The sequence below is a fragment of the Leptopilina heterotoma genome, unplaced genomic scaffold (genome assembly GCF_015476425.1).
Source record: "Leptopilina heterotoma isolate Lh14 unplaced genomic scaffold, ASM1547642v1 Lhet_45, whole genome shotgun sequence".
Classification (NCBI taxonomy): Eukaryota; Metazoa; Arthropoda; class Insecta; order Hymenoptera; family Figitidae; genus Leptopilina; species Leptopilina heterotoma.
Window position 1 is genome coordinate 803426 of NW_025111086.1, and position 223082 is coordinate 1026507.

Consider the following 223082-nt stretch of genomic DNA (forward strand, 5'->3'; position numbering starts at 1 on the left):
CAAATTTGGGCTTTTGTCATCAAATTTTGTAGCTTTTTTTATTAAATAAAGCTTTTTCCGAAAGATTGAGATACTCAGAACTTTTTTAGAATTTATTTCCGATTCAGAAAAAATTTGTATTTTGAAAAACGACGCTAGTATATTTATTTTTACATTTTTTGGAGTTAGATATAAATTTTATGCTTTTTTCATCAAATTTTGGAGCTTTTTTTTTATTAAAGAAAAGCTTTTTCCGAAACACAAAGGTACTCAGAATTTTTTTTAACTAAATAAATTGTTTTCTTTACTAATAATAGTAATAAGAAATACTAATAACTACTAAGAAACTAATAATAAGTAATAGTAAAAAGTAATAATTACTCTCTAAATTAGTGAAAAGTCGTTGACTAATTTCAATTAATAAAAACGTTTTTATTTAAAAAAAGTTATTTTCTACTAATAATTAGTTATTAGTTACTTTCAAAGTTTTAAGAAATTAATTATTATCTTGTAATAATTAGTTATCTTCCACAAAGAATTTAATTTCTTAATTTTAATAGGTAAAAATAAAAATGTTTACTAATTGAAATTAGTGACTTTTAGTAGTAAAATTTAGTAATTGAAATTAGTGATTTTTAATAGTAGTAAAATTTAATAATTTAAAAGCAAAAGGGCTAATTTTACTAATTCAAAAGGAGTCGCAGTCACTAATTCTAATTAGTAAACATTTTTACTAATTTGAATTTAGAGAATAATTTTTACTAATTCGAATTTAGAGAATAATTTTTATTAATAATTAGCAATTTTCTACTAATTGTAATTAAAATTAGTTATTTTTATATACAAATAGTTATTTTCTACAAATGAATTTTTTTCTACTAATAATTAGTTACTATTTTTTACTAAAAATTAGTTATGTTCTACTAATAATTTTTATTGTTTTTCACTAAGTGCAAAATTTTACTAACAATCAGTAATTACTAATTGATAGTAAAATTTTAACTAATGATCTGTAACTAACACAAATCTAGAGAGAAAAAATATTCTTAATATTTTCATATATATAAACAAAAACACAGGTAATAATCGAAACTATCTTTCAAGTTAATTCGTGTCTTCTCCCCGAAAAATAAATTCATTAAAATAATAAATCAATGGCATAAGTAGAAAATTTTTCTACAAAAAAAGAATAATAATAATAATAACAGTAGATTGCACGACAGTTATATTGGATTATATTTCTTGGTGACAAAAAAGGTCTGCAAATGGTGTGCAATAAAGCAGTAAACTGAAAAAATAAACTTTCGCAGGTCAATGGGAGAAATTTTTTTTTCTTTTTTGGCAAAACCTTTTCATACAATAAATACCAGTGGCTGTATATAAAGCATCATAATTATTACTCTTCTATTTTTTAATAATTTGAAGCTTTTGTCTTCTTATTTTTATTTACAAAATTGCGACTAAAAATTAGTTAAAATTCTTAGTTCTTTTCTTTTTTTCTTAAAATTCTTTTTTTTTTAATTAGTGTCTGAATTTTCATACTAATTCAAATCTAAATTTAGTGAAAATTGATCCGCTAATTCATATTGGTAAGAATTTTCACTAATTATTATTAGTAAATTATTACTAATATTTTAGTACAAATATAATTTTTTTTCACTAAAGCATAGAGCTGAAACATGATGCAAAAATTAGTAAAAATTCTTACTAATGTGAATTAGTGGCTTAATTATCACTAATTCAGATTTGAAGAGGGGAATTTTCCGCTCGCATTCCTGGAAAATTTTATCCACATTTTTAACGCAGAAAAATATTTTATTTAAATCAAATATAATTTATTTGAGTCAAATAAAAGCTAGAGAGAGCCTACTAAATTATTTATTTCTTCTAAACAAATATTTTATTTAGTACAAATAAAATTTTTTACTAAACCAACTAAAATTTGTTGTTGAACCAGCTAAAATTTATTTGAATCAAATAAAATTTATTTGAATCAAATAAAATTTGTTGAACCAACTAAATATTATTTATGAATCGAATAAAATTGATTTTAACTAAATAAAGTTTATTTGTAGGAAATAAAAGTTTTTATTGAACCAACTAAAATTTATTTGATTCAAATAAATTTTATCTGCTCCAAATAAATTATTAGTTGATACAAATAAATTTTATTTGCTCCAAATAAATTATTAGTTGATTCAAATAAATTTTATTTGCTCCAAATAAATTATTAGTTGAACCTAATAATCTGTGAGTCAAATATATATTTTTATCTGATTATAAGAAAAATTAAAAACGTCCGAACTTCGGAATATTTTTTGAAATAATGCAAAGAATTACTCCCAATGCTCCAATGGAATATTCCAAGATTGTGAATGGAAAATTCCATGCTCTTGGGGAGGGGATTTAGAGAAAAATACTGATTACGAAATCATTACTATATTCACGAATAACTTTACGAAAATTGTTCATATTAATTAATTTTACCCAATAATTTCTATTAAGAAATTCAAATAAACATTATTACTCAATAATTAATTATAAACTCAGAAAAAAAAATTATGTTTAAAACAAGTACTTTATTTTGTTAAAACAAAAATCTTATTTTTAGGCTTTTAACAAACTTTATTTAGAAGAAATAAAGTTTGTTTAAACTAAACAAATATTTATTTTATTTAAAGAAACATTTGGTTCAGTTTAATACATTTTTTTCATTTAGGGGAAGGAATTTAGTCATTTGAAGTAAATTTTTATTTTAACCAAACAAATATTTCCGGTTAACTGTACAACAACGCATTTTATTGTTAATTCTGTTATTAAAAATAAAAAAATTCTTTTATTATTCAAATAATTTTACTAAAACACTCAGAAAAGAATTTATTCTTTTCTAAGTGTTTTAGTAAAATTTGTTTTTGAAATGATGTGTGAAAAATCATCAATAAAATCAAATGCATAATCTAATCTATGAGCAAAAATTATTAACTATTATTGATGTTAGTAATAATTCATGACTATCAATTACAGTCGAAATGCAACTATTTAAAAAATTTTGTATTCAAAAATGTCCAAAAAGAACTATTTTCAGTTCCGGAATATTGTAAATAATTATTAAAAACATAAAATTATAAATCACTTCTTTTAAGGATTTAAGAATTGTTTAATGTCTACTGTAATAAAATTTAAAAAATCAGGTTGCATTCAGACAGGTGTCACTTTAGCACTAATTATTATTAACTATATTATAATTGTAGAATTATTAATTATTAACAAATATTAATCCTTAGTTCAATAAATAATATTTATTTCAATAATAATTCAATAAATTATCCTTTGCTACTAAACCCAAAGGGAATATCATCAAATATCAATAAAATCCAACTTTCAACATTAAAAAACAAACCTTTATAAAAAATAATCCCACAAATATGTAAAATTCAGGACAGAAAATATCACATCATTTGAAAGTTGAGAGTCACATTTCTAGGAAATTTCATCAATAATTGCCAGCACTGTTCCTCGTGAGGCACAACTCCCAACACTTTGGGCTCTCAGTCGCTAAAGTTCGCTGCATCGAGTCACAACTAAAAACCCAAGGGTTCAAAATTTCAGGTCAGAGACATTTTTCGTCTCTCTCTCTCACTCTCTCGCTCGCTCTCTTTCTCACTCACTCTCTCTCTCTCTCACTCCCACCATCATCGTTTTTCGATCCTCCGCCCGTGGTTCTCTAAACGCAGCAAATATAACTAACTTTCTTACATTACATTCTTTATTTTTTCTCCCCAAAGAAAAAAAAGAAACAACAAAATTTTTCCATCGTGCTCGATAAATTGGAAGAATTTAAAAAATTCTAGCAACAACAAACAAAAAGCAAAGTTTAGTGATTATAATTTATCAACAGAGAGAGAGAAAAAAAAATATTCCTTAAAATCGTGAGGCGCAATGAGCGTCGGCCACGGTTAAATAAACGGTTTTGCCGTCGGAACGGGGTTGGGTCTCTCTCGCCTCTCCTCACTCTCTCTCTCCATGATACCACCTTAGTGACAGTGATGAGTGTTTTTTTTTCAATTGTGTCACACCTTATAATCGTGATTGAATTGGAAAAACTACGTGACTACTGTGAATTAATTACGCCCCTGAATTATCCTGATTACGTATTAAACCTGGAGAGAAAATCACACCGACAACAAGATGACGTGAGTAGTAACCTTCGAGAGATTCATTTCCATAATGTTATACCGATTTTATTTCTTTCTTTTCGCTTCTTTTCTTTTAGGAACATTTTTTTTTTTTTTTTTGATAAAGGTTTTTTCAAAAAAGAAAGAAAAAGAGAAGGAGTAAAAAAGGGGGGTTATTTAGGGAGGAATATATTTCAACTATTGGGTTTAGACTTCCAATATACCGACAGAGGCTGACTTCGATCCATATCGGATCGAAAATTCAGGTGGAGTCTCTTCGATTCCGAAAAAAAGCCTCTTTGAATCTCTTTAAAACAAGACCAGCAGCACCGGTTTCATGAACTTTGTTCGCTTTTCATTCAGGAACGTTTCTCTTTGGCTTTTTAGTACACTATATAAATGTACGTATATGTACAACGAAACATAAAGAGAAATGCGTTTGTATTTTCTTTATAATGTTTTTTAAACTCAACATATTTTTTCACAACATACTGAAACTGTTATTTTACAGAAAAAAATTAAATAAACGAGACGAACGTTATTAATTTGTTATTTTGTTGCAATTAGCATTATTTGCTACTATTATTTTACTACTTTCTTATTGTCATTATTATTTGTTACTATTTCGTTAATATTTGATATTTTGTTGTTATTTTCTACTATTTTGTTATTATTTGATATTTTGTTGTTATTTGTTACTATTTTGTTATTATTTAATATTTTGTTGTTACTTGTTACTATTTTGTTGTTATTTGATATTTTGTTATTCTTATTATTATTTGTAACTATTATTTTGTTATTATAAAAATTTTATTCAAATAAGAAATAACTGATTACTTGTCCTACTATCAAATAAATATTTACTTGAATCAAATAATTTTTATTTAAAGCAAATAATTTTTATTTAAATCAAATAAATTGTATTTGAACCAATACTTTCAGTATTAAAAGCAAATAACAGTAATTGACATAAATAAAAATTATTTGATACAAATAAATATTTATTTGATACACAAATCATTTTTTTATTTAAATCAAATAAATTTTTATTCAATGTGTTTTTTATTTACTCGTTCTTATTGTTATACTCAAAAAAAAATTTTATTTGAAACAAGTATAATTTACTTGATCTGATAAAAAATATAGGTAAAATAAAAAAGAAAAATCAATTGAATTTAAAAATTTCATTCGGCACAAATAAAATTTTTATTTAAACCAAATAGAATTTATTTGAAAGAAATAAAATTTATTTAAAGCCAAATAAAATTTATTTGCACCAAAAAGAAATTATTTTGAACCAAATTAAAGTCATTGAAACAAAATAATAAAATTTATATGAACCCAATGAAATTCATTTGCACCAAAAAAATTGCTTTGAACCAAATAAAAGTCATTGTAACAAAATAAAATTTCTCTAAACCCAATAAAATTCATTTGAACCAAATAAAATATATTTGAACCAAATAAAATTTTCATTTATACCAAATAAAAGTCATTGAAACTAAATAAAATTTATTTAAACCCAATAAAATTTATTTGAACCAAATAAAATGTATTTTTACCAAATAAAATTGATTTGAACCAAATAGAATTTATTTCAAACAAATACAATACAAACAAACCCAATAAAATTAATTTGCACCGAAAAAATAGCTTTGAACCAAATAAAATCCATTGAAACAAAATAAAATTTCTTTAAACCCAATAAAATTCATTTCAACCAAATAAAATATATTTGAACCAAATAAAACTATTTTGATCCAAATAAATTTTTATTTGAACCAAAAGAAATTTATTAGAAACAATGAAAATGTCTAGTAGGCTCTGAGGTAAATTTTCACTAATTCTCGGTGCAATTATTACTATTCTTTATTTTTGTTATTTTCATTTTTTTTATTGTTATTATTTTGTTTCCATTTCCAAGAAAAATTCTCAATTCGTGATAAATTAAATTTGTACAACACTAGACACTTGAATTAATTGAAATTTCCATATATAGCTAAACATATGTAACAACACTATGTTAGTTAAAATATTTTGGAATTGAAAATTTACTGTAGATTCTTTATATAAAGACAGTACATATATGTGTTTGTGTGTTTGTAAACGAAAGTTTATATCAAAATGCTGATAAAAGTGAAGAAACAAGGCAAATAAGCATTAAGCTTTTTATTAACCCTTTTGTTTTTTTATGAATTTACAAAATAAAATTTAACTCATTTTTCTGACTAGTTATTTTCTTTTTCATTTTGTATTTTAAATAAACCGTATTTTTTTAACCAAATAATTCTGATATTTACTTATTTAATTTTTAAAACTGAATTAGTAAAAATTTTGCAGCACTAATTCATGTTCTTAGTATAAAATATTACTAATTTTGTTCAGTAATTTTTTTCTAGTTTAGTATGGTTAATTTTTTTTTTACTAAAATTTTGATAAAAATAACAAGTAAAAATTCTTGTTTAGCATTTTTTTTTTAAGTAGTTAATTTTTTTACTAAAATTTTGTTAAAAAATAACTAAAAACAAGTAAAAATTCTTGTTTAGCATATTTTAGTTTAGTAGTTCATTTTTTTTACTGAAATTTTGGTAAAAGAGAACTTAAAACAAGTAAAATTTCTTGTTTAGCATATTTTAGTTAAGTAGTTAATTTTTTTTTACTAAAATTTTTGTAAAAAACAACTAAAAACAAGTAAAAATTCTTGTTTAGCATTTTTTAGTTAAGTAGTTAATTTTTTTTACTAAAATTTCGGTGAAAAATAACTAAAAACAAGTAAAAATTCTTGTTTAGCATTTTTTAGTTAAGTAGTTAAATTTTTTATACTAAAGTTTTAGTAAAAAATGACTAAAAAGTAGTAAAAATTCTTATTAATATGAATTAGTGGCTTAATTTTTACTAATTCAGGTTTGGAAAGTTCCTCACATTTTTGTTTAGTGCAAACTTACTAAAAATTAGTAAATTTTACTAATTTAAATTATTTGACTTTTCACTAATTCTCTCTGATTTAAAAAATACACGGTAAATTTTCAATTCAAAAGCGTAAATTCAGTGACTAATTTTAATTATATTAAGAATTTTTATTAATTCTTTAAACTCACTAATTTTTAATTAATAATTTTTATTAGTAAAAATTAATCATTTAATTAGTAAAATAATAGTATAACATTATTTTATAGGATATACATATTAAATTATAAAAGTTAATAATTTATTTTTAATTTATTAAATTATTCGATATTTACAATAAATATTTATATCAAGCCAAAGAGAAACTTTAAAGCAAGAAAAAAAGAAAGCATGCAATGAAAATGTCTTATCGAATCAAAAATATTTTTTTCAAAAGCATAAATTGACTTGGAAACAAAAAAAAAAAGAAACAGATGCCATGCAGAATTACTTACACGTAGCATATGTTTTTTGAATCAATCATTTCCTCGTTTTTTTTTAAATACTAATTCAATGACACATTAATTTTTTTCGTTACAAAATTATAGAAAACAATAATAATTTTCCATAATTCGCAAAATTTTATAAAACCTGATAATCATTATTCCCAGAAAAAAAATCATATTTCTTTCTAATTTTAACTATTTCAGTTAAAAACCGAAATTTTACAAATTGAGATTCTTTAATTAAAAATTCAATAAATTCTGCATAAAAAATTCAGTGAATTTTAAATTAAAGATTCAATAAAATTCTGAATTAATAATTCAATAAATTCTCTCATTTAAAATTAATTTTCCCTTACTATACTTACTATAGGTATGCTTTTATTTTATTTATTTTATTATTTATTGAATAATATTTATTTTACTCTACTTTCTCTTTAACTCCAAAAAAAAAAAATAATTTCCCCTAACACAATTTTTCCAAGGCACGTAAATTACAAAGCAAATTTTCAATATTATCAGTTCCAAAATTTCCTTTCATTATATTACCTACGTAGCAAGCAGGGACAATATTTTATGCTAAAGTTCATAAAGTTACTTGACAAAAAATATCGAGTTAGGTCATTTAAAAATTAAGTTAATATTCAAATTAGTTTATATTAAAATTATGTTAATATAAATATTAAAGAAGTATAAAAATAAAGTTAACATAAATGTAAAGAAAATATAAAAACAAAGTTAATATGAATATTAAGTTAGTATAAAAATTAAGTTCCAAACGTTAAAATTATTTTATTTTATTTATTTTCACTATTTATTAAATAATAATATTTATTTATTTACTATTATTTTTATTAATTTATTATTTTTCAATTATAATTGTAAATTACTATTTATATTTAGAAAATTATAGTTTATTACTTTGCTAATTTGTTAATTAGTTAATAATTTATTAATTTGTGACTTTATCAATTTGTCAATAATTTATTAATATTAATTTTATAACAAGAATTACAAAAGGAAAACAAATATATAATTGAGATAAAGGAAAGAAAACGTGAATTCAGCAAAATAAGGACGAAAACTTGTTTCAAAAAGGGAAAATAAAATTTTTTTTTCTAAATAGACCTGTGGAAAAAGGAGTTTCGATCGGTCAGACCGGGAGATTCTTGTTTGTTTCTGTTGGAAACAGGGTTGCCAGACCTCCAGAATTTTCAACTGGACACATAAACCTTACACTTTCTGTATACTTTGACCAGCATCCCAAAATTCATTCACTTATTATATTTATTTTTTATTTATTTATTAAATAAAAAATGGTTTTCAAAAAATCAATAATTTTTCATCACTCACCGATTCTGCATATTTTCATTTTGTTGTTAGGCTCATCGTTTATTCCTCACTTACTGAAACAAACAATCAATTTTCATTGTTAATTTCTTTGCACAATTATAATAAATTATGTTTGATTTTTTAATAGAGTTATTAAAATTTTTATTTTTATACAATTATATGTAAATATTTATCAATATTTATTTTTAATAACTATTGTTTTCTATTGTTAACTATTGTTTTTTTATTTTAATATTTGTTTTTTATTTCTATTTTATTTTTAATATTTGTTTTTTATTTTTATTTTATTTTTATTTTATTTTTATTTTATTTTTATTTTATTTTTATTTTATTTTTATTTTATTTTTATTTTATTTTTATTTTATTTTTATTATTAGTAGATATTATTGATAATAATCAATAATAATCAAAATAAAAAAAATATTAATAATATTTATTAGTTCATTTTAACATTTTCTTAATATTTATTAGTATTGCACAGAAAAATAATTTTACCTAGAATAGTGATAATTAGTCTTAGGCAGTTTAAATAAAACAAAAAGGAAATAGAAAAATAACATAAAATAGAAGAAAATAGAAGAAAAGGAAAAAAATAGAAAAAAACATAAAAAAGAAAAGAAAAAGGAAAAATTAAAAAAAAACAGAATAAATAAGAGAAAAAGGAAAAAAAGAAAAGAAAGAAGTAAAAGAAGTAAAAGAAAACATAAAAAAGAAAAGAAAAAAAATAAATTAAAGAAATATAGAAAAAGGAAAAGTAAAAAATTGTCATTCCAATATAATTTGCTTATATCAAAAGGAATTATTTCAATTTAGACTCATCATAATATTTGTTTTCAATCATCGAAATATACACACATATTCACATATACATATATATATATAAGCGTGATTTAATAAGCGAATCCGGTTTTTAATTATGAAAATAAAATGAACTTAAGTTCAAATATAAATTGAAGGAAAACTCTCATGAAATGAATAATTATTTGTGAGGAGCATGGAAACCTCGACAGAAAAATTCTTTTTGAATAGCGTATACATATATATATATACACGTGTAAAAAGAAATTCATTCGAGTTGGAAAAACTACATTTGAAAAGGATTCAACTTCAGGTTTTACAAATGAAATTCTTTCCACTTCGTTCGAATTTCTCTTAAATTTAAATTGCCCTTTTATTTTCCTTTTTTTTTTCTTATCAAAAAAGGGTATTATTGATTTTACACTTTTGGAATACAAATTTATTTTTGTAAAAGAAATATATTTTTTATATACCTACGCTTTTTTTAATTTAGAAAAAAATTTCAGATTTCATACGCATTTCTTTAATTTGAAAAAAATGTATTTTGTCCGCTTTGTTGTATTTGGAAAACAATTTATTTTACTCGACCTTTTTTTAAAATTTGGAAAAAAATATATTTTGAAAATTATTGCAAACTAATTTTCTAATGAAATCGCTTTTAAAAATATTTCAAAACAATTTAGTGATAAAAACAATTTAGTAAAATAAAATTAAAAACTAAAATTTGGAAAAAAATCCTCATTTATTTGAATCTTTAAAACTTAAAGAGACACTAAATAGAAAAAAAAACTCGAAAAAAATAATTCTCCGTTTAAAATTCAACTTTTTTCGACTAATAATAATAATAATAATAATTTTTTTTTCTTTTGCGAATATATATTTCAACTGGATGTGACTTTGGTATAGTAGTAGGCGGAAGTTGAGTAGCTCGAGTATCAATTCGTACGTGGATCAAGTATGGCTGTGCGGTCGAAACTATGCGAACCGAAGACACGAATAGAATCAAGCCACATTCGCTACTAGGTCGAAATAAGTCTTTTTCATACATGAAAAGCCAAAAAAAAAATCCTTTCCAAAAAATTGTTCAATTTCTGCAAAAAAAATATTCAAAAAAACGAAAAACCAACAAAAACTATTTTATTCTAAAACTGAACAACACTCACTTTTTGAGAACCACTGCTGTTTTCCTTTCAAAAACCAACACCCCTTGCAAATACATTTCCACATTATTGACATCAGAAATCTTTTCAAACACTTTTCTCCCGAGTATTAAATAAAACATTAATTTAGAATTTTCATTTGGAATTTCTTCTCGTTCATGAAACGTTGACCTACATTAAAGATCGATTAAATTCCTATAGAAAGTGTAAAATCTCATTATAAAATTGTCAAAAAAGAAAAGAGAGTAAATTTACATTTACCGGAAAAAAAATTTCGAAAAACTAAATATAAAAATTGATATTTTTAAACAAACCAAAAGTTCCTAATAATCAAACGTTCCTATAATGACGAAATTTTTACTTCTTTTATTTTTATTTACAAAAAAAGTTTTTTTATAATTAGAAAATGGATTTTTAACGTTTAACCAAATGAAAAAGTTTTAAAAATTTTTAAAGTTCAAAAAATGATCAAAATTTTTTTCTGTCTAAATATTTTCAAAAATTATTACTGTATAAAAAATAGAAGAATAATATGCATATAAATAATTATTGATTATTAATGTGGTTAACATTTCTTTTTATATAAAAATAATATTTTATTTAAAATAAAAATTAAAAATAGTAACAAAAATATTGGCGTTCACTTGAAAATTAAAAAATACAGGCGGACATTAAATTATATTTTTTAATAATTTAAAAAAATTTTGGAGCAGAAAAAAAATTTAAAAACTAGGAAAATATTTAAAAAAAACATTCTACTTTACTAATAAAACTTTCCAAGAAGAAAGAAACCTGAATAAAATTTTCGAAAAGTCGAAAATAATTTTCAATACACGCAGAAAGTTAGACCTCAAGTTTTGAGAAACGAAATCAGCTAGTCATCTTTATTTCCAGATAAGATAAAACTTGCATAGTAACGAAGGACCTGGAAAATATTCTAACGAATCTCTCATGGTTTCTATCGATGATAAAAATACTCTCTCTCTCTCTCTCGAAAAAAAAGAAATGTTTTTCCACTGAAAAATGAAAATTTTCGAATTTATATTAACGCCTAAAATTTTTCTTTTAAATTAAAATTATTATAATATTAGCAAATTATAGTTTGTCTACAATAATAAAATATGGAAAACAAAATAAATACGTTATTCAATTTTTTTTCGTAATTAAAAAAAACAGCTTTTTTTCGATAAAGAAAAAAGACTGGAGTTCGATTATATTCTGCAAAAAAGAATAAAATATATCTGGGAGTGAAAAAATTCTGTCTAGATTGAGAGTCACTGAAAACTCGAGCGTGCTCGATTACCAGACCTATGTACATGGCGTCTTATATATTGAACTGACAAGAAGCAAATGAAAATTCAAGTTGCCTTTTGGAAAAAAAGAGGTGATTTCGTAAAATTATTACAAATTTTCTATTTTTTATCTACAATTTTTTTTTTTATTTTCCTGAACTTGTCGATTTTATTTATTTATCATCCACAATAATTTCGTTTATATTATACATAAATAATTTTTATCTGTTTAAATAAAACGAATTTTTTCAACTATTATTTTTATAAACAAATTTCGATTTAATGTATTTAAAAGTTGTCTTAATTTGATTTGAATAGAGAAAAAAATAAATCCATTTTTACTTTATTTTCACACTACAAAGTATAAATTGACACGAATTTTTGACAAATTTTACTATTTTATTATTTTTTTTTTTTTTTTAATTAATTCAGATCAAGTTTAACCATGTTTAAAGTAAATTTTAACATTTAAAAATATTAGTAAAAAAATTAACTTGCAATTACTGTAAAAACTAAATTGGCTCGAATTTTTGACAATTTTTATTTTTTACTATTTTAGTAACACGTTCAAAGTAAATTTTAGAAAAAAAAAATTAACAGTAAATTTATAACTTCGAAAGGGGTAAAATTTACTTCGTAAATTATAAAAATTGATTGGAAATTCCAAAAAATTTAGATTTTATTTTACTAATTAAAAGAACGAATAAAGAAACTATAATTTTATAGTAACTAAAAATTAAATTGTCTCGATTTTTTAATTTTTTACTATTTAGTATCACATTCAAGTAAATTTTAGTAAACAAAAATTACTAAACTGAACTTCGAAAGTAAATTAAAAAAAAAACAAAAAAAAAACTTTACTTTAATCTAAATTTACTCGAAGTTTTGACAATTTTTACTATTTACTCTCTAAATTGAATTAGTAAAAAACTAAAAATGTTTACTAATTTGAATTAGTAACTGACTAAAAAGTCAGCTTTTGAATTAGTAAATTTTACTAATAAATAACTTAGTAGAAATTACCATATATTTATTAGTAAAATTTACGTTCAAAGAAAAATTTAGCAGAAGAATTAGTAAATTTGACTTCAAAAAGAGTAAAATTTACACGAAAAATTCTAAATATTCACTGGAATATCAAGAAAATTTAGATAATTTTACTATATTTTTACGGTAAAAGCTAAAAAGTTTTGAATGTTTACTGTAATTTTTACATCTAAAGTAAATTTTAGCAGAAAACCAAAAGTTAAACTATTCTTAATTTCTCCTAAATTTGTACTATTTCCCGTAAATAAAGTTTACTAAAAATCTGAAATAAAAATCAGCAATAAATAGTAAAAATAGTAAAATAATTATAATAGTAGGTAAAAATTGTGAAACAATAAAAATAGTAAAATATTGAAATATAAAAAAATAGTGAAAATAGTGGAACAATAAATATAGTAAAAATAGCGTAGGAAAAAAAATAGTAAACTAGTAAAATAAGAAAATAGTTAAATAATAAAAAAGTAAATATTCTAAAGTTAAAAAAATAGTAAAATACTAAAAATAGTAAAAATAGTAAAATAGTTTAACAATAAAAATAGCATAATAGTAAAACAACAAAAATAGTAAAAATAACATAATAGTAAAAACGGTAAAATAGTGAAATAATAAAAATAGTAAATATAGTAAAGTTTCTAAAAAATAGTAAAAATAGTAAAATAGTAGGTAAAAATTATAAAACAATAAAAATAGTAAAATATTGAAATATGAAAAAATAGTGAAAATAGTGGAACAACAAATATAGTAAAAATAGCGTAGGAGGAAAAATAGTAAACTAGTGTAAATAGTAAAATGGTGGAACAATAAAAATAGTAAAAATAGCATAATAGTGAAATTAAAAAAGTAGTGAAAATAGCATAAGAGGGAGAATAGTAAAATAATAAAAATAGTACCGAAAATAGTGAAATAATAAAAAAGTAAATATACTAAAGTTAAAAAAATAGTAAAATAATAAAAATAGTAAAAAATAGTAGGTAAAAATAGTAAAATAGTAGGCAAAAATTGTAAAACAGTAGGCAAAAATTGTAAAACAATAAAAATAGTAAAATATTGAAATATAAAAAAATAGTGAAAATAGTGGAATAACAAAAAGAGTAAAAATAGCGTAGGAGGAAAAATAGTAAACTAGTAAAAATAGTAAAATAGTGGAACAATAAAAATAGTAAAAATAGCATAATAGTAAAATTACAAAAGTAGTGAAAATAGCATAAGAGGGAGAATAGTAAAATAATAAAAATAGTACCGAAAATAGTGAAATAATAAAAAAATAAATATACTAAAGTTTAAAAAATAGTAAAATAATAAAAATAGTAAAAAATAGTAGGTAAAAATAGTAAAAATAGTAGGTAAAAATAGTAAAATATTAGTCAAAAATTGTAAAACAATAAAAATAGTAAAATATTGAAATATAAAAAAATATTGAAAATAGTGGAATAACAAAAAGAGTAAAAATAGCGTAGGAGGAAAAATAGTAAACTAGTAAAAATAGTAAAATAGTGGAACAATAAAAATAGTAAAAATAGCATAATAGTAAAATTACAAAAGTAGTGAAAATAGCATAAGAGGGAGAATAGTAAAATAATAAAAATAGTACCGAAAATAGTGAAATAATAAAAAAATAAATATACTAAAGTTTAAAAAATAGTAAAATAATAAAAATAGTAAAAAATAGTAGGTAAAAATAGTAAAAATAGTAGGTAAAAATAGTAAAATATTAGTCAAAAATTGTAAAACAATAAAAATAGTAAAATATTGAAATATAAAAAAATATTGAAAATAGTGGAATAACAAAAAGAGTAAAAATAGCGTAGGAGGAAAAATAGTAAACTAGTAAAAATAGTAAAATAGTGGAACAATAAAAATAGTAAAAATAGCATAATAGTAAAATTACAAAAGTAGTGAAAATAGCATAAGAGGGAGAATAGTAAAATAATAAAAATAGTACCGAAAATAGTGAAATAATAAAAAAGTAAATATACTAAAGTTAAAAAAATAGTAAAATAATAAAAATAGTAAAAAATAGTAGGTAAAAATAGTAAAATAGTAGGCAAAAATTGTAAAACAGTAGGCAAAAATTGTAAAACAATAAAAATAGTAAAATATTGAAATATAAAAAAATAGTGAAAATAGTGGAATAACAAAAAGAGTAAAAATAGCGTAGGAGGAAAAATAGTAAACTAGTAAAAATAGTAAAATAGTGGAACAATAAAAATAGTAAAAATAGCATAATAGTAAAATTACAAAAGTAGTGAAAATAGCATAAGAGGGAGAATAGTAAAATAATAAAAATAGTACCGAAAATAGTGAAATAATAAAAAAATAAATATACTAAAGTTTAAAAAATAGTAAAATAATAAAAATAGTAAAAAATAGTAGGTAAAAATAGTAAAAATAGTAGGTAAAAATAGTAAAATATTAGTCAAAAATTGTAAAACAATAAAAATAGTAAAATATTGAAATATAAAAAAATATTGAAAATAGTGGAATAACAAAAAGAGTAAAAATAGCGTAGGAGGAAAAATAGTAAACTAGTAAAAATAGTAAAATAGTGGAACAATAAAAATAGTAAAAATAGCATAATAGTAAAATTACAAAAGTAGTGAAAATAGCATAAGAGGGAGAATAGTAAAATAATAAAAATAGTACCGAAAATAGTGAAATAATAAAAAAATAAATATACTAAAGTTTAAAAAATAGTAAAATAATAAAAATAGTAAAAAATAGTAGGTAAAAATAGTAAAAATAGTAGGTAAAAATAGTAAAATATTAGTCAAAAATTGTAAAACAATAAAAATAGTAAAATATTGAAATATAAAAAAATATTGAAAATAGTGGAATAACAAAAAGAGTAAAAATAGCGTAGGAGGAAAAATAGTAAACTAGTAAAAATAGTAAAATAGTGGAACAATAAAAATAGTAAAAATAGCATAATAGTAAAATTACAAAAGTAGTGAAAATAGCATAAGAGGGAGAATAGTAAAATAATAAAAATAGTACCGAAAATAGTGAAATAATAAAAAAATAAATATACTAAAGTTTAAAAAATAGTAAAATAATAAAAATAGTAAAAAATAGTAGGTAAAAATAGTAAAAATAGTAGGTAAAAATAGTAAAATATTAGTCAAAAATTGTAAAACAATAAAAATAGTAAAATATTGAAATATAAAAAAATATTGAAAATAGTGGAATAACAAAAAGAGTAAAAATAGCGTAGGAGGAAAAATAGTAAACTAGTAAAAATAGTAAAATAGTGGAACAATAAAATAGTAAAAATAGCATAATAGTAAAATTACAAAAGTAGTGAAAATAGCATAAGAGGGAGAATAGTAAAATAATAAAAATAGTACCGAAAATAGTGAAATAATAAAAAAATAAATATACTAAAGTTTAAAAAATAGTAAAATAATAAAAATAGTAAAAAATAGTAGGTAAAAATAGTAAAAATAGTAGGTAAAAATAGTAAAATATTAGTCAAAAATTGTAAAACAATAAAAATAGTAAAATATTGAAATATAAAAAAATATTGAAAATAGTGGAATAACAAAAAGAGTAAAAATAGCGTAGGAGGAAAAATAGTAAACTAGTAAAAATAGTAAAATAGTGGAACAATAAAAATAGTAAAAATAGCATAATAGTAAAATTACAAAAGTAGTGAAAATAGCATAAGAGGGAGAATAGTAAAATAATAAAAATAGTACCGAAAATAGTGAAATAATAAAAAAATAAATATACTAAAGTTTAAAAAATAGTAAAATAATAAAAATAGTAAAAATAGTAGGTAAAAATAGTAAAAATAGTAGGTAAAAATAGTAAAATATTAGTCAAAAATTGTAAAACAATAAAAATAGTAAAATATTGAAATATAAAAAAATATTGAAAATAGTGGAATAACAAAAAGAGTAAAAATAGCGTAGGAGGAAAAATAGTAAACTAGTGAAAATAGTAAAATAGTGGAACAATAAAAATAGTAAAAATAGCATAATAGTAAAATTACAAAAGTAGTGAAAATAGCTTAGGATAGAAAATTGTAAAATAATAAAAATAGTAAAAACAGTAAAATAGTAAAATAATATATATAGTAAATATAGTAATGTTAAAAGAATAGTAAAATAATAAAAATAGTAAAATAGTTTAACAATAAAAATCGCATGATAGTAAAAACAGTAAAATAATAAAAATAGTAAATGTAGTAAAGTTGAAAAAATATTAAAATATTAAAATTAGTAAAAATAGTAAAATATTTTGACAATAAAAATAGAATAATAGTAAAATAACAAAAGTAGTAAAAATACCATAATAATAAAAATAGTTAAATGGTTTAATAATAAAAATAGTAAATATAGTAAATTTAAAAAAATAGTAAAATAGTAAAAATAGTAAAAAATATATGGTAAAAAAATTATTTGAATAAAAAGAATTTTTTCTTCTCCCTCTCCAATTTTTCTCCACATTATCTCGAAAACATATTCTTCTTCTCTTCTTGGAGGAAAATAAAAATTCTAAATTCCACCGAAAAGGATGAGAAAAATCACGTAAGACAAGTTTTAATTAATTCCGAATAATTCAACTAACTTGATTCACATCCTCTTTGTATCACGCAGATGATAGTTTATAAAGTAATTGTAACTTTGGGATTATCTCAAAGTGGTCGGCAAGTCTCATCGCAAGTATCGAAGGAGCGAGTATAGGTTCATAAGAGCCGCGCATGCATTCACCTTCATCCATGAATAGCAAATTCAGGAGAAAGTCTCTACTGCATTGAGAAAGCTTGGATTCTAAATTCGTCCTTGAAAATGTCGCCAATTATGTATTGAATACCATATCTTTTACAAACTTATTACTCTTATGCAATAAACAAGTTCCTTATTTTTCATTTTATTCAATTTTTCATTTCAACAATTTAATAGTTGTAAGAACAAATTTTCCATACTTTATCCGAAATAATTCAAATTTTAACAAAAAAAATTCTTCGTTCATTCGAACTTTCGAATCTTTAAAAATATTTTTCTAAATTTCAAATTTCAAACTAGTTAAATTCATTTAAAATTTTTTTTTCCTTTAAATTCATTTTTTTAAATTCTTTCTTTTTTTAAATTTTCTAAACTTTGAAAAAGGTGAAAAAAAATTAATTTCCCGCAAAAGAAAAAAGATTTTTCTAAATTACAAAACTGACAATTTTTACACTTTTTTCCCTTTTTCGAAAAAGGCAGGAAATTAGGGGAGAATAAAACATAATTTCACGTCTTTCAGGTAATTTTGTTAATTTGATGGGAAAAGGGAGAAAATGTGTGAAAAGAGGGGAAAAAAGGAAACTTTTTTCGAGTCCAAAAAGGGACTCGAAACAGAACACTAAAAAAATTGTTCCACTCAATTTAGAATAGAAGGAAAAAAAATTGTCTTCAAAATGAAAAATTTGTTTAAAAAAAAGAGAAAAATAAATAATTTTGTTAATGAAAAAGAGGAGAGGAATTTTACGGTGAATCTACGACTTGACATAAAGTGGGTCACCAAGAAGACTTCTACACAGTCATTTTGCCAACGTGCCAGATTCTCTCTCTCTCTCTCTTTCTCTCTTTACTAGTAAAACGCAACGCGGAAGGAATTTTATCAAGAAAATTTTCGAAAAAATTTTTCTCTCCCAAAGTAAAATTTTACTAAAAAGAAAATAAAGTGTAAATTAAATTTTGAAATTTAATTAAATTTCTTAAATTGAAATTAAATTTTCACCTCTTTTTCAAAATACTAACTCTTTTAAGGCAGATAAAAAAAAAAAACTTTTTCTCCCCAAAAATTAGTAAAATATATTTTTGGGTGATTCCAGGGGAAAAATTACAGTAGGCGAAAAAGTAATTTCCAAGCCATTTTGGCATTTGGATTTTGTGCGAGTGGAAAGAAATGAACTTATTATTGGTTTTAGGGTGTAAAATATAAGTTGTATATATGACTCTCGATATCTTCTAAGAACTTCTCATAAAATACGCTTCAATGACCTCGCATTATTGTTATCGAATGACCTCCTCAGCTCGGCCTTTCATGTCCTAATTATACTGTCTTTCTGCCGTCATTAACGTACCTATTTTGCTTTCATATATTTCTTCGACTTTAATCCAACGCGCGAACACACCATAAGAAATTGCCAACAAACAAAAGCGAAAAGAAAAAAAAGACAATACAAAAATCGTATTTTTTAAATAAAAATAAAAATTCTAAGAATCACTTTTGGAAATGTTCTCCTAAAAAATTTCTAGTTCCTTTTCTCAACGTTCAAATATTGACAAAAAAATTCCCCTATTTAGTTCACAACTTCTGACTCATTAGAATTCACCGGTAAATCGTGTTTAAGGTGCGAAAGTTCGCAACTTTTTTCTTAAATAAAACGTTGTTGAAGTTCACAACGTTTAAATATTAATCAACGATTTAAAAAAAATATTTTTCCATTTAAATTTTTATATATTTTTGTATAAAAATATTTTTGCATAATTTTTTTTCCCAATAATTAGAAAAAGAAAAATTTGCAAAGAAAATATTTTATTGCTATCAACAATTCTCACACACTTTTTTAAGTAATATTAGCAATTTTAAAAATAGAACGTAAAAAATTTTTTTAATTCAAATTTTTTTTATAAAAATAATAACTTAAATCTTAAACAACTATTATAAAATAAATAAATTATTTAATAAATAATTTCACTAAATATTTCTAATCTAATTCAATTTTAAAAGAGTTGCGTTTACAATTTTCAAAAATAAATGAACTTCAAACGGTTTCAGATTTGAAAATTTATAAAATTTCAATCTTGAATGAATTTAATTAGAAATTTTAATAAACTTAGATTTTTGAAAAAATTAAATAATTCAAAATCTACTAAAATTAGTTAAATTTTGTCAATCTATATTTAATTAATTATTGAAAATAATTAATTTATAGAAGAATTTTAGTTAAAAATATTTTAAAAAAATTGAATTTTGAAGAAGTTAGAAATTATTGCAGAAATTCAATTATTTTCAAAACTAATAAAATTCTTGTCACAAAAGTCAATTATGTTCAAAATTTACAAGAAAATCTTGACAAAATTACAATTATTATCTTTATAAATAAAAAATTCTTCAAAATTAAATTATTTTTTAAACTTTTAATAAAAATTCTTGTCAAAATTTCAATTATTTTAAAAAATTTTCCTCATTTCAATGATTTTTAATATCTACTACTTTAATAAAATTACCCAAAAGAATTCAATTATTTAAACAAAATTTTAATAAAAGTTTCACTAGTATTCAATTACTTACCAATTTTTTTAAAAACTTTTTCGAACCATTTCAATTATTTTTAATTTTCTAATGAAGTTTTTCAAAAAAATTCAAATATATTCAAAGAATTGAAAAAAATAGTTCTGAGTAATTCAATTATTTCGAAAAATCGAAATAAAATTCTTTTAAAAATTCTATTACAATTTAAAAAAATGTTGACAAAGTTCTTTACAAGATTTAGTTAATAAAATTGCAATTTTAATAAAATTCTCCTGTTCAATTCAATTATTTTTAATACAATTCTTCTTAAGAATTCAATTATTTAAAAAAATTGGAATAAAGTTCTTCGCAAGAAATCAATTATTTTCATAAATAATAAAATTTTTCTCGAGAATTCAATTATTTAAAAAAAATTTGATAAAACTGGATATAAATTTGAAAAGCTATAATAAAATCGATCACAGAATACAATTATTTTCGTAAAATATAACATTCTTCCTAGGACAACAATTATTATTGTCAAAAATGTTTGTAAAAATCTTCGAAACAATTCAATTATTTTCGTAAAAAACAAAATTCTTCGTAGCAAATCAATTACACTGGGTTACAAAAAAATGGTCATATCGTGTTTATTCAAAGTTTCCTGTGATTATTGAAAGTTTAGGTGTCACTGAATAAGAATATACCAGTAAAACATTTTTTCATTCGGTCATTCCCTTAAAAAAACGAGTTTAAAGTGTCAAAAACCGTATTTTTAGCACTTTTTGAGGCAGCGTAACAAGAAAACGCAACATGATAAAAATCTCTACAAGAGCTTAAATAAAAGCTTAAACCTTCAACTTTGAGGCTCAGAACTGAAAAGTTCTTAAATAATCAATAAAAACCTCCTTAATCAAGCAGTCGCTACCTGAAATTGTCAAAAAAGCTAGAACAGGAAGCAATTGGTAAAAATCGATTTCCTTAAGCGGATTCGGTTGCAACTTGTTACTTGAAGTTTTTTGAGGTTTCTAATGACGAATTGGAACTTAGATTTAAAAAATTTCAAAATGGCGGACTGAAAATAATGAATTCACTCAATTTTTCAAAATTTGCGTTGATAATTTTAAAAAATTGAGTCCGCCACTTTGAAATTTTTTAAATCTAAGTTCCAATTCGTCATTAGAAACCTCAAAAAACCTAAAATAACAATTTGCAACCGAATCCGGTTAGGGAAATCGATTTTTACCAAGTGCTACCTAACCCAGCTTTTTTGATAATTTCAGATAGTGACTGCAGGTTTTCAGTGCTTCTTTAAGTACTTTTCAGTTCTGAGCCTTAAAGTTGAAGGTTTAAGCTTTTATTTAAGCTTTTGTAGAGATTTTTATCATGTTGCATTTTCTTGTTACGCTGCCTCAAAAAGTGCTAAAAATACGGTTTTTTGAGACTTTAAACTCGTTTTTTAAGGGAATGACCGAATGAAAAAAAGTTTTTCTGGTATATTCTTATTCTGTGACACCTAAACTTTCAATAAACACAGTAAATTTTAAATAAACACGACATGACCATTTTTTTGTAACCCAGTGTTATTTAAGTAAATTGTAATAAAATTCTTCTCAAAAATTCAATTCTTTTTAAAAATAAACATTTTCAAAGGAATTCAATTATTAAAAAATTTTTTTTTTTTAATTCTTCGTCAGATTTCAATTATTTTCAATTTTTTAATAGAATTTCTCAATGGAATTTAATTATTTTCAAAAAGTTTTTAAAAATTCTGAGAAATTCAATTATTTTAAAAAATTTGAATAAAATTCTTCACAAGAAATTAATTATTTTCATAAGTAATAATACTTTTCTCCAGAATTCAATTATTTTCACAAATAAATTTTTCCATAGGAATTTAATTCTTTAAACAAATTTTTAATAAAATTTGTTGCAAAAATTCAATTATTTTCTCATCTTAAATTTATTGTAAGTTATTGAATTTCAAAAGGTTTGAATTTGAAAATCTTAATTCCTATATAGAAAAATAATAATGATTAAATATTTATTTAAAAAAGAAGTTATTTATGTTTTCGAATAATTTTACAATTAAAGAAATTCGTAAATAAATGTAATAGAACATTTTTTTGAGTATCTATAATAATTTTTGGAGTGAATTAGAATATTTTTCAGGGTCAGGGAAAAAGTGAAAATTTTGTCTGGAAATCAGGGAAAAGTCAGGGAAAAATAAAATTTAATTTTTGTGGCAACCCTGTATTTTCTATTTATTATGTACTATTTACAATTTATTATTTACTGTTTAAAATTTATTATCTGAATTTTACTATTTAAAATTTACTATTTACAATTTACTACTTACTTACTCATTTTTAGTAGAAAAGTATTAATTTTTTAATGAAATATATTTATTTTTAATACAATTTTAATCAAATTCCTTGAAAAATGTAATTTTTTTAAAAATTTGAATAAAATTTGTCCAAAAAATACAATTATTTAAAAATTTGTTAATAAAATTCTTTATAAGAATTAAATTTTAAGAAACATTTAATTATTCAATAAATAATTTACTATTAATTTAATTATTATTATTATTATTATTATTTTATTTAATTTTTTTATTTAATTTACTATTAATTTACTTTTCTATTTAAATAATTGAATAAAATTTAAATAATTTTTTCATGTTTCGATTTTCTTCATGTTTTATAACAATTTTTTTAAAGTTAATTAATTTCAAAAAAATTTGAATTTGAATGTTTTGAAGAATTTTAATTCCTATGGAAAAATAATAATAATTAAATATTTGAAAAAGAAATTATTCTTTTCGAATAATTTTACAATTAAATATTTTTACATTAATTTAAACGAGCAAAAAAGAAAAATACAAAATTTTTTATAATATTCTCAAAAAAAAAAAAAATTTTTTTTTTCGCACGAAAGTTAAAAATACATTTCAGTAAATATTTGGAAATTTCCAAAGTATATTTACACTTAATCATTCCAGAAAAGGAATCTGCGTTTTTATTCATTTTGGATATGAGAGAGAGAGAGAGAGAGAGAGAGAGAGAGAGAGAGAGAGAGAGAGAGAGAGAGAGAGAGAGAGAGAGAGAGAGAGAGAGAGAGAGAGAGAGAGAGAGAGAGAGAGAGAGAGAGAGAGAGAGAGAGAGAGAGAGAGAGAGAGAGAGAGAGAGAGAGAGAGAGAGAGAGAGAGAGAGAGAGAGAGAGAGAGAGAGAGAGAGAGAGAGAGAGAGAGAGAGAGAGAGAGAGAGAGAGAGAGCGATTGTCTAGAAGCGAAAGAATTGTGGCAAATGAAAGGATGAGAAGAAGAAAGATGAGATGAGAGCGCATAAATAAAAATGAAAAAGGAGAAAAAAGGAACACGATATAAAAAGTTTCAAAGCAAAAAGCTAAAAAGAGGAAAAAAACAAACAACAAGAGAAAAAGGGAAACGTGAGAACTATTACACTTCTTTACTCATGAGCAAGACTATATTGCTATATATGTTATAAACTACCATAAATATGGTTCATTTTCCTATATAAGCGATTTCAACACTGCATTGGAAGGAAACTGTTAAAAACCCTCTTTCTTCATTACTTATGCAACTAAAACTAACAAGTATCGAAATAATGTTAAATTCGCCAATTTTTTTTTAATGTTTAAAGTTTTTTTTTTAATTCCGAAATTTATTTATTTTTTCCTCAAATTAAAATTTTATTTTACAATAAATTTGCGTCACTATCAAAGAAAATAATTAATATGACATTTAAATTAAATTTTTTTTTTCATTTTAGTGGATGTAAAAATGTAAAATAGTAAAAGTAAAAATAGTAATCAGTAGAAATAACAATAGTAAAAATAAAATAGTGAAAGTAAAAATAGTAAAAATAAAACAAAGTAAAAATAGTGAAAGTAAAATTAGTAAAATTACTAAATAGCAATTGTAAAATTGCAGAAGTAAAAATAGTAAAAGAAAAATAGCGAAAACTTATACTTTACACATTTTACCGAATAGTTTCCGAAAAAAAAATTCGATAACGAATTAAACTACAAATTAAATTGTTAATTATCTTTTAAACATATCGTTAACAATATACAGATCTTTCCTTCATTTATAATGAAGAATAAAACCTAGAGAAAAGAAATACGAGTTCATTTTCTCTAACACAGTAAATGAATTTATTTCTTCATTTATTTCTACATCTCTCTCTCTCACTCACTCTCTATCAGGAAGAATCGTATCGTAGAAGAAAAGAAACGAACTTTTACCCCCGTAGTACCTTTAAAAGAGATAATCGATAAATAATTATAATCTCCTTTTTCAGAGAATGTAATTTGAATATCTTTTTAATTAAAAGTAAATTAATTAAATATTATTTCATTTGAAAATAGGATTATTGGTTTTGTATTATTATTTTTCTTTTTTTTCTGACCTTGAATATTTTTGAAAGGCGATCATAGATCAAACAATATTGCTGGCAACATAATGTTCCACAATCTTCCCCTTAATGGCAAAAAATATTATTCGATATTCTCCTTACTATCCAGTTTCTAAAAATACGAAAAAGAAAATCAGATCGTGTATTAAATTCGAATATACAATAAATGTAACTTCTAATCGAATGTAAAAAATATTTTTACAGTTGTTTTCTAACTTTATCTTTTAATTATTTTATTTATTTTATTTATTTTTATCTAACTTTTAACTTTTATGTTTTAAGAAAAATTACAAATTTTAATGTTCCTTAAGTTCTGAAGGTACAAATAATGAACGAAATTTATCTATTTCCTCTTTTAAAATTTTATTGCGGATTAAAAATAATAATTAAAAATTCGTCAAGGATCAAAAATAATAATTAAAAATACGTCATGGATTGAAAATTTGATTTATATTTATAAAGTTTCAAAATGTTTTAATTACTTTTTCCATTTTTAATGAAATCGATAATTTCCGAAAATATTTGTAGCGAAAAATATTTCCTTTATTTAAACGTTCATTATTACTATATAAAGTTTTGAACGTTTAAATGAACGGGAATGTTTTTTTTGGTTAAATATTTTCAAGAATTCTTTCTATTTGAGAAAAATATTTTAGTTATTAACGAAGAATTCTTTTTTTGGGAAAGAATTTTTTCCTTTTGAGAAAAATTCTTTTTTTCGGAAAAAAATTTTTTCCATTTCAGAAAGAATTATTTTTTACGGAAAAAAATTCTTCCTTTTGAGAAAGAATTCTTTTTTTTCGGAAAAGAATTTTTTCCTTTTGAAAAAAAATTCCTTTTTTTCCGAAAAAAATAATTCTTTCTCAAAAGGAAAAAATTGAATGAGAAAGCATTCTTTTCTTGCAAAAAAAATTTTTTCTTTTTAAGTAAGTAATCTTGTTTTAAGTCGAAACATTTTTAAGACGCGTCCTTATTGATTTTCTGCGAGAACTCGTTTCTCGATACTGCGTTTGACACAATATTTTTCTGTTGAATTTAAGGTTTCCATTGAAACAATTTATTTTTCGTAGGAAAATACAAGACCAAATTTTTAATATTAAGACCCAAATTGTCCTGAATTTCACTTTCTTTACCAAAAAAAAAATTCTAAACATTTTCCTCCAATTTCACACAAAATTAAATTTTAAACTAATAATATTGAAATTAATAATTATTAAATATTAATCTGAATACTTAAAAATATATTAATAAGTAATAAAAATAAAATTAATTTCTACCTTAAATAAGTTTCATTTTTTCCTCAATAAAATTAATATTTAAATATTTTTCTCTATTTTAAGAACATTTATACTCCAACTTTAAAAATATTAGAAAAAATATGTCTTAATTTAAAATTTAATTTATTTTATTAATTTCATAATTGGGAATAACTAATTCAATTTCCTTTTTCCGAAAGTGGGACAAAACTGCAAAAAAACTTATCTGAGACTCAAAAGCCAAAAAACAAGGAATTATTAAAGAAACTGTTTCGTAATTTAAAAAATTATTTTGTAAATTAAAAAATAAGAAATTATTTTAAAAATAAAAAAATTCTTAAAATAAGAAAGTATTTTAAAAATAAAAAAATTCTTAAAATAAGAACATTATTTTGTGAATTAAAACAATAATTTTGGAAATAAAAAAATTATTTTGAAAATGAAGAAGTAGATTTGGTTAATTTAAACAAAAAACCCCAAACAGAAAAAAACGGAGAGTTTTTCTAAGTTTTGAGAAAATATTTAAACAGAAAAAAATTCATTTATTTGAACGCTTAAAATCTTTGAAAAATTATAGTTTCACTAGAAAATATTGAAACAGAAAAAATCTTTTGAATCTCTTTTTTTTGGTTTTAAAATTTAGAGAAATTTTGAAACTTTAAAAAATTTGCAACACGCACTCTGAATACTATTTTTATTTACCGGGTGGGTAAATATATATTTGTATATTATTTACAGTATTATGGGAATAATCGTTCGTTACCTTCTTGCGAAACACGATACGCTGAATCACGAGAAAATGGAAGTATGTACACATATATATACAAGGCAAAGACACGTTTCTGCGACAAGTTCTTTTTTTCATTCGAAACTGGTGTCGATATGCATTAATAATTACCATCTTTATACATATATATAAATATACAGAGAGAATTCATTCCTTCATAATAAAATTATAAAACAATTATTAATAAAAATTGTTTAGAAAAAAAAATATCTACTTATTAAATTTTTTTTCACCGACTATCAAATTTGTAATCAAATTGTTTCCTTCACAAACTAATGTCCCTTTCACCAAAAAGAAATTTCTACTTCAAAATTATTTCCCAAAAAAAAAAAATACAAATTTCAATATAAAAAAAAAATTTACCTAGAACAGCGATAATTTTCTCTAGACTAGCGAAAGCGAGCGAAAGCCACAAATAAAGCAAACAAAACTCGTTAATTTAGGGAAATTTTTACCTGTTCCAAACAAAGATTTTTTTTTTCCAAGAAACGAAAATTAAATATTACGGCAACTTAAAAGAGATATAAAGGAAAATAAAATAAATTAAGACTAAACTAGAAAAATAACGGAAAAATGAAAAATAGTTGAAGATAAAATAGAATTTAACATTATTTCTTGACTTTTTTTTTTTTGTTTTTTGTTTTTTCATTGACACCTGATAGTGTAAATTGAGTAGATATATATCTATAGTTGATGTATGTACGTTGATGCACTCGACAACAGAACGAGCTCCGGCGACGAATAGCACTTTCGATCCGCATAGTCGTTGCCATGTCCTTGTTCGCAATGTCCACAGCGAGAAAAGAAAATTTCATGGAAATTAACGTGTACGCAAAAAGAAAAAAAAATAATACACCGATTCTTAACCAAGCCTTGAGAAAGTAAAGATTTTAAATATATAAACGAATAAATGAAATTTTTCGATAAAAATCATAATTTTTACTGTTATTTTTGGTCATTTGCCACATTGCTAGTAAAAAAATAATTTATTTAAAAAGAAATCCACTGAACAAAATAGTAATATTTTTGTAAAATATACTATTTTTTTACTAAAATATTACTATTATTTCTTTTTAAATTTTTACCAATAGTATCATTGGAATTTTCAGCAATATAATATTAATTGAATTCTAACTAATTTTTAGTAATTTTTCATACTTAAAGTTGATTTTAAAAAATACATTTTATAAACAAAATAATATTTCAGTAAAATTTGATAATTTTTATAGCATAATATTACTATTCTGTTTACAATTTTTACTAATATTATTATTCGAATTTTTAACAATAAAGTATTAATTGAATTTTTGCTAACTTTTAGTTATTTTTCACTAAAAGTTTATTTCATAAAATAGATTATAAAAAAAACGTTTTTAAAACGTTTTTCTATTCACAAAATAGATTTATCAAACAAAATAGTAATGTTTTAGTAAAAATCTTTAAGTTTTAGTAAAATATTACGATTCCGTTGAGTGATATTTGAATTTAAAATTTAAATTAACTTTTAGTCATTTTTCATTAAAAGTCTATTTTAAAAAAATTTATTTTCCAAACAAAATAGTAAGATTTTAGTAAAAATGTTTCATTTTCAGCAAAATATTACTATTCAGCTTAGTATTACTAGAACTTTTACTAATATTATTATTTAAATTGTCATTAACAGTATAAATTAAATTTTTAATAATTTTTAGTCATTTTCCAGTTTCCACTAAAACTTTAGTTAAGAATATAAATCTACTAAAGAAGATGGTGTAATATTTCAAAAAAAGTTTATTTTAAAAAGTATCTTTACTAAACAAAATAGTAATATTTTAGTAAAAATTGATAACTTAGAAAAAAATGAATAGAATTTTAACTAAAAGTATTATTTAAATTTCCATTAACAGTACGAATTAAATTTTTACCAATTTTTAGTTTCTATCACTAAACATTAATTTTTAGTCATTTTTCACTAAAACTTTAGTGAATGTTGTAGAAAAAAAATATAAACCTACTAAAGAAAATGGTAATATTTCACTATAAGTTTATTTTAAAAAGTATCTTTACTAAACCAAAAAGTAATATTTTAGTAAAAATTACCAATTTTTAGTACCTAAAATATTAATAGATTTTTTACTAAAAGTAGTATTTAAATTTTCATTAATAGTACGAATTAAATTTTTAGTAATTCTTAGTTTTTGTCACTAAAAATTTATTTTTAGTCATTTTTCACTAAAACTTTATTTAAAAATATAAACCTACTAAAGAAAATGGTAATATTTAACTAAAAGTTTATTTTACAATGTATCTTTACTAAACAAAATAGTAATATTTTAGTAGAAATTACTAATTTTTAGTAAAATATTAATAGAATTTGTACTAAAAGTAGTATTTAAATTTTCATTAACAGTACGAATTGAATTTTTACTAATTTTCAGTTTTTATCACTAAAAATTTATTTTCAGTCATTTTTCACTAAAACTTTATTTAAAAATAAAAACCTACTAAACAAATTGCTATAATATTTCACAATAAGTTTATTTTAAAAAGTATCTTTACTATAAACAAAATAATAATATTTTAGTAAAAATTACCATTTTTTAGTAAAATATTACTAGAATTTTTACTAAAAGAATTATTTAAATTTTCAATAATAGTAAGAATTAGATTTTTAGTAATTTTTCTTTTTATCACTAAAAATTCATTTTTAGTATTTTTCACTAAACTTTTTTTTTTAAAATAAAAACCTACTTTTTAAACCTAATCAAATTTTGAAAAATTAGATTTCAAGAATAAACACAATAACTTTAAGAAAACAAGAATTTTCAAGGTTTTCGATCAAAATTCCCTGACATTTCCAGGTTTCCAGGTTTAATTTAGAGAAAATAATAAAAAAATTATTGTTTAGCTTTAGTTATTATTTAGTTAAAAATAATTATTTAATTCTAGAGCAAATTTAATTTCTGGAGCAATTCTAGAGCAAATAAATATTTATTTCAAATAAAAAATTTTTTCAGAGAGTAAAGAATATATTTTGAAGTAAAAAAAAAAGTTCGATAAAAAAATAAAATTATTCAGTTTTGGTGCATATTTATTTGAAATAAATAATATACTTGCTTCAAGTAAAACGTTTTTTGTGAATGAAAATAATATTCAGAGTGAAAGCAAAACTTTGGTAAAAAAATAAGAAATTCATTTAAATTCGGAGCAAAAATGATTGATGCTAATTATTATCTGATGTGTGAATTTTGAAGATATGTGCCAGAGGTTCGAAATTTCATATGCATGCGAGTAGGAAACCTTGCAAGTAAAATGAATAAGTGTGTTGTGCGCAGTGAAGCACTGTTCTCTCTCTCTCTCTCTCCCTGCTCTTGTAGGGTCCCCTCCCTCCGTTCTGAATTACAGATGGGAATATTTTTCAAGTGCTTTTTAGCAGACTTCAATCTGCATCACATTTGAATTTGCATCTTCCTTGCGGATTTCTCGCAAACATTTATTAATTTAATCTTTTCTGTGTGTATATATATGTATATAAGTATCATTGACCAAGAATACAATTAATTTCCTTAAAAGCCTTTTTCTCCGACATGTATATTATATTATATATACCAATGTGTATATAAAAGATATTAGAACGATGAAGGACTTTTTAATCACGTTTTTAATTCATTATAGAAACCGTTAGACTAACACGCGGAAGTGAGATGAGAGGAAAAAAGAAAATAAATTACGAGTACGGAGAAAAAAAAAATGTTCTTTATTGATTTTTGGGGATAATTTTAATTTTTGCTTTCTTTTTTCGATTTTACCAAATTTTTGTTTATTGTAAAATTTATTTGTTAGTCAATTTTATTATTTTTTTAATTTTATTTCATATTACTCCCTAAATTTTAAGTAGTAAAAATATTTACTTGAATTATATATTTATTTATTATTTTTATTAATTTAATTTTTATTATAGGTAGTAATATTTTGAAAATATTTAAAGTTTTTTTCCTCTCAATCTGAATCTGAATAATTTTTGAAAAAGTTACAGTAACAGAGTTGGGAGCAAAAAAAAATTTATTTGAAACTAAAAAAAAAGTTCAGTAATACTCTGAATAAACTAAACAATTTTTTCTCGATGTTAAATAAATGAATTTATTTTTAAAATTTATTTAGGTTAAATAAATGAATATTACTATTTTTACACAATTATACCCTTTTTTTCATCTTTCATTTTTCTAAAGAGTAAATTATTTACACGTCAGGAGCTCGAAGAAATAAATAATTCATCTCGCGAAGAAAAAAAAAAAAAGAAAAATGCGACAAAACAACACATTTTCATAATAAGAATTTCATAACTCACACAACAATTAGAGAATGTCGTAAATTATTATTATACTTTATGGTTTTTTCCAAGCCATAATCTTCCAACCAGAAGCCAAACCAAGGCTCTTGATACAATTTGCGTGAAACATAATATTTTTTTCCCTCTTATAATTCTCGACATATTAATGAATTTTCTATATACAATATCTATAGACAATTAAGTTTTTATCTAAAATTTCATAAATAAAGAAAATTGGCAACAAGTATTAAAAATTATAAAAAAAATATTTAAATTTTCTAAAAATGTTGAATTTATTTTATTTTCAATTTAGTTTAGTAATTTAATTTGTTTTTTGAATTTATAAATTATAATTTATAATTTATCTATTTATGAACGTTTTTTTTATTTTTCAAAACTTTAGGTAAATTTTGTATAGTAAATTTTGAACGTTGATATTTTTGCCCCTACTTCTAATTTTATTAAAAAATAGTAATTTAGTATATTAAAAAAAAAATCGTCAGCGAAATAAATATTAAACTATTTTTTAATATCAATAATTTTTCCTCTTAAAAATCGATTTAGTGAATAAAAAAGCAAAATGATTATTTTGCTTGAAAACGTATCTCCATTAGTAGCTACGAAAGAAAGCTCATTTTAAATACTTTGGCAAATGTTTGAATACGTCAATTTTTTTTTTAGTTTTAATTTTGTTATATAAGGTAACAGTTAATCACTGCCTCGTTAAAGTCGATCCATCGGTTGTCTACCTAACTTAATCCGTGGTCGTTAATTAATGGCTTTGCGAAAACGTTAAAGTCAATCTGCGGGCTTATTCACTTGTTGTCGCTTAATGTTTACAATTTGACAAAAAGGCAGAAAAAAAATTAAAGACTTTCACTTTCTATGCAATAAAGGAGAAAAAATATCTTTCAAACTTATGATAAAGAAACCGCATGAAAGCACAAAATTATTATCTATACTCTCTATGTGTAAAAAAATTTTAACACTTTCAAAAAAATTATTTCTGAATAATATTAAATACCAATAATAATTTTTTTATTTTTATAATGAAAATTGTTAGAAATATTCTATTCAATAAAATTTTAAAGATGAATTTTCAGAAATTGAGTAGAATTTTATTTTATTTAGAAATATTTCACGTAGCGAGAAATATTTTATTTGAATCAAATATAATTTTTATTTATGTCCAGTAAATAAATGTAATCAGAGTTTTTCTATACAGAAAAAAGTGAGTGTTATTTTAACACTGAATTCGGTGTTAAAAGTGTCTGCATCAAACTTTAGCTCGGAAGTGTTATTTTAACACCGAAAATAAGGTAAATTTTATATTATAGAAAATTTATCCTCACTAAAATTACCCTACCAAAATTTACCCGCATCAAAAACAACACTCGCTTTTCTCTGTGTAAGGATATCAAATTGAGACAAAAAACGTATCAAAATTATTGCGATGCAACAATTTTAATACATTTTTTGTCTCAATTTGATATTCTTAGAAAAACTGTAAATTTCTTCTCCGCCTTTTATAACTATTTTCTTTTTTGTTTCAAATAAAAAATTTTTTTTAGCACAAATAAATTCTTTTTGGGGGAAAACGAATTTTTTTTAAACAAAAAAATGTATTTGTATCAAATAAATTTATTTATAGCAAATAAATTTTATTGTATCAAATAAATTTTTATTTGACTGAGAGAAAAATATATTTCACTCAGAGCGAATAGTAAATTTTTTATTTGTTTTAAACACAAATAAATTATATTTGTTTTAAATAAAAATTTTTTCTTTCTTCATTCTTGAATAAATGAATAATATACGGCAAAATTAAAAGAAATAGAAAATTTTACTTCGAAAGATAGTGATGTTTAGTTAGAAAATAGTTCTATTAAATAATAATAATTATTCAAAATAGAAATTATCGAAATAGAATAATAATAATTATTATTATTATTAAAATTAAAATAATTAAAATTATTGTTATTGTTATTATTATTGTTGTTGTTAAAAAGTTTGACTAAAAGTTTAATTGTATTTTTTTTATTTAACAATTATAATTATTATTGTTTATAGTAATTATTGTAACTATTAAAAAATTTTAAATATAAAAAATCACAACTAAACTTTTAGTAAAACTTCAGTAGAAACTTGACCAATAAATAGTCATGAGATCAGTGTTTGTGTCGCTTCTCTCTCTGTGGGGTACCTCGAATGCTTCCCTAGAATAATTTCGTTCAGCTGTGGGGTCTCGTTTTCATGGGGAGGAGTTTCTATACCGTAAGTTTCTCTCCCTCGTGTTGAGGGAAAATTCACGCATGCGCACATTTATTTACATAGTAGCAACCATAGAGTTCCGGCTAATTAACAATTTATTTCGTCGACTTCGACTAGCCAAAAGAATAAATATCTATTCATCAAGGGAGTTTTACCTATAATTTCCAATTTCACTCAATTCAAAGCCAAAGAATCTATCAAAATTATTTTTTTTTTTTTGGGAAATTTTATTTCTGTCCTTTTTAAAATTTTAACCATTTGCATTTCTTCTATTTATTTAAAACTAATTAATATTAAGAGAAAAAGCAAATTACTACAATTCAATTTTAAATTAAAATTTTTAATTTAATTTAAAATTAATTAACTAATTTTTAATTTTAATTTTAATTTTAATTTTAATTTTAATTTTAATTTTAATTTTAATTTTAATTTTAATTTTAATTTTAATTTTAATTTTAAATTAATTAATTAATTAATTTTAATTTTGAATCAAATTTTTTTCGTTTTTTTTGAGAATTTTTATTTTAATTTATTTTAATTTTTTAATTTTTTTTAATTTTTACTATTTGCATTTCTTCTATTTGTTAACAACTAATTAATACGTATTACGAGAAAAAGCTAATTGCTATAATCCGAATAAAGCAGAGAGTCAACTAAACTTTTCATTTATTTTTGATAAATTCTTTTTGGTTTCAAATAAATTATCCAAACTCAGAGTCAACTGAACTTTTTATTTACTTTTCATATAATAAATTTTATTTTTGGTTCAAACAAATTTTCCAAACTCAGAGACAACGAAACTTTTTATTTATTTATTTTTTTTTTTGATAAATTTTCTAAACTCACAGCCAAATAAACTTTATATTAGTTTCAAATAAATTTAATTTGACTCAAATAAATTTTCTAAACTCAGAGAAAACTAAACTTTTTATTTGTTTCAAATAAATTTAATTTGGAATATAATAAAATTGATTTTCTAAATAGTAAAAATGTACTTTACTACGAAAATAGTATTAAGGTGTTTAAATATAATAAATGAATGAAATAGAGAAATTTACTATAGAAATTGTAAATTTACTTTCTAAGTAGTAAAAAAATGTACTTTACCCTGTAAATAGTAAAATTTACTCTGAAAATAGTAAATTTACTTTCTAAGTAGTAAAAATGTACTTTACCCTGTAAATAGTAAAATTTACTTTGTAAGTAGTAAAAAATTACTTAGTAAATAGTAAAAATTTACTACAAAAATAGTAAAATTTACTTTGTAAGTAGTAAAAATTGTTTAGTAAATAGTACAAATTTACTACTAAGATAGTAAAATTTACTTTGCAGTTAGTAAAAATTTATTTTAAAAATAGTTAAATTTACTCTGGAAATAGTAAATATACTTTCTAAAAGTAGTAAAAATGTAATTTACCCTGTAAATAGTAAAATTTACTAAATGTAAGTAGTGAAAAACTACTTAGTAAATAGTAAAAAATTACTTTGTAGTTAGTAAAAATTTGGAAATAGTAAAATTTACTTTCTGAATAAAAAAACAAGAACTTTGAAAATAGTAAAATTTTCTTTGTAAATAGTAAAAATTTACTTTAAAAAATAGTGAATACTTAAAAATAGTGAACAATTTACTTCAGAAATATAATAAAATTTACACTCATCCGGAAATAGATTTTATAATAACAAAACCATGGAAGACTTAAAGTTTAGACCTAAAAAATTTGTAAATATAAAAGACTAATTTTTTTCCAGTGATAAAATTTTATAATACTGAAAATGAAACTAAAAAGTACAAACTCATCACTCTATATAGGTATAAGTCATGTAAATACGCAGTCACCTTAAGGTCATGTTATTCAGTGGTCACGTGCCCCATATACTTGACTATGGAAAAACTTTACACTGAATAACATGACCTTAAACATAATCGGAAATAATAAATCTAAAGTAACTATTATCGTGCAACCAAGTGTTACAAATTTAAAATTAACTTTGGCCTGAAATGAATAATAATAATCAGTCGCATCTGTACCACAGAATAAGTAAATGAACCTCTCACTCGTTATCGCCGGGGAGAAAAAGATAAGCACCTTTCCTATTATATATACCTATAAGGGCTTCTTTTCTCTTCAGCATTTCAAATTTCAAGAAAAAGATGACGTTAATTTATGTAAAATTATTCTCGTATTTACTTTCTTTAGCCAATATTTCTTCATTCCATCTTTTACATTCATAAACATTTTGTATATTTTTCAAAATTTTCTATTTTTATACAGTAAATATCTAAACAACAATAATTTTCAATTCCTTCTCATATATAGTATTCCGGATATATTCAACTTCACAGTTTTTCTAAGGATATTAAATTGAGGGAAAAAATGTATCAAAATTGTTTAGAATATTGACGCAATTCTGTGGAAATTTTTACTACACTCTATAATTAAATTTTACTATTTTCTGAGTTTTCATTTTTACGTAAATATTTCGGAAAGATTTACTCTGTAAACAGTTGGAATTACAACGAAAATAGTAAGTTGAAAGCATAATAGTTAAACTTACTTTGGAAATAATAAAACTTACTTTTTTAAAGTAAATTTTACTATACTTAAAGTATTTACTATTTTCATAGTGAAATTTACTTCGAAAATAGTAAAATTTTCTACGAAAGTAGTAAATATTACAAGTATAGTAAAATTTACTTCGAAAACAGTAGAATTTTTTACGAAAGTATAGTAAATACTATAAATATAGTAAAATTTACTTGCAAAGTAGTAAATACTACAAGTATAGTAAAATTTACTCAATAATTTCAACAATCGAAGTTATTGTTAATGCGAAAGCAATACTATATTGGAATCATAGTAATTTTCACTAAAAATTCTCAGTAAAATGACTATAATCAAAACTGTCTAAAATTTTAAGAAATTCATACGTAAATTTTTACTATTTTCGAACTAGGCTATTTTAAAATTTTTCAGTTAAGTAAAAATTCTAGTGAAATTTACTATACGAAAATAGTAAAATTTACTATCTCGTCAAATGTAAAAAATTACTTTAAAAACAGTAAAATTTATTATGAATGTTGTAAAAAATATGCTACAAATCTAGTAAAAATTACTTTAAAAATCAAAATTTTCTAGAATTTCAACGAATTTTGGTGAAAATTTTAACTATTTCCAAATTTTTTTATTTTTTCTAGTCAAATTTACTAGAGAAAATAGTAAAAATTAATTTATAAATAATCAAAATTTACTTTGAAAATGGTAAACTTTGTAAATAGTAAAATATACTTCAGGAATATTTAAAATTATAATCATAATTTTTGTATAAAATTTTACTTTAGAAATAGTGAAAATGCTTCAAAAACAGTAAAAAATTTACTTTTAAATTGAAAAACTTTGAAAATAGTAAAATATATATTTTAAAAATATTCAAAAATTTACTTTAAAAATCAAAATTTTCTCCAATTTTAACCAATTTCGGTAAAAATTTTAACTATTTCCAAATTTTTTTTTCTAGTAAAATTTACTAGAAAAAATAGTAAAAATTAATTTATAAATAATCAAAATTTACTTTGAAAATAGTAAAATACACTTCAGCAATATTCAAAATTATAATAATAATTTTTTTACAAAATTTCACTTTAGAAATAGTGAAAATGATTCAAAAATAGTAAAAATATTTACTTTTAAAATGAAAAACTTTGAAAATAGTAAAATATATACTTTAAAAATAGTCAAAAATTTACTTTAGAAATAGTAAATTATCGGTAAACTTAAAATTTACCAAATTCAAAAAAATAATCCTTGTAATATCTTTCGCGGCTTAAAATTAAACACTTTGGAAAAACATTTTACATTTAAAATTCTAAACTTTCAAATAAACGAAAATTTCAATTCCTGTTCAAAAATTTTTAAAAAGTTTCTTTTACTTTACTTTTTATTTTACCATGTCGAATTGAAAAACTAACGTAAACTCGATATTTACACAGTTTTTCTGATGATAATAAATTGAGACAAAAAAAGTATCAAAATGTTGCTTCGCAACATTTACTAAGTAGTTTTTCACTACTTACATTTAGTAAATTTTACTACTCACAGGGTAAATTACATTTTTACTACTTTTAGAAAGTATATTTACTATTTCCAGAGTAAATTTGACTATTTTCAAAATAAATTTTTACCAACTGCATAGTAAATTTTACTATTTTTGTAGTAAATTTGTACTATTTACTAAATAATGTTTTACTACTTACAAAGTCAATTTTACTATTGTAATCCTTAGCTAAGAATAAAATATTTATACAAAATTTTATTCGAACAAAATAATTTCCAAAAAAAACATTTTCTAATAATTAAAAATAGTAACAAAAATATCCAAAATTCAAATATACGTGAAATGTTACAAAAGTTTGAAATGTCGAAAAATTGTGAATGTGTCAAAAATCATTTTTACTTCTTACAAAAACAAAAGAAAATTTAAAAGATATATATAATGTAATAGTAGAGAAATAAGAACTTGGCACCGTTTCATTAGTGACTTCCAGCTAATTAAGAAATTACGTGAATAAATGTATGTATACATATACTTATAGCTATATGTTGGTAATTTCTCAATGAACATTAGTTTCTAAATGAATTGGGAGCCTATTTAATACAATGAATATATAACGGGTTGGATAAACGAGAATCTTTCGCGTTTGTATCCACCGGGGTGTATTTATCGACGTGGTTGAACCGAAAGTACAATAACCTCAATTGAAGCCGATGCGTCGAGGCGGTCTGCTGAACCCAAAACCAATTATTTCCAGGCCGAACTACATATATACAATATATATACATATATATACTCTCAAATTTCCCATGAAACCAAAATCAAGTTATTTGTATAAATTCTAAATACTCAATTTCTACTATTAGAATTATGAAACTCATTCAATTATTACTCTCTGAATCGGAATATAGTGTTGAGCTTCCTACTAATTAATGAGTAAGGATTCAATTAACCAATCAAATAGTAGGAATTTTACTAATTTTCAGTAAAAACTACTCGTTTTTACTAGAAACTACTCATTTTATAGTAGGAAACTACTAATTTCATAGGCAAACATTGCTAATCGTTAAAAATTAGGAAATACCTACTAATTTTATAGTAGAAAACTACAAAGTTAGTAGTTAAAAATACTGCTAAAAAACTGCTAATCGTTAAAAATTAGGAAATAACTACTAATTTTATAGTAAAAAGTACAAAGTTAGTAGTAAAAAAAACTGCTAATCGTTAAAAATAAGGAAATAACTACTAATTTTATAGTAGAAAACTACAAAGTCAGTAGTAAAAAAAACTAATAATTTTATAGTAGAAAACTACTAATTTGATCTCGAATTTTATAGTAAAGAACTACTAATTCCATTGTAAAAATTTGCAAGCTACTAAAAATTATGAGAAAAGTACTAATTTTACAGCAGAAAACTACTAATTTTATAGTAAAAAAAAACCTGCTAACTTTATAGTAGAAAACTACTAATTTTACCTATATAGTAGAAAATTGATGGCTACTAAAAAATGTGACAGAAATGCTAATTTTACGGTAGAAAACTACAAATCTCATAGCAGAGAACTACAAATTTTATAGTAAAGAACTACTAATTTTATAGTGGAGAACTGCTAATTTTATAGTAGAAAACTACTAATTTAGCAGATAGTTACTAATTTTATAGTAAAAATACTACTAAATTAGCAGATAACTACTAATTTTATAGTAGAGATCCACTATTTTTTATAGTTTTAATAGAACTACTATTTATAAAGTAGAAAACAACTAATTTTTTAAGTTTTCATTTTTAATAAAAAATTTAGGAAAAAATGAATATTTTAGGAAATTTTGGAAAACTTTCGAAAATAGTGAAATTTCCTTGGAAAATAGTAAAAATCATTAGAAATTTTGAAGAAAATTACTACAAATATAGTCAAAATTTACTTTAAAAATAATAATATTGACTGAACTGGAGATAGTAAATGCTGACAATTTCTTATGCCAAAATTCACTGAATAATTAATATTTAGAAATAATAAAATTTGTTTATTCGTAAATAGTAAAATTCACTTATCTGGAAATAGTAAAATTCACTTTTTTCAGAATTAGTACTCTTCAATTCTGAATTAGTAGTTTTTTTACTAATTAAAGAGTACTAATTCGTTTGACAATTAAGAATAGTAAACGTTTTACTAATTTTTTAGTAAAATATATTTATATTGATTGAAGTTTACAAAATTTTATTTAAATATATTTTATTGAAAAATTAATACTTTTTTACTATAAATGAGTAAGTAAGTAGTAAATTGTAAATAGTAATTTTTAAATAGTAAATAGTTAATTATAAATAGTAAATTTTAAATAGTAAATTTCAAATAATAAATTTTAAACAATAAATAATAAATTGTAAATAGTACCTACATAAAAAACAGAAAATACAGGGTTGCCACAAAAATTAAATTTTATTTTTCCCTGACTTTTCCCTGATTTCCAAACAAAATTTTCACTTTTCTCCTTACCATGAAAAATATTCTAGATCACGCCAAAAATTATTATAGATACTCAAAAAAATGTTCTATTACATTTATTTACGAATTTCTTTAATTGTAAAATTATTCGAAATACTAATACCTTCTTTTTTAAGTAAATATTTAATCATTATTATTTTTCTATAGGAATTAAGATTTTCAAATTCAAGCCTTTTGAAATTCAATAACTTATAATAAATTTAAAATGAGAAAATAATTGAATTCATGCAGCAAATTTTATTAAAAATTCTTTTAAAGAATTAAATTCCATTAAAAAAATTTATTTATGAAAATAATTGAATTCTGGAGAAAAGTATTATTACTTATGAAAATAATTAATTTTCTGTGAAGAATTTTATTCAAATTTTTTTAAATAATTGAATTTCTCAGAATTTTTAAAAACTTTTTAAAAATAATTAAATTCCATCGAGAAATTTCATTAAAAAATTGAAAATAATTGAAATCAGACGAAGAATTGCAAAAAAAAAAAATTTTAAATAATTGAATTCCTTTGTAAATGTTTATTTTTGAAAAGAATTGAATTTTTAGGAAGAATTTTATTAAAATTTACTTAAATAATTGATTTGCTACAAAGAATTTTATTTTTTACGAAAATAATTGAATTGTTTCGAAAATTTTTACAAACATTTTTTTAAAATAATTGTATTCCTAGGAAGAATGTTATTTTTTACGAAAATAATTGTATTCTATGATCAATTTTATTATAATTTTTCAAATTTATATAAAGCATTTTATCAAAATTTTTCAAAATAATTGAATTCTCGAGAAAAATTTTATTATTCATGAAAATAATTGATTTCTAGCGAGAAACTTTATTTCAATTTTTTTAAATAATTGAATTCTTAAGAAGAATTGTATCAAAGATAATTGTATTGTACAGGAAAATTTTATTAAAATTGCAATTTTATTAAAAATCTCGTAAAGAATTTTGTCAACATTTTTTTAAATAATAGAATTTTTAAAAGAATTATATTTCAATTTTTCGAAATAATTGAATTTCTCAGAACTATTTTTTTCAATTCTCCAAATATATTTAAATTTTTTCGAGAAACTTCATTAGAAAATTAAAAATAATTAAATTGGTTCGAAGAAATTTATAAAAAATTGGTAAGTAATTGAATACCAATAAAACTTTTATTAAAATTTTGTTTAAATAATTGAATTCTTTTGGAAAATTTTATTAAAATAGATATTAAAAATAATTGAAATGAGGAAAATTTTTGAAAATGATTGAAATTTTGCCAAGAATTTTATTAAATTTTTGGAAAATAATTGAATTTCGTATAGAAAAATTCCAAAAACCAAAAAGAGTATGGAACATTGACATTAAATTTTACTATTTTCATCCATCAGCTAATTTTACGATCTAATTAACGGAAAATCTAATTTTAATACACACAAACTATTAATAACGAATTTTGCAAATTTTATTTTAACAGGTTTTTAATAACACTCTTATTAAATTTAAATTACTCTAAGCAATAAGTGTTGAGCAATAGTAAGTTATACAGTAGTTCAAAAAAAAAAAAAAAACTGTTAAATAATTCTTTTTCTACTGTAAATTCCATTCAAGTCGTTTTTTAATTTTTTTTTCTTTTTCAATGACAGACGAGAGCTTTTGTTGAAAAATATTCAACTCGACATACATGATCATAAGAATGACATTATATCGTGCAAAGCGAATTGCATAACGTTATACGATTATTTTCAGCAATTCAGATACAAATAGAATTCATCCTTACGACTTTCTTTTATTTTTAAATTTTTTTCTTATCGTTTATTATTGTTTATTATTATTATTATTATTATTATTATTATTATTATTATTATTATTATTATTATTATTATTATTATTATTATTATTATTATTATTATTATTATTATTATTATTATTATTATTATTATTATTATTATTATTATTATTATTATATATATATTTTTTTTTGTTTTTTAATTTAGTGAAAATTCGCACAGAAAATTACAAAAAAATTCAAATAACAAATTCCTGCTACAACTGATTTTAATTTTTTATCAAACTAATAAATTAGTTTTTGCCCCGAATTTCGTTAAACTTTTTAATAATAATTATCGATTATTTTTCCAAATTTTGTCGATTATACTTTTTTGAAAAAAAAAATATTGCGCTTGTATATAGTGTATAGAAAACAGTCAACAAGAAAAACAAAGATGCGTGTTGTTTGATTGATCACTTAAAAGTAATCAAGAAGCGTTGAAGATAAAGAGGGTGATTACCATCAAGACTCGTCTGATTGAATTGATACCGATAATTTTATTAAAATTTGTACCACACACAACGAATATATTTAAATAATTTTTGGATCTTTTATTCAGATTATTAATATTATAATAATATTGTGTATTGAATGTATTATTAAATCGTAATACCGTGACACGTAGTGACAACATTATTATCCGTTGTTCATTATAAACAAACACAAAATATAATAAATTCTCTTAAAAATGTCAATACATTTTTAATTAAATTCTAAATATAAATTTAACATAATTTCTATTTTAACATAATTTTATTATTATTAATAATTAATATAAATAATATTAATTTTTATTTTTTTTATTTTTTAATTATAAATAAAATAAATTTTTCATTCTGATTCTGATATAAATTCTAATTAAAATCCATTTCTAAATCCTAATCATTGTATACTTAGAATTTTTTTTTAAATTCTGATTCTAAAGCATAGACAGGGAAAGGTAAATATTAAAATTTCAATGGTGAAATTTGAATTTATTAAATAGTGAATTTGAAAAAATGGAACAAAATTGAAAAAATGATTAAAAACAGTGTATAATTATTAAAGGAGGTATTATATAATTCCAATAATAAAAATTAATGTCCAGATATTAAAGAGTAATGTCATAGATATTAAAAACTAATGTCCTGACACTTGAAGTTTAATATCTGGATATTAAATTCTAATATTCAACATCTGGATTAACGCTGAATGTCTACTTCTCTCCTTAGAACTCTAATTCTAGTTCCTAATGTAATCCAATATTTTTAAACATAATTTCTTCATTTTATATTTTTAAAAATTCTATTCTCAAGTAAACCTAAAAATCCGAATATCCTAAATTTCCAATTGAAATTAAAATTTTCTAACCTCCTAAATTTCTAAATTTCTCATCCTAATTATGGTTCTAATTATAGTGTCCTCTATTTCTAGATTTTCCATCAATTCGATACATAATTACAACATTTCAACTGCAATATATTGTGATTCTTTTTGAAAATTTAACCCTTCTTTTTAAATTAGTAAATTTTACTAATAAATTAGTAAAAATTAGTATTTTTTTATTTTTATTTTTACTATATTAAAAATTACTATTTATTGGTAAAATTTACTAATTCAAAAGCAAAAATCAGTCACTAATTCAAATTAGTGACTATGAATAAACATTTTTAGTAATTCAAATTTAGAGAGTAATTTTGTAAAGTTTAGTTTAATAAATTATAATTTAGTAAATTTTTTCTGATTTCAATAAAATTTTTACTAATTTATTATAATAATTAGTTCATTTTGACTAATTTATTATAATAAATAGTAATTTTTACTAACTTAAATTAGTAGACATTTTTACTAATTCAAAATTTAAAGAGTAACTAAAACTATAAAGTTATAATTCTTACACGGAGAAAAATATAAAATAACTTTTACTATACTTTTATAGTAAAAAATTTTCGGTAAAGCATTTCTGGTAATTTTTACTACTTTTGGAGTAAATTTTGCTACGTTCGAAGTAAATTTTACTAATTTTTACAAATATGTACTTCGAACATAGCAAAATTTACTCCAAAAGTAGTAAAAATTACCAGAAATGCTTTACCGGAAATTTTTTACTATAAAAGTATTAAAAGTTACTTTATATTTTTCTCTGTGTATAGTAAAATTTTACCGTTTATCATTTAGTAGTAGTTTAAAATTATTGTTTACTGAAGTTTAAGAATTTTTTTAAATTCTCGTCAAAATTTCAATTATCTTTAGAAATAATTAAATTCTTCTCCGAAAATCAATTGCTTTCAAAAATTTTAATAAAATTCTTGGCAAAATTTCAATTATTTTCAAAAATTTTCCTGAATTCAATAATTTTTAATAGGCATCTACTATTCTAATAAAATTTTCCGCAAAAGAATTCAATTTAAAAAAAAAATTAAATAAAATTCTACACAAACCTTTCATTATTTTCAAAACATAACAAAAATTTCACAGGAATTTCATTATTTACAATTTTTTTTTATAAATTTCTTCGCAATCATTCAATTATTTTCATAAATAATACAATTTTTACAGGGATTCAATTATTTCCGTAAATAATAAAAAAAAATTTCATTATTCTTAAAAATTTTATCAAAATTCGTCAAAAGAATTCAATTATTTAAAAATTTATTAATAAAATTCTTTTTGAGAATTCAATTTTAAGAAACATGCAATTATTCTTCAATAAATTATTTTCTTTGTATTTAAATAATTGAATTCTAGTAGAATTTTCTCATAAAAATTGATTTAAAAATAGATTTCAGTTAAAATTTTTTATTATAATCGAATATTAAAAGCATTTGAGCGAAAATTTTTAGAAATAATTGAATTTTGAAAAGGTTTCAAATTAAAATCTTTGAAAATTTGAATTTTTCATATTTTTAACTAAAAATTCTGTGGAATTAATTTTTTTTTGAGAAACTTTAATTGCGGATTTTTTTAATAGGTATTATTTGAAGTTTTTATTTTTTAATATATATTTATTGAAGAATTCACGAATAATTGGAATTTCGTAAAAATGGAATATTGTAAACAAATTTAAGTTTTTGTTGAAAACACTAAAAAATTCAATTTTGGAGAAATTACAAATAATTGCAGATATTCAATTATTTAAAAAGAAAAAGAAAATTCAATTATGTTCAAAATTTGAAAAAAAATTCTCGTAAAAATCCCAATTATCTTTATAAATAACAAAATTCTTCTCTAAAGTTCAATTATTTTCATAAATATCAAAAAAATTCTTGTTCTAATTTCAATTATTTTCAAAAATAAAATGCATTTTTCTAATTTCAATGATTTTCAATATCTACTATTTTAATAAAATTTCCCAAATAGAATTCAATTATTTAAAAAAATTTTTAATAAAATTGTATGCGAACATTTAATTATTTTTATAAATAATAAAAATTTCACAGGAATTCAATTATTTTCGTAAATAATAAATTTTTTCTAAGGAATTTAATTATTCTTTTCATAAAAAATAATTTAAAATTCTAGAAAATAATAATTGAATTAAAATGATAAAAATAATTTTGATGAAGTTACAGTAACAATATTCTTATAATATAAAATAATGATTTTATCTCTCGGTCGTCTTTAATTATTAGAAAACATGAAGAAATCGATCACTTCATTTATCGATTTCTTCATGTTTTATAGTTTTGAAAAATTTAATGTACATTTTTTGTAAATGGTCCGTAATTTTTCATTTTTGGTCCGTAAAGTCAGTATTTCTAAATACTTTCACTGGTTCGAGCCCTGAAATTTTTTACTAGAATTAAAAGTATTATTTTACTATTTACTTTTTTATTTAGTATTTTTAAACTATTCTTTCCTTTAAGTGTTAGTTAAAAATTACCATAAGAATTAGTATAGAAATTTTTTACTAAATCACAGTTAACAAAGAACCCAACAAACAATCGAAACAAAAATTAATTTAATTTCATAATTTTGTTTTTTAATTGTAAAAAAATTTTAAATTCGTTTTGTTTTAAAAATCTTTTACTGTAACTTTTACTATTTCATTTAGTAGTTTTCAATTATATTTTACTAAAGTTTAAAAAACGTTAAAAATAATTTTCAATTACTAAGTTTTGATTAAAATATTGAATTACTAATTTTGAATTGTTTAATTACCTAGTAGTTTTAAATTATTCTTTTCTTCAACTTTTAGTGAAAAATTACTAAGAGTTTGGGAAAAAAATTTTACCAATGCTAATATTAGTAGCATTTTTTACATTAGTAATTTTTTCATCACTTTTTTCAAAAGTATATTAAATCAAATTCCAAAAAACAAGAGCAAAAAAAACAAAAATTTTACAAATCAAATCCCGTGAAACTTTATATTTAAACAAGATTCTATCTTCTGATCTAACTGACTTTAATTCAGACTCTAAACAGCTTGTATAAAACGGTAAATAGTTACAAACTCGGTACAAATTTACATCGAGAAACTACTTTTCTAAAAAAAGAAAAAAAAATAATTAGGTACAAGAAATAAAAATAGAGATTTAAAAATGAAGTACACAAAATAGACAGAAACGAGCCAGAGAGAAATAGAGAGAGAGAGGGAAATAGTTTTTAATGCACCTTTTGTGTTTATTAGTAGTGACTGTAATAAATCTCTTAAAAAGTTCCGACCCTCGCAACTTTTGAAACACCCCGTATAACCTACACTATTACACACTGTATTCGAGTAACAGTACTGTGCTTGGAAGCACATTACGAGAGGCGATTCACACACCCAACGAAGCAAACCGTCACGAGAGACCGTATTCTAGACCCACCAGCAACAGCAGCAGCAGCAGCAGCAGAGCTCAGTCCCTGCTTGGACGAAGCTCAGTGGTTCTCATTGTCAACCATATCACGATGATGATAATAATAATACACAGGAAATAACATCCGATACTCTCCTTCTCTCTTCATTACAAAAAAGGAAACCCTTTCAAAAATTCAATTCTTCCATCATTTGTCTAAATAAAGACGTTGATAAATGCCGACTGATAAAAATAATGTGAACTCTGTTCTCTTTTTTTAATCGAGTTGCTAAATATATTGAAAGAAACTTTTACTTCCTGACCTTTTTCTCCATTCTCTGCTATACTTCTATGACTAGTAGTATTTTCTGTTTAACTGCAAGTATTTTATGATGATAACTACTAGTGTTTTCCACTGTATAACTGCTAGTATTTTCTACTGTATAACTACTAGTATTTTCTGCTGTACCAACTAAAAAATTTCCAGAAAATTTTTACTAGTATTTTTTTCTGTATAACTACTAGTTTTCCCTAAAATATACATATGTGACGCTCCACGAGAAAAGGGACCTTATTTACTCTTGTCATAAGGTCCCTTTTCTCGTGGAGCGTCACATATTAGTATTTTCTACAATTTACTATTAGAATTTTCTACTGTACACTGCTAATATAATTTCTACTAAAAATACTAGTAAATATATCGCAGGGCTCGAACCAGTGAAAGTATTTCAAAAAAATGGACTTTACGGACAAAAATGAAAAATTACGGAATGCTGACAAAAATATAACCAGTCCGAGTCAATTTAATTTTAACTATAAATTAAATTTGTCATAACTATAAAACATGAAGATATCGATAACTCCGAGTTCGGAGTGATTCGACTCGGAGTGATCGTTTTCTTCATGTTTTATAATTAATTAAAGATGACCGAGTGATAAAATCATTTTCAATTATTATTTTCAAGAAATTTTAACTAAAATTCATCGTAAAATCGATTATTTTTAATAATTTTCGAAAAAGTTCTTTGACAATTTTCAAATTCATTTGTTTACAATATTCAATTATTTTAGGAAATTTTATAATTATTCGTAAATTCTTCAATTAAATATATATTAGAAAATAAAAACCTCAAATAATATAAAAAAAAAATCCGCAATTAAACTTTCTCAAAAAAAATATATTTTAAAGCAATTTTTATGAGAAAATTCTACTAGATTTCAATTATTTAAATACAAAAAAACAATTTATTGAATAATAGCACGTTTCTTAAAATTGAATTCCCATAAAGAATTTTATAAATAAATTTTTAAATAATTTAATTCTTTTGACGAATTTTAATAAAATATTTAAGAATAATTACATATATCGAGAGGAATTCAATTACAATTGTATTAAAAATAATTGAAATTCTGCAATGAGTTTTATTATTTACCAAAACAATTGAATTTCTAATAAGAATTTTATTATTTTCCAAAATAATTTAATCCCTGTAGAAATTTTATTATTTATGAGAAGAAATGAGAAAGAAATTTATAAAAAAAATTTGTAAATAATAAAATTCCTGTGAAATTTTTAATATTTTTTGAAAATAATTAAAGGTTTGTGTAGAATTTTATATTAAATTGTTTTTTAAATAATTGAATTTTTTGGAAAATTTTATTAGAATAGTATAGATGCCTATTAAAAATCACTGAATTTCGGAGAAGAATTTAATTACCTATTTATTTCTAAAGATAATTTAAATTTGACAAGAATTTTATTAAATTTTTTAAAAATAATTGAATTTTGGAAAAGAATTTTATTATTTCTAAAGACAATTAAAATTTTAATAAGAATTTTATTAAATTTTTTGAAAATAATTGAATTTTGGAAAAGAATTTTATTATTTATAAAAATAATTGAAATTTTGACGAGAATTTAAAAAATTTTTTTGAAAATAATTGAAATTCTGCGAAGAAGTTTATTATTTATAAAGATAATTGAAATTTTGCCGAGAATTTAAAAAATTTTTTTGAAAATAATTGAATTTCTGCGAAGAAGTTTATTATTTATAAGGATAATTGAAATCTTGACAAGAATTTTATTAAATTTTTTGAAAATAATCGAATTCTTTTGACGAATTTTAATAACATATTTAAGAATAATAACATTTTTTCGAAGAATTCGATTACAATTGTATTAAAAAATAATTGAAATTCTGCAATCAGTTTAATTATTTATGAAAATAATTGAATTCCTAATAAGAATTTTATTATTTACCAAAATAATTGAATCCCTGTAGAAATTTTATTATTTATGAAAATAATTGAATGATTGCGAAGAAATTTATAAAAAAAATTTGTAAATAATAAAATTCCTGTGAAATTTTTAATATTTTTTTAAAATAATAAAATTAAAGGTTTGTGTTGAATTTTATTAAATTGTTTTTTAAATAATTGAATTCTGTTTGATAATTTTATTAAAATAGTAGATAGTAGATATATTAAAAGTCATTAAATTAAGGAAAATTTTTGAAAATAATTGAAATTTTGCCGATAATTTTATTAAAATTTTTTAAAACAATTCAATTTCGGAGAAGAATTTAGTTATTTATTTCTAAACATAATTGAAATTTGACAAGAATTTAATTAAAATTTTTCAAAACAGTTGAATTTCTCAGAAGAATTTTATTATTGTAAAAGAAAACAATTGAAATTTTTACAAGAACTTTTAAAAAAAATGAATTCTTCAGAATTGTTAATTTTCAAATCAGTTTTGATTAGAAAATTCTACGAGAATTCAATTATTTAAATACAAATAAAATTCAACTAAATAATTTATTGAATAATTGATTACTTCCTAAAAATAAATTCTCATACAGAATTTTATCAACAAATTTTTAAATAATTGAATTCTTTTGATGAATGTTAATAAAATTTTTATGATCTATGGCTAAGAAGTTTATATAAAATTTGTAAATAATTGAATATCTGATACAAATAATTATTTATTTAATAATAGAAAACTAATATTATTTTATTTGAACAAAATAAATTTTTTTCCAGTCTGAGTCCTCGAAAATATATTTTTCCTCCGGATGAGATTTACTGGAGTATTTTAATTTGTTTTTCAAGACAAATCTTTTTGGCATTATTTTATACCAACTGTTATGTGTACCCAATGGAAAATCAAATTCAAATCTAGCGTTGACCTACTTGATGAAGAGCTAGCAGTACTGCTTTACTGCTCGTTGCTCGATGCGAATGTTTTTTGAATTTCGCCTCCTATTGCCTTGATAGTACAATAATAATAATAATAATAATTATTATTATAAATAATAATAATAGTAATAATAAAAGTGTTTTTCCATCAAAAGAATAAAATGTCCCAACATAAATACTTCGTGCTTCGATGAATATTATTTTTTTCCTAATAAATAGAACAAATAAAAATCCTTTTACGAATTTTGCTTGTATAAACGCAGCAAGAGAGAGAGGATTAAAAAATAAAAGCGATTTTCTCCTGCTTTTTTCCAGAGGTCCGTGGTATTGGCTGGTGCCTAAATGGTGGCTCTGAGAGGGGTCCTAAGGAAGCATGAGGGAACGAACACCCTCTGCCGATGACACCCCAAAGAGGGCCCCACCGGCGCCACCTAGAGGTGAGTGCCCGACTTTCCACTAAATTTATATTCCATTCTATTTTCGCACTTGAACAATATTATTATGCAACTCAGGCTTATTGTGGTTATTTTACCTATCTAAGTATGTTTTTTAAACCAGCGGTTAATAAAGTGCCCATTATTGACCTAGGGCAATAAGGGTCACTTTATTAACTGCTCAATATTAATCGCGGTGAATAAAGTGACAATTATTGCCTAGGGCAATAATGGTCACTTTATAAACCGCTCGAAAGTCAATAAAGTACTCATTATTGCCCTAGAGCAATAATGGTCACTTTATTAACCAGCAAGTCTGTTATGGAAGAACTGAGCGTCCAAATACACCCTATACACTCACTATTTTCTCTATTACTACAATGTAAAAAATAAGAACTACTACATCCATTAACTCTAATTCTTTGCTAATTCTAATTCTAACTGCTAATTCGTAGTCGAAAACTATTTAATTCTTAGTTAAAAATACTAATTCGTAGTCGAAAACTATACTAATTCTTAGATAAAAGTACTAATTTCTTAGATAAAAGTATTAATTCCTAGTAAAAAATAACTAATTAATTAAATAACTATTAATTCTTAGTCAAAAATAGTAATTTATTTGTTGAGCCCAGTATGTAGTTCAATTTGATAAGTTTAGATACTAAATTAATTAGTACAGCCTAAAACAACAGAATTAGTAGTTTTCTACTACAAATTAGTAGTTTTTGACTAAAAATTAGTAAAACTAAAAACACTCACTAATTCATTTAATAAACGAATCGGTTCTATTCCATGAATCAAAGTGACTGATTCACATTTAGAGAGTAACAAGAAAAATTTTATTTCCTTCTTCTCATGACACTAAATTTTTTTTAAAGTAAAAATACAAAAACAACAATATAAGGATTATAAGGAAAGAAAAATTGGAAAAACAAAGAAAGAAAAATTGAAAAACTCAAAAAGAAATAAAAATGGAAGGTCAGAGAAAAGAAAAGAAATTAAAAATAAAAAGACAATAAAGAAACAAGAAAGCAAGAACCGCAGGGAAAAAAAGAAACAAACTGTAGATTACATTGCAAAAATTACATTGTGAAAAACAAATTAATACCGCAAAAACTATGAATTACATAGCAACAAATTAATACCAAAAACTGTGAATCAAATCGCAAGGAACTGATACCAAAAAATCTGTATCAAATCCTAAATTGATCTAAATTTTTCGTATCAATTTTGACCAATGATATCAATAGTTGCTATATACTTTCCAAGAAAACTATGTGAAAAATAAAACCTCAGAACAAATTTAGAAGCAACATGTTCACATTTAGTTGTATCCTTATTTCTTTACATTCTTATTTTAAACCAAGAAAACTTTTTTTCTTTTTTCTTTTTCTCCTTCACATAAACTGCGAACAAAACTGACAATTCCAAAATTGATAAACCTATCATCGGTATATATATATATATTGCAATTGCGTGTGTAATTTTGCAATTTATAGATACATCTAGCATATCGGTAATCCATGTAACTCTAATCAAAAACAGCCTTATGTGATCATTCCCAAGGCCTCGACACAGTGCTCGTAACGCATTCGTTGCATATACACACACACACAAACACACAGAGAAAAAACAATATTCACATACTCGAATACATATCAACTTGCAGCAACATTATCAGACCTACATCGTGCGGCAAAGTGCGTATACACGATGTAATAGTCATAGATTATGTACACAAAATTTATTTTTTCCCTGACCCAATATCATTTTTTTTGAAAAAAAAATAGAAAAAGAAACAAAAGGTAAAAATCTTTTTAAACTTTGGAACTAAAATTCTGTATCTTTCTAAAGTATGAATTAAAACAACACAACAAAAAATTGTGTATTTTAATACCTAAAAAATTTGATTCAAACTCCCCTCCCCCCCCTTGTTCTAATTTAATAATTTTTCATGCAGTTAAAATAGTAAATTAAAATAATAATGCGGGAAACATAACACAACACAAAATTGTGTATTTTAATACTGAATTAGTATTCTTTCTGTACTAAATGAAACAGTGCGGATTCGTTTACTTAATCAATAGTAAACATTCAACTAATTTTTAGTGTAGAAAATTACTATTTTACTATAGTAAACAACTACTAATTTCATGGGAAATTATCTAGTAATTAAAAGAGTTAAAGATTCACTCTATAGTGAAATAAATTTATTCTATAGTAGTAAATATTTTACTATAAATATTTCTATTACTATTATATTACCTACTATTAAAATAGTAGTTTTCTACACTCAGACCTCGGATATTATGATTCTCACGACTTTTTTCGACTATTTTCAAATAATGCCCCTTTCATCGACTTATATTAAAAAAATTGCGACTTTTTCGACTTTTCTTTCAAATTTTGCGACAAAGTACCATATTTTTTGGTATAAAATACAATTTATTTCGATTTTTATAGTATAAAAAGCATAACTATAGACAAATCTTTAAAAATTTATTTTTGAATAATATTTCTAATTAAATTTTTGAAGTATACAATTAAAAAGATTTTGAATAATTTAAATTTTGTAAAATTCAATTGAAAATAAATCATTTTTCGCACGTATTTTATTAAAATTTTTAAAAATTAACTTTTCAAGAATTTTAATGGAAAATTTTCAAAATAATATTGAATTCTCAAAAATTTTAATAAACAATCATCAAGTGTAAATTTAATAAAAATGAAAATTAATGAAAATTAGCTTTTAAAAATAATATTAAAATAGTTTTGAAGAAAGTAATTCTCTGGAATTATATTTCAAAATTTTTAATTAAAATTCTTCAAAAAATTATTATTTTTAAATATATTATACAAAAATTTTTCAATTATTATTTTTAAAAAATTTCATTACAATATTTATAAGAAACTAATTCTTGGAATTATTTTATCATAATTTTTTAAGATTCAATTACCTTCGAATAAAGTAAATTAAAATTTTTAAAAATGTACCTACTATTTTAGAATTTTTGAGAAATCATAATTAAAATTCTTCAAAAATTTGATTATTTTTTTAATATTTTTTAAAAACTCAATTAAAAAAACTCAACTTTTAAAAGATTTTATCAAATTTCAATTATTTTTTAAAAGATTTTACCAAATTTCAATTTTTCGACATTTTTTCATTGTATGTGAATGTAAAACTATTTTCTTCCAAAAATTATTTAGAAATTTAGAAAGTTAATTTTACGAATTTCTTTATTAAAATTTTTGAAAATATTTTACCTTAATATTTTTAAAAAGAAAAATTGATGGTTTCAATTATTATAAAAAATTGAATTTTTGTATTTAAATAATTGAATTCTCGTCATTTTTTATTAAAAATCAATCATTACTTGCTACTAATTTATATTTAATAAACAAATTGCTGCTGTCGAATTAGTCAAAAGTGACTAATTCAAAATTAGTCGACTCAAAAGTGAGTCGTTTTCTACTATAGTGGAAAAATACTAATTCACATTTAAAGAGTAAAAAAAACTTTAGGGAAAATAAATAAGGCAAAATTTTAAATATAGAAAAATATTAGAAGTTTCTTTGAAAATTTTTTTTTTCTGGTATAAAACAGATAATATTTATAACTTTGTCAGCGACAATCTACGGGTGCGACAACTTTCAAAACGTCCTGTGTAAAACCACGACAAATACACTCAAACAGCTCATATGTTCGTGTGTATAGACTGCCGTTGCGCGCATAATCCAGCACCAAAGTGCAAACGCACGTTTAATGTCGTGTGCGTATACTTTCCAACTCACACACACACACACACACACGAGCGAAAATTCCTTCTTCATCTTCACGCATTTAACACTGATGTATACATCACAACTAAGGAAAAAATTTAAATTATTTTATAATTCTTCTCATTACTCTCGACACTCAGTAAAAAAAAATATACTTGACTCAGGACACAGTAAATTTTTTATTCGTTTCAAAAAAATTTTATTTGGTTCAAGTAAATTTTATCTGATGCAACTAAATTTTACTTTTCGTCCCTCGACAAAAGAAATTTTAAAACTCACTTAATATTTTTCACAAATTTTCATTTTTACTTTTTTTTCTTTTCACTTAAACATTGCACTACTCTGTAAATTTGAATTAATAAAAATGTTTACTAATTTGAATTAGTGACTGGATTTTTGCTTTTAAATTAGTAATTTTTACTAATAATTAGTAATTTTTACTAATTTATTAGTAAAATTTACTAATTCAAAAAGCTTTTGCTATCAGTATAGTCAGTCAGTAAATTAAATTAGTAAACATTTTTACTAATTCAATATTTAGAGAGTATAGTTTATTAAGTTTAGTTTAATAAATTAAAATTAGTAAAATTTTCCTAATTTCAATAATTAGTGGATTTTGACTAATTCAATATAATAAATAGTCATTTTTACTAATTTATTAGTAAAATTTTTCTAATTTTAATAATTAGTGGATTTTGACTAATTCAATATAATAAATAGACATTTTTACCATAATTTATTAGTAAAATTTACTAATTTAAAAACAAAAAATTAGTCACTAATTCAAAATAATAAACGTTTTTACTAATTCAAATTTAGAGAGTACAAAAAAATTAGAACTGCTGAATAAAATAGTAAAATTTGACTCAAAAATAATTTTAAAAAATGCATACTAATTTTAGTAACTGAAGGAATAATAGTCCTATCAATATTATATTTAGTAATAAACTATATTCCATAAATAATATTACAACTATTAAGTAACAAATAAGGTGCTCATTAATTAGCTTATTTATGTATACACACTTGTACACAATTTATACAAAGTGTCAAATGTTTGAAAACTTATTTATTAAAATAATAATCGTTTCTTATTAAGTGAAAAATAATTACTAGATAATTACCTATTAATTATTAGGTACGATAATTACAATTAATATCAATAAATAACTATACCATTAAATATTACTATACGATAGACCGTAACTATTGATTTGATAATAATTCGTTCACTAATTTTCCAGAAATAGTCATATTATTAATTTAAAAAAAATTATCTTTACTTGACCAATTTATGTGTATTTAATAATTTTACTATATATTTCCACAATAAAAAACAAAAAAGAAAAATGCAATAAAATAGGATTTACAAATATATTGTTATTAAAATAAAGATATGAAGAAATGCCGAAATAAAAAAATAATATAAAATTTACTAATTTTACTAATAAATTAATAAAAATTATTATGTATTAGTAAAATTTACTAATTCAAAAGCGAAAAGTCAATCACTAATTCAAATTAGCAAATAGTTTTCCTAATTCAAATTAGTAAATTTTTACTAATAAATTAGTAGAAATGACTATTTATTAGTAACATTTAATAATTTTTATTTCTAAATCTTAATCTAAAATTTACTAATTCTACTAATAAATTAATAAAATTATTATTTATCAGTAAAATTTACCAATTCAAAAGCGAAAAGTCAATCACTAATTTGAATTAACAAATATTTTTCCTAATTCAAACTTCGAGAGAATATTTATAACTATATTTATTATTTTAATTATTTTTATACATTTATAAATATTTATTATATTCATTTATACCCATATATCGTACATTATATAAAGAATTCATTATTATTCATATTAATTTAATTTTATATACTTATACAACATATACGTTTATTTATTTATTATTATTATTCTTTCTTCCTAAAATTGCCAACGGGATCATTAATGTATGAATTTACTCAATTTTCAACGATTAGTGAAATATATTGTTTTTCGTGAATTTCTGTATGTGTGTGTGTGTGTGTGTTTATGTGAATACACATATAGAGTAAATTTTTCCAATCATTCCGTTCGTATATATTACGAATACATAAACGAAAAGGGACACACATTTATATTCTATACAAATACATGAAAAAGCAAACTCGCACATAACAAGCTAACAACACGACAGTTCATTAAATAGAGAGGAAAGATGGCGTACATGAACGACACTATATATACATTACACTCCATTTTTTATCGAATAACACTATATGTACTAACATTTTTATTTTTGTTTTTTTTAAAAAGAAAATTTTTGTTTCCTCAAAACAAAAAATTCTTTTTTTTAAGAAAAAAAATTTTTTCTAGTTTTTCTAATTTTATTCTAATTTTTATTCTAGTTTGTTGGATTATAAACGTTGTGAACTTCATCAAAATTAAAAATAATAATAATAATAAAAATAATAAAATTTACTAATATATTAACATTACTAAATTAACAGTTATTAATCATAATAATTTGTTCCTTAAATTATTATTAGAATACGTTTCGAACGTTCAAATAAACGAAATATTTTCTAGTAATATTATTTTCGTAAATTACTGATTGCACTAAAAATTATGAATGACATAAATTTTAGATTTAAAAATTTTATAATTAAATTATTTAATAGTGTAACGCAAAATTATTGTAATAAAAATTTAATTTGAAGAAAAAATAAATCGTTCATTTAAACGTTATCAGAATTTTAGGATCATTATTATTATTATTATTATTATTATTAATAAAAAACGACCCAGAGCAATCATTATTTTTTACCTCAAGCAACAATAAACAAATTTTGATATGAAAAAATACTACTTCCTTCGGGGCTTTCGGAGTGAAATAAAGAAATAAATATAAATTCTAATAATAATATAAGGAACAAACAATTATTATTTAATATCATTAAAATTTACCACTCATTTGATTAATTCGTTTTATATATTCGCCATTTAATGATTAATTCATTCACTGTTAATTTAAAAGTATCAAATTACAACCAATTGATACATAGAAAATGTGGACCAAAATCAAAGTTTGATACCAATTTTCGGTATTAAAATTTGCATTAATTTTAGATTTGATCTACATTTTTGGTATCAATTCGTTGCAATTCGATACTCTTAAGTTAAGATTGTGAATAATCAATTAATTTAATAATTAATTCATTAAATAATTAATTTCATCAATAATTAATTCCTTCAATAATTAATTCATTAAATAATTAATGCATTGAATAATTAATTCCCTTAATTATCAATTCATTAAATAATTAATTCCTTTAATTATCAATTCATCAAATAATTAATTCCTTTAATTATCAATTCATCAAATAATCAATTTCTTTAATAATTAATTCATTCAAAATTTTAAAATAGAATTTAATAAAACAACACTAAAATTAATGTGTCCGTCAACTGAAGTTGTTATTTTGAAGAAATTCAGAATACTCGCTTATTACTCTCGAAAAGTTAGAAAGCTATCGCGTTCTTATCAAAATATATATAACATATACGTATATTCTGTGTAATATACCCTAAAGTGTGTTTCAGGTCTGTAGATCTCATCCTCAACATATATATATATATAGCATATAACATTCGATAAAAACTAATCACGCTAATAATATCACAACCAAGAATTCCTTAATGTCAACAACCTGTTTAGAAGTACCTACCACCAACGTTTAAACTGATCTCGCTTATTCCAAAGAGATCCTATCTTCCTCTATACATGCACAACATATACATAAATATGCAAATTGAAACTAAAACTACATAATAACGTGAAACTAACTTATGAAAAATATTTCAATATTTTCCATTTCATCCAAACTAAAACAGACGCCGCGAATGAAAAGCGAAAAAAAAATAGTTTCTGATATTTCTAATTCAGAAATAATTCTCATCTGATGAGAATATAATTATATAAAATAAGCCAGCAGACGAAAAAAAGACATTTCACCGCTTTAGTACGAAAAAAATAATTATGGAAAATAATTTAGAAGAACAAGTTTGATAATTTAATATAGTGGTATAATTTACTAGCGCAATTTTCTAGTGATTTGCGCAACGTGGTAGATTAATATATTCAATACATCAAAGCAAAATTTGAGAGAGAAAAACAACTATTTCGATAATAATTAATTACACACATTCTCGCATTTTTTATGCTTTAAGGAGAAGAATTTCAGTAATTTAAAGAATAGTCATTACTTTAAAGAATAGTCATTACTTTAAAGAATAGTCATTACTTTGTTTCCCGTGTGACGAGATTGTATATAAGCTTCAAATTATAAATTGTCAACAATAACAATAGCGCATTAATAAAACTTTTAAATTTTCATTTAAGTCTTAAACGACATGTACTTTCATTTACGTGATAAATAATATGCAGATGTTATGCATTTTATTAACAGTTCACAAATTTTTAAATTCCGATAAATAATAACGAATGCATTAGAATCAAAATTTAAAAATTGAAGCAGTATTAACAATATCAAGTTCAAGTATATTACATGAAGCAGTAATTCTTACTCCAAAAATTACCCAAGGCCTTCTTTTTCAAAAACAAAAGCAATTCAAAATTTCAAAATTCGATTTCTGTAAATTGTACTGTACGAACAAAGCATATTCATAATTTTCGCATAAAAATCCGATAACCTATGATAGTACAGGTCATTAAAGAATCATCCTACAGCACGTGTAACTTATATTTATGCATTTTCTTTCACAACTCATAAAAAAAAAATAATGCTTACAAAGTACAATTGGAAAATCCGCAATGCTTCTCAATCCCAAAGGGTCTAAAATTTATTTTTACAAAGTCATTTTAAGATCATTGTCATCTTATGTTAAAGATTATCTAAAGAAAAACAAGTTCAAAATCATTTTAAGAATAAGAATCGCATAAAAATCATCCTTAGAAACTTAAAAATCGTCTTAAGGTTCTTAAAGGTCAGCTTTAGAATATTAAAAACCATCTAAAGAAACATAAACTTACTAATTTTTGGAAAATCTTACTAAAAGAATCATCAAGAGAATCATCATCCTAAGAATTTTAAGAACGATTTTGAAAAAAGTTGGACCAAGAGAATTATTTAAAGAATCTTTATCTTAGGAATCTCAAGAATCTCAAGAAGCATTTCAAAAAAATTATACCAACAGAATTATTTAAAGAATCATCATCCTAAGAATCTTAAGAATCATCTTTAGAACATTGTGCCTAATGAATTATATTTAAAGAATCATCTTAAGAATAATGCACCAAGATAATGATTTAAAGAATCATCTTAAGAATATTGTACAAAGATAATGATTAAAAGAATCACCTTAAGAATATTGTACCAAGATAATGATTAAAAGAATCATAAGAATATTGTACCAAAATAATTATTTAAAGGATCATTATCTAAAGGATTTCAAGAACCATCTTGAAAAAATTGTACCAAGAGAATTATTAAAAGAATATCATTATTATTATCATTAATATCAATAACATTATCCTAAAAATTTAAGAACCGCATCGTAAGAGAATTGTACCAAGAAAAACATCTAAAGAATCTTAAGAACCATAAAAAGTTGCACCAAGAGAATCATCTACAGAATCTTAAGAATCATCTCAAAAAAATATACCAAAAGAGATTCATCTAGAATGTCTCTCAATTTGATATCCTTAGAAAAATTATGAATCGAACCAACAAAATCAAAATCATTATCAAAATTGCAGTATTAATAATAAAATACCATCAAATACTCAATTGCAAACTTCAATCGTCTTAATCAAAATCGAATCATGGTACAAAAAAAACTCTTTATAACAACAAAATAACTATAAAGAGTATCAATTGCAAAGTACAAAAATCATCAACAAATTCATAAAAATTACAGTATTATATATTATACCATCAATTAGAAACTGAAATAAATTTAAAACTCCACAATGTAAACAATACCAAACCATTAATAAAATTCCACCATATCCCTGATTCCCTCTCTCCAACTATACATTAACTCCATTTCCCTCCACCGTATATATGTGAAAATATTAACAGAAATTTGTAACCCATTGTACCGAAAAAAAAGAGAAATAATCATAACAACCAAGAGATTAGAGACAAGCTTATTACAACACGAGTAGAATTGGAAATGTTAACATTATTTTAATGTTCACTTATGATCTCATACAGTGAGTTTCATTCGAGGTAGCAACCTCTTTGGCGTTGTAGGGGAGGATATATCGATTCCCAGCCCCACCAAGATGGTACGAGAGAGGACCGGTACTTCCGGATAAAAGGGCGTTAGGAGAAGTTAGCCATGTTCTCTCTTTGCAGAAAAGCAGATAGATGCTGAGACTAGCCCAAGGGGAACGAAGAGACAGATAAAAAAAAGGAACTAAAAAAGAGAGAGAGAGAGAGAAATGTAGTGCGAGAATATTCCTCTCCTTATTATATATATAGATGTACATGTGTGTGTCTGTATGAGAAAAACAAGGATGGAACTGTTGGAGGGTGAAGAACAGAGGAGAGATGTTCAACACTCTAGTGTTAAAGTCGATCGGTGAAAGCGAGAGAGAAAACTCATAGATGACAAAAAAAAAGGAAAGAGAAAGATGGAGAAAACACGATGATAATATTGGTCAAGCGTATATGAAAAAAGAGGGCAAAATACAACTGTTTTTGAACCCAAATTTTCAAAATCGTGTAAAACATTCTGTTTTTTAGCTTTACTAATAAGTGAATACGATTTTTGATTATTAATTATTAAACCAAATTCACTTCTTTAGATTCACGAACAAGTAAATGCTATTTTTGATTATATTTAATTAAGCAGAAAATATTGTCAACATAGTGGAAATTTTTCTAATATTCCATACAGTGGAACCTCGATTATCCGAACTAATTCAGACAGGACCTGGTTCGAATAACCGAAAAATAGAATAACAACCCCCACAGTATCTGAACTTGCAAAAACATTAACAAAATCGCTTTAATTTTATGCAACTTTGCAAGAATATTGTCAATTTTGCTGAGAGTTTAATTGCTGATGGGGAGAAATAACAAATGATTTCGTTTGCACCAATGGACAAATGATTATTTTCCACACTATTTTACAATTTTAAATGACATTCGTCTTTTTTAAGTATTTACCAAAAAAATAAAAATATAATCCGTAAAAAGAAAAAATAAACCCAAATTTCTTTATTTTTATGAGATTTTTGAACCGAAAGATGCAAGAAACGAAGTTTTGGGTTTAAAATTAAATGAAAAAGTTCGGATAAAATTATTTGCACTTTTGCAGTTCGGACAACAGAGACTCCAGTGTAGATACAAACTTCTAGAGATTAAAATATTAGGGACAGTTTCTAAAAATTTTACACCTATTCGCATCAAGAGATAATTCATCCTTTCAAAAAAAAAACTTGCAAATGTTCCTCAATTATGCTCTCAAAGTAATGAAAATTAATGGAATTTCAAAGTAGATGCGATTTTTAGACAGAGCTTTAATCGAAAAATCGTATCGACTTTGATATCCCCTTAAGGTTCCTGAAATTAGCGTCAACGCTGTGCGTCAAAAACGCTATTTAAATTATTATTTTTCCAAAATTCGTAAAAATCGAATTCTGCTATTTACTGCAGCAAACTAACCTTGTTCTGATGTCTCTTAAACAACACGAAGACACCAAGTTGAAACTGCTACTTCCGCATGTGTATCACACTTCCTTGCGTCCCTTGGGTGTGACTCCTTTATCTTCTCCTTCGACGCAGTTCCTCCTTTTTTTTTGTTCCGATCGTCCTCTTCATAGAAAACACTACACACACATAAAATCCGCTTTGGATTTTTATCCAAAGTTACGCACTAATTTTCATCCCAATCTTTTTTGCCTTTTTTACTAATTTTTACACTCTTAAGGTACACAATTTTCACTGTCATTTTCTCATTCATTCATTGTTTGTAAATATTGTTCCACAAATATGTTTTTCAGGTAAAAATACAAAAAAAAAAATTTCCCGACTAAACTCAATCACGAAATGGCGACTCTTTTGATTCGAAAAGAAATTGTCGACACGAATTTCAGTATTTCCGGATAACATTTTTATTATTTTATTGATTATAATTTTAGTTTTTATAGTTCAGAGTAATTACTTTGTAATTTTTTTTGTAAAATTTATATTTTTTATATTTGCTTTTTGTTAAAACCGGTTTTAAAATTATTTTGCATTAAAAGGACCGAAATTATTTTTATAGTCTGTAGCAATTATACTTTTTATGGTTTATAGAATATTTTTTGGAAAATTTATAATATTTTTTATATTTTCTTTTTTTAAAATCGTTTTTTATTAATTTTGTATTAAAAGAACCAAAATGATTTTTATACTCTTTAGTAATTATAGTTTTTACAGTTTATAGTAGTATGGTTCTATTTTAAGAGTTTCATAAAAACTGTTACGTTTCCTTTTTTTTTACGTCAAAGCGTATTAAAAATTAACGCAGCAAAAAAAAATTCTCTCCCGACGAAAATTAAACAATTTTAATATCTCCCGTTTCCCGAAAATTTTCTCTATCCACGATAATGTAAAATTTATAATTTACCAAAAAAAGTTCCTAAAAATTCACGAGTTTTTTTTTGTCCATCTGAAACAGAAAAAAAAAAAATTTTCAATTAACATCATACAAATCTTTAATTCATGATATATAATTAAAGTACAAATTTAAAGAGAGTGAAGAAACAAAGAATTCTTTTCCTTCTTTTTGGACAATTATTCAAAAAGAAAACAACTCCGAAGTGAAATAAACAGTGATTTCTTATACATATAAATATTTATTTTACACTCGCATAAAAGAGCATTGACCCCGACCGTAAAAGAATTTCAGGTTCGAGTGAACGACAGAAAATTAGAGAGGGTAATAAGTAATGAGGTTAGTGGTCGTTTGAAACCGTCGAGTTATCGATTCCCCGTCGTTGACTATATTTTTCTTAGGAGTCTACCTTTAAGGCTTGTGTTTTTTTTTTCACTGAGCATTTTCATTAGGGGGATGAAACCCTTAAAAAGACCGTCATGTCCTTTATACTTGTGGTAAATTTTCTCTTCTCGATGTAAAATAAAAAAAAATCTCTCATGTGCATTTTAGGAAAAAAAACCCTATTCTAATTTATTTAAATGACACAAAAAAAAATAATTAAAAAAGGAAACATAATATTTCTTGGCTTTTTGTCAAAAACCGTGTTTTTTAATTATTTTTCGTAATAAAATTTGTTTTTATAGAACAAATGAAGAGAATAATTGAAAAATGATAAATAATTCAAGTAACTCAAGAAAGTAATTGAAAAAATTTTAATAATTTAAATACCTCGAGAAATTTATTCAAAAATGGCAAATAATTCAAAAATTGAAAATAATTAACAAAATTAAAAAAAACGAGCAAAAAAGTAATTCAAGTAACTGAAGAAAGTAATTTATTAATTAAAAATAATTCGAATAAACCAAAGAAATTAATTTAAAAAGAAAGAATAATTCCATTAAGTCAAAAAATAAAATTCAAAAATTGAAAATAACTGAAATAACTCAAAAAAGTAATTAAAAAATTGAAAAATATTCAAATAGCTCCAAAAAGTAATTCAAGAGATGAATATAATTCAAATAACTGAAAAAAACAATTCAAAAATTGAAAATAGTTCAAAATAACTACAAAAAATTATTCGACAATGGAAATTAAATCAAATAACACAAAAAATAATTTTCAAAAATGTAAAATAATTCAAATTACCTAAAAAAGTAATTAAAAAATGTCAAATAATTCAACTAATTAAAAAAAGTAATTCGAATACTAAAACAAATAAAAATATCTAAAGAAAGAAATTTATTAATTAAAAAAAAATTCGAAAACTCAAGAAAAGTAATTCAAAAACAAAGAATAATTCTTTATTTCAAAAATTAATATTAAAAAGTTGGAAATAATTCAAGTAACTGAAAAAAAACAATTGAAAAATTAAAAATATTTCAAATAACTCCAAAAAAAATAATTCGACAGTGGAAAATAATTCAAATTACCTAAAAAAGTTATTAAAAATGTTAAATAATTCAATTAATTCAAAAAAGTAATTCGAATACTAAAAATAATAAAAATATCTAAAGAAAGAAATTTATTAATTAAAAAAAATTTGAAAACTCAAAAAAAGTAATTAAAAAACAAAGAATAATTCTTTATCTCAAAAATTAATATTAAAAAATTGGAAATAATTCAAATAACTCAAAAAAGTAATTAAAAATTGAAAATAGTTTAAATAACTCCAAAAAAGTAATTCAAGAATTGAAAATAATTTAAATTATTAAAAAAAGAAATTCGAGAATAGAAAATAATTCAAATAACTGAAAAAAACAATTGAAAAATTAAAAATATTTCAAATAACTCCAAAAAAAATAATTCGACAGTGGAAAATAATTCAGATAACATAAAAAATAAATAATATTATAATATTAATAATTCAATCAATGCAAAAAAGTAATTCGAATACTAAAAATAATAAAAATATCTAAAGAAAGAAATTTATTAATTAAAAAAATTCGAAAACTCAAAAAAAGTAATTAAAAAACAAAGAATAATTCTTTATCTCAAAAATTAATATTAAAAAATTGGAAATAATTCAAATAACTCAAAAAAGTAATTAAAAATTGAAAATAGTTTAAATAACTCCAAAAAAGTAATTCAAGAATTGAAAATAATTTAAATTATTAAAAAAAGAAATTCGAGAATAGAAAATAATTCAAATAACTGAAAAAAACAATTGAAAAATTAAAAATATTTCAAATAACTCCAAAAAAAATAATTCGACAGTGGAAAATAATTCAGATAACATAAAAAATAATTTTCAAAAATTGAAAATAATTCAATCAATGCAAAAAAGTAATTCGAATACTAAAAATAATAAAAATATCTAAAGAAAGAAATTTATTAATTAAAAAAATTCGAAAACTCAAAAAAAGTAATTAAAAAACAAAGAATAATTCTTTATCTCAAAAATTAATATTAAAAAATTGGAAATAATTCAAATAACTCAAAAAAGTAATTAAAAATTGAAAATAGTTTAAATAACTTCAAAAAAGTAATTCACGAATTGAAAATAATTCAAATTATTAAAAAATGAAATTCGAGAATAGAAAATAATTCAAAAACTAAAAATAATTCAGATAACTCAAAAACATATTCAAAAATTGAAAATAATTCAAATGATTCAAGAAAGTAATTCAAAAACTAAAAATAATTCAAACGACTGAAGAAAGTAATTCGAAAACTAAACATAATTAAAAGAATTCAAAAAGTAACTCAAAAACTAAAAACAATTAAAATAAAATTATAAATTTTTCAATTATTATTATTTGCAAATAATAATAAAATTATTTTCAATTAAAAATTGAAAATAATTCAAATGACCCAAAATTAAAAAAAGAAAAATAACACAAATGATTAAAAAAAAAAAACTAATTAAAAAATTAAAAACAGTTCAAACAACTCTCAAAAACAGTAATTGAAATAATTATTTGAAAAGAAAAAAAAGAAGAATGAAAATAGTGCGCTATTGAAGTATGTACCATGTGCCTTTTGTAACTATATTTATAAAGAACCGCTCTTTTCTTCTTTCATAAATTGTTTCCATCTTTCTCGAGCTTATAAATGTCCATGAATATATATGTTGTTACGTAAAAACACACTCACATTAAACACGTAAAACAAGTTTATGAATGGAGTATCGATTTTATTCAGACGCCGCCAACAATATAGAAATAAATAATATATACATAATGTGCATGTATACTATATATAAAAGATAATTATCGCAAAACATGCCTTATATACTTGAAAAAATCGTTCCGAATAAAAATCCAGTTCACTGATATGAATGCACCTTTAAAAATTCGATTACTGATACGAAAAAAGTAAATATATGTTAAATTTTAAATTCCATTTTCAAAATATATGTTTTAAAATATTTTTTTTAATTCCTTTAAATTTTTAATTTAAATAAATAAATAAATAAATAAATAAATAAAAATTAATAATACAATTAATATTAATAAATCGTTGTTGTTATTATTTAATTAAACTAATTATGACAATTTAGTAAAAAAATTATTTACATTTTTAAACTAACTGTAGCGAAGAATTTTTAATAAAAAAAATTTACGACTCCTTAATTTTCGACTATTAATATTTTTTTACAAACAAGAATAAACTAAATTACAATATACAATTCAAAAATTTACAGTCTTTAAATAGCCGCATATTATTTAAACTGAAATTTCAATTTTCTCTCCCCTCTTTTTTTTTACCTTGTGGCAAACAAACTACTTGAGTTTTTTCTTTTATTACAAAAAATACCTTTAGACTTGAACTTAATGGGTGTTTCACGAAGTGAAATGGAAATACAAGTTGGGCAAAGTGTAACGAATCATCATTAATTGACTTTCCGTAAAAATGAAATTACAAACGGAAAGTCTATTAAAAGTTTTTTTTCTTCTTTTTTGTCGAATATTTTAAGAGAGAAAAAAAATTACATTTCCATGTAAATTGTATAATTTACTCATTTGGAAAAAAACGTGTAACAAAAATAATAAATGAATGAAAATTGACAATTTTAACTACATTTTTTTTATTTGAAAATAAAAAGCATATTTTTGCTAAATTATAATAGTAAAAATGCGGGTAGAAATTTTTCTTTTTTTGTCTTTTACAATTGGTTAAGCTTTTATAGACCGAAAAAAAAATCTCGGAGCACAAAAAATCGGGATTTCAAAGGTAGTGGAAAAATCGGATTTATTCGAACGTAACTTCCATTTTGAGAGTTCAAAAATTACGCTTTTATTTCATTGACGTAACCGTAGCGAAAGATCAGTGACCTGTAAATTCTAACACGTTGAGAGAATTTTGATTTTTGTTTACTAAAATTCAGACTATATTTTCTCAATCATTTTTTTGACAAACTTAATTTTGCAGTAGAATTTTTTTTTATATGTGATTCAAAATGTATTGATTATATATCACTATCACTATCACTATCACTATCACTATCACTATCACTATCACTATCACTATCACTATCACTATCACTATCACTATCACTATCACTATCACTATCACTATCACTATCACTATCACTATCACTATCACTATCACTATCTCTATCACTATCACTATCACTATCATTTTGCTTTAAAAATTAATTTTTGTGGGTTATGTCATTTTTTTAATGTCAAAAAAAACTCATTTTATTCACTTCACAAAATTGACAAGAATTCCATTCCATATTTTTTATTTTCCTGACTATTTTCTAATTTTCATCAAAAATATTTACTTTTTCTTATCCTGCTAATAAATTGAATTCATAAATTCATAAATTATTCATGAAATAATTTAAAATACATTTATAAAAAATAATTTAATTCTTGCGAAGAATTTTATAAAATTTTTTAAATAATTCACTTCTTTTGAATAATTTTATGCAAATTCTAATTTAAATAATTGAATTGATGAAAATTTTTGCTATTCATGAAAAGAATTGAATTCTTCCGAAAATTTTTACAAACCATTTTTTCAATAATTGAATTCTGTTTGAAAATTTTATGAAAATAGTAGACATTGAAAATCATTGAATTGCGAAAAGTTCTTAAAGATAATTAAATTTTACAAAAAATTCTAATAAAAAATTTGTCAATAATTGAATGTCTGTAGGAAATTTTATTAAATTTTTTTGAAAATAATTGAATTCTTGCGAACGATTTATTAGTTTTTTTAAATAATGTAATTTTCAAGAAGAAATTTATTACTTTTAAAAATAATTGAATTATTGTGATGAATATTGTTATTTATGAAAATAATTTTGAATTTTGAAAAGAATTTTATTAAAATACCTCAAAATAATTGAATTTTCGGGAGTAATTTTCTTATTTATCTTTAATAATTGAATTCTTTTGAAAAATTATCTGTGCAAATAATTGAATTCTTAGAAAAAATTTAATTAAAATTAAAAAAAATAATTGAATTATTTCAAAAAAATTTAATTAAAATTGTATTTAAAACAATTAATTTCTATCGAACAATTTTATTAAATTTTTAAAAATAATTATTCAATCCTTCCAAAAAATATTCAAAAAACATTTTTTTAAAATAATCCATTTTTTCGAGGAATTGAAATTAAGTTTTTAAGAATATAATTACATTTTTTGATCAATTCCTGTAAAATTGTATTAAAAATAATTGAAATCCTGCTATGAATTTTATTATTTATGAAAATGATTGAATAGTTGCTTGGAATTTTATTATTATTCTCAAAAATAATTAAATTACAGAGAAGAAATTTATTATTTTTGAAAATAATTGAATTACAGAGAAGAAATTTATTATTTTTGAAAATAATTGAATTATTGCGGAAAAGTTTATTAAAATGTTTAAAAATAATTGAATTTCTGTGAAAAATTTTATTATTTTTTAAAGTAATTGAATTCTTTATAAGAATTTTATGAACATTGTTTTAAATAGTAATTTTATTGTTTTAAATAATTAATTTTTTCGAAATATAATAAATATTATGAAAATTTTATTAGTTTAAATAATTGAATTCTTGTGGAAAACTTTATTTGTGAAAATAACTGAATTTTTCGATTATTAATTTAAAATAGTAATAAAAATAATTGAAATTCTTCGATGAGTTTTATTATTTATGAAAATAATTAAATTCATGCTTTGAATTTAATCAAAAATTTTTTTTAAAAATTGAATTTTCATGAAAAATTTTATTATTAGTGAAAGTAATTGAATTATTGTGAAAAATAAATTGCATAAAATTTTATTAAATAATTGATTTTTTCGAAATTTTTTTGAAAATTAGCGATTTAAAATTAGTGGAAATTCTCTAAAAAAAATATTATTTATATTCTTCGTTCAGAAAGTTGAACATATAATCATTTTTTAACCTTCTCTATTCTTCAGAATAATTAAAATTTTCGTAATGAAGATTATTTTTAATTTAGGAATCAAATAACAATTTTTGCGAAATTCAATTTTCCTCGTACAAGAAAGTTTAATTATTTTCAATTTTGAAAATCAGATGTCTAATTTGAAATTAGTATCAAAATTTAAAGTTTTTTTATATACTTTAAAGTTATTTTTTCGCAAATGAAATACAGGAGAAGTTTCTCGTTTGTTCTAATGCTCTTTTAGAAATTTTCTTCTTGTTTTATTTTATTCTTTATTTTAATGCAAGTATTCTACTTTTAAGAACAAAATAAATAAAAATAATTTTAAAAAAAGAAAAGAAAAAACAAATCTCCCATGCAAAGTTTATACAAATGTTGTTATTAATTAGTTTTTAGAGAGTTTAAACTGAAATGCATCTTTCTCTCTCGACTACCGTTGAAATCGTTTATTACCATTGAATTTCTTTTATTTTGCATCGTGAATTCTTGGTAATCTGAATATTTCCATGTTGAATGTTATCCATCTGGCATATTGCCATTAGACTGCAGTGGCAACGAAGATAAATTGATATTGATTACCAACAACTCAAAATCGATGTTTTTTTTTGTTTATTTTTTTGTACTTAGGATCAATAGATCCTAAATAGAAGACAAGAAACGTCGAAAAAAAATTTCAGCTTCATGCTTTCAAACACCGTTATTTTCTAAATAGTTAATAATTATAAATAAAATACAGAGTAAAACCTGTGTCGGAATGCACTCGATTTTTTAAATTTTATTACAGTAAACAAACCTTAAAAAATTGTTTAATAATTTAATTTTGTAATATTTTTAGATTTTTACAATATTCTGGAACTAATTATTTTTGTTATTTTTATTACTATTATTATTCGACAATTAATTAAAAATACGCTAGTAAAATATAGTGTTCGAGTTACAAAACTTTTGACAAAAATATTTCAAAAATTTCCAAACTCTAAAGAACAGTATTTCGACTTTAATAATTTTTACTAAAATTATCCGGAATATTTTACACACTTTGCTCTTAAAAATATTTCTGAAAATTCTAACAGAAACCTGATAATATAGTTTAAAACTTCTCTATTTAATAATTTTCCTGAAAAATTCTCTGAATATTTTACACTTTTCTCTGAAAATGCCAGGAATCAAAATTCTTCCAAAATAAAATCCAAAGTTTCATAAAAAAGAAAAGGATCAAATTTAGAAACGTAAATAAAAAAATTCCAACAAAATTTCTTTTGTAATTAAAAACTTTGCAACATTTGAAAATACAGTCAATTTTTTTTTCTTTTTTTTTTACTTTATAAAGACAACAAAAAATATATATGTGTACTTTTTAACGGTGCAACTAAGCGAAACAGTTTCGAAAAACATGGCAACTTTGATGAGGGTCAGGGAAAATATTAGCGAAATTCCAACGCGGAACGAAATGAGCTTTAAACTAGAGTTTCACTGTAAATTAACCCCTTCGCGTATAAGGGTTAAAATAACACTATATTTTCATTTTACGATCTATTTGGAAGGCAAGTGAGCGCGTTGAAAATCGTTGTGGCTAAATAAGCACTGTGAAAACGATTGATACTGATTTTAAATGCGTATCAATTGAATATATTTATATACGTTTGAATCGAAAATTGGAAAATTTTCTTCTCTGCATTTCAAAAGCATTGCTTTTATTTTTAATAAACAAAAAAAAAAATATTATAATTGACTCTTTGTCACCAACAGTCTTTTGACTGTTGAATTTTATTTTCAATAAACAAAATAACAAACATGTGCAAAATAATAAATGTGAGAACAATAAAATATAAGAATAATAAATATAAAAATAATAGAAACAAAAAATAAATATTATTTTATTATTATTTATTTTTATTTATTATTATTATTTTTTTTATTATATTCTTAATATATAATATTATTTATTCACAATATTATTTTTTATTATTTATTATTGTTTATTATTATTTATTATTATTTATTATTTATCATTAAGTATTTAGATATTATTTACTGTTTTTATAAACAATAAATATAAGAATAATAATTTTTAATAAAAAAATAAGTCCAATAATATTTTTTTTCGAAAACCTTCTATAATTATAGTAGCGTTACCTACTTTTTCTAAAAAGTAGAATATTTATGCATCGTTCAGGTTGAATGACTCGAAAAATATAATATGGGATTTAAAATGGAATCTCAAGCGAAAATGCTTCTTGCAGTTTCAGCAAACAGCACACACACATTCATACACACACACACACAAGAAAATAACAGTTATTGACGGTTCAGTAAAAAAAAATTTTTACCGCAGCTAACGCGTGACCATTCGCCACAAAACTATTTTACGAAAAGAAGTTTCGTTTCATCTTTGATTGCTAACAAAAAAATGACATAAAAGAAGAATTCGACAAACAATCGGTAGCAAAAGTTACAACAATTCCATTATTTCCTATTTTAGATGAAAAGAACGAATTAAATATTAAATTCTTTTCAGTGGAAAGGTAATGAAACTTAATTTGAACAATTAATTAATTTTCAATTTATTACATACATTAAAAGTTTTATTTGAATAAAAAAAAATACAATTTGTTTCAATAAGTTTTTACTTTGGTAAATAAATTCAAAATTTTAACAAAATTTATCAAAACAGAAACAAAATTCAAAAAATTTTATGAAAACAGAAATAAAATTTGATAAATTTAAGCAAATTGCGAAGTAGATACAAAAATTAACAATAACGTTTCTTAATGACAAAATTGTAATTTTTATTCAAATGAAAATATTTACATGTTGAAAATTAAATTCCACCAAAAAGAGAATTTCAAGTTTAATTTGTTTTTTTATTTTTAAATACAAATTTATGGCTTTAGAGTAATTTTACATCTTGACTGTCCATCAGATTCCTCTTTAAATAATTTCCTAAAGTTTAACGACAATTTTCAAAGAATCTGTAAAAAAAAAATAATTTTCCTAAACTTTTGAACGAAATTTGTTTCTATTTAAATATTTTTCAAAATTATTATGCAAGAAAGAAAAACAATTAAAATTAAATTTTTACGGTACTTAAAAATCAATTTTTTGATACAAAAAAATAATTTTTTTCATAAAAAAAATACAAATTAAAATCAGTTGAAAAAAGTCGTTCGTTTGAACGTTCGAAACTTTAGGAACAAAAAAAATAACAGTAGAAATTTATACACAAAAATTGAACAAATTAAAAAAAAATTTATGAATTATTTCTAGAAATTCCTACTATAACTCTTTCAGAATTCAATTATTTTCTCGCATTTTTAACTAAAATTCTTCTCTAAATCAATTATTTTCAATAATTTTGAGAAAGTTTTTTCAAAATTCAATTATTTAATTATTAAACACGTAAAAAAGAAAGTTCACTTAAAAAACGTCAAAAATTTATTTATTTTCAATTCAATTTTACAAAAATTCGATTATTCGAATATTTTTCAAAATTTTCAAACCATTTGAAATTTAATTCTTTTGAAAAATTTCTATTGCAACTCTTTCAATATTCAATTATTTTTTTGAGTTTTGAGCTATAATTCTTTTCTAAATAAATTATTTTTTATAATTTGTAGAAAATTCTTCAAGAATTAAATTATTCAATTTTTAAAAATGTAAAAATAAAGAAAATAATTTTATTATAAAATTGTTTTTGAAAATAATTAAATTCCTACGAAAAATTGTACTATTTATAAAAATAATTGAGTTTTTCTAAAAATATCTATGTTATAATTCAATTTTAAAAAATCTAAAAACAATTTAAAATACAAATTTTTCAAAAAATTAAACTTTTTCAAAATTTTTAATTACATTTGCAATTTAAAATTCAAATTTCTGTAAAATTTAAATTTGAAACCTTTTGAAATTCAATTATTCATAAAAGATGTAAACCCAATTCTTCTAAAATTTAATTATTTGTGAACCTTCTTAAGAAAAATTATTCTTTAAATAATTTATAAAGTTATTTCAAAGAATAAAAATAAACGAAAAAAAAAATTTTCTAAATTTTTCTAAATAAAATTAGCAATTTTAAAAATAATAGAATTTAAAAATTTTCAAATTTAAATTTTTGTTGAAAACACTAAAAAATTTAATTTTTGAGAAATTATAAATAATTGCAGAAATTCAATTATTTTTTTAAAAAAATTAAATTCTTCTTATAAAATTCAACTATGTTCAAAATTTGAAAAAAAATTCTTGTAAAAATCTCAATTATCTTTATAAATAACAAAATTCTTCTCCAAAGTTCAATTATTTTCATAAATGTCAAAAAAAATTTCGTCCTAATTTCAATTATTTTCAAAAATAAAATGCATTTTTCTAATTTCAATGATTTTCAATATCTACTATTTTAATAAAATGTCCCAAAAAGAATTCAATTATTTAAAAACAATTTTAATAAAATCGTATGCAAACATTTAATTATTTTCATAAATAATCAAAATTTCACAGGAATTCAATTATTTTCATAAATAAATAAATTTTTTTTAAGGAATTCAATTATTTTCATAAATAATAAATTTTTTTTAAGGAATTCAATTATTTTCATAAATAATAAATTTTTTTTAAGGAATTCAATTATTATTTTCATAAAAAATAATTTAAAATTCTAGAAAATAATAATTGAATTAAAATGATAAAAATAATGTTGATGAAGTTACAGTAACAATATTCTTATAATAAAAAATAATGATTTTATCTCTCGGTCATCTTTAATTATTAAAAAACATGAAGAAATCGATCACTCCGAGTCTTCGACTCCGAGCAATCGATATCTTCATGTTTTATAACAAAATACTTTTATAAGTTCTTTAATTTAAAAAAAGTTTGAATTCGAAAAATTTCAATGTCTTAATTCCTGTGGAAAATCCTGTTCCACAAATAAGATTAAAAATAGGAATATTGTGCAAATATTTTTCTTCTTTTTCTAAAACAAAATAATAATTTTGTTAAAAAAAATTGTGATTCATAAACAAAAATAATACAAAATAAATAAATTTTTATATTAGAAAATTTATTTATTTTGATTAAAAAATATTTAATCACAGTTGTTTAACAATAATTTTCTAATTTTGTTTAGAAGTAAAGAACAAAAATCTGCATAATTTCAATTTGACAAAACATAATATTTAACAAAATTTTAGTCTTTTTATGAAGAGAATTAATTAATTAATTTTCTAATGAATTCTAGAAATTTAATATTTTAATATTTTTTAATATTTTTAATATTTTTTTAATATTTTTTTATATTTTTAATTTTGATGAAATTCTCTGACTTTACTCAAAATTTCCTGACTTGTGGTAACCCTGTAATTAACTAATAATAAAAATAAATAATAAAAATAAATATTAAAAAAAAAATAATCCAATTTTCAATAATAAAAAAGGGGTAAATATTTACAAACACTAATAAATATCTTATCAATTTTCAGAAGCAGACGTTGCAGGCAACAAAGCGACAAGAGGTCAAGCGGAATTTTACCACTCTCTAGGACTTTCATCGACGACCAATTGCAAAATGGTAGCGTCAACTAATAATTTAGAGGATCTTGGAATCACTCATCCATCGAGTGCAAGCACCGATACTCGTCAACAGCAACAACAACAACAACAACAACAGCAACAAACTCATGCTTGCAGATCAGTTCCAACAGCGCAGGACAAACGCAGTCGACTCAGTAATGTGATAAATAATCTCAGAAAAAAAGTACCTGAGACTAAATGTGAGTCATCAACCTGCACGAAGGAAGACGATCGAAATTCTGTTGAACGAAATTTAGAAACACTCGAAAAATACGTAATGACTGTACTAAACGAAGTAATAAAAGACGAAGAGGAAAAAGAGCGAGAAACAACAACTCTCGTCGAGAAATTCACCTCATCATCAAACGAAGAGGAAAGCAATAACACAAATGGTTCGCCGGTCAAAAAAGGAGACAATTCCAAAGACTGTGAAAATAGACTCGTCGAACCATTTACACCCATAAGTGAAAAGCTATTTAACAAAGGGACCAATGAAAATCAAGAGTCCAACAGGGATTCAACCAAAATTCAAAAAAACACCTCTACCCCAAAGGATGAACAATCCGAGGAGGAGAAAAAATTCCCCAATAAAGAAGAACACCGAACACTTGGTGCAATCATAATGGAAAGGTTAACCGATCCAGAGACAACAAAAACACCCCAAGAAGAGTCTCGGAATAATGTTTGCCGTGAACTTTTGGACGATCTTCTAAACGACGTTCTCCAAACAGTTCAGAAAAATGTTGACACAAAAATTGATGTTAATGCTAAGGATAATAAAAAAATTGAGAATTTACCCACAAGTCTTCATTGTAGTTTACCATTAGAGAAGGTTGCATCTGTACTTCAAACTTGTCAAACGCAAGATGTCGAAAATTCCCCACCGATTAAGACAAGCACTAAAGTAACATCGCCGACAGTTCGTCATCTTTGTCTCTATTGTGATCGTAAATTCTCATCAATTTCGCTGAGACAAAGGCACACTGAACGTGTACATCAATTTAAGGGTGGAAGACGTTCGGAGAGAAATTCACGAAAACCATCGCAAAACTGCCAGTACTGCTCGGAAAAAACTGTCGACAATTTGGATACACTTTTTCAACATATGATTGGAATGCACGGCGATAAATATCACGCGTGTCTTCAATGTGTCACTCGATATCTATCAAAAGAGGCTCTCACCAATCATATAAACGAGGTTCACAATAGGACCACTACAACACAACAGGTGAGTTTTGTTTTTTCATACTTTGGATATTAGGATACTTTTCGATTTTTTCGACAACTTCAGGGATCACAATAATTTTTTCATGTAATATTAGCTAAAAATAATTCCTTAAAAAAGGGAATTTTCATTTTTATCAAGGGATTCATATTAAAACAAGGAATTTTTAGAGTTTCATACACGAAACCAATAGAAATTATTTATCAAAATATTTGAAAATAATTGAATTTCTTTCAAGGATTTTATGACAATTTTTGAAAATAAATAATTGGAGTCCTTCGAAGAATTTTATTAAAATTCTATTGAAAATAATTGAATTCTTGAGAAGAATTTTATTATTTAGAAAAATAATTGAATTGCTTTAAAGAATTTTAGGAAATTGAAATCTTTCGAAAAAAATTTTTAAAATAATTGAATCTTTTCGTGAAATTTGATTAAAATTGTATTGAAAATAATTGAATTCTTGAGAAGAATTTTATTATTCATAAAAATAATTGAATTGCTTTAGAGAATTTTATCAAAATTTTAGGAAATAATTGAAATTTTCGAAAAAATTTTTTAAAATAATTGAATCTTTTCGTGAAATTTGATTAAAATTGTATTGAAAATAATTGAATTGTTTCGAAGAATTTTATTTTGAGTTTCTAAAATAATCATATTTATTAATAACTATAATTAATAATTTTATTAAACATCTTAAAAATATTTTTTTCAGAATTTTAATTAAAAATTTTGCAAATAATTGAAAATTACAAAGAATTTTATCAAAACTTTTGAGAATAATAATAAATAATTAAATTTTTTAAAATAATTTTATTACAATTTTTAAAAATAATTGAACCCATCCCAGAAATTTTATTAAAATTATATTAAAAATAATTGAATTTCTGAGAAGATGAATTTTATTATTTATAAAAATAGTTAAATTGTTTTGAAGAATTTTATCAAAATTTTAGGAAATACTTGAATTCTTTCGAAAAAATTTTTAAAATAATTGAATCCATTCCAAAAATTTTATTAAAATTGTATTGAAAATACTTAAATTCCTGAGAAGAATTTTATCAGAATTTTAGAAAATAATTCAATTATTACGAAATTTTTTTTTTTAAATAATTCAATCCTTCTGTGAAATTTTATTAAAATTGTTTTGAAAATAATTGAATTCCCGCGAAAAATTTTACTATTTATATAAATAATTGAATTTTTCTGAAAAATGTAATTCAATTTTACAAAATTTCAAACAATTTGAAATAAAAATTTTTCAAAATTACAATGTATAAAATTGTAATTTAAAATTCAAATTTTCTGTCAAATTTCAATTTAAAACCTTTCGAAATTAAATTATTTATGGAAATTGTAAACGCGACTCTTCTAAAATTCAACTATTTTTGGAAATTTGAACTAAATTTCTTCTCTAAATCAATTATTTTTAATAAATTTTGAGAATTAAATTATTCAAACAAAAATAGAAAGTTCATCTAAAATAATTCTGAAATCCACTTGTATAAAATTTAATTCTACAAAATTTCAATTATTCAAAAAATTTTCAATTAAAAAATTTATTTATTCAAAATTATTCAAATCAAATTATCAAATTTATTTATTCAAAAATTTATTTATTTATTCAAAAATTTAACTGATTTCAAGAAAATTTGAATAAAAAGTTTTCAAAAAAATAACTTTTTCAAAATTTCCAATCCAAATTGTTTGAAATTTAAATCTTCCAAGATTTCAAATTAAAATATTTAAATTCAATTACTTTTCATAATTTTTTAAAAAGTTTTTTGAGAATTCAACTGTTTACAGAACACATGCTTTAAATTTTGCAATTTTACCTTTGCAATTAAAAAATATTTTTTTAATTATTCGTTTGGTAATTATACTTTCCTTATAATAAATAATTTTATATATTTCAAATTTTCAATATATATATATATATTCACTTACGAAATAAACTCGGCAAAAAAAATTGATGTTTAACTCACCTGAAACAAAAAGAAAATATTTTGTATTAGAATTATTATCAAAAAAACGAAAACAATAATTTCTATTAAATAATTGTATAAAATTATATTTATTGTTTTAAAAAATGCGACTTTTTACAAACTTAATTTAATAAAAAAAAGTCATAGAAAAAACTATTAGAAAATTAATCTTCTTTCCTTATCCTGGTAATAATCTCAATTCTAAATTTTTGTAAAATTCAATTATTTTCTTAATTTTCATTTACAATTCTTCAAAAATGCGATTAGTTTTAAAAATAATTTTTAAAAGTAAAAAAATTAATTTTTTTTAAATGTAAAATTAATTTTAAAGAAATTTGACAAAATTTTCAATTATTTCAATTCTTTAAAATTATTTTTCTGAATTCAACTATTTAAAAAAATTTAATTACAGTTTTTAAAAATTCAATAATTTTTATTAAATAAATTTTTAAATACTAATTATTATTTATTTTTCCAAATTTTGGTATTTAAATAATTTAATTTTCAAAGAGCTTTCTGAAAATTATTCAAAATAATTGATTTAGAGAAAAAGTTCAATTAAAAATCTTGAAAAATAATTTAATTTGAAAAAAGTTGTAGGTATATGTAGTGCAAATTTTTAAAAACAATTAAATTTAAAAATTCTGAACAATTTAGTTTTTCAAAAAATCCCAATTAAAATTTTGTTGATAAAATTGAATTTCAAAAGATTTGAAATTGATGGTTTGAAAAATTTTAACTCCTTTGAAAAAATGTATTACGAGACCGTTCTTTTAAATCGCTGAAATTTTCTAATTAATTTTCCCCTCCAAAAATTTACTATTTATTATTATTATATTTATTGACTATTTACTATTTCTATTTTTCTATTTCAGGAGAGTGTTAAAGAAACTGTCAAGGAATTGGTACTAACAAAAAAAGAATCAAAGGAAAAGAAAAACGACGATGAATCCGAATATCGTGAGAACAATACAACACTAATCGGCATCACTCCAATAAATAAAGAACCAACAAATCCCGCGAGTTCCGAATTTGATAGTTCATTCTACAGTAGCGTGAGTTGTAATATTCGTGAAAATCTCCTACATCATTTAGATGGAAAACTCGAGATAAATTCCACTTCCCAAAATTCTTCCTCTTCCACATTAGATGTAAAATCCCCAACAACATTATATGAACAATCACAAGTTCAATTTCCCATTGATATTTCCCTCACGGCCGTGACGCCCGTCTACAATAAAGAATATTCAACCGAAAAATTGGAGAATTCAAGTGAATATGCACAGAAGCCGAGAAAAAATTTTAAATCACACCCAAGGAGGGTGTCATTTGAAAAATACAATTTCCCCCGCAAATACGATGGTAAAGAACAATGGAGTTGTTCAATAAAAGATCTAAGTAAATTTGATATATCAACGCAATTGTCCTTAAGAAAAAAGCAGCAATTAATCAAAGAACGTGATAATTTAAATAGGCTGAATCAAATACAAAACAATACAAATTCAAACAATTCAGAAATTGTTCAACAAGAATTTATCGAGTCAAATTCAATTTCTAGTCGTGTTGATAATAGTGACGATAATACCAAAGTTGATAATAAAGAAAAAATTGTTCAATTCAATGAAATTCAAAATAAAATAATAGAGACTAGTTCAAAGTCTCATGTATCAGAAGACGATTCAACAATTGAATTTGCCCATTATCTCAGACTAAGAAAATTGAACGAGGGGAGTGAAAATAATCCGAGCGGAAATAATGTTAATTACGCTGAACTCACTGGCGAATGGTCCAGACCACGAATCTACATATGTAGAGCCTGTGCGGCAAAATATGTAAGTACCCTCTTTTTTCTATTGAAATTAAAAATTAAAAATTAAAATTGAAATTAAAATTAAATTCCAATTCTGTTTTTTGGAAAATATTTAAATTTGTGAATAAAATTTTACTTTAGGAAACCCTGAAGGAAATGGAAGACCACAAAATAGCGACGCATCCAAATGTGTGGTGTTCTCATTATGAATTCGCTGGTGATCAACTAGAACTCTACAAGCATCTCATTCTGCCGGAGAGAAATCAAGCGACCGCAAAAGCCAATGCAGTGTCTCTCGAAAAATCTTGTACAAAGTGCTCGAAAAATTGCAGTACTTTGGCTGAATTCCATAAACATATGCTCGAATGTGGTGGCGATCAGGCTTGGCTACTTGGACTCTTTGGTAATGGAAAGAAGAAATGCAAATGGCGACCATTCGGCAGTCGCAGCAGAAGACGCAGAAATCGTGGTATGAAGAGAAATATCCAAAATTCCCAAACTCCACGAGTCTACGCTCCAAAGGAGAAGCAACCATCTGGTCCTCGAGTTCGTCCAAGCGATCGTAAGAATGTTTTCTCCTTTTTCTCCTATTTTCCTCCTTTTTTCTCCTTTCTTTCCTCTTTTTGTCCCCCGTTTCTCTAACTCCAATTTCTAACAATTTTGGTCTCATTTTCCAGATGAAAGTATTCAAAAGATGCTCGCCAATCTTCCGCCGAAACGGGCAACTCGCAAAGTCCTGCAGGAAAGCGCTGCACGTTCACAGGGTCGACTGCGAAAAGTAAGAAATTTTCCATTATTAAAAAGAAACAATTTTTGCCCTAGAAAATATTCGAGATAATTTCAAGGAAGAACTCGAAACACGATAAAGTTTTGAAACTTAATAGCGATAAGGAAGTATGACATGACTCCGTATACGGACACTATTGATTGCAAACTTTCGCGTGTTTCTGAATGCTTCCAAAACACTCTTCGATCAACACAAAACCATAGTAACTTTCATGTTAACAATATAACTTTCCCCCCTTCACTTTTATGTATTCACCCTCAATTTTAACAAACTATAATTTATAAATAAGTTATAAAATTTACCCTTTCCGTGTAAAACATTAATTAAAATCTCTACAGACTATAAATTAATATCAAATTTAAATGTTTACTAAAACCAAAAAAAATTTCCTTCCAGGTTCAGACAAAAGTCAGATCCAACCTAGTCGATATCTCTTCAACTCGTCTATCACGCAATAAGGCAGTTTTACGTAACAAATTATTGAAAAATGCAAAATCCTTTCAACGAAAACGCTGTCGAAATGACAATATTTCAGCAGCGATTGAAACTGTCGTCAATAGTCACATTGACGAGAAGCAATCAGAAGAAAAGAATGGCAATAAAAATGTCCTATCAGAAGAAACGAATCAAAGTACGAGAAAAATCGAAACCAACAAAACAGTGAAAAATATCAAAGTTCTCAGCAAGAAGAAAAACGTTAAATCAAAAGAACCGATAATTCGACGTGTCCAATTGCCAAAAGCTCGAGGAGTAAAGTCAAAGACGACTATCGAGAAAGTTTCAAAAATCGATAGTCCCACCGAAACGCCTACTAGACGATCTTCCAAGGACGATGCTAAACTCGAAAATACCGACGAAAAAAATCCAACATCCGAACTCGAAACATCGACCAGAAGGAAAAAAATATTAAATCCCGTCGCATCTCTCAACGCCTCAATTAAAGCAAAAGCCCAACTGAGAACCACCGATGGAAAATTCGCCCGAAGTCCCATTAAAATCCCCAAAATAATCTCAGACCCCGAGACATTGCAAAAACGCGGTAAAATTTCCATCGCTCCCGGTCGTTTTCTCCGCTCCAAACTCAAAGTCGCCCAAAATTTAATGAAAGACGCAGTGAAAACTTCCCGCCGAACAAATTCAAAATTACCGGATAAATCGACAGGACAAAAGAAAGAAGATTCCCCCCAAGAATCAGAAATTACAAATGAACCAAAACACCGCACTTCGAGAAATTCGTCACTAAATCGAAAAGAAACAAATAAAGTCACCGACACCGATAAGGCAAAAGAAGAGGGAAAAGTCAAAAGACTGAATAATAAATTGACGAAAAAAGCGAACGAAACGAAAGAGGAGATTAACGAACAAGTGGAAAATACAATCAAGGAGGTGCGAGGACGACCTAGAAAGAGTCTTCCGGCAAAAATTTCCGAAAGTAAAAAAATTACTCTCAATTTACGACGTCACAGCAACTCGGCAACTAAGACGCCAAAAGAAGACGATACCATTTCTCATAACGAAGCAAAAGTCGAAACAGTTACTCCAGAGAGCAAAAAATCAAAAGAAGACGACGCGACTCCTAAAATATCCCCAGCGAAGCAAAAATCCCCGAAAGGCACACTAAAAACCCTGAAGAAGAATATAAAATCAAAAGTCGTCTTTAACAAGAAGGGGAAAAATCTCTCCAAGGAAGTGGGAAGAATAATGCGCAAATCGCCCAGAACTGCCAAAATTCAAAAAATCCAAACTAATCTCCCTGAGGAAATTATGAAAAAAGGAATTGAAGAACAAAGTGGTGACATTGAAAGTAAAACGGAACCGAGCGAAAGTATAGAGAAAAATAGCGAAGAAGAAGAAGTGACAATTAATAAAGAAGATAATGAACAAGATAATAGAGATAATAAAGAAGATGGAAAGGAAGATGAGAAAGAAGAGAATAAAGAAGATGAAAATGAAGAGAAGAAACAAGACGAAAATGAAGAGAATAAAAAAAACGAAAATGAAGAAAATAAAGAAGATAATACAGAAGTTAAAGAAGTTAAAGAAGTCAAAGAAGTAAGAAAAGTTAATAAAGAAGTTAAAAAAGTTAATAAAGAAGTTAATAAAGTTGATAAAGAAGTTAATAAAGAAGTTAATAAAGAAGATAATATAGAAGGTAATGAAGAAAATAAAGAAGAAAATAAAAAAGATAATAAAAAGGTTAATAGAAAAAATAAAGAAAATAATAAACAAGATAATAAGGAAGAAAATGATAAAGAAGACAATGGCAAAGGAGATAACAGCAAAGATAATAGCAAAGATAATGGCGAAGATAATAGTGAAGATAATAACGAAAATAATAGCGAAAATAATAGCGAAGATAATAACAAAGAAGAAAATAGCAAAAAAGATAAAGAAAGAGAAGCTAATAATCTAGAAGATGAGATAGCAAATATAGAAATAGACAAAGAACAACCAAAAGAATCAGTTTCCAAAATTCCGGAAAATTCTGACATGATTAATTTCAGTCTCGATCACATTCATCAGGAATCATGTAATTCGAATATGGACAGCGGCAAGGAAAATTCCCTCGAGATATCTTTGAATGTCGCTAAATTAAAGGTGACACGTCAGAAGAAAACGAGAAATTCCCGAAAAGAAAGAACGTCAAAGAGATCGTTGAACAATGTTATCGGCATATTAACCGAAGGTGTGAATATTCCAATCGAAGCCCAAGAAAGTGTCGTCCTAACACTACAGACTTCACTCGAAATTAATAATGAAGCATTTCCAAACAACGATTCAACGCGCAGTGAAAATTTCCCCAACGACAAACCAACAGAATTGGGAAACAATATCGAAACAAGTGTTCCAAGTACTGTCGAACCAAATATTCCAAATACTCCCACTACGACTTCTCTAGAATTAAGTGCACCGGAAGTAAAGCCGAAGGAATCGGAAGTGGAACAAAACGAGTCGAAAGTGGATCGAAACGAAACGGAAGGAAAACTGAACGAAAAAGAAAACCCACAAAAAGTTGACGAATCAAATCCAACAACAGACATTATTCTCGATCTCTCGAGACGAAAAACAAAAGGCAAAGGTTCCTTTTTAGAAAGAATCGTCTCTAAAATTGCCAAAAAGAAAGACGTCTCACTGGATAGCGATGCTGGTTTTTCCCTGGGAAGCATAAATTCCGAAAGTGTTCCAATCCCACTTCCGGAAATTATTGCCAAACCAACCGATGTACAACCATCAACGTCGGTTACTGAATCCCGAGAAAGTGAAATAGAAAATGAAAATAATTCCACCAAGCCGAAAATAGACAAAGAAGAAGAGAAAAAAGAAACTGACAGCAAGGAAGAAAAAACGCCAAGAAAATCAAAAAAGCGTTCCCTAGAGGTGAATTCACCGAAGAAAAATAAGCGCAAAATAACAACTCAAGTTCCAGAAGAAATTCAAATCGAAAAAGAACTCAGTTTCGGTGATATTATGTCCCTAGTTCATAAATCCGAAGTTCCTGCCGAAGACATTCCCGACGAGCCGCTAATTATCGCCGAAGAGAAAATAATCGATTGTGACAAACAAACCGAAATCAATACCGAATCGAACGACGACAATTCAAAACAAAACAAAGAATCCCCAAAGAAATCAAAACGAAAACTAAATTCGGAAGTTCAAGACGAAACGAATGACGATTCTTCTGAAGCGAAAAAGACCGAAACGCAAAAAACACGCAAATCATTACGAAAATCACAAAAGAATGACGAAGATCCAAAGGAAGATTCAAATCAACAAAACGAAGAAAAAGAAAAAGAAGAATCTAAAGACAATACGAATTTATCACCAAACTCGAGTATTTTAGAGTCAAAACAGGAAATACAATTCTCAGAGGAAAGTGACGGAGAAAATTCCCGAAAACAACCGAATAAGGAAAGTGACAAAGATATTTCTGATTCGGAAATGTTCAAGGTACCAAATACTTTCACTGGTAAACGATCATCAAAACGCAAATCACAAACAAGTGAAAATTTGCCAAACACTGAGGAATTATCCGAAGATTCAAGTAACAGTGAATCGTTTACTGAAGAGTCAACCAGAACGAGGCGAAAATATTCCAAACGTAAACAATCTGTGGAAAATCGTTCAGAATCAGAAGACGATTTCTCCAGCGATTCGTCGCCAACCAAGGAAAATTTATCCGAAGAGACACATATTGGAAAACGTCAAAAATTAGGACGAAAGGCAAAACAAAACATTTCCCTACTCGACGAACATATTCTTCTACCCGACGACGAAACAATAAATGAAGAAGATGAGGAATTATCCGTCGATAAAGAAAGGAAACGAGGAAGAAAACCGAAAAATCCACAGACACAAACTGGGGAAAATTTAAATATAACAAACACAACGGAAACTATAATTTCCGAAAGTGTTTCAGTGGAGAAAAAGCGACCCGGTCGTAAGCCTAAAAAACTTACTCCCCCCAACGAAAGTATTTCACCGGAAAAAGTGACCGAAGAAATTGATAATCAGAAAGAGCTTTCGTCTTCCGATGAAAAGAATCAAGAAACTTCGGATTTGTCCGAATCGCCTAAAATTCCCGAAAGAAAACGTGGTCGAAAGCCTAAGAAATCCACCACCGTTGATGAAACTCCCCTTCAGGTGAATGAAGAAACTCCAATGCAGATTGAAGAGAACACGGAAGAAACTGAAATCGAAAAAGTCGAAGAAAAAAAGAAACCCGGAAGAAAGTCGAAAAAGAATTCGGATAATCCCGAGGAGGTGAAAATTAACGAAGAGGTATTGATCACACCGGAAGAAAAATCAGATTTAGAGTCAAAAGATAAACTAACGAAAACTGATGACCCCGAACTCGAAATAAATTTTTCACTTCCTGTAAAATCTTTCGAAACTAATCAATCAGAAAAGAAACGACCAGGAAGAAAACCGAAGAAAATTGTCCAGGAAGATGAAAATCCATCGCAGCGTCTTCAAGAACAAGAGGCAGATAAAATTCCCAGTGAACAATTAAACACGGACGAAAGTAAATTAGAAAAGAAACGACCAGGAAGAAAATCGAAAAAGAATATTTCCCTCGCCGAAGACGATCTCTTTCCCCCGCACGATGAATCCTTCGAAATGGAAAACGATAAACAAACAGAGGATAAATCACTGGACGTATCGACAAAATCAACAGAAAAGAAACGACCTGGAAGAAAACCTAAACAGAAAATCGCAGAACCTCCAGAAAATACCGATGAACCCACAGAAAAAACAAATGAATTTACAGAAAAGGATAATTTGAACATGAAACGTTTCAAACGTTGGGAAAGAACTCATTTCTTGAATTTGTTTCCATGCAATAAACAAGAAGATCCAATTGATTCAGTGTTTCTAAGGGATACATTGATGAAGGATGATTCATGGACTCCCGAAAATATCGAAACTATTTCTGATTCTCCATTAGAAAGAAAACATCCCGGAAGAAAATCGAAAAAGAATATTTCCCTCGCCGAAGACGATCTCTTTCACCCGCACGTTGAATCCTTCGAAATGGAAAACGATAAGCAAACAGAGGATAAATCACTGGACGTATCGACAAAATCAACAGAAAAGAAACGACCTGGAAGAAAACCTAAACAGAAAATCGCAGAACCTCCAGAAAATACCGATGAACCCACAGAAAAAACAAATGAATTTACCGAAAAGGATAATTTGAACTTTAATTCCGACATGAACCCTATCAAACGTTGGGAAAGAACTCATTTATTGAATTTGTTTCCATGCAATAAACAAGATGATCCACTTGATTCAGTGCTTCTAAGGGATTCATTGATGAAGGATGATTCATGGACTCCCGAAAATATCGAAACTATTTCCAATTCTCCATTAGAAAGAAAACATCCCGGAAGAAAAGCGAAAAAGAATATTTCCCTAATTGATGAGCATCTCGATCTTCCAGACGATCCGCCTTTGGAAATTTCAGAACTGAATTCATCAAATCAAAATTTAACGATAATAAATACAGATTCAACAAAACTAGAGACAGATTCATCGAAAGTAAATATAGATTCGACAAAAATAAATTTAGATTCGACAAAAATAAATTTAGATTCAAATGTAGATTCGACAAAAATAAATACTGATTCAACAGAAATAAATACGGATTCGACAAACAAAATTCAAGACAAAGTCGAATTACAAACTTTGGAAATTGTTTCCCCCGAAAGAAAGCGACCGGGAAGGAAGTCTAAAAAAATAATTACCGAGCAAAAAGATGTTGAGGAAAATAATACGAGTTTAGCCGCTATCGAAAAAGTACCAGAATTAAATGAAAATCCTTCAGTTCTGGTGCCTGATAATAATGTCGAAAGTGAAGAAAAGGAAAAGAAGAGACCAGGAAGAAAATCTAAGAAGACTTCATTACTTGATAATTCTTCTTTGTCTATTGATAAACAAACCGTTGAACAAGAAAATAAACCGGAAAATATAGTCGAAATTACTGCTCCACAAAACGAATCGATGGAGAGAAGACGTCCTGGGCGTAAATCCAAAAAGTACACTTCCCTCTGTGAGGAACATCTCGCTCTTCCTGATGATGATATTGATCTTCCAGAAATTACCAAAAGGGAAAATACTCTCAAGAAAGAAAAAGCGAAAGAAAAGGAGAAGGAAAAAGAAAAAGAGAAAGAAAAGGAAAAGGAAAAGGAGAAAGAAGTAGAGAAAGAGAAAGAAAAGATAAAAGAAAAGGAGAAAGAAAAAGAAAAAGGGGAAGAAAAAGTAAAAGGTGTAGAAAAAGAGAAAGAAAACGGGGTAGAAAAAGAAATACCAGGAATAGAAGAGAGAAGTAAAGAAGAAACAGAAACTAATCAGTTAATTTCAGAAATTTCTCCTCAACCAGTGGATAGAAAACGTCCTGGAAGAAAAGCGAAAAAGAATATTTCCCTAATCGACGAACATCTTGATCTACCAGACGACGATCCTATCTCCAAAGAAGATAATTCAACAACAGATTCTATCAAAGTCTTCACAAACGATATTCCCGAAGAGATTACAAACGAATCTAAATCATCTTCAGACAAAAAACGAAACGCATCACAGGACAGAAAACAAAAAGCACCAAAGAAAAAATCCACCATTGCATCTCTATTTCCAGAACAACATTCCGAATTAATTAATCAAACCGAAGATCTCAAGGAACAAAAGGAAAATAAAAAGGAAAAAATTAACAGCAAACTGGAAGATATTTCCTCAACATTAGACAACATTAGTTCTATTCTAGAAAACGAAGTCTGTCAAAAAACAACACTAATAAACCAAATTTTACCATTTTCCTCCCAACAATCTGATTTGCCAATAGAAGAAAAATTGCCAGAAAAAAATTCATTAGAATTATCGAATTGTAACGATCAGGAAACATCGTCTCTTGATTCTGCTTTGAATCCAGATCCACAGGAGACAAAAGAAGATGACGATTTCCAAACACCGAAAAAACGTCCTATTGGAAATTTCGCTGTGGTCCATACGAAAACTGGTGAAATTCTAATTGTCGAGAAAAAGAAGAAATTAACAAAAGAAGCCGCTAAATTTTTCTGCGATATTTGCACGACAAGTTTCACTAGACGAAGTTCATTGAAAAAACACAATCTCTCCCAGTCGCATCTTATCCAAATTCAACATTCAACATCCGATCGAGATGAAATTCAAACTCACCGCGACGAGGAGGAGAAGAGTAATTTTGAAAAATTGGAAAAAATCACTATTCCAAATGAAAATCCCGCTGACAATTTAGACGTTTTGAATCAACTCCTCGATCAGCATTTCAAACAAAATGATTCAATTCCCAGGGAGAAATTACCAATTCCAATGATAATTCCTCCCTTTGTTGAGAAAGCATTGCCAGTCGAGGCGGAACAGGAGAATATGGATGACGATTTACTCGACGAGGAGATTTGCAAAATTACCGAAAACATGACGCACGATGAATATGTTTTGACCGATCACATCAGTCCCGTATTCCCCGAGGCAGCTTCTACACCGATTAAAAATTTAGAATCTAAATTAGAATCTAAATTCGAATCTAAATTAGAAACTAAATTTGAATCTAAATTAGAATCTAAAGTTGAATCAAATGAGACGAAAAATAAAAAGACCAAAAAGGAAAAGTTGAAGCAGAAAAAGAGAAATTTGGCAGAGGAGCATTTGGATCTCGATACCCCCGAGCCTGAGTCTCAAAGTTCTGATAAATTCTCAATCAACGAATATTCCAATCAACTTTCTGACATCACACCCGAAATTTCCAAGGATTCCCAAGAAGTTATCGAGAAATTAGAAAATCCAGTCACTCCAAAGAGAAAAAATCGAAAGGAAACTACTCAAACCGAAACGATCGATACCGAAATTTGTCAAATTTCTCCAAAACGTTCTTCCCTGAGATCTAAACATCAAGAAAAGAAGGAAGAAATCTCCCGACCAAAGAGAAATCAAAGCAAACAAAATTACAAAGAATACGAAAACGACGATTTCGATCAAGAAACTTTAGAAATTGAACTCCCAAGACGTGAAAATTCGAGATCGAGAAAAAACACCTCTAATCGCGATTCATCCAAATCGAAGAAAAATCAAGAAAAGGATAATCAAGTAAATGAAAATCCTCCCCCAGAAATTCTAAACATAAGAGAAGATATAGAAAATGATTTAAAATTACAAAATTCGTTACTCTCGAACAATTCCGATTTACAATTAAATTCACAAGAATCAAAGACAATTTTTGACGAAGACAAGAATTCGAAATTAAACTTTTTGAATATCACCGAAACACTCAAAGTACAAAGTGGTGACATTCAAAATTGCAATACAAATAATTCGATAAACACTGAATTCGACAGTGACGATAATTCCCTAAATACCGACATGTCCGTTGATATACAAAAATTACTCGACGATCCCGAATTGAGCGTTGACAATAATAGTCTCCAACCAAATTTACAAACCGTCTTCAATAGCGAAGTGCTGAAAAAATCCATCGAACGCGATTCAATCGAAACTCTAAATTCCCTTGAATCTGAAGCAGAAAACTTATCAGCATCGTTTACAAGAAATGACAATGAAATTGAATCAAACGAGATTGAAATCGAGCCAGAAAATGAAAAAATCGACACTGGAACTGAAAACGAAATTGAAACCGAAGAAAATGAAATCGAAAGGAGGGAAAATGAAATCGAAACAACAGAAGAGAATAAAATCGAAACTAGAGAAAATGAAATCGAAGAAGAATTCAAAATAGAAGAAAGAAATAAAGAATTCAAAATAGATGAAGAAAGAAATGAATCCAAAATAGAGGAAGAACAAGAATCCCAAGAGGAAAAGGAGTCGCAAAAAATTAAAAGCACTGGAAAGATACAAAAGGGAAAATCAAAGCAAAAGAAAGGAGTCAAGAATAAAAAATCAAATCTAAATCCCACTGAATTTAGCGATAATGAAGAACCACCTCTAGAGTCGCAAAGTAAAAACAAAATCGTTCGCAGTGTATTTGGCCGAGTATTCGCAGGCGAAAAAGTCGATAAAGTGCGAGAAGTCCTTGACGATTGGAACTCAAAGTCAGAAAGTTCCGACAATGATCTCAATAAATCCAAAGATTCCGCATCATCAAGATCAAGAAGAGATTCAAAGCAAAAGAAAGATTCCAAAAAGAATACAAAACGTTCTCGAAATTCCTCAACCAGCGGAAAATCACAATCCCAAAAGAGAAAAAATGAATTCCAAACTGAAGATTCGTCGAAAAAACCCAGCACATCGAGAAATTCTTCCCAAACACGATCAGTTGATCAACTAAAGACAAATAGAATTGAATCTTCTCTGGGAACGTCGGAATTATTAATCACAAGTTCAAGATGCCGACAGAGTAAAAAGAAAGCCGAAGAACGTATTTCGACAATTTCCCGAGCATTCGATGATGATTCATCAATTCCCGACGATGATTTCGGCGAAAAAGTTTCAAAACTAAAAGAAGAATTAAAAAATAAAATGGAAAATATTCAACCAGAGTATGACAAAGAAGAAGAAATATCCGAAAAGAATAAAGAATATGCAAACAAACTTGAAAATTTTGATATAAGAAGCGAAACAAGTCAAAAAATAGATGAATTACCATCGATACCGTTGAGTCCAAGAAGTCCCTCGACAGTTTCTCAATTAACCCGAAATTCCGATCGTAATGTCGATGACGATGACGATGATGACAATGACGAACTCGAGGATTGTCTCCTACGTAGGCGAATGTCACCCTACTTCGACTACAACAATTCCTACACATCTTTGGGAAGCAGTACAAACAACACTGAAAATAATTCAACTGACAATGATGGAAAATACGTGAATGAGGAAAAAAATCCCCTCCGTCGGAAAAGTTGTTCCAGTGAATTTTCCGGCGAGAAAATAGTAATTCGTTCACCGCTCGCCTTACATGAGAATAGAGCTGAAGTTGTCACAATAGCACCCACCGATGCAATCGAAGACAATGCACTTGACGTTCCACAGGAAATTATCTCAGCCAATGCCGCAGCCGCCGCTGTGTCTTCTTCAATGTCCCAAAATAAATCCCGTCAGGGTAAAGTTTTGAATTTCGATGAAGAACTATTTGTCGAATGTTGCTCAAGACTTAAGGCAACAACCGAGAAGGAACTGCGTGGCGCCAAGAAAATAAAACTCGATCATTCCGAAATGTATCGCAAGGAACTGCCGGTGCAATTTTTCGGACCCAGCAAGGATCGTTGGCGAGACGCTGAGAGTCAGAATAGTCTAGGCAGCCTCCTCGAATCTGTCAATCAGGTAAAGCGAATTAGTCCATCTACTCATCAATCACTCAATTCAATTTTAATTTTCAAATTCAATTTTAGCTTCGAATTTTAATTTTCAAATTCAATTTTAGCTTCGAATTTTAATTTCAAATTCAATTTTAACTTCGATTTTTAATTTTAATTTCAAATTCAATTTTAGCTTCGAATTAAATATTTACCGATTGTGGTTTAATTTACAAACATTGATGATTTCAGTTATTGGGCGAGGAAATGTACGGCAACAATGATAAGGATAATCGTGCTTTGGACAAACAAAGTGAACGTTCAAGTCGATCGGCGAGTCCGGATGAATCGCGACCTGACAATCTTGGCTATGAGGACAGTCTAGACGTTGCTTTTGAGCACAACAATAAACTTCGGGATAAAATACAGCAACGCATGAGAGAAAGTGAAAATCTCATCTCAAATGCATTCGGTCAAAGGAGTGACCACAGTGGAGATTATCAATTAAATCATTTCATTGAAAGAGAAAATCGCGACGAAACTGAACACATTTACGGACGTTTGCAAAATCAATTCAATTCACCAAATACATCGAATGGAATTTACAGTACCGGTCACAATAAAAGTCAAAATCTTCACCATGGCGGTCTTCTGGACAAAGCTCTCTCGAATTTATTACACAACAACGACAAACACGACCACAAGTAAGTTTTCATTGTATTTTTTAATTTACGAAAACTTAATTTATCGAAATTATATTGAAATCCATTATTGAATCTATTACAGATTTCGTATTCGATAATTAATTTTGAAGCAAAGAGTATTTTTGTCTAAAAAAAAGTAGGGAAAAGTAACTATCGAAAAATTAAATTTGACGCCTAAAAAAAATTCATTTTAATTGATTCACAAAAATTTGATTCTGTAATTTCTCTGACTTTTTACTGATTTCCATAAAAAATATCCACTTTTTTTCTTATCTAACATCAATTCTAAATTTTTCGTTCGAATTCTTAAAAAAACGCCTTTTTTAAAATATTTTTAACTATTAATTATTAATTAATAATTTTTAATATATAAAATTTATTTCAATAAAATTTGACTAAAATCTCCAATTAATTGTAAATTTAATTTAATTTTTTTTAATTATTTACGGGAATTTAACTATTTTCAAAAAATGTTAGTTACAATTTGTTAAAAAAATTTTGAAATTTTATTATTTCTCAAAATTTATACTATAACGCTTCTAATATTCAATTATTTAAGTACAAAAAAAATAATTAAATGAACAATTGATTATTTTTTTTAATTGAATTCTTATAAGAAATTTTATAAAATATTTCATAAATAATTGAATTCTTTCGAAGCATTTTAATAAAATTTTTAAAAATGATATGCATTTCTCAAGAATTTTGTATTAAAATTTTTACAAAGAATTTAATGACAATTGTATTAAAAATATATAAATTTTATTAAAATCATTAAAAATAATTGACTTCTTTCAGACAATTTTATACAAATTGTTTTAAATAATTGAATTTCTCTAAAAATTTTATGATTTATGAAAATAATTAAATTTTTTCTAAATAATAGAAAAAATCTATTGTTTATGAAAATAATTACATTTTTTGAAAAAATTTTACTAAATTTTTTTTAAATAATTGAATTCTTGCAAAGAATTTTGTTAAAATTTAGAAAAATAATTAAATTCTTGCAACGAATTTTATTAAATTTTTTTAAAAATAATTGAATATCTCTGAAGAATTTTATTATTTGTGAAAATAATTGAATTTTGGTATTAAAATGTTTACAAAGAATTAATTACTTAAGAATATATAAATTTTATAAATAAAAATTATTAAAATCCTTAAAAATAATTGAATTTCTGTAAAATTTTTATTATTTATGAAAATAATTGAATTTTGGGAAGAATTTTATTAAATTGTTTTAAAAGAATTAAATTCTTTAATAAAATCCCATTAAAATAGTAAATATTGATAATCATTTAATTCTTGCAAAGAATTTTAATTTACTTTAATAATTCTATTAGAATTATCTTTACGGTGAAATAAAAATAGTCATTCTTTTTTCAGTGGATCGACTCCGATGACAGTTTTGGCAGAGCTCGCCTGCGCTCGTGCTCCAACATCAACAGACTCCACGAAGTTCCGCAAAGAGGAATCAGAAAAGAAGGAATTGACAATTTTTAAAGAATCGACAATCAAGAAAACTAAAAATCCAATTAAGGAATTGTTCGAAAGAAAGAAGGAACTTTACGAGAGGAAACAAATTGAAAAGGCAAAAATTGACGTAATCACCAAGACAAACATACAAAAGGGAAGAAAATCCAAGAAATCGAAAAAACGCCAAGAATTCCCCCTAATTAGAAGCGATCAATACGATGGTTTAGCGGAAAAGAAGAAAAGACGCGACATATTCGAAAAGAAGGACGACATGAATTCATCAAAAACAAAAGACATTTACGATTTTGAAGACGAGGAAAGTCAAATTGAATCCGGTTTTAGTTCAGTTCTCTCCTACCGAACGAAAACAGAAACAAATTTCAAAGATTTAATAACAAAAGCATCTCACAATTTGGAAAATTCTTTCGGTAAACGTTTGGAAATTGAGAATAAATTTAAGAACAGCGAAAAATTCGCACCTAAAACAAAAGGCGCACTGAAAGCATTTCAGAGTGAAGATAAAGTCACCGGTCCAATGGACGATTTTGTCGAGAGGAAGAAAATTTCCAAACGAACTGAAATTAAACACTCGAAGCAAAAGAAGAAAAATAAAAATACAAAACGTAAATCAAGAAACGCTTGGTATGAGAACGATAGTTCTGATGAATTTATAACAGCCGCAAAAACCGAAGACGTTGGAGTCGGAATTTCCAAAAGTCAACGCACTTGCTCGAAAGGCAAGCAAAATCTCTTCGCCGAATTGTCAACATCATCCGAAAGCGAATCAATTTACGAAGATATGGAACAAATTCAAGAAAAATTCTCAACGAACGAAAATTCAGAAATTACGAAAGAAAATCAAGAAAAATCATTGCCGAATACTGAAAATGAAACTTATAATAATTGGGACGAGATGGAGAAAAATAATTTGGAATCGTCAATTTCCGAAACTGATTCTGAATCAGAGTCGGAATTAATTATCGATCTCAAGAAGGACAGCGAGGAGAATAAAGATCCCGAGGACGCTTCCGATTATGATGAGGAAAATAATTACGAGGATGATAATTGTGACAACGGTGACAATTATCGTGAAAATGATGATAATTATCGTACGAATGGCGACAATTATCGTGACAATCCCGATGATGATGAAGAAGATGATGAAAATCCCGACGAAAATATTAACAAAGAACAATCAATCGAAACGAAAAATGACTCGAAAAAAGAATGGATTCCCCTCGAAGAGGCTCTCAATCTTCTCGAGAAAAATGACAATCTCGAGAGTGTGACAAAGGAAATGAAAATATTCGCCAAAGCCTCACGTACAAAAGCAAAGAGAACCGATAGCGAGAGTTCAATTAAATTCAATAAGGAATCAAAAGAAAATCACAGTCCCGACGAATCGGAACTTCAAGACGACGATTTACCAGTTTTACCCGAAAAACTCCCAACCAACGAGAAACCACAGAAAGAACCGGAAAATCTACCCCTCCACGTATTTCTCAGTCGTAAAGTTCAAGAGTCAAAGAAACGCAAACAATTGCAGCGTAAAAATAAAAAATTACAACAAACAAATTCGTCAATAAATTTCGAACCAATAAGACGTCAACGTAAATGTGCCATCGGTAAGCAAGGCCTCCTCGCCGAAATAAGCAGTTCTGACGATGAGGACTTTACAAAAATTTCCCATCGTCGCAGTAAGGAGAAATCCGACACCATCGAAAGATCCCGAAAAAAGAAGGAATCAAAAGAAAAGAGAAAGGAACGTTACATTGAAAAGAAGCACGAGCAAATGATTGCTAAGGAACAAAAGGCAATCGAGGAGGAAATATTACGGGAATTGGGGAAAAATAAGGGTGAACAAGAAATGAAGAATGACAATGAAGTCAAAAAAGGCGAAAAAGAAAAAGAAAAACAAGAAGAAGAAGGAGAAGAAGATGAAAGAGAAGAAGAAAGTGAAAACGAAAAGTCGCGTAAAAAGCAAAGACTCAAACAAATCGAAAGCGAAATCGATTCTGAATCAGAATCAAAGGAGAGAAATAAGGCGAAAGTTAATCAAAAGAAAAAGAATGTGAAGAAGAGTAAAATTGAAAAGCCGAAAAGTAGACGTAATTCAATATCCAGTGGTACTACAAAGGAACGTAGATTATCGAACAGTAAACGTGATTCCGGCGATGATGAACTAAGAACAACAAAATCGTGGAATAAAGTCGACGATATTGGTGTTGCCATCGGTAGACGTAAACGTGCAGCAGCCAATCAACTCTACTATTGGTCGAGTTCAAGCGATGAGGATGAATTAATCGAAACAGCTCCTGCAGCAGAAGAAGAAGACGATAGATTAGAGCAACACGGTTGGATTGTTGGTGATTCGCATAAAAAAATGATCACCATGCTCGCAATGGAGAAGCAATTAAAGGAGAAACGAAGAAGAAGCGAGGATGAATTTGATTCCGGCAAGGGAAAAAGCAAAAAGCACAGGAACAGTACATCTTGATACGTATTTCACGATTAGATTTCTCGAAATTTTTCCAATTTATTCTCCACTTAAAAAAAAAAAATTTAGTTTCAATTTTTTATTATTAAAAAAAATTTTAGTTTCAATTTTTTATTATTAGAAAAAATGTAGTTTCAATTTTTTCACCTTTTGGTTTATTGTAAAAGACGCCTTCTCTAGGTGTTTTTCAAATTAAAAAATTGAGAATATTAAAAAATTTATAGATGTTAAGAAAAAAAAAAATTTACTGCCACTTACATTTTTTTTCTCCTGTCAAAATTAGAATAATCTTTTCAAATTTCTCAGCGCAATGTTTGTAAGTAAAGAGGAAAAAAAAATGTAAATAATTCATTTTACGCAATCCCCTTCGAATATAATCGATAGTTGGTATAAAAATGCGGTAATATTAGACTGAATAAAAAAAAATCTTGTAAACGGAAGAAAGATCACGCAAAGGGCAGTTTTAGGACAATACTAGTACATTTTTTTGAAAGAATAAATTTTAGTTTATAGTTAATTTATAGGGAAAAAAAAATTCTTGCAAGAGTTAAATAATTATATTTTAAGGGATAAATTTATACAAAGATCACTTCCAATGGACATTTTTTTGTAAATAGGGGTCCAATTCAGAAAAACGCTTTCGCTTTTTGTGATTCATAATATATACAACATATCTTCGCGCAGGATAGAAAATATTTCAATTGTTTGAAATATTACAAAAAGAATTTAATTTTTTTCTGTTTACTTTTTTTGGTGCAAAAAAAACACGGCATACAATATTTTTGTTTGTTGTGTTTGTGACGATCTCATATGTGTCACGATTATTAAAAATGCCCGATGCATATATTATAAAAATAAGCTTGTTAATTGCGAAAAATCGTGTTTTTTTTTTTGTCAAGCCTATATAGTTATGGGTGCACACATAATAGCCGAGTACCTTCACAAAAAAAATAAAAAAAAAATTTGCATATTGAATAAATATTATATATTATAAACGTTATATGTATAACATAACGATTAATTGATAACATAGAATTTATTGTAAATGTACTGCCATAATCATATTATCAGAATGAAAGCCTATTAAATAGTTATTATTATTTCTGTAAAGACGAAAGTGTTTAGCACAAAAGTAGAAATATCCAGTGTAAATAGAACATATTTTCAATGTGTCTGGAAAAGTATGTTTTGTAATATAAGCATTGCGAAAGAAAAATAAAATTAATAATTAAGAAAAAATATTTTTCCTCGTTTTTATTTAATTGTTTCTTAATTTGACTTGTTTTGATTTTTAAATATAATATTTATTAAGGAGTCTGGCAATTTTTCTGTCAAAGAAATACTTTAGTAACATAACCTAAAATTTAAGTCATTTTCTCCAATATTTTAATGACAAAATTAGTCATTTTTATTCAAATGCAAATTTTATTTAAATTATATCAGTTAAAAGTTAGTTATTTATTATTTAAATTGTTGGAAAATTCATTACCCTCCCATTAAAACAAAATTAAAAGTATCTTTTTCGTTTAAAATACGAAATTATGACAACGGACTATTGTTTTGACTAAATTTTTCTTTAAGTTTCGAGGAAATAAACTTAATATTTGGTAAAATTATTATTCATCTGGTTAAAAGGCCCGTTTACCTTTAATTTCCATCGTACTACCGGTCCTAAAATTCCTAATTTCAATATTCTATTTATATTTCATTATTTTAATTTTTATGTATTTTTATGAATATAAAATCTAATTACAGGCGGGATTAATTATTAGGGGCAGAAAAATCGTATAAACACAAATACTTTGACGACTGTTTACGTTTTGAACAGTTTTGAGCGCCAAACGCGCCAAATCAGATTCGGAGCAATTGTAGGTTATGTTAACCCCGCTTGATCATGTATAAATATTAAACGAAATAGTACCGATTGAAAAAACTCACCAATCCTACTAATTCATCTCCTCTCAAAACAACATTTTTCGCTGTTTAACTCGACAAATTGAATATATAATCTACGATCGACGACGATTATGTACGATTGTCTTCTGCCGATCTCATTGTTGCGGGGCTTGCGAAGCAATTTTCCCTTCTGCGATCCATTTACATATTTGACTATTTTCCTGCCTCTATTTCAACGTTTTAATGATATTTGACTATAATTACTCATTTTTGTCCACTGCTACTTTATTTTTATACTGAAAATACTAAAAAAACTGAAAGATAATCCAGAGAACGATGTGTCGTGTTCGACATTTTTTTACTACTAAAAATGGCGTCGGGCAGTGTTGCCAACCGCAACAAAATGAAGCACAGCGTAACGAACTTTTGAAATTAAGTTCAATTTTATAAACAAATTTCTGTATATTTTTACTTATAGAATATGGAAATACATAAAAGGGATGTATATTTCTAAAGTAAATAAACAAAAAATGTAAATGTAATTGTCAGGAAAATAATAAATTGGATTGAAAAATTAATATTTGAAAAATTTTCATTGCGCATGTGTAGAAGAATGGAGGGAAATAATTCTCAGAGCGGGTAATTTGAAATGTAAAGTAATTTATATTTCTTTTTTATTTGTTGATTTATATTTCTTAGTTTGACATTTGGGTTTATATCTCAGTGTAATTGAGTGCATGTATGAGTTTAATAGAAGTAAGCTTTAATAAAAATAAACATTTAATAAAAGTAACTGCTTGAAAAGAAATACCAGATTTACCGACCGAAAAAGGAATTCCGTCGATAAGGTCGAATCTTCTTCCTGCAACCTCATTGACACGAACACACACACAAACAGTAAACTGTATACACCGTACGGCAGTAATTTTGTGACAGTTTTTTTTATAAATTAAAATAATTTAAGAATAAAAATGGCATACTTAGAGCCTGCTCAACGTTTTGCAATGGGAACGAACAATATAATGGGTGCAGATTGGATGCAATCGGAACACAGTACAGGAGTAAGTTATTTAATTTATTTTTTCCTAATTTTATGTACTTTTTGAGGTTAGCATGACAATGCAAACTAAGTTTTAAATTCCCATGTCATTTACTTCTTTTTCATTTTCAATTTAAAAGAAATGGTTTGATTTACCTTGTAAACCGAATAATTTGATATTCTATTTTTAATTTATTCCTTGTAGATTAATGCGGCAAAATTCGCAAAATTCTTATGTTTATTTTAGGTTAAGTGAAAACTTCTTTTTAAATTTTCACGTCTATTTCTCTAGTGTTATAAATAAATTTCTCTCCAATGTATAAATAATTAAAAATATGTAAAATTAGTGTAATAGGAAAATAATATTAATTTAGATACAGAACAATAATAAACCATCTTAATTTTTATTATACAAAATAGTTCGTAAAATGCAACTTCTAGTGTTTACACTCGATATAATATTAATTTAGATATAGAATAATAATAACGTATCTATTATTTATTATATAAAATAGTTCGAGAGATGCAATTTTTTTGTTACACAGTTTTTTCATAATATTAATTTCATTTCCAGACATCTATTATGGCTGTTGAATTTAATGGTGGTGTTGTAATTGGAGCAGATTCTCGTTCAACGACAGGGTAAATTATTAAATTTGCTTTTAAATCCATTAAATTTTGCGTGCGACAATTCTTAATTGCGTGTAAATTATTTTAAATTGATTCAATTTATAATGTGAAACAATGATATGTAATGTAGTGTCAATTAAATTAATTGTACTAAAAGGACAAGAATTTTTAATAGTAATAGTTGTGAGATATTAATATTAATTCAATAATTTTGTATTATTTTCTCGAACAGATCATATGTCGCTAATCGATATGCGGATAAATTAACCAAAATAACGGATAATATTTACTGTTGTCGATCCGGTTCCTCAGCAGATACACAAGCAATTTCAAGTATTGTGACCTATCATTTGGGTTTTCATCAGTAAGTACTCGACTATTTATATATCATTAGATTTATTAAAAGAATATCCCTCTCAATTTAAACCCATTATTCAATAAACCTGTTGTTATATTTAGAGAATTATTTTTATCAAGTAAGTGTTGTACAGCAATTGATATTAAAAAAACCCCCTACAACAAATTGGAGCCAAACTATTTTTATGTTTCCGTTTTTTTTTAATTAAATTCTAAATTCTTCTAGTTTTTTTTAACAAAAATAAACTCTCATTTCTTCTAATTTTTTAAAATTTAATTAAATAGGGAGTAAAATCAGGGAAATGTCAGTAAATAAAATTTCTTGTCAGTAAAGTCAGGGAAATTATAAAAATTGAGACTTTTCGATTTATTTTCAAAAAATGCGACTTTTCCGACTTTGCTTCCAAATATTCAAACAAATTACCACATTTTTTAGTATAAAATGCAACTTATTTTGATTTTTATAGTACGAAAAATAACTATAAACAAATCTTTCAAAAATTATTTTTGAATCATTTTTTAAGATAATTAAATTTTTCAAATATCTATAATAAAAATATTTTTGAATAATTGAAATTTTGTAAAATTTAATTGAAAATAATTCATTTTTTTCAAGTATTTTGTTGCAATTTTTGAAGAATTTTCATTGCAAATTTTGAAAAGAATTGAATTATAAAAAATTGGATTGAAAAATCTTTAAATGTAAATTTAAAAGTGAAAATTAGTTTCTAATTTTTTAAAATTCAATATTTGCAGTATTTTTAATTACATATTTCCGAAAATTCAAATACATACAAAAAACAATAAGATTTTGGAATTATTTTTAATATTTTGGAGAAGAAAATCATGTTCAAAATTTTAAAATTATTTTATTTATATTTATATATAATTATATTATTTGTTTATTTAAATTATTTATGTATAATAATTTCAGAAAATTAATTAGTTTTTTTTAAATGATAAATAACTTCTTTTAAGAAATTCAATTATTTTCGAAAAATTACATTAAAATATTTTTAAAAACTAATTCTTAGAATTGTTTTATTATAATTTTTTAAAATTCAATCACCTTCCAACAAAGTAAATGAAAATTTATAAAAATTTACTTTTTTAGAGTTATGAAAATTTTAGAAAAATCTTGATCATATTTATAATTAAAATTCTTCAAAAATTTGATTATTTTTATTTATATTTTTCAAAAATTCAATTATTTGAATTGTTTGGAAATTTTTCAATTGTATCTAATAAAAAAAAAACAATTTGCCTTTGAAAAATTGTTTTAAAAAATTTTTAGAAAATTAATTGTAATAATTTATTTATTATAATTTTTTGAAAATATTACACCCTAATAAATTAAGAAAAAAAAACATGGACAGTTACAATTATTATAAAAAATTGGGTTTTTGTATTTAAATAATTAAATTCTAGAAGAACTTTCCAAAAAAATTATTTAAAATCATTGTCAGGGAAATTAATAAACTGAAAATTGTGACCGCCCTGTTAGAGAAATTGTATTGAATCTATTATTATATTTGCAATAAATTTGAATTTGAAGAAATAATATTGAAATAATTTTCAGAATGGAATTAGGAGAGCAACCATTGGTAGAAACTGCTGCTAATGTTTTCCGTGAAATTTGCTACAATTATCGTGATTCATTGCTTGCTGGAATTCTCGTAGCCGGATGGGATTCACGAAAGGGAGGTCAGGTGTACAGTGTTCCAATTGGTGGAATGTGTGTTCGTCAACCGATCTCCGTTGGTGGTTCTGGTTCGACTTATGTTTATGGATATGTCGACGCCAATTACAAACCAAACATGACAAAGGACGAATCTATTGAATTGGTTCAAAACAGTAAGTTTTTTTTGTCAGCTATTTTCAAAGTTTCTCATTTCTTTCTGATTTTCTTTAAGTCATTTTTCCCTTAATTAATTTTTAATTTAGAAAAATAATTCTAAGGATTTGTTTTAATTAATAAATAATTTTTCCAGCACTTGCTCTTGCTATGGCGCGAGACGGAAGCAGTGGAGGCGTCATTCGTCTTGGCGTAATCACCGAGAAAGGAATTGAACGCAAAGTAATTCTAGGAAACGAATTACCAAGTTTCTACCAAGAATAAGTACATTAATTTGGTATATTTTGTTAATGAGAATTTCCTCCTAAGTATAAGAACTTTCATTTGGTAAATAAATTTTAAAGCGAAAAAAGAAAATTCATCTCACAAAGAGAAATCAAATTTTAAATTAATTTTAATTTCAATTAAATCATTTTAAAACTTTTTTAATAATTTTTCTTTCCGGTAAGAAAATTTGATTTATAAAAAATTTGATTTATCTTATTAGAGGTGATGGAATTATTTTTCCTAAACGAAATTATCTTCTAATTTGTAAAATTAAGTAGTGGGATAGAAAAAAGATTGTTTAAAAGAATTTATAAGTGAGTATATGCAATAAATGACACGCGACATGGACAATTTGTGTCAGTAGTGAGGAGGAGATGAAGAATTGGATTTCCCGGTGAATGCGGAACATATACACACAGGGGGGTTTAAATTGTCTGACGTCAACGCGTGTTAACGACTCGTCGACCTTGTGTTCTCGATTAGGCAGGTTTGCTTTAAATCGTAGACTCCACTAATCAAAGAAGAGGAATTATTATTCACTTGCGATTGCTCTCTGTGACTGCACGAAACAACTTGACCACTTTAAGTCCATTGTCGTTCAACAAGAAAATTGACTCTCTTTTTAAAATTAATATATACGCAGTGTCGCCATCGCGTTGAACGTACTGCAATGACCCAGGTCATTTCTAACTCCAGGTTATTCTTAACTTGAAAATGGGCGCACTTCGCAGTTCGTCCTCCTCGGACTTAAGGGACACTCGCATTTTTTTCCGCTCCCTACTCTTCTCGTTCATTTTTTCATTTTTTTTTCTTTTCAATCTTCAGTTTTACTAAATTAGTTCTTTCATTAAACTTAGTGAATTGCCATGTTTCATCGAATTTTAACGAATTATTTTCCCCTTAATTTTTTTGAATTTTAGCCGATTTTTCGAACTTTTATTTTTCTATCTAACTAAATATGGTATTTTTCTAATTTAAAAAATTAACAGGTGAGTAAAATAAATTTTTTTTAAATTAAAAATCTACATCATTTTTATTGAATTTTTTTTCCAGAGAAATCTACGATCATCTTTTCGAAATATCTTCTGAATAGAAAAAAATTTTTGTGAATAAAAAAGGAAAAATGGCTTCAGACATGAAATCAGATTCAATAATGTCAGTGGAGCAAATGAGTGTATCGATACAAACGTTTGGAACTGCTGACTATACGATATTTACAATAATGCTCCTCGCTTGCGGTGCAATTGGTATTTATTTTGGTTTCGTGAAAAAATCAATTGGTGAAGATGAATATTTGGTCGGTGGTAGAAATATGAAAACATTACCAGTGAGTCTTAGTTTAATTGCAAGTTTCTTCTCGGGAATTTCACTACTTGGAATGCCAACGGAAATTTATATCCACGGAACTGGATATTTGTGTATAGGCTTTGGTGTAATTATTGTTGGATTCGTGATGTCAAATGTTTACTTACCAGTATTTCATGATCTTAAACTTACTAGCACCTATGAATATTTGGAGAGACGCTTCGATAAGAAAATGCGAATTTTGGGATCTGTTCTTTTCACAATTGGAATCGTAAGTTTCAAAAGAAAAAAAAAAAAAATGTTAAAGAAAATCAAAATTAAATTTCAAGAAATTAATATAAACTTTTTTAATTTTATATTAAGAGAATTTTTAAATTTTATTTAAACGTTTTCAATTTGAATTTAAAGATTTTTAATGATTTTTATTTTTGGGAAAAAATGGATTTATTTTTGAAAAATATAATTTTTTTTTAAATAGATAACGTGGCTTCCAATTGTCATTTACGTTCCAGCTTTGGCTTTCAATCAAGGTAATATTTATATTCATATTTTTAATTACTAAATTTTGAATCAAAATTGCATCTTCGGAAAAAAATTAATTCGAAATTTATAATTTTTCAGTTACTGGAATCAATATTCATATAATTACCCCTTTTGTTTGCATTGTCTGTATTTTTTACACATGTGTGGTGAGTACTGCTTCTTTGGAAAAATTATTAAAAATTACTAATAGAATAATAGTGAATAATAATAATTAATGATAATAAAAATAATAGTAATGAAAATAGTAAAATTAAAAATAGTAAAAAAATAATTATTGATAATAAAAATAATATTAAAAAAGAAGGCAGTAGGCCAAACGAAGAATTTAAGATCTTTTATTTAAATAAATTATTCTATTAAAAATAAAATATTAATTATGCTTAAAAAAATTAATTTTTAAAAAATTTCAGGGTGGAATTCGTGCAGTAGTTTGGACAGATTTCGTTCAGACGTTTATAATGTTTGGAGCAATGTTATTAATTGTTGTTAAGGGCACAGCTGATCTCGGTGGACTTTCAGTGGTGATAATGAGAAATCTCGAATCCGGCAGAATTGAAATACCATCGTAAGTTTTCTTTTTTTCTTCCTATTTCTAAAAAAATATTTTTTTATTTTAAATAAAAAAATTGTTTGTTTAAAAAAAAATTTTTTTTTTCTTTTAAACAGAACTGATTTTAATCCATTCACGAGGCATACAATTTGGGCTTTAGTAATCGGTGGATTTATTCATTGGCTACAAATTTCGGCTGTTAATCAAAATATGATTCAACGTTATTTGGCACTTCCGACACTTCGATCTGCAAGAAGGTAAATAAATAAATATTAAAAATAAGAAAAAAATAAAAAACTTGAAATAAAAAGGATTTTTAATCTAAAAACTTTGAATTTTGATAAAGAAGAGAATATTTTTCATAGCAAAAACATTTTTCTGTTTATAATTTTATTTTCATTTTGAAAATTCAGGCATTATTTTTAATCAATCAATCGTTTTTTTCCTTTTTGCCTCTAAATATTAAAAATAAGAAAAAAAAATTATTTTCAATCTAAAACCTCAGAATTTTGGGAATTTTAATAAAAAAAAATATTTTTCAGAGCCTTGTGGTGTTTTATTATTGGAGCGTTGTGTTTGATTGGCATTTGTGGCTATGCTGGAATGCTTGTATACGCCTGGTATCATGAGTGTGATCCACTGACTACCAAGGTAAGTTTCATATATAACAATATAATAATTCAGTTCCATTAAAATGTTCCATAATTGAGAGCCCCTCGCATTGCCGTTGGGGGATTTCAACATTCACCTTATTGCAATCATTGTATTAATGTTAATGTATATTTGAACACGTGTTTTCTATTCAAATATCATAATTGACAATGATTTTCTCATCTTTTTTCAGCTGGCCAAAGCTAAAGATCAACTTCTCCCTCTTCTCGTCATGAATATTTTAGGCGAATTTCCAGGATTTCCGGGACTTTTTGTTGCTGGCGTTTTTAGTGCTGCTTTAAGGTATCAATTTATTTTTTAATCTTTCTATTGAAATTTTTTTTTTCTGTTGAAATTATTTATTTTACGAATTCGTTTAGAAAAAGTAGAAAATTTATTATTTACGTTTCAAAATTGTATTGAAATAAAATTTATTATTTTCTGAATTCGGTTTAAAAAAATGAAAATATATTGTTTAGGATTTTAAATTTATTTTTAATTATTATAATTTTGAAAATAGTTCTCTATCAACTGGTCTTAATTCAATGGCTGCTGTTATCCTCGAAGATTTTGTAAAACCTTATCGTAAGACTCCATTTACGCCAAGGGGTGCTGATATTTTAATGAAATTAACAGTTATTACTATGGGAATTCTCTGTGTTGGTTTGGTTTTTGTTGTCGAAAAATCGGGAACTCATGTTTTGCAGGTAATTTTTTCGAATTTTAATTAAAACTATTAATTTAATTATTCGTTTAATTTACATTGTAATTTTTTTTCGAACTTTATTATTTATGAATGTAAATTATATATTTTTTCAGTAATAATAAATCTAATAGTACAAATAATAAAGTATAAATAAATATTAATCTAAATTATGCTAAAAATAAATAAAATTTAACGTATATTTTTTTTAATTTTTATTTTATTTATAAATATTATATAAAATAAAATTTTTTAGTTATCGACAAGTTTGAGTGCAATCACCAGTGGCCCTTCTCTGGGAATATTCAGTATGGGAATTTTAATACCATGGATTAACGCAAAGGTAATTTTGAATTTTTTTTTCTTTTAAATTTAAAAAAAAACAAAAGTTAATTTTTGAATTTCTTAGGGCGCTTTAATTGGCGGAGTTTCTGGTTTAGGATTTATGGGATGGATCTGTTTATCCGCGCAAGCAGAGATCGCCAATGGAAACATAATGTAATTTTTCTACTTTTTATCCTCTCTTATTTTTCAAAAGTTATCTTTTGTCTTATTATTTTATTTCTATTTTATTTTTTACTCTAATTAAAAATTTAACTATACGAAAATATTTGCGTTTACTAATAGAAACGTAATGTAATTTTTATATATTCTTTATCCTTTCTTATTTTTTGGTACTATTTTATTTTTTATTTGTCGTGAAACTTCAATTAAACAAAAAATATTTGCATTTTTTGTTAATTTTATTCAATTGAAAAAAATTATTATTTATTATTATTTATTAATTAAATAATTACATTTATTAATTAATTATTAGCACATCTTCAATTTTTGAATTTAACTTTAAAAAGTTTGTGAACGAGAAAAAAATAATTTTAATATTAGAATAATAAGCATTTTTATTCAAAAAATGAAATCATTTCTTTCCCACCAATTTAAAGATTTGATGAGAAACCAGTTAGCACGGAAGGATGCACTTATACGTTTCAAGAGTCGAAGAATCTTTTATTATTGGTGCCACCGGAAATAATAATGGACTCGTAAGAAAATTCTGTCAATAATTGTGTGATACCCTCTTTTTTTCTTAACTGCTCGTAATTTTTTTTAAATTAAAATTAATGTTTTTTAGAGAACCTTGGGCTATTTATCGTTTGAGTTATCTTTGGTACACCGTATTGGGCGCAATGGTTACAATGAGCGTTGGTCTCGGAATTAGTTTAATTTCATCTGAAGATATTACTAAATTAGATCCCATGTTATTGGCACCGTTTATTCGACGATATGTCAAGAAAGATAAACAGAATCTTGACGATGTTAAGGTAAATTTTTATTTTAGTAACAATATGTTTACTTATTATTTACAATTATTTTTTACTCATATTTAAATTACTTATTATTTATTATTATTTTTCTTAATCCTTTGAATATTTAAAACTTTCAAGTATTAAATTTTTATAAATTTTGTATTTATATTTCTTTTAGGTCGCAAAATCAAATTTGAAAGTCAACAGTGCTTTTGAGATTTCCGGCGAAAGTAAAAAAATTCCAAGTACGTGAAAAATAATCACTAAATATTAATAAAGTGATACTGAGTAAATTAAAAATTATTTAAGTCAGCCGCCATTTATACAATTACTCATTATTTTTTACGAAACTGTGATAAACTGAATCAATAATTATAGTAATCTACAAAGTAAGATTTATTAAAAATAGACTAAGATCTATAATAAATATTGAGAAAAAAAAATTATTTCAAGTATAAAAAATTGTTTTAAAAAATTATTTTCGCTTCATTTTGGAGTGTTTTTGCAAGAAATAATTACTAATTTTTTAAGAAATAATTTCACATTTATTTTGTTTAACATTCAACAACAAAATTGTCATTTTCGACGTGTTCTGTTCTTATTTTAGTTTTTAACAATAACAGTACTTTTGCAGTACAAAAGGACATGTTACGTTTTACACAAATAAATAAATATCAATGTAGGTATTTATTTTTTTTTAATGGAAATTTTTTGATTTATAAAAATTAATAATATTACATACCTATATTCAATAACATTTATTTATATATTTTATTTATTTATCATTTTTCTCTCATTTATAACAATAAGTCAAGTTCTTAAATTTAATTTTATTTCTAACATATTCGGTTATTAAGGCCATACCGTGTAAAAATAATCAAAAATAGTCGCTCGTAGACAAATCAATTGTTCAGTAAAATTATTCAAAATTTCTCACGTAAATTACAGTGGAGTTTTTCTTTTTACATTTCAAAGAGAAATATTAATTTATTAATATTAAAGAACAATGCAATTTACGTCAAGAAACTTTGAAGTTTACGCGTGGACATTGATGAAAATAATCTAAAATAAAACCGATATATCATACGCACAATAAAATATAAATCCTGAGATATAACTTCATCAACTCTTTATCATTATTTAAGAATAAATTTTCAAATTTATATTTTGAAGAAACAAATTTTATTCAAAAAACGAAATTACTGATATAAACATTAATTTCGTATTACTCTATTAATTAGAAAAATAATTACTATTTAATTTTATAGAGACGGATCAATCGTTTTTTAATAATAAATAATAAATTATAAATAATTATATTTATAATAAATTATAAACTAATATGTAATGGAACAAATCCTTGAAAATATAAATCAAATATTTTTTTTCTGAAATTGTATAAAATATGTATTAAAATCAGATAAAGAAAAATTTTTTTTCTATAACACGGCAGATTTTTTTTAACACTTTTAATTAGTTTTAATAATTAATTGAGTCCTTAATAATATCAAATCGGCAACTGAATGTTGTCTCTTTAATCGTCATCTCGTTTTTCCACAATCACCATTTTGTGCAATTAAAAATTACTTTTCATTCTCATGGCCTCAATTTGTAATTATTGAATGAAAAATAAAAAAATAATAATTTAAATTTCGATTATTGGCACATTGTGAGTTTTTTGTGTCAACGTTCAGTTTTTAGATTATCATTACAGGAAGCGGTAATAAAATATAATTACTTTTGGTTGATTGATTCTAAATATAATTATTAATTATTTTTTCTCTAAAATATTCTCTAGTTATGAAAATATTTATAAATAAAAATATTTCTAAACTGCGGAATAAGAAATTTTGTGCGCTTTTTAATTTAAAAATTGCTTTAATTATTTTATTATTTTCGTAAAATTCGTAAAATATTAAAACTTCTAGTAAATATAGAAAAATATCCTGAAAATTCTAAATATTGTAGAAATTAAACTATTTGGCTTAATTTGTTCGTGTATTCATTTTCATTTTTTTTTTTAATATGGCCCCTTGATTATTTTTATACCGAACGTCGACACGACGGAAATCTTTCCAATGTCGCCTCGGAATTTCAACATTAGAATTACAAGAATTTATAATTTAATGTAATTTTTATTCTATTGAATAGATTTACATTTTTGTTAAACGTGAAAAAATGGAATTGATTGAAGTTTATAAAAATATATCAATTTTTTGAATTTTCCTTTTTCAAAGAATTTATTTTGCGGATTCTACTAAAATTAACGATAATTAGATATTTTTCTATTAATAATTATTTCTATTATTTATTATAATTCTAATACATATTAGAAATATTTAAATTATAAATATATAAATATATTACAAATATTTAAATATGAAATATATTTATAAATATATTATAAATATAAGTAAGTATATTTAAATATATAAGTATAAATTTCTCTTTAAAAGTTCTGAGGTGACATTATGTAAAATTGAAATCCTTACAAAAATTCATCCAGACATTATTATTATTACTTTCATTGCTATTATTTGGTAATAATAAACTATTATCAATATTATTTGGTACTCCGCAACATATGGAATGAAAATGAATTAATATTTATCCTGCACTTAATTATATTTTGTGAAATAAATTTTATTCACTTAAATTGAAACCGAAAGTGCAAGTTATAAGGTATTAAACTCCATTTTGTTTCCTTAAGTTCTTTTTCCTCACCATGCTCCAATTCGGCTTATACTGCAACTAGACAAGCCATAATACATTCATTTTGCTTTTCTTCAAGAAAAAAAAGCATCAATATTAATATGGTAATTATACTTTCAAAATTCTAAAAATAATTATATTTTAAATGAGTATTTTTTTCAAGTAATACAGTAAACACTCTTTTAATTAACCTGTAAAAATAGGAATTTAAAAATTATTAAAAGTGTAGAATATAGAAAAAAGAAATAATAAAATAAGAATAAAAAAAATTATTCTCTTCAAATAAATTTATTTATTCTTATTATTAATTATATTAATTATATTAATTATATAATTTAATAAATTAAAATTTATTACGTTAAAAAACACCATTTTTTTCGATAACAAATTACTTTTAAAAATAGTTTCAGGAAAAATATCAAAATCTTAAATATCCAAAAATAATTAGGAAATTTAGATTAATTTTGTTTCAGTTAATTAGAGAATGATTATTTATTAAATTATTATAATATCCAGGTAGTTGATGTCTGCTGAGGAAAAATGATGATGTTGATAAAATGTCTGTGTAATTATCGAAAAATTAACACTTTTGGTTTTCATCAGCTTTTCCTCCTCTCTTGTCTGAAAGGAATTTTTTATCTATAAAATGATTTAAAAAGTCATTACCAAAAAATTTCGAAATAATTTACATCCATTCCTGTAGATTCTCTTGCAATTTAAATTAACTCCTCTCGAGAAAATAAAATATTTTAGATTGCATTCTAAAAATTTCCAATTTTATGGTAAAGACTTGTTGGAAAAAAAAGAGAAGGAAAACAAGAAGAAGAAGAAGAAGAAGAAGAAGAAAACGATTTTAATACCTTTGAAAACTAACACGCTGTCCTTCGTCGCTTTGATCAACATTATTGTCATCATAATCAATTTCCTCCTCGAGTTTTAGCCTCGCCTCAAAACCCTCCAATTCCAAATCGGTATAAAGTTGATTAAGTTGTTCACGAACGAGAGCCGGCTGTGTCATGCTCATTAACGCCTTCATGTCAGTGTTTAAAACATCCTTTAGCGATTTCTCTGGTATTTGATATTGGTAGATCAATGCCGGCGACATTTGAACTCCCTTCAGCCACGGTGGTTCCTTTCTCAGCATTTCCGGTCGCGATTGTTGCTGCTCCCGTTTTTGATTATCCTGCTGGTGTTTTTTCCACCAAATTAATACTTGTGATTCAATGCTGTCATCACTATCAAAAGATCGGCGTCCATAAGGACGCCTTTTACTATCGATTGATAAATTTGATTGAAACTAAGAGATAACAAGAGATTTTTATTTACGTTTATTTTTTCATTTTTTCTTTAAACAAACTTTAAACCGAAATCTAAAATTACATCCTCTACTTCTTTTGGGGGGAAGAAAAGTGAATTAATTTTTTTCTCCAATAAAAAAAGGAGATTTTTAAAAAACATTATTTTTAGTTTTTTTACAGTTTTAAATTTTCTTTTTAAAACTATAAATTGGTTAATGATATTTTTTTTTGGGAATAAATTAAAAAATTTCCAACCTGTGGATTAAATCCATACGATCTTGAACCAGAATTACTATTGGACTCCATACTTTTACTAAGAAAACTGCTGTAAAAACTTGAAGTACTAGAACCTTCTATTGATTCCTTCTTGTACGAATTCGTCTCCATGTCTGTTATCTAAAACAAAAATTTTAATAATTTAAATTCAACTTTAAAAAAATGCAATGTACTAGAAAATTTTTCAAAAACCAAATTTCACCAGAATGTTTAATTAAAATTAATTAAAAGAATATAAGTAAAAGATCAACCTTTTTCGAAGACGCAAAAATAGACGTGGAGCTGACTAATTTTTCTTTAGTAGACGCTGATAAATTGTTAGAAGCTTTTTGTTGAAGAGAAGATTTTTCTTCACTAGTTTGAGGTAGTTTCAATTCACTGGGTGATGAATCGGGAATTAAAAATTGTTTACAAACAGAAGTAACTGGCACTGAAAGCGGAAGATTCGTAGGATAAAAGACATCAGGAATTCCTGCTCCTTTATAAGGCACTAAAGAAATAAAAAAAAAAATCGTTTAAATACATACTAAATTAATATTAATAATTTTAATTAATATTCATTAAATTATTAAGTTTACAAATATTTAAAATAAACAGGGTTGCCACAAAAATTTAATTTTGTTTTTCCCTGATTTCTAGACAATAAAATTTAACTTTTTCTTTAATTAAATATATATTAGAAAATAAAGAATTTAAATAATTATAAAAAAATTCAAATAAACTCTTTCAAAAAAATTAATTTTACTGAATTGTTAGTTAAAAGTATGAAAAATTCAAATTTTTAAAAAGATTTTAATTTGAAACCTTTTCAAAATTCAATTATTTATAAAAATTCAAAATTATTATCTAAAATTTTAACCAAAAATCATTTTTAAATCAATTTTTAGATAATTGAATTCTTTTGACGAATTTTAATAAAATTTTTAAAAATAATTATATTTTTCGAGGAATTTGATTAAAATTGTATTAAAAATAATTAAAATTCTCCGATGAATTTTATTATTTATGAAAATAATTGAATTCCTACAATGAATTTTATTATTTATAAAAATAATTGAATTATTGCGAAGAAATTTCTAACAAATTTGAAAATAATTGAATTTCTGCAAAAAGAGTTATATTAAAGTTAAAAAATAATTGAATATTGTTTGGAAAAATTTTATTAAAATTAGAAAATAATTCAATTCTTGCAAAGAATTTTATTAAAATTTAGAAAAATAATTGAAGTGTATCGAAGAACTTAATTAATTTTAAAAAATAATTGAATTATTGACCAAAAATTTATAAAAAATTTAAAAATAATTGAATCCTGGAAAAAGAGTTATAAAAGTTAAAAAATAATTAAATTGTTTGAAAAAATTTTATTAAAATTAGAAAATAATTCAATTCTTGCAAAGAATTTTATTAAAATTTAAAAAAATAATTGATGTGTATCGAAGAATTTAATTAATTTTAGAAAATAATTGAATTCCTGTGAAGAGTTTTATTATCTATGAAAATAATTGAATTTATGCCAAGAAATTGATTATTTATGAAAATAATTGAATTCTTGCAAAAAAATTTAATTAAAATGTTTTAAAATAATTGAATTTCTGTGATTGAGGGAAATTTTTAAAAATAATTGAAATTTTGCCAAAAATTTTTTATTTACATTTGACATTTTGACGCAAATTTTTTTTAATTTTTGATAATAATTGGATTTCTGCAATATTATTTGTAACTTCTCTAAAATTCAATTATTTTAAGTGTTTTTAAATAAAATTCATCTACAAATCCATTATATTAATAATTAATTAATATTCAAAAATTTAACTCTTTTGAAATTCAATCAATTTTGAAATAGTTAAGTAAAATTATTCATTAAATAATTTCTAAGTAATAATTTTACAATAATTCTTCAAGAATTAAGTTATTTAAAGGGAAATTATTGTCAGAAATAGAAAAAAATTGAAGGTTTTAAATTAAAATTCGTGGTAATTTCATAATTTATGTGTCAAGCCTGATAAAATTTTTAAGTGAAGAATAAAATAAATTACTGTTTTAAATTATAAGAAAACTTTTCTCTTACTGCATGAATTTTGTTGCATCATATGTGTTGAATGCGGCAGTGTTTGAGTATTTTCATTTGACTTTCTTCTCAAGCATGGATTTTGATTTTGACTTATTGTAAAATAATTGTAACAAAGTGATGAAATTAAGGGATTTAGCGGCATCGATGGAACCGTCGAACTGAAACAATTATTAAAAAAATAAATACAAAATCTAAATTAATTAAAACTGAAAAGAAATCAAAAAAATTATAATTTACCTGGTGGTATTGATGCTAGGTACTGAGATTGAATGAGGTGACCATAAATTCGTATTTGTTGAGACGTTCGTTTGTTCATTGTTTAATGGCTTTGGCACTGTATTATTTAAACTTAATGGAACAGTTCCATTAATTGGTTCCATTTTACAGACTTTTTTTGGTACCTATTAAATGTGGTTAACAAATATTTATATTAAATATTTATTCATCAAATATTAATATAATCAAATATTAAATATTCACAACAAATATTGTAATATATCTGAAAACAAAATTAAGTACTTTGTGACTTTTATCTCGGCTATTGCTTCTTCGTCTTTTGATTCCATGTTCAATAGAGGCCTTAATTTCTTGTTCCTCATCTTTGGCTTTTACTCTTGATTCCTTAAGTTTATCACTTTTTTTAATATTAGACCTAAAGATTTTGTGTTTTTGAACCATCATTTTCTCCATGTCCTCATTGTGTTTATTTAACAACGATACAGTCAGAATTGGTAGTTCTCCATAAGTCTTTTTTCCCATTGTATTAGAATTTAATTGACTATTAAAACCATTGCCACTGTCGCTTCCACTTTGTCCACTCTCTCCATTTGGCGACATGTATTTTCTTTCTGTAACAATCCAAACATTTTATTCAATATAAATTCAAATATAAATAATTTAAACTTATTAATTATTAAATTAATTAATTATTAATATAATTTAATAATTTAATAATTATTAATTATTAAAAATAATTTTGAAGCTAAAGAAAATACGAACCAGAGGAATTATCTTTCTTGACAGTTTCGTCTCCGCTATTTCCTGTGGTGTTGTCCTCATAGCTGCCGTAATTTGCCGTCCCCATTGGATTGCTTTTGAAAAATCTTTGCATATTTTCGTTGTAATTAAGTTGACTGTAACTTGGAGGTGTTTCCGTTGACGATTTGCTGTCCTCATATTCACGATGTGGTGAGATTCCTCCGAGAATTACACTTTCGTGCTCCTGTAACATGGGTGGTCCCTTCACAGATGTTTTATATAGATACTATAATGTACATATAGATTACTTCGATACAAGTTTTTTTTAATTTTTCTATTTTTCTACTTTTTCTCATTCATTTATTTATTTTTTATTTCGATCAAGTATTATTAAAAAGTAATATTTCGATCAAGTATTTTTAAAAGTAATATTTCGATCAAGTATTTTTAAAAGTAATATTTTGATCAAGTATTTTTAAAAGTAAAATTAAGTAAAGTATTTTTAAAAACGTGATTTATTAGTGCGCCCATTTTAAAATTTCCAGTGTCTCATTTATTACTCCCTTATAATCATCACAAGTCTAAAAAATCTACTTGCGTTTTAATTCACTAAGAAAAATTTTTGCCAAATTTTCAATGAATTATTATTGATATTATTAAATACTTGATATAATATAATATTATATAGTTTTTAATCACTTATGAAAAGCAATTAAAATAATTAGGTACTTTCGACCATTTTTTTTAACGTAAAAATTCTACTCTTAGGAATTAAAAATACATTTATTTTTCTGCAAGACACTGTGTTCGATTGGAAATTTGTTTGAAAACTTTACGAAAGATACCAAAATTCATCTGGCAAATCAACTTTTATTTTTATTAACTTTTACTTATTTATAAAATTATTTTTTTCTATAAAATAATTTACGAAGATTTTCAAAAAAAATTTTTTTTTAATAATTTAATATTGAAGTAATTAAATTTATTTAATATTTAGTACTATTAATTATTTAACATTTAATACTATTAATATTTTTAATTTTTAATTTTCAATATTTAATATTATTAATAATTGTTACTTTTTATATTTAAAATATTTCTTTGATATTATTTTTATTTTTATAAAATTTTGATAAATGTTCAAATTTTCTCAACTGAGAATTAATTTGTCATCCTTTTGTATTTTTTTTTATATAAAGAAATGTAAAATATTGTAAACAAGTTATGTATTATATTCTTTTGTATAATAGAATGAAAAGAATATTACAGAATTGGAAAATTTATTTTTTTAAAGAAAAATAATTTTCGAGAATGCAAAAACGCCTTTATGACTTTTATACTATTTTTAAAAACGATGAATGTGTGGAACCTTACGTATTTTCTTTTTTTTTCTTATTGAAAAATTAAAAACTAATTTATTCTTTTCTGTTTTTTCTTTTTAAATTTGAAAAATTAAAAATTAATTAAAACAAATATAAACGAAAATTTTAAGAAGAGCTACAAAAATATACATGTAAAAACAGAAGCCAATGGTTTAATTATAACTTTTGAAAAAACAATGGTAAAATTTTCTTTTTGGTATAATTTTTTACCTAAATAGAAAAGTTTAAGATATATATTTTACTTGTATATTTTATGCACTGTAACAGATGTAAATGATACAACTTACCTAAATTTTTTTCTACAAGAATTTGAGATTTACCTTTTAAACTCCCTCGCGTGTTTTTAATTATTTTCTTTGCCCTTCGACATACATTTTAATACCTAGGATTCTCCTTAAAAATCATTTAAGCTATGTAGAGCAGTATGTAAAAAAATGTTAATAAAATTAGAAAATTAATAGAATTTTTTGTGCAAAAAGCACTGATATAATAATAAACAATTACTGTAATTTAAAAATTAATTAAAAAATTTTTTTATTACCCGCTTTTCTATTTTGAATGAAAAAAAAAGAAGAAAAATTGTTGGCACTGTTAAAAGAGTATAGAAAAAAAGGAATAAAAAAGAATTAAAAAATATAATTTTTAACAGCACCAACAATTATTATTTTTAATTGATAAAAATTGACAAAAAATGAGAATGTAATTATTTAATTTCCAGACCCACTGATCCAGAAGCATTGAGAACTTTTCGCTCATTTAATCATCCATTGTCCGAAGAACTACACGAAATTTGTGATATAGCACAAAAGTTAAAAAGGCGTTTTTACAAACAAGATATAGGAATGAAGAATTGTGCTTTTTGAATATTAAACAATTTTTGAAAATTGATAATTTAAAATTCAAAATTAATATTTAACGTTTAAAAATTAAAAGTGAATAAAAAATTTGTCATATCATTTTACATTCTCAAAAAAGAGAAAAGCATCTTTTTTCAATGCTAATATCCTTAAAAATAAACGTAGAGTGAGAGAACGAAATTTCTGATCGCTTCATAATAAAAAATAGATCTTTGAGTCTGTTAAATATGTGATTATTGAATTTCGTACTAATTTCAATAACAAACACAAAGTATTTCCAACAAATTTGTCTAACTTTCCTTTATGAAAATTTGCTAGAAAACTGTTTAAAAAGAAATTTAAAAGACACTTTTTCATTCTGCACATCTCGAAAATTTTTTCTTTTTATTTAATTAATTAATTAATTTTTTTCAGGTTAATTTAAATTAATTAAACTTAATTTTAATATAAAAATGCTTATTTCTTTATTTCTAGATATGCAGAATTTTTTTTTTACTATATACAAAAAAAATAGAAAAAAAATGGAACCAAAGAAAAATAGTTGAACGTACCTCCATGAAGGACGCACCATAAAAAATCGCGAATAAAATTGTTCGTTAAATTTACTCTAATTTGCATAATTTTTTTTTTTTGTAAATAAAGTATTTGATTTTAAATCGTCGCTACTAAAACGTAGTTAATAGTCACCGAAAAACTTCGTGCATTCACTGCTGTGTCCTTAATACTTCTTGATGAAAGAATCTCTTGAAAGAGAGAAACTATGAGCGGCACTAGATATTTACAACTATTGTTGACTTCCTTTTCATTTTTCTCTATCTCCTAAAAAAAGAAAATTTATATAATTTAAATATACAATGGAAATTTAATTACATTATTGACTAGCAAATGTTACAAATTTTTAATTATTTTAAATTAAATTTAAATTTATTATATAAATTAATATTTTCAATACAATTCTTCGAAACAATTCAATTTTAATTATTTTCAAAAATTTCAATATGATTCATCACACGAATTGTATTATTTTCAATAAATAATAAAAGTCTTCGCATGAATTCAATTATTTTTGGTTCAATTTTTTTTACAATTTTTTCGAAAGAATTAAATTATTTTTTAAAAAACTTTTATTAAAATTAAGAGAAGAATTCAATTATTTTATAAAAATATTAATAAAATTCAATAATTAAATTTTTAATTACAATTATTAAGAAATACGGTTACTTTAAAAAATTGAAAGGCATTTTCGTAAAATTCAATTACTTTCAAAATTTTCAATTAGAATTAAAATTTCTCAGAAATTCAATTATTTTCAAAAATGTTTGTAAAATTCTTTATGAGAATTTAATTCTTGGCAATAAAACTGTAATTGAATGCCTCGAAAGAATTGAATTATTTTCAAAAATTTCCAGAAAATTCTTCAAAACTATTTAATTTTTTTCAAAAATTTTAATAAAATTCTTATGTAAGAATTACATATTTTATAAAATTAATAAGAAAAAATTAATAAAATTCCTTATTTAAATTTAATTATTGTCAACAGTATTCTTAAAAAAAATTCAACTATTTTCAAAATTTAAATATAATTTCTTGAATTAATTTAATTATTTTAAAAAATTGTAATAGAATTTAAAGAAGAATTCAATTATTATAACTAAAAATTTTAATAAAATTCAATAATTAAATTTTTAAAATAACAATTCTAACAAACAGGATTAATTTAAAAACTTGAAAGAAATTCTTCAAAACAATATAATTATTTTCAATAATTTTAATAAAAATTCTTCGTAAGAATTCAGTTATTTTCATAAATAATAAATTTCTTTGCATAAATTCAATTACTTTCATAAATAATAGAATTCTTTGCAGAAATTCAATTATTTTCTAACTTTAATCAAATTTTTCGATACAATTCAATTATTTTCTAAAATTCTAATTAAATTCTTCTCAGATATTCAATTATTTTTTAATATTAATAAAATTCTTCGAAACAATTCAATTTATTTTTAAAAATTTCAATTAAATTTTTCGCAAGAAGTCAGTTATTTCCATAAATAAAATTAATCACAGGAATTTAATTATTTTCTAAAATTGTAATAAATTTCTTCCAAAGATGTCAATTATTTTCAAAAATTTTGATAATAAGAATTGAATTATTTTCAATACATTAATTTCACAAATTCAAAAATAAAAATAACTAAACTAACATTTAAATAAAAAAAAAATCATTGTTACCTCTTGCAAGAGAGTTAAAATTTCCTTCTGAATAATTGCAGCATTATTCAGCACTACATCACTAAAGTTGATTGATTTATCTGATTCACGAAAAATATTTGGATCCACGGGTCCTTTAATGACTCTATGTTGTCCTTGAATATGTTCAAGTTTCCTTGTCCACGGATTGATGTAGGCGGTCCAGTCAGTCTCAAGAACAACGAAATCACCGTTTTTGATAATAAATCTGTAGGGCTTTGACTTGTAGGAGATTCCATCGTGTGTCAATACCTATTTGATAAATATAAAAAATAATAAACATTGTTATAATTACATGTTGTTTCAATTTTTTTTTTACGACGCTTATTTTCTTCTCATTTCTCCTTCTCTTTATAATTTCTTAAAAGCAGGGAAAACGATGTCCAAATTGGAAAAAATCAAAAATAGAAATTAAAAAGGAAAAAATTCTCTATTTGTATTTTTTTAATTTATTGTATTTAATTTATTTATATTTTTTGATTTTTTAATTTGAAATTCTCAAAATAAAATTTTTTAAGTACAAAAAGTTATAAATACGATTTAAAAGAAAAGAAAATAAAAAATTAAAGTTTGAAAATAAAATAATTTTAAATAAAATTGAAAAATTAAAAAAAAAAAAAAAATGAAAAAATTTTGAAATACAAAAAAGGTCAATTTGACAATTTTAGAAATACAAAAAATGAGAAATAAAATTTTTACTAGTAATCAAATGAAAATGGAAAAAAATTTGGACATCCTGCTTCGACGCCTATAGAAGCCTAAAACAAATATTGAATTTGGGTTTTCATTTGGTTTTTTTGATAGTGATTTAAAATTTTACACATATATATAAATATAAATATAATAATAAATTGATAAAAAGAAGTATCAGTCAATTGGGCTGAAGTCATATTGTCTCATGCTCACAGTCTTATAGACGTCTTTGATGAAAGGCAGATCCTCAGGATGATAGAAGTCAAATAGCGAACGGCCAATCATATCCTGTGGTAGATAGCCCAAATATTGGACTACTTCAGGATCGACGTGGGATATGTGGCACGTTGCCGTATGATGGGTCGTGAATATTGAAGATAATATTGTTTCTTCTGATTCTGTAGATAACGCGAATTTAGGAAAAAAAGCCGAGTTATGCTTATGTTTTCTTTTTCAATTTTCACTTGTGAAATCTCGAACGTACAGCGCAAAAATAATTACCCAAAAAAAAAAAAATTAATTCTCTCATAAACAAAAATATTTATCCACTTTTTTTCAATTTTCAAATTATTTCCCATAAAATAAATTATTATCATTCAAAGAAAATTTTCATTTCGAGTATTTTTCTATTTAAAAAAAATTATCATTTTGCGCTATTCGAATCAATTTCGTTAATTAATCCTTCGAGGAAGAAAGGTTGACGAGTTATTTAATTTTCAAAAAAAACTTTTTCTAATTACGAAAAACAAAACTGAGACCTGCTAAACTTTTATTCCGTAATTCTTTTATTTTCTTTCTTCAAACTATTTTTTAAACGAGAAAAATTTCTTTAGAACTAAAATTACTTTTCTGAAAATATTAATATTTCTATAGAATTGTATAAGTTTTACAGAATAAATATTCAAAAATGAAAGAGTCAGATCGTAAATAAAAAAGAACTGATTACAGCGAGTGTTTTAAGAAAATTGCAAAGAGCATATTGTCTCGAGCTCTTTTTGAAGAAACGTGTATTTTATGTTTTATTGTTACTTTCTACTTCTATTCCTTTTTCTTATTGATTATTGACAATTTTCCACTTGAGGATTTAAATTTAATTTTTCCCTTTTTTTTAGATTAATTTTTCCCCTAGAAAAAAAAAATTTCTCCAATAGTATAAATTACACGTTTCAAAGTTTTCCTTGAAACAGTAAATTGCAATGGATCTTTTTGATTGACAAACTTACCCCAAAAAAGAAGAGGTCTCAGCTACGCCTAAAATAAAAAAGCGATTATCAATATAAAAATTTCTCTATTCCTTTTAATTTATGTGAAAGTAAATTTACCTAAATTCTGTTTTTGTTTTTTGCGGAAAAAATTGACAAAAATTTTACTTACTAAAAATGACGATTAGAATATTTTAGAAAAATTGATCTATTTTGAAAAAAAAAAATTCCCATTGAAATTCTATTTTTTCTTATTCTGTAATATAATTTTTGAAGATTAGTATAACGTACCTAGATAAAAAGTTTATTGAACTTTTTTTTTAGTGATTATCAGTAATTAATATAGATATTAATAATTGTTAATAATACTTTCTCATATGATGAGAATGTAAAGAAAATTCTTTTCTTTTTTTCTCGTCGTCCAATCTAGCCTCGAAGAACTTTTAAATTTTCTACCCCTTTTACCTTTGTATGCAGATTGAACTGATTGAGCCTTTACCACTAGGAACATGTTTTCATATTGTTCTTCGTCAACACGATTTTGTAAATTTTTTACTGTCAACGTCAGATTAAATGGTTCACAATGATTTTGATTGACAGAAACTGAATCTCGTTTAACATCGAAATCTTCCTTATATTGTAGTTTACAGAATAATGTCACTTTTGCCTCACTGTCACCTAGTTAATGGAATAAATTTCATGTCATTATTTTTTTTATTCGTTTTTAGATTCTCATCATAATTTTCTAATTAAACGACTTTAATTTAATTAAATATTTTCTAATGTGATTGAATATATTTCTTTTTTGATTTGCTAACAGGGTTGTCACAAAAATTTGAATTTTCCTTTTCCCTGACTTTCTCCTGATTTCCAGAAAAATTTACGAAAAAAATTAAATAGTTTTGAAGAATTTTCTGAAAATTTTTGAAAATAATTAAATTCTTTCGAGGAATTCAATTATAATTTTATTGACAATAATTAAATTCTAATAAAGAATTTTATTAATTTTTTATTTTTTATTAATTTTATAAATTCTTGCATGGAATTTGATTAAAATTTTTGAAAAAAATTAAATAGTTTTGAAGAATTTTCAGGAAATTTTTGAAAAAAATTAAATAGTTTTGAAGAAATTTCTGAAAATTTCTGAAAATAATTGAATTTCTGAGAAGAGTTTTATTAAAATTAAACTCAAAATAATTGAATTTATTTGAAAATAATTGTATTTTTGTGAAGAATTTATTACAATTTAAAAAAATGTAATTCTTTCGAGAAATTTTATTGTAATTGAAATTCTTCGAAGATTTCTATTATTTTTGAAAATAATTGAATTGTTTTAAAGAATTTCTTTCAAGATTTAAAATTAATAATCGTGTGTGTTAATAATTTTAATTATAAAAATTTGATTATTGAATTTTATTAAAATTTTTAGTAAATAATTCAATTCTTTTCTAAATTATTTTAAAATTTTGAAAATAATTGAATTTTTTCCAATAATGCTATTGACAATAATTGCATTCTTTTGAAGTATTTCTTTAATTTTTAGAATAGAATTGATTTTGTTAATAATTGTAATTTATGATTTCATTATTAAATTTTGTCAAAATAATTAATAATAATAATAATTAAAAAATTGAATTCTTTTACAGAATTTCATTACATTTTTTTTTAAATAATGTAGTTTTTTATATAATTTTAATTGAAAATTTTGAAAGTAATTGAATTTCACAAAAAATATCTTTCAAATTTTTAAAATAACCATTTTTGTTAATAATTATTGTAATTAAAAATTTGATTATTGAATTTTATTAACATTTTTAGGAAATAATTGAATTCTTCTTTAAATTTTATTAAAACTTTTGAAAAATAATTTAATTCTTTCGAGAAAATATTAAAAATTGAACTAAAAATAATTAAATTTCTTCTAAGACTTATTATTTATGAAAATAATATATTTTCTTGCAAATTTTTTCTACGATTTTAATCAAAATTATATTGACCATAATTTAATTTTTATACAGATTTTTATTAAAATTAATAGAAAATAGTTGAATTCTTTCAAGAAATTTTATTAAAATTGAATTTCTGCGAAGAATTTTTCTATTTATGGAAATAATTAAATTGTTTTGAAGAATTTTATTTATATTTTTGAAAATAATATATAATATTAATTAATTAGTAAATAATTTAATTTTTTTAATTTCTGAATCAATTAATTCTTTAAAGTTCAATTATTGTTAGAAAATTAGAAATATAAACAATTTAAAGTCAAATTGATTATTTTCTTTTTTTCACAAAAAAATTCAGAATTTTCTTATGTATTCTAGAAATTTAATTTGTTTCCAGTACTTTTGATAAAATTCCCTGACTTTTCCCTGACCAATTTTAATTTTCCTGACTTTTCTCTAAATTTCCTGATTTCCCTGACCTGTGTCAACCCTGAAATGATTTAAATTTAATTAAATATTTTCTAATTAAACGATTTAAAATCAATTAAATATTTTTTAATCCGATTGAATATTTTTGTCTTCTTTGATTTAAGAAGACAATTTTTTAAATTTTTAAAAGAATAAATAAAGGAAATTTGAAATCTTACCGTAATATAATTCCTGATAGGCAATTATGATTTCATTGACACGATTAAAGAAAACCTCCTTGTCACTGGGATGAATTAATTCGAGAAAAGATTTCTTCTTCCAATCGTCCTCCGAGTAGCCAAGTGCTCCGCTAAAAGTTGTGTAGACGACCAGACCCTTTCGCATGGAAATTACCAAAGTAAATTTGTCCTGCATAAGAACATAAAAATAATATGAAAATCCAATCGAAATTCTTTCTTATCGAAGAAGCCATTCGCCTTCAATTTCATCAATTTTTCCACAAATGTAGTTTTTCAATTTTTCTTTTTTACTCTTCTTTCAATCTCTTTTACTCTTTTTTCACTTTTACACGTGCTTCTCGGATAAAACTCTACTCTTTTTTATATACACGGCGCAAAAACCTATTTTTTTAACTACAAATTATCTTTTTTTTTTTTTTGGGAGTCAAAAATTCGTTGCTTTCAAATAAAGCAAAAACTCGACGGTGTATCAATTCAGAAGTCGTCGAGAGTTTTTTTTTTACCTATTTATATTGAAAAAAAATACCTTCTCATTATGAGAATATAAAAAATTCTAAATATTCTTTGTAGAATTATTCTCATATACATATAAGGGAAAGAGGATTATTTTCTACTTTTTTTTTAATTACCCATTTCTTTTCGCACCGTATATATCGTGTTGCACACTGCTTTTTCGGGATAATTAGGCAAAAAAAAATACTAACATTCGTTTGAAAGTTGTAATCATCCTGAGAATTGATTTGAGGATCAAGTCCAGCTTCATAATCGGAGACCAATTTGTCGTTGGGTTGTCTGGTATCCGTGATGTCCATCATTTCTACAACTGCTTGTTCATCTTGTTTTCATTAAAAAAAAAATTGTTACACTTTCTCTAAATTTTTACAAAATCAAAACTTTTTGTTTTGTTTTTTTAAACAGGGAAATAAAGCAGCTATTTATTTATTTCATTCGTTTTGAAATTGAAAAAAAAAATGAATTCCACGATCAGTGCGGTAAGACTTTGTCTTGTATATTTTTTGCATAAGAATTTTCTTTCTACTTCTGTCCCAAAAGACATGTTTAATATTTTTTAATTTATCAAATAACCGCATATAAACATAATTATAGTATATGGTTTCAAAAATTTGTGGACTTTGAAATATTTTTTTTTAATATTTGACATTTTTCCTTTCTTTTAATAATAAACGTTGTTGAATGAAAAAATAACATATTTTTATACCCATAAATGTTATATAATGAGATTAGATCAACTCATCTTTTTTTTTCACAACCCAAAAACAATGTATAATAACAAAAATAACTTTATCAATTGAAATTATTGTGAGATTGCTCCAGAAAACGGGCATGTCATGTAATCGACATTCAGAATCATTTTCACTTCCTCTGTGGATATAATGGAAACTTATGCAAAATATTACGCAAGGATCGAAAAAACACGTTTTGTTCTCCACAAACCAGATTGACAACATTCATATTTATATTTATTTATATAGTTACCCTTCAATATTAAAGGGTAATTAATTTTAATTATAATTATTTTTGTAATTACTTACAATATTTTTAATTGTCAGCAATTAATATTTAAGCAATTACGGAATTTACAGAAAATTAATGACTGCTAAAAATAAATGTCATGTACAAAGTTGAGAGAATTAAAAAAATCAAATTGAATCATTTACCTTAATTTTCACTGTCAAGAAAATTTTTCAATTTTTTTCTTTTGAATTTTTTTCCATGAATTTCAAATTTTTCTGATTCATCAAAATCGCTGCGAATATATTACAAATTTTTCTATTTTCTTGAGTAAATAAAATTATTGTTAAAAAAATTATTTCTATAATTGATTCTTAAAATTAGATAAATAAAATAGTAATTTACAATTTAGTTCCAATTATTTATAAATTAAAAAATACAAAAAATTTAAAAATCGCAAAATTTCAAATTCGTGGACAAATTTTCACCTCATTTCAAAATTTTGTAATAACAGATTTTACAATTGTTTTCTATAATTCCAAATGTCGTTATTCTGTCCATATATTTAAAATGTCCCGAAAAAATTGTCTCTTCATTTTTAATAACACTCACTATATTCATAAACGAAAAATTGAATAAAATGTTTTTCAAAAATAATTAGATATTCATATTTATTCACAAATGATACAAAAATTCTTTTTCAATAAAATAAATATGAACCGAATAAAAAAAACCTCTTTCGATCGTGAAATTAACAAAAATTAAGTTTTTGAAATAAATAAATATTAATTCAATAAAAAAAATTTTCTTTGACAATAAAATAATAATTTTCTTAAAAAAAAAACTTTTTTTATAAATATTAATTTGAAAGGAAAATAAGAATTGACAGTTACAAAAATAATTCACAATGCCATTGTTCAATCCCCTTTTGAAAGAGTTATTTTTCCCTTGACATTTAACTACCTATAAAATGGAAAATAAAAATAAACTATATATGTATTAATTGAGAAAATAAATAGAGTGAGTGAAAGTAAAAATTCTATTATTTAAAATTTTACTTTAGCTGCAGAAAATAATTTTTTTTTAAAAAAATATTATTCTAAAAATAATTATAAAGGGGAAGTGGCGGGGACAATTAATTAAAAAGCTCGGGAATTAGTGCAAGATACCATTCGAATTTAATAAACAAAATTTTTCGTTTTTGCAATAGCAATTAATTTTTTCAACACTTACTAATAAAATTAATTGTTTGCAATATTTAAAATCTCTCACATAAATATTTAAATAAATAATTAAATATAGAATCAATTATTAATCCAAAAAACAAGTAAAATGCGGAGAAATGTAATAAATAAATAAGTAAATAAAATAAATGTAATTAATAAAATTTAATTATCCAAGTATTTTTATTTAAGTTAGTTAATATTTTTATTTAATTTTATTTTAATCCAAATGATTTTGCATTAAAATTGTAAATTAAACAAATAATATTCAAAATTACTTTGCAAATAATAATAAAATGATCAACAATTTATTGAATTCTCTTAAAACATGTAAATGAAGGAATTTATTTAATGTAATGTAAAATATTTTTTAACACCTATTGCAAAAATTTTTGTTATTTCTGAATTAATTTAAAATAAAAACAACAAAAAAAAATTTCTTGGGTTCCTTGCACTTTTTCCCTGTTCTTCACAGTCAGAACCAACCTGTTATTTTATCAAAAATAGTTTTCAATGGTGTGCTGAAAACACAAACTTCCGGTTTAGAATCGGCATTAATCGCCAAAGTTGTTTTAGACTTCTTCTTGTGATCTGTATCCTTTCTTTTGTTGATTGGCTGTGGTAGAGCCTCATTGCTATATGTTTAAATATATTTTTTTATTTACAGGTACCTTCTATTTTCATCTTCTTTTCATTTATCAAAAAGAGAAATTATTTGATAATAAAAAAAACGTGTAAAAAATAATTCGTCTCCTAAATTAATCTACAATCTAAAATTCTAAACAATATTGGCCGTACATAAATTAATTATATACACTTGATATTGTATATCTCAAAAAATAAATAATTAAATAAATAAGTAAATAAATAATTAAATAAATAACTAAATAAATACCTATTAAAATACAAATGTCTAAAATATATTGAATCACATGAATAGGAGAAAAATATGAGAAAAATCACATGCATTTGAGTTCAATTAATTTTTTTCGTTCCTAAAAGCAAAAAAAGGCACAAACAATTGTCTGTACTGGAAAAAAATTCAATTGTCCCACAATTAAATAAATATTTACTTAGTAGAAATAAAATTTTTATTTGAGGCGAAATGTAATTTTACTTCTGGAAAAATTTTTATTTGGGTCAAAATGAAATTCCGCCACTGAGAAAATTTTTATTTGAGCCAAAACATAATTTTACTCTAAAATTTTATTTTGAAAGTAATTTATTTGAGACAATATAAAATTCTACTAATAAAAAAATTTCTATTTGAGCCAAAATAAAATTTTTATTTGAGACAAAATCAAATTTTATTCCTGATAAAATTTTTATTTGAGCCAAAATAAAATTCTACTCCTGACCACATTTTTCTTTGCGCCAAAATAATATTTTTGTACTGAGAAAATTTTTATTTGAGCCAAAATAATATTAATTACTTCTGACAACATTTTTATTCGAGACAAAATAAAATTTTAGTTCAGGAAAAATTTTTATTTGGGCCAAAATAAAATTTTACTCTAGAAAAATTTTTTATTTAAACCAAAATGCAATTTTACTACTGAGAAAATTTCTATTTGAGCCAAAATAAAATTTCACTCCACAGAAAATTTTTATTTGAGCCAAAATAAAATTCAACTCCTGACGAAATTTTTATTTGAAAGAAATTACAAGACTCCTGAGACAAAAATACATTTTTATTTCAATTCAAATAAAATTAAATTTGGTTCAAAAAAGAAATTTTCAAAAAAATTCTCTGGAAATTCGTTTTTCTTTTCTACAAAATTAATGTAAAGAAAAATTTGATCCACTTATTGTCTGCGGGTAAAAATACCAGTAAATAAATATGTAAATAAATAAAATAAAATAAAATCGAATTATGGAGAAAAATAAATTGTGTAAAATTTCCTAATTTAAAAACTTTCCGTACTAAAAATTGCTGTGAATTCTAAAAAAAGAATTGCAACATAAACGTTTAATTGCATTAAAGAATATAAATATATGTGTGTCAGAGAGGGACACGATATTTACATATATATATGAAGGTGTAATACCACTAATATGTATTTGCGATTTTGTACTATATAAATAGACAATTCGATGCGCATATATCAGTTAAAAACAGCATTACGGAGCCAGTTGAGCATTTTCACGTGTTCGTCAACGTGAATCTTTCTTTCGAAATTCTGGTATACGTGATTCCATGCTTGCAATCTTACTATGTTATATAAAACGGATAAATTAAAAATGGCTATAATAAAAAAAAAAGAAACAAATAATAATATCGAATACGATATTAAAAATAATTTTCATGTCAGTCGTTAAATCCATTTACCAATTTAACCATTTGTGTCTAAATAAAATTCTCTTTAATAATGCAAAAAAACGATGACAAATAGCAATGGATACAAAAATAAAATATATATGACGTATGAAAATATTTACCTATTGTAAAAATAAAAATTTGTATTTATCTTCAATTTTTTTTTCCTAGTCAAATAAATACAATTTTGTACTATTTCCGAACGGTTAAAAAATAGAATAAAAAATATATTTAAAAAAATTATTTAGAATTCTTTTTTTTTTGATAAATAAATACAATTTTGCATTATTTCTAAATAGATAAAAAAAATATAAAGCAAAACGTATTTAAATTAAAACTTTCAAAAAATTATTTAAAAGAATTTTTTTTGTAAACAAATAAATACAATTTTGCATTATTTCCAGACGGATAAATAATATAAAACAAAACATTTAATTAATGGAAGAAAATATATATTTAAATGGAAAATTTCAAAGAAAATTTCTATGAATATTTGTAGAAATTATAATTATTAGAAATATGTCAATATAATTAAACTAATTCTCCAATTTCTATCTACAATTATAATAAATTAATAATTTGAATAATGGCCATTAATTAACTTTAGCTCGATTTTTAAGCAAAGTAAACTTAATGTCTTTATCGTTGATTACTAACTGCGGTAAATGTTCGACCTCAGTATTAATTATTACATAATAAAATTCATAAAAGATATACTTCCACGTGTAGAATTTCAAAACTATTTTTAATTACAAATTATCGCTTTTCATAAAAAGAAAAAATTTATTTACTTTTTTTTCTATAAATAATGATTAATTTTAATATATTCAATAATTCTATAACTATAAATAATTGTTATTGTCAATTTTAAAGAAATTTATACGTATATAATTATAATTTTGTTTACAATTTAATTTAGATACAAATTCTTCGAATTTAATTAATTAAAAATTTATCCATTTTCTTCCTCATGGTATTTTCTAATTTTTTGGCAAAATATTAAAAATTTTGTCAAATAATAAATATTGATGCGTTTTATAATATTTATAATACAATTTCTCTCTCGTTTTTTTATCACACATTTTTCTCGTTAACTGCCTCGTGAGAGCAATCTTATATCAATTTTATTATTTCTTTTCGATCAATAAAAAAAAATTTTCGGATCTAATTTAAAAGGTTTCCTTAAGAATCCAAAAAAATTTGCGTACGTCATAGTATTTTAGTATTTAGCATTTTTTGAATAAATTATTGTCAGTCAGGTGTAAAACAAAAATTAATGACAAAAATTATTTTTGAATACAAAATGCTGGTTTTTGTTTATTTTTATTTACAAAATTTTTAGTAATTTCTGTGAAAGAGTTTTTATTTGACAAATTTGTGAAACTAAATATCAAAATTATCAAATTTAATTGTCAAATTATTAAATTTAATTATCAAATTTGCTAAATTATCATTTTGATAATGGCACAATGAAATTTAGTACAATTTGACAATTTGACAATCGAATTATGAAATTTAACTGTCAAATTATCAAATTTACTAAATTATCATCTAGTTAATTGAATTTAATTATTAAACTATGAAATATTTAATAAATATTTAAATTAAAAATTAAATTAAATATCAAATTAAACTATTTCAAAAATAGCAGATTAATATTTAAATATATTCGCAATAATCGATTTTTACACAATCCATTAATATCCTAATAAATATTTTAGTAATTACTTATTAAAATTATATTTTTTAAAATTTGTTATAAATTAAAATGTCCTTTTTATGAAAGAAGCCGAATGAAATAAATTCATTCATTACTCTACAAGGTTCTTATCAACAAAAGAAAATATTATTCGACAGAAACCAGTATTTTCGATTCAATATAAATTATAAAAAAAATGAAATGTTTGAAAAGTGTAAAAATTTACGCGAAAAGAATTATTTGACTTCAACTGATAATATTTTTCTCTATCAAATGTGATCAACAATATATATAGATATTAGTCTCATAAAAGAAAATAAATAAGAAAACATTAATTTTTATCGTTTTTGACTCGAAAAATTTCTTTTTACCAAAAATTTTATTGAATAAAAGTAATTAAATGATAATTTACCTAGATCCAAAATTGGATGGTAGCTCACTGCCATAGCCATAACTTCCCGAGCCGTTACTATTTTTCGATTTTGAACAATCATTGCTGAAAAAAAGAAAATTCAATTAGAATACATTTTTTTTATTCTATAATAAAAAAATGATTAAAACGAATTAAAACTAAAAGCAGAATATCTAACTGAAAAAAATTGGCGCGAATGGAAAACAGTTTTCTAGAATAATTCCTTCGAAATGTTTCTAAAACGTATTAATATGTTGTCTTGTTTTCAGGAAAGAAAAACAAAAAATTTTTCCTCTTATGTGGAAAAAGAAAGAAAAAAAAATAATATTCGTTTCATAACAAAACAAATCGAGAGTTTCATTTTCTAGTTTTTAAAAATTAATTTCATAAATTCTTATATGTAGTATAATATTTTTAATATATAAAAATTAATAAAATGAAAAATTTTATAAAAATCCCTGACGCTATTGACAATTGAATGCACGTGTTACAGGTGGCACATGGAAGGGGTTACAACATGCATACTTAAATGTCTTATTTATCTTATTTCACGTGTTCTTGAAACGTGACTAAAAAGCATGTGCCCCATGAGATACGTAAAGTCCTTTTTCCCTAGTAACATTGAAAATTTAATACATGTCCTAATAGGTAATAGTTATTTTTTTTACTCTTCAATTCTATATACTGAAATTAATGATTCTTCTTCTTTTATTTTTAAAAAAATTGATTGACGTAGAAGCAATGTGAAACTGATGATTGTATAACTAACGTGTTTTATATGAATCCTGTAGATCCTTTATTTGCACGTTTTGTACCCCATGACTACTTACGTATAGTTAGTTCTTTATATAGAAAAGAAGGAAAAAATTAACTGGGACAATTTTTTTTTATTTTTTAGCATTTCTTTGATTAAATTTTAATTATTTAATTTATAAATATAGCAATAAAAATATTAATTTTTTTACAGGAAATATAAATCTATAATTATGTCTTTTTTAATATTATAATTTAATTCTGTTTTGATTTAATTCATAATTTATTATTCAATTTTTATTAATTGCAATATCACTGGCAATAAATCGTAATCAAACGAAATTAACAAAAATTTTTAGTAATTTATTAATAAATCCTGTTATTAATATTTTTTTCTATTATTATTTTTACTATTATTATTATTATTATTATTATTATTATTATTTCCACTATTGTTATTAATCAAATATTTAGTAATAATTATAAATATTACTGACTCCTTTTTTCTATTGTTATTATTATTATCGATCAAATTTATCTTTCAATTGAATGAAACTAATTATTATTTTATTATTAATCAGTCCAGAGATATTTATAATTGTTAATAAAAATAATATTGTAACAATTTTAAATATCGCAGGACTGATTAATAATAAAATAACAATTAGAATCATTCAATTGAAAGGTAAATTTGATCGATTGTTTGGGTCAATAAAATTTCTGTTAGATAATTATATATACGATGTATATATAATATAAAATATTATATAATAAATAATTAATAAACAAATAATATTTTTTAGTAACGAAATCTAATTTTTTTCCTGCTTTTAGGATATTATAACTACGTTAAACTTGGATTTGAATGAAAATTTCTTTTTTTAGAAATAAAACAAGACAACATGCAATTATTTGCTATACAGTTGAACATCTATTATTGTAATGATTAGTTTGATTCACAATTGAGATATTATGTAAGATTACAATATTACATAATAAATAATAAATATAAAATGATAAAGAAATCTATGAATTATTTAAGTCTCGTACTATTTTCTTTCATTTATAGGGAAAAAATAAAAATAATCATTGGGATTAAATTTGGAAAAGAGAAAATACATTAGAAAAACGTTATTTTTGAAAAAGTGTAAATAAATTTGTAAATAAATATAAATATGAATAAATTTGTAAATAAATATGTATTTTCTCTACTATTTCCTTAAATTAGAAAAATTGATTAAAAAATGAAAACTGAAAAGAAATAATTTATCAAAATTAAATAATTTATTTTAACTATTTAAATAAATTTAATTAACTTATTAATTATTTTACTCTCATACGTGACTTATTTTCCCTTCTTGATAATAAATAAACAAAAAATAAAATTCGTAGTTGACAACTAGTGTTTCGTTATTTATTTATACTTTAAATTAAAAGACAGTCAAGGGTCCCTATTAAAATACGCCGCTTGATATTTTTACCCGAAGGTATTTATTAAAATTCAAATCAATCAAAACGACAATGTATTGTTAACTGAATTATATAAGTTGCTTTCTTTTCCTACGATTTTCAACCCCAAACGATCAAATTAAAGCATACATTTCTTTTAAATCAAAACTCTGAAGTTTTTTGCTTTATTATCTCAAAATCCCCCTCCCCCCAAAAAAAAAGGAAGACAAACAAAAAAAAACAAAAGAAAAGAAAATAAACAAAAATAAACTAAAATAAATTAAAATAAACTGTAATAAACAAAAATAAACGAAAATATATAAAAAAATAAATGAAAATGAATAAAAAAATAAATGAGAATGAATAAAAAATGAATAAAAATAAACGAAAATAAATAAAAAATAAATCAAACTGTGTAAAAAATAAAGAAAAATAAACCAAAAGTAAATAAAAAATAAATGAAAATAAAAAAAGAAAATAAAGAAAAAAAAGAAAAAATATAAAATAACTATAAATAAAAGGAAAACTAGAAAAGAATTCCTATAAATAAAAAAGCATACCTATTCAAAGATCGACTATTGTTGCTACACGAATTTGAATATCCAGAATCGGTGATCTTGGCGTTTTCCGTAGACGTCTCCAAGATGGCAGATTTCGACATTTTCAACTTCCTAAATTAAAAATTCTCCTCGACAAGTAAAGTACGTTCCTTTTTTAAAAAAACGCTTCGCGTTATTATTTAAATCGTTGTTGAAAAAATATTTTCTATAAAATATCACATGTTAATATTTTATTTTACTACCGTCACCGGCAATCGCAAATTTAAAAATTAATCACTTATTTACACCACTCGTACTATAACTATTTTTATGAATCATTTTTTTTTCAATTCTTAATTAACTCATTTTTAAGAATTATACAAAAATTATCTATTCTTTGAGAAAAATAAAATTATTATTTAATTAAATAGTGCACTTTGTTTTTTTTTCTTTAAACAAAAAAAGTATTTCTCTTTAAATTTTATTATCAATGAACCGATCTCATGAAAGGTTTTACTTGAACTGAGCATTTGCAAATGAATTTCCCGCTTCTCACGCAGCAGTACACGTGAGTGAAGAGCCCCTCTCTTTATTTTTGCAGTCTTGTGAATGCAGAATTTGCCCCACTTTAATGATTCTGATAACAATTACTGATCAAAATAGCCTTCGTCACTATTAGGTTTACATTATTCACGTTTTTCATATCTAAATATAATTATATTATTTATAATTATCATACGTGCATGATAAGACAAAAAAAGATGTGAAAAAAATATAAAATACATATATATATACAAAAGTACACGTGAAACGTGGGTTGCGTTTTGACAAAAGGTAATAATAAATGTCCCGATTTGTCCAAAAAGGTATGTAAACTTTGCCATTTATTTACCCTTTGAAATTATACGAATTTTAAACTTTTACTTTCCTATTGATCGAATTTACTTTTATTTATTGATCGAATTTAATTTATCAAATTACGAATTTTAAAGTTTACTCTTTTTATTTACCGATTTCACTAGTTTTTTTTTACTTTCTTTATTTACTAATTTATTTATGAAATTGTTACCATTGTTATTTTTATCTATTATTATTACTTATTATTATTGTTTGAATTATTTTTTATTACTTATTATTAAATACTATTATTTTTACTGTAACTTGTTATTTTTATTATTATTGTCATTATTAGATATTAATATTATTATTATCATTATTTTTGTATAAGTTAGTACCTAAAAATTAATTTAAAATTAACAATTAATTTAAAATTACCTTGAAAGCTTAATGAAAGCTTTATTGTAAAAATTTATGTTCTATTTACAAATCGAGTGTAATTATAAGTAATTTTACTGAATTTGCGATTTGATACCGTGGACTATATACACGAAGATTTTTTTTTTTAAATTATTGAGTTTTAAAGTCAGTATCGAAATCATAATCGTCATTAGTGTTTACGGAAATTTGATCCAGTTGATTTGATAATTGTACAGCTTCTTTTTCTGAATATAATAAAATTGTTTCTTTATAATTTTTGTATTAAAATAATAAAATTATTTATTTCAAAATTGTTGTGAAATGAAAAAAAACTTACCCTTTCTTGCTCGTTCCTTTTTCTCCTTCTTGAATTGCAGTTTCTTTATTTTATTTAAATTCTGATTTCCTTCGATTTCAAACAAGGGATCTGTTTTCTTCTTCTTCTGAGTGGCATTATTCTTCTTCTGAATCGCTTTTGCATCTTTTCTCACTTTCTTCGTTGGCACTATTACTTTCTGTAAATGATTAAAATATAAATAAAACTATAGATTTACTGAGAATGAAATTATTTTCCCTGACAAAATTCTTTTTACAGGAAAATATTTACTAAAAATAAAGGAACTAAAAAATAAAAAATAAAATTACTAAATTAAAGACTAAATTTTGTTTACTATAAATTGATGATCGAGAAAAAAAAGTCTGCAAAATATTGAAATAGGAAATTTTTCGTACCGTTTCCTTTTGATTGTCAACTTCCATTGAAGCCTCAACGGGACCGGAACTGTCGATAATCAACGGATCAATAGCACCAGGTTTTACAGCTTCAGTTTCAAATCCGTCCAACATCATTTTCTCCTCCTCGGCAAAACTATTGATGTCAAATTCCTTCGCCATTTGTGTCACAATTTCAGCCGATAACTGACAAACTGGTTCTTCAGGTGGAACCGTGTAATATCTACAAAAATTTCCATAATTAAAGAAAAGAAAACCAAATTAACGAAGAAATAATTTTTTAAGAAATAATTTTTTTTTTTTTGCAAATTGCCTTATTTTTCCTGAATTCCAATCGGTGAGGACGCTTCTTGCCGCTGCTAACATATCAGGAACTCCTCCTCTCTTGAATCTTCCCATTCGAGCCGCTTTCTTCGTGAAGAATTCCTCAGGAGTTGAAAATTCATGAATATCATAAAGTTCCATAAGTTGGGGAGTTGAAATTCTTTTCAAAATAAGAGAAGCTGGTGTAAACGGATCTTTAATTGATTCAATTTTCACAGCATTCTTCAAAGCAATGGAGGATTGATCATTTTGATCTTTGGAGGGAGCGCTGAATACAATTCCCGGAGAGTCTAGTAATTTGATTTTCGAGTCCAGTTGCACCGCTTGCATTGCCTTCGTCACTCCTGTAATTTTCAGTTAATTTTAATTATTAAAAGAATTTAATTATTTTATTTATTTATTTTTATTATTTTTAATGAAAAATTAAATAAGTTGATTTTAATTTAATTAACTTCAGTAGATATTAATTTTATCAAAGGTGGAAGAAGTTATTACAAACCTGGTGTATTTCCTACATTACAAGCTTTATTTCTTTTCAAAGAATTAATAACACTCGATTTTCCAACATTTGGCAGGCCAACGACACCAACTTGAATACTATGCTTAACTGTTCCACTATTTCTGCAATAATTTCCAAGCAATGAGAGCAATAATTCAGCACCAAAGCAAGTACCACTTTGAATCATACTTTGCTTCTTCTTTCCCAATTTCCGTCTTCCAAGACGATTCGCCTGATCCTGAGTGGAAGATTTAAAAGCAACTGCCGGTAAACTTGCTCTCAAGTATTTTAGCCATTGATCTAAATTTTCCCTCGGTACTAAATCGGCTTTATTTAAAACTATCACCAGTCTTTTATTTCCCTTCGCTGAACGAACTGCTTCCTCAACTTGTTTACATCTCGTTCCTAATGGATCGCGTGCGTCAACAACTTCAAGAATCACATCAGCAGATTCCAGGACTTTTTTGAATTCCTTATAGTAAGCTTTCAAGGAGTTCTCCTCCTTTAACACAAGACCTCTACTATCTTTACTATTAGAGGAGAGTAAATTTTCAAATTCAATTTGTTTCTTTTCAGCGTCAGAAACTATTCCCTGTAAACCACCACTGGCGAGTTTTTCCTTTTTCTTTTCTTTAGCCAATTCACGTTGCTTTTGCTTTTCTTCCTCTCGTTGTTGCTTCAAGATTTCGACTTCCTTCATTATCTCTTCTTTGAAGGGACATTGATTCGGTATTTGCATTAACTTTTGCTTTTCTGAAATTAAATTCCGTTTGTAGTGCATAATTGTATGGAATCGGGTAGATATTTTTTAATTGTAGTGTATATTTTTGTAATTTATTCAATTTGTTATATTCATTTTTTAAATATTGTTTATCGAATACATTCCTTAAAACTTAGGCTGTGTCTTTAAAAACTCACTTTTCGGATGCTTTTTTGCCTCTTTCTTTTGCTTTCGATTATGTTCCCGAACTTTCTTTTCGATCTTATAACGTTTACGAGCTTCGATACGTTTAGTAGGCTTTTCTGAAATAAAAAAATGAAATTTATAATCATATCTTTATAACAATTATAGAAGTTATTCAGAAAAAATTAATGATTTACGTTTGTTAATATTTAAATATCAAAACTGCACCACAGAAATCACAAGGATCACAAGTAAACAGTATTTTCTACATAACCTCAAAACAATCACACTTTCCAAAATTCATAAGTATATATTTAGAAACAATAATTAATTTTTAATTAATGTACATTAATATTCACGGCGTATAAATTTTACCATTTTTTTTATAAATATATAATTGAAAGAATACAACATAACCTAGAAAAAAAACAGAAAGAGAAATAATACTCATAAAATTGAATTTTTTTACTTACTCAAACAAAATTTGGCCATTTTATAAAATCAAAAACTCAACAAATAAAAAAATCAACTTTAAAACTTGTTTTATAGTATTTTTAAACAAAATAAATGGATAAATATTATATCCACGTGCTACGTGCTGTTTTTTTAATCGAAAATTTCAAGTTTTGGCGAGACAACTTTGGTCAAGTTCCGTTCGTTTCCTTATTCACTTTTCCAACTTCCGGCTTTAATTGAGCAGAACCAATCAAAATTGACTAAAACAGCGAAACGAGGTCGTTCCTTTATTTTTTTACGATTTTCAAAATTTTGAATTTTGATTGTAAAATGAAGTTGTTTTCTAAAAATACAATCTATAAATTCGATTCATATAGACTAAAAAAAGTAAAATAATTAAGTCAAAATTTTTTCTGGGGTTACTTTTTAATTACAGAAAATACAATGTAATCTAATGAGATTTAATTAGCAATCAAAATGGTGAAAGGCATATTTTATGCATATGAGAGGATTCTCAGACTTTCTTTCGTTGCACAAAAAAAAAGTGCCGAGAAGAATGAATGCACTATAAGGGTAAAATAGAAATTTTTCTCTAACTTTTCGTATAAAATTTTACGCATCGAGAGCATTTTATAATTAAAAAGTAAAACACAAATTTCACTAGTCTCGTGTTCTCTTGCTCTTCTTTTTCTTTTACTTAAAGCATCATTTCTCATTTTACATAAATCAACTTTTTATTTGTCAATTAAAATTTAAAATAAAAATAAACAAACTATTTTGATTTGTTTGGTGGGGGTGGTGAGCAGTGGTGAGGTTAGTTTGGGGTATTGAAGCAAGAGGGCGCAACGATAAGAAGAGCTTATTCATTGCTGTAATGGCCGCCGTCTGGCGTTGTCGGTGAATTGTCTATCGTTCTTATTATATGATTAATAAAAATAATAAAAGTGGGAGATACCGCTTTATCACTTTACGTAAATCCAGTTCGATTCAATATTTACCGAAAGTGGAAAGTGTTCGCTAGTGTGTATTAAATCTAAACGTGTTTATAACGAAAAAATTTTTGTCAACTAAAACTCACTTTATTCATTGGACGGAAATTCATTTATTTCTGCGTGTTTATTTGATTCAGTGCGAGTGTATTGTAAACTTGAGAAGAAAAGTTTTCATTTTTTTTCATCTTTGTGCTTTTTATATTAAAATAATTCGTCTATAATAAATGTGTGTGGGGGGGAAAAAATAGTCACAGTAAATGTTACTAGTTCGATAAGAGATTTATTATAGTTTCGATTTTTGGTTGGTAAACAAAAGTGACAGGAGAGAATTATTGTTTCACAGTGCTTCGTCAATTAAAAAATCTTCATTGGATTTGGATAAATAAAAGTGTTCTCTTTAACAGGTTAGTATTTTTTTTATTCAAGGTCATGGAAATCTTATTAGGAACTTATTAACGTTTCGTTTTAGAGACGTTTGGATTTAAAAATAGTTTCTATAATTCGAATGATTTTTTTTTATTTTGGCAGTGGTGAGATTTATTTTTTAGAATTAGACTTCATTTATAGCGTAATTATTATTATTTTCTATATTCCACCTTTGTTTACACGTAGATGAACACAGTTGGATTTAATTTGCAAATAGTTAAAGATACGATTGTAAAGTTAAGCTTTTAATTTCAGGTGATTTAAGGTACAATTCTTTATCGAGTTATCAAAAGTTTATTTGAAAATCACCTTTTAATTATATTTTTATCTTGTTTATTGTGGTTTATTATTGAGAAATTTCTGTATCTTTTTTTATAGAATTACTATAATTTAGACAGAAACTGTTAGATTAGATTATCAGTAAACAATTAGAAACCTTTTTTTAAGTTCTATTTTTTGTTCTTTTTTCAGAATTAGAAGAATTCAAGATTCGAAATTAGAGAAGACTTGTTTTTTATTCTAAAAAAAAATGAGGAGGAATGAAGATGTGCCAAATTTAGTGTCAAATATTCAATTTTTTCCGATAGTTATCATATAATGAAATTAATGAAGTTAATGAAATTAATACTAAAAAGGAAAAGTAGCCAAAGAACAATAAATCCGTTAAATATCTTCCAAAAGTTGACCAGAGTGCGCTTAGAATGATATTCATTCCAGGAATATCACTGCCAAGACTTTCACCAATATCCGAACAAAATTTAGAAAATCTTCAACATCAAATAATAAAAAGCAGATCAAATAATCGACGAATTGTGTGATTTTCTTTTCTTTTTCGAAATTATTTTTTGTTTTTGAAATTCGAGCATGTTTGGTAAAGTGCCTCCATCGAATACACCAGGTCCACCAATCCTCACAACAAAAGCATTAGGAAAATCATCAGGCACATCATGTTTGCCTTGTTTCTCATCCGAGGAAGGACCTGCCACTTGCATTGAAGATAAACAAAAATCTTGGCGAGCACAAAATTCAGAGACAATTCTCACCAACATACCGTGTGATATTCAGCCTTCCAGTAATTTATCAACAGAAATTTCACGACCCCATAGAACAGAAGCAATAAATATGTGTCTAAAAAGTTCTCCAGCGTGTGCCAACGCAAAAACTCCCTCCAAAGAGTCGAGAAAAAATTTCTCAAGTCCAAAAGTCATCTCATCAACAACATCCACAAATGTTCATCGATGTTCCTCAAATCCCAATTGTCCTAGTGTATCAAAATATTACAATGGTGCTTCCAAAACGTCCAAAAATTCATCCTCTTCATTTTCAAATTTGGTCTGCCTAAATAGTGAAACTCTAACAAAATTAAACAGAAAATCATCGATGCCAAATCATGAATTCTCCGATGATGAGGATATATTGACAATTAGCGATAATCAATTAGTTAATAGAGAACAATCAAGAATCGTTCCACCTCCAGTTGCCAAGTCAACCCCAAATAGATCTTCCGAAATTGATTCAAACAATGATCATTTAAGTATCGATAGCATTCAACAAGTAACCCGTGATCTTTCAACAATATTATCACCAGTTTATGATGTTATTACTGAATCTCATCGTAATAATCGTAAAATTAAATCATCAATTGATTCCATTAATTTTCAAGCTCTTCCAAATTCAAGTACCTGTATGGAAAAAATTGATTTTACCAAATTATCATCATCATCAACATCATCGAAAATGTCTGATACTGATAATAGAAAAAATTGTACGAATTTTACACGTGAATTACCAACGGAATTACAATCGAGTCCAAGGAGTTACAAGGATCGTGAAAAATGTCGTGATCCATGGAGACCAACGGAAATGGAAGGAACAATTTCAAATTTAAACATTTACTCAGGTGATGCTTCACAGGAATCTGGTAGTAAGAGAAGAACTGGAGCATCATGTCAAGCATTGAGGCATGCCGTTGCGTCTTTAAATCGTCTCGATGACTTCTACATGGAGAAAATTGGCTCTGGATTCTTCTCTGAAGTTTTCAAGGTATTTATATTTTTTATTTTTTATTTTCTACTTTTCAGATTTGTATTCTTTTCCGTATATTTTTTTTATACTTTTCGAATTTATTTTCTTATTCGTTTATACTTTTTAATTTAATTCCCACTTTTTTTTTAGAATTTTATACTTCGAAAAGTACAAAATTATAAAGAATAATATCAGAGTTGCCACAGGTCAGGAAATTCAGGGAAAAATCAGGAAAAGTAAAATTTGTCAAGAAAATCAGGAAAAAGTCAGGAAATTTTATCAAAAATACTGGAAACGTATTAAATTTCTAGAATTCATAAGAAAATTCTGAATTTTGTTGCCTTAAAAAAAATAAATTTGGCTTCAAGTTCTTTCTATTTCTATAACAATAATTGAACTTTATAGAATTGATATAAAATTTATTTTAAATAATTTAATTATTAAAGAACTATCATAAACTTTATTATTCAGCGAATAATTTTACTCAAAATTAAAAAAATAATTAACTTTATAAAATATAGAAATTATAAATTTTTGACGGGAATTCAATTAAATTTAGAAAAAATTTAATACAATTATTCACAAGAATTCAATTACTTTCAAAAGAAATATAATTCTTCTCAGGAATTCAATTATTTTTAAATTTTCAATAAAATTCGGTGCAAGAATTCAATTATATTCTTCATAAATAATAAAAATCATCGCAGGATTTCAATTATTTTTAATACAATTTCAAATAAAATTTAATGCAATAAATTTTTTTCTAAAATATTAATAAAATTCTTTTTGGAAATTGATTAAAAAAGAAAGTTTTAAGACAATTCTACGCAAAAAATCAATTATTTTCATAAATAATTAAATTCTTTAGATAAATTCAATTATTTTGAATATCATTTTAATAAAATTCTTTCGCAGAAATTGGATTATTTTCATAAATAATTTAATTCTTTAGAGGAATTTTCAATTATTATCAAAAATATTTATAAAATTCTTTAAAAGAGTTTAATTATTGTCAATCCAATTATAATTGATTTCCTCGAAATAATTAATTATTTTCAATATTTTTATAAAAATCTTTGCAGGAATTTGATTATTTTCTTAAATAGAAAAATTCTCTGCAAAAATTCAATTATTTTCAATAATTAAATTTCTTAAACGACTTGAATTATTTTCTATAAATTTTAATATAATATTCTATATATAAGAATTCAATTATTTTCAATACAGTTTTAATTAAATTCGTCGAAAGAATTGGCAAGAAAGTCAATTATTTTCGTAAATATTAAAATTCTTTGCAGGATTTCAATTATAATAAAATTTCTCGAAAGAATTCCATTTTTTAAAAATTTTAATAAATTCTTCCTAAGAATTGAATTATTTTCGTAAATAATTACATTCTTTAGATTGAATTCAATTATTTTGAATACAATTATTGTATTCCTCGAAAAAATTTAATTATTTTCCAAAAATTTCCAGAAAATTCTTTAAAATAATTCCATTTTTTTTAATTTTAATAAAATTCTATACTAGAGTTGAATTATTTTAGATTCAAATTTATAATAAAGTTACAAAAAAATTACTTTTTTTTCATTTAATAAATAATTGAGTTCTCAAGAAACTTTCTCAAAAATTATTAAAAATAATAGATGAATTTTACTTAAAAATTCTAGAGACGAATTTAAATATTGAAAATAATTTTAGAGAATTTAGATTAAAATAAAATATTCTTTTGAGTTAGCAAAACGTGAGGGAAAAATGAATTAAAATTTTTGTGGCAACCCTGAATAGAAAAATAAAAAATACGAAAAAATTTTTGTATTCGAAAAGTTTAAATATTTATCCGCCTAATAATAATAATTCTTTTTCTCTTGCATTTTTTAGCATAGATTTCATTAACAAATTGAGGTGTATATAAAAATTTATGACTGAAACCTGTTAAGTCATTTTTTAAAATTGGAATTTCAGAGTGGAAAAATCTTATCTTGGGAGTACAGTTTAATATCGTCGAAGATAAGATAAAATACTGAATTGCTTTTTCATAAATTCGTCCCATGTGTATGTGGCTAATTATTTTCATAAGGGACGACACCAGAAAATTTGCATCGAAGTATTTTTATTTGCGTCTTGGAAATTATGCAATTTAATGTTATTGTAGACAGAACTTGAAAGAAGCCTCTCTCTCTCTGTGTCTCTCTCGAGCAATTGCCCAATTTTTCAAAAACTCGATTTGAAAAAAAATCCTTGTTCTTTCGTTTAAATGGCGCCATGTCTTGTTGCAACATGCGAATACTCGCTATATTCAAACTCTCTGTCACAAGTTCGTTACGTAAATCACATTCTTCCGACTCGTTGAATCTCGTTACACCTGATTCGAAAAATGACCTTTGTGAAATGTTTTTATCTTCATCGTTTAGAAAAAAAACAATCTTCGTCCTCTTCAAAAAAAAAAAGAAAAAGCATTCAATTTTCAATGGAATAGGATTCTTTCGTCAATTTAAAGACAAATTAAATTTAATTTATATTGAATACTAATTAACTATTAATTTAATTTTAATTTAACTGAAAGGCAAAAAAAAATGTTGGCTATAAATAATAATTGAATTATGATATAAAAGGAAAATTGAAAAAGAAAAGGAATGGAAAGGAAAAAAAGAATTGAAGAAAGAAAAAACATTGCAAAAGGAAAGGGAATGGAAAAGAAAAAAAGGAACTGAAGGAAGAAACAAAAAATTGAAAAAGAAAAGGAATGGGAATGGAAAAGAAAAAAGGAATTGAAGGAAAAAAAGAAAAATTGAAAAAGAAAAGGAAAAAATCCCAACGAAAATTATTTACAATTTTCGTTGGGAATTTTTCCTTTTCTTTTTCAATTTTTCTTTTGGGAATTATTTTACGAATTAAAAAAAGACTTGGTAAAAAGAAAAAAATTCTGGAGGTAAAAAATTATTTTCTTCTAAAGATAATTTTTTTATCTGATTTTTTCAGTAATAATCAATTAACTTACATCTAATGGAATTTGTATAGTAATTATTAATATTTCATTCTTGACGTGCAGATCTTTTTTTCTGTCACTTATTCACGTTAGTTTTTATTTGAAAAAAAAAATCTCATCCAATAGAAAACAAAATGTTTACGATGTTTGCGGTAATAAAAACTTCCTTTCCTAAAGGAATTTAATATTGATAGTGGTAATATAAAACTAATTTTATGATTTATTTAATAGGTCATGAATTTTTATGTTAAAAAAAACTCGTACTTTTATTGAGAATTATAGTTAAATTTTATTTTATTTTATGTCAAAAACAAGTGAAGCAGATTTTTTTTCGAATAAAAGTCCCTTAAACGTTACGAATTTTACTCGAAATAAAATTGCTTTTTATCATTATTTTTATAAATATTAATAATTATATTGAATATTTATAATTATTTTATATTTATAATTAAATATTAATATTAATATTAATATTAAATAATTAAAATATTTTATATTTATAAATATTTATAATTATTTTATGTTTATAATTAATTACGATTATAAATATTTATATTTATAATTATTTATATTTATAAAAATTATAATTGTTTTATAATTATTTTATAAATGTTTATAAATATTTTATAATTATTCCAAAATGTAAAAATAATGCAAAATTGATATTAAATTTGATTTTATTAGATTCAATTAACATTGGCCTCGATCGTTTATTAATTATTATTTTTTTTTTTGCCAAGATTGTTGATGTCAGCAAAGATTCTTCGATAAAGTTTTTTTTTTCTTTCTTACCAAGTCTCTTAATCTTCCTGTAAAAAGTATATTACCTTGATCTTTACTATGTTCTTTTCCTGTTTGTCAATTAATTTAGTCGCGACAAATTACGAAGTAATTAATTATTTCGAAATTCTACTCAATTTTTCTTTTTGTGTATATTTTGGAAAAAAAGTTGTATTTTTCGTTTGTTTTTAGATCGAAAATCAAGTGGGTTAAGAGATAAGTAAATTCCTTTTTTTCCATTTTGATTAAGTGATTTAAGGAGAAATTAATTTTACAAATTAAATGTTTTTTTTTAATTCACTTGACGTGTATTCCTTGACGGATATATCAATCTATAAGCAATTGGATGACACCAGGAACCTTGACAAGTTTATCGCCAAGGGACATAATTAGGTCAACAAGAAATTAACTTTTGCAGTGAAAGTGGCAATTTCGAAATTCCAATTACTTGAGGCAATAGATATTTGATTTTTAGGAATTTTTACGGTTTCGAATCTTTTTTTATTCCTTTTTTTACTTTTTTATTCAATTTTTTTTATTTTATCCAATTTTAAATATTTTATTAAATTTGAACTTTTTTATTCCTTTTTTATTCAATTTTTTAATTTTCTATTCCTTTTTTACTTTTTTTTATTCTTTTGTTTACTTTTTTATTTATTTTTTAATTTTATTCCCGTTTTATTTTTTAAATTCTTTTTTCTACTTATTGGATTCTTTTTCTATGAAAAAAAATATTTCGCTATAAATATTTTGATAAAAAATATTTTAGACGGAAAAAAATAAAAATTTGACAAGAAGAATAAAACATTTTGATATTTTCGAAATTTTCAATTTTGAAAATTGAAAATTCTAAATTCAGAATTGAAAATAAACAATAGAAAATTGTAAATTCAGAATTGAAAATAAAAAATAGAAAATTGAAATTTAAAAATTAAAGCCAATTAAAAACAGGGGAAAATTGAGACATAATTTTTTTTACGCCTTTAAATTGAATGACTTTATAAATAAATGCACGATTGATTGTTTTGAACGTCAATGAACTTATAATTGAACGACCTTATACTAAAATTGGATCTGACCGAAATTCTTTATTCCTTAACTGGTATATTGTCGTCTCTTTCTTATCTCTCGATTATGTATTTCTTATGTTGTCTATTTTTGTTGACTAAAGGTCAGTTCAAATGGAGTGCAGATTTATATTCTCTTTTTTTAAAAATATTCTTTCATAAAGGTGTGAAATATTTCACGTTGGTATAAAGTTTACAAAATTCATAATCAACGTTTCTATTTAGAAGAAAAAATATTTTTCTATTCAAATTTTGTTATATTTTTCTATAAAAAAATGTTTCGCATTTTTTTCATCGAATTTTTCGTTACTTTTTTTCCAAATTGGGGGGAAAAAATTTGTAAACAGATTTTATTTTTTTTCCACAAGAGAAATATTTTCCTTTCTTTCTTTCTCTTTTTTTTGCTTTTTTTTTGCTTCCACAAAAAGGAAATATTTTTTCCGATTAGTAATTTTCTTAGTATTGAAATCGAATATTTTTCTACTGTCGAGATCAATGATCGTTTGATATCTCTTTTTTTTCTCTCGTCTCTCATTGAAAATCAGCTGATGATTGCAAAGGTGGGGTCGCCGGTCTCAAAGGTCGTGAATTCTTGGCACGAATTTCATTAAACATGTGCCAAAATTTCCTCTGGTTGTATTAGTCAATTGCATTGAGTTAACATTCAGAAATATGAAAATTATGACCTTTATTTTGACACAAACACATGTTGCTAATATTTTTCTCTTTCGAATATTATTTTCGTTTTGTGAATTTATTTTATTTTCGGATACAATTACAGAAATTTTTATTGTCTGGATTAAAATTAATTTGATTTAATTTAGTCAATTCGATTTAATTTAGACGATTTGTTTTTATAATTTTAATTTTGCTAATTAAAATTCTAGGTCCATTCAGTGTGTCAGTCGTGAGAAATCCAGCCTCGGGAGAGATAATTCCTTTTTTTGCCCGGCAAGTGCGGAATCGCACTTAACGGAGAATAACGTTGATACGTTACTTTTCAAGAAGTTGAAGTCCAGTTTAATGCTTTTATGTACAAAACAGTTCTCGGGAAAAATCCCTCTTTGCGAACTTAAATTAACGGGGGTCTGGATTTTATATATATATGTGCGAATTAAAAGGAGACTTGGGACAAATTAACAGAACTTTTCGCAAGAAAACTTTTTCAGAGGAATTGAAAAAACCGTTTTTTAAACAATTTTAATTTTCGTACTTATTTTTCTCTTTTTAGGAAAAATTGTTGGATTTTTTTAAATTTATTTATTTTCTTTTTGTAGATAAGTGAAATCATTTCGTTTGGGTTTTCGCCAATTTAGGAAGTAAAGGTTGCTTAAAGAATCATCCACAGAAAATGAACGTTCGTGAACTTCGATCGTGAATGGAATATTAAGAAATGCATTCGTCTGACCTTGAATGGGCCTTGAAAGTGGATTTTTATGTGGCACGCAACTGAATATATAAATTACACCGTTTTCCAATCTTCTCATCGTCTCCTAAATCGATTTTTTGTCGCAACAATTATTTTTTTAAGAGACGAAAATAATTGTTAGGAAAATTGTCAGGAGAGTTGTTTCGAAAAAGAGTAATTTAGTGAAAAGAAAAGTTCGTCAAGGAGAGAAGACACTTTTTAAAGAAGGAAGTCCTTTTCAAAGAAAGAAGACTTTCTTAAATAAAAAGAAGTCTTCGAATATCATCGGAACAATTATATTCGTGAAGAGACACAACGTGCACGAGGTGTTATGCCATTTCTTGCTTTCCTGAGGTGTAGAACGAGCTGTCGTACCCACGCGATCTATTTTCGAGGCGCCTGGCCTCCCACTTATCATCTTATCTCTTTTCATTCTGTCATTCTTCCTCTCTTTCTCTCTGTTTTTTTTTCTTCAATACACCCACGTGGTTTACGATGCGCTCAATTTCAAATCTTTAGTCTTTTCTTTCTCTTTTGCTCTCCCCATGATCAAATTAAATACACAAAAAAAAGTAAAAAAAAAAAATCCTTCTGATATTTCACTTTACGAATCTCGAAAATAGATTACTTGTACTCGTTTTCTGCACGAGTCACTGTACGTTAATCTGTTGTTCAACCTTTTACTTTATTCCTCCGATGATCTCTTTAAGAGACTAAATTTGAATCTTTCTGCTAATGCATTTTGGCATCATATGCCTTTTTTAATGGGACAGCTGATAAGAATCACGAAAATTGATTTTTATTTGCAAAAATAAAAAGAGATTTAAATATTTTGAGATGAGAAAATATTCGAAAAAATATTGGCATACAATTTTGAAAGGAATTTTTGTTGAATTATAGTTTCTAAAAAATTGCTTCTAAATTTTTATTTTTGGTTTCTTTTTCAGGGTTGCCACAGGTCAGGGAATTCAGGGCAAAGTCGGAGAAATTAAAATTGCTCAGGGAAATTAGGGAAAATTCGGGGAATTTTTTCCAAAAATACTGGAGAAAATTAGGGAAAACTCAGGGAATTTTTTCCAAAAATACTGTAAGAAAATTCTGAATTTTGTTGTCCGGTAGCCTTTAAAAAAAAGAAAATAATCAATTTAACTTTAAATTCTTTCTATTTCTAACAAATAATTGAACTTTACAGAATTGATATTGAATTTTTTTAAATTCAATTGTTTTAAATACAATTTTAATAAAATTTCTTGAAAAAATTCAATTATTTTCTATAAATTTTAATAAAAGATAATCAAATTTTTGACGAGAATTCAATTATGTATTTAAAAAAAATTTAAGAAAATTCTTCACAAAAATTCAATTATTTTTACATTTTTAATAAAATTCGGTGCAAGAATTAAATTATTTTTATAAATAATAAAACTCATCGCAGGATTTCAATTAATTTAAAAAAAAAAATTTCAAATTAAATTTAATGCAATAAATTTTTGTCTAAAATATTAATAAAATTCTTCTTGGAAATTGATTTATTTGTTGAAAAAAGATTAAGACAATTCTTCGCAAAAAAACAATTATTTTCGTAAATAATTAAATTCTTTAGATAAATTCAATTATTTTGAATAGAATTTTAATAAAATTCTTTCGCGGGAATTGAATTATTTTTATTGATAGTTAAATTCTTAAGAGGAATTTTCAATTATTATCAAAAATATTTATAAATTTCTTTAAAAGAGTTAAATTATTGTCAATACAATTATAATTGATTTTCTCAAAATAATTTAATTATTTTCAATATTTTTATAAAAATCTTTGCACGAATTCGATTATTTTCTTAAATAGAAAAATTCTCCGCAAAAATTCAATTATTTTTAATAAAATTTTAATAAAATTTCTTAAACGACTTGAATTATTTTCTATAAATTTTCATATAAATTCTGTATAAGAATTGAATTATTTAAAATAAAATTTTAATTAAATTCGTCAAAAAAATTTCCAAGAAAGTCAATTATTTTCATAAATAATTAAATTTTTTGCATGAATTCAATTATTTTGAATATAATTATTATGAAATTCTTCTCAGGATTTCAATTATTTTCATATTTATAATAAAATTCTTCAAAACAATTCAATTTTTTTCAAAAATGTTAATAAAATTCTATGCAAGAATTAAATTATTACAGATTTAAAATTATGATACCTATAGTTACAAAAATTACAAAAAGTGATATAAAAAATTCAAGAGGTTTAAAATTGAAGACCTGGAAATTTTTAATTTTAATAAATTTTAATTAGAAATTTTGAAGAATTAATTATTTGAAAAATTTTTATTAATTGTTTTTTAAATAGTTGAATTTTTAAATACATCTATTTAATAGAAAAATTTGCAATTTGTTGATATTTTATGAAATTAAATTGTAAATAAGCAAATTTCAGAAATAATTTAGGTGGAATTTTTTTTTCTTTAAATAATTTAATTCTCAAGAATCTTTCACAAAAATGATTTAAAATAGATTTAGAGATGAATTTTACTTAAATAATCGAGAAAAGAATTTAAATATTGAAAATAATTTTAGAGACGTTGGAGTAAAAAAAACTATTGATGTTTTGAATAATTTTAGGATATTGAAGATATTCGAAAATAAATGTATTGCATACATTTTGTTATGTATACAATTTTTTTAGAGTAAAATAAAATATTCTGTAGGGTCAGGGTAAGGGTCAAAGTTCTGTCTGGAAATCGGAAAAATAATTTCTTGTGGCAATCCTGTATTTGATTTTGACTTTTTTTTTGAGATTTCCGGAAAATATTTAGAGAAAAATGTGAATAGAAAATAGGATAGGATTTATTTTGTCGGTTACAATTAACTTAAAGACAAGTTTAATTTCTTATCGGATTATATTCCAATCGAAGCGTAGAATTTTTTTTTCCCCGCCTCGTATATAAAAGGCTTTTATGAGTTTTTTTCCAAACGCGAAAGCGAGAATCGAATATCGATGATAGATGGCTTTTTTCTCCCCCCATGGACAATGAACTTTTGTCTGGCCAAACTCAATACTATTAGATATAAAATTAACTCGCTTACCTGAAATTCCCGAGGAAAAAAAACCCCGATTTCAAAATTCCATCTTAACTAGAAAGTTCATAAAGAAAACATATTTAAATTTGAACCAATAAAACTCGATAAAAAAAAGAATAGACACACCGAAGCTTTCTATTTTTAACCAAACAATATTTAATAGCTTTAAATTTAGACACAAAATCCAAAAACAAAAAATTCTTTCTCAAGGAAATAGTTATTTTTATACTCGAAACGAAAATTTAGATTTTTCTCTCCGAACGTTAAAGTTTTTTTTCGCATTGTTAGAAAAATATTACAATTTTTGTAATTAATAAAGTAAAAATGTAATTAAGTCTATAATGTTAGGGAAAATAATTTTAGGTCGTAATTTTAAAGTTGTGATTTTAAGAGGAAAACTTTTTAGAAACCGGTTTTTCAAGTTAAATTTTTTTTTTAATTAGTTGAGTGAACACTGACTTAAAAATGATGGAAAAAATAAAATATTGGCAATCGTAAATTTTAAAAGCAGCTCTCTAGTATGGATTTTTTGAAAATGGGAAAAAAAACAAATAACTAGACACCTTTGAAAGTTAATGAAATGGACAAGTGAACTTTTGTTTGCATTTACATTTAAAATATACACTTCCGCTAAAAAGTCAGGCACGAAGACTCGCACGATTAAAATACTTTCTCATGACCAGATACATATATATGTATAAAATATATTTATACAATATATGTATAAAATTTCTCATCAACATTATGAGTGATGAGAAAGTAAAAATATTCCCCAATTATCGATATAGTGTGAAAGAATTTTCGAAATAAATTCCAATTATTTTTTTCAGAAATAATTTTGTAAATCAGTACCTAGAGAATTTTAGTCTTTTTTTTTTAATTTATGATTAATAATTTTATATTTATATTTAAATAAATTAAATTAATTAAAATTTAAATAAATTATTTAATATTTAATAAATAATAATAAAATTGATTAATTGCTAAGATTCAAAAATTTGGAAATTCTCACAGAGATTTATTGTTTTTCGAAATGTATTTCTACAAGTGTCAATGGAACAGTAAATTTTTTCAATATTTTCTATAATATATTTAATTTTGAAAGATCTTTCTTTCCCAATTAAAATTGTATTTAATTCTTGAAAAAGTCGAAATATTTTACTCAAACTTGTCTCTAATTTTATCGATAAAAAACGAGTTTTATTGACTTTTACGAAAGTTTTTTTTTTATTTCATATTTTTGTGACTCGTGTGCATTCCTAGAAATTATAAACATAAATTTCAAAACTCAATTTTATAATTGAGATGAAATAATAATTTTTTTACGTGAAAAAATAAAATTTGTTCTGTAATTATTTTTAAATTTATGATGACTAATATTTTTTTTGAAACTATTATTTACATTCAATATTTCGTGATTCTTAAGTCTCTTCAAATTATAATTGTCACTGAGATATTCCTTTCTTGTTTTATTCTTTCTCAATCGTTTTCTTTGGAATAAGTAGGAAAATTGATTTTAGGTGGGTTGGGATTTTTTCGAAAGAATTGAAAATTAATATTTCTTAAAGATTAATTTTGTTATTGAAGGGAAAATTAATTTTTTTATTGAATTAAAATTAATATTTAAGGAAATAGTGGATTTATTTTCTTCTTTTGTGTTTGAATTGCAGGCGTCGACTTTTTTCGTCTTTACTCTTTTTTCAAAAATTGCGACTTTTTCGACTTTTTTTCAAATATTTCGACAAAGTTCCACATTTTTAGTATGAAAAAATTAAAATTAATTTTAATGCAATTTATTTCGAATTTCATAGTTAAAATTGGTGTTTTAATGATTTTGTATTGTTTTAGGAAAGATAGAGGAAAAAAATTGGAGATTTCTAGTAGCGAAAAAGAAAAAAAAAATTGCGGAAGGAATTTGTTGATGGAAATTGAAAGAATGATAAACATTTGAAGTACAGGTCGCTGAAGACGTAACTTAAGAGTTGTATATAGCGTGGGCGACCATTGGAAACGACCTTGCCTGTGACTCAAGAGTGCGGCTCGGCATTTCCTTCTACAATAAAAATGTTGGAAGCAGACGAGAAAGCCGGTCACGCCGTGATGGCCATGGAGTCCGTATACATACTCTCTAATGAACCTCTTACGCTCATTCGCTCATTTTCGTTACTCTGACGATTCATTAGGTTCTCTCTCGGTCAACTCTCTTCACTTCTCTTCATTTTTTTTTCTTCGTTACCCTCGCTAACCAGCTGTCAACCCAGAAAAACGTTCTTACCTCCTTTTCAACATTTTTTTTTGCCATATTTTCTCTTAAATAGTTCATTATAAAAAAAAAAAAAATGAGTAATTTCGTAACTGACGTGAAATTCTTCTCCATAGAAAATTCTCTTATAAATATTAACTTTTTGTTAATCAAAATTCTTGATTTTCAATATTGGGGAAATAATTAATTTTTTGAAGCTTCTCTCGGGAATTTTATCGATATTTTCCTTTTTTTGATGATGTCCTCGAAATAATTTCTTCATTACTTTTAATTTCGTTAATTCTGTAATTTTAATTTTCAATTTGTCGAAGATTTTCAATTTTTCGAAAATTGGGAAAATTTTCCAAGACAGTAAATTTCTGAAATCGAAAGATTCGAAAACAAAAATTCTCCCTTCAAAAAAGAAAAAAAATTTCTTTCGAAAATTCTCATTTTATTGTAAAGAAAAAATAAATTCTTTAGAATTGAGAATAAATTTGAATTTAATTCAAAACTTTTGATAACAAAAAGAAGAAAATCGTTAAAAATTTTTGTTACATCGTAAATTTGAAATTACGATACAGTTGAAGACTGTATTATTCGTTGTTTTCAAACTTCCGGTCGAGGAGAAACATATCGCCTACCTTTCGGAAATCTGTTTAGAAATCTTTTTAAAGAAAGCGCGAACCATTGTGCCGCATCTATCGCGTACGATGAAAACGGCTTCCTGTACTTCTCGAAGCACAATTGCATGCATATCCTCAACGAATAGGTATTTATGTGCATTTATTTACGACCACATACAGTGTTTGGTATATACACATATGTGTGATCGCAGTTCACAATTTCTAGGCGCAAGACCGTTAACCGAACCACGTAAATCGTCGAAAGATTCCAAGGTTATCGAGCTAGGAAAATGATGATGATAATGATAATAATGATTTCAAATCTAGAATATGCAATTATAATTTTAAAGGGGGAGAGAAAAAAAATAGGTTTCAAGAGAGAGAGAGAGAGAGAGAGAGAGAGAGAGAAAGCAAATAATAATAATGATGATGATGATAATAATTCACCGTTTGAAATTTTCTGCAAAAATTATTATTCCAGTTGGTATTTTTCCATTTTTTTTCCAAAGCATTTTTTTTATTTATTTTTTATTAATTACTTCTCTTTATTAATTATCAATTTTTCTACTAATTATTATTTTTTTATCAATTATCAATTTTTAATTATCAATTTTTTTTATTTATTTATTTGGGATTATAAAGCCCAACAGAGCACAATAGTATTAATTAATTTTTGATTACTGATTAGTTATTCATTTTTTATTAATTAATTTTGCATATTAATTATTAATAGAGTTAATTTTTTGTCAAAAAAAATATTTTCGAAATATTCCGATCTAATTATAAAAATGTACATATTTAAAAGACAAATTTTGTCCGGGAACATTTAAATTATCGTCAAAACTGTCAACATTTTTTTGTAAATGAAAAAAAATGTTCTTCGGCTAAACGTGTTTTTAACTGTGTCAATTATAATCGAACCTGTTATAACATTTAATCGTGCAATAATTGAAAAAGTAAAAGTAGAAATTACTATTCGTTTTCCTCATTTATTAATTAATAATAATTTCGGTGATTTCAATTTTAAATTTCAGTAATTATTCATTTGTGAATTTAAATATTTATAAAATTAATAAATTTAAATATTTGTTAATTAGTAAATTAAAATTTGTATTAATTATTATATTATTAATTAAATAATTACAAAAGTGATGATTAATTTGTAAAAATAAAATAATTGAAAAGAAAAATTTTTAAATAATTTTTTTATGCAAAAAGTTACAAAAATTTACTTGCAAAAATAATTTTCTTCTAATTCGTTAATAATAAACATTGTAAACTTCACGAATATAAAGATTTACTATTTTTAAATTAAAGACTAATTAATAATAAATTAATGATTTTTTTAAATTAATTAAAATTTTATTTTTCTTAAATTGAAGTTAATTATTGTTAAATTTTTCTTTAATTAAATTATTTATTATTTAAATTAATAAGTTAAAGGCAAATGGATTATTTCTAGACTAAAACAAATTGGTTTTTTTTAATTAAAGGAAAATGTAAAAAAAAATTATTAATTCTTAATATTTAATTTAAATGGAATTTTATTCACTTTACTTTGTAATGGAAATTTGAAATGAAATGGAAACATCAAAGTATAAAAATAAACAATGTCTTGGAGTGTAAAGTGATTCGATTAATATTTGATTAAATTGCCACATTTTCTTGTGGTCTGTGATTTTAAAGCTCGTTGATATATGAAACATTTTTGCTTTTTGGCTCACAATTTTGACATAAAATTTATTTATATGACAGAATATTATTTAGCATTATTATTGTTACTTAGATTATTATTATTATTATTATTATTATTATTATTATTATTATTATTATATTTATTGTTTTTTATTAATATTTTTATTATTATCATCATCATTATTTGCACTAATAATTTATTACATATTTTCGCTCTATGTAATAAATATTTTTCCTCACTTTTTCAATTTCGTTTGTCAAACATTTCCATTGTTTAGAAATTCCATAGTTGTGAATTTTTGCAGTAGAATTATTTTTTTTTTTGCCAAATATGTAATCAAAGGGGCTGGCAAAATATCGAAATTTATAATAGTAGACATTGAAATTAAATGTTTGAATGAATTTTGCAAAAGAATTCTATAAATTAATATACCTTGCTCTAAAAGTATTTGATGCGATGAATATTAATTTTCGGATTGTAATTGCGTATGAAGATTTTGCAAACTGTTTCACCTCTTTCTCTTTCGCTTTTTTATTACGTTCTGGTCAATTTGAATTTATTCGACAAAAAAAAAAAAATAATAATAACTGTTATTATAATTTATTGTGGAATTTTCCATTTTTGTTGTATGTAGAGAAGAGTTTCCCAATTCTTTAAGTATTCGCAATTTATTGTGTAATAGCACCAGGTGTGTGTGATGATTTTTTTGACAACCAGTAATTTCCTCATTCCGGAAATTTTCAGTTTATTCGTAATTTAATTTTCCTCTGTGAATTATTTTGTCTACTTTTCATTCCTCGGTGAATTATTTTTTCTGTTTTTCGTTCCTCTGCGAATTATTTTGGACTTTTCATTCCATTTTTTCGCACTAGTAAAATATTTTTACAATGTAAATTTCAAAATGTCTTCAATATATCTCCATGTCTTTGCATATTTATGAATTTCGACATTTCTTTTTTTTTTCTTTTTGAAATAAAATGTTGACATTAATTTCTTGGAGTCTTGAAATTTGAGATCGTTAGTTCTGTTTCGTTCTTCCTTTTTTTTCTCTCCTCATGTTTATAAATTGTTTACGTATTTGTGTGCGTGCGTAAGAAATATTGTATGTTTCTTCATTCTTCATTTTATTGCCAGGTGAAAGTATGTATACTATGTACATAGGGAGATGTGAAAAAGGAAGTTGATCAAAAAATTTCTCGATTCGAGAACTTAAAGTGTGAATTAGAGAAGTTCGTTTGTTAAACGTTTTTTGTTTGTTTGTTTTTTTGTTTTGGAATATTTGTTATAGAAATTAGGCTTTGGGAGAATTTGTTTGTAATTTTTTTTTTTGAAATTCTATGTAGTCTAATTTAGTGTTTTTAGAAATATTTCAAAATTCACGATTTCTCTATATTCTGAGTTAAATTCTTGATGAATAAATAAATCCCGCGTCATTAATCAAAGACTTGGCTTCTTCTTCTTCCTCTCGTGGAGAGTAATTTTGGAAAAGTCGTTTTATAGATCTATTGAATATAATTTCGGAGCTGAATTATATTTAAACCGACGATGAAGGAAACAATTATGTAAATTGTCCTTTAATCGTCAATTCTCAAAATTTCCTTTCGTTCTCTTTCTATTTTTGTTCTATTTACTTTTCTATTGATTTTTTTTTGTAAATTATCCTTTAATCGTCAATTTTTCGAAATTCGCTCTCTTTCAATTTTTTTAATTTACGTTTCTATTTATTTTCTATTTTTCTATTTTTTCTTTTTATTTTCTATTTTTTCTATTTATTTTCTGTTTTCTAATTTTTTCTATTTATTTTCTGTTTTCCAATTTTTTCTATTAATTTTCTTCTTATTTTCAAATTTCTTTTTCCATTTCTCCTTTTTTTTCTCAGTTTATATTCTTCTAAAAAAAATTTTTTTCTTCAAAATTTATTCAGTTTTGAAAATTTGTTAATTTGTACAATTTTTTGTTATCTTTTTTTCACACGTTGTTTTTCAATTTGCAAGCATCTGTTTCTGAAAACAACAATTGCGTAAGGGGAAAAAATACTCTTAGGATGAATTGATAAGGAAAAAGGCGTCACACAAAAGAAAAAGATTTCTCAGAAATTTTCTCGATTTTCTTTGTAGTGATAATTTTTTATTTTGAATTCATTTGGGAGTCAATTTTTCTCCCTTGTGGAAAATTGAAACAAAAAAAAAATACTGGTTCTCTAATTGGGTAACATCTTGTTATTTTTTTTTGCAGTCTAGAATCTCGAGTAAAGGGTTTTTGAAGAGTGAAAAGAAAAAAAATTGTCTAGGAATTGAATTTAAGCGCCCTTGTTTTCATTTTCAACAGCTCATGACTTCCGAGTATGATTCATCAGGTCATATAGATTAACCACGTGCTCTGAGCTAAAATAAATCCACATTTACCTCACATCTAAGAAAACAATTAACCTTTTTTTCCAATGGCAACAATCTTGAATCAACATTGTTAACCTTATTTTATAATTTTAATCCCGCAGTGGAGATACAATTTATTTTTGGAATTATTTTTCTGAATTCCTTCCTGGAATAGTTAATAATTCTCGAAATTGTTTAATAATTCTCTAAGTTATTTAATAGTTTTTTAAATTATTCAATAATTCTCTAAATTATTGTTTAATAATAAATTATTTACTCTGAATTATTTTTTAATTTTTGCAATTTTTATTTTCGCAGGAACGATATTAATTCGTAAAGAGTGAGGGTGTCGGTTTTTTTTAATCGGAATCGAGAGAGAGAGAGCAGAAAAAAAACAAGCTCAAGGAATTCCTCGAGAGAGTTGTTTGGTCCTCTTTTACGAAACGATGATTTGCAATGGTTCTGTATTCGTCATCTCTTGGCATAAATCCAACTGAATTCTGCCGTTTTGCCGAGGAATCTTCGCCAAAAATCTCTTTTTCGGATCCTCCGAAACTTTCGTTTCGACATTTTTTGGACCGGGAGAAGAAACACAAATGTCCATAAAACTGACTTTTAGTGACAGTTTTACATTTGTATTTTACTTCAAAAATTTGCCTCCACGTTCGCAAATAGGAATTACAAAATTACCATCAAGTATTTATTTTATATAAAAATAAATAAATTTTCTAGTTTCGTCATTTCCGGTTATGAAACCGATAAAGTTAACTCAATTTGGATCTTGGGACTTTTTCTCGTCGTTTTATTCTTTTTCGATCATTAATTAGAGTTGACAATGTTTTTTTTTTTTTTGCTTTTTTTTCTACTATTGAAATTGATCACGTTTTGTGTTTAATTCTCTTTTTTGTTTAAGAGATGCCAGTCAACGGTGTGGTTTCATTAATATAAATCTCGTTCATGAGAACGACTTTGAATTCTCACGTAGGTTTCTGAACAAATCACGTTTTCAGATTCGTATCGCAAGCGGTAGCAAATAATGTCTTGCAGTCCTCCAACAATGTCTTATTATCCGTGAAAATCAGTAACATTCTAGAGCGACCGACTTTTATAATGTTCTATAGAGACATAATAGTTATTATTTCTCTCTCTCTCTCTCTCTCTTTAAATAATTGCCAGATCGAAACCTCGAATCATTAATAAAGAATAATGATTCAGATAGTTAGTAATTCCATTCTCGATTCAATTTTGGAAAAAAAATCGAATTCTGCAAAATTTGCTTGGGGAAAAATAAAGGACCAATGTAATTAATTTTTCGGATCAAATTTTTTTTTCGAACTCTGTTCGTAAAGAATTGAATTCTACAAAATTTGTCAAAGAAAAGTTTTTTTTTGAGAGAAAAATAATTTACTAGTAAAATAAATTTAATTTAAAATTAATTAAATGCTATAGTGAAATAAGTTTTCCACGATGAAAATTCTTGAACGATAATTATCTTTAAAGGACGAAAGACTCTGATGAGAGTTTGGTGTAAAGAAAGTGAAGATTTTCGTGTTACTATATTAATTGTATATTTTAGAAACTCTCTCGACTGATAATGTTGTTAAAAAAGAAAGAAAAAAAAAAGTTGAATTTCTTGAAACAGTGCACTTAACAATTAATCGACCTCGTATAAACCATTAGTAGATATAAATACTTATGTGCAGTCGAGCAATATTGAGAATAAACCGCAAGAGCGTTTAGCATTAAAGTAGCGAGTGAATTAGCATTTTCTCAAGAATCATGTACATATTTCCTTGTTTTTCAGGTCACCCACAAAGTAACTGGTCAGGTGATGGTCCTGAAAATGAACCAACTTCCGGCCAACAGACCGAACATGCTCAAGGAGGTCCAGCTGATGAACAAACTCAGTCACCCAAATATTCTCAGGTAAATATTTTTTTTTTTATCGCAAAAAATTATTATTATGACAATTAGAAAAGAAAAATTAAATTTCGACACTCGGTGTGAAAAAAAAAATTAGAAAAACTAAAAAATCTAAGAAGGGGAAAAAAGCGAAAGAGTAGATAAAAATTTTAGGAAAGCAGAAAAACGAAAGAATAGACAAAAGACAGCAAAAAAATAAATAAACGGAAAAACCAAAAATAGCGGATAAATAACAAAAAAAGCAAAAGGAAAAAATAGGAATTAAAACTGGAAAATTAGAATAAAAATAAAAAAGATAAATTAAAACTAAACAAGATAGACGGAGTAAAAATTAAATAAAATAGAGATTTTATCTCGATTGTGATAGTATTGTCGAAATACAATATTTAATTCTTCGTCGATGATTGAATTTGAAAACAATTAATCGTTCTACTTACCAATGAGATTATGATGAGCGAGCATTTTTCTCTTCCTATAAAAACAAGACAATTATAATTTTTAAAGCAAAGAGAATTTTTTTCTGATTTTAAGACTTAGAGCCGAGTAATTATTTTTGAAATATCACTTTCAATTCAGCTTTTGAAAATTGAAGTCAAAAATTGAAAAAATTTTATTATTTCCATGTTTTTTTCAATTTTTAAATATTTATTTTATTTTTTATTTCGATACCAATTTTAAAAGAAATGGGAATTTTTTTTTCTTATTTTATAAAATTATTTGTCGAGTCATTTTTGAAATATCACTTTCAAATCTACTTTTTGGAGTCAAATTCATAAATCAGTTTTTTATTTCTTATTTCGATAACAATTTTGAAAAGCAAAGAGGATTTTTTTTCTGATTTTTAAATCGCACTCGCCGGGTGGTTGATATTTTCGAAATATTACTTTCAAATCTACTTTCTGAAATTTAACTCACAAATGGTAAATTTTATTTTTTTATTTCGATTAGTATTTTAAAAGAAAAAATGAAATTTTTTTGTGATTTTAAAAGCTTACTTGGCGAGTAGTTGATATTTTTGAAATAACACTTTCAAATCTACTTTTTGTAATTTAATTCACAAATGGTAAATTTTTATTCTTATTTCCATTTTTTCAATTTGTGAATCAATTTTTAAATATTTATAATTTATTTTTTATTTCGATTAAAATCTTTAAAGCAAAAATGTATTTTATTCTGATTTAAAAATCTTATTTGTTGAGTAATTATTTTCTAAATATATTTACATTTACTTTTGGAAATTTAATTCATAAATTGGTAGATTTGTATTTTTTCAAATTTTATTTTTTATTTAGATTGGAATTTTAAAAGCGAAGAGAACTTTTCCTAATTTTAAAAGTTTACTTACATTTTTAAAATATCACTTTGAAATCTACTTTTTGAAATTTAATTCATAAATATGGTAAATTTATATTCTTATTTCCATTTTTCCCAATTTTTCAATTATATTTTATTTCAATTACAAACCGATTAGAGCAAAGGTAATTTTATTCTAATTTCAATATTTTAGTTGCCGAGTAATTATTTTTGAAATATAATATTTAAATTTACTTTTGAAAATTTAATTCATAAATTGGTAGATTTTTATTTCTAATTTCGATTAAAATTTTAAAAATCAAAAAGAATTTCCTTCGGATTTTAAAATTTTACTTATCGGGTAGTTATTTTTGAAATATCGCTTTTGAATCTACTTTTTGAAATTTATTTCCTAAATAGTCAATTTTTAATTTTATTCATTTATTTATATCAGCAAAACCAAAATAATTTTTTGAATTTAAATTTTTTATTTCGATTATAATTTTAAGAGAAAAGAGAGTTTATTTTAATTTAAAATCATACTCGGCAGAGTTGTTATTTTTGAAATGTCATTTTCAAATCTACTTTTGAAAATTCGATAATTGATTTCCTAAATAGTAAATTTTTATTCCTATTTTCATTTTTTCAATTTTTTACTTTTGTTTTTAATTTTATAATTATTTGTAACAATTTTTTTTCCTTGAAAGAATTTTTTCATATATTTTTTTCATTTTTTTATTATTCAAATTTCGTTATTATTTTCAAAAATCTTTTTTTAGTTATTCTCAATTTCTCAATTACTTCGTTTTAGTTAATTTTTTGTTTTTCGATTTTTCCTTCTCGCTGGAAAAGTAAACTTTTATAATTTTTTTTCTCCAGACGGAAATTATTTTTCTCTTTAATAATAATTCGAATCTAATGAAAATTAAAGAAGATTGTATAAAACTTGGATATAGACTAAACTCAAGGGGGTATTTTCTAGTCGAGAAAAACATTTGGTGAAATGAAGCGGATAAATAGGTAAATTGCTCGATTGACCAGTTTTTTTCTTCTTTTTTTCTTTATTTTTATTTTTATTTTTTTTGCGTCAAGAGTATCGAGTCTCTTGGTTGTATATAGTGTCTTATCGATTTTCTTATTACTAGTGAATTCGTTTAAGCAATGAATTTAAAACACTGCAAAAAACTCTGCGAAATATATATACACGAGCATTAATTGGATTTCACTCTCTCGAGGCCATTCTTTTTAAGCTCACCTTATCGTTAAGAAAATTTACAGTACATTTCTACGACAACAAACATTCCTTTAGGAATATTGCAGAGAGAAGGAGAGAGAAAGAGAGAAATATTTATATGTATGTAAAGTATAGGTCGACGATGAGATTAATTTCCCTCCGCTTTCAACAAACTAGACGGTGAGGTATTATTTTTATAAAAGTTCACTGCCTCGTTCTCATTTCCAAGTGTTTGAGCTTCGTACGTATATATATAAAAAAAATTCACTCTCATGCGTGAACGGCACTTGCTTTCCTCCGCTGTTATTTCACATCTGTTTAAATTTCACTTAAAAAAAAAAAAATTCTCACGATTATTGGCTAAAAGAAATTCTTTCGGTTCTATTTCAATGTCCAATTTGAAAGTTGAGGGGAATTTTTGCAAATTTTCTTTGTGGAAAAATTATTTTTCTACATTTTCGAAATTATGATCGGTCTATTTCTCTTTTTTTCCAAAATTTTCTATTCGCCAAAAGGTTTTTTTTCTCTAGAAAATAATTTTCATATATTTGCGAAATTATTGGATCTAATTCCATTTTTTTCAAAGTTTTTTTTTTCTAGAAAATAATTTTTGTACAATTTACAAAAATTATTAAATGTTAAAATTATAATTTGGTATGTTAATTGACTTTGAGATTTTTTGGAATTGATTTTTGAATCTGAATTTTTGTGAATTGGGCGTTTGGTTAATAAAATTGTTTCGATGTCAACAGATTTATGGGTGTTTGCGTCCACGAGGGTCAACTTCACGCACTGACTGAGTATATAAATGGGGGAAGTTTGGAGCAACTGATAATGTCGAAACAAATACGATTGCCACATTTAATAAGAATGAATTTGGCGAGGGACGTAGCACGTGGCATGGCGTATTTACATAGTCGGGGGATTTTTCACAGAGACCTGACGTCTAAGAATGTTCTTATAAAGAAGGATGAGAATTCGGGTGATATGAGCGCAGTTGTTGGTGATTTTGGTTTAGCGGCAAAAATTCCCGATCCAAATTCTGGCTATCGATTGAGCACCGTTGGCAGTCCCTATTGGATGTCACCGGAATGTCTCAAGGGTCAATGGTACGATCATCGCTCTGATATCTTCTCATTTGGAATTGTTGTCTGTGAATTAATCGGACGAGTGCCCGCCGATCCTGATGTTCTACCACGCTCGGATAATTTTGGTCTCGATTATTTAGCCGTGGCTGAAATTTGTGCAGCTGCCGATCCGCCACCTGCCTTTTTACAACTTGCTTTTCATTGTTGCACGGTAAATAGAAACAATGATTTTTCGCTCCTTTCTTGTTTGTTTCTTGGTTTTTCTTTTGTTTCTTGTACTTTTTCTTTTTTTCTTTTGTTTCTTGCTTTTATTTCTTTTATTGATGAATTGATAAATATATTGACAGGCTTCGCACTCGTCTATTAAAAACTACTATTTACAACTTTTTTTTACTATTAGCTACTATCTTATTTATTTATTTTTACTTGTTTATTTTTTTTACTACTTTTTTTACTTTTTTTAAATTTGTGACACTAAACGCAACTTTTTCTTTGAGAATTTGCATTACTTTAAATTCACTAATAGTTGAAATAAAAAAATTATTTTCAACAATTTTAATCAAATTCTTAGAAGCAATTCAAAAAATTTTCATTAAATTCTTTGAAGCGATTCAATTATTTTCAAAAAAATTTCGAAATTCAATTATTTTCCATATCTACTATCTTAATAAAATTTCCCAAAAGAATTCAATTATTAAAACAAAATGTTGATAAAATTCTTCGCAAGAATTGAATAATTTTTATGAATAATAAAAGTAATTGAAGAATTTTAAATGTAATCTAAATCTGTCAATTTTTATTCTAAAATACGAATAAAATTTTTCTTGTAACAGTAATTTCAATTATTTTAAAATTTTCATAAAAGTTTTAGAAAAAATCGAATGTTTGAAAACAAATTTATATAATTTATTGCAAAAATTCAATTATTTTCGAAAATTTTAATAAATCCTTTCCAAGAATTCAATTATTTTTATAAATAATATCGCAGGATTTCAATTATTTTTAATAAAATTTTTAATTAAATCTAAATCAATCATTTTTGTTTAAAAATATTAATAAAATTCTTCTTAAAAATTCAATTGTTTTAAAAATTTTATTCTTTTATGTACCTACTTTTAAAAATTATTTTGAAATATAATAACATATTGGAGGAATTTTAAATTAAAATTTGGAAAATAATTTAATTTAATTTTGCAAAAATTTTAGAATTGAAATTTTTAGCTGGATAAAAAAATTAGTAAATATTTTTGATAAAAATTGTGAAAAAGTCAAGAAAATAATATAAATACTTTTTTAAAATTAACAATCGAGTGCAAAGCTTGTGTTGAGGAATTTTCTGTATTGGAGTTTATAAACTCAGGAATTATTTGCAGTATGAACCGAAATCGCGACCAACATTTCCGGAGATTGCGTCGACGCTGGACAACTTGATTGGAAATTACGAGGAGGAGAGTAAAGGGAATAGCAGTCAGACGGTGGAGAATTGTTTAATGTCGAGTGTTGAGGAAATAGTGAGGGAGGGTCGACCGACGAAGCGAAGAGCGGCGAGATTGAGGAGTCATTCTGCTGACGCGAGGGGTTGTGATAATGCGACACCTTCCGATAAGGCGCGATGTCATTTAACGAGAAGAGTCGCTGAACTCGCGAGTCGAAGAGATCCACATTATAGACCAATGACTGCAAATCCATTCCACGCTTTAGGGGGTGTGAAGAAAATTCTCGGCGATTTATTCTCGAGTTGTCTTGAATTGCCAAGTTTGGAGGACGTGAGGCCAAGTGTCACCGATGGCTGCACTTCGAAATTCAAACCCGCTCAAAATGACAGTATTGCAAAAATTCTCGAGCGAAAGAAACCAAACTCAGAGCCGAGTAGTCCAACAGCGAGGAAAAAATGGGAAAAAAAGGCGAGATTTTTTAGAAAACTTTTTAATTTTTTTTGTTGCTTCTTGAAATTAAATTTAAAAAATGGAAATAAAGGGTTGCCACACAACCTAGAAATCTGGAAAATCTGGAAATTTCAGGGAATTTTATAAACCTTTAAAAAAAAACCTGGAAAAGTCAGGGAATTTTGATCGGAATCCTGGAAAATTATAGTTTTCTAAAGTTAAATAAATATGAGCACAAGTTTATTCTTGAAATCTAATTTTACTTAAATATTTCAAAATTAATTCAATTTTAAAGGAGTTGTGTTTACAATTTTCATAAATAGATTAACTTCAAAAGGTTTTAATTTGAAATTTTAGAAAATTTTTCTGAGTAATAATTATTAAACTGAATGAGAATATTCTTTAGAGTCAAGTAGTAAGAATTTTGTCTGGAATTCAAGGGAAAAGAAATATTAAATTTTTGTTGTCAACAAATGTAGTTTTAAAAACCTAAAAAAATTCTGTTTTTTAATTTGGAAAAGTCAGGGAATTTTGAAATGAGCAAAAGCGTGGCAACCCTGAAATATTTTTTGTCTCGTCGACGAAATAATAAAAAATTATTTTCTTGTAGGTTGCTACGAAAGTTGGCGCTGCCTGTTTATTTGCCCATCCGTTATTTAGAGATGGTTGGGAACCAAGAAGACGGGGAAGCTGTGAATCGGGTTTTTGGAGTTGTGTTGGCGAGGATTTGAGTCCGGAGCCACCGAATCGACGGCACGCTTCGACATTGAGCAGTTCGGCGGCTAGCAGTTTATTTCTTCTCGATGATCATAGAACGAGTTCGATTTACACTGATTCCTCGGAGGATATTGCGAGTTTAGGTGGTGGTGATTCTTGTTGGGAGGATAGACTGAGTGGCATTGGTTCGACGAGTAAGACAATATCGAAAATTGTCGAATATTTCGAGAGGAAGCAGGCGACTGCAGGTAGTTTAAGATTAGGCGATCATGGATTCGATGTGGGTCCTAATCGAATGGCTTTATTGCGAGCGAGCTTAGAGGGATCGATGCCTTTCTGTAACATTTCGGCGGCTCAGCGACTTGTCGTTTGCGAAGGCGCTGTCAGAAGTAAACTGCCTCTTTTTGATAAGAAATGATGAAACAGATTTCTCGACGCCTCCTCTATCGTATAGTATTTTTTCTTTTCTTTTTAACTAACTCGAGGAAATTTTGTCGTTACTCGCTGGTGACCAAATGGTATTTCTTAATCGCTAACATTTTTATTTATTTTCATCAATTTTCATTGACTGTATTTTTGTCGATTTTATTTTTATTCTGTTTTGATTGACAGTATTTTGATCTGTATTTTGATTAATATTTTTATCTTTATTTTGATCAATATTTTGATCTCTATTTTGATCAATATTTTGATCAATATTTTGATCGATATTTCGATTGTGTTAATATTGTCAGAATTAATGAAAATTGCTACTAAATGGTCCCGAAAAGTAACTGAGAGTTAACTGAGAGTTTCTTCTTGTGAAAAGAATTCTTTACCAAAAAAAAATTAAGCCTGTTACGCATAAAAGGCAAATAAGCAAAACAAATGCTCATAAATTTAATTGACTGTGATGTTACTTTTTTACGACTCAATGTATTTCTCGAATCGAACTCCGTAAATTCGACAATTGTATATGAAATATAAAATGCGAATATTGGAACTTTTATGCGCAACATGCAAGTGATCTGCAGCATTTTCGGGAGATTCCAAGTAAATTTTTCTTCCTAAATTTTTCCCAATTGGCTTTTGTTATTAACTTTAGTTTTTCGAATCCGCTTTTTTCAATTCTCTTGTTTTATTTGTCTTCTCTTATTCTGCTTTCGATTAGTTTTAATTAGTTTCAATCAGTTTTAAACAGTTTTCGCTAATTGAACTGTAATTTCTAAAATTGATCTCTTTTTTAATTTTCTGTCGATTTTTTTTTTTTTTTTTATTCTTTGTCGAAATTCAATTTGCAAAAAATTTTTGGAAGAATTTGGAAGAATTGAAAAATTTTTGGAATAAACTCATATTTCGTTTGGAGAGAAAGAAAAAAATAATTTGACTGCAGATTTGCGAAAAGTAAACGTGCTACTGTTTCTTCATTTCGACATTAAGTTGACAATATTGTTGCTCGCCGTAATGTTGTAAAAATGCATTGATTAATTAGATAGATTCATTCTATTAGGAAGTAATAAAAACTTTCACTTTTTTTTGCTTTTCCGTTAGATCCTACCTCGATTTTTATTACTTCAGACGTCTCAGTTCTACGCTTCAGCGTCAATACAGTGTCAAATGTCAGATGTCTTCGTAAATAATAGAATAGGCCTATGTTACACGCTTAAATCGCAGGGTCTAAAAGTTTTTTTTTAAAAAAAGAAAACTTTAGTGAATTATTTAACAAAAAAATGAAAATTTAGTAAATTTGAAAAGAAATGAAAACTATAGTAAATTTAAAGAGTTATTAAAAAATTTAGTAAATTATGAAGAGAAATAAATTTAGTAAATTATAAAGAGAAATTAATTGAACGAAATAGTCAAAATTAAATACAGAAATTATTCAATAATTTAATAAATTTTATTTATGAAAGAAAATTTTTATTTGATTAGATAGTATCTTTAGATAAATTTTATTTGCAATAAAATTAAATGGAAATTTAGAAAATGAAATTTAGTTTAAAAAATAATTTAGACCCTGTTATCGTTAGAATATCAATTTCATTAAAAAAAAAATGTCCTGAAGGCGTTTTTCAAAAAATTGGAATTGTGATTCGAGTGGCACCGTCCTCTTCTTCCGATTCTCCGCGCGAAGTGCGAAAAAAATAAAAAAAAAGTATTGATGTGTTCGAATCAAAGAGACAAATAGTATATTTTGTTGTCAGAGTCACATCCCATGTATTTTTATCGGTGAAAAAAAAGAAAATTTTTAAACTTCGACCAGAGAGATTGCCAAGGTAAAAAAAAGAGGATATAATATGTAACTGATCTAGTCAGTGTATTAATGAGGCGGCCTTATATTTTATATATAAATATATATACACATAAATAAGTATTTAGCAGCTTAAGGAAGAATAGAAAAGTACGATGATTCACAGCAATAAGCACCAAAAAAAATAGAAAGAAAGAAATTTTCAAATCTAAAGGAATTGTCTATTATGAATCGTAATTTACTGGTGCATTTTAAAGAAAATACTTTATACTTTTAATAAGAACAATAACAATTATGCAGAAAACGCAAAATATATAAACAAAAAGAATAGAGAAAGCGAAATTTATACAAAAGAAAATAAAAAAAAAGAGAAAAAAAGTTAGAAACAAATTAGAAACAAAAATCGAGAAAAAAAAACAAGCGTGAGACTCAATAATATTCCGTCGTACTGTTTTTAGACAAGTTGTACCAAATTTTTACTAAGCTAATTAATTGTTAACTGTTTTTTGATCGCGAGAGTTCGTTAATGAACTTTGCGTCAAATAAGACTGCGTGTTTTACTAAATACTTGAAATTTAAATTTAATTCTATAGTATTCGCGCTCCTTGAAGCCACAAATTAAAAAAAAAAAAGAAGTGGTTTATAAACCAGTTGATTGTTAAGTTAAGATTATAGAATGATGTTATTTTGCCACGCAATACGGTACCTGAGATACTTTGACTTTGAGAGCCAAGAATTTTTTCAAAAGCGGGCATTTTCAGATGGACATATCAGGAGTGGCATATCTGAGGAAAGAGAAAGAATTTTTTTTTTCCTTTTTTTTATTTATTTAAAAGCAAAAAAGTAAAAATAGAATTTAAAATTTATTTTTTATGGAGTTTCTTTTTCCTTCTGTTGTACATATTTTATTTTTTTCTTTTTTTCGAAGACTCATCGTGCAGTGTATTTACAAAAGTAGATTTAAAAAATATATTATTTTACGTCCCAAGCGTATTTGGTTTCGTCCTCCGCTTGTTTTTTGGAATGAATCGACACACGCGAATGACGAATATCTATGACGGTACTAGTTTTTAGATTACAAATAACAACAATTATTAATCAATAACAGTAACGAACGAACATAAAAGATAATTTCAGCGAAGCTATATATAATATATATATATTATATTGTAAAAATTCCTATATACAAGAGAAAAAAAAATAAAGTTAAGGGCTCCCAGTTTTTACGAAAAACGAAACGTTTATTTTTAATACTCGAAATCACATGATTTTTTTTATTTGCTCTCTTTTTTGTGGTATTAATTTGCAAAAAATTGAGTGTTAAGAGTTAACACATTTTAAAATTTATTTTGATTTATTTTTTTGATCAATTTTCTTTTTTTTTTTGTTGCAAATAAAAAGTAGAATTTGTAGAAAAAAATAGTGCTTAATTTATAAAACTTATGTAGTCAGTCGTATTTATAACTTAAAGAGCTTAGAAACTAGAAATTTAAAAATTGTTTTTTTTTTTAAGGAGAAAAAACATATTTATTAACGATCACGTTCGGTGAGGGATTTTTTTAAGCCAAGATCCTCCTCTGGAATTAGGGGTATGTATCGAGTTCGAGGATCATTTTTACGCTCGTAAACGTATGGAAAGAGGACTGATCTTGCCTCGGGAGTTTCTATTTTACTCGGTACTGTTGTTTGAGGAATCCTTTGAATATGAGTCGAGGAATTTTCCACTATTTGACTTTCTTCGTTTTCTTTCAGTTGAATTTTCTCCTGATTTTCAAGATCTGTTAGGGGAATGAATTTTCTTTCTTCAATATTCGGTGTTGTGTTATCATCAATTTTAGTTGGATTGCTGGTTGTTACTTTTTCACTTTTTTCTGAAAATTAGAAAATAAGTTGAGAATTTTTTTTTATTTTTACCTATTTTTCTTTCTTTTATTTATCTAAGTTTGTTTTTTCTATTTATCTATTTTTGTTTTTTCTATTTACCTATTTTTTGTTTTTTCTATTTACCTGTTGGGGAATTTTCCGAAATTTGAACAGTGGAAATTTTTAATGATTTTTCATTTCGTCCCTTGTCTGTTATTGGTACCCAGTCGTCAATTTTTGTTTCTGGACCAGCTTCGGCATCCTCGGACTGTGGTGTCCAAGTGCCATCGTCTTCATTTAACCAAAGTCCGGTAAAAGATTTTTCCTGGGTTGTATTTAAATTATTATTATTATTATTAGTCTTAGCGTAATTTGAGATCTGCTTGGACTCGCGATTTATTGGAACCCAATCGTTGCCGACTTTTTTCGAATGTATTACATTCTCGGTTGAAGTAGAATTTTCGTTGTTCGATTTTGTTTCTTCTGATGTCTGAAAAAAGATAAATTTATTTTGTTATTCATTATTATTTATTTATTTTATTAAGTTTTTTCCCTTTTTATAGAAAAATACAATTTTATTTCCTGCACTAACCAGATTTGTTTTTGAATCCAAGTTTTCGACAGTTTGAGTAGATTTCTTAAGGGGAATTTCTTTCTCTTGTTTTTTGTCATCAATGTCTCCTAGGGGTGGGAAATATTTCGGTCGCTCGTTTCTTCCAATGCCGACGAAACTCGGTGTATATTGAGAAATGAGAGGTAAGAGTGTTTGCCTTGCGTATCTTTCAGCTTGGGCCAAAATACCCGCCAGTCTCTCAGGAAGAAATTGAACTGTAAATGATCTTGTCGTCGTGGGCGATTCATCGATTTTCTCATCCTAAAAGTAAGCAATTTATTTAAAAATTCGTTTTCTAATTTTATTTATTTTCTAGCAAATTTTATGCGATATTTATTTATTATTATTATTAGGGAGATTTCAATTTTTTTATTTTCAAAAATCAAGTTCAATTTTTGAATCAGTTCAGATTTAAAATTTGGAAAAATTCACTTATTAACTAATTAACTAGCCAAACTATCCGCGCGCAAGCGCGCGGGAATGTTATATGGGGCTGCTTATTTTAAACAATTTAAAAAATTTTAAAGAAATAATTATTATAACCTAACAAAGAGATTTAACTAACTAAAATTTAAATAATTTCACTCAATGGTCTCAATTTAAATAAAATTTACATTACTAGACTTAAACTATGGCTAGAACAATTACAATTAGTATCTGGGTCATCTTTTGCATTGCTTATTTTATAAAGCCATTTTAAATTAAATACTTTTCAAAGAAATAATAATTATTACACAATGAAAAAAGTTTTACTTGAAATAGCGATAAGTTTCTCTAGAATAACGAAAGTATTAATTGAAGCACTGAAAAATTTCGCTACTAAAGTGAAATCTGTAGTTCATCCAGCTAAATATTTTTTGCCGTGCATAACGAAAAAAGAATTAAATTAACATCAGATTTTCTACATTCAAAAAAAAAACGAATTAAAATAGAAATTAATCACTTTACAACTTAACCAAATTCACCACAGAAATCACTGAATTCGATAATTTAGAAGAAAGTCAGACAAAAGCAGGGTTCCTACAGAATCTGGAAAATCATGAAAATGGTATGGAATTTTTAAAAGGCTTCTGGAAATCAGGGAAATCATGGAAAAGGCCTGGAATTTTTAAAAGTTTCTAAATTTTTTCAGTTTTCCATTTTTTCTCTTAAATAAAAATTCAAATAATAATAAAGCTAAATGGCATAAAAGACAAAAAAAAATGTTGAATTTTAAGCAATTCGATTTTTCGGATTTTTGATAATTTTTAATAATTTTTGATTTTTTACCAAAGAGTCGAGACTATTAAATAAATAAAGTATTTTCCAAAAGCACAAAAATAATGAAGCTAAATCCCATAAAAGAGAGGAAAAAATGTTGAATTTTAAGAAATTCGGATTTATGAATTTTTTCGAATTTTTGATAATTTTAGATTTTTTACCAAAGATTCGCGACTATTAAATAAGTAAAGTATTTTCCAAAAGCACAAAAATAATGAAGCTTAATCCCATTAAAGAGAAGAAAAAATGTTGAATTTTAAGAAATTTGGATTTTTGAATTTTTTCGAATTTTTGATAATTTAAGATTTTTTATCAAAGAATCGAGACTATTAAATAAGTAAAGTATTTTCCAAAAGCACAAAAATAATGAAGCTTAATCCCATTAAAGAGAAGAAAAAATGTTGAATTTTAAGAAATTTGGATTTTTGAATTTTTTCGAATTTTTGATAATTTAAGATTTTTTACCAAAGAATCGAGACTATTAAATAAGTGAAGTATTTTCCAAAAGCACAAAAATAATGAAGCTAAATCCCTTAAAAGAGAGGAAAAATGTTGAATATTAAGAAATTCGGATTTTTGAATTTTTTCGAATTTTTGATAATTTTAGATTTTTTACCAAAGAGTCGAGACTATTAAATAAATAAAGTATTTTCCAAAAGCACAAAAATAATGAAGCTAAATCCCATAAAAGAGAGGAAAAATGTTGAATATTAAGAAATTCGGATTTTTGAATTTTTTCGAATTTTTGATAATTTTAGATTTTTTACCAAAGAGTCGAGACTATTAAATAAATAAAGTATTTTCCAAAAGCACAAAAATAATGAAGCTAAATCCCATAAAAGAGAGGAAAAAATGTTGAATTTTAAGAAATTCGGATTTTTGAATTTTTTCGAATTTTTGATAATTTTAGATTTTTTACCAAAGATTCGCGACTATTAAATAAGTAAAGTATTTTCCAAAAGCACAAAAATAATGAAGCTTAATCCCATTAAAGAGAAGAAAAAATGTTGAATTTTAAGAAATTTGGATTTTTGAATTTTTTCGAATTTTTGATAATTTAAGATTTTTTATCAAAGAATCGAGACTATTAAATAAGTAAAGTATTTTCCAAAAGCACAAAAATAATGAAGCTTAATCCCATTAAAGAGAAGAAAAAATGTTGAATTTTAAGAAATTTGGATTTTTGAATTTTTTCGAATTTTTGATAATTTAAGATTTTTTACCAAAGAATCGAGACTATTAAATAAGTGAAGTATTTTCCAAAAGCACAAAAATAATGAAGCTAAATCCCTTAAAAGAGAGGAAAAATGTTGAATATTAAGAAATTCGGATTTTTGAATTTTTTCGAATTTTTGATAATTTTAGATTTTTTACCAAAGAGTCGAGACTATTAAATAAATAAAGTATTTTCCAAAAGCACAAAAATAATGAAGCTAAATCCCATAAAAGAGAGGAAAAATGTTGAATATTAAGAAATTCGGATTTTTGAATTTTTTCGAATTTTTGATAATTTTAGATTTTTTACCAAAGAGTCGAGACTATTAAATAAATAAAGTATTTTCCAAAAGCACAAAAATAATGAAGCTTAATCCCATTAAAGAGAGGAAAAATGTTGAATATTAAGAAATTCGGATTTTTGAATTTTTTCGAATTTTTGATAATTTTAGATTTTTTACCAAAGAGTCGAGACTATTAAATAAGTAAAGTATTTTCCAAAAGCACAAAAATAATGAAGCTTAATCCCATTAAAGAGAAGAAAAAATGTTGAATATTAAGAAATTCGGATTTTTGAATTTTTTCGAATTTTTGATAATTTAAGATTTTTTACCAAAGAGTCGAGACTATTAAATAAGTAAAGTATTTTCCAAAAGCACAAAAATAATGAAGCTTAATCCCATTAAAGAGAAGAAAAAATGTTGAATTTTAAGAAATTTGGATTTTTGAATTTTTTCGAATTTTTGATAATTTATGATTTTTTACCAAAGAATCGAGACTATTAAATAAGTAAAGTATTTTCCAAAAGCACAAAAATAATGAAGCTAAATCCCTTAAAAGAGAGGAAAAATGTTGAATATTAAGAAATTCGGATTTTTGAATTTTTTCGAATTTTTGATAATTTAAGATTTTTTACCAAAGAATCGAGACTATTAAATAAGTAAAGTATTTTCCAAAAGCACAAAAATAATGAAGCTTAATCCCATTAAAGAGAAGAAAAAATGTTGAATTTTAAGAAATTTGGATTTTTGAATTTTTTCGAATTTTTGATAATTTATGATTTTTTACCAAAGAATCGAGACTATTAAATAAGTAAAGTATTTTCCAAAAGCACAAAAATAATGAAGCTAAATCCCTTAAAAGAGAGGAAAAATGTTGAATATTAAGAAATTCGGATTTTTGAATTTTTTCGAATTTTTGATAATTTAAGATTTTTTACCAAAGAATCGAGACTATTAAATAAGTAAAGTATTTTCCAAAAGCACAAAAATAATGAAGCTAAATCCCTTAAAAGAGAGGAAAAATGTTGAATATTAAGAAATTCGGATTTTTGAATTTTTTCGAATTTTTGATAATTTAAGATTTTTTACCAAAGAATCGAGACTATTAAATAAGTGAAGTATTTTCCAAAAGCACAAAAATAATGAAGCTAAATCCCTTAAAAGAGAGGAAAAATGTTGAATATTAAGAAATTCGGATTTTTGAATTTTTTCGAATTTTTGATAATTTTAGATTTTTTACCAAAGAGTCGAGACTATTAAATAAATAAAGTATTTTCCAAAAGCACAAAAATAATGAAGCTAAATCCCATAAAAGAGAGGAAAAATGTTGAATATTAAGAAATTCGGATTTTTGAATTTTTTCGAATTTTTGATAATTTTAGATTTTTTACCAAAGAGTCGAGACTATTAAATAAATAAAGTATTTTCCAAAAGCACAAAAATAATGAAGCTAAATCCCATAAAAGAGAGGAAAAAATGTTGAATTTTAAGAAAATCGAATTTTTGAATTTTTTCGAATTTTTGATAATTTTAGATTTTTTACCAAAGATTCGAGACTATTAAATAAGTAAAGTATTTTCCAAAAGCACAAAAATAATGAAGCTAAATCCCATAAAAGAGAGCTAAAAATGTTGAATTTTAAGAAAATCGAATTTTTGAATTTTTTCGAATTTTTGATAATTTTAGATTTTTTACCAAAGAATCGAGACTATTAAATAAGTAAAGTATTTTCCAAAAGCACAAAAATAATGAAGCTTAATCCCATAAAAGAGAAGAAAGAATGTTGAATTTTAAGAAAATCGGATTTTTGAATTTTTTCGAATTTTTGATAATTTAAGATTTTTTACCAAGGAATCGAGACTATTAAATAAGTAAAGTATTTTCCAAAAGCACAAAAATAATGAAGCTTAATCCATGAAAGAGAAGAAAAAATGTTGAATTTTAAGAAAGTTGGATTTTTGAATTTTTTCGAATTTTTGATAATTTAAGATTTTTACCAAAGAATCGAGACTATTAATAAGTAAAGTATTTTTCCAAAAGCACAAAAATAATGAAGCTAATCCTATAAAAGAGAAGAAAAAATTTGAATTTTAAGAAAGTTGGATTTTTGAATTTTTCGAATTTTTGATAATTTAAGATTTTTTACCAAGAATCGAGACTATTAAATAAGTAAAGTATTTTTAAAAAGCACAAAAATAATGAAGCTTAAATCCCATGAAAGAGAAGAAAAAATGTTGAATTTAAGAAAGTTGGATTTTTGAATTTTTTCGATTTTTGATAATTTAAGATTTTTTACCAAAGAAGTCGAGACTATTAAATAAGTAAAGTATTTCCAAAAGCACAAAAATAATGAAGCTAAATCCCATAAAAGAGAGGAAAAAAAATGTTGAATATTAAGAAATTCGGATTTTTGAATTTTTTCGAATTTTTGATAATTTTAGATTTTTTACCAAAGATCGAGACTATTAAATAAATAAAGTATTTTCCAAAAGCACAAAATAATGAAGCTAAATCCCATAAAAGAGAGCTAAAAATGTTGAATTTTAAGAAAATCGAATTTTTGAATTTTTTCGAATTTTTGATAATTTTAGATTTTTTACCAAAGAATCGAGACTATTAAATAAGTAAAGTATTTTCCAAAAGCACAAAAATAATGAAGCTTAATCCCATAAAAGAGAAGAAAGAATGTTGAATTTTAAGAAAATCGGATTTTTGAATTTTTTCGAATTTTTGATAATTTAAGATTTTTTACCAAGGAATCGAGACTATTAAATAAGTAAAGTATTTTCCAAAAGCACAAAAATAATGAAGCTTAATCCCATGAAAGAGAAGAAAAAATGTTGAATTTTAAGAAAGTTGGATTTTTGAATTTTTTCGAATTTTTGATAATTTAAGATTTTTTACCAAAGAATCGAGACTATTAAATAAGTAAAGTATTTTCCAAAAGCACAAAAATAATGAAGCTAAATCCTATAAAAGAGAGGAAAAAATGTTGAATTTTAAGAAATTCGGATTTTTGAATTTTTTCGAAGTTTTGATAATTTTAGATTTTTTACCAAAGAGTCGAGACTATTAAATAAATAAAGTATTTTCCAAAAGCACAAAAATAATGAAGCTAAATCCCATAAAAGAGAGGAAAAAATGTTGAATTTTAAGAAATTCAGATTTTTGAATTTTTTCGAATTTTTGATAATTTTAGATTTTTTACCAAAGAGTCGAGACTATTAAATAAATAAAGTATTTTCCAAAAGCACAAAAATAATGAAGCTAAATCCCATAAAAGAGAGGAAAAAATGTTGAATTTTAAGAAAATCGAATTTTTGAATTTTTTCGAATTTTTGATAATTTTAGATTTTTTACCAAAGATTCGAGACTATTAAATAAGTAAAGTATTTTCCAAAAGCACAAAAATAATGAAGCTAAATCCCATAAAAGAGAGCTAAAAATGTTGAATTTTAAGAAAATCGAATTTTTGAATTTTTTCGAATTTTTGATAATTTTAGATTTTTTACCAAAGAATCGAGACTATTAAATAAGTAAAGTATTTTCCAAAAGCACAAAAATAATGAAGCTTAATCCCATAAAAGAGAAGAAAGAATGTTGAATTTTAAGAAAATCGGATTTTTGAATTTTTTCGAATTTTTGATAATTTAAGATTTTTTACCAAGGAATCGAGACTATTAAATAAGTAAAGTATTTTCCAAAAGCACAAAAATAATGAAGCTTAATCCCATGAAAGAGAAGAAAAAATGTTGAATTTTAAGAAAGTTGGATTTTTGAATTTTTTCGAATTTTTGATAATTTAAGATTTTTTACCAAAGAATCGAGACTATTAAATAAGTAAAGTATTTTCCAAAAGCACAAAAATAATGAAGCTAAATCCTATAAAAGAGAAGAAAAAATGTTGAATTTTAAGAAATTTGGATTTTTGAATTTTTTCGAATTTTTGATAATTTAAGATTTTTTACCAAGGAATCGAGACTATTAAATAAGTAAAGTATTTTTTAAAAGCACAAAAATAATGAAGCTTAATCCCATGAAAGAGAAGAAAAAATGTTGAATTTTAAGAAAGTTGGATTTTTGAATTTTTTCGAATTTTTGATAATTTAAGATTTTTTACCAAAGAATCGAGACTATTAAATAAGTAAAGTATTTTCCAAAAGCACAAAAATAATGAAGCTAAATCCCATAAAAGAGAGGAAAAAATGTTGAATATTAAGAAATTCGGATTTTTGAATTTTTTCGAATTTTTGATAATTTTAGATTTTTTACCAAAGAGTCGAGACTATTAAATAAATAAAGTATTTTCCAAAAGCACAAAAATAATGAAACTTAATCCCATTAAAGAGAAGAAAAAATGTTGAATTTTAAGAAATTTGGATTTTTGAATTTTTTCGAATTTTTGATAATTTAAGATTTTTTACCAAAGAATCGAGACTATTAAATAAGTAAAGTATTTTCCAAAAGCACAAAAATAATGAAGCTAAATCCCTTAAAAGAGAAGAAAAAATGTTGAATTTTAAGAAATTTGGATTTTTGAATTTTTTCGAATTTTTGATAATTTAAGATTTTTTACCAAAGAATCGAGACTATTAAATAAGTAAAGTATTTTCCAAAAGCACAAAATAATGAAGCTAAATCCCATAAAAGAGAGGAAAAAATGTTGAATTTTAAGAAATTCGGATTTTTTAATTTTTTCGAATTTTTGATAATTTTAGATTTTTTACCAAAGAGTCGAGACTATTAAATAAATAAAGTATTTTCCAAAAGCACAAAAATAATGAAGCTAAATCCCATAAAAGAGAAGAAAAAATGTTGAATTTTAAGGAATTTGGATTTTTGAATTTTTTCGAATTTTTGATAATTTAAGATTTTTTACCAAAGAATCGAGACTATTAAATAAGTAAAGTATTTTCCAAAAGCACAAAAATAATGAAGCTAAATCCCATAAAAGAGAGGAAAAAATGTTGAATTTTAAGAAATTCGGATTTTTGAATTTTTTCGAATTTTTGATAATTTAAGATTTTTTACCAAAGAATCGAGACTATTAAATAAGTAAAGTATTTTCCAAAAGCACAAAAATAATGAAGCTTAATCCCATTAAAGAGAAGAAAAAATGTTGAATTTTAAGAAATTTGGATTTTTGAATTTTTTCGAATTTTTGATAATTTAAGATTTTTTACCAAAGAATCGAGACTATTAAATAAGTAAAGTATTTTCCAAAAGCACAAAAATAATGAAGCTTAATCCCATTAAAGAGAAGAAAAAATGTTGAATTTTAAGGAATTTGGATTTTTGAATTTTTTCGAATTTTTGATAATTTAAGATTTTTTACCAAAGAATCGAGACTATTAAATAAGTAAAGTATTTTCCAAAAGCACAAAAATAATGAAGCTAAATCCCATAAAAGAGAGGAAAAAATGTTGAATTTTAAGAAATTCGGATTTTTGAATTTTTTCGAATTTTTGATAATTTAAGATTTTTTACCAAAGAATCGAGACTATTAAATAAGTAAAGTATTTTCCAAAAGCACAAAAATAATGAAGCTTAATCCCATTAAAGAGAAGAAAAAATGTTGAATTTTAAGAAAGTTGGATTTTTGAATTTTTTCGAATTTTTGATAATTTTAGATTTTTTACCAAAGAGTCGAGACTATTAAATAAGTAAAGTATTTTCCAAAAGCACAAAAATAATGAAGCTTAATCCCATTAAAGAGAAGAAAAAATGTTGAATTTTAAGAAATTTGGATTTTTGAATTTTTTCGAATTTTTGATAATTTAAGATTTTTTACCAAAGAATCGAGACTATTAAATAAGTAAAGTATTTTCCAAAAGCACAAAAATAATGAAGCTAAATCCCATAAAAGAGAGGAAAAAATGTTGAATTTTAAGAAATTCGGATTTTTTAATTTTTTCGAATTTTTGATAATTTTAGATTTTTTACCAAAGAGTCGAGACTATTAAATAAATAAAGTATTTTCCAAAAGCACAAAAATAATGAAGCTAAATCCCATAAAAGAGAGGAAAAAATGTTGAATTTTAAGAAATTCGGATTTTTGAATTTTTTCGAATTTTTGATAATTTTAGATTTTTTACCAAAGAGTCGAGACTATTAAATAAGTAAAGTATTTTCCAAAAGCACAAAAATAATGAAGCTAAATCCCATAAAAGAGAAGAAAAAATGTTGAATTTTAAGAAAGTTGGATTTTAGAATTTTTTCGAATTTTTGATAATTTAAGATTTTTTACCAAAGAGTCGAGACTATTAAATAAGTAAAGTATTTTCCAAAAGCACAAAAATAATGAAGCTTAATCCCATAAAAGAGAAGAAAGAATGTTGAATTTTAAGAAAATCGGATTTTTGAATTTTTTCGAATTTTTGATAATTTAAGATTTTTTACCAAGGAATCGAGACTATTAAATAAGTGAAGTATTTTCCAAAAGCACAAAAATAATGAAGCTTAATCCCATTAAAGAGAAGAAAAAATGTTGAATTTTAAGATTTATAAATTTTAATAAAATTCTTTGAAATAATTTAATTATTTTCAAAAAATTTAATAAAATTCTATGCATGAATGAAATAATTCCAGATTCGAATTCATAATAATTAGAATAATATTTTTAAAAATATCTCTAAAAAACTTATTCTCTAAATATTGAAATAATAAATCTAAATAAGTCTGAATTAGTAAAAGTTGGAACTTATTACAGCAAAAGTGAAACAAAATTTCTGCAAATAATTACCTGCACAAGTGCCGCCTTAATATTTTGCCTAGTCGATCGAGATTTTAAAATTGGTTCCGTTATCTCCGGCAGTTTCATCGATCTCGCCGTTTCTTTCTTCGTAACTTTCAACAATGGTTCCTGAATATCCAAAACAGTCTCCGTTGTTATCGGACTTTTTGTAGATTTTGTAATTGTCGTCTTGTGAATAAAATTTGGACTGGAAAAACCCCTTCCCGATTCAAATTCCAAATTTTCCAATGAATTTGAATCGCCACTATCGGTAATGTCAATGTAAGTCCAACGATTACTGTTTCTAGTTGTATCGGAATTTTCCACAATTATTTTTGTCTCTGAATTTGTATTTCTCGTGTTCTCTTTATTTATATCCAAGGGTTTTGGATTTTGATCCTTGGTGAATGGTCCCAAATTTTTTTGTAAACTTGTCCTCTCATTTGATAGTAATTCAACTGAGAGTGTTTCTTTTTTCTCCCAATTTTGATCTCTTGTGAATGGACCAATACCGCCTCCTTGTTTCTCCAGGGGGATTTTGTCGACAATTTGATCGTTGATAATTGTCACATTATCAGTTTCCGATTGAATAACGCACTCGCCTTGTTGTAGTCGCAAATAAACGGATTTACCCGACTCGAGAGTTAAACCACGTTTGCAAATTGATGTACTTTTGCCAAAACTATCGACAATTAATACCTTATCGATATTCCAGGTTATCAGGCCCGAGGAGATCCAACCATGGTACGCTGTGTATTTTATCTGAAAATTAATAATTTGATAGAATATTTTTTCTTTTCTTATTATTTTTACTTATTTTCAGACTTCGTACTCGATAATTAATTTTAAATTAATAGCAAAAAGGGGCTTTAAGACTGAAAAGGTAGTAAAAAAGTAGCTATCGAAACATTTGACGACTAAAAAAACTCGTTATAGATGATTAACAAAAATCCCAAAAAATTGATTTTATATTCATTAAAAATATTTACTCTTTTTCTTATCCTCCGCTAATAACTTCAATTCTAATTTTTTTGCAAAATTCAATTACTAACTAAATTTTAATTTAAAATTCCCTAAAAATACGATTATATTTCAAAATACTTCCTCTATGAGGAAGTAATAATTTTTAAAAGTAAAAAAAAATTCTTTAAATGCAAAGCCTTTGTGATGCTTTTCTATTTTTTTTTTCATTTTAATGTTTATTTTTACTTTATTTTTGGTTTCAATATCAATTTTTACTTTAGTTTCGAGATTAAAATCTATTTTTCCTTTAGTTTTGATTTTAATATTTTTTTTTTTTGCTTTACTTTTGATTTTAATATCTATTTTTGCTTTACTTTTGATTTTAACATCTATTTTTACTTTACTTTTGATTTTAATATTTATTTTTACTTTACTTTTGATTTCCTTAGCTATTTTTTCCTTATTTTTTATTTTAACGACTATTGATCTTTTTTTTACTTCGTTTCTTGATTATAATACAAATTTTTATTTTGTATTTTGTATTTTAGAATTGATTTTTGTTTTATTTTTGCAGAATTTACCTCGATGGCTTCGAGATTGGTGACAACAGGATGTGGGACCACAATTTTTTGCAGAATGGCACCAACGAGAAGTTCTTCGTCGTCCTTGCGGGTCATGGTGAAAGTCTCATTGAAAGATCCCTCACCAACAAGAGTGACTTTCAAATTTCCATAACTCTTCGTAGCTCTTTCGCTTCGACTATTGAAAACTTTGACTTGATATTGATTAGCGCAAAAGGGCTCTTCATCTCTCGTCATCAGATACAATTGCCCTCGTCCTGGCGATGAGTCACTGTAAAATCCCATATCACCGCAAGGACGACCTGAATTTTCCGGTCCACACGGAAAGCAATCACCTTTAATGAGACCATCATAGCCACGATGACAAGGAAACGCTGGAAATCTGCACTTTGGACTCACTGAGTCTGTGAAGAGTTTGTAGGCCCTTCGATGATTGCACAATGATCTCCCCTCAAGAGTGCTCGCTGAAAAAATTCATTTCCGTTAAAATATTATCATTTCAGGTGAGTTAATATAACGTGAAAAAATTAAAATTAAAATAACTAGCAAAAAGGATTAAAATAAAAATTAAGAATACACAGACAAATTAAAATTAAAATAGGGAACAAAAAGATTAGAAAAATAAATAACTCGAAGAGAAAATAAATAATAAAGAAATGAATAACAAAAAAATTAACTCGAAGAGAAAATAAATAATAAAGAGATTGAAATGAAAAAAAAAGATATGAGATGAAAGTGAATATTTTTTTTATATTGAAAACTGTTTGACAAAATCCAGTTTAAAGGAGAATGAGAATACATAAATCCTCTCGTGGTAAACTAGAGGGCTGAAATTAAAATCCACTGACAAGTGGTTTGAATTTGTTCTAAAGAAATTCAACCTACTTTCATCCAATCGAATAAATGGATCGTGTAGGAGGTAACGTGATCCTCCCAGGTCTCATTCAAGTCAAGAGACTAAGTGAAAAGGAGACGTTGCTTTCTAATCAATGATCATATGACACATACATGTCATTCGTCGTATTATTGAAATACTCTCAAAAGAAATTCTCAACCAAGAAAGTGAACTTTCATGATTCTGATTAGAATAACTGCTTTTCAAATCTCACATAAATATTTGCATATTATTTCTTTTTGCAATCGTCTCCATTCCTATTTTTCATTAATTACCTTCTTTTTTTTTAATTACATTCTCTTTTTTTTATTAATTACATATTTTCTCTTTATCGGTGGCAATTTTTAATTATTGAGGAGAAAAAGTGAATTAGAAACTTTTTGTACTATTGAGCTAAATATGAACATAATTACTATTAATGTTCTCAGAAAATTTTGATAAAATTCTTTAAAAGAATTCAATTATTTTCAGTATCATATTTTAATTAAATTCCACGAATGAAAATTATTTAAGAATTTAAATTGTCTTTGAAATCTCTTTCGTAACAATTAAATTTGTATTTTTACAAATTTAATTATTCGTTTTTTATTATTTTTATAAACCATAACATATAATAAATACTTCGGAAGAATTTTAATTTTCTTCGTTAGAATTCAATTATTTTCATAAATAATAAAATTCTTCACAGGAATTCAATTATTTCTAAATTTTTATACAATTTTAATTTTAATAAAATTATTTAAAAGAATTCAATTATTTTCAAAAATTTTGATATAAGTTCTTCGGAAGAATTTATTTATTTTCAGTTTCAGCACAATTTTAAAATTTTAATAAAATTCCTCATAAGTGTTTAAATTTATATTTTTAAAAATTTAATTATTCTTTCTTTATTATTTTTATCAACGATAAAATTCTTCGCAAGAATTCATTTATTTTGATAAAATAATAAAATTCTTCCAGGAAGTTAATTTTTTTTATAAATAATAAAATTCTTCCAAGAAGTCAATTTTTTATAAATAATACATTTTTTCGCAAATATTTAAATATTTTCAATACAATTTAAATAAAATTTCTCCAAAGAATTCAATTATTTTTACAAAGTTTTATAAAATTCTTCGAAAGAATTCAATTATTTTCATAAATAATAAAATTGTTTGCAAGAATTCAATGATTTTCATAAACAAAAAAATTCTTCTCAGGAATTCAATGATTTTCAAAATTTGTAATGAAATTCGTCACAAGAATTCAATTATTTTTATAAATAATAAAATTCTTCAAAGTAATTTAATTATTTTTAAAAAGTTTTATAAAATTCTTTGAAAGAATTCAATTCTTTTCAAAGTTTTTAATACAATTCTTTATAAAAATTCATTTATTTTGAATAAAATTTTTACTAAGTTTCTCAAAAGAATTTTAATTTTCTTCGTTAGAGTTCAATTATTTACATAAATAATAAAATTCTTCGCAAAAATTGAATTATTTGCATATGTTATAAAATTCTTCTGAGGAATTCAATTATTTTGAGGACATTCTTTTTTGATAATTTCTTCTTTTTAAGTATTTTGAATTTAAAAATTAATAAAATTGAAATTCAATGTTTTCAGGATTAAATTTTTTTTACATTGCTTTTTGTAATTTTTGTAATTTTTAAAAATTTTGAAGTTGAAATAATTAAATTCTTTTATAGAATTGTATATGAAAATATTCGAAAATAAATAAATAATTGAATTGCTGCCAAGAATTTTATAAAAATATTCGAAAATAATTGAATTCTTGAAAAGAAAATTTAAATTCCTTCCAGAAATTTAGTTAAAATTATATTGAAAATAATTGAATTCTTATTGAAAATTTTATAAAACTTTTTAAAAATAATTGAATTTCTTTGAAGAATTTTATAACTTATTAAAATAATTGAATTCTTGCAACAAATTTGTTTTGAAAATTTAAAAATAATGGAATTCCTGAGAAGAATTTTTGTTTGTTTAAATAATTGAATCCCTGTGAAGAATCTTATTTAAAATATTTTTAAATAATTGTATTTTCACAAAAAAATTTATTATTTGGGAAAATAATTGAATCTTTAAGAAGAATTGTATAAAAATTGTAAATAATTGAATTCTTTTAAAAAATTACATCAAAGTTTTTGAAAATAATTGAATTCTTTCGAATAATTTTATAAAACTTTTTAAAAATAATTGAATTTCTTTAACGAATTTTATAACTTATGAAAATAATTGAAATCTTGCAAAAAATAATTGTAATACATTTCTTGTAAAATAATACAATTGTATTTCTGCGAGAAATATTATTACAATTCTTAAAAAAATAATTAAATTCTTTTGAAAAATTTTATTAAAATCTTTAAAAATAATTGAATTCTCCCTTTTTTTGTTTAGACAAATTTACTTAAAATTGTATTAAAAAAATTCAATTCTTATTATATAGAATTTTATTGAAATTTATAAAAAATAATTGAATTCTCACAAGAATTTTTTTTAGGAAATAATTGCATTAAAAGTAACTAAATTTCAGCGAAGAATTTTATTAAAATTTTTTGAGTAAAAGTAATGAATTTTTTGCTTCGAATTTTGTTTTTAGCAAAATACATACACCAAATGATGTCAGTCACAGCGCCTAGGAAAATATTCGAGCAGCCACTTTGCATTCGACCACCGTTGGGATAAAAATCGACGTCACCCATCGGTTGCCAGGAACCTAGACCTCCAAGAAGTAACTGTTCTCCATTGCTGTGAATAACGTCCACAAATTGGGCGTCATTCTCGTCTAATCTTGCCCGAGGGTCCTGAGATTCGAATAGTGGTCCAGCAGGATCCAAACCTGCAAAATTTTACCAATTTTAATTTTTTGTTCCTTCCTCAATTAAAAGGTAATATTAAAAATGGAAAATAGAGATTAGCGAAATATTTATCCAAAAATAATAATTTTTTTTTTATTTTATCACCTGGTCGTTTTAATTAACATATTTTATTATTTATTTATTTTTATTATTATTTTTATTTATTTTCCATTATTATTTTTGTTTCCTCTTGGAGGAAACATCGTAATACGAAAATTTTTCAAATTCGATTTTTTCTTCTCATTATTATCATTTATTCTTCTTTATTTATTATTATTTATTTTATTATTTATTATATTTATTTATTTATTAATATTTGATTCAAGAAATCTTTAGAAAAAAAAATTCTAGTCAAAATTCATAAGAGTAATAACTGTAATAAATTCAATACAAAAGTGTTATTTGCGTCTCAAATAATCTAATGATATTCATTTTGTCAGCAGTTGAGTTGGTTTATTCTTCGCAAAGGCAGTGAAAACTCTAATTATAATGCAAGCAATACGATTGCAAATATGTGCGTTATAATGACCAGCGAAGCGTCACACACACAAATAGGAGGTCAGAAAATGGAATGCCGTTTCACATAAGTTCAATTACTGAGGTGTGAACGTAATATCTGGATTACGTTTTCATCTGGCCTTGCAATTATTGCCATTCTCTAATTTTCTCCAATTTCAAGTAAGCGAACAAAGACAAATTCATTAAAAATATTCTCCCCAGTAAACCCAATCTTCTCGAAAGATGAAATATTCCTTTCTTTAAATTAACATATCCTTTGGAATAAATCGAAGACATTTCGATTTTTCCGTTTTTAATTTTTCTATTTTTTGAGTTAGAAGAATTTATTTTTGAGGATAGAAGAATTTATTTTTGGGAATGGAAGAATACATTTTGGAAAAGAGGAAAATATATTTTTGAAAATAGAAGAATATATTTTTGAAAATAATCTTCTAAAGATGATTTTCGAAAAAAGAATTCTTTTTGAAAATAATCTTCTAAAGAAAATAGAAAAAAGACGAAAAGAATTTTTTTTTGAGAAAGACAAGAGTTGATTCTTTCTTATAGGTGAAGAGATGAAATTGAAATGCCAATTATTTCAACGATTGTTTGTTTAGCGAAAAAAAATATATTTATACAACTTTCTTCTAGAAACTCTTTATTAGATCCTTCCGAATAAATTGAACTTTCCTGGGGACAGTATATCTAGCTATTAAAAAATCCATAAAGGCCTTTGCAAACTTTTAATTAAACATTTAGAAAGTAAAAGAGGCGCAACCATCGCTGAAATTAAAGATTTAATTCAAATATTGTCATTAGTAGAAACATGTGAGAATATTTATTGTTGGAGGGAAATAAATATCTTCTAATGGTTTGAGTGAGAAAATTCAATTTTAAAGATTAAGAAAGAAAGTTAATTTATTTTTTTTTCTGGATTCTAATGAAAATATTTCTTCTAATTCCAATAAATTTCTTCTAATTCTAATGAATATTTTCTTTCAAATTCTAATAAATTTTTTTTTCTTCTAATTCTAATGAATATTTTTTTTCAAATTCTAATAAATTTTTTTTTTTTAAATAAAAAATTGATTGTATTGATTGATATTTGTACCTGATATTCTAGAAACATTTCCTAATTCCGCACCGGCGAATCCAGCGACATGAGCTCCAAGACTAAATCCAATTAGATGAAGTTTATGCAAAGGCACATCCAAACTTCGAACTAGTTTCGCCAATTGTCGACCCACTAATCTCGTATTTGCCGCTGCTCTCACGTAATTTGGAATCGTACTTCCAGGCGACCAGTCGACACAAACTGTTTTAAAGAACGTAAGTCGCAAAATTATTATTTCAAAATAAGAAGAATTTAAATATTTAAAGTATCAAGAAATTAATTTGAATTATTATATAATTTAAAAATAAAACGTTGAGATCGAAATTTCCAATTCGAATCGAAATCGAATCAAAAATAATTAAATATTAAATAGAAATTAAAAAATAAAATCCTTAAATGCCATTTTTTGTAATTATTTTTCGAAGTTTGAAATTATATTTTAAAAAATATGATTTCAACTTGAAATTCAAGTTTTTGTTTGTTGGACTTTTCGATCGGTCTCTTTGAACTTACCAACATTACAATCTTGAACTTGCATCAAAGCAGCTCTCATTTCATAAACCCAAATATGCTCGCAGTCAGATCCAAAACCATGTACAAGGACTTTAGTTGGTAAATCTACATCTATGGCATGACGAATTTTTTCACTTATGTCTTCTGCTGAAACCTCCATTGGAATTGATCTTCCTTTCCTGCTACCATAAACGAAAAATCTGAAAAAGAACAAAATATATTGAATTTAATTTTTCTCTCTTACTTCTTCAATCAATTTTCGTCTCTGTTCGAAAAATTAAGAAGTATTTAAATATTTTAAAATAATAATTTAAGTTTTGATTCAATTTATTCATAAATATTCAATTATTCAAATTCTTCAATTATTCAATTATAAAAAAAAATTTGGATAAAAATCTAGGCAAAAATTTCATTAGTTTCATAAATTAATAAAATATTCCAAGCAATTCAATTATTTAAATTACAATTTTTTTTACAAAGAATTGAATATTTAAAGAAAAATTTATTTAATTCATTGTAAGAATTAAAATTATTTTCGAAAATTTTAATAAATTCTTAGCAAGAATTTAATTATTTTCGAAAATTTTAATAAATTTTTAGCAAGAATTCAATTATTTTTCATCGCAGAATTTTCATTATTTTTAATACAATTTCAAATGAAATCAAAATTTTCTTCCAAAAATATTGATAAAATTCTTCTCGGAAATTCAATTATTTTCAAAAGTTGTAATAAAATTCTTCGCAGAAAATCATTTATTTTCAGAACTAATAAAATTCTTTGGTGAAGTGCAATTATTTTCACAAATAATACAATATTTACGGAAATTCAATTATTTGAAAAATATTCAATAAGATTCTTCACAAAAATTCAATTATTTTCAAAAAAAAAATATAATTCTTCTCAGGAATTCAATTATTTTTAAATTTTTAATAAAATTCGGTTCAAGATTACAATTATTTTCATAAAAAATAAAACTCATCGCAGGATTTCAATTATTTTCAATAGAATTTGAAATGAAATAAAAATCAATAAATTTTTTTTCCAAAATATTAATAACCAGCTTCTTAGAAATTCAATTACTTTTTAAAAGTTTTAATAAAATTCTTCGCAAAAATTTATTTATTTTCAGAACTAATAAAATTCTTTGCTGAAGTTCAATTATTTTTACAAATAATAAAAATTTTACGGAAATTCAATTATTAATAACAAATTTAATAAAATCCTTCACAAGAATTCAATTATTTTCATAAATAATATAACTTATTGCAGGATTTCAATTATTTTCAAAAAAATTCTAATGAAATCCTTGAAAAGTACAATAAGTCTTCAAAATTTTATTAAAATTCTTCGAAAGAATTGAATTATTAAAAAAAAAAATTTATTTTATTTGTTTATTACTATTAAATAATTATTTTCTAAACTTGTAGATAATGATATTCTTCGTACCAATCCAATTATTTTAAAAAATTTTGATAAAGTTTTATAAAGAATTTAATTTTAAGAAAAATATTCAATTATTGAATAAATTATTTATTTTTGTATTTAAATAATTGAATTTCAGATAGTAATTGAATATTCGAAGTGTTATGTTGTTAATTATTATAAATAATAAATAATTAAATTTTAAAAGATTTTTAAATAGAAATCTTTGAAAATTTTAATTTTTATAAAACTAATATTTAAATTTTTATTTTTAAACAAAAGGATTAAAATTTTGAATAATTTTATTTAAACAATTTAAAAAAAAATGTGATCAAATTTCGATAAAATTACATTTATAATTTTTAGAAAAAAAATTAAATTTCGATAAGCCTTTAAATTGAAATCATTTGAAATATTTTAATTCCCGTGAATAAATAAATAGGTATTTAAATATTTATTTAAAAAATAATTATTCTATTTTTGAATGTAATTTAATTTGAAAATTACTTTTTTACTACTTTTTTCAATCTTAAACCTTCATTTTGATAGTTTTATAAAATTAATTATCGATTACGAAGCCTGAATTATAGAGAAAAAAAAATAGATTTTCAAAATGTATTTTGGTAATTTTCGATTTTTCGAAAAAAAAATGAAAAAATTTCTTGAGAAATAACCTGGTGCCAACATCCTTGGGAGGTGATGGTAGCATTTCCAAATAACTGAAAGGTCCAGTATCTTCAAAGCATCCAACTCCATCATAGCAAACACTGGACACTTCTCTTTTATTACGATGAGAACTTTTTTTATGATTTTCCCATTCCTTCATTGACTGAACCACCGATTGGAATATGAGTAGATCATTTTGTTCGTCAATTGATTCTATAATTTGTTTCGGCAAACTTTGAGCCTCGACTCGATCTCCTGAAAGAAAAATAATTTTTTTCAAAAGACATTCAATATTTCTCAATTTTTTTTTCCTTTTCAGAAAAAAAAGTCAAGGATAATATTTAAATTTGAATTTAAATATTAATCTAAGGTTGAAAATTAGAATTTCAAATTTTTGGAGAATTCTGAATGTTACAATTCAATTTTGAAAATTGAATTGAAAATTTAATTTTACGCACTTTTTTTCTTTTCGAAAAAAATTTGTTTCGAATTATTATTTAGAATATCAACTTCTTTTTTACTATCTTAGAAATGCAAATTAAAAATCGATTGATTGACAAAAGTTGGCAATAATAATGGTACATAAAAATAAATTGTAGATGACATCTTTTCCTGAATATTTTTTTGCTATCAAGGAGAATCTTTTCCGCTTGATCAATGAAAGCGAAATAATAAAAACAAGCCAAGCTTACATGAATTTTCCGGTCAATGAATTTATACAATAAATGATTTCGTTTTGAAATTTTATAACTCGTCGGAATCTTCTTCATACTTATTTTTAAACTTTGCGTTTCTTCAATAAAAAAAAAGAAAAGAAAAAAATTGACAAGAAATGAATGACAGGAAAAAGGAGCAATTTTTTTCCTTTCATCAAATTGTATATCTTTTACTTATATTGAGAAACTCTTTACTTCATTTTTTATCAAAGTTTGCTTAAACGAGTCGATTGTAAAAAAGATTCTTAAGTCGAACTCTATTCAAGGCACCAATTATCCACGGTTTTTGTTCCTTTTTTTTAAATTTTATGTCTAGAAAATATATTCCTTTTTCAAAAGTTGTATACGTTCTGGAATTTTTTTCTTTTTTGAAAGAAAAAATCTCTCATTTAGAAACTGATTTTTTTTTGTGATAAATACTGTCTACAGAATTTTTTGTGTAAATTAATTTTGTATAGAATTTTTATAGAAGTTTTTGGATTTTTTTGAAATTTTGTTTATTAATTAATTTTATTACTTTTTTTAAAAATTATTTTTTATTTTTTAATTAATTTTTTTATTTTAATTAATTTAACTTTTCTGTATTGATTCACCGTGACCAATTAACAAACTAAGAATTTGATCGAATAGGAAATTTTCCAAATCAATCTTGATTCTAATTTTCTAAATTAAATTTCAATCATCGAATATATTCGTCTTAATTTGCAAAGTGAGAAAAATTAATTGCTTCCTGAACAATTTTATTTATTTATACATTTAAAACCTAAATTCCTTTCACTTTTAGAATTGAAAAAAAAAAATAATCACATGAGGCATAAAATACAGAAAAAAAACTACTGCGCCCAATGTGTGCAATATTAATTTATTAGAAAGTGGAAAAATTAGTCGACAAGACTATAATATATTTCTTCGTTTAACGACCCTTTTGATTTGATATCATTAAAATTTTTATCGCAAATATAAAGTGATCATGTGCCTCTCTTTTTTTTTTTGCTTCATATGAAAGAAGTTTCGTTTAGCATGACAAAGTAGTTTTGATTACTGGCCGTGAAATCGTAATTCCACATGCTGTAAACGTAATATTTTATTTTTTCCTACTTTACATTTCATACCCGATAATCAAATTTTGAAAAAGAAATTTTCATTACTTGAATTTTTTTTTAAATTATCTACTCCGTAAAATTCTCTCTGTTGGAGTCAGAAAAGATTTTTTTTCTGGGAAAAATCGAATTTTTTGAATAATTTTACTAATTAAATATTTAATTTAATTAATTATTAATTTCTTTTTTATTTTTCAGACGGAAAAATTCTTTGCTGCAAAAATAATAATCGGGAGAAAAACGGTGTATTGGATAGAAATCATTGTACCGAATCATGGATTGAAAATGAAAAAGAATTCCCTCATTTCTGTTTGGATGGTAACATGGTCAGTACTTAAAGAAGTAAAAGAAGAAGAAGAAGAAGAAGAAAAAAAAAGTAAAGGAAGTAAATTTAGGTTCGAGGGAGAAAGAAAGAGAGGTCACCAGAAAGTCAGGTAAGATGTATTCTATATAGTTGGTATTATAACGGTATAAATGAAGAGACTACAATACAAGTCACGCGGTCTCGAGAGAATATAAAGGGTAACCATTTCTTTGCAACGGTATTGGACACTTTTATTTCATAAATAAAATGCGAAACGAGGATGACAACATAATATATGTGTTACGCAAAATTATCCACGCTGGAATGATTCAGAAAGGAGCTTTCCGATTACTACTTCAATTCACCTAATGTTTATTTAATTTCAATCAGTAGAAACTTCATTAAAATTCAGTTCTGGAAACAAATTTCGCGCCTTTCAAAAAAAAAGAAAAAAAATTATTTAATGGAAATATTAAAAATTGACTCACGGATTTTCTTCTTTAGGGAATATTAATTATTTCCGCAAAAATAGATAACAAGGGAGGAAATATTTTTTCGAGAAAGAAAAATTTAGGGGAAGAAAGAAAGAAATTTCAATCCGAATTCTGAGTTCCTTTTTTCAATAAAATAGGAATTCAATTCAATTAAATAAGACTTTCAAGTCAAGTAAATAAAAAAATTAATACAGAAAAAAATAATTAAAATAGAAAATATTTTTCCGAGAAATAAAAATTTAATCGGTACCAAGAATAGAAAAATTCAAATTCGAATTTACTTTCGTCAATGACAAAATATTAATTACTATACAGAAAAAAATAATTAAAATAGAAAATATTTTTCCGAGAAATAAAAATTTAATCGGTACCAAGAGTAGAAAAATTTAAATTCTAATTTACTTTCGTCAATGACAAAATATTAATTACTACAGAAAAAGAATATTATAAAATAAATATTGTATCGATAAATAAAATTTTAATTGGTACCAAGAAGAAAAAGGTTTAAATTCCAAATCTAATTTACACTTTTCAATTAAATGACAAAAAAACGAAATTACTAGGTAAAAAAAATAATTGCAATAAAAAATACTTTTCCGAAAAATAAATTTTTTTACAAGCACCGCCAAATAGAAAAAAAATTGTAATTCAAATTCAAATTCAAATTTATTTTCTTCAATTAAATAGGAAACAAAAAATAAATTACTATACAGAAAAAAATAATTAAAATAGAAAATATTTTTCCGAGAAAGAAAAATTTAATCGGTACCAAGAATAGAAAAATTCAAATTCTAATTTACTTTCGTCAATTAAATTTCCAAATCTAATTTACACTTTTCAATTAAATGACAAAAAAACGAAATTACTACAGAAAAAAAATAATTGAAATAAAAAATACTTTTTCGAAAAATAAAATTTTTTACAAGTACCACTTTTTTGAATTAAATGACAGAAAATAAGGAAAAATAGAATAAAGCATTAGATAAATTAAATTATAAATTGTAAATAATAAAGAATAAAAGAAAAATTTTACTAGATGCTAAGAAGAAAAAAATTTGAATTCAAATTCAAATTTTCTTTTTCTTTTTCTTAATTTAATGACAAAAAAAAGTTTTATGTCTCGCTATTACGTTTCTCACATACCAAGAATAATATTTAAGTTTCGAAACATTTAATTAACGTATAAATCGTTTATAAGTGCACGCACGTCTCTATGAGTTGTATACAATACTTTAAATCAAATTGAAATTAAAAATAATAATTTTCACTACCGGTCGTGGACATGAGATCATTTATAATCCTAATAAAATGTCTAAATAAACAAATTATTTATTTGAAATAAATTATCTATGAATTGAATTATTTTTCCAAACTGAAAAGTAAAATTCTTAAAGTTAAAAAATTCAAAACTTTAGAAAGACAATTTTTTTTTTAGATAAAATAATAGAAATCTATTTTTTAAATTAATTATTTTATTTTAGAAAAATATTCTATTTACAAGGAAGGAAACATTTATTTGAAAAAATTAGATCTCTTGAATTATTTTTCCAAATGGAAAGTAAAATCGAAAATATAAACGATTTAATTTTTGTTAGATAAAAAATTAAAATTCGGGTTATTTTTCAAATAAAATAAAAAATATTCTATTTATACAGAGAAGTAAAAATTAATATTTAAAAATTATTAAAAATTATTCTAGTTATAGAGCTCAGAAAAAATTTAGTTAATAAAAATCTACTCCTGAATTATTTTTGCAAACGGAAAATAAAATTCTTAAAAAAAATCGAAAATACAATTTTACAATCGAAAAAAACAATTTTTTGTACGTAAAGAAATTTAAATTCTGTTTATTCATAAAATAATATTTAAAAAATATTCTATTTATAGAGAAGGAAAAATTTACTTGGAAAATATTATCTACTGAATTATTTTTTCAAACGGAAATTAAAATCATTATTAAAAAAAATCGAAAATATAAAGACTCAATTTTTTTGTATATAAAAAATTAAAATCCCGTTTATTTTTAAAAGAAAATAAAAAAAATTCCATTTCTACAGAAAGAAAAATTAACATTTGAAAAATTATTTTTAAACAAATATTCTATTTATAGGAAAAGTCAAAATTTATTTGAAAAAATTATCTCCTCCTGAATTATTTTTCTAAACGGAAAATAAAATTTTTGTAAAAGAAATTTTGTCTTTTTTCTACTTTTTTCGACATAAAAATTTTAAATCCCGTTTATTTTTTTACATTTTCGATTTTTTTTTAAATTTTATTTTCCGTTTGCAAAAATAATTCAGGAGTAGATTTTTTAATTAAATTTTCGATGCTCTATAACTAGAATAATTTTTAATAAATAAAATAAAAATAATATTCTATTCACGCGTAAAGCAAAAATTTATTTGGAAAAAATTATTTTTCCAAACGGAGAATAAAATCTTTATTTAAAAAAATAGAAAAAAGCCAAAATTTCTTCTACAAAAGTTTTAATTTCTCTTTAAATAAAAATTTCGTTCATTTTTAAAGTAAAACAAAAAAAATGTTATATTTATACAAAAGCAAAAAAAAAAAAAATTATAATATTTAGAAAAATTAAATAAATTCACAAGAACAATTTTTTCCCGTAAAACAATAAGTTATTGTTTTGATACACGAGTTTAAAAATAAACAAGTCAGAAAATTATGCATATATTTCTAATTATAATAAATAAATATTTCACAATGTCTTCCTCTTTTTCATTCAAGTCTACTTTCCAAAGTGGAATCCCATTAAAATATATACAGTGTACACACATTTTCCCATAAAGTATTATAGATGATCTCATGACTATTAACTTAGGATCTAGTGTCTGATAAGAGATAGTATAAATGAATGTAGGTTTTGAGAGTGCTTTTAAAATGCATAAATTTGCAAAAGTAGGTCCTTATTAAAATGAATTTTTGTTGTTTTTCATTCTTTTTTCCTCAAAAAAAAATTTTCATTCTTCTCATGCATCACTGATAGAGTGTTATGATAAAGCGAAGAAATTACTTCCTCTTTTTCTCCTATTTATAGAGAAAAGGTCATTAAAGACGGAATATTTTATGAATTTAAAATTATCAAAATAGAAAGACGATTGAGAGAGAAAGAGAGATAAGGGACGAAAAAAAGTGAAAAATTGGGTGATGACACGGTTTCCATGAGTGTGAAAAGGTTGTTGAACTCGGTGAGCAACAATTCTCGTGTAAAACATACACGCGGGATTTCTTTTGGTGAAAAAGTACTCTCGAGACATTTGAAGAATTGCTCGTAATTTTATATATATCCATTTTTGTATTTATCCTTGCGTAATTAACTATTGTCGGTGCTGGAAAAATGACCGTTACTAGAGACACTGAAAGAAAAAAAAAGAGATATTATCTTTTGTCTCCTGGGAGCGACAGTAATTTAGTTACTAAACCATAAGTAAAATTAACACCTTTGTGTAGAGGACCAATTTTTTTTTGTTAAACAATTTTTATTCTTTTCCCCTTAATTGATAATTTCGTATTTCTTAAAAAAGATACGGAACGAAAATAAGAGGAAAAAAAATATTTGGTATTTTTTTGTAAAGTTATCATTATGAAAAAGTTTGTAAAATGTGACACGAGTTTCTTAGATAGTGAATTATTTTCATTTCTTTATTGCACGAAAATTGACAATTGAAAATTCTTCAAATTACGTAAATCAAATTTCTTTTTCAATTTCTTTTTCCACTTTTTTTTTTGCTTTTCGTTCATTTTTTCTATTAAATCATGAAAATTTTTTAAATTAGCTACAATTACAAAAATTGAATTTCAGTTCGAACATTATATTTGCTTTTAATTTAATTTATAGTCAAGGATCATAAATATATCGCGATTATTTCTATTTATTAACTTCAATGTTGACTTTTTAAAGCTATAAAATTAAAAAAAAGAAAAAAAGAAAAAAAATGATTGATGTTCGTTCTCGATAAATGTAGAGGTGAGAAAATTTCCCAAGCGATCATCTCCAACTGACCCTGGCTTTCATACTTTATAACGATAATCAAACTGACCTCGCTTAGCACTTTAAAAAACTCCCATAGTTCGTCCGTTAGAAATTCTGCTTTTTTCTCCTTCTCAATCCATTAAATCCTATATTCAATTTTATAAGCACGAATTAATTCCCCCCATTATATGGGAAAATATTTTTTTGAAAAAAATATAAGAAAAATGTATTTTCTATTTAGTGATACAATAAAAAATATATAATACTTTTAGATTTAGCAATATAACTTCAATTCTAAATTTTTCTAAAATTCAATTATTCCATTTGAATTTTTAAATAAAATTATTCAAAATCAAAATTTTAATAATTCTTTTCGGAAAATGATAAATTAAGCATTTTATTTATTTTAAGAATAATTGAATTCTTTCGAATTATTTTATTAATTTTTTCTAAATACTTGAATTTTTTTTGAGAATTTTTATTAATATATAGTAGATATTAAGAATAATTGAATTCCGGAGAAGAATTTTATTATTTGTGAAAATAATTTTGAATTCTTGCGACAAATTTTCTCAAAACTTTGGAAAATAATTGAATTGTTTCAAGAAATTGTATTACAATTTTCGAGAATAATTTTTTTATTTCAACTATTAGCGAAATTAAAGTAGTGCAAATTCTCATAAAAAAAAAGAAAAAAGCAGCTTTTAGTAATATTATAAAAGTACAGGAAAAAGTATACAAAAAAGGAGAAAAGTGCAAAAAAGAAAAAAAAAGTGAAAAGAAAAAGAAAGGATAAAAATTATTTTTTTAGGAAACGATTAAAATTCTAATTAAGATAGTTAACTGTAAAAGTTAAAAGCAAGAATTCAGAAAGTGCGAAAGTTATTTTACAATGTTTTGCAATTGTCGAAAAGAAATCTTTTTCATCGATTATTGTCCTATACTCGCGCGGTGTTACTTTCATTGACGTCTAATAAGTATTCATTTTATGAATGTTTTACTTCATACCAGTTAATGGAATTTGAAAAAATTTTCAATAGGCCTCGCACCTATAGAGCGGGGATAATTAGCAATTGCTTTCAAATAGCTACTGTACATTCAAATATAAAATACAAACAATTCTTTATGGTTCACAATATGAGAAAAAACAAAAAATCGCGAAGAATATTACTTTTCCTCCTTTAAAACACGCATTTTTCTTCGCGACTAAATGAGAGAAAAAAAAAATTATTTATCGAACTCTCAAAAGAAATAACAGGAGAAAGTATAAAATATCTTAATCGCAATAAATTAGAAATTCCCGAGAATTAATTTTTTTCGAAAAATTTCTTTTTTTTATCCAAAAAATTTAAAGTTAAATAAATTTTGTTTAATTTAAATATTTAAATTCAATTTAATAAAAATTCTATTCTACGAAGATTTTTTTCTTCTGTTAATGAATAATTTTTGAGGGAAAATATTTACATTGACATTCGATTCTAACAGAAAAAAAAATTAAGTAAAATTTTCCAAGTTTTGCGGTAAAATTTTTTTCGTGTGGGGAAATAAAGGCAAAATATGTGTGTAAAACTTGTTGGAGAAAGTCTTTGCGACAAATTAGAAATCCTGAAGGAACCGGCCATCGTTCTGTAACTTAGTTGGAAATCACGTTAGTTATCTCAAAAAAAAAGGAAGAAGAAGAAAAAGAAGAAAAAAAATTGTTTCACTATTATAGCATTCGTTTGACTCTAACTTGATGAACTTGTACCTGAATTCTTGTTCTTTCTAATCGATAGATATTTATTGCTGTCGTTTGGCTTTAGAGAAATTCAAGAGCACGTTGTTGTGATTACTATAATCAAATTAAATTACCAGAGCGAACGGAAAGTACACAAATGTGTTAATAAAATTTGTAAATGAGAAACATCTTCAAAATTAAATTTACGATTGAAATATTTTGTAAACAATCTCTTTCTTTCTCTCTTGTAGAAATAATTATTTTTCTTAGTTTCGATTCTAATTTGACTGTAATTTGATTCTGTTTTAATTTTTTTAATTTATTTTAATTCTAATTCGATTAGATTCAATTTTTATTCTAATTTGATTTTAGTTTTATTCTAATTTGACTTTATTTGGATTTTAATTCGATTCGATTTTTATTCTAATTTGTCTTTATTTGGATTTTAATTCAATTCGATTTTTATTATATTTTGATTCTAGTTTAATTTTAATTCGATTCGATTCAATTTTGGTTGTAATTCGATTCTATTCAATTTTTAGTTTATTTTGATTCTGATTCGATTTTTATTCTCCTTTGATTTTATTTTGGTTCTAATTCAATTCGATTTTTATTCTACTTTGATTTTAATTCAATTCGATTTTTATTTTATTTTGATTCTATTTTGGTTCTGATTCTGATTCGATTTTTATTCTCCTTTGATTTTATTTTGGTTCTAATTCAATTCGATTTTTATTTTACTTTGATTCTAATTCAATTCGATTTTTATTCCATTTCGAGTCGATTTTTATTCTACTTTGATTCTATTTTTGATTCTATATTTTAATTCGATTTGATTTTTATTCTATTTTGACTATATTTTTGTTCTATTTTGGATCTAATTAAATTCGATTTTTATTCTATTTTGATTCTAATTCGATTTAAATTTGATTCTATTTTTATTCTAATTTGACTCTATTTTGATTCTATTTTTATTCAATTTTTTATTCTATTGTGATTTTAATTCGATTCTAATTTGATTCTAATTTAATTCTAATCTATTTCTAATTAATACGAATCCTTAATTTTATCATTCCTCAAAATCTAGATCTAAATTTTCTCGAAAAATTTTTTCACCTCTTACAATAATTTTTTCTTTTGTTTTCTTTTCTTTCGGAAAGTCTTTCATTTCTTCAAATTCATAAAAAATTCCAATTAATTTAAATACACAATTTTTAGAGATCATAATTCTTTTAAAATCATTTCCTTGCTTTTTTTCTGCTTCTTTTTTTCTCTAGTGTTATAAAATAGTTCTTGCCCCAATTACAAAAGAGAGTGCCTATGAAACTGGAGATTGATGACCCATTTGTCATCGAAATGAAACATAAGAAAAGATTTCTATGTATATATAGATATTTTATAATCAGACATGAAATGCAACACGATGACCTCAATCAAGATAAAATATTAATTCAAGTTCCGTCATATTCATTAAACTATCGGTGTTGGAAATTTTTTGAGAAAATGATTATAAGGAAACCGTTAAATTAAATATTTTGTATATAAATGTATGTAAGATTTGTAATTAATTTTTTGGTTTGATATTAAATTCGATAGTAACTAATTTGTATAAATAAAATGACATGGCGGATTTTAAATGGTACAGTTAAATATTACATTTGAATAATTATTGATAATTAAAAATGTTTTTTTTTTAATTTTCCAAAAGATAAATGAACCGTTAAATTGTAAAGTAGTAATAAATTTAATGCTGGTAGTGGGTTTGGTTTAATGAAAATAGAAAAATTGATAAGAAATATATATGTTAATGTAAAAATGCAAAAACATGACATACTTTCAAATAGTAGAATTCTACTAATATTTAAGACTGAAAGAATTCGATTTGATTTGAGATAAAAATATTTTTAATCCCCTTTTTCTATTTTTTCTATTATCATTTCTAAATATTTTTTATTCTTTCTATATTTTTTTACTTTTCCAGAATTTTTCCCTCTTTCTATTATTTATTCTGTATTTTTTATTCTTTCTACACATTTTTATTTTTCTATAATTTTGTTACTTTTTCTATTATTTTGTCTATATATTTTTTATTCTTTCTAAATATTTTTGTTTTTCTATAATTTTTTCAATATTTTTTATTCTTTCTATATTTTTTTATTTTCTCAAAATTTTTTCCTCCTATTTTTTATTCTGTATTTTTTATTCGCTCTACATATTTTTATTTTTCTATAATTTTTTACTTTTTCTATTATTTTTTACATATTTTTTTTATTCTTCCAAAATTTTTTCCTTCTTCTATTATTTATTCTTTCTACAAATTTTTATTTTTCTATAATTTTTTACTTTTTCTAATATTTTTTCCGTATTTTTTCTATTTTTCCAAAATTTTTTCCTTCATTCTATTATTTATTCTTTCTAGATATGTATTTTTATTTTTCTATAATTTTTTACTTTTTCTATTATTTTTTTTTATATTTTTTATATTTTTCAAAAATTTTTTCCTTCTATTATTTATTCTGTATTTTTTATATTCTTTCTACATATTTTTATTTTTCTATAATCTTTTACTTTTTCTATTACTTTTTCTACATTTTTCATCTTTTTCAAAATTTTGTTATTTTTTCCATTGTTTTTCTATTTAGTCAGTAATTTAGACACTTATTGTTATCAATTTTTAAAATGAACTTATTTTTACTTTTTTTTAATAACTTTTTTTTAACTTTTAAATATTCCTGAAAAATTTTTGTAATTAGCGTCACTAGATTTAAAGTTTGACAATTGAAAATCGTAAGGAAAGAACCTGCTTAAATAATATGTCAATGAGGATCGCTTTCACTACTTGTACAGTTACCCCGCATCGATGTCTTCTCAATCTACATACACTGTGACCCAACACAATTCTTGCATTATAAAGACATGTTAAAGATAATTTACAGCTTATTGCAAAACATTGTTTTAAAGTTGAAAACTGACTTTTATGAGTATTTTGACCGTGAGCATTGTTTTTTTCCCATCATTTTCTAAGGAAATTGCATAATTATTTTACACATAAATATATAATCTTCAAATATTACATAATTGATCAATTTAAAAAGTATTTGTCTAAATTAAAAAAGTATTTATCCCTTTTCTAAAAAAAGGGACATTAAATATTTAGACACGTACTTTCTGTTTTTAGTTTTTTTTTTTAATATTCCGAATTTATATTTCTATGTAAATTTATTTTTCGCATTTTTTTACATATTATTTCAATATCGCAAAATTGAAAATTCCATTTACTTTTATAGATTATTATTAAAAAGCAGGTATTAGAAATAGAGGAGTAAAAAATATAAAGCAAAGATAACATAACTGTGAATTATAGAAATTAATTACGCTGATAACTGACGTAATGTGTTGCCATTTTACTATTTGTAATATTTCTATTCGAGTTTCTATACACTAATTATATATTTTATACACTTTATTAATTTTCCTAATTTTTCTAATTAAAAATTTCAAGTGAAAATTTAGATCTAGATATTGATTCATAATTACGTTTATTCAAACAATTCTTCTATAAATTTCTTTTTGATTAAAAGATTAGTCTTTTAAAATTACTTTCTCATGATGAGAATGGTAAAAAGTATGTAAAAAAAATAGAAAAAGGATATTAATTACCAAGAATGTGGATCCATTGAAATATCCAAAAACTCAGGAGAAGTTTTCCGATCATCTCACGTTTCTGTACTTTTTAAATCCAATACGGTTGATTTCGTTCAAAATTGCAACATTTTTCCAGAAACTAAAATCCCGGAAGTGAGCGACGTTAGACACAAACCGAGGCATATGAATATAATGACACTTTCTCCAACACCTCTATGCAAAAAAAAAAAAATAACCAACAACAACTTCCTGTTAATCTTCAGATTGTCAGCGATATCTTCTCTCTATTAAGCATTCAATATAATAGCCTCCTTCCCGCAATAGTTAATTTCCTCCTTCGCCAAGTAATAACATCTCTTTTCACCTCGAATCACTTGCCATTAAAAAAATGAATATAGATTGTTATTAATTATTTATCACGCGGCACAACACATTTTTTTTCGATATTTCGCCAAAGAGACTTTCTCCAAAAAAACTTTTCCAAACTTCTTTTGCTCCAAATTCGATTCTGATTTCTCTTAAGTTAATCCTTTTTTGATTTAGATCACAATTTACCTTTCATTTACTCTCGAAGTTGTTTTTTTTTTGTTCTTTTATTTCTGGTGATGTTAAAATTGTGTTTTTGAATATTTTGGTATTTTTGTAGCGTTTTTTGAAAATTTGATGGGTTTTTTTTTTTTTTGGAAAAAAGAGAGAGAAGTGAATATTCTTGTTTGAGTGTTGAGATTTCTGAATGTTGGCCTTATCCAGCGAAGAGAGAGTCGTGAACATGCAACCAAGAACGCGAGTGCCTCGTGGCCTACTATAAACTGATCCCCACCGAAGCAAAGTCTGTCTCTTTACCTGTCTTTTGAATGCCTTATGATGTTTACAAATCGTGTATGGTGTGGGCAGTATTTTTATTCATATGCCGGACGCACTCTTCGCTTTTGTAAATTTTATATTCACCATAAAGAAGCTTCCAAAGCGGTACCTGAAAAAGCACAATAATAAAGATTAGAGATTTAACGATAAAACCGTTTTATTTTCGGTTGATCTACTCGATCCGTTATTTTTTAACTTCTAATCCGTTATTTTATACACTCTCAATACATTTTTTTAATAAAATTTTTCCATTTTTTCTTCTTCTCTAAAAAAAAGTTTACAGTTCAGACTTTAACAATTTAAAAATTTAAAAGCTACTTCAACAATTCGAAATTCAGAATTAGAAAGTAAAATTTTCCATTCAACATTTTTGATACATTTACTAAAAAAAATACAGAAAAAAATTCCAGAAGTTACATAAAATGTTACATTAAATCGTGATCATCATTTTAGTCTCAGAAAAAATAATGAGAAATCAGGAGAAATGTGAATGAACTTAGGAATTGTTTTTATTTTTAATATAAAAATAACTGACGAGCAGACTTTCAATAAAAGTGAAACTACCAAATTGCGAAAGTTCAAAGGAAATTCTAGGACTAATATAGCGATAAAGATAAAGAAAAAGAATAAAATAAAAGGTGCCTCGTTAAAATTTGTATTCTAATGAAGTTCATCCACAGGAAAAAAAAAGATTTAGACACATTAACGAATGACTGTCAATCGTTACTTGAATTTTAATTTACGATTTTCTAGAAAATAGACAAAGCAATAAAAAAAACTTGACTGATTAGGGGCCGCTGATCCCAAAGGCATACGCAATGTCTCTCTTTTTTTTTCTCCCAAGGATTTCAATGCAAACGCGGAAGTTGCAGAATTTCAAAAACATCGCTTGCTCCAATTTCCTTAAAAGAGTTGAAATTTGTCACAGCTGTTGAGAGTTATTTTTTTCTCAATCGTTACTCATAGTGACAATTGTGTAAATTTTTCAATTAATTAAAGAATGTAAAATTTGTTATACAAAGAATGTAAAATTTGTTTTACAAAAAATGGAAAATATTTTATAAAAAAAATGGAAAATATTTTATAGAAAAAAGAGAAAATATTTTATAGAAAAAATGGAAAATTTTTTACACAAAAAATGTAAAATATTTTATAGACAAAATGGAAAATTTTTTATACAAAAAATTTAAAATAGAATAATAAATAAATTGCAAATGAATGAAATAAAATGAAAATTTAAATAGAAAGAAAATAGGAAAAATGCGAAAAAGAACAAAAGATACAAAAAAAAAATCGAGAAAAGTAGAAGAAAGAAGTAAACAGTAGAAAAAAGTACAAAAAATATAAAAAAATGCAAGAAAGTTTAAATATGTAGAAAAAATTAAATAAAAGCAGCAAAAAATTGAAAAAAGCTGAAAAATTAGAAAAAAGTACACAAAATTACAAAAATGTTTAAAAAAGTAGAAAAGATTAGAAAAAAGTACAAAACATTCAAAAAAAGTCTAGAAAAGTAGAAAGAAGAAGGAAAAAGTACGAAAATTACAAAAAAATACTGAACAGTTCAAAAAAGTAGAAAAAATTAAAAGAAAGCAGCAACAAATTGAAAAAAAGTACAAAAGATACCAAAAAAATACAATAAAGTCTAAAAAAATAGAAGGAAGAAGAAGAAAGTACGAAAATTACAAAAAAATACAGAACAGTTCAAAAAAATAAAAAAAATTTAAAGAAAGCAGCAAAAAATTGAACAAAGTTGAAAAAAGTACAAAAGATACAAAAACAATACAAAAAAGTCTAAAAAAATAGAAGGAAGAAAAAAAAGTACAAAAGATACAAAAAAGTCTAAAAAAAATAGAAGGAAGAAAAAAAAGTACGAAAATTACAAAAAATACCAAAAAGTTCAAAAAGTAGAAAAAAATTAAAAAATACAGAAAAATATTAAAACAATCTTCAAATACTCGTTTTATAATTTTCTCACAATTTGAATACAAAAAAATATAAATAAAATACAAAAAAAATAAATAAGTAAAAAAATCCAATAAAAAGAATGAATAAAAAAATAAATTACATACAAATAATACAAATAAATATCAAATAAATGCTCGAAATAGTTGAAATGCAAATTTAAAAATGAAAGTAACGACATAAAGGAAAGTTTTGTGAATAAATTCTAAAAAGTACCATTAGAAAAAAAATGTTTAAAATAAATTTGAAATAGTAAAAAAAAAACAGGATAGATTATGTAAAGCATTTTTAAATGGAAAGCAGATCAGATAAAATGAACTTACAAAAATAAAAAGAGTGAGAGAGAGATGTGGAATTTGTGTGAGCGCAGGAACCGGAAATTCACTCTGTTAGGTATGATATTGTGCAATCAGCAAATATTATACATTGCACATTACATTATCATTATGACCATTAAAGTTAATAAAAGTCAATTGATGTGTTATTATGAAGTGTGCTGCTATTCATTCCCCACTTCCTTTCCAGGTAGAGAGAATGAATTCACATCCATCGATTATTCATCTTAATTAATCCAATTGTTTCTTCATTAAAATCCTTTGAATCCTTTCATTTGTTTCTTCATCACAAATGAATGAAATGAATTCCTGAAAAAGAGATACAAAAATAATTGCAAAATATTTCTGATTATAAATTATACGGAGAGTGTGAATATAAATACAAATAATTATATAAATACAATAATAAAAGATACAATAGAACAAAAATACAATAATACAAGAAAATGCCATCGAAATTGGAAAATTTACAAAAAATTACAAAATTACAAAAAAATACCAACAAATAAATAAAATATTTCTCAATATAAATATAAAAGTAAAAATAAAAATAAATATAAAAATAAATATAAAAATAAATATGAAAATAAATACAAATACAATAATAAAAATAAATACAACAAAAATAAAACGAATGTCATGATTGAAAGATATGAAATCAAATTCCGGAAGTTAAATTAAATTATTGAATTTAAATTAGTTCTTTTTTCGAGTTATACTTTCATTTTTTTCTTCATCAGATAATTATTATGAGTGCACGGCGTTGTGTTTAGACTATTTGACACTTTCCCCTTTGATGAACTAAAATGACTTTCGATTTGGGTGTTCGTTTATGTCTTCGACTAATATTTTCGCATGGTAATTATTATTCTCGGCCTTCTTGGTTAACACTTGAACGAAAATTACTTTTGAAAATGTAGGTGTGAGCTGGTGAAAGTAGAAAAAAAATTTTTTTTTCCCTATGTGTTAAAAATGGAACAAATTTTTATCGATTTCAGGAGAAAAATATTTCGTCATCACTTTTGCTAATTATAGGTTCAACTTCTACTATTTAGTAGAATAGTGAACAAAAAATCAAAGAAAATCCAGTAAAAACTCGAATTCCAGCAAAAAAATAAATTCTGCAATAAATCTTTGACTTCCGTTTAATTTCGATGACATGTGTTGGAAGAGAAAAAAAGAAAAATGTCTTGAGTGTAAATTTGAAAGTGGTTCAAGTAATTTGCCGAATAACGATCATTCAAATGGACTTTCTTCCGAAAAAACACGTTCAAGGACGCAGAGATGAACTCATTTTTAATGGGATATAATTTTTACTTTCATTTTTTATTTCTTTTTCCGGTAATAAATTAGAATTATTGAATAATTTCGCCTGTAGTCTGTAATTAGAAAAAGGTCGATATTAATAATTATGAATATAATTAATTCAAATTAAATTTATTCAAATTTACCTGTTTTTGAATTTAGAAAAAGTTTTCCAACCTGGAATTGGATTCAATTCACTTTCGTTTTCAACAACAAAATAAAGATATTTTGTCAAACATCGAATACTATAAAAAATTTCCAGACTAAAAAATTATTTATTAGTATAATAATTTTTTTTGGTAAAAAATCAAGTTTAGTGAAAAAAATGTCAATTAGTTAACTTTGTAAAGTATAGTAATTATTGCCGTAAGTTTTTCCGTTGGCGTTTGCAAATTTACCTCAAATTACTTAAAAAAAGAAAAATTGTTTCTTGGAGGTAGTTAACGAAAAAATAGGTATAATAAACCTGAAAATTGCGTAAGAAGTGTAGAAAGGATAGATCAGAAAATTGGCAGTGCTTGACGGACTGTATCTACTTTTTTTCTTTTTTATTCAGCCTTTTCGTCGCAGGATCATTAATATGTTTACAGTTGTTACGGAGTAAACAATGGTCTTCCTCTTTGCTGTAAAAAGTAACATCCGGCCTTTCTCATTAAAACTATGTTCCGGCATGCGATGATAAAAATCACATAAATATTGTATTCACACAAGACGAACAAATATTCCTCTTTCTCTTTATTTGAAATCGTGGATATTTTCTGTCCATTATTTTTTCGTAGAATATAAAAATTAGATGAACTAAATTATTATATTTAATATATTCTATTAATATAGTCGATTAAACTATAGTTTTATTATTAAATTTAACGTTTCGCTAAATGTAAGTATCGCTCTTCATCAAAATCATCCATATCGTCGTCTTTAATAATGGTGACTTTCTTCTTTGGCATTCGTTTTTGTAAAATAATTTTACGTTCTTCGTCTGTCAGGAGTTCCAAATTTAGAGGAAGTACAACAATTCTTTTAGGTTCGGAATATGAAATATTTATACTGCTACCATTGGTTGAAACAAGTGTGACAGGATAACTTCTTAAGTAATTCTTCCTGTGTTTACATGCAATTGCTGCTGACCAACAGTTAAATTTCCTTCCAAGAAAAGGTATAGTTTCAGTTACTTTTAACATGGTCTGTATTCTTGGTATCATTCTGGAAAAATGTTAATTACTAAACTTTTAATTAGTACAAATCGTACGTATATTATATGTTCAGGGGAAAAAACTCGATGCACTCGATGGAAACAACTTTTAAATTGTTGCATAATTTTCATAAATTTACAAAGTTTGTGAAAAATTTATAGTCTTACAACTTGTTGATATTGGTACTAATTATTTTTTTCTAAACTCTGCTTAATTATTAAATAAATTTATACCAAAACATATAAAATTTGCGTGCTTTGCGTGAACAGAATTTGGAGGTTATAAATAATTTTGGTAAAATTTATAGTTTATTTTAAGATTTGAATGTAAATTGCAATAAAAATACCTTTTTTCGTTAACTCTGATTATGAAACTCACCTGAAAGTTGATATTCACTTTGTATTGTAATAAATATTTGTTTTTTTTAATTTCTCTGGTCTAAATTCACAACAATTGAATCTGGTTTAACATAACCTACAAACGAAACGTAAATTTTGTTTTTGTATTTGTAATCAAGCTTGCCAACCGATCGCTGGTGAAAAAGTTACATCTATTGAAAATATTTTTTTAAATAATCAAATTGATATTAGTATTTAAAAAAATTGTTTATTTATAAATTGTTTATTCTTTATACTTTAGTGTTTTGAATTGTTTTCTTATTTATTAACTTAATAATTATAAATCTATTGTTTTAGAGAGTAAATTTAAAAATTAGAAAAGAAAAATGTGTAGTGTCTATTTTAAAGTGCGCGCCATTCTTTCAGAGACAACTTCAAGTTGCGCGGACTGAAATTCAAGATGGCCGCTGGGCAGTACTGCCAAAGCTGCCAATTCACAATTCAGTATTCATGCAACAGTCAACATGTCAATTATCGTCAACATATTTGCATGTAAATCACGTATTTAAATCAGTTTCACCAAGCGAATTAGTTAATTCATCGAGAATTGCGTGACCGATTGCAATGGTGAGTCGTAAAATCTAATTTCCTACGCGTTAACATTTAGAAATAAAGATCAAATTTTGTTGTTATTGCGACGTCAATATAACCTCAAAATTCTTAAATTTATTGTTTCCTATATTCAAATTGATTAATATTATTAGTAGTAATAAATAATAATTAGATTTCTATGGGGTAGTCTGCCCTATTCGATTTCCAGAGTCTGCTGACAGTGATTTTCCTGCTAATTTGCACGTGTGCGTATATTCGTTCCATAGTGCCTAGTTTGCTAGACAGACATAAAGTCGGGTAAGTAATAAAAAGAATAAAAAAAAATGTTTTCTAAAATGTTAATTTATTTCGTTTCTCCTTTTTCGAAGAATCGTTTTTAAACTTTGATTATTTTCTATGTCACTATAGATTCTTGGGGATCTTTTGGAAGTGTGCCAGGATTGGAGAGCGAAAGAGTCCCTACGTTGCAGTATGCTGTTTATCCATGGCTTTCAGTATATTATTTTGGTCCTGAGATGAAAATAATTATGACGAAAATTGAGTTTTAAAATTGACCAAACTTCTGGACATGTGTATATAAACGAAGTGATATAAAAAGGTAAAGTTTGAAAATGTGATATACATTCCTACGGCAAACATTTTGTATTTGTTCCCTTTGATTGGAAATACATAAAAAATACATTACATAAAAATACCAAGTTAAAAGTAGGTTTCTAATTATGTCCCTTAGAGTTTATTGAATTAAGAATTTTAAAAAAGGAGTAAAATAAAAATTTTGTAACATTCCCGCCAAATTTTGAAAGTTGAGTTCGCTTTCCTGCCGCTAGGTGGCAAAGTGCCGCGGAGTTAGGTTGGCAACAATGAGAAATGTTAGTTCTTTTATTCCTCTACTGTTGGCATTTCTGCATGGGACAAGAGACAGCGATTCTCGTGATTTCTTGTTAAAAAATCGTAAAAAGTTGAATAAAAATAAAATATAACATCAGTGATATAATAATTTTGTCAATATTTGTATTCAGTTCCGTCGACATTCAATGTTTCCGGTAAATATTTATTACCAAATAGAAAAAGTTTTAATGAAACAAAAATTTTGCTTTTGTCGAATGTATAACCTCAAAATTCCAATATACAGCAAATTTCGTGTCAAATTTGTTGGACTTTGGCGACTTTGTCCACAATTTGAATTTAAATTTCCTTAAATTATTGTCTCTAGTGGATGAAAAGTCAGTATTTTTATTAATTTTGGTTTTTATTTGCAGTGCCCAAAGAAGAGAAAGGATTTTTTTCGTCGTGGCTTCAACGCGATTTTTGGAGTTCTGAGGAAAAAATTGTCATCGATCATGAGGAGAATCGTTCACGAAAATAGGATCAATCTTAGAAGGGGTGTTATTTCGAGTGGACGAGGATAATCAACAATTGGTGAGTCCCTCTTGTTCTCAGTGTTGTGTTGGGGTCAAGTTGTAATTAATTCAAAAAATTTCAAGTTGACAGGCAATTTTCCCCTTTTTTACATTAAATTGTACTTGCGAATTTTTTTACTATCTCTTGCACTTGTTGCGAATTTATTTTTTTACTACTTGTAGTTGCTGCAAAAATTCGAAAAATTCATTTATTTGTTGCTTGCACTTGATGCAAATTTTTTTATTTATTACTTACACTTGTTGCAAATTTATTTATTTACTACTTGCAATATTTTATCCTTTACTAAACATTGTCTCAAATTATACGCGACAATAATTTTTGTTTGACTTTTCGAAAATTATTCTATATTTTCAATATTTGGGACGTTTTCTGAAATATTATCAATAGCCTCACTAGGGAGTCTTTTAGAGGCGATTAATTTCTTCCACCCCTGCTCCAAAAGTTACCTCTTTTCTTTAGTTTTTGACAATTAGGACTTCGATATAGTTAATTAATTCCAATATTGTCTTTTTAGCCAAATGAGTTATATTTTCGAAAATTTACATCAGAAACATTAATTTCCTTTTCTATGTAAAAAAATTTACAGTCAAGATAAATATTCATAAAATATGTGATTTACCTATTTTTCAAAATATGTAAATATTTCAGACAATTTTTATTCTTTTAGTTAAAACAAAATCGATTTAATTTTTCATTTAATATTTCTCTAATATTGAAATATAATTTTTTTGATTCTTGAGTTTATAAAAATGCCTTCAAAAGAGATTCTTAAATTTAAATCACAGATAATTAAAAATAATATAAAATCTCATAAAAATGACAATATTGAGTTTTAAACAGGAATGTAGACGGTAATTCAATTGACAAATTCCGATAAAATAATTATCAGAAGATAATTTTTTCTTATAGGAAAAAAAATGTGATAAACGTTCGTAAATTAAAAATTAAATTATTAATTTAAAAATATTAGGAAACGTAATATTTTTGCATTTTTGCAAAGTTAAATATCAATTCGTTACGATTTGGTATAAAAATTTAATTTATCGTGACTTTGAGTAAAATGTAGTTTTTGTTTTTAATACAAAAAAAAATTGAAGACTAAATTTCTTCATTAGACGAAGAAGATTTTTGCTTTGATCTTCCGGTTATTCTTTCTTCAACACCTTCCGCTTGACATGATCCTGGTAGAATAATGTAGCCTTCACGATGTTTTCTGTTGAAAAGTAAAACGTAAAATCTTGTGTCCATTCTTAAAATAATTTTTGAAAAAAAAAGTTTTTAATTTTAAAAAAGTTTTTGAATCAAAATTCAAATTTTTTGAATTCAAATCACAGAACCCTTTTTCTATCATGCAAGTTAGAAAAGGTTTCGGCGATTGAATTTATATTTTAAAAAAAGCCCCAAGTACGACAAAACAAGAAATGAAAAAGAAACTTCCATCGATGAATTTTGCAACGAAAATTGATTGGACCTCATGCCTCATGCAAATTATAAATTGTCAATGACCGCAAAATACCGATAATCCACTTATACTTATGAAACAATGAATACATTTTTTTTATTCTAAAATGATAAATTCCTCTTTTATCACCAATTTCATGCATACAGCTTAATCGACACTTTTTTTGTATAAACAAAAAATACTTCAAAATAAACATTTAATAGGATGACTTGTAGGATGGGAGCGCGTTAATATTTTTATTTATTCCTTTTTTTTATAATTAAATAAATTATTGAAAGTAAGAGAGTATTTGTAAATTTGTTGGTATCAGTAATTTTTTTTGCAATTAATTTTAATTGCAAAATTTTAATAAATAGTATTAAATACATTAGAAATTCTTCGATAATTGGATTATAAGAAATTTCTTTTTCTTTAACAATAATAAAGCGAATAATACAGGTATTGAAAGTAAAAAATAAAATACTACACAGGAGTAAAAAATTAATAATAACGTAAAACGAACTAATAAATAATTCCTGTACATTAATTCTAAAAGACACTATTTTCAATTTCATTCTCAACTCAACTATTTTGCTATACATTTTTTAACACACTAGACTAAAAATTCTAAAATGCTTCTAAATAATAATAAATATTGTGAAATAATAATATTAAAAGTATTAATAATAATAATAATAATAATAATAATTATAATAATAATAATAATTAAATAATCAAAAAACTAATTTTTTGACAATTATGACTACTTTTAGAATACTTTTAAATTAATAAAAAAAATTCTACAGTTCTTAAATATTAAGAGATTCTAAAATACTTTTTAAATAAAAAAATACTCTAAATTCTTCTCTAAGTTTCGAAATTGTCTTTTTTTCAGTAGATTGGCACAAACACTTGACACTACTTAGAAAAATGTTTTTTTTCTCTTTTTAATTTTTCCTTTTCCTTTAAATAATTATTTAAAGAGCAAATGCTTGATCTTATCGTCAAGCTAGTCTCTGTTTCTCATGATTAACTGAACTTAATTGAATACAGATGAAATATGTAGATCGAGACTGGTTTAAACTCGGCCTTTCAGATCAATCACTTTTTCGCTGTCACTTCTGTAAAGCAAAACTTTTGTTCTGCCCATGTCATAGATTTTTTTTAATTTCTTTGGTTAGTTTCGAGTTTTAATAGTTATAATAAATACTCGTTTCATTAAATTAAATTCTAGCATTAATGCTAATTAGTTTCACTTGACAATTAGATCGTGATGAAAAATATTTGCTATTTAAAAATGATTTTATTTGAATAATGAGCCGATCGTGCAAATTCATTCAATGCATGCTTCTTTTTTAGTTCTAGAGCAAAAAATAGGTACTGAAGCATAAATTATTATTAGTTTCCATTTTTTAAATTGCGTGCTTTTTTTTTAATTTTTCAAAGAAATAAATTTTGAAATTTACTTACCCATAGAGACAATAATGTTGGACAAGAAAGAATACGTCGAAAGCGACGGAAAAGAATCCGAGACCGAATTTTGTGGGGTCGCCAAAAATACTTTCCCAGTCCTCTGTTGGAAAAGAATTGAATTTTTAATAATTGTAACTTAAAATTCCATTTTTGTTTTAATTTAAAATTAAATTTTTCAATTAATTTAACATTAAATTTTGAACGAGAAAAAATTTTGTTTAATTCTAGAAAGATTACCAAAATTATAAGCGTTTAGAATCATTTGCAACATTGAGAGCATTCCTCCAGTGAAGTCGAGAAAAATATTTCCAATACTCCATCCGACAGTGGATTTTCGTTTATAATTGTAAAATGCTTGCGGTACATATTTAATCAATGTAATCGCTAATTTCACGTAACTGCAGTAATAGAGAAAATCCAACCAGGCAATCACTTGCAGTAATGACAGAATAATACTAATAATTATAAACGTTGTAAATATTCCGTGAATAATTCGCGCTGTCGTTGAAACCCTTTGATTGCCAATCTGAAAATTGGTTTCATTTAGTATACATTTATTTTCATAATTTAACATTTATTCATAATATAGTATCATAATAAACAAACCTCATAAATGAAACATTGAATAATTGTTATGACTGTTGCAAAAAATGCATGCAACGAAAAAAATATATCGTTTGGCTTCACTGGATTCAATCCTTTTGGGTAGCGACTAAAATATTCTTGCTGCAAAAAAAAAATAATAATATTAATGAAAAATAAATCAATAATGAAAATAATAATGAAAAAAATATTACACGACAATATGAAAATAAGAAAATAATAATAATAATATTTAATTAAAAAAATACAAATTTGATAATTTTAGTAATAGCAATTATTCCAATTTATCAAACTTTCGATTAATATTTTTCACACAGAAAATAGTTTCCTTAAAATTTTCAACATTAAACTTTACGAATTATCAAAAAACAATAAAATAATCTTTTTTTCAACAAATTTCTTTTTAAACGTAATTTTAGGAAAAATTTGTAAAAACGTTTCATACGAAAAACTGTAAACATTTGCTAGGAAAATTGTTTAAAAAATTTTGAACCTTCAAATGAAGTAAATATTTGTTATTAAAAATATTTTCTTAAATTGCTGATTGCGATAAATATTGAAAAACTTAATTTTACATTTAGAAACTTTATAATTAATTTTTTTCGACAATAACGCAAAATTGTTGCAATAAAAATTTAATTTGAAAAAGAAATTGAATAAATTTGTTCATTTGAAGATTTAGAATTTGTTTCATTCAATTTTTCGGTTATAAATGTGAATTTTGGTAAAATTTTCCTTTTTCGTCACTGAATTGAAAATTGTGATAAATATTATGTAAATTAATTTTTACCTCTATTTCGGGTATCCAATAGAGACCGCAATTGAATAAGGAGTATAAAACAAATCCAACTAGATTGAGTGATAAAAAGTCAAAATTTAATCCTACGACACTTTTTCTTCTATAGTTGCTAAAAATTTGTGGATAAAAACTGACACTCCATGCCAAAAAATAAAGCCATCCGACTACTGAACTTATGTGATCGAGAATAGCCGATTTTTCCACAGTTATCCTGACGAATGCATCGGTAATACTGTAAAAGAAAAAAGAATCAAATAAGAAAAGAAAAAATTAAAAATTGCAAAAGATTACAAATTGCAAGAAGAATTAAATAATAAAAATTAATTAATAGAAAAGAATTTAATGAAGACAATTGGAAAATGATAAATAATTTTCATACAAAAAATCTTACTTGTAACCGTCAATTTCACCATTATTTAATTGATCACGAGTTACAACAAAAACTTTATAAATTGGCATTATTTTGAATTAAATGATAAACTGAATTAATAAATATTTAAAAAAGTTTCTATCACTATTTTTTTCTAATATAAAAAATACTTGAAATCGTGAGAGAGAAAAAACACAAACACATTGTCCGAATAGAAAAAATTTTTTAGACCAAATTTACTTTATTCAATTATTTAGACTAAAGAATTAAAAAAAAAATTGATCGTTTACATGAAAAATTGTTTTTCGAACAAATGAGAAAAGAGAATTAATGCACTGGTCAAAATCTAACTAAAGACTGAGTTGCATTGAAGTAGAATTTTAAAGAAAGAAGAGGCCATAAGGCTATCTGTTGCAGAATAAGCAAATGTCAAATGTATTGTTGATTAGAATCTGTTCCGAATTCCGCCTTGTAACAAGAAAACAATGTTCTATAATTGTAAGAATTTAGATAAATTTCTTATCACACGACCACCCATAGAAAATTTGTGTATTGAATAGAAATTAATTTTTTTCCTGATAAGAATATTTATTGTTTAACGATAAAACATTCCGTTAAACAATAAAGGAAAAGAGGAAAGTTTTTTAACAATATAATTATTATTTAGAAAAGGAAAAAAAGTAGGAAACATTTTTATTTACAAAATATTATTTTGACTCACAAAGACTTTCAAATTCAATAGTTAAATAAATTCAAGTTCAAGGTTTTTATGCTTTGACAAAAAAGAAAATACAAAGTTTGTGGTTTTTTTTTATCACTTTTGAAATAATTTCCTGCTGCTTTTAAAAAAATTTATCTTTGGCATTAAAAATATCGCTGTTAAAAATCATTGAGTTTTTTTGTTAAAATAAATTTTGTAAGCAAAGATTTTTAGTAAATTTTTTTTAGTAAATTTTTTTTAGTAAATTTTTTCAGTAAATTTTTTTAGTGAATTTCTTTAGTAAATTTTTTGTTTGACAATTTTTTTTTTTCGTTTTTCTACGAACCTTGCAATATTACTGGGTGTTGCATTTACACTGAGAACAACGCTTCCTGCTTTTAGAGCTTGAATTTCAATTGTTAAATTATCTTGTGTCCCTTTCTTTAAACTTAGACTAGACGGTATAGCTCTTATCAAATCTGGATGCTGTATATCAAAAGTAACATTCACATCTGCTGACAATGGTTCACTGTAATCAATATTATTGAAAATTAAATTTTCCATTGTAATAAGTTTCAATTTAAACAGTAATTTTTAATAATTCATGAAGCAATTAAAATAAACATTGAGTAACAAAATAAAATTAAACTTTGTTTTTATTTTTTTACTTTCCTCTTATTAAGGAAAAGGAAAAAATAAGTCAATCAATTTTTAACGCAGTAAAATAATTATACCAAAACTATAATAATTAGTATTAAAATAAATATTATATAATTAATATTAAAATACAGAAATTATTATTTAAAAAAATTAATATTAAAATACAGAAAAAATTAAAAAAAAAATAATTAATATAAGAAAAATTAATACAAAAAAAATTAATATTAAAAAGAATAATTAATATTAATCAAAAATAATAAAATTAAGTAGAGCAATAGAATTATTTACGTTAAATATAAATTAAAGGTGTTTTTGTCTCCAACAAGTACAGTCAGATCCTGCCTCGAGACTTGAAAGTCAGCGAAAACTCTAGTTGTCACTGAACAAAGAATAAATTTTTATTATTATACAATAAATGAATAAAATAGAATAAATAATAATAAAATTTCTTTAACAAACCTAATAATACTAGAAAGGTAATATTCCAGAAAGTCATTTTGTAAACCTGAAAGAAAAACAATATATTCATTAATTTTTTTCCACAAAAAAAAAAAACAGTTCGAGATAATATTTTATGTAAAGAAAAATTCTACAGGAAAATGTAAACACCTTGACGCACACTGATAAATAAATAAAATGTTTCTTAATAATCGCGAGGAAAAAAAAGGGGAAACTTACCTAACCTCAAAGAGAGATGGATGTGAAAAAAAATGGTAAATTTACAAAAGTGATTCCTGTTTGTTATCATATTTTTTTATTATAATATTTATCAATTATTAGTCACTTTATTACTAGTATTGCAAAGCTTGCAAAGTGTGACGAACTCTGCATTTTTTTGCCTCCTCTTTATGACAAAGAAACTTAACCTCAAAATATTGCACTTGTGTAAATAATTGACATTTAATAAAATAACAACATCTGGTTAGGAAATTTTTCAATAAGGAATTATTTAATAAAAAGAGGAGAAGGATAAACTTTTTGTTCTCATAAGCCAAGTAATGGCTTTATTTATATAATTAAAAACTACGAACTGTCACATTCACTGTATACTGTTAAAACCAAAACAAAGAGAATACTGAATCTGAAACCGGAAACAGCTGATCTTGACTGATTTCATTTGAAATTTCATTAAATTAATTTTACCCGTGGCGATAAATAATTGTTTTTATTTATTAACTATCGATTGCTATTAATTTCTATTCAGTTTGTAATTTTTGGAATTTGTACTTTGTTTTTTATTGTTGTTTATTGGAAAAATTAAAAAATGCGCAACATTAGTCAAATGCACCACGTTAGTCAAAAATTAAAAAAAAAGATATTAAATTATAATTTTTGCGTTTTTCCCTGTTTTATTAATAATAATTATTAAAACTTTAAAATATTCGATAAAATTCAAATTCGAATCATTAATTAATTTTTAAATATTGTTTAAATTTTTAATTAATTAATTTTCAATAAATTGTTTCAATTTTTAATTACATAATTAATTTTCAATAAATTGTTTCAATTTTTAATTAATTAATTTTCAATAAATTGTTTTAATGCCTAATTCATTATTTTTAATAAATATTTTTAATAAATAAATAAAAAATTAAAATAAAAAAATTAATTACCTAATTTTTAACAAATTGTTTTAATTTATAATTAATTAATTTTTAATAAATTGTTTTAATTTTTAATTAATTATTTTTAATATACCTACATTGTTTTTCATTTTTAATTTATTAATTTTTTAGTAAATTATTTAAATTTTAATGAGATAATTTTTAGCGGATTTTTTTAAATTTGCGATTCTTAAATTGAATATGAAAATTTTTTAAATAAATCAACTTAAACTTTAAAAAAAATATTTACTTTGTTATTTAAATTTTTTGTAAATCTTTTTAAAAAAACATTGACTACGCAGAAGTAGATTATTTATGTATTCAAAATAAGCGATATTTAAGAATTATCCGAGTGAAAATGTTGAAATTTAAACAAAAAAAACGAAATAAAACTAACAGATAATAAACGTATACGTAGAAAATAAGGAAAAAATTTTTAATTTTGATTAATTAATTAAACAATAATAATATTATATTATTATTATTATTATTATTATTATTATTATAAACTATTATTAACATTGATATTATATAAGTATAATAGTTTATGTTTAGTTAATTAATTTTTTAATTTTTAATTAAATTCAAAAATTAATTTTTAAAAAAATTTTTTAATTAATTGTTACTAAATAATAATTAATTAATTATTAATATTATTACAAATTTTTATTAAATTTGCTTAATTATTAAAAAAGAATAAAGTATAAATAATAATTAAACTCTATTGGTTCTGTCAATTTTTCAGTTGGCGATTAAAACAAACAGATTAAGATAAAGACGCAAAAATAATTTATAAACAAAGGTGAAAAGTGTTTTCTGCATGATTGCATTTCTGGACCACTGACCAAAATATTTATGTTGGATCGTTGTCAAAAAAAAAGATGAAAAAAACATTTATAAACAAAATTCAATTCACGCGCGAGAGAAAATTTTTTTTTTTTTGCGAAACTTGTGATAAAAATTTTTGGCATTGATAAATTTAATACGGAAACCGTCAAAATTATAAACCCGTGATTGACATAATCTCACGCGTCATTAATGAAACGTTGAAAAATATATATGTACACATTCACACAAACTCAAGTGATTATTGTCAAATGACAGTCTTCCGGAACGAATAAGATGATAAGAAATTTGCGATAAAATGGATTATTCTTTTAATTAAAAAAAAATGTCGCGTGATTAGTCTGTAGATTTTGTTCTGAATTTTATAAGAAAATTTTTTGCTTTTTTTGATATTGCAATTCAGTATCGTTTTATGAAAATTAACGAAATAATTGTTCTAATAAAAAAATTGTAATTATATGACAATATGTTAATTATAATTAAAATTATAATTTAATATTATTATTTTTTACTATTATTATTACTATTATTTATTATTATTACCTATTTATTATTATTATTATTTTTATTATTATTATTATTATTTACTTATTATTATTACTTTTTCGTTTCTATTTTTTTGTTTATTTATACAAAATTAATTTTTTTCTATTAAAAATAATATTTTTGTTGTTTTATTTTTCTTTATTATAATTTTCAAGTAAAGTTTCAAAACCATTATTTAAATTTGTTAAGAGATAAACATTTATTTACGATATTTTTTATTACAAAACGAATTTTTAAAATGAGTTTGTAATCTCATTTTTTCTTTTGAATATAAAACATACATGTTTTGGTGAATTATTTTGAATAATTAAAAGTAAAGCAATATTAGTTGTAAATTAAAATCAGCCTTGCAAAGAATTTTCATCGTCACTTTTCAGGTAATGACTTCAACCTTGAAATAAGGAAAAAAAAAATGTTATCGATGGCGCAATAAAAGAATAGACCAAGGCAGTCAGCTTACTGTGATTTTTATTATTTAATTTTTTTCGAAAAAAAAATGAATTACAAACTAGATCTTCTTTTTACTTAAATTTGGAAGAGAAATTTTTTTATTGATATAACTTATTTATTAATGATTTGAATTAATTAAAAATTTTTAATTGGTTTTAGAATTGTGAATCAATAAAATGAAATTAAATAGAGTGAATTAAGTAATTGATAAAGTAAATAAGGTTTATTTAATTGGATTAATTAATTATTTAAGCGAAGTGAATTTTTGATTGATTCTGAATTTGTAAGTAAATATGATGAAAATAAATAAAGTAAAGTAAGGGATAAAATAAATAAAGTAATAAATAAATACATGAAATAAATTTAGAGAGTAATTAACAAATAAAAATTTCAATTTCGAATTAGTTTAAACTTTAAAAATAAGTTAAAACAACTTTATAATAATAAAATAATAAATATATAAATTTCGGTTTATATTGAACGTAAAATAAAAAATATTTATAAATAAATAATTAATAAAGAAGAAATTAAAATTGAATAAAGGAGTATAAATATAAACAATTTTGCCTATTAGAAAATGAAGTTTAATGAAATTTTGACATGAAGGAATGGGAGTAGTTAATTTTAGCTAATATATATTAGATTTTAACTGATATAAGTTTTACGGAAGTTGAAGCAAAGATACACACGGTTCTCATAACACGGAAAGACAAATTTGATGCAATGCAAAACGATGATCTTGATTACGCTAACGAACTATATATACATATATATTTCCCTCTCAATATCCTGTGAGAAATTATCTTTTACATGAAAATTCATTAATTACAAATTGTCAATATCTACTTTATAGTAAATTAAGAAACGTTACAAATATTTGCACTCGAATTCTCTTTCTCTGTCTTTTTCTCCTCAAGAAAATATGAACGGAAGTTGTAAATCTTATCATTGACAAACTTCTTGAATTAAATAACTTGTTGTAAATTATCAACTTACCGCAGAAAGCTTCAAAGAGATTTTATCTTGGCAAACAAATTATTTAGTAACAAATAAAAATTTACTTAGAAGTTTTATCATGTTTTTTGTTGTTTAAAATGTGTGATATAAATAATTGTTTTTTTTTGTTAAAATTTTATAAATCATTTAATGAAGTATTTTTTTTGAAAAATTTTAATTTCAATTCTGTTGAAATTAGTTTTGATTTTAAAAATTTTAACGCTATTCTCTTTAAAAGAATTCAACTCTCTTAATAAATATCAAAATTCTTTGGAGAAAATTAATTATTTTTCAACGTTTCAATTATCTTTATAAATGAGTAGCATAATTTTCTTAAACAACATTAAATTATTTTCAGGAATTTTAATAAAATTCATTGCAAAATTCAATTATTTTCATAAATAATAATAGTATTCATCACAAGAATTCATTTTTTTTTGAAAAATTTTAATAAAATTCATGGCAAAATTTCAATTATTTTCAAAAACTTTTCTTAGTTCAATGATTTTGATTTTTCAATATTCTACTATTTTAATTAAATTTCCCAAAAGAATTCAATTATTAGGAAAGATTTTGACAAAATTCTACACGAACATTAAATTATTTTCCAAAAAAATAAAAATTTCACATGAATTCAATTATTTAAAATAAAATTTGCATAAATTTTTTCCAAAAAATCAAATGTTTTAAAATTTGGCATCAAATTTTTCGCAGTAACTGAATTATTTTCATAAATTTTAAAATTATTTTCGGGGATTTAGTTATTTTTATAAATAATAAAATCATTCTGAGGAAGTCAATTATTTTCATAAATAACAATATTCATCACAAATATTCAATTATTTTCAAAAGTAATAAAATTCAATCATTTTCAAACATTTTTAGTAAAATTCATGTGAAAATTTCAATTATTTGCAAAATTTTTTTCTTAATACAATAATTTGTATATTTATTATTTTAATAAAATTTCCCAGAATAATTCAATTATTTAAAAACAATTTTGACAAAATTCTACACAAATATTCAATTATTTTCTAAAATAATGGAAATTTCACAGAAATTCAATGATTAAAAATAGAATTTGCATAAATTTTTTCGAAAAAAAATAAATTGTTTGAAACTTTTTTATAAAATTCTTCGCAATAATTCAATTATTTTCAGAAATAAAAAAACTCATCGCTGAATTTCAATTATTTTTAATACAATTTTAATATAATTTCTCGAAAAATGAAATTATTCTTAAAAATTTTCTTAAAATTCGTCTAAAGAATTTAATGAATTAAAGATTTGTTAATCAAATTCTTTATTTACATTTTACATTGAATTATTTAAAAAATTATTTATTCTTGTATTTAAATAATTGAATTCTCGTAGAATTTTCTAATAAAAATTATGATTTAAATATGAATTTCTGTTAAAGTTTTAGATAAATAATTGAATTTTGTAAAAGGTTTTAAATTAGAATCTTTGAAAATTTGAATTTTTCATACTTTTTATTAACAATTCTATGGAATTAATTTTTTTATTACTAATTTATGAGTAAAAATAGTAATTTATACTAATTTATGAGTAAAAATAGTAATTTATACTAATTTATTAGTAAAAATAGCAATTAATAATTATTTTAGTTATATTATTATTATTATTGTGTTTTATTAAGAATTTTCAATTTTAGTGGATTTTTTTTAGAAACAAATAGGCGTAAAGAGTTAAAATTTATAATAATTATCATGACGTTTATTTTTTAGAAGCACAAAAGAAGGAAAAAATAAAAATTGAATATAAAATCAGAAATCTTGAAGAGTAATTTTCAAAATACACTTTCGAGTATCTTTTCTAAAATTGAGTCTTATTTCTGGATTCAAAAACATGTAAATAATTCACAGGCACTCGTGTCCCAAAGATCTAAGAATAAAACACTATTATTCTCTTTTGAATTGTATTTCGAGATGGAGAGAATATTTCCTTTACTCTCTCGATATATTGATATTACAAATTATCTATTTTCTTCAAATTTATTCTTTAAATTCAGAGAACAAAAAAAAAATTTTTTTTTTTTAAAAGGAATTCGAGCATATAAAAAATTTTAAATAGCAAATAAAATTCAACACTGATTTTTTGAATAACAGACGAAGAAATAAAAATAATTGACAAGTAAGCAGAGAAAATAATTTATTAATTTTATTTTATTCAAAAATAATAATAAATAAATAATTAAAGTAATCTGTATACACGCTATTTTTAATATGTAATTTAATGCGAGTTTAATAAAAAACTTTAAAGAATTAAAAAATTTAACATTTGAATAAAATTAAAAAATTAATAAAATAAAATAAATGATTAAATAAAAATTATAATGATGAATAAAATAAAATAATAATAATAAAAACATAATAAACAAATTTTGTATTTTGGTCATTTTGTTATTAAAAACTCAAACTACTATTTGGCTTATCAATAAATAGAAAATAATAAAAAAAAGTTAAATAGCAATAATGAAAATAAAATAAGAAATGTAAAAAATTACAATTACTAATTAAATTGAATCTATTAAATTAAAGACTATTGTTAAATAAATATTCGTTCGCAGCATAGAATTTTTTTTTTAAATAATCAATTAACTTTTTTGCTTTAAATACAGAAATTATTTGTTCGAACAGAATTTATCTGATTTCATCGAAGAACATAATGTGATAATTTATTAATATCTAATATATAATTCTGAATAAAAAATAAAAAAATAAAAATATAAAAATATAATTGAAAAATGAAATAATAGTGAAAATACAATAATAGAAAAATTAAATAATAGTAAAAATGTAATAATAGAAAAATTAAATAATAGTAAAAATATGACAATAGAAAAATTGAATAATGATAACAATGAAAATAGAAAAAACCTAATTTTGCATTTTTTCGAGAAGCAAATATATTTCTGCTGAAAAAGAGAATAAAAATTAAACTTTAAACAGACCTTTCTTTGTCGGAGAAGAGGCGGAAAATTCTTTTTTTTTTCTCTCTCTCTCTCTTTCAAGACTTGTAATTCGAGTCTGTCTTCGGCTCCCGTTTCAAGTTGACCTCCTGAGAACACGTAAAAATCCACCTGTCGACCTGATGATCTCAATTCGAAACGATCGATCAATTGAATATTGTGTCATTAGCGTGTCTTGTCAGGCAAAAAAAAAATTGATTCCAATTTAATCCCTTTTAGATTATATTTGAATAGAAAAAAACTATATTTTTAATTTCCTCTTCATCAACCACCACTGAGCATCTTTCCTGTTCTCCAAATTTGAAAATTTTTCGAATTTCTCCGCTTCATAGGAATGACTTTTTTTTTTTTATTCAAAAACTTTTAAATTTTTTCTCCTATTGGATTTTGAGATGAAAAACGAAAAACGATAATTGAAAATTTTGAAAAAAATATTTACGAAACAGAAGTTGTTTATAGAGTCGCGAACACGTTGCGAATGACTGGAGTGTGCCGACATCATCATATAAGTACTATACGACATGTTCGTTGATCGATATCGCTCAATCCCCTCCCCCCACCTCTCTTTATTCTCCATTTAATCATTGCGGTGTAATAAACTCATTTCCACGATATTGTTTCTAAAAAAAGGCCCGCCTTTGAATTTTGAATTTTTTTTGCTTCATTTTCAACTGAAAATAAATGCGAATGAGTTTATTTTGGTT

General features: G+C 24.2%; 10 protein-coding genes across 21 annotated transcripts; 5 read left to right on the plus strand and 5 right to left on the minus strand.

The window, feature by feature from the left end:
- Positions 1-3511: 3511 nt before the first annotated feature.
- Positions 3512-97116, plus strand: LOC122507211 (microtubule-associated protein futsch-like). The gene is made up of 9 exons (XM_043619818.1): positions 3512-4172; positions 50128-50249; positions 74520-75838; positions 78696-79652; positions 79772-80192; positions 80308-80408; positions 80814-91226; positions 91451-91902; positions 93289-97116. The coding sequence occupies exons 2-9, from the start codon at positions 50186-50188 to the stop codon at positions 95873-95875; spliced, it is 16314 nt and encodes a 5437-aa protein (XP_043475753.1). The 5' UTR covers positions 3512-4172; positions 50128-50185; the 3' UTR covers positions 95876-97116.
- A 1524-nt stretch (positions 97117-98640) lies between these two features.
- Positions 98641-101928, plus strand: LOC122507166 (proteasome subunit beta type-6). The gene is made up of 5 exons (XM_043619738.1): positions 98641-98832; positions 99385-99452; positions 99673-99804; positions 101377-101651; positions 101789-101928. The coding sequence occupies exons 1-5, from the start codon at positions 98743-98745 to the stop codon at positions 101914-101916; spliced, it is 693 nt and encodes a 230-aa protein (XP_043475673.1). The 5' UTR covers positions 98641-98742; the 3' UTR covers positions 101917-101928.
- A 452-nt stretch (positions 101929-102380) lies between these two features.
- Positions 102381-108216, plus strand: LOC122507165 (sodium-coupled monocarboxylate transporter 1-like). The gene is made up of 14 exons (XM_043619737.1): positions 102381-102908; positions 102973-103495; positions 103703-103754; positions 103846-103913; positions 104178-104332; positions 104434-104574; positions 104860-104968; positions 105162-105271; positions 105489-105675; positions 105928-106014; positions 106081-106169; positions 106613-106711; positions 106801-106990; positions 107154-108216. The coding sequence occupies exons 2-14, from the start codon at positions 103043-103045 to the stop codon at positions 107226-107228; spliced, it is 1815 nt and encodes a 604-aa protein (XP_043475672.1). The 5' UTR covers positions 102381-102908; positions 102973-103042; the 3' UTR covers positions 107229-108216.
- A 1183-nt stretch (positions 108217-109399) lies between these two features.
- LOC122507167 (period circadian protein) lies at positions 109400-133584 on the minus strand. Of its 6 annotated transcripts, none has more exons than XM_043619743.1 (17): positions 133195-133584; positions 130433-130516; positions 126491-126639; positions 124013-124143; positions 123288-123477; positions 121160-121372; positions 119706-119890; positions 118782-119051; positions 117237-117368; positions 114332-114572; positions 113852-114180; positions 113570-113733; positions 113330-113490; positions 111513-111751; positions 111241-111381; positions 110548-110870; positions 109400-109726 (listed from the first exon to the last, which is right to left on the minus strand). In XM_043619743.1, exons 1-17 carry the CDS (start codon positions 133293-133295, stop codon positions 109696-109698), a joined length of 3084 nt encoding a protein of 1027 aa, XP_043475678.1. In that variant the 5' UTR covers positions 133296-133584; the 3' UTR covers positions 109400-109695. The 6 variants fall into 6 exon arrangements, with proteins under 6 accessions (XP_043475678.1, XP_043475674.1, XP_043475676.1 ...); XM_043619739.1 differs by having other exon boundaries at positions 110548-110984; XM_043619741.1 differs by having other exon boundaries at positions 109401-109726; positions 110548-110984; positions 114332-114554.
- Positions 133585-134444: 860 nt separating this feature from the next.
- Positions 134445-137528, minus strand: LOC122507169 (guanine nucleotide-binding protein-like 3 homolog). Its single transcript, XM_043619746.1, has 7 exons — positions 137363-137528; positions 136904-137008; positions 135986-136738; positions 135476-135830; positions 135163-135385; positions 134768-134945; positions 134445-134675 (listed from the first exon to the last, which is right to left on the minus strand). Exons 1-7 carry the CDS (start codon positions 137379-137381, stop codon positions 134581-134583), a joined length of 1728 nt encoding a protein of 575 aa, XP_043475681.1. The 5' UTR covers positions 137382-137528; the 3' UTR covers positions 134445-134580.
- A 668-nt stretch (positions 137529-138196) lies between these two features.
- Positions 138197-166973, plus strand: LOC122507188 (dual specificity protein kinase shkD). Of its 2 annotated transcripts, XM_043619780.1 has the most exons (7): positions 138197-138741; positions 139235-140806; positions 158856-158977; positions 162254-162800; positions 163963-164493; positions 165086-165440; positions 166723-166973. In XM_043619780.1, exons 2-7 carry the CDS (start codon positions 139628-139630, stop codon positions 166809-166811), a joined length of 2823 nt encoding a protein of 940 aa, XP_043475715.1. In that variant the 5' UTR covers positions 138197-138741; positions 139235-139627; the 3' UTR covers positions 166812-166973. The 2 variants fall into 2 exon arrangements, with proteins under 2 accessions (XP_043475715.1, XP_043475713.1); XM_043619778.1 differs by lacking the exon at positions 166723-166973 and having other exon boundaries at positions 165086-166041.
- A 919-nt stretch (positions 166974-167892) lies between these two features.
- Positions 167893-204313, minus strand: LOC122507189. Its single transcript, XM_043619781.1, has 11 exons — positions 204014-204313; positions 200880-201837; positions 188906-189152; positions 186809-187008; positions 186293-186496; positions 184437-184664; positions 180932-181395; positions 179397-180149; positions 169878-170159; positions 169430-169775; positions 167893-169293 (listed from the first exon to the last, which is right to left on the minus strand). Exons 2-11 carry the CDS (start codon positions 200932-200934, stop codon positions 168953-168955), a joined length of 3120 nt encoding a protein of 1039 aa, XP_043475716.1. The 5' UTR covers positions 200935-201837; positions 204014-204313; the 3' UTR covers positions 167893-168952.
- A 1550-nt stretch (positions 204314-205863) lies between these two features.
- LOC122507204 (39S ribosomal protein L55, mitochondrial) lies at positions 205864-207048 on the minus strand. Its single transcript, XM_043619808.1, has 2 exons — positions 206905-207048; positions 205864-206536 (listed from the first exon to the last, which is right to left on the minus strand). The coding sequence occupies exon 2, from the start codon at positions 206533-206535 to the stop codon at positions 206194-206196; it is 342 nt and encodes a 113-aa protein (XP_043475743.1). The 5' UTR covers position 206536; positions 206905-207048; the 3' UTR covers positions 205864-206193.
- A 288-nt stretch (positions 207049-207336) lies between these two features.
- On the plus strand, positions 207337-208168 carry LOC122507206 (protein kish-A-like). The gene is made up of 3 exons (XM_043619811.1): positions 207337-207491; positions 207664-207773; positions 207885-208168. Exons 1-3 carry the CDS (start codon positions 207489-207491, stop codon positions 207988-207990), a joined length of 219 nt encoding a protein of 72 aa, XP_043475746.1. The 5' UTR covers positions 207337-207488; the 3' UTR covers positions 207991-208168.
- Positions 208169-209400: 1232 nt separating this feature from the next.
- On the minus strand, positions 209401-222867 carry LOC122507200 (cystinosin homolog). 6 transcript variants are annotated; one of them, XM_043619798.1, is made up of 9 exons: positions 222361-222867; positions 215404-215449; positions 215233-215323; positions 214631-214813; positions 213206-213446; positions 212419-212538; positions 212050-212338; positions 211810-211912; positions 209401-210111 (listed from the first exon to the last, which is right to left on the minus strand). In XM_043619798.1, the coding sequence occupies exons 2-9, from the start codon at positions 215438-215440 to the stop codon at positions 209997-209999; spliced, it is 1179 nt and encodes a 392-aa protein (XP_043475733.1). In that variant the 5' UTR covers positions 215441-215449; positions 222361-222867; the 3' UTR covers positions 209401-209996. The 6 variants fall into 6 exon arrangements, with proteins under 6 accessions (XP_043475733.1, XP_043475734.1, XP_043475738.1 ...); XM_043619799.1 differs by lacking the exon at positions 222361-222867 and adding an exon at positions 215623-216032; XM_043619803.1 differs by lacking the exon at positions 209401-210111 and adding an exon at positions 211113-211700.
- Positions 222868-223082: the final 215 nt, after the last annotated feature.

What these genes read in the sequence shown, in the direction of transcription:
- LOC122507188 (XM_043619778.1), top strand. Translation starts at nt 139,628, where the DNA reads ATGTTTGGTAAAGTGCCTCCATCGAATACACCAGGTCCACCAATCCTC. An exon ending in AGTCACCCAAATATTCTCAG is followed by an intron (nt 158,978 to 162,253) that starts GTAAATATTTTT and finishes CGATGTCAACAG; the next exon opens with ATTTATGGGTGTTTGCGTCC. An exon ending in GGAAAAAATGGGAAAAAAAG is followed by an intron (nt 164,494 to 165,085) that starts GCGAGATTTTTT and finishes ATTTTCTTGTAG; the next exon opens with GTTGCTACGAAAGTTGGCGC.
- LOC122507166 (XM_043619738.1), top strand. Translation starts at nt 98,743, where the DNA reads ATGGCATACTTAGAGCCTGCTCAACGTTTTGCAATGGGAACGAACAAT. An exon ending in AATCGGAACACAGTACAGGA is followed by an intron (nt 98,833 to 99,384) that starts GTAAGTTATTTA and finishes TTTCATTTCCAG; the next exon opens with ACATCTATTATGGCTGTTGA. An exon ending in TATCATTTGGGTTTTCATCA is followed by an intron (nt 99,805 to 101,376) that starts GTAAGTACTCGA and finishes AATAATTTTCAG; the next exon opens with AATGGAATTAGGAGAGCAAC.
- LOC122507167 (XM_043619739.1), bottom strand. Translation starts at nt 133,295, where the DNA reads ATGTCGAAATCTGCCATCTTGGAGACGTCTACGGAAAACGCCAAGATC. An exon ending in CCATCCAATTTTGGATCTAG is followed by an intron (nt 126,640 to 130,432) that starts GTAAATTATCAT and finishes TTAAACATATAG; the next exon opens with CAATGAGGCTCTACCACAGC. An exon ending in CCTAGCATCAATACCACCAG is followed by an intron (nt 113,491 to 113,569) that starts GTAAATTATAAT and finishes TAATTGTTTCAG; the next exon opens with TTCGACGGTTCCATCGATGC.
- LOC122507206 (XM_043619811.1), top strand. An exon ending in CTAGACAGACATAAAGTCGG is followed by an intron (nt 207,774 to 207,884) that starts GTAAGTAATAAA and finishes ATGTCACTATAG; the next exon opens with ATTCTTGGGGATCTTTTGGA.
- LOC122507211 (XM_043619818.1), top strand. Translation starts at nt 50,186, where the DNA reads ATGAGGGAACGAACACCCTCTGCCGATGACACCCCAAAGAGGGCCCCA. An exon ending in TCGAGTTCGTCCAAGCGATC is followed by an intron (nt 80,193 to 80,307) that starts GTAAGAATGTTT and finishes CTCATTTTCCAG; the next exon opens with ATGAAAGTATTCAAAAGATG. An exon ending in AACGACAAACACGACCACAA is followed by an intron (nt 91,903 to 93,288) that starts GTAAGTTTTCAT and finishes TTCTTTTTTCAG; the next exon opens with TGGATCGACTCCGATGACAG.
- LOC122507200 (XM_043619798.1), bottom strand. Translation starts at nt 215,440, where the DNA reads ATGACTTTCTGGAATATTACCTTTCTAGTATTATTAG. An exon ending in ACCTTTAATTTATATTTAAC is followed by an intron (nt 214,814 to 215,232) that starts GTAAATAATTCT and finishes TATTGATTACAG; the next exon opens with TGAACCATTGTCAGCAGATG. An exon ending in CAACATTATTGTCTCTATGG is followed by an intron (nt 210,112 to 211,809) that starts GTAAGTAAATTT and finishes ACTTTTCAACAG; the next exon opens with AAAACATCGTGAAGGCTACA.
- LOC122507165 (XM_043619737.1), top strand. Translation starts at nt 103,043, where the DNA reads ATGGCTTCAGACATGAAATCAGATTCAATAATGTCAGTGGAGCAAATG. An exon ending in CGGGAACTCATGTTTTGCAG is followed by an intron (nt 105,676 to 105,927) that starts GTAATTTTTTCG and finishes AAAATTTTTTAG; the next exon opens with TTATCGACAAGTTTGAGTGC. An exon ending in ATCGCCAATGGAAACATAAT is followed by an intron (nt 106,170 to 106,612) that starts GTAATTTTTCTA and finishes ACCAATTTAAAG; the next exon opens with ATTTGATGAGAAACCAGTTA.
- LOC122507169 (XM_043619746.1), bottom strand. An exon ending in GGCAAAAAAGCATCCGAAAA is followed by an intron (nt 136,739 to 136,903) that starts GTGAGTTTTTAA and finishes ATTTAATTTCAG; the next exon opens with AAAAGCAAAAGTTAATGCAA. An exon ending in TAATGTAGGAAATACACCAG is followed by an intron (nt 135,831 to 135,985) that starts GTTTGTAATAAC and finishes TGAAAATTACAG; the next exon opens with GAGTGACGAAGGCAATGCAA.
- LOC122507204 (XM_043619808.1), bottom strand. Translation starts at nt 206,535, where the DNA reads ATGATACCAAGAATACAGACCATGTTAAAAGTAACTGAAACTATACCT.
- LOC122507189 (XM_043619781.1), bottom strand. Translation starts at nt 200,934, where the DNA reads ATGATCGGAAAACTTCTCCTGAGTTTTTGGATATTTCAATGGATCCAC. An exon ending in CCAATCTCGAAGCCATCGAG is followed by an intron (nt 180,150 to 180,931) that starts GTAAATTCTGCA and finishes ATTAATTTTCAG; the next exon opens with ATAAAATACACAGCGTACCA. An exon ending in TGGATTCAAAAACAAATCTG is followed by an intron (nt 169,776 to 169,877) that starts GTTAGTGCAGGA and finishes ATCTTTTTTCAG; the next exon opens with ACATCAGAAGAAACAAAATC.